Source organism: Sceloporus occidentalis, unplaced genomic scaffold, assembly GCF_023333645.1.
Source record: "Sceloporus occidentalis isolate IW3139 unplaced genomic scaffold, rSceOcc1.0.p SCAF_2, whole genome shotgun sequence".
NCBI classification, from domain to species: domain Eukaryota; kingdom Metazoa; phylum Chordata; class Lepidosauria; order Squamata; family Phrynosomatidae; genus Sceloporus; species Sceloporus occidentalis.
The window spans coordinates 224886702-225175059 of NW_028316982.1; the positions used below are offsets into that span (position 1 = coordinate 224886702).

The 288358-nt window shown below is 40.7% G+C and overlaps 5 protein-coding genes across 8 annotated transcripts; 3 read left to right on the plus strand and 2 right to left on the minus strand.

Annotated features, from left to right (window-relative positions):
* Window positions 1-37627: 37627 nt before the first annotated feature.
* Window positions 37628-60507, minus strand: LOC149319738 (tRNA (cytosine(34)-C(5))-methyltransferase, mitochondrial-like). Its single transcript, XM_089508148.1, has 6 exons — window positions 60206-60507; window positions 55230-55339; window positions 52683-53011; window positions 50195-50349; window positions 47787-47908; window positions 37628-37923 (listed from the first exon to the last, which is right to left on the minus strand). Exons 1-6 carry the CDS (start codon window positions 60398-60400, stop codon window positions 37662-37664), a joined length of 1173 nt encoding a protein of 390 aa, XP_089364274.1. The 5' UTR covers window positions 60401-60507; the 3' UTR covers window positions 37628-37661.
* Window positions 60508-65500: 4993 nt separating this feature from the next.
* On the minus strand, window positions 65501-130850 carry ARL13B (ARF like GTPase 13B). 4 transcript variants are annotated; one of them, XM_089512282.1, is made up of 12 exons: window positions 130653-130850; window positions 126148-126329; window positions 122176-122246; window positions 117275-117524; window positions 84893-84998; window positions 82489-82691; window positions 76904-77018; window positions 75260-75515; window positions 74560-74676; window positions 71695-71763; window positions 69134-69177; window positions 66894-66980 (listed from the first exon to the last, which is right to left on the minus strand). In XM_089512282.1, exons 2-11 carry the CDS (start codon window positions 126204-126206, stop codon window positions 69170-69172), a joined length of 1254 nt encoding a protein of 417 aa, XP_089368408.1. In that variant the 5' UTR covers window positions 126207-126329; window positions 130653-130850; the 3' UTR covers window positions 66894-66980; window positions 69134-69169. The 4 variants fall into 4 exon arrangements, with proteins under 4 accessions (XP_089368407.1, XP_089368409.1, XP_089368408.1 ...); XM_089512281.1 differs by lacking the exon at window positions 69134-69177 and having other exon boundaries at window positions 65501-66980; XM_089512284.1 differs by lacking the exon at window positions 71695-71763.
* Window positions 87799-95349, plus strand: STX19 (syntaxin 19). Its single transcript, XM_089508150.1, has 2 exons — window positions 87799-87985; window positions 94254-95349. The coding sequence occupies exon 2, from the start codon at window positions 94302-94304 to the stop codon at window positions 95184-95186; it is 885 nt and encodes a 294-aa protein (XP_089364276.1). The 5' UTR covers window positions 87799-87985; window positions 94254-94301; the 3' UTR covers window positions 95187-95349.
* A 4050-nt stretch (window positions 130851-134900) lies between the features above and the next one.
* On the plus strand, window positions 134901-210082 carry PROS1 (protein S). The gene is made up of 15 exons (XM_089512285.1): window positions 134901-135194; window positions 157777-157934; window positions 163648-163672; window positions 167390-167476; window positions 173936-174058; window positions 175036-175167; window positions 176642-176767; window positions 181118-181239; window positions 188366-188484; window positions 188690-188879; window positions 193633-193800; window positions 199292-199460; window positions 201171-201322; window positions 202748-202964; window positions 207235-210082. Exons 1-15 carry the CDS (start codon window positions 135119-135121, stop codon window positions 207420-207422), a joined length of 2052 nt encoding a protein of 683 aa, XP_089368411.1. The 5' UTR covers window positions 134901-135118; the 3' UTR covers window positions 207423-210082.
* LOC149319742 (uncharacterized) lies at window positions 146901-150296 on the plus strand. The gene is made up of 2 exons (XM_089508151.1): window positions 146901-147440; window positions 150204-150296. The coding sequence occupies exons 1-2, from the start codon at window positions 146903-146905 to the stop codon at window positions 150269-150271; spliced, it is 606 nt and encodes a 201-aa protein (XP_089364277.1). The 5' UTR covers window positions 146901-146902; the 3' UTR covers window positions 150272-150296.
* Window positions 210083-288358: the final 78276 nt, after the last annotated feature.

The following is a 288358-nucleotide window of genomic DNA, read 5'->3' on the forward strand; positions in this document are numbered from 1 at the left end:
AAAATGGGAGATGTCTCAAGAAACCAGGATGAATGACTAAGGAACTTTCATCTGAGGTAAGTTTTAAACGAAACAAGTATAAGAAATGGAAAAATGGGGAAATCACCAAAGAGGAATTCAAACAAATAGTGAGCACATGTAGTGGTAAAGTCAGAAAAGCTAAAGCACAGAATGAACTCAGGCTTGCTAGAGAGGTTAACAACAACAAAAATGGCTTTTTTGCGTATGTCCGCAGCAAAAGTAAGAAGAAGGAAATGGTAGGGCCACTGTGTGGAGAAGATGACAAATTGCTAACAGAGGAAAGAGAAAAGGCAGAATTACTCAACACCTTCTTTGCCTCAGTCTTCTCAGAAAAGGCAAAGGGTGTTCAACCTGAGGAAAATGGAGCAGAGAACAGAACAGGGTTAATTCAGCACAGAATAAGTAAAGAGATAGTAGAGGAATACCTGGTTAATCTAAACGAATATAAGTCTCCAGGACCAGATGAACTACATCCAAGGGTTTTAAAAGAACTGGCAAATAATCTTTGAGAACTCCTGGAGAACAGGAGAATAGGAGAAGTCCCAGCAGACTGGAGGAAGGCAAATGTTTTCCCCATCTTCAAAAAGGGGGGAAAAGAGGATCCCAACAATTATCGTCCAATTAGTCTGACATCTATACCAGGAAAGATTCTAGAAAGATAATTAAACAAAGACTCTGTGAACATCTAGAAAGCAATGCCATACTCACAAAAAGTCAACATGGGTTTCAGAGAAACAAGTCATGCCAGACAAATCTAATCTCTTTCTTTGATAAAATTACCAGCTTGGTAGATGAAGGGAATGCTGTGTATATAGTATATCTTGATTTCAGTAAGGCCTTTGCCAAAGTTCCCCATGACATTCTTGCAAACAAGCTAGTGAAATGTGGTCTAGACAAGATAACTGTTACATGGATTTGTAATTCGTTGACTGGCTGAACCCAAAGGGTGCTCAACAATGGCACCTATTCATCCTGGAGAGAAGTGACCAGTGAAGTCCCACAGGGCTCTGTCCTGGGCCCAGTGCTATTCAAGATCTTTATCAATGACTTGGATGACAGAATTGGGGGTATACTTATCAAATTTGCAGATGACACCAAATTAGGAGGAGTAGCTAATACCCCAAGGGACAGGATCAAAATTCAAAATGACCTGAATGGACTAGAAAGCTGGGCCAAAGCTAACAAAATGAATTTCAACACGGAGAAATGCAAGGCACTGCACTTAGGGCAGAAAGATGAAATGCACAGATATAGGATGGGGGACACCTGGCTGAATGAAACTACGTGTGAAAGGGATCTAGGAATCCAAGCAGACCACAAGTTGAACATGAGTCAACAGTGCAATACGGAAGCTAACAAGGCCAATGCAATTTTAGGCTGCATCAATAGAAGTAAAGTGTCTAGATCAAGGGAAGTAATAGTGCATAAAATATCTCAACAAGTGAAATATTGTCAAACTGTTTAAATAAAGTTTTTGTTGCTGTTCAAGAAAACTTCATCTGGTGCTTGAATATTTACCACACTACTATTCATTCAAACAGATTTGAAAAGTCAAATAAAGGTGACAAAAGCACAGGTTAAATAAATTTGTGATCACAAGCAAGTCGTCTTGACAAATTGATGGCAGCGGTGGGATGAAAAGGCCCAGGGCTGACAACCAAAAAGAAAAGTGTTTAGAAATAACAATAAAAATAATAAAAATAATAAAAATTTTATTTGTATACCGCCCTTCCATCGATCAGGGCGGTGAACAACACAATAACAATACAGAAACACCATAAAAATACAATACAGTCATATTAAAAACAAAATTAAAACACCATCAGCCGATCACCATTGTCATCGGGGGGGGGGGGGGGGAGACCAGCTGGAACTTCATTCGGGGAATGCAGATTGAAATAAGAAGGTTTTTAGTTCCTTCTTAAACTGGGCCAGGGAGGTGGCCGAGCGGAGCTCTATGGGCAGCGTATTCCAGAGGGCCGGGGCGACGATGGAATATGACCTCCTCGTTGTGGAGTTTAGTCTAGCCCCTGGGACCCTCAGTAGTTGCTGCCCAGAAGTTCTGAGGGTGCGGGGTGGAATGTATGGAGAGAGGCGGTCCCTCAGGTATCCTGGGCCCAAGCCATATAGGGCTTTATAGGTTATCACCAACACCTTGTAATGTGCCCGGAAGCGGATGGGCAGCCAATGCAGATCTTTGAGTATAGGTGTAATATGACTGGCCCTGGAAGTACCAGTGAACAGTCTGGCTGCCATATTCTGTACCATCTGTAGCTTCCGGGTATGGTATAAGGGTTGCCCCATGTAGAGCGCATTGCAGAAATCCAATCGAGAGGTTACCAGAGCATGTACCACCGTTTCAAGGTCTTTCTGGGCCAGGTATGGGCGCAGCTGGCGAATAAGCCGAAGCTGATAACAGGTGCTCTTGACCGTCGCATTCACCTGAGCTGTAAGGTGAAGCGACGAATCAAGAAGCACCCCCAGACTGCGCATGGAGTCCTTCACAGGAAGCGTGATCCCGTTCAGGACAGGTGGAACCACCGCCATTCCTGGACCAGGGGAACCTATCACAAGTACCTCCGTTTTCTCTGGATTCAGACTGAGTTGGTTTTCCCTCATGCAGCCCATTACCGACTCCAGACAGGCCACGAGAGGAGAGACGCCATCCTCAGTCACTGCATCAGTCGGAGACATAGAGAAAACTATTTGGGTGTCATCAGCGTACTGATAACCCCGCGCCCCATGTCTCCGGATGATCTCTCCCAGCGGTTTCATGTAAATGTTAAAAAGCATGGGAGACAGAATGGCTCCTTGAGGGACCCCAGTTGTGAGGGCCCTCTTATCGGAGCACACGTCTCCCAGCTGCACCATCTGGAACCTCCCAGAGAGGTAGGACCGGAACCACTGGAGCGCAGTGTCATCACAAGTATATTATGCATGATATGTGAATATGTGTTTGATAGTAGTATTATGTATAAATCTTGGGATTACCTAGTGTGTGTCTGTGTACATGTGTAATGAGCTGACTACAAGCCAGCCAATCAGAAGCCAGGGGCCCTAAGCCAATCAGGTGCTGGCTTAGGAATCTGAAGATTCTGTTCAGTGTTGCCAATTTCGCGACTTTCACGTGAAAACGGGGACTTTTCAGAGCTTTTCGTGTGATTTTCGCACCTGGCTCTTTTTCTGTGCCTTTTCCGTGACTTTGGCCCATTTCAGCTCCAGCCTGAGACGGCTGCAGAGTAACCAACCCTGGGCTGGAGAAAAAACTCTCTCTCTCTCTCTCTCTCTCTCTCTCTCTAATGACTCCCTCTGAGAGCCAGGACGGAGCAAGCCCAACCAACCCCAACTGTTTGGAGGAATAGTTCAGCCAATCAGAGAGAGGACAGTGATTGCCCCCCCCCCCCAGGCATTCTCAGGCTCCAGGGGAAAGCACAGTGGCTGCAGTGCTGGAGAGAGGCAGGGAGTGAGGGATCTTGGCTGGCTTAATCCCAATTGCCTTGGATTTCCAAGTAAAACATAAGTTTTCAGGCACACAAAGGCAATACTTGATCATGGTATCATGGCTTGATGTTGTGGACTTCTGTGTGTGCCTGAGAGTGACATTTGAATTTCTGAATTCCTGAGCTTGGGCAGAGTGCCCCAAGCCTACCTCTCAGGGTCGTTGTTGTACTGTGAGGTGGACCATTTGGGTTGTGTGATGTGAATGTGATGTCCCTGTGTGTGTGTGTGTTAGTGATTAAATATGCCTCTGAGCATGGGCAGAGCACCTGGTAAGTTGGCATCCCTGCCCTGTCTTCCCAGAATTTTGTTTTGTGGCTCTCTTTTTGTTCCCTTTTCCATTGCCATCCATACTGCAGAAATAATCCAGTTTGGCACTGCTTCTAACTGCAAGGCTCCCTGCAATGATGGGATTCTGGGCACAACAAACCACCAAGCCCAGAATTTCATGCATGGAGCCCTGGCTGCCAGTAAAAGCAGTGTCTCAACATGTCACAACAAACTACAATTCCCAGGATTCCCTGGTTTGACAAGGGAATTGCCTCCACGCTTCCAGATCACAGCCCCAGAGAATGAGTCTACAGGATATCAATGTTGCCAGGTTAAGTCCACTTCTTCAGCTGCATTTGTATTTAATAATGATAATAATGGCGATGATGATAGAGAGATCTTGTAGCACCTTTGAGTCTCACTGAAAGAAAAGTTGGCAGCATGAGCTTTCCTAGACTTAAGCGCATTTCCTCAGATGCATGGGAATTGTAGTTCATTGTAGCACCAGAGCTCTTTCTCACAAAACTACAATTCCCAGGGTTCCCTAGCACTGAGGCAGGGCAGTTAAAGCAGTCTCAAACTGGATTATTTCTGCAGTGTGTCTTGGACCCAACTCAAGCTACATCTTCACTCACGTTTTAATTGCCATGGCCCAGTGCTATTAAATCCTGGGAACTGTAATTTGTTGTCACACCAGAGTTTGCTGAGAGAGAAGGTTAAACTACACTTCCCAGGGTTTCCTAGCACTGAGCCAGGGCAGTTAAAGCAGTCTCAAACTGATTTATTTCTGAGGTGTGTCTTGGACCCAACTCAGGCTGCATCTTCACTCCAGACTCCAGAGACAATCCAGTTTCATACCGTTTTTACTGCCATGGCCCAGTGCTATGAAATCCTGGGAATTGTAGTTTGTTGTCACACCAGAGTTTGCTGAGAGAGAAGGTTAAATGTCTCCGAAAACTAGAATTCCCAGGATTCCCTAGCACTGAGCCATGGCAATTAAAAGGGTGTCAAACTGGATTTATTTCTGCAGTGCGGTTGCAGCCTAACACATTTCTATTTGGCACAAAGCTTCCTGGACCCCTTCATGTCAAAATAAATATCTTAAAAGGACTGAAACATTCTTTGTTTGGTTCAATGGTGATCTTGAGGGTTGAAATAAGTTACCATTATTTTTATTCAATTATGTTTACGTTTATTTGCAAAACATCCGCCATTTTAACATTATGGGAATTTTCCGGGAATTGTGACTGAATATTCCGTGTGATGTGGGGGGATTCAGCGGGTTTTGGGCAAACATTTTCGGGAATTATCTCCGAAGCTTGTTGGCAACACTGATTCTGTTTGACTTGGGCTGAGTCAGTTGGGGTTAGAATGTTGAGAGATGAAGTTGGGTTTTTAGAATCCTGAGGGTTGAAGCGGGAGTTGAGTTGAGGAGAGAATTGGGAAGAGTCGGTTCCAGAGGGGAACTTGGTTATAGTCTAGAGAGAGAGGGACTTTTAACCAGTTAGGGACTCTAATTAAGGAAGGATTATAGTAAGCCTGAGAGGCAATACTGTGGTGTTTAAACTTAGGAAAGTAGCCAGTAAGGACAGTGTTAGTGTCCTTAACAGCTGGTAATAGAAATACTCTGCAGCAAGTTGAACTGTGGTAATATAGTAACCAGTAAGAAGTAACATGTGCCTGAACTAACAGTTGTTTAATATCATGTAGTTCAAGAAATATATGTTCAAACCTTTTATTAAATAAAGTTCATATTTTGTTTTATCCAAAGGCTGGTCTGCCATATATATTTTATCCATGCTACTATATTATATCATACTGTGAACCTGCCACATAAGAAAGGGGGTTCGTTACATAAATTGGGTGGCAGCGGGGTGAGAAAAGAAAACCCCATAGGACTGCCATAAGGAGAAGGAGTGTTGTTCGTCACATAAATTGGTGGCAGCAGTGGGATAGTAAAAGTCCCAGGTGCCTGCCACAATAGGAAGGAACTTTGTCACAACATGTACTTGTGTTTTTCTGAAAATTTAAATCTCTCTCTGTGAGCAATTTACCTCCATTGTAAATTGTGTATGCTGGAATTCATTGTAAAACTTATGCTTATGTAAGTGGACCTATGTCTATGAAGAAACAGAATTTAGTAGTTTTGCAATATGTGTATTCAGCAAGTGGCAGCCTTATCATTACTATGTAGTAGAGCTGATGTACATTGGTCCTGATGCATTGAGAAAATGGCTATGGACTGCTGATGTGCACTGGTAGAGCCCAATACATATTGTGATACCAACCAGGGAAAGCTGGTGTGCATTGGTAGAGACAGTGCCCTAATCTGGATCTTTGCACTTCACTAGAAGAACTTATGAGACCCAGCATAGTGTAGTGGTTTGAGTGTTGCACTACAACTTGATTCCACACTCGGACCTGAAACCTACTGGATGGCCTTGGGCAGGCCACTCAGCCTCAAAGGAAGGTAATGGCAAGCCTCCTCTGAACAAATCTTGGCTTAGAGTAATCATAAGCTGGAAACTATTTCAAGACATACAATAACAAAGGGAGATTCTATAGAAACAGCTATGCAGCTAAGTATGTGTACTGTTACACAACATAGACCGTGATATAGAATTACAGCCATAGATTTCACCATAAAGTTGTTTGAAGGCACATTTTTGTTAATAGGTTTTTTCCCCAAAAATAAAGGTAAGTTCAGTGCCCAAAAGTGCTCACAATTACATTACTACACAAGGCATGTATGCATCTCTTTCTATGTTCTAAAGTGTTTTACCAGCAAATCCTATTTCCCCAGCAGCCAAGCAATGCCAGTGGCATTACACTGGAAGACAGTGGAGGACACAGAAAAAAGTAGTGATAACTTACAGGCTGATTTTTAAAAGCTACATTAATATACTATACTTTGTCTAAGGCTAAATGTATTACATTTAGGTGAAAATTCTAACTAGTGATAGAAACTGGCAACAACAGTCCAGCAGTCAAGAAAGAGAATATGGGGAAGAAAAGGAAGTAAAATATAGCCAAAATGCAGATGAAAACTAAAGCAGAAGAATATTAAATCATATCCACTGAGGTAAATCAGCCTCTTAAATAGTAATGAAAATATATAGAAATACAATACCAGAACTTAAACAAGGTCATTTATAAGGAAATATCTGTAGCATATTTTCATCCCACAGCAGCAAGGAAAATTCATGAATAATATTAGAGGTATTTACATGATCCACTTTCTTCTGGTACAGTGTTTGCCTAATGTAATGAGATCTGGATTGCTTGAATAAAATACAAATTTCAGGGTGATATACCTGAATCTTACAGTGCGCCTTTTTATTATTATTTAAAAGGCAAACAGGAAAGCTTTTTTGCATCTAATTTTGAATGTTAATATTGACATTTGCCTGCATTAATATTACAGGTTATTGTGAGTGAATTAGCAAAACTTTCAAATTAACAAATTTGTAGATTACGTGATCCCCTTCAGGGTAAAGACTCTGTGGGATTAGTTCTTATTCAAGGAATAATTTTGCCATTCTAATTTCATTTGTGAAATTCAAGTCTTATTTTGGAAACTAGAAAGGATATTAATAGCATCTGTAAAGATGCTGAAGAATTGACTTTTCTTCTTCATGAAAATGTCAAGAAAAAAATTCTTTCAGTTCAAGCCTTTCAAAGGGGCTCTTCAGATTGGCCATTAAGTCTGGCTTGAGGGCAGAGTTCAGGAATCACATCTACATGATGCATGCCCCAACTCCACTCCAGGGCACTGTGACGCCGCACGCCGCTCCACACAGTGCAAGGCATCATGGTGCTTCCCTGGCACTGCATCCATACGACACAGGACCAAAGGAGCACTTTCAAGCCACGTCTATTGCGCCCTAAAAGTCAACCATCTATAGCTCTCCATCTTTACATTCACAGAAAAGGAGGAAAGGAAATCCTAATCTTGCTTTAAAACCATTGGTTGTACTTCCCATGTGATTTCTTCTCTCTGATACTAGATTTACCTTAGGGCCAAACCTACCACTAGGCACAGTGAAGCAGCTGTTACTGGACATCATGGAAGGACAGCAAATAGTCAGTTGTTCCATTTGTTACCATTGCAGTATAACAGTCAGAGACACAAGTAGGTGCTTATAGGATTTCTTATCTGGTATATAAAATAATTTGTGGAGGGACCATAGTTTCCTGTTCAACCTCTGGAAGGAAAATATTTTGAGATAGTGTTATTCTGAAAGCACCAGGCATAGGCTGGATATCTTGTAACTAAAAGTGAAGTATGTTAAAGTATTATTAAAGTCACACTGTTCTCTTGACCTGCCTCTCACCAGCATCTTCCCACTACTTTATGTTGATTATTATTTCAGTCATCAACATTATACACCATTAATAATGCTGTAATGCAACTTTCACCCACACAAGAGACCACAATTTTATTGAACCCATCTAATCCTGTCTAATTTTGGACATTAAGCAGGGTCAGAACTTGCATGGAAGACAACCAGGGAGTTCTAAGCATTTCCAGGTAACAAAGAATCCTGCCTCCAATGACAATTCCTGTCTGAAACCTCGAGAGTTGCTGCCAGTTGGATGGAGTTGACAAGACTTGATGGACAAATGGTATTAAGGATTCGAGCCAGACATTTGCTTCAAGTGCAGCATCACACTCTTCCCTCTGTCCTGCCCACCATGTTTCTGTTTTTCTTTTCCATAGCCCCAACAATGGTAGGGTATGATTTGATTGAGAGTTTCTGCATGGCAGGGGGTTGGACTGGATGGCCCTTGTGGTCTCTTCCAACTCTATGATTCTATGAAAGGCCCTCCTCTCCATTCCAACTGCCACTGTTGTGGAGAGAGAGTAGAAGAGGGGTAGTATCTGCTGGACTTACTCTCCTTCACCACTGCTAACCCTTTTCCTTGCATGTCTTGTCCTTTTAGATTGCAGGCCTGAGGGCAGGAAACTGTTTTGTTGTTTATTTAAAGCATCATGTATGGTGATGGTACAACAACAATAGGAAAGAGTGCGACCCAGAAAAATCTACTCAAAATCTTTATAGAACCCTCTGGGAATGGCCCTTGGAGAATGGCTTTCCCTGATTAAATTACCTGGCGGAGAATTCAAATCAAAATGGGTATTCTTTCATGTAACCTGGATATAAACCATGTAATGCTTTAATGGCCAAAGAAGCACCACAAATTACCCCCCCCCCCCAAAAAAAAGTCAATACAACAGTGAGAAAGCAGGTGCCATATTTTCTCCACCAGTCCTGTAAGAGAATGGGTGACACTATTCTGTTAGCTGCAGTTTCTTGACACTTTTCAGGAGGCACAACACATTAAATCAGAGTACAAAAGTAGAAATGATGGTAGGAAGATGCCTTATCATTCAAGAGAAAAATCAACAGCAACTTTGGAGAATAGAATCAAAACCAGATTGGAATATTTTTTTTAATTTAGGTATTTATATCTTGTATAATATTAATATGTATAATATTAATATGAATATGAACTTGTTTCAGGCAAGTCTACATCACTAGACAAAAATATGGGCATAATATGAGATCTTGAGTTTCTTGGAAGAATGATATGATAAAAATCTCTTGATTATTTGAATTTGAACCTTGGACTAAGCTTGTGTCAAGCCTTGATCAAGTTCATTCCCAAAGTGGAGCTGGAGTACGGCTTGTTCAAACAGAAGCACACTAGAATCCCGAAGGTTTGTGGCACAAGAAAGACTGGTTGACAGTTTATGATGGGGACACAGCAGTACAAGTTTCTGCACTGATAAGATAAGTTGATCACACTAAGGTGACATTCAATTTTAGGAGATCTATCAAGCCTGGATTGACCTTTTATGGATTGACTTAACTGACAGTACTGAGACAGGCACTCAAGCTTTCTGCCATAGATCTTAGATTTTTTGTTGGCTGAGGAACTAAGGTGCTGCTGATGTTGGTGACCACTTGCTGGTTCTGGGTTTAGACTCCACCTCCCCCCACCCCCATAACATCATCCTCAATGCCTTTCATTTTGGCAGGCAAAATGTTGGAAATATTTTCTAGGACACTAAGGGCCCAAACAGACAGGCCAAAATAAAGCTGCTTTTGGGTCACTTTGGAGCTATGCTGTTTAAATGACACACACATTTTAAGAGGCCAGAAGCTGTGCCAAAGCTGCACTCCAACCCTTAGAACTGGAGGATAGCTTTGGCACGGCTTCTGGCCTTTTAGGAGGCATGCATCGTTTAAACAGCATACCGGCAAAGTGTCCCAAAGCAGCTTTATTTGGGCCTATCTGTTCAGGCCCTGTGTTTATTTGACTGACAGAATATACTGGAGACATGGAGGGCAGGAATAAAATTGGGAGCATTGATCCTCACTCTGAGCTTTCATTTTTTTTTTTTTTTGTTATAAATATTCTGCCTTTGTCTCAATATGAGACTTATATCATAAAAGTCTGACTCTTCTTGACTGCCTTCTACAATGTTAGCATGCCCAGAATCTGAGATCTTCAACAGTGGCCCTGTCATATGACCCATCGCCTCAAAAGACTACAATATGCCCAGGTGTCTGCAGGGATACATTCCAAGATTTACCACAGATACCAAAAATTGTGGATAATGGTGAACCCTTTATTTCTGACATACGATAACCACAGAGGCATGTTGGAAGACCTCCAGATGCCTAGTGAGGTGGTCTACCTAGGCATCTGGAAATCCTCCAGGGTGAATCTATGGTCAACTATGGTACTGCTGTAGCGTGGTGAGCACAGAAGGTCAAGATTTCTCTTTAGCAGTACCTCAGTTGCAGAACATCTCCAGGGAGCTCAAGCTAGTCCCATCTTGGAACAGTTTCTAATAGGTACTCAAATCTGTATTATACACCTTCCGACATTCCACAGATAAAAACTGGGACACATATAAACTAGGTGATGCTGTAGCATTTTGCATTTGCCCAACTCTACTGGGAAGACCAACCCTTCCACTTCCCCCACTTAGTTAATTAATTAAATAACAAACTAGTTTTGCACTTTGAACTTGGTTTGCAGCACATGAAATAAGCCAAGGACAAAGGAGAGTGGTAGGAAGAAAGAAACTGGGATATTTTTTCAAACTGGAAAGCTGGAACAACAGACAATTAATTAGGACTGTCTCTACAAAAAAGGGACAGTTGGAGGATACAGTATTGCTCTATGTGACCTTTGCTTTTTACAGTTGATAATAAAATTTGCCTTTAAAATGGTTTCTAATCTGTTGGGTACTCTAGTGAGCAGAAAAGCTTATTAGTTGTTGTAGTAGTATTTATTTTTTAATTTACTGAACTGACTTTTAAATGCTATCTTATTTTGAAATAAAACCTACAGTTAGCTTGGTTTATTTTTGCCAAAGACAGTCTCTGGGTAATTTCTTAACAAATCCTTTACACGCGTTGTACCTTACCTGCCAACCTTGATAATGGAAATATGGAATATACAGTGCAATACATCTTCAGAGAAAGCAACAGGGAGAAGGAAAACCCTCCCGGCACAGAAAAGCGATAATGTTTTCAGTGTGACTTTGGAGCAACAGGGGTCAGCACATAGAAAAGAAGCTGTTAGGTTTACTCTATCATTTGTATTGGCATGTCTTAATAGTGCTGGGTAGCAAGACACGTTATAATATGGATTGTAGGACATAGTTATATGAGCTGAATGTTATATGACAAAGGTACATTCAAAAAGTTGTAGCTCCTTTTGTTTTCTGAGGAAATAAGAACAGAATGTGAAAGACAAGGGAGATTATTGCACCGGGGTTAAAACGTTCCCTGGTGTGTTCTAATGGGGGCGAGCACGGAGCGTGATGGGAACCCGATGGGGCCCAGAATGCTAGTTTACTGCACAGTGGAACACCGCCGCCACTGCCGAGCGTTCCCATCGAGTTCCCATCAGATTCCAGGGGATGCCATTTCTGGGGACGGTTTTCAAAATGTCCCCAGAAATGGCGTCCCCTGGAGCCCGATGGGAACCCGATGGGAACCCTTGGCAGCGGCGGTGTTCTACTGTGCAGTAAACTAGCGTTCTGGGCCCCATCGGGTTCCCGTCACGCTCCATGCTCGCCCCTGTTAGAACGCACCAGGGAACGTTTTAACCCCGGTGCAATAATCTTCAAGAATACAGCTAGATATGGACAAGGATATCTATTCCATTATTAGAATATTTCTATAGTTGGTTATCAAAACCTGCTAGTTTAGGACTAGGGTAAAGACTGCCTCATATGAGTTCAAGAATCACAAAATCAGTAAAATGAGAACTAAGGGTGATATTTATTTTATCCAATTTTCAGTTTATATAGTGCCTTTTCCCAGCCCTAAGATTCAAGGTAGCTTACCAAAGGCCCGTTACAAACAGGCATAAAGTACGGACTGGGTCCGTATTAGGATTGGAAAGGGGCATCACTTCTGGATGCCCCAACCCTAATACGGACTGAGTCTGTACAAAATGGTGGCGCCCGTTCCACACGGGGGCTGCCATGTTTACGTAGCGGATGCACTGTGTCCGCATGTTGCGCGGCGCATATGACGCTGCGAGTGCGCCATTGGCGCCTCGCAGAGTCATATCCGTGCCGCAAAGAGAAGCGCCATTCTGGCACTTCTTATTTGCAGCGTGGAGGAGCCTCGCGGTTTAGACGCTGGGGCTCCTCCGCGCTGCAAATGAAGGTGACGGCAGACCGCCCCTTCTGGGTGGTCTGTAACGTGCCAAAGTTAACTAAAAGTACACAACATACCTAAATTAAAATATAATTAAACACTGAATAGAATTGAAAGCAGTAAAACCAAGCCCAGTAAAAAGAAAAGAAAAGCCTTCTGAACAGTAATGGTGTAATGCAATGTCAGATACCAATTTTATGTCTTTACCCCACCTTGCACTCACAACTTTCTTAGTTCTTTCAGGCTCAAATCCTATTAGGAAGCCATTGGTTAACTCATGGGGTGATTCATCCAGCAATATCAGAAGTCACTTTTTTTTTTCATACGTATGTCATTACTGGGTCATGACAAAGTGGCAACTTTGTTGGTTCAATAATCTTTGCAGCCTTTATATAAGGATTGTGGAACTGTCATTGATTTGAGCAGGATACTTAGTAGTACTAAATGCTACCTTACAGAGAGCACCTTATTATGTCCTGCAGTTCTTTTATTCCTGAATGTCAAGGGAAGTACTTTTCCTGTGTTCATATTTCTTTGAGAACTTTGCCTGCCCCTTTTCTTTGGCTGCCTAAACTGTACTTCTAAATTGACAAAGTTTTAAATGATTGCAGTGCTAGAAATTTGTGGACTCAAGGAAAATTTCACAGGGCAGGGAAACAAAAGTCTTATTTGGGTACAATGCCCTCATCCCCCTTCAGATACATCTGTTTCAGCCCTATTGTTTAAAATTTAACCTCACTTCCATTTTTCAAAACTAAATGTGGACTGCTGGTCACTTCTTCTGTGGTTTGCTTTAACATCTTGGAATTTTGGTAGTCTGTAGAAGCACAAAAGGATCCCAGGAGCAGAAAATCTTTGCACCTACCTTAGTTACTCAAACCTCTGATAAAGTGATCACTTTATAATGCCCCCCACCCTTGACAATGTTAGTTGTTACATATGTCATGTTCTCTATAAACATAGAACCCCTTGGGCAAACATTGCCCAAATACTAACTGCTTTGACACAAAGAAACTCATTCTACGTCTCAAAATTATCAATTTCATTGTATTAAGTACCCATGCATTTTACCAGCAGCTGCGAGAAATGTAGGGGTTATGATTACTAATCAAAATCTTAGATTCAAGCACAGCACTTCTGCCCTTCCATGCTGTGGAAACTTTTCACCAAATGAATAATCAGAATTGTCTTGCTGCCTTTGGAACAGCATTATATTTTTGGAGGTCAGAAGCAGTGATTTTATGGAATTGCTCTAAGCACAGCTGAAGTTCTTCCCATAGCTCATAAAAGCCAAATAGGAAAAAAGAAATCCTTGTCAATCAATTTTATTTAATTATTTGCATTGCATAGGCACAGAGAAACTGACAATGTAATGAGATTTTAATAAAGTGGGATCGACATCTCTGTACAGCACTTGCATTCATATTGTCTACAGCCTATTGAATAAAGGAGCTATCTCTGGAACAAAGAATAATGACAAACCATACCATGTGATTATATCTTCATTGAATGTATGTAAGGGGGGGTGTTGTGTTATTTATTTATTTATTTATATATTTATTTATTTATTTATTTAACTAACTCAAACAAGATTTAACATGTATATAAATACAAAATTCTTGTTGGAAGAGGCCTGCATAGCAGAAGAGATTTTTAAAAAGAAGAATTTTGATTTATATTTAGGAAATATTAGACTTAAACCCTTTTTGAGAGTTGCTAAAGTCTGGACCAATGTAGGAGTGATAATATTGCAATTTGATATTTATTTAGTTTCCTTTAAAAACAATCACACTGAACAATTCTGGTGTGTTCTTCATTGTGCAATCAAAGAAATGTAATTTGTTACATACAAAATAAAACTGGGAAGAAGAGAGGCCTGAACTTGAATCAGGAGCCATTTTTCAAATTGCTTGCTTTCAGCCTTCATGCCTCATATTGTACAGTATGGGAAAGGTGGTTAGGCATATTGTGTGGTTGCAAGAGATGTGACAGGCAGGCAGGCAAGAAGACCAGCTCCCATAACAGGCTGATACTGGCAGCACCATCCCCACATTCCCCAGGAGACCCTTCTACCTCTTTTCCCACAGCTCATGGGGGTGATGACCATCTTATGGAGCATTGGTGCACTGTACTGATGGTATTATTGTACTAATGTGTGCTCATGCAATCATTTTGCACATTTGCAAAAAGAATAGTGCCAGAGGAACTATGCAAACATGAAATTGAAAGTGCTATGGCAGGAGCTGGCATTTCCAGGCGGAATGAGATCAGTGGCTTGCCTGGCCTGGGATACGTCCTTTTAACTTCTTCTGACCATCACCAACACACTTCTCCCTATTCTGCACTAGTATGCACTCTGCAGACTCAAGGGATTCTCCAGAATTTCTGTCTTGTTTTGGAATAAACGGGGACTCTTATTACAGACAATTATCCTGGAGCATGGTTTCGCCCCATGTTTTGTTGGTTTAGGCCTTGTGCATCATATAAAAATGTCAGTGTCTGAACAGGACAGGAATGTTTGTTTTCCTCTGTGCAGACATGACCACTGTGTGTGTTCTCCTGCCTCTTAACATTCTTTCTGAGAATCACTCTTGCAATGTCTACAGTTTACTGTCAGAGACACTGTAAGATCTCTAATCTGTGACAGCTATCTAGAACACCAAAACATGAAACATTGTGAGGCCTGAGACACCCTAGATGGTACATGAGCATGCACTATTCTGATACGTGAGCATGCACTTACTTTCTCTTCTGACCTCTGTGGACTCTAAGAAGTATAGCACTTAAGTGGCTAGGAAATGGGTCCTTACATCCAGATAAATCGGCATGTAAATGCAGTTCCAGTTTTCCTTTACTGGTCCTGTCCTCCTTGCACCTTGGTGCTAATGTTACAAAGATTGTGAGCCTTTCATCAGAACATTTGCATTCTCTCCCTGTTCATTTTCATTGTTTAGTTTATATTTTAAGTAATGAGAGCCAGCGTGGTGTAATGGTTTAAGAATTGGATTAGGAGACTGGGGAGCAGGGTTCAAAACCACACACAGCCACGGGTGAACTTGGGAAAGTCACACTCTTTCAGTCTTGAGCAAAGCAAGGGATCTGAACAAAGAATGCCAATAAGACCACATGATAGGATTGCCTTAGAGTCGCCATGTCACAAATGATGTGAAGGTGCACAAAACCCATCTCTTCCCTTGTATGTAACAACATTGTTCAAATTGCCATGCTTTTTACTTAAAATGATGTGAAGGTGCACAACAACAACAACAACTGATGATGATGATGATGATGATGATGATGATGATGATGATGATGATACGTGCAGCGAAGAGACATTTCTCCTCTGCACGTATTGCATCTGCAGAGTCCCGTCCAGCAGAGCTGTTTAGGGTAGTAAGGGAACTGACGCAGGTACCCCCTGTGCAGAACCCTTTACTTAACCCAACAACGGCCTGCTGTGATGTGTTTAACAACTTCTTTGCAGATAAAATCTCTCAGATAAGAGCCGACTTAGACGCCAGTATTGAAACAGAAACAATGGACGAGATGTCCAGCGATTCCATTAATGAGATTGTACTGGATCAGCTTCAATCTGTGATTACTGATGATGTGGACAAGCTCCTTGGTAGATTGAGGAAAACAACTTGCCCTCTCAACCCTTGTCCATCATAGCTGGCCGTCCGGGGGGGAGTGCACTGAGGAAGTTCCTTACGGATATCGTCAACACATCCTTCAGGGAAGGACATATTCCATCTTGTCTGAAGGAAGCGGCTGTTAGGCCGCTTCTGAAAAAACATTCCCTGGACCCCCTGGATATGAACTACTATAGGCCAGTCGCTTTGCTACCATTCTTGAGCAAGGTAATCGAGAGGGCGGTTGCTCTTCAACTCCAAGCTGTCTTGAATGAAACCGATTATCTAGACCAGTAATGGCGAGCCTTTTGAGGTCGCCATGCCAAGGGTGGATCTTCTGCCCTCTTCATGCCAGAGGCGGGGCTTCCACCCTCTGACGGCAGGGCTTCCACCCTCCAGGGGCAGGGATTTCCCTCACATCCTTTCCCGGCCTTCAGCTGGAAGTCGGGGGAAATTGGGGGAGGGGTGACAGGCACGCGTCTGCTCCTCCTGCCCTTCTCTTGGACTCCAACTGTCTCTCAGAGACAGCTGGGGACCAGTAAGGGCCCGTGGGGGGCAGGAGCAAAGGGTCCGCAGGCCCTGCTCCTGTCCTCAGAGCTTCGCCAGGCCGGGGGTGTCCTCCGGAGGACACCTCCAGCCTGGCGTTCCCCGTGGGGAGGAGGAGGAGGAAGCCAGCGGCCCCTGCTCCCATCCTTGGGGCTTCCCCAGGCCAGGGGTGTCCTCCGAAGGACACCTCTGGCCTGGCGTTCCCCGCAGGGAGGAGGAGGAGGAAGCTGGCAGCCCCTGCTCCTCTTCTCGGGGCTTCACCAGGCCGGAGGTGTCCTCCGAAGGACACCTCCGGCCTAGCGAAGCCCCGCAGGGAGGAGGAGGAGGTGGCCACCCTTTCTTCCTCGCCCCTTCGCTCTACGCTAAAGGGCTCCATGGGAAGGGAGCCCGAGAGGAGAGGGGCTGGGCACGCTTCCCAGCCCCTTTCCCTTCGGCCCTTCGCTCCGTGCCAAAGGGCGCCATGGAGCCCTTTCGCACAGAGCAAAGGGAAGCCAAGGAGAAGGAGCCTGGGCATGCATCCCAGCCCCTTCTCTTCAGCCCTTCCCTCCGTGCAAAAGGGCTCCATGGAGCCCTTTCATGCGGAGGGATGGGAAGCCGGGAGGGAAGAGGGCTGGGAGGAGGAGCCAGATGCACACACCTGTCTCCTTCTCCCAGGCGCCATTTTCTGGCTTCCCACTGTCTCAGAGAGACAGCGGGAGGCCCAAAAATGGCAGGGGGGCGGCGGAATGGGCATGCGTGTGCCCATTCTGCCTTCTCCCTCGCCCCGTGCCTGGCAAAATGGCGATGCGTGCCACCTGTGGCACGCGTGCCATAGGTTCTCCATCACGGATCTAGACCCATTTCAAACTGGCTTCAGGACAGGCTTTGGGGTTGAGACTGCCATGGTTGCTTTGACCGATGATCTGCGTCTGAACATCGACAGCAGCAGTGACCCTGTTGGTGCTTTTAGACCTCTCAGTGGCTTTTGATACGATAGATCATGGCATCCTCTTGGATCGCCTGAGGGGGCTGGGAATTGGAGGCACTGCATTGCAGTGGTTCCGTTCCTTTCTCTCAGGTAGATCCCAGAGGGTGCTGCTCAGGGACAGTTGCCCCAGTAAAAGGGAGCTCACCTGTGGTGTCCCACAGGGTGCTATTCTGTCCCTGATGTTATTTAACATCTATATGAAGCCGCTGGGTGAGATCATTCGGAGTTATGGAGCTGGGTGTTATCAGTACGCTGATGACACCTAAATTTATTTCTCCATATCTCGTTCGTCGGCCTTGAACTCTGATGGCGTCTCCTCTTTCAATGAATGTCTTTGGGCAGTAATGGGCTGGATGAGGAAAAACAGATTGAGGCTGAATCCAGACAAAACGGAAGTGCTCACGGTAGCGGCCCCGAAACCAAGAATTGGGTTGCAAGCTCCGGTCCTGGACAGGGTCACACTCTCCGTCAAGGACTGTGTTCGCAGTCTGGGGGTGCTCCTTGACTTGTCGCTCCTGATGTCGAACCAGGTAAACGCGACAGTCAGGAGCGCCTGTTATCAGCTTCGGCTGATATGCCAGCTGCGCCCTTTTCTGGATGTAAGGGATCTTGAGACTGTTGTGCACGTGCTGGTAACCTCACGTCTAAACTTCTGTAATACCCTCTACATGGGGCTACCCTCGTGCTTGATTCGGAAACTGCAACTAGTACAGAATATGGCAGCCAGAGTAATTTCTGGAACATCCAGGAGGGACCATATTACCCCGGTTCTAAAGTCCCTCCACTGGCTGCCCATTAGCTCCCGGTTATCACTTTGAAAGCCCTAAATGGCTTGGGTCCAAACTATCTCCGGGACCGCCTTCTGCCCTACAATCCTCCTCACGCACTCTGCTCCTCTGGGAGAGGCCTACTTCAGCCACAAAAATCTAGGCTTTCGACTACCTCCCAGAGGGCATTTTCCATCATCGCCCCCAGACTGTGGAACGGCCTGCCGGATGAGATCCGTCTACTTACATCCTTAGACAGCTTTAAAAAGGCTGTTAAGATGGATCTCTTCCGGCAGCCCTTCCCAGAATAGAGAACCCAGTCTTAGAAAAACGCCTGGGAAAGATACTGCTGCTCCCACTGGTTGCTTGATGGTATGATGTTGTTGACTTTCTGGTCAGTTTTTAACTTGTATGTTTGTTTGTTTGTTCTTGTTTTTTGTTCTGTTTTTTAAACATTGCATTGGATTTAATACTTTTTTAAGGAGGGGAGGGTACCAGTGATTTTATATGTTTTGTATTTTTAACTTTGTTAGCCGCCCCGATTGTTCTCAGAGGGGCGGCATACAAATAAATATTATTATTATTATTATTATTATTATTATTATTATTATGCCTAAAACAAACAAACTTTCAGTTCACTGACAATATTTGCCCTTTCTATGTACACAGTAAACTATTAAGTCATACTTATTTCTTTCTCTACACATAGTGCTATTTTTCTACAGTACATTTCTCTTTGGGCAACTTTTCTTCATTTATTTGAGCCCTGAGGCAACATGTGCATCATTTTTGCAAGGATAACAAAGAACTACAACGAGGGAGCAAAATAAGTTTATTGGAAACTGAATTGGTTCATGTCAGAAAGTGGCACAAGACTTAACCTGCTGTTAAGAAAACAAGACAGAACAAACCAATATTTATTCCAGGTTTAGACATTATTCTAACATAACAGCTATCTTCTTTTTTAAAAAAATATTTACAGCTTTTTTTATTTGCTAGTTTTAATTGCTAAAACCTCTAGAGTTCACAGATTTTTACAGCCGCACTGGGGCACCTGTTATCGGAGGTGGAAAAATTAATTTGGAGACCAACAGCTGGTCTGCATTGCCAAACAGAGTGCAATATGAAATGCCATAACCGTTCCTCTGTTGGTGAACTGGAACTATCTTGTGCAAAAATAATTTTGTCAATTAATAAAAATACACTGTCACAGCTATTCTTGTTCTAAGTAACATGCATGGCAATTTGAACAATGTTCTTACATACAAGGGAAGAGATGGGTTTTGTGCAAGGCATCTTTCAAGCATTGTATACTGAAGTTAGTTCAAGAAGAGAAACTAACAATTCTTGGAAACTCTGTTATTCTATAATACTGTGATCTTTCTTTTTGCATGGCCGGGGGTGAATGAGCTGGCCCTTGCAGTCCCTTCTAGGTATATGATTCTATGACACAAAGTCCAGTGATATTGTTGTTGTGTGGCTTCAAGTAGATTCTGACTTATGATGACCATATCACAGGATTTTCTTGGCAAGATTTGTTCAAAGGGAGTTCAGTTTTGCCTTCTTCCAAGACTGAGAACGTATGACTTGCCTAAGGTCACCCAGTGGACTTCCATGGCTGAATGGGAATTCAAACTCTGGTCTCCAGAATTGTAGTCCAATGCTCAAACTACTGCACCATGCTGACTCTTAGAAATACTGTGTTATAGGTATTAATAAAAAAAAAACAGCCATTGCAGCCATTCAACTGTGATGTATACAGAAATTAAGAACTGCAATGAAAACATGAAAGTGAGTAATAGGGAAAGATGACCCCCACCCTACCCGGCTCAGATTTTGGGCTACTGGAGGGTGTGGAGCTGTGTTTGGCGGGCTACAGACTGCCGCTTTGCGGCGGTCTGCCGCCGCCGCCACTTGCTCCGTGCGGGAGCTGTAGCACTCACACCGCGTGGCTCCCGCGCAGAGCAAAAAAGAAGCTCCAAAATGGAGCTTCTTTCCACGGTGCACTGATGACGTCGCGAAGCGCCAAGGGCGCATTTGTGACATCATTAGCGCCGCGCGATGTTCGGACGCTCAGCGTCCGATACGTCAATATGGCGCCGGCCATGTAGAAGGGCCGGCACCATATTGTATGGACACAGTCCATATTAGACCCAGGGGCGTCTAGAAGAGACACCCCTTTTTTAAAATGGGACGTCCTGCGGACGTCCCAACTGCCGGTGTGTAACCGGCCTTTGACAGCAATTTTGAAGCATAGAATCGTAGAGTTGGAAGAGACCACAAGGGCCATCCAGTCCAATCCCCTGCCATGCAGGAACTCTCTATCAAAGCATCCCCAACAAAGCATCTCTAACTTAGAATTATAGAATCATAGAATCATAGAATTGTAGAGTTGGAAGAGACCACTAGGGCCATCCAGTCCAACCCCCTGCCATGCAGGAAATCCAAATCAAAGCATCCCCGACAAATGGCCATCCAGCCTCCGCCCAAAGACCTCCAAGGAAGGAGACTCTACCACCCTCTGAGGGAGTACATTCCACTGTCGAACAGCCCTTACTGTCAGGAAGTTCCTCCCAATGTTCAGGTGGAATCTCCCCTCCTGCAGCTCGCATTCACCGCTCCGGGTCCTGTTCTCTGGAGCAGCAGAAAACAAGCTTGCTCCCTCTTCAACATGACATCCTTTCAAATATTTAAACAGGGCTATCATATCACCTCTTAACCTTCTTTTCTCCAGGCTAAACATCCCCAGCTCCCTAAGTCGTTCCCCACAGGACATGGTTTCCAGACCCTTCACTTAGTCCAGAGCTATTACCAACATGGACAGGTTAACTGGATCATGAGATGCCAAAATCCCATGTGTTGCTCAGGCTCCCAGTCAATTTCTGAGCCCAGATCAAATGTTTATGTTGATCTTTAAGGAACCTAAGGCCAAAACAGGGATAGTCAACTTGTAGCCCTTCAGATGTTGTTGTTGTTGTTGTGTGCCTTCAAGTCATTTCTGTCTTATGGCAACTCTAAGATAGGCATATCATTGTGGGTTTTTGGTAAGATTTGTTCAGAGGGGGGTTGCCCTTCCCATCCTCTGAGTCTGAGAAAATGTGACTTGTACAAGGTCACCCACTGAGCTTCCATGGCTGAGCAGGGATTCAAACCCCAATCTCCAGAGTCATAGTCCAATGCTCAAGCTACTACATCATGCTGCCTCTCATCCTCCAGATGTCGCTACACTGCAGGTCCCATAAGAGTTAGCCAGTATAGACAACAGTGAGTGATGATGGGAGTTGCAATCCAACAGCAACTAAAGATTTTTCCACCCATGATCTAAAGGAATGACTCTTCCCATATGTACCTGCCCAGACACTTGTCATCCCTAGAGGCCCACTCCTTCATGTAGTTTTGCTGCATCCTATTGCTTTAAGTATTTTTTTCCCTCTGAATTCCTATTCCTGAAGCATAGGGGAATGATAAAGCAGGAATAGGGAACTTCTGGCCCTACAACACACTTAAGATGGGGTCCACACTCTTTTCCCTATGTCACCATCATTTCCCAGCATGTTTTCCCAGGTTGTACACAGGTTTTTCTCATTGTAGGTGTTAAAACGATTCTTTTAAGGCTTAGTTGTACATGGTAAGAGCATTAGCCCAGGATATGCTGGTATTTGGGATACCACACCTTTGACTTTTGCTCTATCCACCAATGGAATGTGGCCCCTCAGAATGTGGCCTCTTTTGCCACATTGGTATAAGCAATGTAGGGAGGGAATGTGATGCATACCCTTGTCCATACAGAATCACAAAATAGAATCACAGAGTTAGAAAAGACTATAAGAGCCATCCAATCTAGCCCCCTGCCATACAAGAACTCACCATCAAAGCATCCCCAACAGCTATAAACTACATAGCCCCTGCATTCATGCATTAATGATGACTGGGGTGAATACTTTGCTGACTTTCTGAAAAAAACAAGTGAAATTTGGTCCTCTGATCTGTCATTAAACAGACAAATGCCCAAATAAATATTAGAAAGAACCTAATAGTAAAAACTGTTAAATGGTGGAATAACCTGCACTGGAGGAGGTGGGCTTTCTTCCAGTAGAGGTTTTCAACCTATCAAGGATTCCTTAGCCTGGGTTTCCTGCTTTTGCATTGGCAAAAGATTGGACTAGGTAGCCCGTGGTGTCCTTCCAACTGTATGGTTCTATGGTCCAACAATCACTTGAAGTTTTACAAATATTTTACTGTTTTTCCATTTTGCTATGCTCAAATTGCATTATTTATACTTTTAATAAACATCCCAATAATGTTGCTCATCCTCTCACTACCTCTCATATTTCTATATCACTTTACTTCAGTGAATCCAAGAAACTGTATATGTCCCCCACCACCAGCACCATACCCCCATGTGAGGCTGATGAGGATTATATAGATCAATATAATCGAGAAGGCTATTTAGACTTGAACTCAAGACTCCCCACTCTCAGTCAGACTCCAACAGTTACAGTTCATTGGTTCTCACTTGTTCAGTTAGCCTTCATCTCTCTTAGCTTGTGGAAATAATCTAACTCATTTCTGAGAGTTTTTCATCTGGGTATTACTATCATTTGTAAAATATCTGTCCCAGGATCCAGAAAGAAGGTCTTCTCCATAGCCAAGAGCTGTAATGTTCCTACAAGGATAACGTGTAAGAGCTCTTTACTGTAAGAGCTGTTCAACAATGGAATGGACTGTCTCAGAGGGTAGTGGACCTTTCATCTTTGGAGGTCTTTAAACAGAGGTTGGATGAACATCTTTCAGGAGAATTGTAGTTGTATATTCCTGTATGGCAGTAAACTTGACTAAATGGCCTTTGTGATTCCTTCCAAGTTGAAGATACTATGATTGTGACTCTGTGTAGACCAGCAAAGAAGCCCATGGAGGATCTAACAGCATTAATGACTAACTTTCAGCTTTCAGCCACTTGAGTCCCATCTCACAGTTATTCATGGAATACTGAACCACTGGCCATAAATAACATAAGTGTCCAGAACTTAATATTAAATATTTAATGGATATGAAATATTAATAATAAATATCTAAACTGAATATTAAATGGTAAATAAAGTAAGTGTATAATTAAATAATCTCCCACCCAGTTCTTTTGTTGCATGTTATCTGGAAGCCTGCACCATGGAGGGAAAAAAATCTCCCCCCAAAATTGGCACCCATGCATATAAATAATGAAAGCTATATGAAACTCAGTATTATAATTTGACACCAGCCCCTCCCTCCTGAGAATGGTTTCACAGCTACTCATCCATGAAAGAGAGCTATGACAATTTTGCTGAAGAAGGAAGTCATTTTACTTTAGTTGCTACTTACAACGCATTTTAAATAGGGCCTTCTGTGAACTATGGGATGCCTGCCACACTCAGCATATGGCCGAGAGGTATGCATTACAAAAAAGAGAAGGAGAAAAAAAAAAGAAAAAAATCTGGGAATAGATAGATAGATAGATAGATAGATAGATAGATAGATAGATAATAGATAGATAGCCAGCCCTACAACACTACACTCTCCACCTCAAGGACTCAACAGGCAGGCTGGGAAAGCTGAAAGACTAGCCAATGAAAGCCCCTTCTGACAGATGTCTCCTCTCTGTTAAGAAAGGTTTTATATACAATTATCTCCTATCAAAATTATGCATGGGAGACACAACATTACTTTCAGAGATGAGAAGAGCGAGCGTGTATTCCCTGTGCCTGCTGTCAGCTTGACAATCTGATTACTGAATAGGTAAATAAATTTCACATTTACTTTCATTTGTATTTAACAGTGGGAAGCTGTCAGGACCTTGCAAATCCCCTGCTGTAAGCAAGATACGGGATATTATCCAACAAGGCTGGATTGACTGGCTTTTGGTCAACTAATAATTTGCTAGACTACATTAGAAATCCAAAAACCATAATCAGTTTTAGCACTATAAACAATGAGAATGCTTTGAGACAACAGGATTTATATCAGAGGTCAATAAACGTGCTGAAAGCATTAAAGGCATTGCCAATTTATATGTAATGTGTTTTCAGTCTTTTTTTTTATCAAGATATAAGAGTTGGCTCACTGGAAATTCCAAACACATGGTGGGGAAGGACCTGGAGATATACATATGGTAAAATCTCTTCTCCTTTGGTCCCTGGTGGCGCAGTGGTTAAATGCCTGTACTGCAGCCATTCACTCAAAACCACAAGGTTGCGAGTTCAAGACCAGCAAAAGGGCCCAAGCTCGACTCAGGCTTGCATCCTTCCGAGGTCGCTAAAATGAGTACCCAGACTGTTGGGGACAAATTAGCTTACTTGCTAATTAGCTAACTTGCTGTTCACCGCTATGATCTTTGGAATAGCGGTATATAAATAAAACTTCTTCTTCTTCTTCTTCTTCTTCTTATTATTATTATTATTATTAGGCTCAAGGGAATCCATGCATAGGCTTCAATGCTTCCATGAATTTGCCATCCATCCCCCCTCCCTGTTTTCTTCCTGATACTTTGAAAACTGTAGATACATGCATTTTCTCTGGGGACAATGTTGATAGCTTTAATCAGCTTCTCAGACAGGTATGTGGCCCAAAAGAGGTTAAAGCCTACTGATATATGGGTTGTTGCTGTGCCGTGCGGCCCATGCAGTCTCTTCCAACTCTATGATTCTATGATTCTATGATTTTAAGTCATTTCCAACTTATGGGGCCCCAATCACAGTTTTTTCTTGGCACAATTTGCTCAAAGGAGGTTTGCCATTGCCTTCCTTTGAGGCTGAGATCATGTGACCTGCCCAAGGATGCCCAGTGGGTTTCATGGCTGAGCTGGAAATCAAACATTGGTCTCCAGAGTCATTGGAGATCATTGCACATGAAAACAGGTGAGGTTTACATGTGATTTGTATCTGTCTCTGACAACTCTTATCACACTGCCCTGTGCCCGGGCAGTAGGCAGTCCATATGCAACATGGGTTTCTCCTGCAGCTTTTCATAGAATGGGATTTTCCCATTTTTGATAAGCTTCTAGAGAAGCCCAGGTTGCATATGGGCTGCATACTTCCCGGGCACAGGGCAGTGAGATAAGATCTGTTTAAAACAGATACAAACCCACATGCAACTCACACCTGTTTTATCATGTGATAATCTCCGTAGTCAAACTACTCAAACTACTACACCACACTGGCTCTCTTTGGGTCGTAGCAGCTCTCAGTAAATGGTGACCAATATGTTACATTCAGGGCAAGCGGTAGCCATGTAGAAAGTAGTAGTGGGCATCAAACTGGTATACTATGTTTGTGTGGGTATGTGCCTTCAAGTCACCTGTCAATTTATGGTGACCCCATGAATTTAATAGGGTTTTCTTAGGCAAGGAATACTCAAGGGTAGTTTTGTCAATTTACAAAGTGATAATTGGTTTGTCTATTCCAGGAAGAAGAAGAAAATTGAACAAAAGCACTGATAACTGGCAATCTTTCTTCTGCAAGATTCTGCTGTTTAAGACTACATAATAATACATAACTAAGGCAATTATTACACAGGAATCACGGGAAGGACTTTCATATGATGTTATGCTTAACTGGACATTCTCCTGTCCAGAAATCACAACTGACAATGGTCCCATGAAAGCCTTTCAAATGACGTCATGCTGGTCCTGTCATTGTCCTTTCATTGAAGTGACATTGCCTGGCATTTTACATTAATAGGAGTTCACGTTAATTAATGCTGCTTCAATGACAGAATAATGGCAGGATCAGCACTCCTCTTATGAAAGGTTTTTGTGCGATCGCTGTTATGGATGGGAAAAGAACAGGGGAGAGATCCTGTCCCTAGCCCGTCTGTGCATGATAATCTCCTAAGTGAAAATAGCAGCCTCTGAGTTTTAATGGAGGATAAGCCATTTTCCTTCAGAAATGTCCCTCTTAAAACCATGTCATGTAGCATCATTCATATGTTCTTTGGGGAAAGTAAAATGGAAGGCCACAAACCAAGACACCAAGACCTCCTGATGGTAAGTTTTGTATGCTAATGCATTTCAGATCTGTCAATGAGCAGTGTCCATGCTATTGCCCATGTTTACCACCACTACTCTCTCTCTCTCTCTCTCTCTCTCTCTCTATATATATATATATATATATATATATATATATATATACACACACACACAAACACACACACACACACACATATATATATAAAACAAGCAAGCAAGCAAACAAAACATTCTGCCACAAAAATTCTATCTGAGAATCTTCAGATCACCAGCAAAACAACTGTGAGCTTGGACAAAGATGCTAACTACTGTGCAAAAATGAAACCTGGCTGCATCAAATGAAGATTTGTCTCTTGCCTCAATCTCCACTCAGCGTGGGAGACATCAACTACTTTTGTAGGAGCTCTGTAAAAATGGTTTTGTTCTGTAAGGACTTTTGCAGTCTATGTGCTATCTAGCTGCTGTGCAGCCCATTTTATATTGATTTTTTAATGCTGTTGAAATGGTTCTTGGTTTGCTTGTTTTATAACTTGTGCTTGCTGGTTCATTGTCTTATGGTGTCATTTGCTGTTTCATTGGTTACTTTTTTCTAACAGAGAATTTTATTGTTATTCACCTTGAGATAAAGAAATGTAAAGGAACAATTCATACCACAGGCATAAATTCTGTGGATTTTCCTAGATTCTGGGAATCGCTACTCCCCCCCCCCCCCCAAATCCTTCACAAAAACACAGAGCTGGAAGAAATGCTGGGAAAACAGAAACGTTACACATAGAAGACCACCCACCAACCTGTCCTGCCCTCCAACCAATCCCACCCAATACTACCTCCCAATTTTACCCTGATCCCAACTTGGAGTGTATCAGATACATTTTCTTTAAAAACAAACAAACTGTGGAATATTTTTTAAATTGCTTTAAAGCTTTCAGGCATGGAAAATAAATAATGTTAATAGTGTGTGTGTGTGTGTGTGTGTGTATTTCTGGGACAGGCGCCTTCTTGTTGGCTGCTCCCAGGATCTGAACTCCCTTCCTAGAGAGATTAGACACCCCCTCTGCTCTCATTCGTCAGACATAGGGTTGCCATATCCCGCCGGTTTGGGGCGGGTCCGCACGGTCCCGCCCCGCACGGTCCCGCCCCGGTTTGGCCCCGCCCCCGGGACACCCCCCACCCCACGACGGACGCCAAGCAGGGAAAGGAGCCTCGCCTCCGTTCCCTGCTTGGCCTCCTCCGCTGGCGAGGGAAGCGGCCTGACAGCAGGAAAGGGTCTCACCTCGGCGAGGCCCTTTTCCGCTGCCTTGTCGCCTCCTCCGCCGGCGAGGGAGGCGGCCTGGCTCTGCTCCCTGCTTCCCAGCCTCTATGGAGGCCCAAGCCTCCACAGAGGCCGGGAAAGGGAGTGGGGGCCGCCCGCGATCGCCACGAGCGTGGGCGCCCTTCTCCCTGCTTCCCGGCCTCTATGGAGGCCCAAGCCTCCACAGAGGCCGGGAAGGGGAGTGGGGGCCGCCCGCGATCGCCGCGATCGCGGGCGCCCTGCTCCCTCCTTCCCGGCCTCTATGGAGGCCCAAGCCTCCACAGAGGCCGGGAAGGGGAGTGGGGGCCGCCCGCGATCGCGGCGAGCGCGGTGCCCTGCTCCCCCTTCCCAGGCTTCCCTGCTGCCTGGGAGACATCCTCTCCCAAGCTCCAGGGAGGCCTTGGAGCAGGCTCTGCGGCTGCGGAGCCCCTTCCCAGGCTTCCCTGCTGCCTGGGAGACATCGTCTCCCAAGCCCCAGGGAGGCCTTGGAAGACTCCGTGGTCGGAGCTCCGGCCACAGGGTCCTCCAAGGCCTCTGCGAGGCTGAGGAGGCCGCTTGTCATCGCTGCGATTGCCGCGATGACAGGCGGCCCCCACGCTCCTTCCCGGCCTGGGAGCAGGCCGAGGCTTCCTCCCAAGCCGGGAAGGAGAAGGAGGACAAGGTTTAAAAATGTAGGACCTTTTTTTAAAAAAAAGGTCCTACATTTTTAAACCTTGTCCTACATTTGGCCCGGTTTGGAGGTCCTCAGCTATGGCAACCCTAGTCAGACAGAAACCTTTCTGTTTCATCAGATCTTTGAGGATTGAATGTACAAGTTCCATCTCATCTAAATGATGTGCTGGACTTTCTGTCTAGTATTTTTGTTGGTTTTTTAAAAATGGTTTGTGCTTTTAGCAAAGGATAGTTTGCACTCTGTTAACTCACCACAGTGCTGCAGCCCTTCCTGGCTTGTGTGTTCCTCCTTATTAATTGCCACCTGCTTCGCATTCTAATGTTGCTTGGTCATGTGTTTCCTGGTTTTTATCTGTGGAATGAGGGTGGGTAAACACATGTGTTTAGGATAGATCAGTGTACCATATTGTCACAGAGTGGAACATTACTAACATGTCACCTGTTTGCTACCTTGAGATATGATACATTGACCTGAGTGTTGGGAGCAACTACCTAGGCTGTGGCAATCTTGCTGTTCCAGGTAGTGTGTGTGCATGTAGGTGTGTGCATCATATAGTATCATATGCCAATATGTGAATATATACAAAGAGGAGACAAAAATTCCACTGACTGGCGGGGGGGGGGGGGAATCAGAGCAAAAGCAACTCAGGTAAGGGACAAATCTACTCATACAGTATCCTGTTCAGATCTAGAAGAAATTTCTAGTTGCAGACTAAAGTAGTAGTCAGGAGGTCTGTGAGGTGATTGATATTGTTAATACAAGGCAGAGATTTTTGCTGAGCTGCTTTACCATGTCTCTGAAGATGAAAAGACTGAAACAGCAACACAGCGAATCACAGAGAATGTCAGGCATCTAATTCTAGCAGGGTAACTGGAAAGAGTCAAAAGGAAGGCAGGAAAGACACTTCAGACTTTATCACACAGAGGTAAATTGGGGGTTTAAATAGGCATTTTACAGTGACAGCCACGTGATTGCAGCTAAGATTTTCACATGACATTGCAATTAGTGAGGACTTATCCTAGGAATGCTCCAGCAACAAATCTTTCATGGGGAAATGCCTGTGAATGATTTGTTGCTGGAACATTCCTGGTTATTCTCAGAGTAAGTCCTCTCTAATCGCGGTGTGTGTGAAAATCTTAGCCGCAATCACGCAACTGTCAAATGCCTGTTTAAAACTCTGATTTTTTCCTGTGTGTTACAGTCTTTCTTTTATATCTCTTTTGTGCTGTATCAATGGCACAGATTTTTAAGACCTCTTTTTCTCAGGTTTAATTAGCACATTTCAAGGTATTATTTGACTTGAATGAAAATTGGCTCTATTTTTGTGTTATAAATTGCATTAATCACCTACCACTGTCTCACTCCCAGTTAGGTAACTGGATCTGTTTAACTCAGGCTGCTTGGGTATCCTGGCATTTGGATGGAAGTATATGGACTTTAAGCCAGTGGACAGGAATTCCTAAAGGAAAGGTCTGTACTTTAAATATTTTACTCCACACACATGGGGAGTGTGCACATGTCACTTCAATATATGTTTGTATTATCGTTCTTTTCTCTTTTCCTTTTGCTTCCTTTGTAGTTTTTTTTTTTACACCCAGACTGTTGCAAATACTCCAATTTTGTCTGCAATGTTAATTTAAAAGTCACCACAATAAAACTCAAGAGAGTGGTACATGTCTATCTGTTTTTGCTTGGGTTCTATTTTTTAAATAATTCTCCAATAGTTTTTGACCATTGTCAAAAACTTTCTTTTTGTCAGATATTTCTTTAAAGCATTTGAAGGAAAAGGTCATTTTACAGAAATTCTCACAGATGTGGCATCGGAAGGGTTCTGGGGCTTATCTTGGTTACATCCTAACCAAAAGATTTCTGTGAGCAATTCTTTTTCTTTCATTATATAATCCTTTCTTCAGTCTGCAGTCTCTTTGGCTTCCTGTGCTTCTATTAAAGCCCAGGGTACAATATCCTGAGGTAACACATGCTCCACTTTTTCTGATCAGGTTGTTTTTCTGATCAATGCTTTCTCTGATCAGAAAGCGAAGCCATCTAGAATGGCTACAGACTGAAAGGGAGATGTAATAAACAGAAGGAAAAAAAACCCCACACACAGCACCCTGGGCCACCTTGTAACACCAAGATAATCTCAAAAACAACATCCCCTCCTCTTACCTAAATAATAATCATCCATAAAGAACTTTAATGGGCCCTGAGAAAGAGGCAAAACAAGGAAGAAAAGTTTTGAGAAAGTGAAGGATATAGTTTGACACAGCATGAGCTTCCCGCAGTATTGCCTCCCACATGCTACAGGCTTGGGAAACAATAAATAATAATAAATTTTATTTATATTTTCCCGCCTCTCCCGGGTGGATCGAGGCAGGATTACAGCATAATATAAAATATAATAGAGTTAAAATACAATAATACAAATAAGTTCATAAAATGCAAAGATAGCAATTAACATAACAATTAAAAACAGAGTTTCACAAGCAACGGTGGGGCAGAATGCTCTCATCCTGTACAGGGAAGTAGATCTATATTTCACAGGAGATCAGCTGAGTATGCTCGCGAGAGGAGCTCCATCTTAACTGCCCTCTTGAAGGTTTCCAGGGAGGTGGTAAGACGGATTTCTTCCGGGAGACCATTCCACAATCTTGGGGAAGCTATACTGAATGCTCTTTGGGAAATTGAAGTAAATTTAGTTGTTGTTAGCTCTAGCAAATTCTTCCCCATTGTTCTAAGAGTGCGGGGCGGATTATATAGGGAGATGCGTTCCCGTAAGTAACTCGGGTCCAGGCCATGTAGGGCTTTAAAGGTGATAACCAGCACCTTGTATTGCACCCAGAAGCAAATTGGGAGCCAGTGAAGATCATTCAAAATTGGTGTTATGTGGTCAAACATAAGGATCCGGTGACCAATCTGGCTGCCATGTTCTGCACTAGTTGCAGCTTCCAAACATGATACAAGGGTAGCCCCATGTAGAGTGCGTTACAGAAATCAAGATGAGAGATTACCAGAGCATGTACCACAGCTTCAAGGTCCTTTTGGTCAAGGTAGGGACGTAGCTGGCATATCAACCAAAGTTGGTACCAATAGCACCAAATAGAAGTGATGCAGAAATAATCCAGTTTGACATCACTTCACCTGTCCTGGCTCAAGGCTATGAAATTCTGGGAATTGTAGCTGGTTGTGGTACCAGAGTGTTGACATAGATTATTACACAGGAATTTACTGTCCTTAAAATGTGGCTAGATCATCCCTAAAGCACAAGGGTGTGATTGCTAGTCGTGCTTTTCTCCCGTGATGAAATTGTCATGGAGGTGTCTCATCATTAAAGAGCTGCCATTTCTCTGCATAAAAGAATGTTTTAAGGACAGTAAGCCTCTGTGTGATAATCTCTATAGTCGTGAGCATCCACAGTAACCTTCCGAATGGAATACCTGGGAAAACCTGGGGCAGGAGCTGATTCCAAAGAAATGAAAAATTTTTTGGGGGAAATATAAAGTGGGTTTTACGAATTCTAAGACTGGTGGGGGGGGGGGGGGGGGGATAAACTTTTCCAAGAAAAAAATGCCACCTCAGAAACTGATGCCTTTTTTAATTTGGGCTAAACCAGGATTTCTCAGATGGCATTTTTTCCCTCCAAACTATTGAGGATTGGCTAACATTTTTAGACAACAACCTCCATTTTACAGTTTTCCAACACAGCTGCTGCCATTATTACCTGCAGTGCAAAACGAAATAAAATAAAAATGAAATGCAATCAAAGGAGACAAGGAGGAGCTATGCTAGAAATTTGTCCCCTCAATTTCTCTGCATACAAACAGTATGGATAATTTTGAGATATAGGCCTCAAACAGACGGCCCGAAAGGGCCACCATCAGGCCAATCTGGAGGCAGGGCGTGCACATGACGCATGCCCCTGGATCATGCAAAGGTCCATTGGAGGCCACACCGGGGCTGCCTAACACGGCCCAAACACAGCTGAAAAAGAAGTGGTTTCTTACTGCTCCTTTTCATGGCCCATTCAGGACTGCAGCATCTGGTTGCCACAGTCCCATTGTGGTCCCATAGTGATCAGGGCAGGAGCTGACTGGCCGCTCCTACTGCCTTGTCTACTTCGCCCCATAATTTGTACACAGCATACACTGGGGATGGGCAGTATTTTGCCTTGTTTTACTTTCTTGGAATGCTTGAAAATAACTTGGAAATAACTAGTTAACTTGGAATAAGTTAGAATTCAAAGATATAGCTGTTTTAGTCTGTAGAACCTGCATATAGAGAGGTTTTGCCACAACTGAAAGAAAGAAGATTGTAACATGAGCTTTTGTAGGCTTAAGTCTACTACTTCAGATGCATTTGAAATAAGTTAATATAATAATAATAATAATAATAATAATAATAATAATAGCAGCTAAATAACTTGGACATAACTGGTTAACTAACTTGTTACATTATTAAGTACCTATTCTTTTCTAGCAATTTCTCCTAACTCACTAAATTCCCTACTAGATTAACAGTGAACTTTAAAAATATGCTTTATTGAACTTGGTGATTGCAATTTTATTTGGCAGTTGTTGGGGTGTAAGCTTTTCTGTCTGTTAGATTTAGTTAAACAGAAGGGCCATTGGCACAGGAGAAAAGTTAAGATTGAAAGGAATGAATCCCATGGTTCTCCTGTTATGCAAGGCTAATTGGGAGCACAGGAGAAAGTTCAGCCATGCTAGGTTAGAAATATAACAGATTAATAACTTAACAATTTAATTAGTTAGTTTCAAGGTCTGGGCCTTCATTATCTTATCTTCAAGTCTGATAGTCCTTTTAAGCAAGAATTAACTGCATACATAAGTAAGAATTTCTTCCCCAACTAACTTCACATTTCCAAACTGCTATATGACTGTAAAAAAGAGAGTGTGGGGGACTTTCTGTAAGAGAAATGTTCTTGGATGGAAATATGATATAGTATGTTATAGACAATAGACAGGTGAAAAGATCAACAGTGGGACATTGAATAAGGTATCTTCTTCTGTACCTGATTTGTCCTAAGAGTCATGCAACCTGGAAAATTAGAAAATTGCCCTTGCAACCTAAAGAATGTGATGAAATTCTCCTACTAATACATTCAGATGATGTTCTGAAAACAGCTAACATCAGTAATCCCAAAAATATTACATGTAATACCAGACTTTGGAATCACCTCAAGTTATACATTCAGTTGGATGAAACTGCAATATACTTGTTGCAACACTATCAGTTTTATTTACCATGCAGAAAGTTTAGCAGAAAAGCAGCAATATATTTTATTCAAGAGTCAAATCAAACACGGATAAAGTCTAAAGCTGAAAATAACTTGAAGGAGTGAAATCCAAAGTATGTCAGAAGAATGCTTGAAAAGCCGAGCTGCATTATGGAACTGAGACTATGATACTAGCTATGGTTACCTGGGAATAAGTCCCATTGAACTCAGTGGGGTTTACTGTAGTTCTGATAAATGTGGATAGGATTGCCCTGGGGAAGAGAATATGTACTGCATCATTAGGCTTGTCTGTAATTGATTCCTGGAATGAAGCTGCCATCACAGTCCATTCTGAGAACTAATCTGTAATGATGGTGCTGGGGGAAAGCTCTGTTTTAGATGGCTGTGGCTGTATTTGCCCTGCAGAAATAATCTGGTTTGACACCACTTTGACTGCCATGGCACAATGCTATGGAATTCTGGGATGTGTAGCTTGTTATGACACAAGAGCAAATCCAAATCCATTGACACTCAGGAGAGAAGGCTTCCCAGTCTGAAACAGCAGAGGTTATAGTTCTCTGCATTCTTACTTAGGAGTCAGTGAGCCAGTGGTTTGAGTTTTGGAATAAGACTCTGGAGACTAGGGTGTGATTCCCTGTTTAGCCATGAAACCCACTGGGTAACATTGGACAAGTAACATTCTCTCAGCCTTAGGGGAAGGCAATGGCAAACTTCCTCGGAACAATTCTTGCCAAGAAAACGCCATTATAGGTTTGCCTTAAGATAGCCATGTCAAAAACATAGCAACAATCATTCCCACTAAGAGGCTGTGCAGACCACTCCCAAGGGGCAGCCTGCAGCTGCCTCCAACTGTGCTGGATTGGGGCCACAGCAACTGCATTCCGCACTCCTGATCTAGCCTTTCCAGGATGCAAAAAGCGGCTCTTTTTTGCGCTCTAGGAAGGACATATTAGCCATGGCAGTGCAGCTTTAAGGCACTCCTTTGGCTCTGCGTCAAGTGGATGCAGCGCCAGAGGAGCACGGTGATGCTGCGTGCCATGTAGAGTGGCATGCAGCATCATGTTGCCCTGGAGGCGGGGTGCACATCATGTGGACTATGGATGCCATGCCATGCCCCGCCCCCACCCGCAGGTCGGCCTTTTTAGCCTGTGTGCACAGCCCCAAAATCGATTTAGATTAGTGCTAAATGAATGTGTGAATTTAATGTAGGAGGTTTCAAGTAATATGACATGTTGGGTTACAGCAAAGGTGTACAAAATGATGTTTTCATAACTTCTTTTTAACAGGACATTGAGAGATCCTCCACTTTCTCTTTCTTCTTCTTAAGTGCCAGTGTGGAGTAGTTGTTTGAGCACTGGACCCATGGCTCTGGAAAACAGGCTTCATATCCCTGCTCAGTCATGGAAATCCACTAGGTGACATTGGGCAAGAGTCTCAAATGACTTAAAGGCAGTTTTTTGGAACCTGAGCTAGAATCAAAAAGGGTCTCTAAAAGCAAGCTACAACACACAAATCAAGCAACATTGCCATCTCACACTACTTGAGTGTGGCTACAACTGTGCATGGAAAGGTTAATGCCATTATTTCATTTAAAGAAAATTGCCAGTGATTTTATGTTGACTGGAACCAAAATAATTCTACAGAAGGTATTATACCTCCAAGTACTGTCAGTACTGTCAAGACTATTGAAGAATGTCTTGGAAGTTATTTGAATCATTAATTCTATTTTTGTACAGTATATTTTTAATTAAGTTGTAGGATGTATTTTGGAAGCATGTATTTTTGGTATGTTTACATTGTTTAACACTTTTAGGGGCTGTACGGACAGGCGGCAGTACATCACCCCTTTTTGCCACGGATTGAGGCCATATCAACCGCATGCCGCAGCTTCTGCAGGGAGCAAAGAAAAAGCCCTGAAAAGGAGCTTCTTTTTTGCTCCCTAGAAGGGGCGGCATGATGATGTCCCTTCCATGCCCCGCTATTTGGGCACTGTGTGTGATTCGTGCCATGATGACGCACACTGCATATAGCATCATGGCACGATGGGGGTGGAGTCGCGTCGAGTGTGTAGATGCTATGCTGTGACTCTGCCCACAGGCCAGCACAAAGGTATGCCCTCTTAATTTACCTACAGGTTACCTACAGGCTGGTTCAAAGGAACAAGTAAATGGTTATCTGCTTGACTGTGTAATTTCTTGATTTTTCCATCTTGTATGTTAACATCATTTTGGAAAAGACAATTTACTCAGTTTATTTCAATAATTGTAGTTGCATTTCTGTAGCAAGAATCCTTTCACACAATTGAGACTAAAGCTATATGTCATCTCAGTTTGAAGTTGGTGTTTGTTTTGCAACTTCCAGATCAAATGCAGCTTCTGTCTGGCAATCAACTGTTTTAAGAGCCTTTCTACACAATCCAATTTTTAAAATTACGTTAGTGGTAGTAAGGGAACTGGGAGTGAGATTTTAATTACTTTTGTGGCCCTTTTCCTTCTAATGTCAAAGCTCTGAAATAATGAGGCAAAAAGATGATGGGCCAGGGAAAGTATCTTGAGCAGCTGTAATAATTAGAATTCAGTTCCCTTTCATTTCCCAGACATGATCCTGCCACAGGAAAGAATGCCCCCAGACTCACCAGGAGAGTGGTGTTTCAGTTGAGTGGAGGAGCAAGCATTGCAGGGCATCTTGTTGTCTCCAGACATCGTCATCATCTCAGAAGCCTGGACAATTTTTCTGGCTTCCTAGATTTCAAAAAATTGCAGCCAACAGAAAGCTGGGCCGATTGGCCAGGGTGGGCTTTTACAAATTCTCCTTAGATTTTTCACTCAGGTCCATTGGGTGGACATAAAGCCATCCTCATTTAGTGTTATGGGGCATGGTTTTGTTTATTGCTCTGTCCAATCATGCAAGATAGTCACACAATCTTGCTGAGTTTTGCATGAGATAAGATCCAGTTTTGGGGAAGATGGAGTTTCTAGGCCTGTCAGTGAGTTGGGGCTTCCCCTATGGGACCTTATGGATGTAGGTAATATGATTCAAACCAAACATGAAGATGGTTGTCCTAGCCTCATTCCCAGGTGGCAGGGGACCCATCCAGTGGCTTTCACCCATGCAGAATCCCATGTCTACCACTCCATGTAGTTTCAGCAACCAGGCTTAGAATCAATGCCCAACAGCTGGGTGCCCTCATGCATGAGTCTGGAGCAATGCATGATTGAGCCTTTCACTGGTATAACCGATATGGTTATGGCCTTTTCCAGTCCAACCTCTTTGTGTCTCTGTGGACTACTGCAAAGCATAGATCCTCCTAGACTGAACTCACAAGAGACAACTTTATAAGAATTGTATACCAAATCCTAGAGGTGGTATGCATAATTTCACTCACATTGGTTCCACATACCGTAATGATTCTCTCAGCTTCAGAAGAAGGCAAAGCTGCTCTGGACAAATCTTGCCAAGAAAACCCCAAAATAGGGTCACCTTATGGTAGCCATAAGTCAGAAATAACTTGAAAGCATGCAGCAGCAACAATAAACTACTTTCTCATTCCTTTTCACCTGCCATATTTAGGGTTTTGGCTATAAAAACTCCTCCATATACAAATCATCTAGAAAAAGATTTAGAAAACCCCCAATGTAGGTTGGATTTTTTTGATAACAGTAGTACTATCCTGATATGTCAAGTTGTTCTGCCTTCTGTTTTATTGCTTTCTAATGAGCAATGGTGATAAGTTGGTTTTGAAAGCTAACACATTCATAACATGTTACTTTTTTTAAAAAAAAGAAAAGTAACTTTAAAACTCAGATAAAAAGATAAAAATTGTTCCAAAATAATCTTCCAAAAGTAACATGTACAATAATGGCAGTCATACTGAGCACCTGCACTCCAAAATGTACTACTGTGTCAGTGAGTTAATGGACAAGTCAAAATGTCAGCAACTAAACAGAGATTGTTGGATTTTGAAACTGCATGTTCATACTTTAAATTCAATAAATTGCAGTCCTGCCAACAATGTGCCATTTTGATTTAATAACATCACAGGAGTCATGTGCATCATATTTTCTTTAATTTAGATATATACATTGGTCCCCATGCTTTCCCCCTTTCTGGAAGTACTAAAAGTTCATGAGGCTGGACACCTGAAGCAAAGGTGAATTCCTGGGATGCTGAACTGGCCAAGGGGCCCATATCCACTGGTTGAACATTGTTACAAGAGTTAAGGATGTGAGTAATGACATCACTGTTTTCGGCCTTTGATAGAGTGCATGTGGAATAAACCAGATACCCTCCAGGACGCAAGGCTTTAATTGCAGACCTGTAAAGCAATCAAAAGGAACAAATATATTGAGCTAGATTTTGTATTAGAAAGTCTTGCAACAAGATACAGTACAAAATTATCTTATGCGATTTGTCATTGCCTAGCATTTGCACAACCCCCCTGCACCCAATGAATTCAAAGTTTTTTGAATTGCATGAATACATTCTGAAATGTCTTAGTTGAACAAAATCCACTTACTTTCCTAAAAGATAAATATATTTTAGTTTTATTAAGTCCTCCATTAGACCAGAACTCTGCAATTCTTATTAATAGTGTTCTGCTGTGACTGTAATGCTGACTTTGCCCAGATACTGTGAAGATCAGATGCTTTCACACATATGCTCGGGGGGTGTGTGGGGGGGGGGAGACCACCCATATCTGCATGTAGTGTCAGAGATAAAGATGCAGCTATTGTGCATATCTTTTAAAAACTTATACCTACCACCACTTTTCAATTGAAAGTCACTTTTTGACATTTTATGATGTTACCAACTTGATAAAAAATATGGGGATCCATGGATGCTGAATTGGTAAGAATGCTGTAAGAATAACATGCAAGTGACTGCTGTTTACAATCAGCTCTTGAATAAACTGGACAATGTAAAATTGTTCACTCTTTGTGGGGGAATTAACCACAGTGTTTAGCCACCAATGAAATATGTTGTACTGCAATTGAAAGAGGGACCACTCTGTTGAAGATCTCTACTGAACCAACATTTCATAGAAATAATCTATCAACAAACATGAATTAGGAGTCCTACAAATCAGATGGTAAGGTACTCTATGACTAATTTGTGTCGGTGGCATCAGGATAATTACTGGAGAGAAAGAGTAAAAAGGACATAAAAATGAAAGGAGACAGAGAAGATTTCTGTACTATGTTAGAGGAATTTAGGTTGTAAACACATACATACTAACCTAGGAGTATAACCCATTGAATTCAGTGGGACAGCTCTGAGCAAAAACACATAATTTTTTGTGGATGTTTCAGGCGATGAAGATGCCAGCCACAGATGCAGGCAAAATGTCAGGAATAAATTCTTCCAGGATACGGCCACATAGCCCAAAAACCCCACAAAAAAATATGGATGCTGGCTGTGAAAGCCTTCAACTTCCCCAAAACACATAGGTTTGCACTGCTAGTGCCTGTATACCACTGAAATCACTGGAAAGACCAGGTTGGTCCACTGATTTGAATTAAATGTATGCATGACTAACTTTATCTAAACCCAATAGTATTATCATCATCATCTGGTCCTATAAGGTTGTTGTAAGAGCCAAAGAGCTGAAAGAGCCTGGAGTTGGAAGGTGACTGCCCTCTCAATCACTTTGCCCAAGAATGGTAATAGGGAGACCAGTCTATAGTTGTTTCTCACCAGGGGATCCAGGGAGGATTTTTTAAAGGGTGGTTTAACCACTGCTAATTTTAACTTAAATGGAAATTTACCCTCCCTGAAGGAAGTGTTGATTATTGATTGTAATAAAGTAGTCACAACATCCCCACCCTGGACGGTCAGCCAAGATGGGCAAGGATAGAGGGGGCACGTTGTCTTCCTTACACTTCCAAGGAGCTTTCCACATAATTGGTATTTATAAACTCAAAATGATCCAGTTTAACAGAGTCCACGGAGTCATTGGATACTTCTCTTATTGTTTCTGTTATAATATCGGCATCAAGATCAGCCCGTCGGAGAGATTTTATCTGCAAAGAAATCATTGAAAGCATCACAGCAGGCCTTAGTTGGTTCTAGTAAGAAGTTCAGGGTGGGAGACAGTTGGGTTAGCACTTTAACCACCCTGAACAGCTCTGCTGGATGAGACTCTGCAGAGGCAATACGTGCAGCACACAAAGAATTGTTTGCTGCACTTATTGCCACTCCGTAAGAATCCAATAGGTTCTTATGGAGTGTCTTGTGGGATAGACAGCTGATGTTTCCGCCAATAGTGCTCTAGTCGTTGCACAGCCTGCTTCATTTATTGAAGATCTTCCATATACCAAGTTTTTTTATTTGAAGCAGGCCTGAAAGGACGCTTGGGAACGATGTTGTCTATAGCCCTGGTAAGGGCTATAGACAGGTATCAACCAGGGCATCAACAGAATCGCCATCAATCCCAACCATAAAACCCTCTAGGGCTTCTTGGAACCTTTTGGTAAACAGTTAAAGGTGTACGTACACAGAGAAAGAGAAATAATATATGCAAAGCAATTGAATTTACAAACTCCACTTCTTTGAAGCCTTTATTCAGTGACTAATTACATATTTTTTGTCCTGTTAGGAAAGCTGGCATTAATTATATCACTAACTTATCCATTCTTCATATTAAGAAAAAAGATTTTGGGATAAATTACAAGAACACCACACTGCACTTCAACGCTGCCATCTCGTGTTTGCCATTAGAAGCTCTTTTTAACTGAATGCCAAGCTGGTTCTGATCAGTGGGAAAGCAATCCCTTCTGAGCCACTCAAGCAACTGAAATTACATTTACTTTCATCCCTGCATTTCTTCTTTTGAAAGTGATCATAGATTTTGTTTTCCTTTTAAAGATCAACCTGGCCTAGCACGTCATAGCTACTCCACTTATATTTGTTGGTTGTGGCTACACAACAATCAATCTGAAAAGGCCAGAAAATCCCTCCTGTATCCACAGCACACAATTTACTATATGCCTGTGAAGCAAAGCAACGTGGTGGCACAGGGGAAACTCAAGAGCAGTATGAGAAAGTTAAATATGCATCACTCCTCTTATTATACTGGGCATGTGTGTCCTGATGTATAAAAACTAGTGAACACCAAACAGTATTTCTGGCAGAAGGGCATTTTGAAAGTGGTGTGCTGTGCTTTTATCTTGTTATTTTCAAGATTTTTTTTTAACCAAGCTCTTTGAAAAGAGAATTAATTGCTTTTAGCTAAATTTTGTTTCAAATTATTGTAAGCCACTTTTGGTCCTGAACTGGGAGAAATGCATGGTTCAAAATAAATACAATGAACAAAGGAATCATTTCCAAGTCTTGAGGGGAGGCAAATAAAAAATCATCATCATCTTTGGAAAACACTTTCTGAACTGTCTCCCTCTGCATAGCCATTTGTACTTTTGTTTGTTTTATTACCCAACATATTTCTTCTAGTGTGATATTTTAATGTTTATTAATTTCACATTTTATATTTCTAACTATAGTCCTCTGATAATTATAGTGTTGGGGGAACTGCTTTTTGTTCCAGTAAATGTAAATAATAGCCTCATTCTTTAACAGAATTCTCAAACCAGAGACCAAAAAAAGAAAGAAAGAAAGAAAAAGAAAAGAAAAGAAAAGGATCACAGGCAGGAGACAGCCAGAGAGAGAAAGGATGATGGAAAAGATATCCCTTCTTCTATCTTTGCAGGGTTTCAGAGCTGCAGTGGAAGGAGTGTGAGACACAGCAACACACAAAAATACACTGTCCCAAGAACAGAAATACTTTATTCGATGCTGCAGTGTCATGACTAGGCTGGAAGCTCAAGGAAAGAAATGTTAAGGTATTAATATTTATTAACTTTATATTTCATCTGTCCATCTCAAGGGGGTGTACATGGCTCTTCTCCCCGTACTTTATAAGCGTAATAGCCCTGTGAGGTAAGATGGCCTGACAGTGAGTTTTCTGGGTGGTGAACGTGCATCTTCCAAATCTTGTTCATGGACCACAGTTACCCTCAAGCTGCCTGTCAAGTTATAGCAACCCCATGAATTCCATAGTTTTCCTAAGCAAGGAATACTGAGCGGTGGTTTTCCCAAGCTTTCCTCCAATATGTAGCGTATAGCAACTGGTATTTGTTGGTGGTCTCAAATCCAAATACCAACCAGGGCTGACCCTGATGAATTGGGCAAAACTATGGCTTACTAACTATGGCTACAAGTCTATATCCAACCTAAAAATGAAACTCCAATTCATACTAGTGTTATTCTGGTGTTGAAGAGAGGATTAACTTGAATGTATGGAGAAGACTAGCCCAATCAACTCCTTTGTTGCTCTCCACTTGGAAAAGAAAAACCTCCCCATAAGTAAAAAGTCCTCCATGAAATTCAGAAATGAAGTGGGTTTCCCCCTCCATATTTAAGACCCCTATGCAGGCATAGAGGAACAAAATTAGGAAGGGAAATGGCTGGAAGTGAGGGAACTGTAAACTTCACCATGTGCAATCTTGCTGATTCTGAAAAGTAGGGGTTCCAAACGCATGGAGCTGCTGCATGCACAGAAGATACTATTCTCTTCAGACTTCGGCCTGTTACAGACGGCCAAAATAAAGCTGCTTTGAGTCACAGTGGATGTATGGTGTTTCAATGATGCATGGGTCCTAAGAGTCCAGACAGGGACTTAGCCAGGATTTTGGGAAGGGGGGGGGGGGTCCAGACTAAGTGCCACCATTATAATGGGGCTTGGGTGCGGTGGCACGGCAGCACATACCATTCATTTTATCTAATGGAAGGGGGTCCGGACCCCAAGAAACCCCCCCCCCCTTTGGCTACGTCCCTGGTCCAGAAGCCACACCAAAGCCACGCTCCAGTCCTTAGGGCTGGAGCATGGCTTTGGTGCGACTTCTGGACTCTTAGGACGCATGCATCATTGAAACACAATACCTCCACTGTGACTCGAAGCAGTTTTATTTTGGCTGTCTGTAACAGGCCTTCGATTCTCCAAATGTGGGGAACAACAAAAATGGAGAAACTGGCCTGCTGTCTTCTATTAATGCATTCAGGTTAACCCTGTCTCTTGAAAGCTTGAACGCTACAGTGGCTTCCATTTCTGGTTTGAAGATAAGATTTGGTTTGTTACCAGCACAGTTAGCCAAATGCATTTCATCTGAATCACTGGAATGTTCAATGAGAAGAGAGATCTTGTTAACTACTTAGCAATCACCTGCTAGATTTGGGCTCTGCACATTCATCTGTAAACAGAAAGCAGAGGTTTAGCTTAATGCTATGTGAAATGTAATATGCAGTTTGATCCTGGCAGCCAAAGCACAGTTTGGCTGCAACATCTCAGCCAGTCCATAATATTTTAAAATGGGTGAAAAGATAGTAAGCAAAACACACACAAGCTGTAAATTACCAATGTTTCAAAATCCTGCAAGTTCATGGCAAAAGATGAAATGTTATAGTATTATACTTTTACTACTATTGTTATAGTATTAATAACTGACTTTTATTTCTTTCAGCCAAGGGGCACAACAAAAATGGGATATATAACAATGGATTAATCCATGTGTTATTGCTTCCTTTATGAACAAGAGGAAGTAGACCTTTTTAATATTCAGTGATAATTAATATTCAAAACTCTGGCAGGAAAGTTATTGTTTGCAGCTGCTGCTGCTGCACTGTTCACCTATTTTGGAATGTTTTCAGCAAAAACACAGCTTCTCTCTCTCTTCTAGATAACAGGCCCAATTGGATTAAATTAGCACTTGGGAATCTTGGGTTGTTTGGATTTTTCTCTACCAACAAGGTTCTTGCCATCAAGCATGTTCCATCTGAGAAGTATAATCTAGAATGATTTATACAAATTTGCAAAAATTTCACCGAATGATATATGCTTCTTTGAGTCTGGAGTTCAGAAATTGGATTCCATATGTCAAATACTGAAGAAAGAAAACTGAGGGAGGTCAGTGTTTTAAATGTGATTGATTTCTCAAAAGGAAATGGGTGACATGATGCATTACTGCAATAAGACACTCATATTTCGGTTATAAATCACAAGCTTCCTTTAGACCTTTTCCCGAGGAAGTCATGCATTAAAAAAAAAAAAAACCTCCCCCCACCCCAGACCAACCTACACTTGCACTGCCATTATGAGGGCTTTCCATAAAGAATACTACTTTTAGGAAAACAAGCTGTTTTATTTCTCTCTAAATTCATCCTGACAGCCAGTATACTTCTCAGGTGAAAGACAGCACTCTATTAAAAAGCTTTAGTATTTGATCAATAACCATAAAATAGCATATAGCAGGGAAAAATGAGTAAGGAAGGGGGAGGGGAACTTGCTTAATCTATCCATATCCTCTCGCCCAATATTCTATTGTATTATGTGGCTGTTCATTTAAATTTTCATTTGTACTTGTCCTTGTACATAAAACAACAGCTGCAATTTAAGCAACAGTAAACCAGGGAGACGTAATTCAAAGATACGAGTTTTCCTTAGGACAGAGATGAAAGTTAGGTAAGTTATTCAGACAATTCCTTTAATTGCATCCATTTGTCCAGCAGTATGCTAAATGAAGTACTGTATACGCATGTATAAGTCTAGAAATTTAGGTCAAAAAATTGACCCAAAAACCTAAGTCGACTTATCCATGGGTCAATGTAAGTACTTTATCTTAACTCTTATTTAAAAGAAGGAACCATCCCCTGGTGAAAGGCAAGAGTATAATCTGTCCTGGAAGCACTGACCCCCTCTACTCTCTCGTCCATGCAACCTTAAGAGTGAGCACAAAGATTTTGGAAGTTCTTTGACATTGTTTTGCTTTGCTTCGTCCTTTATATCCTTTGTTATATGTCCCTAGTTTTTACCCTCGACTTATCCAAGGGTCATATCAAAATCCATAATTTTGGCACTCAAATCTGCCCTTGACTTATACATGAGGTCGACATATAGTCGAGTATATACAGTAATGAAGGCAAGGCCTATACTCCCATTAGGAAGTCTGCCAATCCATGTCCTACTGATATGAATGGGAGATACACAAAAACCAGGGCCAGTCCTGACATTAAGAAGAGAGAAGCATGTGCCTCAGGCAGCAAAATCTGGAAGACTAACAAATGGCAACCACTAGTTATGCCTGTATGTTGGAGGACAGAACTCATTATATAATCAGCCTTTGATATCCATGGATTCTGCATTCATGGATTCAACCATCCATGGCTTGAAAATATTTAAAAAATAAATAAATCCAAAAAGAAAACCTTAATTTTGCCATTTTACATAGGGACACCATTTATATTAGGGAGCCCTGGTGACATAGTGGTTAAATGCCTGTACTGCAGCTATTCACAACCACAAGGTTGTGAGTTAGATCCCAGGGCATCAGGGTCGACTCAGCCTGGCATCCTTCCATAGCTTGCTAAAATGAGTATCCAGTTTGTTGGGGGCAATTAGCTTACACACTCTAAACTGCTTAGAGAGTGCTTAAGTGCACTGATAAGCGATATAGAAATGTACTTGCTATTGCTATACTTACTACACTGTGTGTAATGGAACTTGAGCATCCACAGGTTTTTGTATCTGCAGCTGGGTATGCCCACTGTACCACTCAGCCTGTCCTGCACCCTCTAAACTGGTGTGGCTCAGGTTCAACGGAGGACTTTGTCCTATCACCATTTTTGAAGTAAAATTCCATTGCTAATCCTTTTCATGGGATAGAATGGGAGCTAAGTAGTGGCAACAACATCTTGCCCTTGTGCAGTTCCCACTGCATTTAGACTTTTGTGTGCCCATAAATTTGTTTAACTGTTGTATTCTGCACCCCACTTTGTGTGACAATCCCCAGGAATTCTGCTCAGACCTACCTGGGTTTCTCACTCCCCACCAGTGAAGATTTTTAGTCCCCTTACAAGCCTATGGCGCAGTACAGACTGCCGAAAACGGCGGTCTACCAGCGCCTGTTTTTCCTCCACAGGGAAGCTGCAGCCACCAAACCACACGGCTTCCCTGCGGAGGAAAAAGAATCCGCAAAGAGCGGGTTCTTTCCCCCCCATGCCAGTTACGTCATGAGTGCGCCAATGGCACACTCACGACGTAACTGGTGAGGCATAGTGTATGGACGCTATGCATCCATTACATCATAATAGCGGTGCCCGTGTACACGGAGTGCTACCATTATTGCGCTGTCAGTATGTGCTAGGGTTAGGGACCGTGCAGTTGCTGTGTGGTCCCATAACCCTAGAACGGCGCGAGCATGGCGCTTTAGCATTGTGTGTACTGCACCTAAATTTGCCAGAACACTTTCTGGAAATTAAAACAGTTTGAAACTGATTTCCATTTATAATGGAGGTTGCTCCAATGAAAGCCCAGCGACATCTGACAAGGAACCATATGAAAACCTCATTATAGGCTTTATGATGTAGTGAGAAACTCTGACAAAAACATCAGAGAAAATTATGCAAGATGTTGGGTATGTTATGCAAGAAGTTATACATAATGTATGTTCCCAATGGAACATCAACGAATATGCCATGTTTATAGCAATAGCAAGTACATTTCTATACTGCTTATCAGTGCACTTAAGCACTCTCTAAGCAGTTTACAAAGTGTAAGCTAATTATTTATGATAAACATGATCCTGTTGTTCTCTGGCTGTGATTTTCCAGATGTTTTGGACTTCAGCTCCCACAATCACTCACCACTGACTGCTGGCTGGGAAGTCTGGGAATTGAAATGCAAATTTCTGGAGGATTAAAGGTTGAGAACCACAGGTCTATAGCACAGGAGATATGTGGCACAAAGAGACTGCCTTTTGTCAACTGGGCTTGACCATTTCCACCTGTCTTGCTCCAACTCCCTCCTAGTCCTAGTAGCCTTTGTAATGAAAGAAGGAGACTCCACTCTCCATAACTGCCATCTGCCGGCCTGAGAGGAAGGAGACTCCGCCCTCCATAACTGCCATCTGCCGGCCTGAGAGGGAGTTCACCAGGCAGGTCCAGCTCCATCAGGGCTAGCCTGGAAGAAGGAAGAGCCCTCCCTCCAATCCATCTGCCTTGGTCCAGGCCTCAGAGGGAGAGAAGAACCACTGGACCTCATCCCCTTTCCCTCCACCATTCCCTTCTCCTTTTGTTTCGTGTCTTTTAGATTGTAAGCCTGAGGGCAGGGAACTGTCTGATTAAAAATAATTGTAAGCCGCCCTGAGAGCCATTAGGGCTGAAGGGCGGGGTATAAATACCTAAATAAATAAATAAATAAAGAATGAATGAATGAATGAATGAATGAATGAATGAATGGCAGGGACAGACAGCGTCTCTGTGGTTACAATGAGAACACAACCATTACCACTTACCTTGCCCCACACCCTTCATAAAACAGCTGCATTCCCTCAGGAATAAAAACATTCAGGGACCACAGATGGACCTGAAACTAGTGGATAAGGAAAGAGCTGGAAAAAGCCACCTTTTCTCTCTTAGCTACATAAGTTTTTTCTTTCACTTTGTGCCAGTAAGCAAACTCTTGGGGATGGATGGGACACATTGCTCCCAGAGAGGCACCGATTGATCAATTGTGTAGGTCTTTTAAAATTAGGCCTACCCTTGTCCAATAGCAGTATCATCTTCTCTAGAGACTTTTATTAATTTTTCTTAGATAATGAGATGACATTTGATCAGGGTTCATTTTTTTGTGGATTATACCATCCAGAATCCTTCAGCCACTATAGCTGCATTGGTGTTTTCCAAGCACTGTATTTTCTATTTCCGTCTATTTAAATATGTTCTTTATGTTAACAGTTAAACCTTGCAATGACACAATTTTTAAAAAATTAGAAAGGTGTGTTTTACTCAGGCTTCAAGAATTTTGTTCTACTTTAAAAGATAAGTGGAAAACTCTCCTGGTTTCCTGTTTCTCCCCTCCCTTCCACTGTCCCCCTCCTCAAGAATGTCCTAGTTACAAGCCTATTGCTCAGCATGAAGAGCAGAATGGCCCTTTCTGTACACCATGGTAGTTATTAGAAGAAGTCAATATAACTCTTTGCCTTTTTAAATGATGGCTGACTTACTGTGACTGCATATGGAGAGAAGAATATATGGGTCAGATTGATGCAGAGCTTGAGAAATACAATTTAGCATGTCCTTCAGCCCAGGGTTGTGCATTACTGAATATCAGTTTTTGTTCATACTTCTTACCTTAGCAGCTGTATCTGTACAGCAGATAATAGCTTCCTTTGTGCTAATCGCAGGGTAGCCTGCTGGATATCAGAAGAGAATAACCAACTTCTATCATTTGAGCAGGGAGCATCCACCAGTACCTAAATGACCAATAAGAAAAATAAAATAAAATATGGAAACTTCTTTCATATAGTCAAGAAAATTCATACATTCATAACACAATTAACTTACTGACAAAATGAATGGGGCAGATCAGTGGCTTCTAGGCCACAGATCCCATGTTCACTAACCATTTTGCCATGCTGTCTGGGGCTTAGAGGAGCTGTGGTCCAGAACACGTAGAGGACACCAGATTACCTGCCACTGTCACACATAAACATTATGTTTATCTAAGAATTAGACATTTTATTGGATGTCATGCACTTTGTATATTTTATTCATATGCAAAATATATCTTTCTTAACAAATATTTACAGCAGTGCAAAACAACTCAGAAATTTCTCTTGATATGCATTAATCTGTAATGGCTAATGGCTGCAACACAGAGAACATATCTTTTGCATACAGAACATCTCAAGATCAATTTCTGATATCTCCTGTCAGGGCTGTGGAAGATCTGAAATCCTGCAAAACCATGGCAAGTTGGTGTAGAAAATACTAAGCTTAATGGACTAGTAAACTATCTATGATGCTATTTGAAAAACTAATGAACCATAGCCATTTAGTTTTTACATATCCTACCATTTCAAATTCTCACTTCATTTGTCAATTTAACAAATTATTCTGCATTTCTGTAATTTCCACAGGATTTTACACACCACATTTGAAATAAAGGCTGTGTTTTATAGATTACAGAAAGGCCTTTTATTGTGTAGAACATGAGAAATTATGATTCATTCTATATGAAATGGGTATGTCACAAGAACTAATTGTCTTGTTGCATACATCACACTCTGGACAAGAAGCCATGGCAGAATATAGAAAAGCAGAATGGTTTCCAACTGGCAAGACGGTTGGCTAGACAAGGCTGCATCTTATCACTCTATCTGTTTAATATATAAAGAACATGGTTGTGAAAGCAGGATAGTGAAGAAGGCTGTCAGGAGGAAAATTAACTTGTGTCGAAAATGGTGCTGGAAGAGAGTTTGACAGATACTATGTACTGCCAAAAAGACAAATAAGTGGGACTGTGAGCAAATTAGGCCTGAACTCCCACTGTAAGCAAAAATAACTAAATTGAGGATCTCTTATTCTGGATACATCATGGAATAACATGACTCACTGTGAGAAGGGGGGTTTGAGGAGAGATAAAGTGGAAGGCAGTAGGAAAAAAGGAAAAGCATATTACAAGTGGATCAATTCAATCAACGAAGCCACAGCCTTGAGTTGGCAAGGTCTGAGCTCGGCTTCTGATAACCTCTTGGAGTTCAAGGGATCACAGTAGGTAGAAGCCAATTTGATGGCAAATAATAACAACTGGAAATTAGTTTTTAACTTTGATTCACCAGTTACTGTTTCCTAAATGAATGCCCTGCAAATGATTTCTTTGAATTTCTCTTTAATACTTCTCATAATTAAGCATTAAGAAGTGATGCCAATATGTCAGTTCAAATGTAATACTAAATCTCCTGCTGGACTTCAGACTTTATGGTGCATGGGAAGGCTGTTTGAAAGCAATTTCCTGTGATACTTTTCCCCAGGAAACAAGTGGTTAAAAATGAATAAAACTGCTTATTAACAAAACTAAATGATTTTGTGGCACAAGTTCACCTGATGCACACAAGAGGATTTATGTAGTTAACTGATCAATTAATGCAGGCTTTAACAGAAGGATGGTGTCCAGAGTAGCTTCATTATTTTTTACACTCTCCAGCCTGCAATTGGCAAATTCCAAGTGCCATGTTTTAAGGATGTTCATACAATTATGTCCAGAAACAGACAAACAAGATGATAAGGGCTCTGGAAATCCTAGTCCTATGACACTGAAAGCACTGTCACATAGAAAATGGATGAGATGTGTTTTCTGCTGCTCCTGAGGTGGGTGGAAATTATAACTATGCAACAAATCTGTAAGAAAAATTTCCTAGTGCCAAAAATCTCTGAACAGTGGAACAGGTTGCCTCAGGAAAGGGGTTGGCTCTCTGTTGTTGGAGGTATTTGAGCAGAGGCTGGATGGCCACTGGACAGAGATATTCTCATTATATCCTGCACTGAACAGAGGTTCGAACCAGATGACCTGCAAAGAACCTATATGATCTGATATTTGATATCATATCAAAATATGGAGAAGAAACTGAACACAACTATATGAAGGATAAAAGCTGGCATACTCTTTTTTTTGTTGCAGTTTTTAGAAGGAAAATTAAGAACTACCACTGAGACGGTTGTGCTGAGACCCATGAAGTTATCAGCAATTATAGACATACCTTGTCAAAACTTTCAGGTTGGAGATTTCCAATCTGTCTTCCATCCCGCTGAGAAAGAATAACTATGTTCATCACAGATTCTGGAATGAATGATTCCAATGTCTGCTTCAGCCAATGTGATCTCAAATTATCATATTCATTGGAGAGCAGAAGACCTGAACAAGAATGACATTAGATAAATAAATCTATTAAAAATAAGTTAGCACTATTATGCAAACCAAACTTGAAATTCTATATTCAGAACAATAACCAGAATCTACTGGAAGAGGCAATGTTATGTCAAGAATCAGGGCCATTAATCAACCCCTTATCATGTACAGATATGATATATAATACAGTGGTACGATGAAAAGCTAATTGATATTTGCTCAGGCCAGACGGTTTCTTGACAAATAAAGTGAGTGAATTTGATTCAGAAAGACAGAGGAGCATTTTAGTTTTCAAATATTTAATCTGCATTTGCACTGCAGAAATAATCCAGTTTGACACCACTTTAACTGGTTAAATGATATGGAATTCTGGGCATTGTAGTTTTGTGAGACATTTAGCCTTCTCTGGTGCCACAACAAACTACAGTTCCCACAATTCCATAGCACTGAGCCATGGCAGTTAACGTGGTGTCAAACTGCATTATTTCTACCAGTGTGGATGCAGCCACAGATATATACCGTGACAGAAAAGTACAATGTGAGAATGGCAGCTGACAAGCAAAATAAATTACATCACAACCACTTGTAATGAAACTGATAGATCTTCTGTGTTGCAAAGCACCCTCAGGAATGGATGGAATTCATAAAAAAGAGTCAAGAGGACAAACAAGGGTTACACCATATTCTGCTAGTTGTTTGTCATGGAACTGCATTCATATGCTGCTTTTATCTGTGTCATATTAAAAAAATGTATTTCTGAGATAAATGTGATAAATGTGGATAGCCAATACAGTCAGGTGGTGGGCTGAGTATGGTGGAGATGCTATTTCAGGGACAGTTTCCGATGGTTTGGAATACTTGGCCAGGTTGAAAGAAGCATTGCAAAGAGATTTTCAGGGGAAATCCGGAAGCAGGGGAACAGTTAATCTACCATTTCCAGCCAAATGCCTACCAAGGCCCCATTCACACTATGGAAATAAATCAGTATGGAACCGGTTTAGTTCCATGAAGTTCACATGTGCCCCAACTTCACTTGGTGCAGTTTGGGGGGGGGGGGCAAAGTGCATTTTGTATCAGACCCTTTAGCAGTTTTTTTAAGGAGCTGCAACAATCTGCATCTATGGTAGTGTGATCATGTTACCGAATTGATTCACATTGTGCTGCATCATTCCTGGAAATGGAGGCACCCCCATTTAAAATCAATATGGTGGCAAATGTGAATGGCAACAGGGTTAAAATGGCACAGAGAGATTCAATCGTAGTAAACATAGTGGGAACACTGAACCAATTCTGAATCGGTTCTGAATTGGTGCGGAGATGTGAATCTCTTCGCTCAAAAAAGTAAGTGTAAATGGCCCCCAAGACTGCTTGGAAGCAGGGGCTCTAGTCTAGGCCTTTATCACAAATGGCTCCAGTGTAGCATGTATCTTACTCTTCATACGCTGCCTAAATCTAGAACAGATTATACAGGTTGAGTCTCCCTTATAGTCTCCCATACCAGAAGTGCTTTGGATTTCTGAGCTTTTCAGATTTTGGAATATTTGCATATGCATAATGGGGTATCTTGGAGATGGGACCCAAGTCTAAACATGAAATTCATTTATATGTCATATATACCACATACACATAGACTGATGGCAATTTTATCCACAATATTTGTAATAATTTTGTGTATGAAACAAAGTGTGTGTACACTGAACCATCAGAAAGCAAAGGTGTCACTATCTCAGAGCTACCCAGGTAGATAATTTTGGATTTTGGAATATTTTGCTTTTTGGAATTCCAGATAAGGGAGACTCAGCCTGTATGGTGGTCCATAATCTCCCTTAAAATTTTTCCTGGGCTCTGCAATTACTTGTGGCACATTGAATTCCCTCCCCCCCCAAAAAAAATAAATAAATAAATAACCGAATCATCCAGTTGATGAAACATAGCTGTCCCCACTGACAATAATCTTATCTCTACAGAATCTTAGAATATAGTCTTTTTATTTCATGTCTCTGCACTTCATGAGCACTTTCTCTCTAGAGCTGACCTTGCAAAATTGGAGTATCACAGAGACGATGTGAAAATACCAGAGGACTACAGAATATTTCTTTTCATGTGCCTTCAACTAATGCACAAGAAAATTGGTGCTAGGTGGCAACGGCATAATAGGCAGATTGTGTTCAAGATAGAAATTAGTTCCTGATGTGCTGGCTTTTGACTGCAATAGGGAAAAGGAATGCCATGAGAGTTTTCTTAATGAATGCCTCTGAATTACTCACTTAATGGGTTATTTAGCAATCTAACAGCCAATTTGTGTATGTTCTAATTGGTTTCAGAGAGCAGTGGCTTACCTGGCCAAGCACACTGAAGTGTTGCTATTGATTTACCCCCTGGAGCAGCACACATATCTAAAATGTTTTCTCCATTTTCCACTTCCAGGGCCAGCACTGCTAGCAGTGATGCTGCATTCAGCAGGTAGTATTCCTTCAGTCTACCAGCTCTGTGTCTTTGAGCAGGGAATCTACCAGGAGTACTACAGATGTAACATTTGAATGATGAAATTTCTGGGAAAAGCAGCTGATAGCCTTTCAAACGCAAATTATCCTCCACTTTAGAGGAAATGCTGAATTTATTAAGGAGGACAGCATACTGCCAGCATTGGGGCGCTATAAGCACTTCCCTGGAGATAAATGAAAAAAATATAGATGTTACTGTATTTATTTACAAATAGTAGCATACTGTTATCCATGAATACATAAAATGTGGTAGCATCAGTGAAAATAGAAAAAAAAAAAACCATTCAGGTTTGGAGTGGTACAGAAATATCTACAGTAGACCCTTGTTATATGCTGGGGTTTGGTTCCAAGATCCCCCGTGGATAACAAAATCCGTAGATGCCCAAGTCTCATTAAATATAATGACATAGCAAAATAGAGTCCCTTATAAAAATTGGAAAATCAAGGTTTGATATTTGAAATTTATACTTTTTTGGAACATCTTCAAACCGTGGATGCTTGAATCTGTGTTTAAGAAATCCGTGTATAAGAAGGGCAGACTGTACTACTCTAGGCTGTGGGAAACAGTTATTTTAGATTCAGTTGCATGCAAATACAGTTGGTCCTCTGCGTCCATGAATTCTGCATCTGTGGATTCCACCATTGCCAGTTTGAAAAGATTCCCCCCGACTGTCAAAAAAAGTACAAAACGCAAACCTTGATTTTGTCATTTGACATATGGGACACTATTTTACTACACCATGGTATATAATGGGACTTGCACATCCACAAATTTTGGCATCCATGGGGGCTCCTGGGATGAAACTCCTCTGTACAAGGGCACATTGTAGTTTTCACTGCAGTCAACTGATTTACTCACACTGAATGGGAACCTACAGCATGCAACTAATGTATTCCACCTCCTTTATATTCTGAAACACGTAACTGTAGGATTTTTCTCTCCTGTCTTGCCACTCCATGGAACTCAGACACACCACCACTATAAGCATGAAATTTTGGCACAGTTCAGCATAAGGGCTAGGCTGCAGTCTGTCTCCTTTTTCTGTATCGGAAATTACTGCATGGAAGGATTGGTTTGCATGACCATGAAGAAAAAGAAAAGGTATCTCTACGGTCTTTCAAGGGCAAACTTAGCTTGCAAGAAGAGCTGGCACTGATAAAACATTAGAGTGTGATTTTCTAAGGCTAGGAAATAGGACTATCCAACTAATTTTAGGATGAAATCCAGAAAACTATTAAGACAAACACAGAATATATTCTATTATTTTATATTAGTTTATATCAAAACATTTCTGCATATTTGTGTTCCATACAGATTAACTGGATTTCAAATTGTGGGGACTTCTTGGGTCTAATGATAAGGGCTAACTAGCAAATATACTGAAGCAATTCTTCTAGGCCAGTGGTTCCCAAACTTCAGTCATCCAAGTGTTTTAGACTTCAACTCCCAGAAGCCTGACCCAGCATGGCCAACAGTTAAGAATTCTGGGAGCTGAAGTCCAAAAATCTGAGGAATCAAAGTTGGGAACTACTGTCTAGAGTAGACTGACTGGTCCTACTCAGATTTAATTAATACATACCAAAAATGTTCTCTGCAGTTTCACTGATAAGAAAAAAATCAATATTTTCAAGTTTTAACAAAAAGTATTCTGCAACTTATGAAACATAATCACTTGAGGTTAATTTGCATAGCAAAATACTTTTTTTTAAAAAAATGCAGTTGGAAAAAATGTGCAGTTTGTGAATTCATTGTAAACTGTGCAGTTGGAAAAATGTGCTGTTTCTAAATTGTTAATAGTCATAAAAGAAGGAGTTAAAGTAGGAATATCATATGTTTATGAAGCACTTAAATGACAGTGTTTATCAGGCAATTTGGGTGAAAAGCAAAGCGCAATTTTGGTGAAGTTTCAATTGTCACAGTACAAATTCAATGAAGCAGCATAAACAGTTCTTGCACTTGTGTGTCACCGAACTGGGATTTACACTGGTATGAACCATTTGATTCCCTGTTAGTTAATAAACTAAGGCAGTATGCATTGTTGCTGTACAGTAGGAAAGAACAAATAATCCCTGTGATTGCCATTGATTCATGATTTAAGCACAGAACAAAGCATGCTGTTGACTTTACTTTTAAACTGTGGAGGAATTTGTGCGGTTTGAACATCAGCTATACTGACCCAAGACTATTGTACAGGTCCTAAGAGGTTCACCAGCCATGTATCCCATAGTATCTGATCTTTCTTTTTTGTACTGATAAGAAAAAAATATATTTGGAATTTTCCTGATTGTGCTCTGTGCAGCTCTGCCACACCTACTGTAACTATTTTATGACGCAAAGGGTGGCAGGGAGTGTATAATGGACACAAAGAATTCAAAACTGACCTGACGGAGTTCCAGGATTCTCCCAGCTCCTTGGAGTATTGTTTCTCAAAATGATCAAGAACAACCTGGCATATTTGCTTTTGAAGCTTTGTTTCTGATTTTGTTTTAAACTGGGAGAGATACAGGGAGAAAGAAGTCAAATACTATTCTCACAGATAATCATATGCACTCTAAAATCATAGAATCATAGAATCGTAGAGTTGGAAGAGACCACTAGGGCCATCCAGTCCAACCCCCTGCCATGCAGGAAATCACAATCAATGCATCCCCGACAGATGGCCATCCAGCCTCTGCTTAAAGACCTCCAAGGAAGGAGACATCCTCCGAGGGAATGCATTCCACTGTTGAACAGCCCTTACTGTCAGGAAGTTCCTCCTAATGTTGAGGTGGAATCTCTTTTCCTGTAGCTTTCATCCATTGTTCTGGGTTCTGTTCTCTGGAGCAGCAGAAAATAAGCTTGCTCCCTCCTCAACATGACATCCCTTCAAATATTTAAACAGGGCTATCATATCACCTCTTAACCTTCTTTTCTCCAGGCTAAACATCCCCAGCTCCCTAAGTCGTTCCTCATAGGACATGGTTTCCAGACCCTTCACCATTTTAGTCGCCCTCCTTTGGACACACTCCAGTTTCTCAATGTCCTTTCTGAATTGTGGCGCCCAGAACTGGACACAATAATCCAGGTGGGGCCTGACCAAAGCAGAATACAGTGGCACTATTACTTCTCTTGATCTAGACACTATACTTTTATTGATGCAGCCTAAAATTGCATTGGCCTTTTTAGCTGTCGCATCACACTGTTCACTCATGTTCAACTTGTGGTCTACTTGGACTCCTAGATCCCTTTCGCAAGTAGTTTCATTCAGCCAGGTGTCCCCAATCCTATATTTGTGCATTTTATTTTTCCGCCCTAAGTGAAATACCTTACATTTCTCCGTGTTGAATTTCATTTTGTTAGCTTTGGCCCAGTTTTCTAGTCTATTCAGGTCATTTTGAATCTTGATCCTGTCCTCTGGGGTATTAGCTATTCCTCCTAATTTGGTGTCATCTGCAAATTTGATAAGTATGCTCCCAATTCTGTCATCCAGGTCATTGATAAAGATGTTGAATAGCACTGGGCCAAGGCAGAGCCCCGTGGGACCCCACTGGTCACTTCTCTCCAGGATGAACAAGAGCCATTGTTGAGCACCCTTTGGGTTCGGCTGGTCAACCAATTACAAATCCATGTCACAGTTACCTTGTCTAACCCACATTTTACAAGCTTGTTTTCAAGAATGTCATGGGAAACCTTGTCAAAGGCCTTACTGAAATCAGGATATACTATATCCACAGCATTCCCTTCATCTACCAAACTGGTAATTTTATCAAAGAAAGAGATTAGATTTGTCTGGCATGACTTGTTTCTCTGAAACCCATGTTGAGTTTTTGTGATTATGGAATTGCCAGCTAGATGTTCACAGACTCTTTGTTTAATGATCTGCTCTAGAATCTTTCCTGGTATTGATGTCAGACTGACTGGACGATAATTGTTGGGTTCCTCTTTTTTCCCTTTTTGAAGATGGGGACAACGTTTGCCCTCCTCCAGTCTGCTGGGATGTCTCCTGTTTTCCAGGAGTTTTCAAAGATTATTGCCAACGGCTCCGATATTACATTTGCCAGTTCTTTTAATACCCTTGGATGGAGTTCATCTGGTCCTGGAGACTTAAATTCATTTAGATTAACAAGGTATTCCTCTACTATCTCTTTACTTCTTCTGTGCTGCAATTCCCCTATTCTGTCCTCTGCTCCATTATCCTCAGGTTGAGCACCCTTTTCCTTTTCTGAGAAGACTGAGGCAAAGAAGGTATTGAGTAATTCTGCCTTTTCTCTGTCCTGTGTTAACATTTTGCCATCTTCTCCATGCAGTGGCCCTACCATTTCCTTCTTCTTACTTTTGCTGTGGACATATCCAAAAAAAGCCCCTTTGTTGTTCTTAACCTCTCTAGCAAGTCTGAGTTCATTCTGTGCTTTAGCTTTTCTGATTTTACCCCTACACATGCCTATTTCTCTGAATTCCTTTTTCGTGATTTCCCCCTTTTTCCATTTCTTATACATGTTCTGTTTAAAACTTAGCTCAAAATACCTCATATTGGAAGGGTACAAATAGATGACAACCAAATATACTGCTCTGAGCTTTGCCCTGTATAAAGCATAGTCTGATTATAATGCCTTCTGTATGTTTTAGGTATACAGTACTACATTTATTTTAATTGGTAAACCAACTTGAATCGTGGGTTTTAGGAGAAAGTGGGGCACAAATAAAATGGTTGTCTCATCACTATTTGCCCACTACCTGGGACTGTTTCCATTACAAGAAGTGATAGTTCTGGTTTCAGCAAGCAAAGAAACACGCTATCAGAGGCCAAACAGTGTATTTTCAGAGGAAGCATTTTGCAGCTGCTCCGTTTAAGTTTGTTTTGCTTAGTTAATAGAGTACTGTGCATATCTTTATCCATTTTGAGTTGACTTTTTAGGTGGAGTTAAGATTTTTGGGTAGTGTTCTATGTATGCTTTTTGGTACAGCTTACACATATTTATTACCTTGTATCTATTCTGCTTTTGATGGTACAGTATTTATATTTTTTACTGGTTGCAGATATTTTTATTTCACTTTGTCACTATGTTGCATTCTCTCTTACTGTTCATGTTTCGTGTTTACGTATCTCTTAAGTGTTATTTCATTTTTCTGAATTTTAGGGTGAGACCCTGTCCTTTTGTTAGAGTATAAATAAAGTCATCACCATCATTATCATCATCATTGTCATCATCTCCTCAGTTTCCTTGTAAAGATTAGGAGCCTCTCTGCAGTGTCCAGTATAAAACAAAGGCCCGGTACAGACTGACACAAAGCGGTGTGGCAGTGCCGATTCTGGGGTTCTGGACCATGCAGCAACCGAACGGTTCCATTATGAAATTAGGTTATCACTAAACTTGCAACTTAAGTCAATAAAATTTAACAACAAAGCTAATTTCTCTCTTTTTGTCAGAAAATTTCCAATTTAGGGCTGAAACAGATGGCACTAAAGGGGCAGTGTGACATCACCCCTTTCAGCGTAGATTGAGGCCATGGCAACCGGAAACCACGGCTCCGATCCAGCTATTTGCTGCCTCAAAAAGGGGCAGCAAAATGTAGCTCTTTTTTGAGTTGGCAAAAGGGCACCCTTTCCACCACAGCTTTGCAGTGCTCCTGCGGTGTGCGGTGTATGAAAGATGGAGTGCCACAACACTGCCCACTGTCTGGTTGGATGGATGGCATGATGCTTGGGGGCAGCATTGGGCTGTGAGTCATCAAAACGCCACGCCCCACACCGCCCCCAAGCCAGTGCTTATTGCTGGTCTTTTCCGGCCCTTTATTACTAATATAGTTGATTTTAAGTAGTTTCCCATCTGTGGGCTTGATAAAGTTGTATTATGTGTAGGGGGGGGGGGGGGCGGAATCATCTCTGCATCTCTTCTAGCTACAGAATAGCTTGAGTCAGTGCCAACACTGGTGTCATTCCAGTGGCAAGTGAAAACCTTTGGAGTTAACTGATGCTAAGTCGACCAATTTATAGCAACCCCATGGATGAGACCCAAATCACCCCGCCAACAATAACCCTGATCAGTTTCTGCAGATTCACAGCAATGCTTTCATTGTCTGAGTCAATGCATTTGTAACGAAGTCTTCCTCTTTTCCTAATGGTTTCTATCTTGCCAAGCAGGATTGCCTTCTCTAATGAGTCATGGCTTACCATGATATGTAGAAAGTATACAATAGTTCAGAACACATTGCAGAAATAATCCAGTTTGAAAACGCTTTAATTGCCCTGGCTCAGTGCTAGGGAATCCTGGCCATTGTAGTTTATTACAGCACCAAAGCTCCCTGACAGGGAAGACTAAATATCTCACAAAACTACAGTTCCCAGAATTCCCTAGCATTGAGCCAGGGCAGTTAAAGTGGGCTCAAACCGGATTATTTCTGTAGTGTGTTTTGGACCAATGTCAGTTTAGTCATCTTGGTTTGCAGGGAGAGTTCAGGCTTGATTTGTTTTAGGACCCATTCATCCTGAGGGGGGTTCATTTCAGGGTGGGGACTGTAGTTTAGGGAGACATTTAGCCTTCTAGGTCAGACAGCATTGGTGCCACAACAAACTACTAATCCCTGGATTCCATAGCATGGAGCCATGGTCGTTAAAAGCAGTGTCAAACTGGGTTATTTCTGCTGTGTGGAGGCAACCTTAGTCTCAAAGGTGCCCCAAGAACCCTTCGCATACTCTTTTTCCAGACTATCACAGGCTAGGTCTTGAAAATCCTATCACACAGCATGGTTCCCAAACTCGCAGAGGTGACCAGGCCTGTCCTCCTTTTCCAGGGCCTTGTCCTCCATCTCAATTAACCTCCTGCCCCAGGAGCAGGAGCGCCCAAAGGTCCTCCCTTTGGAGCATGGCTGAGATAGGTGCGTTTACATTTCTATGACCCTTAACACACTGCAGAAATAATCCAATTTGAGACTGCTTTAACTGCCCCGGCTCACTGCTATGGACTCCTGGGAATTGTAGTTTGTTATGGCACTAGAGGCGCTCTCTGACAGAGAAGACTAAACGCCTCACAAAACTACAGTTCCCAGAATTCTCTATATAGCATGGAGCCAGGGCAGTTAAAGCGGTCTCAAACTGGAATATTTCTGCCGTGTGTTTTGGGCCTGTGAGTGCTTTCTAAGCTTTTATTTGGTCATGGCCTCCCATTTTCTCTCGAGTGAGTGTTTTACATTTGCCCTCCCTTGCAGTGAGGGGGGTCTGATCGGCGGTCGCCCTGCTGCAAAACTTAGGCCCACAGGCCGCACTCGTTACCACGGCAACAGGGCTCCGCTCACTTCCGGTCTGCACCGGAAGCGGGTTCTGAGGCGACATAAAACTGTACTAGGGGCCACCGAGGGGGAAAGGTTCATCATTCCTCACCTGTCTCTCTCCCAACCGGCCGCTCGCCCAAAGCCGAACCCGGGAGAGCCGCAGCCAAAACATGGCTCCTTGGCCACGGAAATAGTCCCACCTCCCTCGTTCCGCCGCCTCTGTTGCCCAGACTAAACCACAGCAGCCCGCGCAGCGCGGCCCCCAAGGCTGCGTCTGCACTGGAGCGACGATGCGGGTTGGCATCGCGTTTAGCCCCCTCTTGCGGAAAGTCCTGGGTTTTGTGTGTGTGAATCTACCACAGTAATCGCCAAACTTGGCTCCCCAGATGCTTTTGGACTTCAGGTCCCAGAATCCCTGGCCATTGACCAAGCTGGCTGGGGCTTCTGGGAGTTGGAGTCCGACGCTCTTGCGAGGAGCAAAGTTCGCGGACTCCCCCTGGCCTTCCAAGGCCTTGAGCTAAAGTGGTTCTCAAACTTTGGGCCTCTATAGATTATTTTTTTTTGAGACTTCAACTCCCAGAATTCCTGAACAACGAGGAAATGGGACTTCTGGGAATTGAAGTCCAAAACAAGATCTGCAGGCGCAAAGGTTGAGAACCACTGTAGCTCAAGACCTTGGAAGACCGGGGAGACCCCAAACTTTGGTCCTCACAAGCGTTTCCGACTCCAACTCCCAGGAGCCCCAGCCAGCTTGGTAAATGGCCAGGGATTCTGGGACTTGAAGTCCAAAGCATCTGGAGGAGCAAAGTTTGGCAGTGCATGGGGGCCCTGACTAAATCCTACTACTACTGTGCGCCTTCAAGTCTTTTCCGACTTATGGCAACCCTATCATCGGGTTTTCCTGGCAGGTTTCTTCAGAGGAGGGTTTGTCATTGCTATCCTCTGAGGCTGAGAGAGTGTTACTTGGCCAAGGTCAGCCAGTGGGTTTACATGGCTAAGACAGGAGTCAAATCCATATCTGTCCCAGTGTCCTAGTCTGACTCTGAAACCACTACACCGCACTGGCTCCACGCTACTATTGCCACTACTACTACGATTATTATACTGCATGTTGTATATTTTTTTATGATGAATTTAAGATGTGCGTTGTTTTAATATGTGTACATCTTCATTTGTCCTTTTAAATTGATGTGTTTTAATTGATGTTTGTTAATTGCCTGCTGTTCCCTGCCTCAAACAGTGGAGAGAGGCAGGTAAGAAGAAAATAACAACAATTTAATCCGAGTATGAACTCTTATGAGTGGATTTTAATGATTTTATACTGCTGTATTTTAAATGTGGGCTTGTGTTTTTGTGTTTTGTATTTTAGTATGCTGCACCCTGCCTCGAGAAATGGGAAATAAAAATCATCATCATCTGTCCAAGAGTGGTAGTGCCACCCTTAGCAAACTACAAATCCCAGGATTCCATAGGATGGAGCTTTGGTGGCAGGGAAAGCTGGGTCAAGCTGTGTTATTTCCACAGGTGGATGCACTCAAAGAGCCAGCATGGTTTGAGGCTTGGAGTATGATTCTGGAAATCAGGGTTCAAACCTTGATTCAACCATGCAGACTGCAGGGGTGACCTTGGAAGTCACATTCTCTCAGCTTCAGGGGAAGGCAATGGCAAGGCTCCTCTGAAAAAAATCTTGTAAAGAAAACCCAGTGATAGGTTTGCCTTATGGTCGGCATTAGTTAGAAACAACTGGAGCTGCATCTGCACTGCAGAATTAATCCAGTTTGACGCCACTTTAACTCCCCTGGGTCAATGCTATGGGATTATGGGAAGTGTAGCGTGTTGCAGCACCAGAATCTGCAGTGCACATACAGCCTCCAAGGCACATCACACACACTTTTCAAATAACAAAACCTTCTCGATATTGCAATCCAAAAGCTAGCATTTCAAGGAGAGAACAATCTATATGTTGCCCCCCCCCCTTCCTTCACTGATGGATTATGATTCTTTTTCCGGGGAACCCCTTAACTAATGGGATTGCAAGCCAGTCTCAAGGCAAAATAGGCTAAAATGCATGGATTTGTTTGCTGCTGCTTCTCTGGCCTACTGGAAAAGTCAATGGGCTGTCTGGGTTTCCTCAATCCCACCAGTGGGGAGAGGCAGAAAGAGAACAGAGGAAACCCTGACTCTCCTCCCAGCTCCATAGCAATGCAGCCTTTCGAAGATCCGCTATAAGGACATACAGAGTACAGTCAGTCGTCCACATTTGTGGTTTTGACTTTTGCGGATTTGATAATTATGTTACCTCTAGCAATCTCTAGGTCCTCCAGCGTAACTCTCTGGTTACCTTTCATCAAAAGCTGCACTAGAGGACCTAGCGATTCCCCTTGAGAAGACTTCTCTGGGTCTTTGTAGGTCCTCCAGTGCAATTCTATGGTCAACCTCTGGCAGATGTTGATGATAGTTACATGGAGAACTAGAGCTTCCTAGAGGTATTCTCTCAGCTAAAAATAATAGTATTTTTTTTACTTGTGGTTTCCCCACTTTCACCCCTTAACTCCAGTAAATAAGTAGGGCTCACTGTACAGTATCATCCAAAATCCACAAGTGATACCTCTGTTGGGCAAACCAAAATGCACATTATCCATGTTGCAAGCTTTCCATGCTCCACTGGCTTCTTCATCAGGCAAAGGGTTTAAAAATGACACTAACAGGTACTAACACGAACATTTCTTTTTATTCATCCCCACATTTGACCCCTAAATGAACTGAGGATTTATTGTCCAGTTGTATGCACTTAATGTTTGTATTAAATGTATTAAATTCTGCTTCCACACTACATTCCAATACTCATTCATATGGTTATCTACTCTCTGGCTGTAGGCAACCTCCATCCTCCTGTCTTTGTCTTCCGAGCTGTACTTGCCACCTCATCTCCATACCCACAAGGCCTGGAATTTCAACTGACATTTTCACAGGCAACTGGCTTATATAGGTCTGTCTCTGGATTTTCCACTCCAAAACATGGCATCTGAGGAAGTGGGCTCAAGTCTATGAAAGCGCACACTACTAGCTTTTCTTTTGGTTAATCTGAAAGGTGCTATAAAATCACTTTTGTTTGCTGATTTTCCAGACTTATATGGCTATATCTTTGGATATTTGCATTGTTGTCTTAAGTACTATACTTAGGCTTGTTTTTGTTAAAAGTAGGCATAGAAATGCATTAACTTTAGGACCTTTGCTCATGTATTGAAGAGAGCCAGCATGGTGTGGTTTGAGGATTGGGCTGACTTGAGACCAGGGTTCGAATCCCCATTTGCCCCATGGAAAGCCATGGACTATAGTTCCCACCAGTACTAGCTAGTATCTCCAGGGCTGAGGAATGACAGGAGTTAACAATCCAGTGACTTCTGTTGGGGCTTGCCCACGCTTGTTCCAAAGAAAACATGGTAGCAAATGTAGTCAGTGCTATCCCTTTCTTATTAAGGCGTCACGACTGCTCCATTGTTAACATCTTGCCAAAACTAAATTTTGAGCTTGGCCTGACTAGTCTGCTGAGGGCCCACCAGTGGGAGTAATATATTGTGGGAGGACATGGAAGAGGATCCTGTTTGCTGTGCCACTCCACTGGCAAATTGTTTCAAACTGTTTTGGTTTTATTTGTATGTCCCCTGAGATCCTATGAAAATAGGGCTTGATACACATATTTTAATGAATAAAATTAAAATGTCCTTTTTAAAAAATATGCACAATAATTGAATATCTATTCTAGAAACTTCCTTGTGTTGTTTTGCTCTCTTTTATTAGCTGCCTTTTGCCCTGTGTGATTTCTGTGTCAGTCTGAAGAAAGGAAGCACTGCTTTTTCTTAATGCTTTCTCTAGACTCCAACCCACTTCATTAGATGCATGGAGTGTGGCCGTAAATCACAAGTTAAGCATTACACCATGGCAGTTAAAGTCATGTTAAATTGTATTATTTCTGCACTGCAGATTAGACCTGTGTGACAAAAACTAACATGGAAGGCTGGGTTAAATGCAGCAGTAGATGATGGCCTGTGTGAAAAGTTACTGGATTTGGTAGAGAATATGCTTTTCACTAAGGATAAGCAAACTTTGGCCCTTCAGACATTATTCCAAAAATCATATTTTTATTAAGGAACAAAATGAAAAGATGAAAATAACTGCACACATCTGCATTGGTTGTGGCTTCTACCTTGGGTCATCTTAGAAAGGGTCCAGTTTGCTCATAGTATGTGACTGAGGCAGGCTTGTGCTTGGCTCCTGATGAGACAAAAATTCCCTCCCAACCAGCTGTCCATCATAGTTTATGTCAATTTTGCTTTATCATACGGTCAAAGATAGCAAGATCTGATTCTTTAAGATGCCAGCTCTGTATTCACAAAGATCAGGATTTTCCTCTTTTAGGGGTAGTGCTACCATACCAGTCAGTATAGTGCTGAGGAATGGCCGGTAGTGACTTGATGCCAAGTTTTGGCTCTGTGTGGCTAGCTGGACTCTTTGACAACAATTGTGCAGGGAAGAAAGCCAATGTGGACCAGAAAGCAAGCACTGCCCATCTGAAAAATAGCTTTGTCAATATGGATTAACTGGCACTCCCTCTGATCCTGCGAATCCAGCAAAATTCTCTAGATAATTTGGACGTCAGTTCTCAGAGGTTCTAGTCAGCATGACCAATACTAAGGAAAAATTGTAGCTGCAGTCTAAAACATCTGGAAGACCACAAGTATTCCTTTCTTTGGCCAGAGCTACCTTAGATAAGACCTGAGCTCCAATTTCAAACAGACTCTTAGCCTTAGATTGGGTGAACACCTTGTAATGCTTTAGAAGTGGGATTTCAACTCCCACTAGGACAGCCAATGGTGATAGAAGCTGTAGAAGTCTTTTGGATACAGATACAGCTTTTTCTTTAAGATGGAATAATCCACACATTTCTATGTGTCATCATAAATGAAAATATTTAGATGTGATATTTAGCAAATAAAAATCCATTATAAAACTTAACTAAATGAAACAGAATTATTAAATACCTTTACCAGCCTGTTGCTGCAACAAATATACATAAATATATATATATATACTATTGGTGGGGGGTGGAAACATGTCTCATGATTCCTAAAAAAACTGAATTCTTCTGTGTACAGTCTTAATATTGTCTTATCTGGGAATTGTCTTTAAAATGTGCACTAATATTTAATGGTCCTAGCATTGCCTTTTGGATTATAGCATGCAATCTTCCAGAACTAAAAATCATATGGCTTCCAAAATGTTTAAGTAAATGGTACAACCTGCTGAAAAGCAAACAAGTCAGGTTTTGACTTGGATGTGTATTTCACATTAATATTTCCTTAATATTACAGAACAAAATGGCAAAACATCACAGTCAAAGGTGAGACTTCAATTGTGTCAATTTTATTCACAGTGTAGAAGTTATTATCGTCATATGAAATTGAAACACACATAAATATACAGCACAGAAGACCAAGGGAGTTCTAACAATACTTTGCTCAAATGTGACCATTTCCAAAGGGCTCTAAGGCGCACTTCTTGCTCCCATATAAGCGGAGGCTTTCTTTTTGGCTTAAATGCTAGGGCTGCTTTGTATCCACACTTGGCAAGCATATTCACAGCTGCCTGCTGTTTGCATTTACAGGAAAGCCTCCAATTATACAACAGTCCTGTGTATGCAAAGCAAATTTTACTGTTATAGAAAAGGCTTACACAGAAACCTGCTGAAAACGTAATAAATTATGTTTAAACTGCATTCCGTTTTTTAGTTCCTTGCAGTTTTTGTTCATGGAACAGAAATTTATTTTGCTATGTAATAAAATAATTGAAAGTATTCCATGAGGAAAATCATCATAATTTGGGACATTATCCCATTTATCACACAAAATCAAAATGTTCCAACTAAAAAGAGAAAATACAAATGGTTATGTGTCATTCCACGAAGCTGAAAAGCTGATTCTAGGAACTGGGCCTGTGCACAAGAACCATAGAGTTCATGGATATCACCAATAACCTACAGGGAAGGGCTTAATTCAGTCCTCCCTCATCATTCTCTGACAACAGTGTTCCAGAGCTTCTACCTTGTGGTTCATCATGCAGGGCTAGCTCTTGGAAAGATTTTTTTTTCTGCTTGGGAAACAACTACTGCAACCATTTGTGCACACACGTCTTGCCAGTGGATCAGGGCAAAGACCACAAAACAACATATTAATAGCTAGGCAACAAGTCAAATTGCAAACTGTATTGCTGTTGCAAAAACATGACCTTTACATGTATGTCCTGCTTATGAATATAGCTGTGAGCATCAGTATTCCAAAATAGTTATGTTAACAATTGTCCTGTTAAAAACAAACAAGGTACTAGAAAAATATAAAAAATAGTTAAAATGTACATGTTTATACTGTTTTCCCCATCTGAACATGCATATATGAAAACAAAATATACTGAATATAGAAACATACTAAGACAAACTGGAAAAGAGTCCTTAGGTGAGCACAGTCAAGTTCTATTTGGTCTTGAAAGTGTTTTCAGGATTAAAAGTTTCATTTCAGTTAAGGAAACCAAGTGAGATTCTGCTTACACAAGTTTTCTTGTTCCACATGAACCCTGCAGAGCAGTCAAGAAGCAATTAGGAAACAATAAGTTCATGGAAGCGATTCTCATCAGAGATCCCAAGAAAATCCTACATGTCCTTGACCAGCAATCTTTAAGAATATCAGTTGTCTCCTCAAGTAAGAAAACAGTGTTTAATGCAGGTCTTCATTTTAGGCTTCTCACGATTTCTAGTTAAGAAATGACATCATGGGTTTCACTATTTGGTCTTTGCCGTATAGTCAGCGGAGGCAGTGGCTTCCCATAGAAATCTTAGTATGCACATCAGAAAAGAAATAGTGTTAACATACATGACATTAAGTAGCTATTTGAGGAACAGCAACAATAGCTGCTGATTTAAATGTGGAAATATTTGTAGGCTACATGTAATAATATTTTAGTGAGAATCTCAGGGCAAAATGTGTAATACTGTACCACAAAGTTGTACTTTTGCCAGATTTAGGGTGAAATTTTCTGCAACTTCTTCCAATGCTATTACTGTTTTGTCATGGGAATTCCTTAATAAGTCAAATGATTTACACCTGAATCAACTACAGATACTCTACTCCAACTGCAACAACTAATACAAGAAGAATGGTGTGCCTAGATTTACCCATACATACTCGACTATAAGTCAACCTCACGTATAAGTCAAGGGCCAGTTTTGGGGCCAGAATTGTGGATTTTGATATGGCCCATGGATAAGTCGAGGGTAAAACTTAGGGGCATGCAACAATGAATCACAATGGATCTAAAGGATGGAGCAAGGAAAACAATGTCAAAGAATTTACAAGATTCCAGCAGGCATAACTGTTTGTGCTCACACTAAAGCCTGAATGGATGAGAAAGCAGAGGAGGGTCAGTGCTTCCAGGACAGATTTCACTCTTGCCTTTCACCAGGGGAAAGTTCATTTTTTAATAAAAATTAGTGCAGTATTTACACTGACTCATGGATAAGTCGACTCAGGGTTTTCAGGTCAATTTTTTGACTAAAATTTCTAGACTTATACATGAGTATATACAGTAATTATGGTAGAAAGTCTCAGCAGAAAATCATAACAGATACAATAGAAAATAAGTAAGTGTGAGCAATTGCAATATGAAGGAGAGGACAAAAATCTAAATTTGCCTAAATCCAAATGGATGGAGTGCTATGTTGTTTTGATCAAGTTACACATATATATACTTCAACCTGTATCTGCCACCATTATCACCTTCTACTTCATGGACAGAAGTATGAAACTCATATTGAAGCAATACAGATTGAGAAAACATTTCAGGAGCCACATTTATCCAATCCTCTTAACCCCCCCCCCCCCCCATTATCACAGAACAGCAGCAAACCATATCCCATGGTATCCTTGATAGTCATGTGGTGCTAGCACTGAAGATGTTTGTACTCTACAGAATCAATTATTTGGACAGCTTTTCAAGACAATGCAATGTGCTTCATAACATAAACAGGATCTTGGAAGAGGAAAATGACACACACACGCATGCATACACTCCATACTACTGTTAGGAGAAGCAAAACATCTATCTTCAAACAAACACTTGGAAAAAGAGGAGCATACGTATACTCACAAGCTTAATACATGCAGCATTATGAAATTTCAAAAAGAAAAAAAAATGCTTGCGTGCTCAGCAGAAAGCAGAGCACAGGAAGAGCCAATGCAAGCTGCTTTTAGGATCTTTCTAATTGTCAGCAGCACTGAAAACAGATCTCAAGCCATATATATACCAACACTCCACATTTTGCTTTAATTTGTCAAAATGATTTCAGGATAGTTAAAAGTATTTTTATAAGACAACTCTTGTCTGTAAATATAACGGACATGACATAAAACCATTGTAGTGAGAAAAGCTAATAAATTAAATCTATTCCAGGATGCTAAGGATTTCCTTAATCATTTGCTATATAATTTATAAAATATATACATGAACCCATTGAAGCCATTTAATAGTTTAACTAACTAATACAATTACATTGCTATATAAAGCCCAAATCTTTTCATAAAAGAAGTACAGAATTATGAAACAGAACGCCTGCAGGTAGTTGTATTTCAGCCTCCTGGTCTGTCATTTTCCAACAAAATGCAGACCAGAATTCAAGGAACTCATGGTAAATTGATAAACATTATTAACTATATTCCTTGAGTCAATATGGAAAATCCAAGTAGTAAAAGGTAATATCCATTCATAGTTCAGTGGATTCAGTAGCCTGAGCTACAATGGGCAATCAGGAATATTTTTGCACTATTTTATTTTTTATAGGGGAAAGTAAGGAATAATAGACATTCTCCCCAAAGGCAGGTATAGTATCTTCTGAATCCCATCCTCATCCTCAAGCCACACATCAGGATGCCTTGTTATGAAAAAGGAGGAATGTAATTGTGCAACACAAGCCCTCCCCTTTCCTCCCTACCTCTTTTGTTCTGCCTTTTCTTTTGCTTTCTTCTTTCTAAACTCCTTAAAAAGAAAGATCAGTTTTATTATACACATTTGTCTAATAGTGCTTTGTTACAATATATATTTGTGTTTACCATCACAATTACTGTATATACTCGACTATAAATCGACCTCATGTATAAGTTGAGGGCAGGTTTTGGGCCCAAAATTATGGATTTTGATATGACCCGTGGATAAGTTGAGGGTAAAACTTAGGCTCATATAATGAAGGAATTATACAAAATTCCAGCAGGGATAACTATTTGTCCTCGTACTAAAGGCTGGATGGATGAGAGAGTAGAAGGAGGCTAGAGCTTCCAGGGCAGATTAAACTCTTGCCTTTCACCAGGGTATGGTCGCGCGTGTGTGTGTGTGTGTGTGTGTGTGTGATTTAAAGTACAATACTTACATTGGCCCGTGAATAAGTCGACTCAGGTTTTTGGGGTCAATCTTTTAACCTATATTTCTAGACTTATACATGAGTATATACAGTATTCTCTGAAAAATTGTTCTTATTATTTTAACATGGTCAACATTTATGTGGAGGAAGCTGCTTTCATGTTTTGCATCCATCTAGCCCAACATTTTATATTCAGATGGCAGCTCAAATATGGGATTTTCTCATCTCATAGCTGTCTTGAGTCCCTGTACTGGGAGGAAGGTAGGATAAAAATAAACAGAATAATAATAATAATAATAATAATAATAATAATATCCTTCTCAGATCCTTTAGCTAGAAATACAACATGAGATTTCATACAGGCAAAGTATGTGCTCCACCCACTGACCTATGAGCTTCCCCACTTAGAAAGCTTGTTAAAGCAATTTTTCCATGCTGCAGTACAAAAGCATGTATATGCCTTGCAAAGGTCTTTCCTCCTACTAGCTATTTGTGAATAAGGAGAATCACTGTGGATAATACTGTATCAGGAGCCTCCTACACTTTAAAACAAAATTATTTGCATGTACAGTCCGCCCTCCGTATACGCAGGGTTGCCATCTGCAGATTTGAACATACGCGGATGGCAAGCCCGCGGGGGGAGTAGCGTTGGCAGAGGAGGAGGAGGAGAAGGAGGGAGAAGGAGAACGAGGAAGAGCTCAGGAGGAAGAGGAGGAAGAAAAGGAGGATGAGCGGCGGCAGGGCAATAGAGAGGGGTAAGATGAGGAGGAGAAAGTGGAAAATGTAGGCAAGAAAAGGAGGAGGGAGAAGAAGGAGGAAGAGCAGAGAGGAGGAGGAAGGAAAAGGAGGAGGATGAGCAGAGAAGAGGAGAAGGAAAAGGAGGACGAGCGGCGCCAGCACGACAGAGGGGGCAAGAGGAGCAGGAGGAAGGCAGAGGAGGCGGGGTGGGCTGGGCTGTGAGTGACCTCCCGGAGCTGAGGAGCAGCAGGCACGGGGAGGCTTCATGAAGCCAGCAGAAGCACAGGGATGAGGAAGGCAGGCAGCTCCTTCAGGATCCAGGCACCTCCCCCCACTGTGCCTGTTCTTCCCAAAAGCTCCTTTCTCCTTGTGTGGATGGGGCTGGGGCTGGGGCTGTTCCACCATCAGGTAACTCTGCAGGTGTGGAGGAAGTGGGGAGAGGAGGAAGAGAGGGGAAGAGGAGGAGGAGGAAGAAGAAGAAAAGGAGAGTGAGCAGCAGCAGGGCAACAGAGGGGGGAAGAGGAGGAGAAGGAAGGAGAAGTAGCTGGGAAAGAGAAGGAGGAGGAGGGGAAAGAACCGCAGCAGCGGAGACAGGGGAAGAAGAGGAGGAGGAGAAGGGGGGAGGAGGCAGGGAAAAGGAGGAAGAAGAGGTACCCCCTTGCTGCCTGCTGCAGTGAGAATAGCAAGGTTGGCATAGGGGAGGGGGTGAGGCCATGCCTCCATTGAGTTCTATGGGAGTTGAGCATTCACAGATTTTGGTATCTGCGGGGGGTCTGGAATGGAAACCCTGCGGATACCAAGGGCCCACTGTACTATACTAGATTTAGAGGTTTGTTTTTTTTAAGTGTGGTTCAGTAGATATATAGACTCACTATTGCACTTAACCATTAATTCTACATACTGTATTTCAAAATATCTAGTTATGGGCCAAGCAACACAAAGGTTTCTCTAATCTTCCTAAGACATTTAGATTTTTTCTCTACATTTCACTTTGTAGAATTTAGCAGCTGATTTACCTTTAGGGTTTTATCAATATTTACGGAAAGCTGACAGTATGAAACCTCTAGTTTACTACTGAACTGACCAAACTAAGCCTTTTATAAAGTAATATATGAAATGGGATCTGTTACCACCACGGAGCTGTTTAAATTATAAATGATGATACAGGGGCATACCAATGAGCAATTATCTATATTGAAGCAAATAGAATAAGGCAACAAACAAGACAGAGAATGCACATTGCTTTAAAAGACAATGAAAAAGCATGTATCTTTTTAGAAACATAAAAAAATGCCATTAAAGCAGTGCAAGATTAGCTGCAATGAAAGAAAGAAGCCAACATGCAAAATGGAATAGATTTCTGAGGACAAACAGAAAACTGTGATTGCCTCTGAAATTACCATTATGACGCATTTCACCAAGAGGTTCAAGTTTTCGAATTCTGTGAACTTTGGGAGTTTCCCATCCAACTACAGGAAAAAATATATGTATCAAATACCAACACCACAGCATCAACCACGGATGAAAATATCCAGGCTTATGGGAGAAATTCACAAAATATAAGAAACTGAACTGAAAAATCTGTTAAGAAAAGCAGTTACTCTATATCAGTTTATAGGGTTACTAAGGCCCTGTACACACTGCCCATTAAGGCTGGCATGGGGGCAGAGTAGGGGCTTAGTATCCTCACAAAGCATGCCTGACTCCGCCCCCCAGGGCGCCCTGATGCTGTGCGCTGCTCCACATGGTGTGGAGCTGCAGCAATGCAGCTATGCCACCCTTTCGAGGGTGCAAAAACGAGCCGTTTTTTGTGGCTCCTTTTTGAGCCCTCGAAAGGCCAGATTGGGGCCGTGGCATGAGGTTGCCGTGGCCCCAATCTGACTAGGAAAGGGGTGGTGTCCTGCTGTCCCTTCAAAGTTCTGTTTTCAACAATGGCATACCATTTGGCTGAGTTCCTGCATTGGGAGATGAAGCTATGTCTCCTGATACTATCCCACAAAATCTTTTAACCAGTGTAGCCCTCAACACGGCAGTAGCTTGACATGTGGCAACAGGTATCTGCAGGGACTTCCCCTGTAGATGCCTGTCACAGTATATCCGGCAACAGGAAAAGAACTACAAGTGCCCCTATTCATCTTCAGCAGTCTATAGCAACATAGAAACGGCTATGTTTGGGGTGGGGAGGGTGCACTATGGTAATTAGATTTGGGGACACTCTATGTTCCTGCTACACGATGACCACGAATTGCAGTGGTGTGAGTCAGATTTATACCATTGTAATTCATAAATAGGATGCCAGCTGTTTCTTTCCAACATATGCTTATCAACCAGTAATTAATTTTATTACATGCCACCAAGATGAGGCCCAGCCTGGTGCATTGGTTTGAACGTTGGATTATACCTCTGGAGACGAGAGTTCAAATCCCTACTCAGCCATGGAAACCCGCTAGGTGACCTTGGGCAAGTCACACTCTCAGCCTCAAAGGAAGGCAAAGGCAACCCCCCTCTGAAGAAATCTTTCCAAGAAAACCTTGGCTCAGGGTTACTCTAAATTGGGAACAACCTGAAGGCATACTACAACAACAACAACAACAACAAAGGTTCTATCACTTTGATAAAGAAAAAAAAGAGTTGTGGTCTCTTAGCATGGTTCCCTTATGTTATTAGAGCTTTCTCACATGTTCCTTCTGTTGCTTTTTGATACTAAATCAGCTGAAATGAGATGTAAAAAGCCCCCTGGACATAGCATATGTCTCTAGACACACTTAGTTGGTAGTAAGACTACTTGATATAAGTTAACCATACAGTATCTTTCATTAAACATGCAGACGACAGTACCATTAGTGGAATGTTTTGAAAACTGATCAATATCACTTCAGTATATTTATTGGCCAAAAAGCAAGTTGCAAATGATCAGGATGAGAAATGAGCTTCTACACAAATATTATGAGATGGCCAATTCTCCTGCTCAGCAGGTATTTCCTCATTATTACATGGAGTACTGCTCTTGCAGGCTCACTGTTTTTGTATTTAATTGGCTTGAAACATTAATTTTCATTTAAAAATCTACATAAAAGCTGTTTTCCCTTCACTGACTTTTTAAAAGGAATACTTGTTGAACTCCCTCCATTCAGAAATAGGTTTGACTCCTGAAATAAGTGTGCCTATAAATTGTGATAGGTTGATACTTCATATCATTTAAGATCTGAAGGGGATCAAGATCTGTAAAACAATGATTATGAAGGACAAGAGTTAACTACTAAACCTGAATTGTTAGCAAAAGCAGCAATTAATAGATAACTGGGCATTCACTGTATTTTCTCTTTGAACATAATCTACATCCCTGACATGTTGACCTACTTTGGTCACAGCTCTGATCCAAACACTCAGGAACTGCAGTCTTTCTGAGTAAACCTTATAAACTGAAGGGCTGTACAGACTGCCCCTAAGGGGTGGCCCGCAGCCACCTCTTTCTTAGCCAGATTGGGGCCACAGTAACTGCACGCTGTGGCCCCAATCTAGCCTTTCCATGGCACAAAAAGGAGCCGCAAAAAGCAGCTCCTTTCTTCGCTGCAGAAAGGGCGCCATAGCTGCTGGTGCTGTGACTTTTCTGCACTCCTCTGACACTGCATCATCTGTATGCAGTGCCAGAGGAGCGCTGTGACACTGCCTGCTATGTAGTGGGGTACGCGGCGTCACACTGGCTTGGAGAAGAATCGGAGCTTGAGTCATGCAGAAGCCATGTCCCCACTCCAAGCCCCCACTTTGTACAGCCTGTGAGTCAACAGCCGTAAGATAGCTACTTAAAAGAAGTCAAGCAAGACTAGTTTAAAATTTTAAAGATATCTCATCAATGAATAAAATATTATTTTAATCTAAAGATTCAGTGGTAACTGAGTGAGGAGGTAAGTCTTTCATGGGTTTTGGTTCAAATTTTAAAGGGATCAAAGATTGTAGAGAATAATTCATTTATAAAAGAAATTGCTAATTCTAGTACATTCACCTTCTTTAGTGCCTCTAGGGAATAAATATCATATACAACACATCTTTCTGAGTACACTTAAAAGTTTTGAACACAATCTATACTAGCAGAAATATACGTATTTCCCTGTTTACAAGAAAATTCAGAAACAGCAAGTTTATATTTAAATATTTATGTTATGAATTAAGTCATGTCAAATATATTTTTGTACAACCTTAAGAACATGTTTTCCTACAGTTTTTAGAAATGACTATGCTAGCATTTACAATAATGTTTTACTCACCTGGTGCAAGAGGTGTTACTGGTGTAGGCTGTGGGGATATGGTCTCTTCTGCACTGACTGGCTCTACTCGGTGACTCCTTTTCAATTTCAGTTTCTTTGCTTTCTTTTTACTGTTCTCTACAGAAAACATAAACAGAAATAGTCATTTTATTATTTCATTTATGAATTTGTATATTTTGTGTATTTTTATATTAAGATTTTTACCCCCTCCCCCTTTTTTTCTTCTCTCAAAAAAAAAGAAAAAAGAAAGAAAAAAAAAGAAAGAAAAAAAAAGAGATGCTCAAAGTAGCTTTGTTCTTGCTGCTGCCTCCTTCAAGTAATTTCTGACTTAGATGAACCTGTCATGGGGTTCTCTTGGCAAGTTTTGTTCAGTGGGGTTTGACACTGCCTTCCTCTAAAGTGTAATTTGCCCAAGGCCAACCAGTGGGTTTCCATGGCCAAGCAGGGATTTGAACCCTGGTGTCCTGGAGAAATAGACCGATACTTAAACCATTACCCCACACTAGCTTTCTATTTCAAAATAGCTTATAGAATATTAAAAATATGAAAAATAGTATTTAAAATACATTAGCAACAAATTAAAAGCAGCAGCAAACAAAAACACAGCAGAAGAAGTAAATGCAAGAGCATTTTGAAGATGGTTGGTAAGTCAAGCTGATACTTACAGATCCCTAAGTTCTGGTCATCAACTACAACCCACCTGTTCCTGGATTTAAGGTGGCATTATCACCGGAGTCAAGACTCTCTGACACTTGCTGGTCATTCTCATCTTCATGTTCTAACCGCTGTGTGAGTGCAGATTTATATTTTTCTACCAATCTGCCGTCATTTGACTGTTGGCTAATGAGGCTTTGACTATCCATTTGTTCCTGATCTGTTTTTGGTTTTAAAGCGAGGGCTTCCTTTTCATTCTCTTCCCGCTGCCTTTTCTTTTCTTTTTCAATTTTCTTTTCATTCTGTCAGAGCACATAAAAATGCAGTTTTACCAAAGCAACAGAACAGACCTCGGTTTGTATATGTGGGAATTATTAGAGAGGATATTATACAAGGATTTATGAAATACATTTGACATATTAAACATTTTACAATTTTTAACAAATCATTGTAATCATTTTAATGCCTTTATGTCATATACTGAGATCATTCAACACAAGTAACACACATATATGTGTGGTGGGGGGGTATGAGATGCACACACACACACACACAGAGAGACTCTACACAAACCTGGGATTTGGATCCAGCCTCTCCACTATGATAAATCAGTGACAGAAAATGAATAAAACCTCAGATATGGATCATTTAATCTTTTAAACAGTATTTTAGTTTCTTTGCTAAGAAAAAAACCTGTTACATACAGCTTTACATTTTAACTGTTTTTAAATTCAGACGTTCAGCTGTACAAATATTTTCAGCGGCCCCATCTTAGATATCTATATGTAAACAGAGATTACTGGGTGATTCCATCCAAACGCACTGCATATAATGTACACAGAATATGTAATATATCATTTTCTGTGCTGGGAATACATTCACATTGTACCCCCTCCCTCACCAAATATATGAGCATTAAAGAAGTTGAACGAGAAAGTATGAAGATGCAAAGCCTGTTCTAAATAAAAATAGCTCAAGAATCATATCGTAAGCCACTTACCGTTTATACTCAACTATATGTCAAGCTCATATATAAGTCGAGGGCAAGTTTTGAGGCCAAAATTATCAATTTTGATATGACCCATGGATAAGTCGAGGGTAAAGCTTAGAGGCATGTAATGAAGGATGTAAAGGACGAAGCAAAGGAAAACAATGCCAAAGAACTTACAAAATTAAAGCAGGCATAACTATTTGTGCTCATCCTAAAGGCTGGATGGATGAGAGAGTGGGGGGGGGGGCAGTGCTTCCAGGGAAGACTAACTTCTTGCCTTTCACCATATTAACATGAGTTAAAATACAGTACTTACATAGACCTGTGGATAAGTCAACTCAGGTTTGTTTTAGTCAATTTTTAACCTAAATTCTAGACTTACTGTATACATGAGTATATACAGTACTTAAATATTATATATCTTACAATCTGTTTATTTTACGGTATCCAGACCACCTTCTCCAGCCCATACAGATACCCCAGAATGTTTACAATAAAACAGCACCAATACAGGCAATTAAAAGTGGCAGGGAAAGCTGATGATCTGCTGATCATAGACTTTGTATCCAGGGGAAAGTGGATAAGAACCAGGATTTTTTATCAACATTCTTTCTTTTTCAGAAATAACATTGAATATAAAATAGTCTCAAATATGTGGTTTAGCACACATAGTTTTCATACACTACAGAACTCAAATACCTCAGCAATTACAGTGGATATAGGTTGGAATGGGTTGCCAGTTACTAGCTCAGGATCCACTTCATCTGAAATGCTCCTTCCTTCCCGTTCAGCTTCTTCTCTCTCCTTCCGTTCTCTTAATAATTAAAACAACAATAACAATGGTCTGCTCTGATGCATTCAATAGCAATAACAACAAAAATAATATATCTTGAATCAACACAAATCCAAAAAACTACGCCTTTTCATATAAGTGTTCAAAGCACTATATATGTGCTATGTGAGAAATGCTTACAACACTTTTAGTAACGTTTGCAAATATTGTTCCAGTTCTGGGCACCGCCATTCCAAAACTAGTTGGAGCATGTCCAGAGGCGGGCAACCAAAATGGTGAAAGCTATGGAAACCATGTCCTATGAGAAGCAACGTAGGGAGCTAGATATATTTAGCCTGGAGAAGAGAAGATCAAGAGATGAAATGATGGCCCTGTTTAAATATTTGAAGCGATATCATACTGAAGATAGGGCAAGTTTGTTTTCTGCAGCTCCAGAGAATAGAACCCAGAGTAATGGATTCAAACTATCGGAAAAGAGATTCCACTTCAACATTAGGAACAACTTCCTGACAGTAAGAGCTGTTCAACAGTGGAATACGCTGCCTTGGAGTGTGATGGAATCTCCTTCTTGCAAGATTTTTAAACAAAGGCTAGATTGCCATTTGCTGGGGGTATATACCTGCCTGGCAGGGGGTTTGACTGGATGGCCCTTGAGGTCTCTTCCAACTCAATGATTCTATGTTCTCCAAATGACAGACATGGCTTAAAACTGAGATTATGGCAAAATAGTACCTGAGGTGGGAACTAAGCCTGAAGATTTCCAACATACAGCTCATAATCTTGCACCTGCAGCTTACCCCCGCTCTCATTACTTGTTCTGTTCTCTCCTTAATACAAGTGTAGGCAACAGTGATGTGTTTGGGGGCCAATTTTCTGGAATGCAAAACTTGTAAAAAAAATAATCAAAATATGTCCATCTCATTTCAAACATAAAAAATAAAAATAGATACTGTGGGACATTAAATAGTGCAGAAAAGCCTAAACACCTGTTAAAGGGTGAACTGCTAATCCTGTAGGATTCCTTCAGTTTCTTGGGCTACATTCATGTTTATTTATCAGATGCAGTAAATAAGAAGTAAAACAGAAGGAAAAGTGTGTTTTGGGACCTTAGCTAAAGCAGTGCACAAAATTGGGCAATTGTTATATTGGCCTACAAGGAGTCTATGTGAAGCTCTAGAGAAGATATATCGAAACCCTCACACCATATTTTATCTCCACTCTTTTAACTACTCTCAGAAACTAAGCAGATAATGAAAATGTGAGAGGAAGAAGTCTAGTGAGACGAAGATGGGGAGAAACAATGTTAAGGAAGCTTAAGCAGGAAAATCAGTATTAGTGAGAGAGGCTACACTCTTGGCTACATAATGTTTTCTGTATAAAACACTCTTAGATCAATTTAAAGATGCCCTTCTGTCAGTGGGAAATCTCCTCTGGTTATGGAAAGGCTTATAGATCCTAATTTGGTCAGTTATGCATCTCTCCAAAGATTTTCTTGGAGACACAAGCTACAATAAACGTAACTTTTTTTTTGGGGGGGGGGGACTGAATGTGGCTTTGAAAATCTTTACTCGTAACTTTGTCACAATCTCTGCCTCAAGAAAACAAACAGCCTCACTGTAACAGACTGCTTGGAGTTCTTAAGAAGTAAAGTTTGATATCAACAGTCTGTTCTGGAAAGGTATTTTATCCACTAGCACAGTATCTTGAGCATACATATTTCCTTAGAGGTCTTTAAACAGAGGCTGGATGACCATCTGTCGGGGATGCTTTGATTTAGATTTCCTGCACGGCAGGGGGTTGGACTGTACGGCCCTTGCGGTCTCTTCCAACTCTATGACTCTATAATCAAGCTTAGCCAATTTAGCAATAGATCCCATGACACCAGCAGTCCAGGGCTGCCATTAAAAAAATCTATTTTCTGAAGTGTGATACTGATGCCTACAGAAGCTGTAACACATCTCATTGCTGGCTGTGGACTGGAGAGAACAAACATCAGCAATTGCAACTTGAAAAGAAAAGACTGTGGGATGACAAGTATTTTACAAGTATTCAGTCACAAAGATATCAAACTAATGTTCTCTGAGGAATTAATATTACCTGCATTATGTACTTTCTTCCATCTTATATATACATCTGTTAAATATGCCTATCATTTTTACAAATATACCTCCACAAACTCTTGTTTAATAGAAGAATACAAGGTATAGGCATATCTATTGGGAACATAGGAGAAGGCTTTTCAATTACTGCTTCCAAGCTTTGGGATTCCCTCTCGAAAAGAGGCTAGCATAGTTTCTTCTTTGCTGTCCTTTTACAGACAAGTGATAATTTCTCTGTTCTGAGGGGCTTTTAAGAGACTGATGACAAGGACTTTTACTAGTGTAAAGTTTTAATTATGTTTCTCTTTTATAGATTTGCTTTAATTCAATTAAACTATTGAATGTTAACAATAATGTTTTGCATGGTTTTACTTGTCTTGTGCTTTTAATTGCATAGTTTTAACTTTTGTGAGCAGTCTTGAGTCCTGGATTTGGGGAAAAGGCAGGATATAAATCAATATTTATATTGACGACCTATGCTAGATCAAACCAAAGGCCTATCTAGTCCAGCATTCTATTCAATGCCAACTAGTAGAATGTGACTCCAACAAGACCGTCTCCTGTTCACATTCCAAGAAACTGGCATACCGAACAAAGCCTATGTCTCTGATACTACGGCCAGTATATATCCATCTTGGCTAATAACCACTGCTAGCGTAACCCTCTATATATGTGAATAGATGGAGTGGAGAGCATAACATCATCAACAACAACAGCTCCCACTTTCAGGTTCCTTTAAAAATCTGCATCTTGAAAGCTAGTTAATCCCAAATTCTCAAAGCTGCTAAAAATCTCTGCTTTAAAAGCAGAATTTTGCAAGCAGAAAGTGAGCTTGTCCTTGTACAGAGGACAGATGATCCACAACTACACCCTTCTTACACTATAATTCAGAAAACTATGTGACATGTACTGCCTGCACAGCAGGGTTTGAAACCTGTATTTCTATGGAAGAAAACTCTAGATCAGATGTGTGAGAAACATGAACCCTATGAGCTTTCTTCTGCCCCACAACCATTTTTGCCTCCTCTAAGCCTCCATTATGCTTCCCTGAAAAACAAACAAACAAACATCCAAACTTTGCAAAACATAAAGAGATGCTTTCCTGAATCTATTTACAATGCAAAAATAGATTGCTATTTGTTGGCCCTTCCCAGCTTGTCTCTTTCAGATTGCTTTTCAAGTCCACCTTCCTTTAAGCCACCCTTGTAAGGATCTTGCAGGTCTCTGTGGTACTTCTGGACACTCTACCAGGATCCAAACAACAGAGAAGCACCATCATCTGTGCTCCTACTTATAACATTAATTTATTATTGCAGCTGGTAACTCACTTACTGCTCCTGCTTTAGCACATTCTGGCGGGATACAGACCGCCATAAAGTACGTCTTCTATACGTACTAGGGTTAGGAAGGGGCGGTGCTTCCGCACCCCCCTAACCCTAGTACGTATAGAATACGTACAACATGGCGGCGCCCCTTCCACATGGGCGCCGCCATGTTTACGTATCGGACGCTGAGCGTCCGTACGTGTCGCGGCGCCTATGACGTCGCGAGTCCGCGCCAGGCGCCTCGCGACGTCATAAAGGCGCCGCAAAAAGAAGCTCCGAAATGGAGCTTCTTTTTTGCTCCGCGCGGGAGCCGCGCGGTTTGGCTGCTGCGGCTCCCTCGCAGAGCAAATGGCGCCGGCGGGAGACCGCCGCAAAGCGGCGGTCTGTATCCCGCCATTATATACCAAAACAATTTAATGGTGGAGGAAGTCTGAGTACAGGACATGTATGTGTATTATGAAGATAAAGAAAAATGAAATGCATACATGAAAATGGGTAAATTATAAAGGAATAGTAACTCATGTTCAATAATAAAATGGATAAACGAATGAAAGGAAGTTTTGATAAAACAACAAAAATACAAATTAAAAAAAATAAAATATAATGCGAAAAGAAAAGAAAGAGTAATGGTCAACAAATGTTTAGATCTCATCCTTTTAACGTATATGTGTGTGTATGTATGTATATGTGTGTGCGCCTTCAAGTAGTTCCTGACTCATGGCGACCCTAAATCAAACCTATCATGGGGTTTTCTTGGCAAGATTTGTTCAGAGGAGGTTTGTCTTTGCTTTCCCCTGAGGCTGAGAGCATGTGACTTGCCCAGGTCACCCAGTTAATGCAATTATGCACTTAAAGGTACTTTTAAAGAGAGCTAAATTTAAAAACAATGTTTAGATTGCATGAGCAACAGTGTTGTTGTTTTTTTTGTGGGGGTGGTTCTTTGTTTTCTCCTCTTTTCTAGTTATACTGATTTGTTGCCATAAATAAATTAAAAGCTTAAAAAAGAAGTGTGTGTGTGTGTGTGTGTGTGTGTTTGTACAAAAAGATATACACTTGTCCCTCCATATTCGCTAGGGTTAGGGGCACAAGACCCCCGTGAATATGGAAAAACTGCAAATAATAAAAACATATGTTTTTACCTGAGAGGACACCTCTCTAGGAATCTCTAGGTCCTCCAGTGCAACTCTGTGGTCAACGTCCGACAGATACTGACCATAGAACTGCGCTGGAGAAGCTACAAATGCCTAGTAGAGTATTATCTCTAGGAATCTCTAGGCCTTTCAGGGTAACTTTTAGTTAAAGTTAACCACAGAGTTGTGCTGGAGGACCTAGATATTCCTAGAGAGAACATATTAATCAAATCCGTGAATAAAATCCGCAAATATCAAAGCCGCAAATATGGAGGGATGACTGTATATATATATTCCAAGTCCTTAAAAGTATCTAATATATTTATTTGGATCGGGATCTTAGAGACCATCTTAAAAACATCCAAAAAAAGAGTGTCAGTTTGGAAAGGGCACCCTTAGTAAAGCAATGTCATATAAGCAAATCAAAGACACTGAGACTATTGGATAAAACTGGTATTTTAACAGGCACTAATATTGTTCTCATTACTCAAATATATTTACAAAAGGCATTTTGCTTAGTCAGTCACACATGTTAGTTTGCTTTCGTGTTGTAATGTTATATTCTTCTTTTTGTGCTTTTTATATTTACAGTGGCCCCTTTGTATCTACTAGGCGGGTTTGGTTCCAGGTCCCTCAGTGGGTATCAAAATAAGTTGATACTCAAATTTCATTATATACAATGGCATAGCAAAATGGTGTCCCTTATATAAAATGGCAAAATCAAGGTTTGCTTTTTGGATTTTTTTTAAAAAAGTTTTAAGCCGTGCATGGTTGAATCTGTGGATACCAAATCCGTGGATATAGAGGTTCAACTGAATTGTATGTGGTATACTGCTCATAAGCAGGGTGGTATAAAATATTTTAAGTAAATAAAAATTAGATCATTTCAAAAATGATCTTGCCCTCAGCCCTTACGTGTAATGGAAAAGGAAAGTACCTTTCTTCCCGTATCTTCCTCACTCGTTCTGCCCGTTCACGTTTCTCTTGTTCTTCAGCTGCCTTTTGCTCTGCAGTGTCTTTCTGGATTCGTTCATGTAAGGCATCAAAATCTTTAGCTATAATATGCAACAGCCAAAGTAAACCTTTTTTGATAGACTTGTCAATTTTTTTCCCATAGCCCATGATAGCTGAGCAAGGCTCCTATAAACAAGAGAAAGGTACATTGTGTTATTATATTTTTAAAATGTGATCTGTATAAATACTGGCATCATAACTCACCAATAAACAATTTCTCAAAGTAATTGTACAAGTGCTTCACACTTGTCAATAAGAACTCATACACAGTTTGGAACACTACAGAACACAACCAAAAGGGATATGGGTGCAGATTTATCTCAACACCCTGATACCTGCTTTTTCAAATGTTTTCCAAAGATTCTTTTTAAAACCAAATTCTAGGGATCATTTTGGAGATTTGATATAAGAAATGTTTAGAGAGGCTTTAGATAGGATAATGTCTCAAGTTTCCTTTTTCTTATTTTCCTTTTCATTGGAGTAGAATAAGTGGAACCTATCATTAAATGCTGTATTATGAATTGTTCCACCCAATCAGCCAGATCTTCAGAGTTCTACAGAAACTGAGTTAGTCTTCAGTGAGCAATTTAGAATTTGAGTTGCTCCCATAGCTTTTTTTGACCGTTACTATTCCTTTTCTGCTTCTGCAGACCTTAACAATAGTCCATGTGGAAGGGATCTAGGAGTCTTAGTAGACCACAAGTTGAACATGAGTCAGCAGTGTGATGTGGCAGCAGAAGACCAACGCAATTCTTGGTTGCATCAACAGGAGTATTGTGTCTAGATAGAGGGAAATGACAGTACTGCTGTATTCTGCTTTGGTCAGGCCTCACTTGGAATACTGTGCCCAATTCTGGGCACCTCAATTCAAGAAGGGTGGTAAGAAGCTGGAATGTGTCCACAGGAGGACAACCAAAATGGTGAAAGGTCTGGAAGCCATGCCCTACGAGAAGCGGCTTAGGGAGCTGGGAATGTTTAGTCTGATCAAAAGAAGATGAAGAGGGGACATGATAGTCCTGTTTAAATATGTGAATGGATGTCATATTGAAGAGGAAAGAGGCTTGTTTTCCATGGCTCCAGAGACTACGACAAGAAGCAACTAATTTAAACTACAAGGAAAAAAGATTCCACCTAGATTTCAGGAGGAATTTCCTAATTGTCAGAGCTATTCAACAGTGGAATATTCTGCCTTAGAGTGTGATGGAGTCTCCTTCTTTAGAGGTTCTCAAACAGAAGCTGGAGGGCCATCGGTCAGGAGTGATTTGATTGGTGTTGCTGCATGGCAGGGGTTTGGACCTAATGGCCCCTGTGTTCCTTTCCAACTCTGTGACTCTATGAAGCTCAGTAAGCATATTGTTATTTCACTCTTACTTCAATAACCTTGAACCATTACAGTTCAGCACCTATTATCATTTCAAAACATTACATAGCTTATTCAATGGTATTTAAAAGGAATTAATTTTATAGTTTTAGGAGGGGTAAAAATAAAGCTTTTATTATTATTACACAAAATGAAATACAACACTTTACCACCTACTTACTTGCTTACTTGCTAATTAGCTTACTTGTTGTTCACCGCTATGATCTTTGGAATAGCGGTATATAAATAAAACAAATTATTATTATTATTATTATTATTATTGAAATGGAGATGACCTACAAAGTTGCAGTAAACACATACTAAAAGTAGTCTTACATTTTTTGTAGATTGTGACATTCTCAAACTAGAACAGATTTATGCAGTAATGTATAAATGAATATAAAGTTATGTTAAAGTGAAACGTCCAAGTGGCACTACTAATATGCAAAGCAAGGGTTTAGACACCCCACCAGAGATTTAAAGAAATCATGAAGGGGATTGTGAGGCCACACATGCTAGTCTCATTGTGCCCAGCAGCACTACACATCTGCTTCAGCTATGAAAGGGTTCTGTGCATACATTAACATGTGAAGAAACCTTATGCACATGAAATCTTTTTAAACACTGGGTGAACTGAGCACATCAGTGTGGGAGAAGCTGCTGGTGAATCTCAATGCCGTTTCTCCCCTCCTTGTAAGGGAGGTTTTATAGGAATACTCCACAGCCAATAAATCTGTTAACTAGTACCACGAGCTCTTCAAATACCGTTGTCTACTTTAAGTCTGAAACCCAACATTAGTCCAAACCAGAGCAACCCGCTGAAATAAAACATAGCTCAGGAGCATAAAGAGACAAGAATATGACTGCTGGCAGGCCAGAAGAAAACAACAGGATTACACAATTCTAATTCCAACATTCTGTCCAAGCATCAGGTTTAAGCAGGTTAATCTTATTAAAATGCACTTACAATCTGACAGAGGCATTTGTGCTCGTTGACAAGTTTTTCAAGAGATAAACACTCAATTACATCTGCTTCGGCCAAGGCACCTTCTTTGTCCTGCTTATTAGCTAACCTAAGGGAAAGAGTGCCACCAGGTGAGAAGATGTATCAGTATTGTTTATATCTGCAAAACGTCAAGTTCAAGTCAAGTCAAGAAGCAGTAGCATTAGAACACAGAATATTTGAATTCATATAGACGATGGAAAAGAGATATGAAACTGTTACTAATGTTGAACACTGTTTCTAATATTGCCCATTTCCTAATACCATAATTATCCCTGCATGGAGTATGTCAGATTTAGATTGGTTAGTTCTCAGAAAACACCATTCATAACCACATATTAATTAGTCTTCAATCACACCTTACTAATTTCATGATTGAAACTCCATAGAGATTTGACCCAGACAACAGCCCATAGAAAGATTTAAAAAATCGTGTTCCCTCTTTTCCTTTTCCAATCCCCCTATACCAGGGGTAGGCAACCTTTTTGAGCCGGGGGCCGGGTTGCTGTCCCTCAGACAACTGGGGGGCCGAAGCCAAAAAATAAATAATTAAATAATTTTTTGAAACATTAAATAAATAAATAAACTGGGACTGATGTAGGAAAATTTTTTCAAATGGAGGACACTTTTTTTTAAAAAAATGGAGGACACATGAAAAAATTTGCTGATTTTTTAAAAAATGTTAAGATAAATGCATGTTTCTGAGGCTTCTATAGACAATTGCCCCACCATGCTCCCTCGTGCGAGAGGCCAAAGGTCCCGGCGGCAATCGGCGGCAGGACTGGGCTGGGGCCGGTCCCAATGCCTCGCCGGGCCGCATCCGGCCCACGGGCCGCAGGTTGCCTACCCCTGCCCTATACCCTTGTTTTGGGGAAGAGTCAAGCTTTAGATTCAAGTCCCCTCTAAATATTAAATATGGATATGGATATCTGTGTTTAATAACTTACAAAAACAACAACATGTAAATCCATCGATTGCTAACATGGTAGGGATAACCAAATTGGAGGATATTCCAAGTTAAAGTGTCCATGGTTACTGTTTGCACTAGAGCTCACTTTGCACTGCTAGTCATAACAAAAGAGCTATGATGGAAAGGAAAAACAGTCCATCCCCCCCAGCCCCCCGCAATACTGATGTTAACATTGCTGTGATTCTTCACTGTACACGGTATTCCTGCATTGTACTTATAAGTGCATTATAAGAACCATGCAGGAATGATTTTTGAAAGACATAGCAGGATTCAAGTGACAATGCAACTAACAGAACAGGTTGGTCTTTTTGTCCTTTCCTTGGGACAAAATTCTCATGTACAAGAATCTGATTTTTCTTGAAATCTTGGAACAACCATAAAGGTTAGAAGAATATTTCAGTTTCTTAAATGCCAAATACAATATAACAGGGCTTCAAGAAAAATGCTGACTTTTAGGCAAAAGCACTGGAAGACAACCAGCAATCCAGAGAACCAATAATAAGTTTAAATAAGCAACACAAAGAACGTGTTATGGTAATTACAGTAATAATATTGACAGCTAGGAGTTCAAGGGTCCCTTTCATCATGTGGAAGGTGTCTTCTATATATGGAAGGTATAGTTTACACCTTGCCTTAAAACATTGCATATGATAAGTGACACTAAATTAAAAGATATACTAGTAGAATAATACACCTGCACAAGCACTCCCACAGGCAGAAGTACGTAAACTGCTATAAAATTTGGATCTAACCCAATATACCCGATTTTGGCTCATATGCTTAACTAGCATTTCGAGTAAAATGTTATCTTATTTGTTATTATTATCTTTACAATAAGATGACCTATGTTACACCAATGTGCATGAATGGCCTCCAATCACACAGTGAGTTTAAAGCCAGAAAAGTAATCTAAGAGAGAACATAGAAGAACTCTGAACCAAGTGTATCTGGTCTTTGTACCACTTTATAAGTATGTTGGTTTCACTATCAATTTCTTAATATCTTTTTAAAAAATAATATGAATAATGAGTTTCAAAATAGCACCCTAGAATATTTCAAAAACTAAAAAAGTTGCCTTTATTGTGGCATACAAAATGTTCAAGATTCAACTTCATTTAACTTGGATTTAACGAGACTAATGTAAATAATAAAGATAGTTTGCAAGCTCAACTGAGCTGTATGGGCACCACGATCCTGACCATTTCCTACAGTTCTACTAATTTTCTAACAAATTATTCATATTTCACCCTTCCACCAAAGAGCTCAAGCCACTGTATCTAATTCCATTCTCCACATTCATTTTTAATTTTAGAAATGTACTGCATATTAAGATTCATTCTTATAAAGAGTTCAAATTTTTGTCTGTCCAAGAACTAGGGCTCAAAAGTGCCAGTGGTGTAGTGTTCTCTCTCGAATAGCATCTCGCAGAGCTATGACAAAACAGCACTGGAAGTAAAAACTGTCCACTTCATCCATGTAGATGGAAAGACTTTGTGTATGTTCATGAGCTTCACGATACCAGCCCAAATGTCAAAGGAACTTCTTCTATTCCCTGTTTTTCTAACTTCTTATGATGATCTTTTCCTCCCAATTTTGTTCTAACTTATTATGATAGGCAAAATTTTTACAAAATTCTCTGTAGTTTGTATGCCAATCACCAGATCTTCAGAGGATTTATTTTTAGAAATAAAATCGTATTAAGCAACAGGTATTTTCACTGCAAGCCAGAAAGTACAGTAAGAAGGGAGCAATGCAAAAACGCTTCCTGGTATTGCCTAATTAGAATAGAATGGCCCGCCTTAGAAGCAAGACTAGGTCTCCAACAGGCAGAACCAGATTCCCCAACTGTAAAGTAACTAATTTGCTCTTGTACTGTAGTACATCATAACCAGTCAATACTCTCACACTCCACAGCTTTCAAAGATGCATTTTCCAAGTGATTATAAGCTCTAGGAGGATTAAGCAAGCAGAATGTTTTAATGGAACTCACACTCCAGCTTTATTATTTATGCACACAAGGACACTGCAAATTACCTTAAACAGATCCTAAAGCATGAGACTTCTGAAACACCCGGATTTTTAAAAAGGTAAGTAGATTATTTTTATTTTGTGTCGAATAATACAAAATAGGGCACTGTGGAATTTAAAAGACTCAAAGATGCCTTAAAAATAGTGAGTGCATGTCCTCTGCAAAACTAGAAAGTGCTTCTGATAGATATGTTTGTAGAGCTTTATTACTTAGATACATGAATACTAATTTGCTAGGCATGTTTTATGCGCCTAAACTAGTTTCTCTTGGATGTATGCCAGGAGGAGCTTAAGGACGAGAGCTCACTTTTAATTTTCCAAGTCAATAGAATCTCTTTACACAAAGATCTCATTTTAAAACCAAAGAAGGCTTATAAGAAAAACAAAACAAAAACCCTTGAAATTATATCCTGTGAGAGTGGGTTACTTAACTGGTAAAATGCTAAAAATACCAACCCAAACGCAAAATGAACAAGAGAAGCTCACTGTATTTATACATTATCTTGTAAATCATGTTTTGATTTTGGAATATGTTCTTTTATTGTAATACTAAAAATGGAGTAGAATCAAGCTGAAATAAGAACAGAAATAGGTTCTAAAATGTCTCTGGGAGCTTTATTGCAGCAGGAAAACTTCAGCATTTTTATTTTAGGAATCATGGGAAAAGGGAGTGTATGTGTACATTTGACAGAAATGACATCATCTCACATTTATGAAAAAATATTTGTACTGTATGCAGAACTTCTTTCAGTCAAAGGTCGTGCTCAGTGATAGGGCTAAATAACTTCCAAATATAGGATTTTTATAATCCTAAAAAAGGGGGTCATTTGAACAAAAATGATTCAAGAGCTATTCTGCAACTTACAGCTGCTAGCTGCAGAATTTGCACTAAAAGAGATCTTAGTGTCTCCTTTTATACATACAAGATTTCCTATAAAGTCTATTTTAAAGTGCTATTAAAAGATTTTAGCATTTGATTCATTGAGAAATTAGTGGGGTTTTTGCCACTGTACTTTTATTCCTAAACTACAGATCAGAACCTTTCAAACTCTGTGTCTCCAGAGAGCTCTTTGTGCTGACTTATCCGTTAATAAGCATCTCAAACCTGTCTGTTGCATGTAAAAGGCTCCTGGTTCAGTTAACGTATTTTTTAAGTAGACATAAGAAAGAATCTGCCCCTTGTCCAAAATTTGCAACAGAAACTTTTGTGAGATCTCAAAAAATATTGGCTCATCCAGAAATAAAATGATTCTGTCACTGTGTTTAATCTGCACATGATATAAGAAATATATTATAAAATGTAATACTGCTGCTTACAAATCCCCCGCCCCTGATATCTCAGAAAATTTATAGGTTTTGCAAAACACTGTGTTTAGTGTTATTCCGTTCCCATTTGTCAACTGCACCTTTAGTTTCACTATGAGCAATTTTGTATTATGAACTCTTCATTTCTGAATCACATTGTCTTAATTCAATCATCTCCACCCTACTTCACTGGGAATATGAATATGGAATAAACAAGACCTTTCCAGATTTTAATGTTTTTGTAAGAGCAACACAGTACCTGGTATTAAATCCAGACCTAGCACTCTTAATTCTAATGCACTAGGAGAAAAGGTGGTGGTGGTGGGGAAGTGTACACAGGGTATTTTTCTGATTCTTAGAAGAACTGCATTGTACTGAAAGACAATGTCAAAGAGTGTTTGTCCATGTAGAGTAAAATGTCTTCCACCTAAACACACAGAACCAGAAAACACAATTTGGAATCAATGTTGATTTTTAAAAATGAGATTTAAATATCCAATATTTCTTGCATTGTGAGAGTAAGTAAAACTTTAGCATTAGATTTTTTTAAAAAAAAATCTGAAAATGCAACTGCCCTCCATCAAAATCAGCTAAACATCAAATACCACAGAAGATTTAAAAAAAAAAAAATCAAAATAATGCATTTTAAAAGCTGGCTAAGCCTAGTACCTAGAAACAAAGAAATAAATGGACAAATGTCTAGATCAGAGTATTCCAGAAACAGGATACCATGACTCAAAATGCTTTGTGCTACTAGCTTCTAAACTGACTCCATAAAGGAGAAGCATTCAGAGAAGAGTACCTGAAAACTTTAATGCCCAGCTTTATATGGGGATCGACAGTCCCTAAGATAGACTCAAGACAAAGTATTTATGCTTTCGAAATCAAGTGTTTATAATAAAGCCAATGCATATTGATGTCTGCCATGTTCTCTTACTGTAATATGTGTATATAAGTATAAAAAAGTAAGGGAGAAGGGAGACATATCTTGTTGTGTCTTTAAGAATAATAAATTTATTTATTTCAGCATGATCTTTCATGGATTAAAATTTAGAGAGGAAGTTGATTTTAACCCACAACATTTCATACTAAAATAAACCACTTATTCTTAAGGATCCAAAAAAAAAAAAAAAAAAACAAAAACAAAAACAAACAAACACCTACCTTTTAGTTCCTTTGTTTTTATAGTGAAGCAGACTAATATGGCTTTGTTGTTGTTATTGTTGTTAATTGCTGTCAAATGGACTTCAACTCATGATAACTCTATGAATGAGAGGCCTCCAAGTTACCTTGCTATCAACAGCTCTCCTCAGATCTTACAAGTTCACAGCTACCTCTTTTTTTAAAAAAGTGCTACAAGTATTTCCCAGCTAAAGGGGTAGAGCAATGGAATATACAAAAGCATACAGCTAATGACGACAAGGCTTCATACTTTATTATTAGAATGGGTTAAAATTTCAGTTATTGAATTTAAACCAAGATAGCCCTATTTTGTCATCTGAAAAAAACCATAAAATTGCTGTTTAATTACAGAACTATCAGACATACTATACTGATGTTAGTTAAAGATGAGCTAGACTGTTTTAGGAGAGCTTTTTAGATCACTTTCCTTGGAGTCTTAATTCAGCACTCCTGATCACTTTCACATGCTTGCAAATAGAACTTTTCAAGTGATATTTTAAAATGTGTCAAGCATTTTTAACATTAGTAAAGATTTCCATAATTAAACCATATTGTCTACTGTGGGAGTCACATTTTGCAATGCTAAGGTATTACTAGAATAAAAGTTGGTTTATACAATGTACCCCACCTCCACCTGTAAACTGCAGTTGTCCAAACAACTGGTACTGAAACACGCTTGCCCAATAGGTTTCAGAACACTCACAGTATTCTAAGGAAATTGGAATGGAATCCATATTTAGAAGACAGTTATAAGGAATTACTGGTTTCTCAATATTAAGTGGGGAACAATTTTGTAAGAAATGAGTAGCGCATGCTCAGCAATTGATTTAATGAATGTGTTTCCCAGTTTCATAATTTCACTAAATTCCCTAAATATATCATGCAAATACAGATTCCAGATCAGAATGCACAAGGGGTTAATTTTCAGATGCTTAAATTGTTATGTAAATCTGCGTACAAGGTCCCATGTGCTGCCTGCATTTACTCATATGCTGCTTAAAGACACAGTTAACATGGACAAATTCCAATTCTATTTTATTAATTCAAATATGGATGCCCCTTCATCTAAATTGAAGCTTATGCTTCAGATTAACCAGAAAGGTAATTTTATTCCGACTGTAATCCTTGAAACAACGTGAGGAAGTTCGATTGATTACAGTGCCCAAATTATAGGTCAGAAGTGTGTTTAAATAGCAATATCCCATACAGGTTCTATATATAACTCCCTTACGCATTTGCTGGCCCAGTTTGGTAGGGGAAAAACATACCAGTACTGTTCATGCTCTCTGATCTGAGCAATTTGGAGACTCACCATGCCAGCATGGTGTAGTGGTTTGAGCACTGGACTACAAACTGGTGATCAGGGTTTGAATCCTTGCTTGGCCATGGAAACTCAGTAGGTGACCTCAGGCAAGTTACATTTTCTCAGCCTCAGAGAAAGGCAAAGGCAACCCCACTATGAACAAATATTGACAAGAAAACACCATGATAGGGTTGCTTTAGTGTTGCCATAAGTTGGAAATGACCTTTAGGCACGCAACAACATATCCCATACTTGTTCTCTATGCAAATCCCTTTCACATTTTTGGCACACAGTGGAATAAACTTCATACCACTATTGTATAAGCTCCTTGATCTGTACAACATCTGTGCGTCTTCCCATGCAGACTACCAGATTGCTGAATAATTAGTTTTTAAGGACTAATCTTCCAGCTCTCCATACAGAAATGCAGGCTGTACAGTGACAGAACATTAGTAGTCTGTTATTTGTCAGCATATAAACTTTGACTTACAATGATTCTTACAAATAAGAACTCCCCATGAGACCTTTTTATTAGCAGCCCTGCCCAGGCCTTGCAAACTCAGAGTCGTTGCTTACTTTATTGAGTAAATCTACCTGTAATGTAGTCTTCCTCTTCCCCTATTGCCTTCTACTCTTCCTAGCATTATCCTCTTTACCAAAGTCATTTGGGGGGTACTAAGGAATGAAATACCCCTCATAGTGCACAGCTCAGTCTTCAAACATGGCCAGAATCCTCTTCCATTGTCTACAGATAAGCTCAAAAGCATGTGAGAAAAGAATAGCATGTGGAACAGGGGAAAAAATTGTAAAGGGGCACCTGAAAGCCAGTGCAGTTTGGGACTATAATGCTATGAGACCAGGCTCTCAACCTCAGGGGAAGGCAATGGCAAATCTTTTCTGAACAAATCTTGCCAAGAAAACTCCATGATAGGGTTAAGGTGATAATTTGAAGGGACACAGCAACAAAATAACAGAAGGGGTACTAAGAATAAACAAGTGAGCAATAAGCAACAGTACAACATGGTGAACCAAAAGAAACATGGTCTTAGCAGGCTGACAATAAATGGACTAAAGTGGAAGGCCTAGTTAAGGCTTTTTATATAACTCCCTAGGACTGAAAGTTAGACCCAGATATACTGGACCTGCCCCTTGACCAAAAAACACAAGCACCAATAAAATAAAATAAAATAAAATAAAAATCCAGAACTTTATCAAAAGGCCATGTGATTGCATGTTATGACACTATCTACTGGGAATAGCTTTTTGGGAAACATCAAAATATGCACAGATTTTCTTTCAGACATCAGATATGTAGTAAACAGTAACCTACATACTTTATAGAAAGAAGAACGAAGCCATCTAAATTACTCTCTAAATTCAGTATGGCATAAGGTCTGACACACTTTCAAAGCATAGTTCAAACGACGCACAACATAAATCCATAGCAACCTTCAGATATTATACTTGGTAGTGACTGAATCTGTCTATGGTATACTAGATTCTTTCTTTGAACAACTTTTTTGACTACAGAATACACAAAACACCATTTAGAGACCAAAAATTACTACAGGTTAGATTTCAATAAGATAGGCCTTTATTGGTATTTCATACCTGCTTATTTATTTTATATATTTGTTATGTGAAAAACCAAGACTTCATTTATATAAATGAAATAAATCTGGGTTTCCCACATCAGTATAATGGTATTTTTCCAGATTTACAGTGTTTCAGAATTTAAAAGCAACACCAGCAATCTCTCCTTGAACAATGTATTAACAACTTCTCCGCAACTAGCAAGACCACTATTTCGAACTATAGAAATCTCAGATTTCTCATTTTTAAAATGTTTAAAATCACAGGTTTACTTCTCTTCATAAGGACTGGTGCAGATGGCTGTGTTCCTCCCAGTCATAATCAGAAGATTGCTATGAAGTTGCATGCTCCTTCCTCCTCTTCCATCTCACAAATGTTCTTCCATGTCCTTTTTTTCCAAATATAGGATTTCATAAGCATGTAAAGGAAAGACTAAGAACTACTGCTTAGTTAGAAATCACACAGCACTGTTTTTACTTTAGTACAAGTGTCAAATATTGCATCATGATGAGCTCTTCAAAAGGAAAAGGACTGTGCAAACCTACAAGCAACTCTGAAAGATGATTAAGAAATAAACATTACTTGCATACTGTGACATGCTGCTTTGTATATGCAAATCATTTCAGCTTGCCCCCCCCCCAAAAAAAAAAAAAAAAAAAGGTCAAAAGTGCTAACATGGCATGTTTGGCCAGAGTTAGGCTAGAGGAAGTAACATGTGCTTTGCATCAAGACTTACTGCAAAATAATTTCTCAGGCTAACCACTGACCAAGTGATCACTTAGTGAGTCTCAGAAAAAAATGTCTGTTATCACATGTAATACATTTACATTACTTGTGGTGTTGCATTTTCCTGGTTTCTTTTTCTTTTAGCAACAGATTTTTTTTTGGTCATACTTATAATATGCCAGTATAAACAACTAACTGAAGTGGTTTTAAATCCTTAGGTTTATGCCACTGACTGGGCTACACAACCATCATAAATTCTGTAGAAAATGAAAGACCGCCTTCAAGAATTTAAACTGAAAGCAAAGCAACTTCAACTACTAGAAGAAAGCAGCTGTGTTTCTGGTGTTGTGGCTGAGGAACAAGGAGAGCTTGAACAAACAGCTGTCATTTTTGAAAAGGAGCCAGTAACAGAAAGGTACCTGAATGAAATCCAACGACTTCACAATGATATTAACAACTTGGCCACGGATGTTCAGAAGTTTAGTCAGCAGCAAAAGAGCCTGGTGGCTTCCATGAGACGATTCAGTGTGCTTAAAAAGGAATGCAGTGCCACAAGAGAAATAAAAATTCAAGCAGAACACATTAGTATGGGCTTGGATGACTTGTCAAAAACAGTGAAGAAGGTAGAAAAAGAGCATGGTTCATCATCTGCTGTTGGAAGGGTTCTTAGTTCTCAGCGGGCAGTCCTATTCCATCGCTTCCAAAATATTATGTTTCTGTACAATGGTGCAATAACAGCCAAGCAAGAGAAATGCAAAGGTTTTATTGTGCGTCAGCTTGAAGTAGCAGGAAAACAAGTATCTGAAGAAGAATTGAATGATATGGTTCAACAAGGAAAGTGGGAAATCTTCAATGAAAATCTGCTGACTGAGGTCAAGATCACTAAGGCTCAGCTATCTGAGATTGAACAGAGACATAAAGAACTGGTCAATCTGGAGAATCAGGTGAAAGACTTAAAGGGCCTCTTCATCCAAATCTCACTTTTGGTTGAAGAGCAAGGTGAAATGATCAACAACATTGAAATGGAAGTGACTAATACTCAGGATTATGTTCAGGCCTCAAGAGAAAAGTTCAGGCTGGCAGTAAAGTATCGAAAGAGACATCCTTGTAGAGCACTATGCTGCTGTTGCTGCTGCCCATGCAGCAAATAAAGGGGCTTCTGGGCACATCAATCCTCTTTGCAATAACCCTGACCTAGTGTATGACTTGGATGGGATGAAGGGCAAGTAGCTAGTTTACCAGGCATGAATGGACAGGTTGCTTACCTGTAACAGTATTTCTTCGAGTGGTCATCTGCGAATACATAGAGAATGGTCAAACACAGTCCGAGGTCAAAAACGAAAGTGATTCCAAGCAAGCAAGAGCAAGCGAAAGTTCCTTGAAGCAGCTAGCGCGGCGGAAAAAAGGAACTGGGGAAAAGAGCGGGAAGGCAGGGGCCTTATAACGGGTGGGCGGAGTTACCGCCAAAAAGTTTCTATATGTTGCAAAGTAAACTTTGCCCAGTGATTCCAGAAGGTTCCGAGCAGCACTGCGCAGGCGCAGTAAAAACCCATTTGTATGATTCGCAGAGACCACGAAGAAGAAACATGGTGTTACAGTTTTTGTTTTCTCAAGTGACATATCTTGTGTGCTGTGGGCTGGCAGGCAAAGGGCACAAAACTAAAGCAAATACACATACACAAATGGAAGGGGGCATCTACAAAGGAATAGGATACTCTTGTCCATGTTCACTACATGCCATCATTTTAAAGAGCTGTCTGAGGGCTCCTTTCGTATAACAGTGAGAAGCAGGGTTCCTCTACCTATTTTAACATATTGCGCCTTTAAAAATATCACAAAATACTGCTGAACATGACAGGAAGTAGTTCTGTTAACATTCACTGGTCACTAATATTGCCACAAGCAAAGCATTGGCCAAACAAGTCCATGAAATACAGGCACAACCAACTTACAATAACATCCAAAACCCACAAAACAATTACACCTTTATTCGACTGACCAAATACACAAAATCAAAGATGTAAACTTTTAAAGCTCTACTGGCTTCTTCATCAGGCAAAGGTATTAAAAAAAATCATACAGGAGGAAAAAATGTATGACAATGTAGGTTACACGTCTAAATTCAACATGTTATTCTTGTGTTCTGTGTTGAGATGGTGTGAAGGGATATTCATGCAGGCAGCTCCCTTCTCTTTCTGGTGGCATTGGGAACAAAGCATTTCAGAGTCCAGGAGATAAATTTTGAATTCCATTAGCAATATAAATTCCCAAAATGGAGGCCAGTGATTAACATTCTTTTTTTAAAAAAATTATCCTGTGTGATTTTTAACACCTTTGCCTGATGAAGAAGCCACTGGAACTTTGAAAGCTTACATCATGTATTTTGTGCATTGTGCTTGGCTGGATGAAGTTATCACTGTTCTGTAGACTTTGGATGTTATTGTATGTTTTGTGGCTTTTCAATGTTATTTGCTTATATAGCTACTCCTGAATATGTTTCCTAGGCACAGTGTCACGCTCAAAAGATTCACTTCTTTGAGAAATGATTGCATATCCCTAACAATTTTATTCAGTAGTTTGGATAAAGGGAAATGCAAACCCACCACAACAAAACTAGGACAGCATTATTTGGAAGGTGCTTGGCCAATTTAGTAACAACTTATAGCCTTTGTAAAAGAGGTGGCTCGACTAAGAGAAAAGTGTTAGGAACAATGTGCGACTGGTTTTTTGTTTTGTTCTGATTTTGTTTTTGCTGCAAGACTATTTCAAGATGTTCACTTAAGCCACATTGAAATAAGTTTAAAAACAAACAAAACAATGTTACAAAGTATAAGAAGCACAACACTTTCAAGAATACAGTGAAGGCTAGAACTGTTTAAATTACTGCAGCATTTCTCTGATGCCACTTATAGCATCCTGTACACAGGATAACAGGGGCAATCTCAGACATTTTGGGAAATGTATATCTGTAACGAGGTTTTGGTTATACTTTCACAATGTATATAGCCCTTTATAAAGAACCGGTTTTAAAATATATAATACAGGTTGAGCATCCCTTATCTAAAATTCCAAAATCCAAAACATTTTAAAATCCAAAGCAGCTGTGATAGTGACACCCTTGCTTTCTAATGGTTCAGTGTACACAGACTTTGTTTTGTCTACAAAATTATTAAAAAAAATATTATGTATAGAATTATATACACAGCACAGTGTATAAGAAACAAATGAATTTGATGTTTAGATTTGCATCTCATCTCCAAGATATCTCATTACGTATATGAATATATTCCAAAATTAATTTTAAAAATTCCAAAATCCCAACATTTCTGGTCCCAAGTGTTTTGGCTAAGGGACAGTCAACCTGTATGATAAACTTGTTAGCAGTGCAATTAATTTTACCTTAAATATATCTACATTTGATATTACTTTAAGAGTCATGGCTCCATCTTAACACATCCTGGAAAGGCTTTCATGGCCGGCATCCATAGTTCTTTGTGGGTTTTTCGGGCTATGTGCAATGGCAAATGAAAACTAGCCAGGGCCAGGGTGGTTTCCCACCAGACAATGGATCACTAATTAGAAACCCTGAGGCCTTACCATTCAACTACAGACGAACAGAGATTAACATGTAAATCATCTCCTCTCAGCCAAGGGTTACACAGTATACAGTTGGCCCCTCTTATACACAGATTTCTTAAACATGGATTCAAGCATCCATGGTTTGAAAATGTTCAAAAAAAGTATAAATTTCAAATATCAAACCTTGATTTTCCATTTTTTATAAGGGACAATATTTTGCTATGCCATTATATTTAATGGGACTTGAACATCCACTGATTTTATTATCCACGAGGGATCTTGGAAGCAAACCCCAGCGTATAACAAGGGTCCACTTTATATATACCACTCACTTTCATGCCAGGATTCTCCGAAGATGTCAGTCACAGATGCTGGCGAAACTTCAGGAATAAACTATTCCAAGGCACGGCCACATAGCCCATAAACCCACAAAAAACCCTATGTTTCAAAATTTTGCCTAGATATTTTTAGCACATTCCTCTGAACAACAGTTACCAAGATAGCCTCTTTTAGTACTCAATCCTCTTCCCAGGATATATTATGAACTACAGTTCAAGGGAGTGCACACTTGAGCTCTCTAGCAGAGAATTCTAATTACCTGGATTTACCTGTTATGAATCTTTAACAGTTGCCTTGATATCAAACACATGCACATTCAGAGAACAAGGCCAAAAGAAAGATACAAGGTAAAAATAAACTTGTTTGCCACTGCTGCATGCACAGGGAAAGAAACCCAGTTTCCTGCTACAAGTGCCTATAAAAGCAAAGATTATATTGACACAGTGAATACGAGAGACTTTCTGTTTACTTCATTTCCTCTGAACTATCACTACCAATGTCTTCCTTCTCCTATGCCCTCTAAAAGTACCCTCAGATTCTGAATCTGAAAATATCTCCAAGATTCAAAAATGTGACATACTACTTTTAGTATGTGACTATAACTCTGGAGACTGAGGCCCGTTCCGCACGGGCAAAAAGTAAATACTAGGTACGTACTAGGGTTACGGAAAGTATGTACCTAGTACGTACAAAATGGTGGCACCCTATACACATGGCGTCGCCATTTTGACATAGCAGACGCTTAGCGTCCGCACGTTGCAGTTCACTTATGACGCCGCAAGTGTGCCATTGGCGCCACCAAAAGAAGCTGCTTTTTGGGGCTTCTTTTTCGGCCGCCGGGAAGCCTCGCTGTTTGGAGGCTGTGGCTTCCCGGCAGTGAAAACGGAGGCGCTGGCAGACCGCCCTTTTTGGGCGGTCTGTAAAGCACCTGAGATTCTATTCCCAGCTCAGCCATGAAACCCACTGGGTAACCTTGAGCAACACACTCTCTCTCAGCCTCAGGGGAATGCAATGGCAAAGATTCTCTGAACAAATCTTGCCAAGAAAACCCCATGATATGGCCTTAGGGTCGCATAAATTGGAAATGATGGGAAAGCATACAACACTCAAACAAGGCCAACTCTTTCAGGCTCACAATTCTGTCTAGTTCTTTGGGCCCCATCCAAAATATTTCTAGGTTTTACTATGCATTACTACCATCAAACTGGAAGCCAGCTGTCAGACTTGAGCAAACTCAGAACCAATATGCATCAAAGAGTCCAGGATGTGAAACAGCAGAAAACTTATTGAATACACACAGTCAGAAATTCACCAGTCAGTGTTTAAGCTAGAACTGCCCCTCAACAGCCAAGCAATACACTAAAACCCCAGAAATCCAAACAACTCCATTTGGCACCAAAGCTAGCACCTCCAATTCCCATAGCTTCTTCCCCCCTACTAGCCAGCCCCAGTTCTCAACCTTCTCACCAACTCTATCTCTTTCAAACTCAGGCAAACTATCTTTCCCAAAACTATCCTCAAAGGGGCGGGATATAAATAAATAAATGATGATGATGATGATCCTAACCAGCTGCACATATCCCATCCCCCCTATGCCAACTAGCTATCTGCTTACCCATAAGCCACAGCAACTATTAGCCTACCCATCAGCCCCAAGCAAGCAAGCAAGCATATAACATAGTTCATTACTGGCTACACAATCAGAACTATGACAGAATCCATGTATGCATGCATTGTTCTGACACCAGCTCAGAGTGAAGACACTATTAAAAAACAGTAAGGCTGTGTGTATATCAATATAAGCTTTTCCCAATAATCTCATAAATTCATTTTGCCCCCCAATACATTGGAATATACTGGGGGGGGGGGGCAATGAACATAAAATAGACCAAACATAAAGCCAAAGCTTCTAAAACTTTAGTTTTTTGTGGGTTTTTCAAGCTATGTGGCCATGTTCTAGAAGAGTTTCTTCCTGAGGTTTCACCAGCATCTTTGGCTGGCATCTTCTAAACCTTTGTTAGCAGTTTGTAACACTGCCTTGTTTTGCAGTGTCCTGAACTTGCTACCCCAAATGTGAAAATATAATTATAATTATTCAGAAATAAAAAGCTTTTCCCTGCAAGATAACATTTATGTTGTCAGCAACATTAACTTTCCATTATTGTCAAATTGATGTTCCAAAACGCAAATTCCTCTTTTTTAAAAAGCTTGTTTATCTTCACTCTGAAGACAAGACCATTTTTATATACCTTGTTTGTTATTTAAAGTGCAAATCTATCACCAGTGCAAGACAAGAATGAACATATGTGTGGGAAACATTAAATTATCCAATGCTGACAATTTACGTATTATAGAACTATAAATACATCATGCTTTGTTATAATTGAAAGGGGACAAGAAAAGATCTGAGATGTATTTGTGAAACACTGAAGTTAAAGAAGGCTGACTGGAGCAAACGTTTTGGTATAACTTTCGCCTGAAAGCCACTGTTAATAGAAAATACCTTCTGTTTTGCTCTAAGCTAATTTTATTAAAAAAATATTTATGTCCAATGTAACTGGTAACCATTTCACACATACCAAAGAAACATCTTTGAAAATGGCTTAAGTACAAAAACTACAGCAAGCACAGTTTCACACTTAAGATTTTGATATGAGGTATAAAAATTTGACCGACCATGTACATTTACTAATTTTCTTTTGCCATTAATATGGAAGCAACTGAGAAAGGCATTAATTCTCACTTTTAGGCAGGATTTACAAAGCTGGGAACCAATGTCATAAATGAATATCATGGCCAAACACGCTTCATTTGCCATTCTTCATCTTCTCCTGTATACCAGCAATGGGCCCTAATACTTGCTTTGTATAAAACCAGTTTCCCCTGTCATTTCCAAACTAAGGAAATCTGGCTCATTCTCGCTTAACAAAATAGAATAGTAAACAAGAATAATATATTAATCATCCTTGATTTCAATAATCCTGATCTGCTAACTTTGATTAAGATAGATTTTCCCAATTCAGATAAAATAGGGAACTTGGCCCCAACAACTTGGCCCCCTCATTATTTAGGCACGGAAATCAAACCATTCAAAAACATTCACAATTCACTGAATACCCGATTTGCCATTTGAACTTGAGATATTTTAGTATCAGAGATCCAAAAGCAAAGCATGAAAGGATCCCTGGTAGCAGATGCTATTATATAACTCTAATATTTCAAGTTCTTGTTTCACAACTGTTGTTTGTAAAAATCAGTCCTACCCATTTTGCAAGGCTAGCATAAACTAGTTGCTGCTAAGCCAGTCAGGTTTGTTAGATCAAGCATATCTAGCTAAAATCTCATATAACATTCTCTTCAAAACAACAGTTTCTTCAAAATGCACACAGCCTTTTAATTTAAAGTCATCTGAAAGATCAGATAAGGTAAAAATACATAGTACAAAAAAGATAATTTTACATTTGCCAATAGGCCAGATGCCAATGCTTAAAGCAAAAGGTTTTTTTTTTATCTAACTGCACTTGAACATCTGATACAGTACTGATAACATTTTTATATGGCAGAAATTGAACATCTGAGCTTCTCCAAATTATTTGCTTGATTTCTAAGTCTGTAATTCAATTGGCATAGTTCAGTGTTGGGGAACTTCAGCCCCCAGATGTTGATGAACTCCTCTCATACCTCACAAATGGAAAGACTGAGCTAGGACTAATGGAAAGTGGGAGTTCAACAGCAATGGACAGGATACATGTTTTCTTGACATATTTTCTTCCCACACAGTGCTATCAAGAATAGCTATCAACTAATATGCCTAGAGGCGTCAGATTAATGAAGACAAGTAATTCCAATGTCAGACCTAATCCCAATGTCAAGCAATTACAGGATATACCAGAAGACATCTGAAGCACTCCAGTACCATACTGGTATTTATTCTCTCTAGCCATCCTTTTTTCTTTAAGAGATTTTTGATCTACCTCCTATGTAGTCTGCAGGCAAGGGAAACAGGGTAAATGGTACAGTTATGTAAAACAGCCAAGGCCAAAACCATGAGCCTAAAAGAGGCCCTTTCCCCCCACCGCAACAGTATCACAGTTGTACTGTTTCTGTAACCTATGGTTTTTGTTTTTTTATGGCTACTGGTTAAACATGCTTCATAAGGGAGCAATCTTGGTAAACGCAGCTAAGCAAGGTCTAGACGATGAAAGGCTCAATCAAGTGAAAGTGTCCAATGACTTAAGACAGGAAAGCATCAGAAGCAGAGTTTCCAGAGTGAAACCTGGAGAGGGTTCCTATACCTTTAATGGTTGTGTAAGAAAGGGAATTTCAACAGGTCTTGTTGTGTGACAAGTTAAACCTGCTGAAATTGCCTTTTCTATTAAAGGCACACAAACCCTTTCCATCTTCTAATCTGGCAACGCTAATCATAAGGGAGGTGGTAGGGAATAAGAAAATAAAGGCAGATTTTTTTTTCACTCAGAGAAAATGCAGAAAGGATGAAGCTACTTATTTTACAGCGTGACCATACCAAAAGATATGATCAGCATAGTTATGCTGCTGGAAAAATATAGACATTCAGCTCAGATTTGGGTGTTGTTGCTCTGATGAAACATGCTTTCCAAAACAAAGTGCAACAAAATCTGTACTAAAAGGCTTGAAGACAGCAAAGGAATGAAAAAATCTTTCTTTTCACTCCAGTACTAATTTCTTTTTAAATTAACTTTCTACTTTGTTTCTAGTTTATTACTTGCACAGTGCAGAGGTTACCCACAGCTGAAGCAAATAAAAATAAAAATACATTTATAACAGATATCTTCAATTTTGAAAGAAACTGTTTTCACAAATTACTTCAGTGCCCTGAGAGGGTAAAGGAAAAAACACCTTTTGCCATCACTACCCCCTTTCCCACCCCTACCCACTAGTCATACCTATTGCAACAATGAAGTAATTTGTCTTTTTCTCCATCAGTAACTTCTTTGAAAGCACTTACTACTAAGTGCCACAAAGTGCTAAGGACCAGACAGATTTATTAGCATGGCAGAGAAGAGCTACAGCAGGTTTTGCCTCATTTTTCCCTCTGTATAAAGCAGCAAAGCCATAATTTATGACAGTGGTCTCCAAACTTTTTGGGACTACCGCCACCTTTCCTTTTGGTCAACAATCCTACTGCCCCTAACACCTATTTCTTGATACTAGGTCTACTGTTTGTGCAATAGCCAGCCAAATCTACCTCAGTTGCACCAAGCTCGCTGCCACCTCTTGCTCCTCCTCTGCCTCTCATATATGAATACAGCAGTGCAGCTAGCCTGGGAGCAGCTCGGTTGCTGCTCCCAGGCTAATCAGGTGCAAAAGGAGCAGCACCTGAGTAACCAGTGGCACTCTGCCTGGGCAGCCAATCACCTGGGAAGCAGCAACCAAGGCCAGCACAGATGAGAGACTTCCCAATCACTGCTCCCTTTGCACCAAGTCACCCTGGGAGCAGCAACTAAACAACTGGCTAAGCAGCAACCCAGAAGCCTCATGCTAGTTCTGAGGCAAAGCCCCACGTGAGTGAGAGGGATCTTGGTTACTACTTGTCTGGCTGCTCCTAAGGTGACTGGGTGAAAAGGGAGAAGCTTCTCCACAGCTAGGAAGGATGATCAGTCTGAGAAAGGAGATGGACTCTTTCAAAGAACATACTACATATAGTACAACTGAATATACTACGTATACTACAACTCCACCTTCCCCCCCAAAAGTGCCTTCCACACACAACTTCAAGTCATTCCCCCCTCACAAAACACTGTTTCTTGTGCTACCTCTTTTCTTTACCTGTTCGACAAAAGAAAGTAGGAGCAGCAGTACAGCTACAACCTCCCAGCCAAGTCAAAGCTCATAAAGCTTAAGATGGGTCCCAAATTTGAAAACTCCTCTTTGTTGATGATTCTCCCACATCGCCATGTACTCTAACTCCTTATCTCCAACATGGTCCTAAAGGCTGCTAGTTTCCCTTGTCTTTCCTGCATGCTAATAGTTTCACTAAACACCCTACTGCCATCCCCTTTTTCTGCATTGCCCCCTTGCTGTCCCTTTTCCCCTCACTGCCTACCTGGATCTTGCCACTGTCCCCAAGGGGGACATTGGGAATCACAGATTTATGCACTGTTCCATGGGAATAACATCCGCTGAACACAATGAATAGTAAACATAGAGAAGACATGGCATTAACATTCCTTGAATAAATAGAACACACTTCTTTTCATAAAAAACAAAGCCTTCTGTCTCTGTCCCCCACTTCCTTTTACAGATCTTGCCCTCCCCCAAAGTCTGCTCCAAAAGGCTAGGGAACCTGATCGGGCAAATTTCAAAATATAATGCAGGGGCTGCAAAATGAAGAAGGGCAACGGTGGTGAAGCTGAGTGACAGAGCAGCCCTACCAGCAGTTACGGAATTCTAAATTATTGCCTCAACTACAATAGTAGCAGGCAATGAAGGTAAGGAACTTGTAAGAACCCAGTTTCCTACATCAAATCATTTATCCAAGAAGAAGTGATGATTTCCAGAATTATTTACATCATGCATTACTGCTTGTTAAATAATATACTCCTACTCTTAATAATATCTCCTTTCAGATGCATAGTGCTTAGAATACAGTATTTTGTATTGGGAATTGTTTTAAGCTGTTGGTTCTAGTGCAAAATTACACAAAAGTTGAAAGGGCAGTGTTGTGTTATTTCCTAAACAAGCAGAATACACATGCAAGTTACGGTACTTTATTCCACAGCATCCAATTAGCACACAATCCTTCCACTATATTAAATGCAAAGTTCAGTTGAAAATTGGCTGGAAGCAAGATTTGCATCAACTGTGGAAGGCTTCCCTGATGATAAACAGCAAAGGTAATGGAAATAAATTCTTAATACTTGTGCTAAGTCTGAACCTTGTATTAAATGTCTGCATTAATATCCAGAACAACATGTGCCAAATAACTGCTGATCCAAGATATTTTCAAACAGTCTTGCTTGCAGTCAGTTGTCTAATCTATCTAAACATAAAGCACAAAAATCCAACCTAAAATCTCAAATCTATGCATTAATAGTTTATGTCTGAGGTGGGAAATGTATGGCTATGCAATAAACTCTGGACAGTCTATCCAATGTTGCGGGATCATGGGAGTTCATCCCTAAAGCATGGGGATTGGGGGAGAAAACATCAAAACTGTAAAGCTGTAAAAAAAGTGCAGTATTCATTGCATAATTGGTTTTCATTTCTAACCTTCACTCTTGCAAAAATATTCCTAGAAGTGCACTGTCAAAACTTGGTGAAACCTCAGGCCCAGTAGTAGCTAGATGAACATATTTTAGATAGATAAGAATAAGAGGCATATTCCAAATCAATTTCCACATGACTCTGTAAATAATTTGTCTTCTGAGAGAATGTGTTACTAACGTAATTCTTCATGACTACGTGACAGGGATGCTGATCGAAACAAAGCTTCAAAGGACTAAAAAACTGTTGCGAATATGGGAAAGGCACAATATTTATTTTTATAGATACTGAAATAAGCAGTGCTCTCTCTGGTTGACAAGAATATGTAAAAAGTTAAAGATTGATAAACAGATTTTGGAACAGCAGCACCAAATACTGTATCTATTCCTGAATCCCTTGTCCTATCTCACCAGACAGGATCAGTACTTCTGTCCTATTATGCACAAGATCAAAGTGTTTGTTAGGAAGAGTTATGTGAGCTTGGTATGCAGGATATACATTAGGTTCTTTTAAAAAGTATTCCCTTACATCTATGACAAAAAATAGCTGATTTTCAGTCTCTTACATCTATAACAAAAAATAGCTGATTTTCAATCTCTTTTTATTATCCAATACTCAGATAATATGGGGTAGTCTTTATTCTCCACTTAAGGGATAAAAAAGATCATAACATCATCCTACACTATGGGGCTATACAGACTGGGTGAGGGCTGAGCATCTGTGTGCACGCTCCAAACCTTAATGACGACACCCGGATGCCATTTTGGTGTGCACCTTGCTAGATGGCACGTGCCATGATGACGCACCTCCAATGCAGCACCCAATTGGACAGCGCCGAAGGGGCATCATCATGGCACACCAATGATGCCCCTTCCAGGGAGCAAGAAGAAGCTTCTTTTAGCAGCTTCTTTTTGCTCCTTCCAGGGACCGAATCGGTGCTGCTGCATGAGGCTGCCAAAGGTACCGATCCAGGGCAAAAAGGGGTGGCTTCATGCTGCCCATCTGTATAGCCTCTATGTTTTCTTATCAGAGTTCTCTAATCTAAATACAAAATTTCCCAATTCTTTTTTCCACAAAGACATTTTCTTCAGATAAACCAGTGGTCCCCAAACTTTTTTGGGTTATCACACCCTTTCCTTTTGTCCGACAAACCTAACACACACACCAGCATGTATTTCTTGATATTAGGGCCCCAGTCACACTACAAAAATAACCCGGGTTGAACATGGGTTATTTCCTTGGTATTTACACTTGGTGCACTTTGGCGAAGGCTACCCAAAATCCCACTTAATCCAGGATATTTGATACTGTCCAACCCCCAAGTTTTCTTGAAAGATCCACACTGAACTGCATCTTGATCTGGATTACCTGGCCGACGTCCCTCTGGCCCCTCGGAGCCTTTTCCGGGGGGCGGGGGAAGGAGAAGGGATATTAGGTTAGGGCTCCTGAGGCTACTGGCTGTTCTCCGGACAGGGTGGGCTGGGAGATACCGGTGGTTGACATAGCAAGGGGAGCTGCCCAGCCATGTGTAAATAACAAATGCCTCAGAGAGATTCGCAAAGCCAAAACATAATGGGAACAACGATCTAGTATTGCATCAGCACAGTGATCCGAATCTCCTTGGGACAAAAAAAGCGACTGTGCATGCACCCTAGGTCTACTGTTCTACTGCAAATTCAAAACGATCAATTTCACTTGTTGTTCTCTTTGCTCACAACCAAGTCCTCTTGGTTCCTATTCCCAGGGTAATTGTGTACAAAGGGAGAAGCCTTTCCCCAGGGAGGAAGGACTCTAAATCCTTTATCAGGGTGGAGGGGGCTGCAGCTGATATAGGGGGGTTACAGAAGCTATGTGCTCTGGACTGCAGACTGGCCTGGATGGGGAAAGGGAGAGATTTTAACTACAGAAGCCACTCCAAGGCAAAGGACTCTTTCAAAGAATCAACCCTGGGTATTCCTCCTTCTTCTGCAGAGATATTCATTCCCCACAAAGCTTCAAGTACCCTCCCCCCCCCCCCCCCAAAACATTGTTTCTTATGCTACCTCTTCTCTCAGGCTGCCTAATGAAAGAAAGTAGGAGGAGCAGTGAAGCTCCAACTTGCCATCAAAGTCCCAGGAAAGCTGACAAAGCTTAAGGCTAACACATTGTAAACTGTTTGGAGGGTGCTTAGTTCACTATGAAGTGGTATAGAAATTTAAAGTGTTGTTGCTATTTCCCCCCTCACACACACTGAGATCTTTTTACCACTTCTCCTCCTGGGGAGGGGACATACCACCCACTCTGGGACTCGCTGAAATAAACCTTCTATCTGTTACAACATATTTTCCTTTTTTAAAAAGGCTTTTTTAAAAATAATTAAAAAAATCATTTTTCAAAGGGCATTTGATAGAGGCACATACTTCAGGGAGTCTTGTCAACCGAAGTATACTGTAGTGCAGCTGTGGGAACCTGCGGATTCCCAAATGTTGTTGGACTTCTGCTCCTATCAGTCTTAGCAAAAATGGCCTGTGGCTGAGATTGTTGGACACTGTCTGGTAGTAACATCTGAAAGGCTGCAGTGACCCACCTCTAAGGAAACATATACAGTGACTTTCTTCAATGAGAAACTAAGGTGGTGAATGCCAGAAGCACTGGAGCTACTGAAAAACAAATGGAGGTACCACCATGCTTAGGGAAACCCACAGGCTTACAAAAATGCTATTTTTAAAGAGAGAGAGAGAAATGGAGCAATCCACCTCAAACAAACCAATAAAATACCTAACACAAATTATTCTTACCCTTGTGCTCCCCTCCAGTAAGCAAATACTACCTCAGACTCCAGTATGGTCAGCAGTCATAGAATGTTTGAATTGAATGACAGCTAGAAAATGGGAAACAGGGGTATAATGCCTGCTTTGAGCTCTTTATAGCAATCTGTAGGAAGTATGATTGGCTAAATAGTAATACTTCAAAATATAATAATTTTGTTGCAGGCGGCACTTGTACCCTCATACAATGAATTCTGGTGACTGAATGCCTATAGTAAGAAGCAAGGCAGAGCCAACCAAAAATGAGGTAATGATTTTTACACAGTATGAAATGTCTTAGATAGGATGATTTGAATGAAAGGAAATAAAATTTTGATTCAACACACACACTGCCTCATAGGAATCTGCGAGCGTTACAGAATGTTGATGAATAGCATTTAAGCCTACAGAGGGAAAAACGAAAAAGTTTTTGAGGGAAAAAAGGCAGTGATTTAACCAAGTCTGTGGCTGAGACTACTATGAGACATACAACATTTGTATGTCATTTGAAAAGAATATCCCCAAAGAAGCAAAACAGCACATGGTCAAATGTGTGTGTATGTGCCTTCAAGTTGCCTTTTGATTTATGCTGGCCCCATTAATGTCATAAGGTTTTCTTAGGCAAGAAATACTCAAGAGGTGGTTTTGCTACTTCCTTCCTGTGAAATACAGCCTACAGCATCTGGTATTCACTGCCCATCTCCCATCCAAGTACTAACCAGGACCACAGCGCCAAACAGGGCACCATAATTATCCTTGGGTGGGGGTGGTTAGGGATGAGTAGAATATCTTCATCAATAATAATAATAATAATAATAATAATTTATTTGTATTTCCCACCTCTCCCTACATTTGCATCCTGTAGCTTTTAAAATCTGAAGCCTTTTCCACAGTGAGCTCAAGACAGCATATAAGGCACTCCCGCTCAGCTTATATCTCGCAAATCTCAGTTCAACACTGTTACTACAACATCACACTAAATCACTAAATTCTATTACTGTTTGTGAGATATACACATAATCGGGAAGAATTCATAATTGTTAACACAGACAGTTCAAGTGGCAGTTTGATACCCACAAAGAAAAAAACTATGACCCAAATGGTTAGTGTCCACTCCTAGCTATAAAATATTGCGGGCATTCTGGCTTTGATAGCCCAATTGGGAAATGGAAAAGATACTAAGCATGGGAAGAGGAAGTGCTGTTTATACATTCCCGTCTCCTGACGACCCCCATCTGCCGAAAACAGCATTACAAGGTTCCTGGTCCAAAATGTTCAGAAGCACAAATGGGAGTGTTTCTCTTTGGGGCAGCAACACTTCAAAAATGTATTGCAAGTCCCACTTGTTCATAATTTATCTGTAAACAGTAACAGCTTTGTTTTAAATATCCATATTATAGATACACAAGAAGAAGCCTTGAATTTTCTATAGCCTCTCAGCAAGTATACATCACAATTAGAGATTTTCTGCATCTAACAAGCAGCTGAAATTTCTTCCATTTGCTCAAAGCAGTTCCTTTCCAACTGCAACTCTTGAGTGAAGTAGGGCTTCATTTTATATATATATAGAATCATAGAGTTGGAAGAGACCGCAAGGGCCATCCAGTCCAACAGTAAATCATCAACAGGAAGTCACAGGGGCTAGAGATAAATGAGTAAGGGCATCTATACATTATGGCCACTACCAAAGTCCCAACACTGCCTTTCCTGTGATTACTTGATGTATCCAATTGATGTATCCATTTACTTGATGTATCCAATTGTTCAGTGTATCAGAGGCTTCTGGTTTATGAAGAATTCCTAAATAAATAATTTTTCCCCTCATGGTGGCAGTTAGGGGCTTGAAGATTCCTTGAGTAGTTATTAATTCAAACATTTATATTATATATTTACTGCTCAAAATGGCCTTATTATGTAGTTTTACACTAATACAGTTTTAGTAACATTATCAACAACTTCTCTAGCACTAGCAAATCAAATACGCACAGCTGAGAATTTACAATGATATACAGCTGTTACTGAAAAACTTACTAGAACTACAGTATACTATTTTTATTATTGTCCCCACTATTATTGAAACATATACACCACTCTTGTATTTGAGTTGGTTTTTTTAAAAAAAATTTGAACCATTTTGTAAATTTGTCAGTAAAATATCTGACTGAGAACTTGTTAGGATTCCATAAAGCACACTGAGACTATTAACAGATTTCAATGATTCAGTAGCTACAGTTTCCAATTTCAGTACTCACTGTGCCTCTTCCCTATGAAGTAATCTAGGCTGATAAATTCAATAAGCTTTATGATCAAACAAGTATTTGTAATTAGGTAAACTTGCTATCATCTCGGTGTGGCCCTTTTCCTTATTACACTAAGGGGCTGTACAAGCAGCCCTGAAGGGACAGCCTCCAGCTGCCCCTTCTTCAGCTGGATCAGGGCCGCAGCAACTTCATGCCGCAGGCCTGATCCAGCCTTTTGGGGGCACAAAAAGGAGCTGCAAAAAGCGGCTCCTTTTTGTGTCCTCAAAAGGGCGCCATAGCTGCGGTGGTGCGGCTATACAGCGCTCTTGAGTAAATATGCATAGGATCACACTGTACATCCATTACAAATTATGTTTAGAAACACTTAATTTGTTCTCTTCGTTGGGCTTAATTTGTTTCTTGTCACCCATTAGCACAAGCTGGAAAGGGAAAGACCAGAACTGGGCTGCATTTTTAAAAATGTCCATTACCCCCATCAGTTATGACACTTACTGAGTAAGAGTCATGTATATCTTTAAACACTAATTAGTATAGTGATTTATCAACATACAAACAGACTGTGTACATATGCTTTACATGTTATAGATGTCTAATAAAAATTCTATTTAGTCATTTGAAAGTCTTTTTGTATTCCATCTTCAGGTTCAATGAGTCTTTGGTCTGAAACAGAAATTCTCACAGTAGTTTCACTTGAGTCATTGTGGTATAGTGGTTTGAGCAGGTTCAAATCCCTGCTCAACCACAGAAACCCACGGGGTGACCTTTGGCAAGTTACATTGTACCTCAGTGGAAGGCAAAGGCAAACCCTCTCTGAATAAACCTTGCCAAGAAAACCCTGTGACAGGATCACCTTAGAGTCATCATAAATCAGAAATGACTTAAAGATACACAACAACTACAACTACAACAACAAAGTTTGACTTCACAATATGACAGGGAAAGGCTGCTTGTTTAGGGCACATTTCTATGGCTATATGGCAAGTACTAATGTATGTGTTTTGGAAAAGACGGTGGAACATGAAGAGGACATACAGACATGAGTTCCCTCACCACAAGTTTAGTATTTCCAGATTAGACAGAGTTTTAACCAACTACAGTTTTAAATCACATCACTTAAATACCAATGCTAGATGGCTGAAATATGAGTTTAGAGATAAGATTTCACTGCCTGATACTTACATCATACATGTATGTACAGATATGAGCACATGATAATCCATGAACTTTGAGAAAGCATTGATTAAAACTTCAAAGACAAAACAAATTAATTGTAAATACTAGTTAAGAAATACAAACTAGCGTTACATTTTCTTTGGTGAAATCAACTACATTAATCTTACCATCTTTGGCTACACTAAATGGATCACTGAAACAAAATGCCTAGAAAATTAACATTGTTTGTTATACTTCTAGTATAAAATAAAGTTTTGTTAAATGTGAAGTCGAAGGCTTTCACAGCCAGAAACCATAGTTTTTTGTGGGGTTTTCGGGCTATGTGGCCATGTTCTGGAACAGTTTATTCCTGACGTTTCACCAGCACCTGTGGCTGGTATCTTCAGAGAATGCTGGTACTCCCATGCCAGCATTCTCTGAAGATGCCAGCCACAGATGCTGGCGAAATGTGAGGAATAAACTCTTCCAAAATATGGCCATATAGCCTGGAAACCACATAAAAAACTAAAGTTTTGTTAGTTTTTAAACTGAAGATAATAAGACAAAGTATATCATATTTTCCCCAAACATTTATAATTCTTTTAAGAAATAAAACTGACCACAGTCAGCTATACAGAGGTCATTCCAAACAAAGAAGAATTAGAAGAATTGTTAGTTACAACCAGAGCTTGGGATGTTAAGTTTGTACGACAGTTTTTTCATGTTGACAGAAATAGTGAGGGTAATTCGTTGTCCTTAATGTGGATAATTAAAATGGTTTAATTAACTGAGTAACATTAATTAATTCATTATTTAAGTCATCAGTTTTCAAATAGCCAGAAATGTACAGAAAATGTCACGAGGATTGTCATCTCAAGGACAATCTCTTGTGACATATTTTGTTATTGCATCCTTGAAAACTCCTATTTATGTCATTCTAATGATGCCTTCTCCAAACTGACACTTTTCCCAAATGGATACAAATCCCATATCACAATTCTTAGCTAGAGATGGTAAGAATTCAACACATTCAGAAAGTTTCAGCTTGGAAAGGATTGTCCTAAACTATGTAACCTCAATTTATAATCTATTAAAATAATGTTTGTCACTGCTCTGCATAGTTCTTTTCTTTCAGCCCATATTCACCCATCCCAATATGTATCAGTTCACTCACCATTCAATAAACTAGTTTGTTAATGGTTAATAAGGAATTAAAACTTTCTGTTTGAAGACACTGAGCTACTGAAACTGTAGCAGTAAGTGAATAGCTATACAAATCCATCAATGAGTCAAGCAAGGATAGAGAATTCTTCTCAGAAATGTTTTGAGTGTCTCTAAGCACATCCCTCCATATTTGTGGCTTTGATATTTGAGAATCTGATTATTCTCAGATTTGATTAATATGTTCTCTCTAGGAATATCTAGGTCCTCCAGTTCCACTTTATGTTCAACTTTAACTAAAGGTTGCCCTGAAAGACTTAGTGATTCCTAGAGAGAAGACTCTACTAGGCATCTGTAGCTCCTCCAGTGCAGCTCTATAGTCAATGTCTGTCGGATGTTGACCATAGAGTTGCACTGGAGGACCTAGAGATTCCTAGAGAGGTGTCCTCTCAGGTAAAAACATGGTGTTTTTGTTATTTGTGGTTTTTCCATATCCATGGGGGTCTTGAGCCCCTAACCCAGTGATGGCAAACCTTTTTAGGTTCGCGTGCCAGGGGGCGGGGCTTCTGCCCCCTGGGATGGGGCTGTGTGCTGGGGCAGGGCTTCTGGCCCAGGGGGTGTGGCTTCCACCCTGTGGGCGGAGCTTCCACCTTCTGGGCGGGGCTCTTCCCCTGCTTTTTTCCCGGCCCCCAGTTGTCTCTCAGAGACAGCTGGAAGTCAGCAAAGGCCTGTGAGGGGGAGGAGCCATGGGCAGGGCCCCAGGCCTCCTCTTCCCAGACCTTTCTTCACTCCAAAGGGCTCTCTAAAGCCCTTTGGGGGCGAGGAAAGGAAAAAGGGGAAGAATAGGAATGGCAGGGCCCCTTCTTCCCTCCCCACGGACCTTTCCCTGCCCTCTAGGTGCCTCATTTGGAGCACTTGGAGGGCAGGGAAAGGTAACTGGGGAAGGAGGGAGATGGGGAGGGCCCCTGCCTCCCTCCCCACGGATCTTTCCCTGCTTCCAGCTGCTCTCCAGACAGCTGGAGGCAGGCAAAGCTCCCTGGGGAGGAGGCATTGGCGCGCACCGGTTGCTCCTCCTCTCCCTGTCCTTTTCCCGGCCTCTAGCTCTCTTGAAGAGGCAGCTGGGGGCTGGGAAAAGGCTGTGAGGAGGAGCCAGAGGTGCACTCCTCTGGCTCCTTCTCCGGAGTGCCCTTTTCTGGCTTCCAGCTGTCTCCGAGAGACAGATGGAGGCCAGGAAAAGGCAGGGAGGGGGAGGAACGGGCATGCGCGTGCCTCTTCCACCTTCTCCCTCGTCCCGTGCCCGAGGAAATGGCCCAAAGTGCCACTTCCGGCACGCGTGCAGTGGGTTCGCCAACACTGCCCTAACCATAGTGAATATGGAGGAACAAGTGTATTTTTTCTTCCTAAGTGAATTTACCAGTTCCACTCTGCTACCTCAACTATAATTAAAAAAAGCACAGGAAACAAAGATCTGTCATACAGTATCTTTTGCATACAAGAGCCAGGCATATTGAGTTTAATACATGGCATCTCCAGTTTAAAAGAAAAGGTATCTTAGGCGCGTTACAGACTGCCTGTTTGGGGCGGCCTGTACCCGACCCTTTCCCCGCCAGATCGGGGCCTCAGCTGCCACAGCGGCAGCCTCTGAGGCCCCGATCCGCCGCTTTCCAGGCTGTGGGGAAGCAGCAAAAGGCCGCTTCCCCATGGCCTGGAAAGGGGTGTCCTTGGGGCTTCATGTTCCAAGAACACCCGATGGCGGCGGGGACCAAGAGAAAGGGGCCGCTCAACCCCTTTCTCATTTGTGTCGCTGGTGCAGCCATGTAGAGGAAGGAAGGATCCTAGAAGGAGCTTCGAAATGGAGCTCCTTCCTGCACCGCCGAAAGAGCGTCCCAGGCGCTCTCGCGCGGTGCGAGTACATCACTTGGTGACGTAGGAATGGTGGCGCCCTTGTGTATAGGGTGTCGCCATTTTGTACGGACCCAGTCCGTACTAGGGTTAGGGGCATCAAGAAGTGACGCCCCTTCCTAACCCTAGTACGTCCTGGGGACGTACTATAGGCGCGTCCGTAACGTCCCTTGAGGACTGCACCATTTCCTGCACTTACCTAACCTCAATACTTGTTTAAATCTCTTAACTTTGCACTCTAAGGCTAGTAAAATAAAGGGCTGTTAGCATTCATCACCTGGTAGTCCATCTGTTTCACATGCCAGGTGCAAAATGTTTGCAGCAAAGGTTAAGGAAGAAATAAAAGTAGACCAGAGACTGACAAATTTATGATCATTAAAGCAGTCCCAAAACATCTTGTCTGCTCTTATTGATCCTTCAAGACCAATCCTTAAAACCTCCTAACTCCCCTGTCTTGTCAGTAAAGAAAAATAGGTTTATTAGAACCAGCTGCAACAACCCAGACTCACTTTGTTCATAGTTCAGTACCTTAGAGTAATTTTCAACTTAGCGTAACAACAAGGTGAAGCTATAATAGGCTTTTCATAAGATTTCTTCAGAGGTAGTTTGTCATTTCCCTCCTCCAAGACTGAGGAAGTATGACTTGCCCAAAATCACCCAGTGGGTTTCCATGGCTGAGTGGGGATTCAAGCCCTGATTTCCCTGTGTCCCAGCCAAACCCTCAAACCACTACACCACAGTAAGCCTAAAAAAAATATAATATTATATGCTTACATCCACTATGACTTATGATAACCCTATCATATATTCTGGGCACGATTTATATAAAAGTGCTTTGCCATTTCCTTCCTCTAAGGCAGAGTGCAATTTGCCCTAGATCACCAAGTAGGTTGCTATGGTTGAGAGGGAATTTGAATCCAGGTCTCCCAAAGTCCTTGTCCAAAACTCAAACCACTGCACCACACTAACTCTCAAGACTCACTCACATGAGAATAAACCTCAGTGAAGTCACTGAATATCCAACATTAATATCACTGAATATCCAACATTAATATCACATTTATTTAAAAAGGAAAATGTATAATCAGAAGTGAAACCCAATGAGATGAACGAAACTCCCAGGTAAATATGTAGATTTCTTTAAATAAAGAGATTTAAAATTAGAATTCTTATTCTTACTTTATTTTAAGAATAAGCTGGACAGAAGCTGGGAATATGTTTAATTAACAGAACCATTTTGCTCCAGAGTCACTCAATAACAGCTCCAACCAAACCCCTTAAAGTGTGGGATCCACCGAAAAAGTGGGCTGGGCAGAAAGCAGAGTGGAAAGGGACAGAGAGAGGTCAAGAGGAAGTGAAATGGGGTAGGGATGAGGAACACTGTTTACTTAAATATACATGCCCCCAAAACTGTGTAAACATTAACACACTAAAGGAATAAGAGAGAGAGAGAGAGAGAGAGAGAGAGACTTCATTGAGGTTATCTTGTCTTTTGTGTCTAGCAAAAGGAGACCATTCAACCCGCTAACAAACTGTAATGACCCAAAACAACCAATCTGGTGTAGTGTGGGAACAATTGCCTATAGAGTTAAGGCTTGCTTAACTGAATTAACAGTTTTAAAATTTACAGTATTTTAATGATTTTCCCCCAAGCTCTAGTTATCTTTGTACAGTCAGACCTCCACATCCACAGGGGATTCATCCCAGACTCGACACACACACACACCCCCGCGTGGATACCAAAATCTGCAGATGACCAAGTCCTGTTTTTCTTAATGGCAGTGCAGCTGCATGCACATGGCACCATTAAGAAAAATGGGGGTTTGCTGTCCACGGACGATTAAATCCGCGAAGAGCAAGTCCACCAACATGGAGGGCATATTGTACTGATCCAATAAGAGAACTTATACTAAGTGCCATTTATTTAAGATCTTTTCCTGTAGGGACTTAGATATATCCTAGCAGGTTCTTGACAGAAATGTTTAGAAACAGAAACACATTTAAAGCATACGTCTGCAAGTCTTCTTGTAAGAAACAAAAAACAAATAAAAGAAAACTATATAATACATTTATAAATTAAAGGTAGACAACATGATGCGGCCAGAGGGTAAACACTTTTAAATTCCACTGGTTTCAATGTGAGAGATGAACACAACTTTACATTCAAACAGACAAACTTTGACTGGATCATGCTCATTATCTATTAGTCGTCCACACAGTCTGACAGCTATTTTACTCCACAGGTGTCTCAATTATACTACATTTACCTTCTGCTACCGTATTACACCAATCATATTTTTGAGTGAAGGGGTAAGCATGACTGATTCTTGAGAAATCTGTTGGACAACATCCAACAGTTCCCTGAAATAAGCTACTTCTCATCATGTATCACTTGCACCCTCTTGTGTTGAATATGCATACCTTATTAATACTAGGAACTTGCTAATAACCTAAGTTAGGCTGAATATAGTTATGTTCTTTGTGTTTTATTTCTCAAAACAGTAAGTTAGTACTTCATGCATTAACATAATATAGCAAGATTATATGGGGAAATTAAAATACCTTATTTCAGTTGAACCTCACAGAAACAACTCTATCAGATTGAATCCATCAATTTTAATGAGTCCAGTAACTACAACACGCAGATAGATTTCCCTCCACAGATAAATTTCCCTCTTATAGGTGAAACAAAACATTCAGTTTTAAAGTCAGATTAAAGACAAAAAAGTACCACAAGTTCTAAATGTTTTAAGAATGTATTTAACGAAGTTATCTATGAGTATTTTCACATTTGCAGATTTTTATGTTACTTACACTAATACAGGCTTTCCTGATATCTTGGGATGTCTGAGAAGTTCTGACATTGTCTCCTTTGTCTCTTCCATTCTCTCCACATCACTGGAATCCACAACAAATATTATTCCATAGGATTCAGCATAGTAATTCTTCCAGATACCCCGGATTCGTTTTCCACCTCCGAGGTCAAAGATTGTGACTTCAAAACGGCCTTGCTTAAGATCAATTTTAGAAAAGCCAACTGTTGGAGCCACATCTTCAGGAGACTCTGATAAAATTAAAGCATGAGTTATAAGAAACAATAGTGATGAAGCCACTTGTGCATAACAGAATCTTACTTCAGAGAATACCTAAACAACAGAGGTGCTTTTCAGAAGGTGTAAGTAGCTGTCACTGAAATGGGAAAAGACAGATCTCATACACACACACACACACACACACACACACACACACACATATATATACACACACACACGTGTATCTTTTGGTCTGGGTCACAGTGAAGCCACAAAGAAACTCCAAAACAAGAGTTTCTGAAGTGAGCAAAGTTTATTTCATAGGATAAGAATTTATCATCATCCTGCACTGGATTCATAGGCACCAGTGAACTGACTAATACTGTCTTGAAGAGACAGTTGAACTCTTCTCGCACAGTAGAAGTACAAAGGCCAGAATCCTGTTTCAGTTACATAGATACAAAACACACTGCAGAAATAATCCAGTTTCAGACAGCTTTAACTGCCCTGGCTCAATGCTAGGGAATTCTGGGAACTGTATTTTTGTGAGACATTTAGCCTTCTTTGTCAGATAAACTAAAATAAACTACAGTTCCCAGGATTCCCTAGCACTGAGCCAGAGCTGTTAAAGAGGTCTCAAACTGGATTATTTCTGCAGTGTATTTTGGACCTTAGTTAAGTCTACCTAACTAGACTTAACTAAGTAACCTCTTCTGGCCTGAACCTGATGGAAACAGCATTCACCAGTACTTCAATCTCAGGGAGAATGGAGTTTCTTCTCCCCAAAGTGTTAATGCCTGGTAAAGTAGTAAAAGTAAAGTAGGTAAAGTAGGACAATTACAATCATGGCAACAGTGCCACAATCATGATTAAGTGGGAATTGTAAATACTGTATGAAACAGTTATGGATGAGTAAATCTAGGCAGTTGTTTCATAGTCATGATTATTTCTCCTTCTCCACTTTATTTATATCCCACCATTTCCCCAAGGCTAAGAATCAAGGTGGCTTACACATTTTAAAAAATTACAATTAAAAACAAAAAGCCACATTAGAACAACTAAACTAAGAACCATATTAAAAGCATACACTTTAAAAGAATAAATACCATTTAAAGCAATACAGCACTTATACCCTTTTTCAATCTTAAAAGCCTATCTGAATCGAAGGAAAAAACTGTTGGCCTGCCATTGGGCTGGACAGCAAGCAAGAGGCCATTCTAGCCTACCTAGGGAGGGAATTCCAAAGTGAAGGTGCAACCACTGAGAAGGCTTTTTTCGTGTTCCCACCAGCTACAGCTATGAAGGTGGTAAGGGTCCAGGCATGATTATATTGGGAAATAATGGTCTGTCAGACAACCTGGACTTAATCCATACAAGAAGAGCCAGCATTGTATAACAGATTAATCACTGGATGATGACTTTGGAGATCATGGTTTGAACCACTTGCTCAGCCATGGAAATGCATTGGGTGATCTTGGGCAAGTCACAGGGCCCATTCCCACTTACATTTAAACTGCTTTGCGAATCATATTGACATTGGATTGCAGATTTGATTGAGGCTGATACCTAGTTCCCATTATGGAAGAGAGTTATTTCAAGAATTCCTTGCATTTGTGTCTTTTTTGACATGCTTGTCATTCACACTAGCTGGTTATACACACACATGTCAATCATATGACGCGCATTTACGCGTCATCAGTGCCAACCTGGGCTGCTTCCTGGGGCTCTGGAGCTCCCAAGCCTCCTGGGAAGCAGGCAGCCCAGGAGCTCCAGAATCAGGTGGGGGGGCGGCAATGTCCAACATCCCTGGCGGAGAGGAAGCCGAGGGAGTTTTCTTGGCCTGTTTCCTCAGAGGAGGCTTTGCCACTGGCGTCCTCTGAGGCTGAGGGACTTGCCCAAGGTCACCCAGTGGTTTGCATGGCTCAGGGGAGATTCAAATCCTCCCACCTTTCTCCTTCCCCCCAAGGCTTTATGGGCTGACGCCCAAGCTGAGGTGGTCCGGGGCTGGAGGAGGGGGCAAGATGTTAAAGGGGCCTCCCTCGCTCAGTCCTCCATTCTCCTCCTGGCAGTCCATGGCTGGGAATGGGAGCCCAAGGCTTTATGGGCTGATGCCCAAGCTGAGTTGGTCCAGGGATGGAGAAGGGGGCAAGATGTTAAAGAGGCCTCCCTCGCTCAGTCCAGGTGACAGGTTTGCCTTGGGTCACCATGTTGGAAACGACATGAAGGGACACAACAAGCAGCAGCCGCTTTACAGGTCATAACCAGCACTTTGAATTGTCTCTAGAAACAAACAGGCAGTCAGTCACACTGTTGTACTTAGTCACAGTTGTGACACTATTGCCACAAACATAACTTCTGGCTCACATCGGAGGAAAAAACCCTACTTTAGCAGGCTTTACCTCTGTAGGGAAAAAGGAAATCCATAAGGAAATCCACTCTACTGGTGATTTGAGCATGGGTGAATGAAGTTTCTTTCCAGTTTAGTGAGTCAACTCAGGAGAGGTTATTTAGTTAAGTATAGTTAAGTATATGCCAGCAGGTTTTTACAGTTGAAGGGGGGAAAGTGGTCTCGCAAATTGCTGAACCTTCCCAATTATAATCTGAGATACAAAAATCATTAGAGTCAACCATTTGGTCTGCATACACAATTTACTACTGTACTTGAATTTCTTCCCTAATTATACCCCAAGTCAATATCATAAAATAAGTTATATCTACAGCATTGATTTTTATGTAAAATTTACCCTAGTATATTCATTCCCGTGTATTTCTGCAAGCAGGACTTATAGCACATATAAAAGAGAAGGTAGAGGGCAACTATTGACTTTTCTATCCTATACTAAAAAAGGGAAATGCCTCATTAACCCAGGGACATATTTTATATTTGGTACACTGACAACAATTTTAAATCAACAATTCCTCAAATATTTCAAAAAAAATCTACTTAAAGATGTTTTTCTTTCAGTAACTGCTGTCTGGAGGTTATAGATTACTCTGCTTTTAAAAAACCTAACAAGCAATGTTTTCTTCTGTACGAATACGTACTCCAATCTTGATTCAACAAGTCTCTGTAAATGCAGGATTTCTGAACCCATAAAATGCTAGCATTCTGCCATGCAATGGAATATATATAATGATATTTTTCTGATATTCAGGGAAGTAAAAGTCTTAATTTGCATTTATGTTTAATTTGCATTTATAAATTGACTTTGATTTATGGTCACCCTCTCACAAGGTTTGCTCAGCAAGACTGATTCAGAGGAAGTTTGCCATTGATTTCTTTTGAGTGTAAGAGAGTGAGACTTGTCCAAAGTCACCTAGTAGGTTTCGACAACTTTGTGGCAATTCAAATCCTGGTCTCCTGGAGTCTTAGTTCTACACTCAAACCACTGCATCACATTGGATCTTACAGGTGTATTGATTCTTCTTTGGATGCACTAATGATGTGAATCGCCTTCTGTATATTCCCTTATATATATTTTAAATATATTTTATTTCTTTACTAAGTACTATATCTCATATATATCAAAAGACTTCTGGGCAGAGAACAAAGAGTAGGAAAAAAGTCAACCATAAAACCATAGCACAATTTTAAAACCATTTTACAAGATTAAACATTTATTTTAAAAACTTTAATAAACAAATTTAACTTGGCATCAAAGTAAGGCCAACATCTGCTCCATTCCAAGGGGAGGACATTCCACAATGGGGAAACACAGCAGAGAACACGGAATTCTCCAACAGTAGTTTCATTTCAAGTAGTATTGTGTCATCTGCATATAAGATTGCTAATGTTCCTATCTCCAATCTTCATTCTTCCTGTCTCTAAGCCTGTTCTGCATATGATATTTTGTGCGTACACTTTAATAAATAGGGGGATGGTATGCTGCCTTGCTTGCCCCCTTTTTCCAATTGGGAACCATTCTGTTTCTCTGTACTCAATTCTGACCACATCCACTTGTCACAAGTACAGGTTACACATCAGGACAATCAAGTGTAGTGTTATTTCCATTTTATTGAGATTATTCCAGTTTTTTTGTGGTCTATGTAGCTTAAGGCTTTATTGTACTCAATAAAGCACATAAAAAATTTGGAATTCCCTGGTTCGCTCCATTATCCATCATGTGTTTGCAATGTGATCCCAAGTGCTTCTTACTTTCCTGAAACTAGTTTGCAACTCTAAAATTTCTTGTTTCATATATGATGGGAGAAAAAAAATAATACATCCATATAAAATACAGAGTGGTATTTTATTTCCTCATATCATCCAGAGTCATACTGAGTACTGAAGGAAAAAAATTCTAAAAATAAGACTTGCAGCATGAGAGAGCAGGAACACCTATAACTTTCTTCCACCATTCTTTTCCTTCTTTTGGATTTCAGCTCCCTTTCCCAAAAAGTTAAAGCTCTTTTAACAAAAAACGTATACCTGAAAGTTTTGCATCAGATGATTAAGTAAGCAGGCAGTTCATATTGCTGACAATGGGAAAACACCTCTTTATATTCATTTGGAGTTTTTGTTACTTAACAGCATATGACAGCACTTTAACCACCAGGTCTTGCTTCAACCAAGCAGAATAAATCCAAAATTGTGTCTACTTTAAAAAGTGAAGGAGCTTGTCTTAATATGTTATAAGAAAGCTTTCCTAAGAATGACTGGTTCAGAATAAAACTGTTGCTTACCTCCTTGAATTCCTTTCACTGTTGCAGTTTTCCCAGCATTATCAAGGCCCACCATGATTAATGTCACCTTCCTTTGAACAACAGAAAGAAAAAAAAATGTATCACCTTTTTTAATTAACAAATGGATCACTGAACTGTGTTTTTTTTAAAGCTGCACAGTTAGCAATCATCACGAAACATAAATTATTGATTTATACACTGTAGTACAACCTACAGAGCGTGGCCCTTTGAGGACAGTTTTAACAAGTGAAACATAAAGGAGATCACAAATAGGGAAAAACAGATACAGAACAGCAAAGGAAGAAGAACAACAGAGGAACAGGTGTAAATACAATAATATGCACTCATTTCAATTACATATACAGTAGCATTTTGTAACGATGGCTATGTTCCAAAAGCTTCCTTTAAAAGGTTAATTTTGAAGAATGTATGGTAGGTTTTCACTCTGAAACACATCAGAGGGAGTTCAAGTTGTGGATTCATTTCAGGGCGCAATGTCTCAATAGCTAACATTGATTGAACTGGACAATCAAAAAACAAAGGATGCATTAAGATAAAACAACAGAAAGGAGGCAAAGTCAATATGCTGAGAATGGGAACAAAAACCTTGAGCAGGATCTGGGCATCCATGAGAAGCAAGTGTATGTGTTTAGGATGCAGTAATTAATTTTGGCAGGAAAATGCAAGATATACATGAATGGGGGAAAATGTGAAGAAGGAAGAGAGAGATGAAAGAAAGGAGAAGGGAGAGTGTCAAAAGAGGTAGGAAAGATATAAAAGAGAGATAAAAGCAATGAATTTTATTTAATTTTTAAGAAGGAGATATCGATTCTAATGCTGGTATGTATCACAAAAGGGAAGCAATGTTTAAGCAAGCAGATAGGAGGAAATGCTATAAAGTAGAACAGTAGCTAATTAAAACACATTTAAGATAGATCAGCAGCAAATGAACCAAATATTATCCCCTAGCATTGTGGCAATTTCTTTGGCCTACATTAAAACCTGCAAGAATTAAGAATTCAATTATGGATGGACGCTTAGTTTTATTTTTGTGTTTTAAGCCTTTTTCTTCACCCTCCACATTTTGCAACCCACATCCAAAGTGGGTTAACACTGAAATAGATAAGGAAATGGCAACACCAGAGCAAAACCAGTGAACAATCTGTGCATGCACAGGTAAGTGAATGTTAAGGAGCCAGAAAAAATTAATTTAATTAATTTAGCAAACCTTTCAAACCATATGTCTAGCATAATAGTAAATCAAACTGGAATGCACTGCCCTAATGGAATGTGACTTTTTAGTAACACTTCTAAAAATGCAAATCACCATTTGAGATCTGGGCTGCAGCAAGCAGACATCACCCACAGGCAACCCACAGTGTCTGTTGACTCTCTCTCTCTCTCTCTGCATATGTGTCTGTGTCTGCATGTGTAACTTTTAAAATATACATAAAATTATTTACAAAAGAAGTAAGTTCTCAGGGATCATATTTCCCTGTCTGAAGCTTCACATTTTGCATTATGAGTGACAATACTTGCATTTGGTTCCTACCCCTTCAGCTATTTGCAGCACTGTAATTAATCCTGTGCCTATATTTTAATGTTTAATGTCTCCTTCATAACCTGCAGCCAAGTCTATGAATGTTAAAACAACTGGGAAAGTCCATAAGGTAATCTTTCATGACAATGAAGCTGGGAAAAAGTGAGAATACAAGACTCATGTATATACTGTAGTTTGTTGCAGATCTGTGAAAGGCTTTCATAGAGCTGATTACAGCTATCTGACTTTAAGTTCTTGGCTTGAATTGTAGCAAAGAATACAAAGGGAGGAAGACCTTGGCAGAACACAGAACCTAAGGTGAAGAAACTGTCTTTGGGTGAAAAACTCATCCAATGTTTAAGTGAAAAATTAAATGATCTATGTATCTGTGCCTAAACTCTCCCTAGAAGCCAAAATGTTTAAACTTATGCCATTGTACTTAAGATGCAACGTGAGATGGCAAGAGTCATTAGAAAAAACAATAAGGCTTGGTAAAGTTGAAGGCAGCAGAAAAGGAAGATAACCACATTAGAGAGGATAGACTCAATCAAGGAAGCCCCAGCCCTGAATTTGCAAGATCACAGCAGGGCTGTTACTAACGGGGTGACTTGGAGGTCTCTCACTCATAGAAGCCAACTTGATGGTAAACAGAAACAACCATGCTTGCCATTCAAATCCTGGGGGGAGATGCTACCAATTTTTCATATTAAAATGTGGGCAACCAGAATTGCTCTTTGAACACCACAGTTCACCATGTACAGTGATTCAATAAAGTATTCTGCATATATCCAGTCATTTGTTGTAACTCCACATAGTCTTGGGCTGAGCTGCAGCAGTAAAAACAGATAGAGGCTGAGTGCCAGCCCAAATCAAGCCCTACATTAAGGAAGAGGAAAAACAACGACAAATAATCTAACTTTCAGATGTGAACAGTTTAAAGTTTTTAAAAGTTTGAACAGAAGTTCAAAAATATTTGGATAAAAATAATTTTTACAAATAAGCAAATATAAATATATACAGGGAATGGGATGTCACCAATATACCATCTTGAATATGCTTTTATTCCTACTTTTCGAGAGTGGGGGCAGGGGAGGATATACTTCTTTAAAGCTGTGAATTTAAAAAAAAATGTGCATGTTTTTGTTCTCTTAAAAATCTGCATTTTCAAAATGTGTGTTTCTATTATGGTTTCTAGTTATCAGCTTACAGGACCAGGACACTGGTTTTCTTTTTTTAAAACTGAAGCCACATAAAAGGAATTCATTGGTTAAGATGGGTTTTTTGCTGTTTGTTTTTTCACAAGCTATCAATGTTTATGGATCTGTTTGTAAGGATGAACATTTTCCATCTAAAAATAGTTTCTAACAAGTACTGGAGTAAAAGGAAATTAGGAAATATGGTTATGAAATAATGTAGCCCATCAGAATAGCAACTAATAGCAAACTACACACATAAGTTTTGCCTAGCTTTCTACCAAAATGTAACCAAAAATATACAATTGTGATATGTTTCAATCCTTAAATTTAACCTTCCAAACATGCTTGTATATATGGCCCCACCATTTCTGCTCAGAAAAATCCAAAGCAGGATTTCTATCTTTTCTTTCTCAGATAAGTGAAGAAATGTAAACCGTACACAGATTCTGGGGTCATGCAAACCCGCAGCTTGGAGCAGCGTCCTGCCACTTCAGTGCCAGTCAGACCCTGATTGGCATGGAATCGTGGCGACTGGCCATTGTGGTCCTGAAGCTGGCCATTCTTTCCACCACTCCTCCTTCAACCAGTTTTTGTCAGCTGTGCGCACTCTCCGCATATTCCAACCACTTTGGAGGCATGCAGCGTCTGCACACCCTGCCCGCACAGCACTCAGAAGCCTCACTTTTCTGCCCATCTGTTTTAGCCCTCAGTCTTCAGTTGCTGACTTGACAAGGAAAGCAACAAACCTAGTTGTGATGGAACACCAAATCACCATTATTAATTTATTCTTTCCTACAACATGGAAAAGGCAAAACAACACCATTCTCAAGAACATAAAGCCAGATCTTCCTTAACATTCTCTACAAATGTGGCAAATGAAAAACTACAACAAATATTAGAGCTTTGCAACAGGACCAAGTGGTTATGAAGAAGACAAATCTGGTGTAGGGTCAGCTTGATAAAATCTGTACATTTTGTATTTCATTTCTTCTGTTCTTACTGTTTACTCCAGTGCCACTGCAGGAATGTATTTCTGCATCTTAGGATGACTTTTCATGTATTTGAATAAGTGGATGCCACTCCATGAAAGAAGCCATAAGGACTTTACATTACTAGCATACTGCTTGTTATAATTCAGATAACAATTTGTCTTTGGACTCTGTGAAAGTCTTCTTGCTTTAACAGTGCAAACATTCAAAATGAAAAAGAGGCTATACTCCATGTGCAATTGTTTACCTGATAGGTTCTCGCCACCTCTTTAGCCAGTTGCAGCAATTGGCCATCAGGCTATACATCCCTATCCAACAGCCATTCAGAGCACCACACCGAACGAACTACAGATGCAATCTGTGGGCAGATCCTGAGGTACCAGTCAAAGATACACCAATGTGGAACAGGTCAAGCAAGAAACAGTCTTGCTAAAATCACAGAAAGAGAGAGAGGACATTACAGTCAGTAAGAAGCTACTCCCAAAGTTCATTCCCCCCACCCAACAAGACCATCTTAGTAAAGATTCCTTCTATAAGCTCACCTCTTAAACATTGCTGTTTTATGAAAGATTTTATTTCACAGACATATGAACACCAGATTAAAAACATTTTTTGGGGAAATTAATCTTTATAGAAAGGATATAGAACTCTGAAGTAGGCATGGGCTGGATTCCTTCCTACACCACTTCCTTGGACTGAATGATGTCAGGAACCAGATGCCTACTGATTTCCTTAGGTCCCTGCCAGAGCCAATGTTTGGAGCTGGCTTCTCAATGAAGGCATCAGCTGGAGGAACACTGCTACATGAATTAGGTGGCTTCAGTCCACCTTTCTGTGCTTTGTTTGCTCCTCCCTCGCCTTGGCAATGTAGGAAATTTATTTACTTACCTTATAACCCCCTTTCTCTCAGTGTACAAATCATGACAAAATATGAACATGGTGCACACAACTGGCTTTGCTTCTACCTCATCTTCCACATCCAAGGAAGATAAATGAGAAGAAAAACAGATTCAGACATGCTGCAAAAACCTTGCTGAGCTCCTCCTCCTTAAATGTAGAAAATAGCAAGAGTGGTGTCATACCTTGGATCTGGGCCAAATATATGTTTTTGTATAACCCTGAAAATGTACACCCTAAATTACACATTGTCAGAAGGCATTAAAAAATGCTATGAAAGGTTCTCAGAAGGAGGAGTTACAGAACCGGTACCTCACAGAAGCAGCCAGATACACAGGACTGCTATCCTGATTAGAGGATTTCACACAATTGTGGTGCCAGAATACCACAGAATACCACATTCCTAACGTTTTGTCAGAAACACTGCAGACTGACTGGGTCAGCCAGAAGAATCATCAGTAGCAGAACACATTATAAACCATCCAGGGCATAAAATGCTATTTAAAAACACTGAAATTCTGGACCATGCCAACAACTATCAAATCAAAATGCACAGGGAAGCCATTGAAATACATAAACACCTGGACAACGTCAACAGGAAAGAAGAAACCCTTAAAGTAAACAAAGTTTGGCTACCAGTCCTGCAAAACACCAAAATCAAGACCCACAAGTGCAAATGAAAGCCACCCAGAGTCAGGGAGATTTCCCAGCAGACAATGGATCACTATAGTTTTTTGTGGGTTTTTTGAGCTATGTGGCCATGTTCTAGAAGAGTTTACTCCTGACATTTTGCCAGCATCTGTGGCTGGCATCTTCAGAGAATGCTGACCTGGAAGAGAGTGGGTATACATACACACACACAGTGTGATCCTGGATAAGGAGGAGTGATGCCCATGTTAATCTGTGTATTGTTCTGTTGTTGATGGGCTCCTTGGGGTAGGAGGATATGTAAAAGAGGATTATTGTATATACTCATGTATAAGTCTAGAAATTTAGGTCAAAAAATTGACACAAAAAAACCTCAGTCGACTTATCCATGGGTCAACATAAATACTGTATCTTAATTCTTATTTAAAAGAAGGAACTATCCCCTGGTGAAAGGCAAGAGTATAATCTCTCCTGGAAACACCAATCCCCTCTACTCTCTCATCCATCCAGGCTTAAGAGTGAGCACAAAGAGCTATGTCTGGTGTAATTTTGTAAGTTCTTTGACATTGTTTTGCTTTGCTTCATCCTTTAGATCCTTTGCTACATGCCCTTAAGTTTTACTCTCGACTTATCCATGGGTCATATCAAAATCCATACTTTTGGCCTCAAAACTTGCCCTCGACTTATACATGAGGTCGACTTATAGTCGAGTATATAGAGTAGTGTCTGCTAATTGGTGATCATTGTCTGCTAGGAGAGCCTCTTGGGAATCATTCCTCCTTACCCAGGATCACACTCTGTATGTGTGTTGTGTGTGTGTGTGTGCGCGCACACACACACACACATACATACACATACCCACTCTCTTCCAGGTCAGCGTTCTCTGAAGATGCCAGTCACAGCTGCTGGCGAAACTGTCAGGAATAAACTCTTCCAGAACACAGCCACACAGCCTTAAAAACCCACAAAAAACTATGGATGCTGGCCATGAAAGCCTTCAACTTCACCTTTTTCTCTTTCTCTTATAACAAGCATACCCACTGTCTTTCAGATGTATTTACAAGCCTCTTTCTCCAAGGATCTAAGGGTGACTTACATGATCTCTATGGCACCATCCCATATTAACTCTGTGAGACAATTTTAAAAAGTCATGTAACACTATGCAGACTAAGAAGTTTGTTTTGCATCACACCCTCCTGGAGGCAACGAAATAGCCTATGGTCCACCAAAGCTTATGCCAAATAAGATTCCCCACTTTTTAAAGTGTGAAACTTTTTGCATCAAAGATGGCTATTATTGCCATCCCACTGGATCCTGAAGATATGAGCCGAAGGCAGGGCAATTGTAATAGCTGAATGGAGACTTCGAACCCAGTTCTTGCTGGTCTAAGTCCCATACACTCGCCACCAATTTATTAGGACACAAAAAGCAAGTATATTAGACTCATAGCAATCAAGGTCTGAGTCTTGGGGGGGGGGGGTGTCGGTATGTGTCTTGTCCTGTGTGTGTGTGTGCCTTCAAGTTGCTTGCGTAGGGTTTTCTTAGGCAAGGGAGACTCTGAGGTGTTTTTGTCCATTTTCCTCCGAAATATAGCCAACAGCACCTGGTATTCATTGGCAGTCACCCATCCAAGACCTAACCATGGCTGACCTGAGTTAGCTTCCAAGTTCAGATGGGATCTTGTGCCATTAGGGCAGGGGTTCCCAAGCTGGGGTTGTGAGGTGGGCTTTCGAAAAGTACAACAAAGAGTGGCTTGTGTCCTTGAGTAATATAATCATCATCATATGGTAATTTTTTATTTATATGCCACCACTCCCACAGGATTGAGGTGGCTTACAATAACAGATAAAATACAATATAAAATACAAGATATATTAAAATGCATTCCATCTGAATGTGGAAGCTAGCATTAGTGTTCCCAGGAATCTAACCGCTCCACTGAGATCTGCATTTTATGCACTGAATTAAAAGCTCAATTTCTTCATCTGCAGTATTGTACGTGGTTCACAAATCATCACCTTCGAATATGGGGTCACGTTTTTAGGGGGTGCAAACTATCAAACGTTTCCTAGGGGTGTTGGGCCAAAGGAAAAGTTGGGATCCAGCAGCCTGCTCTGTCTGTGCCTGTGTCTGCTCTCCACCCCAAATATTGGAACATGTATTTCAGGACAAACTGCATACAAAAACATATACGTATGATAAAATAAGCATGGGGTTGTTGGTGTTGAGTGCCATCCAGTCATTTCTGAGTGATGGTGGCCCTAAGGCAAACGTATCATAGAGTACTCTTGCCAAGTTTCTTCAGAGAGGGGTTGCTATTGCCATCCTCTGAGGCTGAGAGCGTGAGACTTGCGCAAGGCACCTAATGGGTTTCCATGGCTGAGCAAGGATTCGAACTCTGGGCTCCAGAGCTGTAGTCCAGTGCTCCAATCTCTACACTGGCTCTCCTAGGCTGCATCCACACTCCAGAAACAACCCCATTGGACCCCACTTTAACTTCCATGGCTTGTGCAATTGATATAATTTTTAAATGTTGAATTTTGATTGTCTTAATGGCGGGGGGCTCTAGGGGCTAATGTCACTTTTTATTGTGCTTTTGTATTTTTATTCCTGTTGTAATCCCGCCTCGATCCGCAGGGAGAGGCGGGAAATATAAATAAATCTTATTATTGTTAATGCTATGGAATCCTGGGACTTGTAGTTTGCTGTGGCACCAGAGCTCTCCAAATGAGAAAGCTACACGTCTCACAAAACTACACATCCCAGAATCCCGTCACAGAACTGACCCACGGCAGTTAAAGCGGCGTCAAAACAGGTTATTTCTGCAGTGTGGACACAGAGCACTCTGGCTGAAAACCCTAAACCATTCAGGGCCTTGAGAATTATAGTTTTGCAAGCCATCCAGCCTTCTCTGGAGCCACGGCAAACTACAGATCCCAGGGCCCCACAGCCTTTGAGCTGCATCAAACTGGATTGTTTCTGCAGTGTGGACACAGAGCAGTCTGCCTGAACGCACTAAATCATTCAGTACCCTGGGAATTATAGTTTTGCGAGCCATTTGGTTATTCCCTGGCGCCACCGCAAACTACAGATCCCAGGGTTCCCCAGCCTTTGAGCTAGGGCAGTTAGAGCGGTATCACACTGGATTGTTTGTGCAGTAGTGCCATGGATGGCCCTGACGGCGGCCAAGGACATCTCCGGCCTTACCAGGGCGTTTATCACCGCGGACGGAGGGACTGGAGGAGGAGGGTGGGGAGGCAGGAGGAGGCCGGCTCCCCGTTGGAGCCTTCGGCAGCATCGCGGCCGAGAGGGAACCGCTTCCTTCCCCTCCGCGTCGCCCGTTGTGCTGAGACCCCAACGCGGCCCGGGCCACAGCGTCACGTGACCGCAGGTCTTTCCCCTTCCCACGTGACGCCCTCGGAGCGCGCTGATTGGCGCGGGAGTTCGATAACAACGCGGCGCTCAGGGGGACGCGTAACTAAGCCGGTTGCCAATAGTTACAAAGGAGCGAGCGAAGACGGCAAGGAGGGCGGGGAAAAGGAATGAGGCAGCCAATGGGAAGCGGAGGGAGGCTTGATTGACGGCTCCCGCCTCAACCGTTGGTCCCTATGAAAAGGGGGTTGGGCTTTTGAGGCGATAGGTCTTCTTGCTGTCCCTTTGCCCCCGTTACAAGCTTAGGATGCATCCACACTGGAGGCATAACCCGGTTTGGCACCGCTTTAACTGCCCTGGCTCAAGGCTATGGAATTCTGGGAGTTGGGAGTTTGTTGTCGGCTCACAACAAACTCCAACTCCCAGAATTCCATAACCTTGAGCCAGGGCAGTTAAAGCGGTGGCAAACCGGGCTATGCCTCCAGTGTGGTTTGAGTGTTAGACTATGACTCTGGAGACCAGGGTTCGGATCCTGACTGGGCCATGGTTTCATTTATATGTATGTATTAATATGTTTCTCCCAGAAGAGACCCAAGGCGGCTCACAGACAGAAACATTTAAGAAATACAATAAACTTTAAGACAATTAAAATCATATATAAGAACAACATAAAAAAGCAAATAAAAATAAAAGTCAAAGTGCCAGCAGGCAACAAGGCCTGCATTGACACTCATGACCTGATTGCCCTAGTAGTAGCTCAGACCCTTGACTTGTGCTGCAGAAATAGTAATGCAGTCTGACACCGCTTTAACTGCCGCAGCTCCATCCTATGGAATCCTGGGATTTTTACTTAGTTTATTTATTTATTTAGGTAGTTGTGACATCACTGCTCTGACAGAGAAGACCAAATGCCTCACCAAACTACAGATCCCAGAATTCCACAGCACTGAGTAGTATCAAACCATTAGCCTTGCTTAGGGTGCTCTTCACATCTGTTCTGACAGGTCCAACTCAAAATGAACAGTGAATGTTTTTTTGATACAGACCCAGCTCAACCCTTTTGGGGACAGCAACAACATCTAAAGAGAACTAAGGCTTTGTCCGCACTGCAGAGATAATGCGGTTTGACACCACTTGGGTCAATGCCAAGGAATCCTAGAATTTGACGTTTGTTGTGGAATTCTAGGGGAGGGAGGGGGTCAGCACATGCTTTATAGACTACAGCAAAGCATTTGACTGCATAGACCATGAAAAAGGAGGGAATGCTCTTCAAGGCATGGAAGTGCCACTACATCTGATAGTCCTGAGGAGAAGTCTGTACAGTGGGTCCTTGTTATCTGCTGGGGTTCGGTTCCAGGATCCCCCGTGGATAACAAAATCCATGGATGCTCACATTAAATATAATGGCACAACAAAATGGTTTCCCATATATAAAATGGAAAATCAAGGTTTGCTATTTGGAATTTATACTTGTTTGGAATATTTTCAAGCCATGTATGCTCAAATCCGTGGATAAAAAAATCCGTGGATAAAGAGGGCCGACTGTACTTGGGACAAGATGCAACTATTAGAACATAATTCAGAGAAACAGAATGGTTCCCAATTGGCAAAGGGGTTAGGCAAGGCTGTATATAGTCAGCCCTCCATATCCAAGGATTTTTTTTTATCCATGGATTCAAGCATCCACAGTTTGAAAATATTTTTAAAATACATGAATTTCAAAACACAAACCTTGATTTTGCCATTTTATATAAAGAATACAATTTTACTCTCCCACTGTATTTAATGGGACTCAAACATCCATCCATGGATTTTGGTATCCACAGGGGGTCCTGGAACCAAACCCCAGCAGATACAAAGGGCACACAGTACTATCACCATACTTATTTGACATACAAAAGGAAATGTACAAAGAGCACTTAGAATGAGGAGTGAAGATAGGAAGAAGGAACATCAGCAGTCTAAGATATGCAGATGACACCATAGTACCAGTAGAAAACAACACAGACTTAGAAGAATTACTAAGGAAGGTCAAAGATGAAAATGTAAAGGCAGGCTTACTGCTGAACATAAAGAAAACAAAAATAACGACCTACATAAATTCAACCTAGACAATACGGAAATCTAAACAGTTAAAGAGTTCTCCTATCTTGGATCAAATATTGTTCAGAATGGGGACTGCTTTAAAGAAATAAGAAGACGGGGAATGGGAAGGGCACCTATGAAAGAACTAGACGAGATCCTAAAGAATAAAGACATAAGGCTAGTCAGAATCGTCCAAGCCATCATATTCCCCATCACCATGTATGGAAAGCCGACAGAAAGAAAATCAACTTATTTGAGAGATGGTGCCGTAGAAGTGTGCTGAGGATAATTGGACAGCCAGAAAGACAGACAAATGGGTCCTGAAATCAAGCCTGAAATCCAAGATGGTCAGTTCGAGGCTGTTGTACTTTGGTCGCATCATGACTAGAAGGCATGAATCATTAGAAAAGAAAATCTTAAGAAAGCACGCACGAGTCTTTACAAAAGACAGTAATACTAGGAAAGGTAGAAGGCAGGAAAAAGAGAAGATCAAATGACAGATGAATGGACTCAATCAGGAAGGTCAAGGGCCTGAATTTTCAGGACCTGAGCAGAGCAGTGGAGGACAAGGCCTTGGCGATATCTCACCCATGGGGTCACCATGACTCAGGGCCATCCTGTTAACAACAAAAGGCAGCTATGAAGGAAATGCACAAGTTCTTAAGATCCACAGGGTCGCTATGAGTTGCAAGTACAGTGGAGCCTCGGGTTACGAAAGTAATCCGTTCCGCGGCCGCTTTCGTAACCCGAACGGCTTTCGCAAGCCGAATCCCCATAGCCGCTAATGGGGAAAAGCCGCGATTTGGTGTAAAATCGCGGCAAAAAGCACCAAAAGTTTTTTCGGGACCCGAAAAAACGTTCGTAACCCGGAACAATTATTTCCAATTGGATTTTTTCGGGTCCCGAAAAATTCGTAACCCGGGTATTTCGTATCCCGAGGTTCCACTGTAGTTAACTTGAGGGTAGTTAATAGGTTCATCAGGAAAAATAAATTTTATTTATTCATTTATGGTATTTATACTCTACCCTTCAGCCCTAAATGCTCTCAGAGCGGCTTACAATTGTTATTGTTTTTAATTAGTCGGTTCCCTGCCCTCTGGCTTACAGTCTAAAATACAGCCAAGTACATAATAGGACACAGTGTACGCAATATAGCTGTAAATAAACCATATGGAATGAATGTATAGTAGTGTTTTTAGCTTTGTATTTTGTAACGTCCTACATCTTTCCTGGATGGCCTCCCTTTTGCGGTGCCTTGTCCTCCTTGGTGATTATGACATCTGGGGTCCCCCATTTCGAGGGGTCTGAAGCAAAGTCTAACACGAACAAAGGGTCAAATGCACTCCCCCTTTAAATCTAGGGCAGGGGACAGGGTGACCAGAAGTCCTAACTGCAAAGGAGGACATGGCACAAGGACAGGCCAGGAAAACAGACACCTAGCCAAAGAAAAGCTCCAAGCACTCATAGAAATGGAAAGCTATGTTTCTCAGCCATGCTTGGGCATTTTGGAATTCTTCCTGGATAGAAGGCTGGAATGGAGGACATGTTTTGGAAAAAGGAGGACCTTGGTCAAAACTCCCACCAGCAGACACTGCAAACAATGTAGGGACCTAGAAAGGAAAAAAACAAATGGAGAGTGTGACCCAACAAGAGCTGAAAACACTCCAATAGAAACTGTAATCCCCATGCTTCTCAGCCTTGCTCCAAAGGCATTTGGGGATTGGGGAGGAGGTTTGAAATGGAGGACAGGCCCTGGAAAAAGGAGGACAGGTCCCCCCCCCCCTCAGGCTCAGCCCATGCTTCTTCTCAGTCATGCTCAAAATGGAGGGGGCTTTGGAAATCCTCCTGGACAGAAGGCTGAGAAAGGAGGACGCCTCTGGCCCTGGCTGGAGCTGAGTTCGGGGAGGCAAGAGGAAGGAGGGCTCCTCTGGAGGCTGAGGAGGAGGAGGGACACAAGGCCCCATCTTGCTTTGACCCCTCAGCCTCCCTCCCAGCCTCCTGTTTACCACCACGTGAAACACGCAGCAAGGCTTTGCTTTCCGGGAAAGGTCCGCCGGCCCCTCGGCCCCTCGGCCTCCCTCCCTCCCTCTCTGGGCAGCAGCAGCAGCAGCAGCAGAAGGAGGAGCAGAAGGGCCGGGAGCTGGAGGAGGACCATTGCCCCCTCGACCAGGCAGCGGCCCCCGGGGGCCCTTCCTAGCCCTCGACGGAGCCCCAGGATGAGGCTCCCCTGCCCGCCCTGCCTTCTCCTCTCCTGCCTCTTGATCGCAGTCGCCATCTCTGAGGCCAGGACCTGTAAGTCACAAGCCCTTTCCTCTCCGAAGTTCCACTTCTGAGGGCATCCGCACTGCAGGGGATAATGCGAGTTGAGCCCGCTTTAAGCGCCATGATGCCCTGCTGTGGCATTCTGGGCGCTGTAGTTTGTTGGGGGTGCCACAACAAACTACAGCGCCCAGAATGCCACAGCAGGGCGTCAGGGCACTTAAAGCGGGATCAACCCGCATTGTCCCCCCGCAGTGCGGATGCAGAGTCTCCTCAGGTTTGCTCAGAAGGTCCTCCCATCCCAAGTTTGGCAGGGTTTTCTTCTCAGGTTTTCCTGGGGCTGCAGGCTTCTTTGGAAGAGCTGTGCTTCTGAGGGAGTGGAAGGGCTCCTAAAATGGGGCAAAGGTCTGCTGTTGAAAAGATGGATATCTCTGTATGTGGATTTTGTGGAAGTATTGGTTCACATATTATATATATTTATATATATATATATATATATATATATATATATAAAATGTGTATCATGTGTGGATTTTGTGGAAGTATGGGCATATATATATATATATATATATACACACACATGTATCTGTAGATGTATATCTGTGTGTGGATTTTGAATTTGAATTAACATTCGCACATACCAATAGCCCATATATGTCTGTCCCTGTTTTCCACTCCACCAAATGCATCTGAGGAAGTAGACTGAAGTCTACTAAAGCTCGTGCTGCCGACTTCTTTCCATAGTTAGTCTCAAAGGTGCTACAAGATCTGTCTAGATACTGATTCCACAAACTAACGCGGCTATATCTTTGAATTCTACCTTGTGTCTGGTGCCTCTCTGTGGAGATTATCAGACGCAGACAGGATAGAGACAGGATTGCTCCCCCATCCTTAGCCCATCATTAACCCATCTGTGACTGATAGTGCAAAAGGCTTTCAAATCATAGTGCCGATCCCACCATTAACTCGTCATTAAAGCGGCATTGCAATAACGCAAACTTCCGTTAATGCAAAATGCCGGCCAGTGTCACTTTACTGATAGGTTAATGACAGGATCTGCGCGACATCATTTGAAAGTCTTTTAAGTGATCGCTGTCATTCACACTTCCTGGACAGGTAATGATAGGTTAATGACAGGATCTGCACAATGCTGTCTGAAAGTCTTTCCCACAATTGTGCAGGAAGAATGGGACAGGAACGGGACAAAGATGGGATAACCCTGTGTGGTAATCTCTAGTGTGTGTGTGTGTGTATAAATTGTTGTTAGCAGCTCTCGAGTCAGCTTGGACTCATGGCTCCCCTGTGGATGAGACGCCATGAATCCCTCCAGGAATCCCTATCCTCCACTGCTCTGCCCAGATCCTGCAAGTCCTTGCCCATAATCCCCCTGATTGAGTCTATCCATTTAGTTTGTGGTCTTCCTCTCTTTCTTGTACCCGTTAGCATTATTGTTCTTTCTAGTGATCTGTGCCTTCTCATTATGTGGCCAAAGTACAATAGTCTCAACTTGCTTCCAAGGAGAGCCCTGATCTGATCTGTTCGAGAACCCATTTGTTTGTCTTCTTGGTTGTCCATGGCATCCTAAGTACTCTTCTCCAGCACCACATTTCAAATGCGTTGATTTTCTTTCTGTCTGCTTCCTTCACTGTCCAGCTCTCGCATCCATACATGGTAAAGTGGCCAGGATGATTCTGACTTTAGTGCTCAGTTGTATGTCTTTGCTCTTCGGTATCTTGTCCAATTCTTTCATAGCTGCCCTTCCCATTCCTAGTCTCCATTTTGGTTGATGTTTGATTCTAGATATAGGAATTCTTTAACTATTTCAATTTCCTAGTTGTCTAGTTTGAATTTGTGTATTTCTTCTGTGGTCATTATTTTTGTTTACTTTATGTTCAGCATCAGACCTGACTTTGCACCTTCATGTTTAACCTTCCTTGTTAAGGGGCTTTGCACCAGCCTGGGCCCAAACTAGGAGTGTGTGCGGGCTGAGCGTTTATTTTTGTTTACTTTATGCAACCCTACCACGCACCCCGGGTGCCATCTTGGCATGCCCCCACACAGATGGAGCGTGCCACAATCTCATCCATGCTGCGCAGTGCCCAAACAGTGCCACACCTTAAAAAGAACCCACCGGGAATGGGTCCTTTTTAGGCCTCCCAGAGGCTGCTGCGTTTTGTTGCTGAGGCCTCCATCCAGGGCAGAAAGGGGCGGCATTTCTGCCAGTTTGTACAGCCCCTATCTGTTCCAATTCCTGAATGTCTTCTACTAATATTATGGTGTTGTCCGCACATACCTTAGGTTGTTAATGTTGCTGCCTCCTATCTTCGCTCATTCTTTTTCTGATTCTAATTCTATTTTTTGATTATGTTTTCAGCATATAAGTTAAACAAGTAGGGTGATAGGATGCAGCCTTGCCTGATCCCTTTGCCTATTGGGGACCACTCTGTTACTCCATATTCTGTTCTCTCTCTCTCTCTCTCTCTCTCTCTCTCTCTCTCTCTCTCTCACACACACACACACACACACACACACACACATCATACATAGCAATGTATTCTCAGCTTTGAACAAGGCTTTGACTGAAGAGGGTAGACTAAATAAAATCTCTCTCCTTTAAACAAATTCTCATCTCTCCACCCTCTTCAGTCAGTTTAGTGCAAAGCTGAACTAAGGGGCTGGTTGAAGGGGAGGTCATGGCTCTGAAAAATAAACAGACGCCCAAGCGAATGAACCTATCTCTGAGTTGGGAAATAAATAAATGTATTCCTGGAGGTTGTGAGCTCACAAACAACAGCTTTCTCCCCCTCCCCACAGGATGAAAGCTTGTCATAGTTTTGTTTCATTACTACACTGTATGCATGTGTGGTCCAAAGCCAGTGTTCTTTCAGATTTTTGAGTTTTGGCACAAATACTGTATTTCCCTTATTGCTCTGTTTTCCCCAGAGAAAGGTTTTATCTTGCTGTCACATTTGCATGGTTTTACAGAGGTTGTCTTCCATGTGGAACCCTCCACCTCTCATACTGTTTCTTCCATCGTTTTTCTTTCCAGCAAAAAAATCCAACACCATTAAGGAAGCAAAGATAGAATAGGCAAACTATTATTTTTGATATATAGTATGTATTTATTATTGTTGTGTGCCTTTAAGTTGTTTCCAACTTATGGTGACCTTAAATTGGTCCATATCATGGAGTTTTCTTGGAAAGCTTCTTCAGAGAGGATTTGTCATTGACATCTTCTGAGGCTGAGACATTGTGACTTGCCCAAGGGTCACCCAGTGGATTAACATGGCCAAGCCAGGATTTGACCCTTGTTCTCCAGAATGTATTTATTAGTTACATTTATATCCAGTCTCTCCTCAAATGAACACATGCCTCTTGTCCTCTCTACTTTATTCTCACAACAGTCTTGTGAAATAGGTCAAGCTGAGAAAGTACCAGTAACTGTTCTAAGGTCACCTCAGTGAGTTTCATGGCTCATTGTTGATTAGATTCCCATCTGGAACTACAATCTAATGTCATTATTTACCTTGCAAATAAGGAGTGGAAATTATGTAGATCCTTCAGGTCTTGTATGTCACTTCCTGGCATTCCTAGCCAGCAAAGCAAATAATGAGAAATGCTGGAAGTTGTAATCCAGCATCACCTGGAAAGCTGACAGAGTCAGCCCTGAGATATAAGATCTATATATCAATATAGAGCCAGTGTTGTCTAGTGGCTAGAGTGATAGACCAGGACTCTGGCAGACCAAGGATCATATCCCTGTTCAGCTGCAGACCCCCCCCCCCCCTTAGGTATGTCACAATCTCTCAGCCTCAGAGCAATGCAATGGCAAGCCTCCTGTGAACAAATCTTATGAAAAACCCATGATAGGTTCACTTTAGGGGCTCCATAAATTCAGAATGCCTTGCAGGTACACTTACACATACCCATACACATGCATAAGCACAAGTCAAGGTAGTAGATGATTGATTTATGCTCCCTTTCAGTCAAGAAACCTAAACTAGTTTATGTAGTTCACTTTATCCTCACTTCAAGCCTGTGAGACTGGACCAAGATCACCCAGTAAGGTACTCAGCTGATCCGATTAAAATTTGGGACTTTCTAATTCTAGTTTTAATCTCTATGTCAACAAAGAGCTAAATAAAGGCTTTTGAGGGTCACAAGGGCAAACTATCATGTCAGTGTATTGTTTTGTACCAACATGAGATTAGACTCTCCTACTAGGATACCTTGGTAGGAGCAGGGAGGTGTTACCCAAAGATCAGATGGCAGGACTGGGGGATCCCCACTAGCTGTTAGCAATGCTTCAAATGTTGGGGAAATTAGCTTCGCAAGAGACTTGGGTACCTTTTGGACCATATGTACCAAAATATACCGGTACTGACTTGGAGGACTCCAAGTTTTTAGTGGATTAAGGAGGTTTTATTTATTTAGAAACATATCCCTGAGATGATAGATGAAAAAGTTTGGCTGGGAACACAACAAGGGCTAGGCAGATTGGCTTACTCCTTTAGATGTGAAGAGATCGTTTTTCTCAGTTTTTGCAAGGAAATGCAGATTACTTGGGGGGGGGGGGGGAGTAAGTAGCACTTTCGATTTGATGGTTTTGTTGACCTTGATATACACATGCTTTGGGAGGAAGGAACCTGACCTAGTGTTCCTGAAAGGTCATTGATCTCTCAAAAACCTGCTGTCTTCAAATATGAGATATAAAAATATGAGGACTCCAAAATATAGTGTTAGGTATGTAGGGGTGCTTAACAAATGGAAAGTATATGGTGTGGTGTGTGTGGAGCATCTGTGGTCTATAAAGATAATCTTAACCTGGCCAGATTACTTGTTAGGGAACTTAATCACACTGAATGTGTTTACCTGAGTTTGAAGACCAGGTATAGACTGGGGATTCTGTTAGTGTACCAGATACCCCATTGCCTGTCAGGTTCCAAGGCTGAGCTCATGGTTGCTATTGGAGTCACCCAGACTTTTCATATTGGGTGACTTCAGCATCCGAACTGAGGCCAGTGTGTCATGGTGAGCCCACAGACTCATCAGGTCATACCCTTGATTGTGTTTTCAAGTCTGAACAGGTGGATCTGTGGGCGAAGGTAATTAATACCTCTGTGTTGTCATAGATAGATCATTTTCTGATCAGAGTTACCTCACAGCTATTGTTTGTCCCTGAAGGGGTGGTGGAGCTATCAAGATGGTCCACCTTTGAAGCTTAATGGATCCTTCAGGATTCTAGAAAGCTTTAGAAGGTTTTATCATTAACAGTCATTTGAAGCTCTAATCAACAAATGGAATCCAGACCTGACTAGCACTATTGACACAATTGTTCCCACACATCCTTTCCGTCCTGTTACTAATCAGCCTTGTTGGTATACAGAAGATCCCAGGGAGCTGAAACAGGAAGTATAACAACTGGGGTGCAGATGAAGAAAAACTTGATTTATATGCAACAACACACAGTATGAAGAAAATCTTTGTTCCTATAAGGTGGCAATAGTGCAAACAAAAATGCCTTCTTCTCTGCATTTATTCCATCTGTGAATTCACATCCAGCTGAACTATTCAAGGTGGTGACAGTCTAACCTAGCCGCTTTCCCCCCTGAACTCAATTCTAGAGCCTTCTACAGTTTGCTGTGATGCTTTTAACAATAATTTCCTAGATAAAATCTCTCAGATAAGAGCTGACTTTGATGCTGTCATTCCAGCAGAAGCTGACAATGCGGTGTCAAGCAAGTCCATGAGTAGAATTATACTGGATCAATTTCAGTGGGTGATGTGGACAAACCACTAGGATGACTAAGAAAGGCAACCTGTCCTCTGTCCTCCTTGGCTAGTTGTCCAGGGAGGAGATGCAGCTAGATCTCAGCTGCTACACATTATTAATACATCTCTCAGGGATAGTTTTTTATCTGTTTAAAACAAGTGGTGGCATGACCTCTTCTTAAAAAGCCCACCCTAGACCCTCTGCACTTTAACAACTATAGACCAGTATCAAATCTTCCTTTTTTTGGGCAAGGTTATTGAGAGGCCAGTTGCCTTCCAACTCCAGACAGTCTTGGATGATAGCTGGATGACTTTCCTAGACCCATTTCAAACAGACTTTAGAGCAGAATACAGTCGGCCCTCCACATTTGTGGCTTTGACTTTAGTGGTTTTGATTATTTGTGGATTTGATTAATTTAGTCTCTCTGGGAATACCTAGGTCCTAGGTCATCCAGATCCCAGCAGAGATTCTGCTGGAAATTGATGAAAGAGTTATACCCTAAATGGCTTGGGCCCAGGGTACTTGGAGAACCGCCTCTCCCCATATAATCCGCCCCGCACACTCAGATCGGCTGGGAAGCATTTGCTGAGAGTCCCAGATTCAAAATATGCCACAACATCGCGTAGAGCCTATTCCATCTCGGCTCCTCTGCTCTGGAACGCACTTCCCAGTGAGCTCCGCTCGGCCACCTCCCTTGACCGGTTCAGGAAGGAACTAAAAAACTTCCTGTTCCAAAAAGCTTTCCCCTAATTCCTTTCCTTTGTAGCCTCCTTCCTCCCCCCCCCCCTGTTATTATTTTTGTTGTTGAACATCCTATGCTAGCTGGATATTGTTATTTCATGATATTGTGAATTGTACTGTGATTTTAATGTATATTTGCTGTTTATCGTGTTTTTATCCTGTAACTGAAATTGTTATAACCCGTCTTGATCTACGGAAAGGCGGGCTATAAATAAATATTTTATTATTTATTATTATTATACTGGAGGATCTAGAGAATACTAGAGAAAACACTCCTCTAGGCATTTTTAGGTCCTCCAGCATGATTCTATGGTTACCTTTTGGCAGATATTGAGCATAGAGTTGTGTTGGAGAACCTAGAGATTTCTGGAGAGGTTGGTCTCTCAGGTTAAAAGTAGTGTTTTTTTATTTATTTATGGTTTTCGCACTTTCATAGGGGTCCTGTGCCCTAACCCCAGTGAATGTGGAAGGAGCACTGTACTGAATTGGTATGGTCGCCTTGGTGGATGATCTTTGCAGATCATCAACAGGGGGAGTGTGTCTTGTTGGTTCTTTTGGCTTCTCATAAGTATTCAGTATAATCAACCTTAGTATCCTTCTGGAACGCCTGAAGATTTTGGGAATAAGGGCACTGTGCCTCAGTGGTTCTGGTCCTATCTCTCCGGTAGGTTCCAGATAGCTAGGGATAGCTGCTCCTCAAAAAAAGAGCAGTCATACATAGTTTGGATCCAGGTTACCTACAAAATACCTTTCTGTATAATCCACCCTGTACATTCAAGGCTTTAGGAAGTAAAAGCCTTCGACTTCAGTTTGGGAAGACATTTAGGAGCTTGCCACATGGACAAAAAACCCAACTGCACTCCAACAGGATGCAGCCAGGTTGTGGGATGCAGCTGTGAATTATTGCACCTAATTTGTTGCCGATTCCACCGGATGAGTGTAGCCTGCCCTCGTCCCAAGTCGCAGGTGCTCTTCGGAGGCCATTTTTCAAAGCCGGGAGCTTTCCAACTTTGAAAAGCGGTCTCTGAAGCGTGCCTGGGAACCAGGATGCAGCTGGGCTGTACTTGCCCAGCAGAATCAGTGGCAAATTACGTGCGATAATTCCCAACTGCATCTTGCAACCTGGCTGCATGCCGTTGGGGTGCAGTTGGTTTTTTTGTCCATGCGATAAGCTCCTTACTTTGGTTAGCTAGGATCAGGTTGGCAAAAGTTAACCAGAGGACTTTTTCTTCAGTCAACCCCAAATTGTGGAATGATCTGCTGGAAGAGATTCGAGAGCTGAGTACATTGCCTGAGTTTAAAACCGCATCACAGACCAATCTTTTCTGGCAGGTCTATCCAGATGATTTTGAGTATGTTTGTTTTTGTTGTTACAGTCTGAGCCACATATCCACAGGATCGATAGGCAATAGACTTCAGTGAGGTTGCTTGATCAAATGACCTTTTGATGTTTGGAAAGAAACCAAGCTCCTTTTTTCTTTTCAAGTTAACATTTATTGTACTAGCCAAAGCCACAACAAAATGAGCTTATCAAAAAGCATAAAACATTTAACATTTAAAACAAAAGGCACAGAATACAAAGGACAAAAAATGTCCCAACATTTAATGTGCAGTTAAAAATAGTTAACTGTTAAAAAGGGCAAATGGAAAAAGAGACATCTTTCCTGGATATTAGTAAACAAATATGATATAATCGTAAAGTCTAATTAATACTTGGTGTCTCCCTGGCAATTTATGGCAATTTTATTTAACTCTCTCTTTCTAATCTTTTTTGCAGCCATGGCAAAAAGAGCCACTCTATGTGTTACACAGTCGTTGGTGTCACTCAAAAGGAATTGGACCAAATCAACAGTAGAGCTCCCACTTTTGTTTGACAGCAAGGGTGTTAAAAATTTCTTTCTAGGGTCGCTGTACAATGGACAAATGAACAAGTAATGAACAATATCCTCCACCTGAGGCTGACTGCAGATGCATAGTCTGTTCTCAAAAGGCACTTTGTTGTAGCGTCCATCTAGAACCGCAGTAGGCATTACTTGAAGTCGTAGCTCAGGGAAGGCAATTCTCAAAGTAGGCGACTTGAGTTTAGTCAAATATCTGGCTCTGAAATGTTCAGTCTTCAAAAAGGAGAACCAAAAGGAAAATTGTGAGGTCCTAATTGACTGCAGATCTTTTCTTGAATCAGTCCAAAAAGAGGACTGATTCCTTAATTGCCTCTTATCCATGCCAGTAACAGCATTCAACTCAGAAAAGTTATATTTTTGTAAAAGAATTTGAAAACTTGATTTCCAGAACTGGTTGTTGCACATTTCCAAGTAACACAAAGCTGGGAGATTATTAGTTGGTAAGACAGCAATATGTTTAAAATATCTTATCTGTGTAAAATCTATTCTTGTTTTAACTGAGGGGCAGCCAAATTCAGTGCGCAAAAAAGGTGCAGGAGTTCCATTTGGTAAAGCGCAGAGCTTTCGGAAAAATTTGTTTTGTAATATTTCCAAGGTTTTGACAGTGTTGCAATCTGATCCCCATATTTCTGCACCATAAAGCATCTGGGCAATAACTTTGCTGTTGAAAATTTTTAAGGCAGGTTCAATCAACTGGCCGCCCTGGCTGTAATAGAATTTCAGCAAAGCTCTGATTGTTTTGTCAGATTTCAGTTTTACTGCCTCCCTATGGTTTTTCCAAGAAAGGGACTCACTGAAAACTATGCCCAAATATCTGAATAGTTGGGTTTGTTCTATGTTATGTTGGTCTAGGATCCATTTGTGCTTTGGAGAGTTTCTGCCGATTATCATTACCTTGGTTTTGTAGTAGTTTATTGACAAGTGTTCTTGATGGCAATAGACACTGAAAGCATTCATTAGATTTTTGAGACCTAAACAAGATAGGGAAATGAGTACTAAATCATCTGCATACATCAGAATGAAGATCTTTCTGTTCTTGATAACTGGGGAGGAGGCGGCGCAGCAGCAGCAGCAGCAGCAGCAGCAGCGAGGGTGGGAGAGGCAGCGTCCTTGGGGCTAGGCAGGCCCCTGGAGTATCCCCCCTCCCACCTGGCAGCCCAACAACAGCAACCAAGGTGAGGGCACCGCCCAGGGCCCTTTAAAAGAGGCCCAGGAACAGCGTCCTCGGCGAGGCGGCGCAGCAGCAGCAGCAGCAGCAGCAGCAGCGAGGGTGAGAGAGGCAGCGTCCTTGGGGCTAGGCTGGCCCCTGGAGTATCCCCCCTCCCACCTGGCAGCCCAACAACAGCAACCAAGGTGAGGGCACCGCCCAGGGCCCTTTAAAAGAGGCCCAGGAACAGCGTCCTCGGCGAGGCGGCGCAGCAGCAGCAGCAGCAGCAGCAGCAGCGAGGGTGAGAGAGGCAGCGTCCTTGGGGCTAGGCTGGCCCCTGGAGTATCCCCCCTCCCACCTGGCAGCCCAACAACAGCAACCAAGGTGAGGGCACCGCCCAGGGCCCTTTAAAAGAGGCCCAGGAACAGCGTCCTCGGCGAGGCGGCGCAGCAGCAGCAGCAGCAGCAGCAGCAGCGAGGGTGGGAGAGGCAGCGTCCTTGGGGCTAGGCAGGCCCCTGGAGTATCCCCCCTCCCACCTGGCAGCCCAACAACAGCAACCAAGGTGAGGGCACCGCCCAGGGCCCTTTAAAAGAGGCCCAGGAACAGCGTCCTCGGCGAGGCGGCGCAGCAGCAGCAGCAGCAGCAGCAGCAGCAGCGAGGGTGAGAGAGGCAGCGTCCTTGGGGCTAGGCAGGCCCCTGGAGTATCCCCCCTCCCACCTGGCAGAGAGTGTGTGGTGAAACTACTGATATGGGCAATAAAAAACGTTCTAGAACAAGCCCTGATACAAACAAGCAGAATAAAGCTTCCAAACAGCTTAAAATTGATGACTTACTTGTTAATGAGGAAACTGCGAGTACTCCATCTAAATTGGCAAATACAAACTTAGAATTTTCAATTCCAACTGCTAACAACTTTCTTGTGTTGGGGCAAGAAAATGAGCTTTTATCTGAACTTTTAGTATCTTCAGGGAATGAACCGGCTAATATTGGTGGAGGGGTGTCCCTGGAACTAAATGAGTCTGTATGGGAGAAATTGCCAGATACTGAGAAGGAACAACTCACAAAGCAAAACAAGTTAAATCCACCGGATTTTGTGACAAAACAATGCCTTTTAACAGCTCACACTGTCATTTCAATTTATGAGCGCTTAGGGAAAATTGTTAATCAGGTAGAGCTTCTCAAACACTCCTTTGAGACTTTTATGCAGAAGCAATTAGTGGCAAAAGAGAATTTAGATTATGTTAATAGAGAAATACCCTGTAAAGCGAGGACTTCCACTATCAATAACCCCAGAGGCAATCTATCAGCAACTTTTAAGGAGATGGGGGAAAGAAACCATGGTAGGACTTTACAGGTAAACCAAGTTATGTTGCAAATTGCCTACAACAATATAAACAACGGTAGATGGAGATCCAAGAGAATTATTAGATCCTCGCTGAGCCAACTTCTACAGGTGCCCTTCTACGACATTGATATCCTTGATGTGGAATGGCTTCCTAATACATCAACTTATAAACGAATCTTGTTATCTTTTGAACAATCTACAATTCCTCTCATGTTGCTGAAAATGAAACCTTTTTTATTCAAATTCCAAATAATCCCAGCACAGGTTTTTCGGGATCAAATTATATCTCCTCTGTTCCCTAATAAGTATGATAATGGGGGGCCTGCAGTTCAAAGTAATGCCCACCTGACAATCTCTAAAGGAATCCCTAAAGGGACCCCGAGTAAGACCACACCGAAGCCCAATTCAGTTAAAATCTCCAACAGCACGGCAGAGAGGCAACCCACAGAGAAACTGGCCACAGATTTAAGTGATTTAATAATTAATATAGAACAACATGACATCACATCCAGAGTGGACGACCTTAAAAATATGCTGCTTACTACAAAGGATTTGGCCATACCACTGTGGAACTCAATAACTACCGCTGAGGCCCACGATGTAGAGAGGGCTTTAGACATGAGTTCTATTGATGCTCTCTTATCAATGAATAAAAAGGATTTTACAACTATATTCCCAGTACAACCTTTGGAACCTAAGAGAGTTAATACTGTACCCTCCCCGCATGAAGCAACTAACAAACGAAAGGGTCCAGTTCAAACAGAACTCTTGAACATTGATAATGATATGGACTTTACATCAGCCTGACAACTAAGCTTATTAAGTTGGAATATCATGGGCTGGGGAAATAAGTTCCATGATGCAGATTTTGCAAATTACCTCCAAACTTTTAAAATTCTATGTTTACAAGAGACATGGGCCCTTGAAACTAATTTGCCATCTCTTTATGGATTTCAAGCATTTTCTGTCCCCGCAGCTAAAAGTTGTACAAGAGGCCGTGGTAGTGGTGGTCTTACAATATTTATATCGGTAGATCTGCAGGCAGAGATTCAACCAATAACTAGTGCTTTCCCACATTGTATACAGGTGCTAGGTATCAAGAGCAGGAATTTTGGTTTTTTAATCTGTATAAATGTTTATTTCCCCCCTAACTTAGCAAAGAACGTAGGTCCTAATAATATTTGGGATAGTTTATCTGAAACCATATTTTCCTTAGAGAGCCAATATCCCTCTACAAGGCTTTTACTTTGTGGAGATTTTAATGCTAGAATCGGAAATGACTCAAGGCAGGTGGAGAGTACTAACCAAAGATCAATTGCTTATACTGCACCAGTTCCTAGGGTTTCAAAGGATATAATTACCAACAAAGCGGGCTCTAAACTTATAGAAATTCTTTCTTTGCACGGCTTGCTGTGCCTTAATGGAACCCATTATGATCGGACATCGGGTCCATATACGTATGTTACCAACAGGGGAACAAGTACAATAGATTATATAATAGTATCTGCAAACCTGGTTCCTGATATTTGTAGATTTGAAGTTATTAGTCGTGTTGAAAGTGATCATTTCCCTTTGTCATTATTATTTAATACTGGGTCATTTCATCTCCCTGGTACTCCCTGGTCATCTCCCCAAAATTTAAATTTAAACTTAAATTTAAATGGAATTCATATTGGGGAACGGAGAATACGGTGGTCAATTAATCTGGGTAGTTCAGTCCATCAGATGCTGGAGAGTATTACTTTTAAATCCCTACAATCAGCTATTTTAAATTCCACTTCAGATATTCTACATACCTTCCAAACTATCATTCAAATGCTTAGGCCCAAGTTGGTAAGTAACAAACAATTTAATCCCAACACGGTAGCAACTAACAGATGGTTTGATTTTGAATGTCAAAGTGCTAGGAAAGCACTGATGAAGTGCTCTCGGCAGGCACTTAGAAATAACGACAATATCTCTCCTGAAATCTTAGCCTCTATGCGATCAGCCTATAAGGCACTTTTAAAACACAAAAAAGATGAATATATTAGAACGCAATGGAAACAACTAGCGCAAGCGGTTACAGAAAAAAATGAGAAACAGTTTTGGGATATAACTGCCTCTAGCATGAATAAGATTAGACCGGTTATTATGGGGCATATTACACCACAACAGTGGTATAGCCACTTTAGTAAGCTCTATGGAGCTACAAATGCAGCGCATTACTCTCCTTCTGTTTTAAAAAATACCGATCTGCCTCAATGGCCTCCAGTTTCAGAATCCGAGATAAAAAAACTGATTGCAGCTCTGGCATTGAATAAAGCCCCAGGAGAAAATATGATGCCCCCAGAAATATACAAAAATTTTTCTGATTGGTGGGCTCCAATATTAGCTAAGGTATTTACCCAAATTAATAACACTGGGATAACTCCAGTAGGCTGGAAGCAGAGTGTAGTCGTCCCCATATATAAGAAGGGAGATAGGCAAGATCCTAATAACTATCGGCCTATAAGCCTGCTGGATGTGGATTCTAAGTTATACAGTAGATATTTATTAAACAGGTTGGAGGATTGGGAATTTAATAACCAGATTATTTATCCTGAACAAGCTGGATTCAGGGAAGGCCAGAGCACTATTGACCACTGTTTGACTCTCTATTATTTAGCCCAGAAAGGAATCGAAGGCCCTACAAAACATCTATTTGTTGCCTTCATTGATCTAGCAGCAGCCTTTGACTCAATTGACAGAAACTTGTTATGGCTTAAACTGGCCAATACCAATATAGACAATCGCTTATTGTTTCTGATTAAGGAACTTTATACCAATACAACAACAAGGATTAGAGTTGGTACTTCTGGCTCATTAACTGATCCCATTCCCACAAATAAAGGAGTTAAACAAGGATGCCTTTTGGCACCAACACTTTTTAATTTATTTTTGAATAATATTATCCCAGTACTTTCTGGCCCAGAATTCTTCCCGCCTACACTTGGATCTAAAAAGATATCTATTTTGTTATATGCCGATGATATGGTTTTAATCTCACTTACACGTATAGGTTTGAGAAGGTTACTTTCCAAGTTAGAGGCATTTTGTTCAAAGGAAAAGCTTGTTATTAACTACAAGAAAACAAAGGTAATGGTTTTTGGGAAAAGACACGCTGTTTTTCGTTGCTCTATTAATGGTCATCAGATTGAACAATGCAGAGAATTTAAGTATCTCGGCATTCACTTTACAGAAAATCTTTCTTGGAAGCCCCATATAGAAGCCAGTAGAGCAGTAGCTGTGAGATTAATTGGAGCAATCCTTAGATTCTATAATCAGGCAGGGGGCCACTTAGTAGCGCCTGCTGTTAAAATATTCCAGAGCAAAGTTATAACCCACATTCTTTATGGCGCGGCCGTATGGGGGTGGGATGATTCCCAACTGGCCAAACTAGAGGCCATCCAGAATATGTTTCTTAGGAAGTTACTCCTACTTCCACCTGGCACGCCTGCAGCCTTGGTTCGGGCGGAGGTTGGCCTTCCTTCTGTTAGAGCTCGAATTCATTTTACTTTATTTAATTATTGGAGATCTGTAAAAGACTCTATGGTTAAGGTTTTTCCTAAGTTGTGCTTTCATTATATACCAAGCTGTAAAGTATGGAGCTCAAGATACCAGAGGCTGCTTGAAACATATCCTGCTTTAACTGAAAATCCTTCCAGTTGGAATACAAGAGAGAAACTTCGTGAATATATCTTTAACCAAGATATGCATCTGGATAGACTGACTATTAATAACTCGAAATTTTCTAAATGGTTTAGATTATATAAATTGGACCATCAAATGGCTGTTTATTTAGGGAATCTTACATTTTTAAAGCTTAGACAGGCTTTTACAGCTCTCCGCTTTCAAACAATGCCCTCAGCTATGATTGATGGTAGATATTCACATACACCTAAGGATTCCCGTTTATGTATTTGTGGAGCCCCAGAAATTGAGGATTTACCTCATTATTTGTTTTCTTGCTCACTATATACTGGTCCAAGAACTAAATTTATGGGATCTATTTTGTCCAATTTACAGTCTAATACCATTTCTGAAAAAATTTATTACCTTCTGTCTGATACCGATTCTAAGGTAACTTATAAGGTTTCACTATTTGCTTCAGCAGCAATTAAAATTCGGGCAAGGGTAATGGCAGACATCGCAGTTGATTGCCAGGGGGATGACCTTATCTAAACTTTGAAGCTTTTTCCTTTTTCTTTTTTTTACTTCTCTTCTCAGTGCTTTTAATGGTTGTTAGGTGGATGATTTTACCCAAACTTTGAAGTGTTTTTTTTTTTTTTTCTCTTTTCCCACTTTTTTTTAATGTTGTTCTATTTGACTGATTGGAAGTATATTATGTATTATGTATTAAATCTGGATGTTATTTGAGGGGATATTTTATAATTCTAAATTGCTGTTATTGGTTTTATATTTTATATTTTATCATGCGAATGGCCTTTGGCTTAAGCATCAATAATAAAGATGAGATGAAAGATAACTGGGGAGGGAAATCAGCTGAAGATAAGAAAGATACCAGATCGTTCATATAGATGTTAAAGACAGGGTTGCCATATCTGAGGACCTCCAAACCGGGAAAATGTAGAACAAGGTTTAAAAATGTAGGATTTTTTTTTTAATTTCCTGGCCAGGAAATTAAAAAAAAGGTCCTACATTTTTAAACCTTGTCTTCCTTCCTGGCTTGGGAGGAAGCCTCGGCCTCCTCTCAGGCCGGGAAGGGGCACGGGGGCCGCTCGTCATCACGGCCATCGCCGTGGTGGCAAGCGGCCTCCTCCTCCCAGTCCCCGATGAGGCCTTGGAGGACTTTGCGATCGCGGAGCCACCTCGAAGGCCTCGTTGGGGCCTGGAAGGGAGCGTCTCCGCGGCCGGCCGCGGGTGGTGCCGTCCCGGTTTTGGCACCGGACTGGGACTGGGTCGGCACCGCCCAAAGCGGGATTGCCCCGCCTACAGGCGGGATATGGCATCCCTAGTTAAAGAGGGTAGGTGCCAGAAGGCATCCCTGTTTCACTCCTTGGGTTGTTTTTAAGGCTTCTGTCAGGGAACCATTTAAACCGATTCTTACCCTCATTTCTGTATGGCTATATAGTTCCCGTATCAATCTTAAAAGTCTGATATCAATCCCTAAGCTGTGTAGCTTTTCCCATAATCTATTTCTGTTAATAGAATCGAAAGCATCTGTAAGATCAATGAAAGCTGCATAGACATGTTTCTTATTTTCCTTGGTATACTTCCTTACAATATGGCTTAATGTAAAACACTGATCTATAGTGCTGTATCCACTTCTGAATCCTGCCTGTTCTTCATATATGACTTGCTTATTTTGTAGTCAGTCCATTAACCTGCAAAGCAAGTGTTGAGCATAAAGCTTTGAAGTAATATCAAGTAAGCTGGCCGGTAGTTTTGTGGATCATTCCTGTCTCCTTTCTTATGGATTGGGAAAACAATGCTTATCTTCCATCCATGCAGCATTTGTCCTGAATTGTTTATTGTAGTAAATAGATTGGCAAGGATGGAAGACCACCATTCAGCATATGTTTTGAAAAGTTCTGAAGGAAGCATATCCTCTCCTGGAGCTTTCTTGGGTTTCAATGAAGCAATTAAACATTTTATCTCATCGGCTGTGACTGGTTGCCACCTAGGGAGATTAGAAGAATCTTTATCCATCCAGACAGCTTCAGAAGGGCTGGAATTAGGGTTGCCATACTGCCGGACCTCCAAACCTCCAAGGAAGGAGGCGAGGAGACCGCCGGCGATCGCCAGGGCCTCGCCTCCTTCTTGGCCCCCGCAGGGACCAGGAAGGAGGCGAGGAGACCGCCGGCGATCGCCAGGGCCTCGCCTTGTTCCTGGCCCCCGCAGGGACCAGGAAGGAGGCGAGCAGGCTGCAGGGAGGCGGGGAGGTTGGCGCGGCTGCGCCCAAGAGGCTCCGCCTCCCTGCAGCCTCCTCCGCCCCAGGCCTCGCTGCCCTCCTCTTCCTCCGCGCGGCCATGCACAGTGAAGGAGGAGTAGGGCAGCGAGGCCCCGAGGGTTGCCTAGCAACCCCGCTGCAACCGGGCTTTTCCCGGTTTTTGGCTGCACCCGTGCCGTGACCGGGCAGGTGCCGCCAAAACCGGGAAAAACCCGGTTGCAGCCGGGTTATGGCAACCCTAGCTGGAATGAGAGTGAAAAATATTGGAGAAATATTTAATCCATGTAAGGGCAGTGATTGAGGCTTCATGTAAATTCTTTGCTTTTTTAAAGCCTTGAGTAACAATTTCACAAAATTTGTCTTCTTTCCATTCTATTTTTCAGTCTTTTCCATTGTCCATTGGACTTCTAAATCAACCAATTTTTTTTCATTTCAATTAGCATGTTTGACCTACATTGAAGATATTGAAATGTTTTCATTCACTCACAGTGAAATCCATGAAACATTATTTACATATTATTGACTTTATAGACTAAATGGAAGCCTGTTTAATAAATAATTATGTTGAAATAAATGGGATTTTATTTCAAAATCAAAATTAACCTCCAGAGCCATCCTCCTCCCCCGCTGTTATATCAGTACAGCAACTTTGCTTCTCCAAATATTCTTTCTCCTTCTCCCTCTTTCATTACTATTCACAATCTGACTTGTATTTGCTGCTGTTTTGATTGTGGGCAAATGCTTTGCTTCAAGTCACTTAGACCAGTAAAGCTGTATTTTATACTACATTTCCTCTGTGATCTTTCTCCCTGAAATGACACAATTCATACACAAGTATGTTGTTTGACTTAGGTCCAGGCTATATTCTTGTAACCAGGATATCTGAATGACTTTATCTCACTAAATGAGCCCACCTAAGCTTTAAAATGGTCAGTGGAGAGCTTTTTCTCTGTTCCACAGTTTTCCAAGGCACATATGATATTGCTGAATCAGAGTAAAGCTCCTTGACAGAAATATATTTAAAACCTTCAGCCATGAGGGAAATTATAAGTAGTTGGGAATATTACAAGCAGCAGATATACAACATATGAAAAGATAAAAGAAATTACTACTATTAGTATACTAAAAAAGTATGCATAGTACTATTATCAAAACTTAATGGCAGAAACATAATTCAGGGCATAAACTCCTAGACCATACCAGGTTTTGATTAAGTGCTAAAATTGTTGATTGGACTTGAGCAGAACTAAATTTACTAGACAGAAAAGCCTACAAAGTTGTGACATCAAACAACCCTTTACATCCTCATTCATCAACTATGGACTTTTTCATTCTTGCCTTTGTTCTACAAAGTGGTGTTTATACCATCGCTATATTACTGGGATTGTAATGCTACTTTTCATACTTCAGTTTTGGTTCTGTGTTTCTAGCTATTGTTCCCTCTTTAGCTGTACTACACTAGGGGCAATTTGGAATGAGCAATCAATATCTTCCAGATACATACTGTATTTTCTGGCGTATAAGACTACTTTTTAACCCAGGAAAATTTTCTCAAAAGTCGGGGGTCGTCTTATACGCCGGGTGTTGTCTTATAGGCCTGAAACCTCCGAGCCAGAATGGAGAATCTGCGGTCACCGCATATGGTGGGGGGAGCTCAAAAACGGCCGCGGCTGCATACTCTTTATATGTAGTGACCATATGAAAGCAGGAAGGGAGGCGCTGTACAAGTACGGTAGAAGAAACTCTTGGAGACAGAGAAGGATGGGCAGGCAGGGAGAGCTGACCAATCCAAGCAGGCTTTGTATACAACAAGTTTTCCTGCTAAGTATCTGCATGTCATAAGCATTTGAATTAAAATTACCATATTGAAATCAAATCTGATGTTTTTTTAATTTTTATTTGGTGTGTGTTGGAAGAGGGGTAGTCTTATACGGCGAGTATATCCCAAACTCTATATTTTAAATGGAAAAGTTGGGGGTCGGCTTATACGCCCAGTCGTCTTATACGCCGGAAAATACGGGTACTTCCCTTACTCTCATCCTTATTTGGCTATTTCCCAGGAGCCACATGTTATTTCTCCTCACACCACAAATCCTGTCTTTAAAAAAAATACTGCTGTGATAGTTCTAGTGTGAGATTCCTTTAGCATGTTCCAGTGGGCTCTAGGGAAATCATAACTCACTTGAACATCATGGTAGACAACTTAGAATTTGAAAGAGTAGCTAAAAGAAAGCATGCAGGATGTTTTTAACGGTTAGAAAATTGTGATATCACTGGTATGATTCTTGACAGTAAAATAAACGTCAAAGGGGAGAAAATAGGAGTCAGTCATTTATCCTTCTAGCCAGCAATGAAGTTGAATCTTGCCAACAATACTACTATATTCTCAGCAATGAAGAGATTTCTCTGGACATTAGACTATATATACACAAAATATTTAGTTTAAGGGAAATTATTTTAAAATATGTTGGGTTTTTTCCTAACAATTTCTATTTTGAAATTCATTATTATATATAGTACTCCATGTATACATGTTGGTGGGGGGATAGAGCCTCTCTTGTTCTTCTACTGAATGGAATTAAAGTTTTAAAATAAGAATGAAATGTCCTGTCATTCTCCATTGTTTAGAAATTACTTATATTGAAGTGTCCCTTAATGAACATCACTACTTGGTATGGATCCATTTTCAGAGACAATTCGAAGTGCTGGTTATGACCTATAAAGCCCTACATGGCTTTTCCCTGTATGAATCTGCCTATGTCTTGAGATCTTCTGAGGAGGCCCTTCTTGATGTCCCATCACCCTCTAAGGTACAGATGGTGGAAACATTGGAGAAGGTTTTTTCAGTAGCTGCCCCCAGGGCTATCATACTCTCTTCCCAGAGAGGTTAAACTGGCACCCTCCTAGCTATGTTCCTTAGGCAGGTAAACTGTTCTTTGGGCAGGCCTTGGACAACTCATTGCTCAGTCAGAAAAGGCCTTTCATAATGTGCTAGATTTCCTGTGTTTTTCACTTAATGGTTTGTATTTCAACAGGTTTAAATTGTTTGCTAGTTTAATCTCATTTTAAACTTTGTATGTTGCAAATTTTTAGCTGCAAGTGTTTGAATGTGGGAGAACATTGGTGATGATGATGATTGGTGTAATTTTTAGTGGAATTTCAAAACAAATGTGTTTATTCAGCTAACAGTTAGTGATCATAGATTTGGAAGCGACCATAAGAGTGATCCAGTCCAGCTCCTTGCCTTGCCATACAGGAAGACACAATCAAAGCACTCTTGACAGATGGCCATCTTGCTTCTGTTTAGAAACCTCCAAAGAAGGAAACTCCACTACACTCTTAAGCAGCATATTCCACTGTCTAACAGATCTGTCAGAAAATTATTCCTAATGTTTAAGTGTAATCTCTTTTCCTGTAGTCTAAATCCATTGCTCTATGTCCTAGGATATTATCACACTGACCTACACTTCTACTGCAGCCATGCTAGTTTAAGAAAAGAAGCATACCAATTTGGCATTATTTATTATCACACTTTTTTTCAGCAGTACCTTGGCACTACTGTGGCATTCAATGGTCATACAATCTCTTTTCAGCACCACTGCCACAATGCCACCTTCTGACCCCTGTATGTCCTACCCAGCACATGCATGCCTTTCAACTCTTTAAAGCAGTCTGCTGAGCCTCCTATTGCACAGAAACCCATAGTGGAAAAGCAAATGGGAGGCACTGATGGGTCAATTAAAAGGTGCACTCCAGGAACTGATGGAATTCACATCGGCTACATGACAGACATGGCATTGTGCAGTAAATAAGGGCCAAGGATGCCATTATTCCTTGCAAATAGTGCTTTGTGAGCCTTGTGTAATAAAATCCCTATTCTGGAGCAGCAGAAAACAAGCTTGCTCCATCCTCAGTATGTGTATGGAGTGTATATTGAAGTATCTTTCAATATGTGTATGGAGTGTATATCAAAGCATCCTTGACAAACACACACAAAATGAATTTTAGTACTTGTATAGGTTTAAACCATTTAGTAAATCTTCTTTTAAAAATAAATGGGTATTTTTGAATGGTGGTGGGAGAAAACAACAAAACTTAAACAGTGAAAGTCAGGAAAATGGAAGACAAAAAAAAAGCTCCTTAGTGCCACCCAGGAGAATCGTGTTGAGCCTAATGAAACTGGAGTGTCCTTGTTTTCTCACAGTAGTGCACTGCATGTCAATTTGTGTTGACTTTCTTCTGCCTGTTGTGCATGCCCAGTACAAACATTGCTTTGGAAACGAAGCATCCCTCTTTCTCCCCTTTGGCTTTTGTTGTTGGCAGTGTCTCTTAGAATCAACTATGGGAAGCAATTTTAGAGCTTTTCTCCTATTTTGTAGCATAATTCTGATGCCTGATTATAATCCAGTGTACAGTAGTGTTGGGAAGGGTATGTGGATAAACATGCTACAGGGAAATATCTGTGTGGTACTTCATTCCACTGACCTCTTGCCAGTTTTCCAGTGTTACTTTCCTGCTGCCCTCCTGCTTATATTTAGTCAGCACTAGGCTGTCTTTTTTGGGGGGTGGGGGGTGGGGGGAGAGGAATAGAAGTGATAATTGTAAGAAAATGTTGTTGTTATTATTGATCATCCTTGGCATGGCAACCCCACTCCATTTCTTTCTCCCAGGTTCTGTTGGTACTCATCATCTATACAGCAATTGGGGGAGTGATTAGAAAAGAGATATTTGTGGCACTTATAATATGTATCAGCAATTGGGGAACTGATTACTTTAGTAAGGAGATACTGTACTTGTGTTTTCTGTAATGTTCTTTGAAGTGTCTGGGTACATATCACTGTGAAATCTGTTGCATGAAATGACTGCCAGTGGTGTTTGCTTTACAGTAAATGTTTGAGGCCACACTTCCACTCCCTGGAGCCTTCTCTCATAGCCTCCAACATTTCACAGATGAAAATCAGGGCATGTGTAGCCAAGCATCAGAGTATGTTTAGGATGGCAAAATGTATTAATGAAGAAGAACTGACAAGCTAGGAGAGGCTGGAGCAGTTTGCTTCTGCCTGAGCCTACTGGCTCAGAAAGATCCTCCCACTCTTTCCTCTTCTCCCCTTCTGAGTTAAGTGCAAACTAATACTGTATTATTGAACTCAGTTTATGGTGATTAAAGTAAGTGGGCAGCAAATGAGGAAAGTGGAAGGAGAAGAGGAAAAGCTGTGCACTTTAAAAACAGTTGAAAAAAAAAAGGGGGGGGGGAATGATAGGTGTTTAATCAAGACTGTCCCTGCCAAATTTGGACATTCTGATGGTATGCTCTCTTTAGGAAAATCTGCTCAAGAGGGAGGGCTCCAGTTTGCCATTTAAAAGATGAGCAATTTCCTTTTTCTTGTTTCTTTCCAAACAAATTCTGATCCATATCTTCAGGTCTAGTTAATTCCACTTCCAAAGCAAGAGGGGATTTTATAGTCACAGCCCCCCTCCTTGACTGAAGTTGACTAAATCACATAACTGTTCCAGCCTTCATAGAGTGGGTTCATTCATAATGATCTCCACTAAAGGGGAATTTGCTGACTTCATTTGTGCTTATCAGCTTTTTGTTTTTTCAGGATTTTACAAAGCTAACATTCACAAAGCAATCCTAGCATTTTATTTCTGTTCCTTATACTTTTCTGACAATGTTCCAGTGGGTCCCCAAACCTTGACTTTTAATATTTGTTCTGTGACATTGCTTGATGGAACAACAGAGACTTATTAATGCAAAATGTTTGTTTTTATTTAGTTTTATCTCAGCATCATGCCTCAGAGTTTCTGATCCGAAAACGTCGAGCAAATTCCTTTATGGAAGAAAGTAAGAAGGGGAATTTGGAACGGGAATGTATTGAAGAATACTGCAATAAAGAAGAAGCCAGGGAAATATTTGAAAATAACCCTGAAACGGTAAGGAATATAAAGACATTAAACAGTTATTAAGGAATGAAGCATAGTCTGATTCTGTCCAAACTTATTTTGATAGTTTACCACTGTGGTAGACTACTAGCTATTGTATGTAGGGGTTTCTGGGTATTGTAATCCAAAAAAGTGATTTTGCCAAGCTTTGATTAATTGTTGATTCACTTCTAGTGTTCAAGATACACATATTCATTTGACAGATATCTTAATAAGCTCATATTTTTATATAATGATAATAAATTGCAAAGCAACCTAAATGCAAGAAGCCTATGTAGAAAGTTAAAATAATGTGCCAGTTGTGAGGTACAGCCAGGTTGTTACATAACTGACTATAAGGCATGTGGGAATTTTCCCCTTTTTTCTATTTCAGTAATTTTATTTATATTTAAACCTGTCCTTGCTCTTATGAAATTTATTTCACTTATATATCATTTTCCTCTCAGGAAATAACTTGGTTCCCTGGTGTTGTCCAAGGTAAAACTTGCTTAGCTTTAGCATAGCACTTTGTGTGTGCTTTTAGAACACCCAGTAAGTGGCCAGTGGCATAAATTATTGTTAAAGTCCAGAGGGTATAAGCTAGAAAGTCCTTAATTCAGAAGATATTTCTGATATAAACTTACTAGAATGCCTTTGGGCAAGCTCCTTCCTTTTTTTGCTTTTACCTTGTTCTCACATTAATATGGAGATAATGCTTTTACAATATTCTGCTTTGCAGGATTGTTATAAAGGTGATTGACGGGATTTATGTGAAGTACTTAAAACTTACTGAATATTTATTTTATTTATGGTATTTATACCCCACCCTTCAGCCCTAAAGACTATCAGAGCGGCTTACAATTATTATTTTTAATTAGACGATTCCCTGCCCTGAGGCTTACAGTCTAAAAGACATGACACAAAAGGGGAAGGGAATGGTGGTGGGAGGCCTGGACCAAGGCAAATGGACTGAAGGGAGGGCTCTTCTTCTTCAGGCCAGCCCTGATGGAGCTGGGCCTGCCTTGTCACTCCCTCTCAGGACGAAGGATGACAGTTACAATATCATGGAGGGAGGGCTCTCTTTCTGCAGGCTACCCCTGGTGGAATTAATTCTAAGACTGCAGTCATAAACAAATTGACTTAAGAGTAAGTTCCTTTGAAGTCACTGGAGCTTGCTTCTATAGTCTTGACCCAATTCCTACTCCTTTTCTAATCTCTATCGCTCCTTCTTTTCTGCCCTCGCTTCTCCATATCTTCAATCTCTCTCTCTCTCTACAGGCTCCTTCCCGTCAGACTTCAAACATGCTCTCATTTCCCCAATTCTGAAAAAACCATCTCTTGACCTTTGTCTTGCTATCGTCCGATTTCTCTTCTTCCCTTTCTTTCTAAGGTTTTGGAACGGGTTGTTTATTCTCGCTGTCTAGAGTTTCTTGAAGCCAACTCCATTCTTGATCCCTTTCAGTCTGGTTTCCGCCCAAGGCATTCCACAGAGACAGCTCTCACTAAGATCTCGAATGACCTTTTACGGGCCAAGGCTAATGGCCTTTACTCTGTTCTCATTCTTCTTGATCTGTCTGCAGCCTTTGACACCGTTGATCACTGTCTTCTAGTTGATATACTTTCTTACCTTGGGTTCTCAGACTCTGTTCTTGACTGGTTTAGATCTTATTTGTCAGGATGATCTTTTGCAGTGGTCACTGGTGGTCAAACTTCGTCCTCTGTTCTTTTATCTCTTGGAGTGTCCCAGGGCTCTGTTCTGGGTCCCCTTCTGTTTTCTCTCTACACACTGTCCTTAGGAAAACTCATTAGTTCTTTTGGTTTTTCCTACCATCTGTACGCCGATGACACCCAGTTATATCTTTCCACCCCATCCTTTCTCCAAGGCTTGAACAGCAAGTTTCGTCTTGTCTCACAGCTGTCTCGCAGTGGATGCGCCATTGGCGTTTGAAGATCAGCGTGTCCAAGACGGAGCTTCTTGTCTTTCCTCCTAAGTCTGCCCTTCAACACTCCTTTTCTGTCTCTGTGGACAAGATTTCTATTCAACCAGTCCAGCAAGCCCGCAGTCTTGGTTTCATCTTTGACTCTTCTCTGTCGTGTATCCCTCAGATCCAGACCACAGCCAAGGCTTGTAGATTCCTTTTGTACAATATTGCCAAAATCCAACCATTTCTCTCTGCCTCTACTGCCAAAATCCTGGTCCACGCCCTAGTGATCTCACGACTTGATTACTGTAACATCATTCTGGCAGGGCTTCCTCTTTCTCACCTCTGTCCTTTAATTTCTGTCCAGCATTCAGCTGCACGCATTATTACATCCGCCCACCGCTCTGACCATATCTCTCCTTTGCTGGCATCCCTTCACTGGCTCCCCCTCCCTTTCCGCATTCAGTATAAGGTCCTGCTGTCGACGTTTAAAGCCTTCCATGGGCTGGCCCCTCCTTACTTATCAGACCTTCTTTTTCCTCACCTTCCCACTCAGGCCCTCCGTTCTGGTAGTCAAGGTCTGCTGTCCCAGCCCAGGATTTCCTCTGCCCCATCCCAGATTCGCCCCTTTTCACTTGCTGCTCCTCACTCCTGGAACCTTCTTCCCCTGCGAGCAAGAGCCATCACTTCTTTAACCAGCTTCAGAACAGAGTTGAAGACCATCCTGTTCAGAGAAGCATTCCCAGGCCTTGAATAATTGTCGCTTGCCTCCCTGGATGAAGATTAACCATCCATTATGAAGCCAAGCCCTCCGTCCAGTCCACCTGCCTTGGTCCAGGCCTTGGAGGTAGAGAGGAACTGCTGGACCTCATCCCCTTCCCCACCACTACTCCCTTCTCCTTTTGTGTGGTGTCTTTTTAGATTGTAAGCCTGAGGGCAGGGAACTGTCTAATTAAAAAGACTATATGTACAGCGCTGTGTACATTTACAGTACTTTATAAATAAAGGTTAATAATAATAATAATAATAATAATAATAATAATAATAATACACAGAAATATTCCAGTTTGCGACGGGTTTAACTGCTCTGGCTTGGTGCTAGGAAATCTTGCGAATTGCAGTTTATTGCGGCATCAGAGCTGTCTGACAGAGAAGGCTAAATGGCTCACAAAATGTTCCCAGAATTCCATAGTATTAAACCAGGGCAGTTAAAGTGGTCTCATACTGGATTACATATAAGGCTCAAGCCACAGGTGTAGCTGTCAAATATTAAAAATTAAAAGAAGTAGTTGTCTTCCATTAATAAATATAATATAGCATCACACTCATAAACATATTAATATGCAAGGAGAGATATTAAGCATTCTGCCACCTTCTTGTTCTAGTCTTGTCAATGGTTATGCAAATTCTAAATCCTAGGATGTGCCTCCATAAATAGAGGAAGGCTGTGCAGCAGACAGTACATATAGAAAGTAGTGAGAACAGTGACAGGGGTGGTGATACATAAATCCCTGCTTCCTCTTCTCACCATTACACAAGTGTGTAAAAGAGCCTACTTCTTTTTACAGCATTAGCATAGCTATTGTAACGAAATAGTATTTGCACAGTTCAGAGTGCTGGATATGACCGATACAGCCCTATTTATTTTAGTCCAGTCTAGACAGACAACATCTCCTCATATGAGCCTGCCCAGACCCTGCTTTCCTCAGGAGAGGCTCTTCTTTGAGTCCCACCACCTTCAGGGGTACAGTTGATTGGGACACAAGATAGGGTCTTCTCAATGGCTGCCCCTAGACAAATAAACTCTCCCTCTGAATGCTAGTATATCTCTCTTCTTGCTGTCCTTTAATCAGCAGGTGAAGCCTCTCTTTTTTCATTCTGGCATGCTTTTAGAACTGAAGGTTCAGTGAAAATAGCTGCATCCACACTGCCGAAATAATCTAATTAAACACCACTTTAACTGCCATGGCTCAGTGCTAGGGGCTTCTGGGGATTGTAGTTTCTTTTGGCACCAGCACTCTCTAACAGAGAAAATTCCCAGAATCCTGTAGCATGGAGCCATGGCAGTTAAAGGGTGTCAAACTGGATTATTTCTGAAGTGTGGGTGCAGGCAATGTGTATTTAACATAGGAGGTTTCTTTTCTCTTATACTAATTTAATTCCATAATGTTGAAGAGAAGACTGTTTATAATACGTAGATAATTATTTGTTTTCATTAAAAAACATGGAAAAAACCTGAAGGTTTAATGAAAGAGCTTTTAAGATGATGCTGTATTGTTTTAAATTGTACAGTTTTTAAATTGTTATTTTTAAAACAATTTCTAAGTATATGTGTTAAGGTTGCATAGAGAGCCAGCATGTTGTAGTGGTTTGAGCATTAGACTACGATTCTGGAAACCGGAATTTGAATCCCTGCTCATCTGTAGAAAACTACTGAGTAACCTCAGACAAGTCCTAAAACACAGGATCATTTCAGCCTCAGAGGAAGGCAAAAGCAAACCCCCTCTAAACAAATATTGTCAGGAAAACCCTGTGATATATTCACTTTTAGGGTTACCATAAGTCAGAAATTACTTGAAAGCACATAATAAGGTTGTACAATGCAGCAACCTATGCACACTAGTGTCAGACCATTTCTGCCAGTAACAGCACAGGCCATAGTGACAGCACTAGAACTGGGAGGGCAGCACTGGCTAAGCAATCTTCAGGGATGAGCGGCTTTGGGCTATGTAAACCCCAGATTTTTTTACTCAGGCTGCTGCTACACTGCAGGGTTATTGCATTTTGACACCACTTTAACTGCCATGGCTCCATGCTATGGAATCCTGGTATTTGTAGTTTCTTGTGGCCCTAGAGCTCTCTGACAGAGAGCCTGACTACAGTATCTCACAAAAGAACAAAATTACAGAATTCTATACCATTGAGGCACTGCAGTTAAAAGTGGTGTCAAACTGCAATCATTAGTAGTCTGTAACCCCACTTCAATCCTTTGGGAGAGGCGGGGAAACACAAATAAATTATTATTATTATTATTATTATTATTATTATTATTATTATTATTATTATTATGTAGTGTAGATGCAACCTTAGTTACAGGCTCTTGACTGCATCTTTGGAAAGGATTATCTGTTCTTAGTTCCTGGAGAATCAGGGTGATGCTAAAAATATATATTTTTTAATCAAACCTATTCCTCTCTATGAAAATTTAATAAATATGTGAGAGTTAAATTGAAAAGCCTCTCCTTCCTGGGTTTCAGCCTGCACACACCACTTTCCAAAACTCTTCCACCAGTCATATGGTCGTCCACCCACCCTGGCCTTAGGCAACACCTTTACTCCTGCCTTTGTGCCTCAACAATCACAATTAAAACTAAAAAATAGTTTTAGTGTACTAAAACATAGTTAAAACTGATCTTATCAGCTGATCACCATATCCACACATTTTGCATTTCTATGGCTATTCTTACAGTCTGATTGCAGAGGTCATTCCTGGGTTTCAGTTCACTCCGTGCATCTGGGGAAGTAGACCAAGTCTACATTCTTTCCCTTAACCTCAAAGGTGCTACAAGAGCCCTTTGCATATTGAAGTTTGATTAAACATCTTCTAAGCACAATCAAAGAAGCAACAAATACTAAATACAGTAAATTCATTTCCTTTATGGCCTATTAAAAGTAACAGCACAAGTAAATGTTAATTACCCTGCTAAACAATGTATGCAATTAAACTGTGTCTCCTATTAGACTGTGTATGATATTAGACTAACATTCTAATTAGAATTTTCTTTCTCCTTCCTAAAACACAGGATCATTTCTATCCCATATATTTAGGTAAGTATCATTTTAAAAACACAGGCCATTTTTTCCACATTTGGATGATAACAGTTTTGTTATTTTAGTGTCTAGAAGACATTAGGAGAAAATTGAAAGATGACTGAGATGAAACAGTACTGTTAACAAGCTCCTTTAATGTGATTATATTCCTGAAGTATATGCCTGTGCAGTCAGTGCCTCCAGTTATGGCTTTCTTTGAAAGCAGAAATCATAGCAAACAATTATTCTGTGTTGGTGTGGTCCTGTTTGTGAGGTGTTCTGTTTTCAGAGTGGGCTGTGAAATGCACTCCTGGCCTTCTGCATTTCACTAGACAAAGGCCTAAATTCAACTTCTAGCCCCAAGTAGAGTAGATGCATACGATCTTTGTGGAATAGAGTAAATCCATAAACTGGGTCAATCAACGCTTATGCAAAGTCTATCAGTTCAGTAGATCTACCCTAGCTAGGTCTTGTAATGGATTTAGGCCATGGAACACCATGTGAAATGATCCTTGAAGCAATTCTGCCATTAAAAGGTGACTAATCATCTCTTTGTGCACACCATATGTGTGCTTCTTCCCTGACTATAACTGTGACATGTATGAAAACCACAACTACATGATCTGGGGCCATTCACACTACACAATACAGTGGATCCTTGTTATAAGCTGGGGTTTGGTTCCAAGATCCCCCGTGTATAACAAAATCTGTGTATGCTCAAGTCCCATTAAATATAATGACATAGCAAAATGGTGTCCCTTATAAAAAATGGAAAATCAAGGTAAATTTATGCTTTTTTGGAACATTTTCAAACCGTGTATGCTTGAATCCGTGTATAAAAAATCCATGTATAAGAAGGGCCGACTGTAATAGCACTACTTTACAACTTTACTTGTCCTGGTTCTATCCTTTGGAATCCTGGGATTTGTACTTTGGTGAGGCACTGCAGTCCTTTGGCTGAGAATTCTAAATGCCCTTCCCTAAAGTACCAATCCCAGGATTCCGCAACAGTTAAAAGTGGAAGAATAGTGCTGTAATTCTGTAGTGTGAATAGCCCTGGGCTTGGTATGAGGATAAGGTGAATTGTAGGGAGACATGTACACCAGCGTGACCTCATTGACAGAAGGGTGGGATACAGATGCAGCCTGGCAAACAGAAAGGTCTAGGAAAAAGTGTTCACTGAGTAACATATAAGAAAGTTTTAATATTTAAAATATTCATATGATGCAGTAACAGCAATTTCCTGGCATCCAGATAAACAGTGTGTAGGCAAAGCAATACACTGTGCCAAAATACACAAATGACAAGGAGTGTATACACTTCCTAGATGCATACAAAATGAAAAGTATAAAAAGATCCAACATCCATAGTGCTTGGAAAATAAGTATATGAACTTCCAAAGAACATACAAAATAAAAAGTATAAAAATATGCAAACACCATTCAACTAGAGTCTTCTTCAGTGGAAAATAAGGCTAAAAATGGGAATATATAGTTAATATATTGTTCACAAATAGACACCATGTTATAAAGTAATGATCTGGCAAATGTACCAGTAATAACATCCAAGTAATTATCCTATTTCCAGGGAGTCATCTAGTGTTTGGATATTTTATATTTTTTATTCTGTATGTTCTTTGGAAGTTGATTGTTGATTTTTGATTAGGTCTGAAGTTATTTTTCTGTAAGGTTTTTAATGGCTGGTAGGCACCGCCATTTCTGGGATATATGGATGGGTTACACATTTTTCTATAAATAATATGAAATAAGAGGCTTTCATATGGCTGTGTGTCATTCAACAAGAAGCCTAGCAGTACAGGGATCAAATCAAGGCACCATGGGTCATGAAATGGCAGGTTTGATCCTACCCTCATTGTTTCTGTAAATGATCAGAAAGAGATAAAATTAAGTACCAGGGGACTTAAAATATTCCTCATTACATATGCATAGGGAATAGTATCTTGTGATCTCTTGTTTCATTTTGGCTTATCTCATCATAGCACTTTCAAAGTAAGAAGCTTTAGAAGCAGTTTGCCATTGCCTCCTCCTGCACAATACTAACAAGAGTTAGCTAAAGTGCCACTGCTGCTGCCTCTGAGAGATCTTCCGCAGTGTCACCATCTACAAATGCTACTGCCCAGTAGTTGTTTGACACATTTAGTCTGATTGTTCAGCAAAAACCTGTCTGACTTGGGAAAGCCAACCAGTAGTCATGCTACTATCAGCATAGCCTTTTATTTGTCTTAATGAAATCATGGTCCTGAATCAGTAAGAACAGTTGATGACCAGAGTTCTTGGAGGTCTCTCATTCATAGGGTCGTCATAAGTTGAAGTTGAATTGATAGTAGATAGCAACAATAAACATATGTGAAGTCAGGAAGAAACTCTTCTAGAACATGGCCACATAGCCCGAAAAACCCACTAATAAACATATCTGTAGGGTTGTTCAAGTTGAACTGATGGCAGACAGCAACAACAAAGATATTTGTAGGATTGTTTATGCTGTTGACTGCAGTACCATTGGTGAACAATGCACAGAAGTGGCAAGGGAAGGCAGACAAATTCTGCTGGCTCTGAACAGTTTATTTCTCCAGTGGCTTACTTCCTTCTCTGCCCTGAGGCCTTTTTCCTTCTGCTACCACTGCTTATGCCAGTGTAGTTATTTTCACATAGTGTACCCAATAGATTCCTGCCAGTGTCTAACTAACATGGAGAAAAATGGCTGATTGCTTCTTGATTTTCTACTGCTTACATTTCCCATAGAATGTGAAACACAGTCTGTATGAACTATATTACCCCTTGTCTGTATTTGAGTTAGGATTTCTTTATAATGGATTAACTTACACTCTTTCTTGGTGATCACACAATTACTTTACACTGAGTATATCCACGCTGCAGAATTAAAGCAGTTTCAAACCACTTTAACTGCCATGATTCTATCCTACAAAATCCTGGAATTTGTATTTGATGAAACACCAGAACTCTCTGACAGACCAGGCACACAAAACTGCAAATCCTAGGATTTTGTAGGATAGAGTCATGCCAGTTAAGGTAGTGTCAAACTGCTTTCATTCTGCAGTGTGAATACACCCCTTGTCTTAATATATGGTTTTATTCAATATGGGCTGTTCATGTCTAAAATGTTTGCAGAGGTGGGGCAGTTTGTAATGGTGGAATTAGGTAGAATTAAATAGATACCATGTACTAAAACAAAATCACCTGCAGTTAGCACTACACTCATGGTATAGGATTATGTAAACTCTGGCAAAATCATAATTTCATCACCAGCTGTTATAATTAATAAATCTTGAATGAACTTATTTTGAAAATCTGGATGGACTTATCTCTTATCTTCAATTTGAACATGAAAGATATTTTGTGCCCTGAAAAATGGTCAAGGCTGACCTGTACAAGCAGCAAAACAACATTGCATACACCATCTTGGTTTTATAGCTCCAAGGTCAGACCACAGGAGGAAGGTGGCATTTTTCATTCCAGTCCTGGACATGGAAGAGAAAAGGCTGTCTGAAAGCCTGTTACTTGGTATTAATGTGATACTTGAGAGATTTATGAAAAATGCAACACTACCCATCAGCAGTCTGAACTAGTACATTGAAGGAATGACTACAGTATAACTGAACTGAACCTGTAGCTCAGTTCTTAGCTGCTTTGCAGGTGAAATAGTGGTTGTAGGGGTTATTGCATATCTACAAGCCACTTTTTCTTGCTTTCACAGACTGCCTGGCTTCATTCCGAACAGGAATATTCAGGGTGCCATCACGGTCTTCAGATTCTCCAGCTGACCTGCGGTCCTGTGTCAAAGGTAAGCCATGTTAAAATATATAATGTTTCCTGAACTAAGATAGAAGTAGAGCTGGTTGATACTGATTGCATATTGCATTTTTGTTTTCCATAACGGAGCTGCTTGGTCTAAAAGCAAATAGCTGGATTTTTTTTTTTTTTTGGGGGGGGGGAATATTAGACTTTTTTGTTATTTGCCTTCCAATTGATCTCAACTCAGGGCAACCCTGTTAATGAGATGAATAATAGACTAAGCAGTCATTGTTCAAAAAGTTGCAAGTGGGTTGATATACTAGACTCAAAGACAAAATGTAGGCTAACAGAATTTCTCATCTTCAATAAAATGGTGGGGTTTGAAATCAAATGCTCAAGACCTGTCTTCAAGTACATTATACTGTCTTCAAATAGTAGACTGTACTTGACTGTAACAGATTCTGGTTTATTTCTTGGTACTTCAAATAGCTTCAGAGGCCAAGTTACATGTGATGATGTTTATGCTTTTAAATAGGTTTTCTCATTTTGGAGAAGAAGGTTTCCAGGGCCTCTAATCTAGAATGTGTATTTAATTTGAATTAGCCCCCCCCCCCCCAACACACACATAGATTATCTGATGTAAATAGCTTCCTTCTGGTTGCTTTTTGCACTAAAATGCAATTTACATGAAAGCAGAACTTCCAGGAGTAAACAGCAGTTAGAATGAAGAGACTTTCATTGGAAAACCAGTCTGTTTTTTCTTTGGAATAAAACAGGTAAGTTCAGGGTGCTTGTTAAAAAGCACAAATACTGTCATGTGTAATTTAGCATTTAGCCAGCAAGGAAACCCTTCAGTAAGATGGCTAGCACAGTTTGTCTTAGTTTGAATAAGAAAAAATTGATCTCCAATAGTATATGTATCTGAGTAATGCAAAAATGGAAAATTTGTGATCTCTTCCTCACATCTGTCAATTTCAAGGTTACAGCTCCATTTTTATTTTTATTTTATATGTTTCCATTAAACAATAAGGGAAAATCTGAAAGTATACTATCATGCAGAAGAACAATGGTATCTTAACCAATATATAAAAAAGAGATAGTGATCAAACCAGACCCATATTGTATCATGTACTGTATAAGCAGGAGTACTGGCCAGTAAAGTCCTCTTCCAGTTAGTGCTTGATGATTTTAAGGCATGGGGATACATAGTTTTAATTATCTTGGCTAATTCCTTTGTGTGCAATTTTTGCTAGCATGGTATAGTGGTTTGGGTCTTGAACTACTACTCTGGAGACCAGGGTACAAATCCCTATTCAGCCATGGAAACCCACTGGGTGACTTTGGACAAGTCACACTCTCTCAGCCTCAAGGAAAGGCAGAGGCAAAATCCCTTTGAATGAGTCTTGCCAAGAAAGCTGCACAATAGATTTGCTTTAGGGGCACCATAATTCAGAAATGACTTGAAGGTGCAACACCACAACAACAACTTCTTCATTTTGTACCACTGTTCTTTGCTTATTTGAGCAACATGATTTGCAATCACAACACATTATATAATGACTGAAATGATATATTACACAAGTTCAGAGCTAAAGAATGTTTGGCTTTCGAGATATTCAAGATTTCATTATACAGAAGTACCAGCCAATATGGCAAATGGCCAGGGATTATTGTAGTTGTTAATCAAAAAATCTGGAGAACCAAAGGTCCCCCACCAGAGGACTGCAGAGTAGCACCACCAATTTTACCATCTCACTTTATACATCTAGCAAAGTGTACTCTAATGTTCTGTTATGACTCATGCCATAATAAATCTGTTTATTTTTCAAGATAAACTGTTTATATTGCAAGAGTAAAACAGTTTACTTCAAGAGTAATAATATAATTGCTCTGAAAACTGAGAAACTAAGAATAATATGAAGCAGGAAAAGAGAAGAGAAAGATAGTTGTTGTTTTTTTATGTTGTGTTCCTTCAAGTCTTTTCCAACTTAAAGCTAACCGGTCACAGGGTTTTCTTGGCAACATTTATTCAGAGGATGTTTGTTTTGCCTTCCTCTGAGGCTGAGATACTGCGGCTTTCCCAAACTTACCCAGTGAGTTTCTATGGCTGAGCAGGGATTTGAATCCTGATATCCATAGAGTCACAGTCCAATGCACAAAACACTATACCACACTGGTCCTATGCAGTTGTAAATTTGAATGTGGTCAGTCTTCTAGGCCAGATGTTAAGGTACCTATTGTGTTGGGAGATAGGGTGGAGTGGAATGGAGATTGTGACAGTGTTTTAAAGCTTCCTGAATTTCTGTAGATTGGATTCACACCTAGGAGTTTACCGCATCACTTTTCTTATTACTCATGGCTTACCTCTAGCTGTCTTAAATCAGATGGCATCCCGATGTTATCAGATGGATTTGGCCTAATCTGCCACCCGGGTGCATCCTCGGTCCATCCCCACTTCCAGGAGGACTCTGGCAGCCATTTTCTTAAATCAGAAAACTCCTGGATCCAAAAGAGCTGGGAGGAGCCCTCATGGAAGCGGGGATGGACCCGGGATGCACCTGGGTGGCAGATTAGGCGGCCAAATCCATCTGATAACATCAGGATGCTCCCAGTTTAAGATTTAAGCCGGCTACAGGTAAGCCGGTTTAACAAACAATGTGATAAACTCCCTAGTTACAGCTACAGATTACACCTATTGAAATGAATGGGACTTAGTTGAAGTTAGTCTTGACTATGTTATTTATTATTGATTTCATTGAGTCTGTTCTAAGTATGAATAGGTATGGATCCAATCCATTGATACCTTCATTTTTGTTCTTAACATTTCCAGTTGCATATTTTCAGCCTGTTTGATCAGATGCAAATTCAGGCTGTTTGTTAAGATACAAATTATATGCAAAAAAATGTAGGAAACAATCTGTGAAACATTTTCTTTCTTTCCCTGTAACTGCTTTTTTTCATTACTTTTATAACTAACATGCATAGGTAAAATCCTGAGGGGGGCATGGATTCTTCCTTTTAAGTATCTGTCCTCATTTTTTGTCTTTGGGAACAGATGAGGACAAAAAGGAATCCTTGATAATTATGCTATCTGCAATTGGAAGTGAAGCACAACTCTTGGGGAACAGTGCTAGCAAGCCTGAAGTGACAAATTAAAGTGTATACTTACTCTTCTCTTTTCCTTACCCTCATTATAAGCTCTTGAGGGGGGTGACAGGGATGTATGAACATATTATCTTCCTGAATAGTCTCTAGTGAGGAATGCCGCAGTGTTTGCTGTTAATTTTATTCCACATCTGTACTTGTGTCAGAAAATAGTTGTCACAGATTACCCACAGGAGTAATGTTGACAATATTACAAGCAGCACCATCAAAGTGTTGTAACTGTGACTCTCTGCCACAACATTCCATTTCTTAGAATTCTGCTGTGTTGCTTCATGCTATTCTGAGATAAACTGGAATTGCTACCACAGCAAAATACTTGGGATATGAGATTCTTTTGCCCTGCAGCAAACACTATTATGCCTCAGCATTGCTGTGGGACATATTGCCTCATAATGTCTCAGTTTCTTCAACTGGATTACCTCATTGTATGGATCAGCAGACCTTGAGACAAATAATATCCAAGCTTTATCAGCTGTGTCTTTATTCTTCATTCATACCCTTGACATTTCTGGGAAACATTGTGTTTTGTGGTTAAATTCCTTGATTGTAGGTATGAATGGAAGATCTTAGATTTGAAGATCACTCTACTGGTATGCAGTCATTTGTCTGTACCACAAATACAGGTAAAGAAGGTATGGCATGTGAATGAGCACACAAGCTCCACCTCCAAAGTCCTCTTACACCTCTGTATTAAACATCTTTACACATAGAACACAAACATCTGAACAGAGGCTTGTAAGCAGATTTGGATGAACACATCTAAAAGGTTTCTGCAGCCTTCTAGGCTTGTCCATGTCTCATACCTACTTCACCTATACCCATTGTAAAGGTGAATGCATGGACAGCCCATGTGTGTGCAGCTGTTGCCTCACTGCTAGGCAGCAAAGGACTCTGCCATTCTGTATATACTCTTTTGTATTCCTAGCAGTTCTTTCCATCCTTCTTCAGTCCTCCATTTGTATGAACAGTTATAGGAAAAATGTTAGGTAGCAAGAAAAGATAGTCTTGTTTAACTATGGACCAAAACTTGAGACACAAACTCTGAAATATTGCAAAATAATAATAATTCTTAACTATCTTTTTATAGTACCCAGTATTTTCCAACAAGCCCAAGAGATAAGTCTTCAATAAGTAATTTATTTTATTATTTTTTCAGTAATGGCCAGTTTACATTTGTCTCCCTTAAAGGTGAGCAACTTGTATTCTTGGATAGCAACTCCCATCAGTTCCAGCCAGAGTGAAAAATGATGGGAACAATCCAATAGTATCTGAAGGTCCACAGGTTGCACACCCAGATCTATACAGATTGGGTCTCCCTTACTCCAAATGCTTGAGACAGAAGTGTTTTGGATTTTGTATTCTTTCAGTTTTTGGAATATCTTCATAAACACAATGAGATATCTTGGAGATAGGACCTAAGTGTAAATGTGAAATTCATTATATTTTTTTATAAATGTTATTTTTATTAATAATAGGATTAAATATATTATATAAGAGATATACATTTTTGTTACATCTATAAAGGAGTTTTCATACCATACATTTGACATTGGTAATTCCATATTATATATAACCAATCATTGTCTGATTGTTTGATTATATTCATGCAATGCAATTTATATCTTGAAATAAATTGAATGCAGTATTAGTACAAATAAACAACTACCGTAAAACAAATTGAAACCTGTATCAGAACAAATAATCACTTACTTTAATTGTTATTTAGAAAAAAATATATTATTTAATTGTTTGTTTTATTTGTTTATTTAGTTTTATTTGTTATTAATTACCAACGTATCTATATGTTCTATTTCTAGACTTGCAGTTGTCTCACTGGTTTGTGTGACTTAATTATTTACCTTTGTCCACTTCTACTTTCATGTTCTTTGTGTGAATAGCTTCAGTGTATATATGAAATTCTACATTTTCTTTAATTGTGTAGTCTAATATAGTTTGCTTTGTATGTTGCTTGTTGTGTCTTGTTCACCTCCATTTGTTCTTGCTGTTTTCCGTGATTAAATTTCATTCCTTTTCTGTTGTTTCCAATGACTCTCCATTTAACCAGGTAGTCAGTTTGTCCATCTTTATTACATCCAACAGTTTTATTAGTGATTCATCTATAACAATCGGATTGGGATTTTTTTTTATTTTCCATATTTGGGCTAAGGGTTTTCTGGCCACAGAGCCCATATATATTAGTATTTTCCTGCAGTGTCTTCTCCCTGTATGGTTAAATATTGTATTTGCCAGGTTAAGTAAATATCTTTCTGGGATCATCTGGTATTTTATTTTTAAGATTTTGCAGATGGTTGAGTGGATGCCTGCTCAGAATTTAAAATTCATTTGTATTTTGTATACAGCTTTCACACATACCCTGAAGATAATTTTTTACATAATTTAAATAATTTTGCACATGAAACAAAGTTCATGTACACGGAACCATCAGAAAGCAAAGGTGTCACTATCTTAGCCACCCATGAAATAAGTTTTGAATTTTGGAGTGTTTTAGATTTTGCAATTCTGGATAAGCAATAGTCAGCCTATTTTTATAGTTGCCAAATCAAACTGATTTCCTTCCTTTCCTTTTCCTTCCTAATTCCCTAGGCCTGATTCAGCTTTTTGATTTTAATTTTTGTGTTACTTAAGCTTCTGTATGGCAGTTGCATGTTTCAGTATGCTATATTGTGGCAATATGCTCTATTGTGGCAAAAAAATGACCATGTGAGTTAGGACTAATCCCACTGGTCATACTATCTGTGTACTGTTGAATGTAATAATAATAATAATAATAATAATAATAATAGGAGGTTTTATTTATATACCGCCCAATCACTGAGAATCCGAGCGGTTTAAAACAGAGGGGATAATAGACAGTTCCCTGCCCTCAGGCTTACAATCTAAAAGACACGACACAAAAGGAGAAGGGAATGGTGAGGGGGGGGGGGGGATGTATTCAGTGAGGTTGAATAAAATTTTGAAATGCATTACCCTATAGGTCTGTAGCTATACGTTTTTCAGTTCTTCCTACAACATACAAAGGGAGTATAGTTCGCGAGTCATACTTTATCAAAGACAGGAAGTGTTTTCCTGTTCAAGCCAACAGAATAAGATGGAAATGAAACATGTTAAATCATTATCCAATAACCTCACCAAACGGCTCTGTAAATATTAAAACTGATTTGATACAGGTACATTGTCTATATCAGGTATTGTTCTTATACAGCAAGTTTTTCCTGTCTTAATGATAAAATGAACAAGAAAGTTTACAAGAAGGCTGCTCATAACACTGAAATCATCATCATCATCATTATTAAAAATCTTTTGCTGTTAATTTCCTCTTCAGTAATAGCAAACCAGTGTATTCCTCTGCCGTGCAATGAAGATGGTTATAAAGAATGCAAAGATGGACAAGCCCAGTTCACATGTATCTGCAAACCTGGGTGGCAAGGAGTGAAATGTGAAGAAGGTACAGTCTATAATGTAATTGGTAACAGTAATTCTCATTTGTTTTCCTGTGATGGAAAACACGGTTGACTTGCTTTGAAATATACATCCACATCAGAAAAGTACAGTGGGCCCTCCTAATACAGGGATTTGCCATCCATGGATTTGAGCATCCATATTGTCCCCAATGATGGCATGCATGCACCCGTGTTGCCATTGGGGACAAAAGTCCTTCTCCCTCCCTCCCTCCCTCCCTCCCTCCGTTCTTCCTTCCTTCTTCCTTCCTTCCCTTGGGAAACCCAGGGCTTGGGTTTCAGAGCCCAAATGCTCCATCCTGGCTGCTGGGCCTGGGGCTCTGAGACTCAAGCCTTGGCCCTGGTGCTGGCTCTCTCTGGCCAACGAGGTTCCAAGGGAGCCAGCACCAGAGCCAAGGCTTGGGTATCGGAACCTAGAGGCTCCGTCCTGGCTGCTGGGCCCGGGGCTTCAAAACTCAAGCCTTGGCCCTGGCACTGATTCCCTTGGGACCTCGTTGGCCAGAGGGAGCCAGCACCAGAGCCACGGCTTGGATTTCGGTGCCCAGAGGCCTGGGGCTCCAAGACACAAGCCTCAGCCTTGCTCTCAGTCCCATCAGACTCCGCCCCCACAGCCAAGCCTTCGAGAAAACAGGTAAGGAGGGAGGGAAGAAGAGGGGGAGAGGGGAGGGAGGGGAGGAAGGAAGAAATAATGGAGGGAAGGGAGGGAAAGAGAGGGGAAGGAAGGAAGAATGGAGGGAAGGAGGAAGGGAAGGAGGAGGCGAGGTGAGGGACTTTTGTCCCTATTGGCCCCCATTGGCCGCACCACCATTAAGGACAATAGGACTTGAGCATACGTGGATTTTGGTATGCACGAGGGGGGTGCGGAACAGATCCCCGCATATACTGAAGGCCTACTATATGTGATAGTTCAAGAAAGGATAAGTCCATGGTTAAGGTTATATTTTCACATTGTTTTCTTTCCTAGATATAAATGAATGTGAAGACCCAACAAACAGAAATGGCGGGTGTAGTCAAATTTGTCATAATTTTCCTGGAAGCTACCGTTGTTTTTGTGAAGATGGTTATTATATACAACCAAATAAAATGGACTGCAAGGGTAAGAGGAAAGGGTCAAAAATAAAAATGCCAAGACTACATACTCTAAGAAAGCAAAGAGAGACTATAATAATCTGAAAAGGTGAAATTGTTGCTATTTATTGTCCCACTGCCAGAGTCTCTACTGATAATTTCCAAAATGTCTGTCTTGGTTAATGTCAATGACCCAATCCAAGCAGTAGTTGCTATTGTGATATTTTAGCACATGCACACTCTGTCAATCAATTCATTGTGTTAACAGATCTGGTCTATATTGTAGCCAAATGGAATAAATTCAAAAATCAAGGTCAAGTTAGGGAAGCTTAATTCATACCTGCTGCGACCCATTTGTTTGCAAAGTACCATCTGCTTAACTTAGCACTGAACGATCCAGCCCATGCAGGGCTCAAGATGGTGGTGACAGTGCTAATTAAAAGAAAATGGGGAGTAGGTGCTTACAGTATGAAAAAAATAAAGAGTAACTGCTGAGGCAGATCACATGAAAGGAACTGTACCACCTGGTTAGCCACTTGGGATATAAATACACAATGAAAACATGGATTTGGGATCATTATTTCTTAAAGCTGCATGCTTATATGACTTTCAAAATAGTAAAATATCCATATCCTTTTTTTTCTTTCCTGTGGCTGTATGATATTGGTTTCACATGATCACAGTTGCATACAATTTGTGTGTGTGTTTCACGTGCAATTGGACATAAAATGTGCAGTTGGGTGGAAAATGCAGTTGGAAAATTGATAATACGCAGCTGGAAGAAAAGGGAGAAAAACTAGAAACATTAGGTTTATGAGCACTTAAATGTATGCACACAAACTACCATGCAATTTCAGATCAAACTGACCAACGCATATTAAAATGCCTTCATCTTTTTGGTTAGAACACTTCCTTTTCATTTTCTATGCCAAAGGCAATATTGACTAGTGTTTAAATGGGACTGGTTTGAAGCTGTCTCTTTCTTAGGCAATCTTAGAAGCACAGTTTTTGAGAAGTTCTAATTTTTGTAAAACAATTTTGATCATGAATCAGGAATGGCCCTTTTATTAATATTAACTGTCACTGATTTGAGATTTCCATTGGTTCATTAGCTATTGTATTGTCCTGTTGATTAACAAATTAAGTCAGATTCATAAATGAATCATTGATGTATATAGTAGATAAGAACTACTGATAGCTGTGGAGTAGCTGCCACTGATAAACTTATAAGCAAGGAAGAAATGAATGCTTCATGTTTGAGTTTTCTTCCCCTTCCCCTTTTAGCTTGGAGTGCCTGACGGAATTTGTGCAGTTGGAATATCCACTTAAAAACAAAACAAAATCCAAAACCTGTTTGCTTATTCCATTGGGCACTAGCTAATGTTTCCAAAACATTCCTACTGTCCCCAGATTTCCCCGGACAAACAGGAGATAACTGCAGCAGGAATGAAAAGTATTCAATTCCTTTTTGTGGGAGATTAATACACATTCTTTATGTGCAGACTTGAATGAATGCATGTTAGACCAGAACATTTGTGGGACAGCACAATGCAAGAATACTGCTGGAAAGTATGAATGTGAATGTCCACCAGGCTATTCCTACAATTCAACTACAAAGAAATGTGAAGGTAGAACCGATATTTTTCATTTTTTTTAAAAAAACTAGATTAGATTAGATAGATAGATATAAAATCTATATAATCTAAAATATCTTAAATTATTCAGATTTAGATAAAAATAAGATTGTATAGATTCTTATATAGATTATGTCATAATTCTACCTCTTTCTGCAATATGTTCTATAGATTTTGCATTGTTCTGTTGAAATATTTGTACAGGTTGAGTATCCTTATCCGAAATGCGAATGTAAAGCAGCTCGGATTTTGGATTTTTGGGATTTTGTAACATTTGTATATACATAATGAGATACTTTGGAGATGGGACCCAAGTGTAAACATAAAATTCATTTATGTTTCATATACACATAGCTTGAAGGTAATTTTATACAGTATTTAATACAATATTTATACAATTATTTTGTGCATGAAACAAAGTTTATATACATTGATAACATCACAGAGCAAATCACTGTCTCAGCCATCCATGAAAAAAGCTTTGGATTTTGGAGCATTTCAAATTTTGGATTTTTGAATAGGGAGTACTTAGCCTGTATGTGGTTTGTATATTGTACTAGTGCCATTCAAATTTCTCATCTAGTTTTTACCACCTTTTAGTGTAAGGATGCATACCATTCCTTCTTGAATTCAGAAGAATCTGAAAGGTTTACTATATTTAAAAAGTCAATGAGTTCAGTCATTTTCATGTATAGAAATAATATTTGTACATCCATCATCTATATATGAATCAGTAAGCCCAGTGTCACTCTCCTCCTGATATGACCGATCACATCTCCATTCAGTCTGATGAGATCTATTGCTTCCGTGACAAATAATGCCTGCTATAATTTCCCCTTTTCTTCAGTTAATAGAAATACAGAAGCCCTGTCTTCATCTAACATTCCTGTGGACACTTCAGCCAGCTGATATGGGATATCTTGAAAGTGCAACAAATTGTTAATTGTTTAATATATAAGTACCAGGGAGGTGGAGAAATTACAGGATGATTTGCCTTTTGTATTAAATATATTGCCTGGTTACAAGTGATATGTACTTTGACTCACAGTCATGGCCTCAGATCACAAAATATTGTAATTTCCAATTATACAATTATTCATTCTAGCTATCATTCTCACATAGCCTTGAACTACATTTTGGCTTTACAAAAATTCTTTGAGGTAGGGAAGATTTTTTTAAAAATTAGCACTGTGACATGAATCTATTCGGTAGTCCCATCTACAGAAGGCTTGTTAAAATTGTTTTTGTCTGGTGCAAATCCCATTGATTCAGTGGGTCTATTCTGGTTTTGACTATAAATAGGATTTACACCTATATTTTGAGCATTTTATAAGTTCCTTCACAGACAGAAGAGTATGTAAACTGACCCCTATAGCTAAGCAGGACCTGGACCTACCCATTCTATATCCAGAGCTAAGAGCAAGCCATCACACCACACTAGTTGATATTAAAGCACTCTTCCATGGGCTGGCCCCTCCTTACTTATCAGACCTTATTTCCCCTCACCTTCCCACTAGGGCCCTCCGTTCTGGTAGTCAAGGTCTGCTGTCCCAGCCCAGGATTTCCTCTGCCCCATCTCAGATTCGCCCCTTTTCACTTGCTGCCCCTCACTCCTGGAACCTTCTTCCCCTTCGAGCAAGAGCCATCACTTCTTTAACCAGCTTCAAAACGGAGCTGAAGACCATCCTGTTCAGAGAAGCCTTCCCAGGCATTGCATAATTCTCACTTGCTATTTGATGTTCTTTTGTTGTCTGTTTTATTCAATCATTTCCTGTATTGCTATGTATCTTACTAGACAGGCCCCTTCCCCACCACCCCTCCCTTCTCCTTCTGTGTCATGTCTTTTTAGATTGTAAGCCTGAGGGCAGGGAACCGTCAAATTAAAAAGATTGTATGTACAGCGCTGTGTAAATTTACAGCACTTTATAAATAAAGGTTAATAATAATAATAATAATAATTCCAAAAAGCACTCTTCCAAGCTTCTCAGACCATTTGGCTGATTTAATTTTGTTAGGGTGGTTCCATACTAGATGTTATAGATAGATTGCTAAGCATCAAGTGTTAATGCAGTGTTCTTTAAACAACCAGAGGGTTGTGGTTCAAGTAGGGGTGAACATGTCACCCCAAATTTGGGGATGATAGCTCACCCCAAATAATTTGAGGAGAGGTGAATATACACACCCACCACCCCACTCTGACTGTGGGCTTCCAGATAGTGAAAATGTAGTGGTGGAATGATGTACCATATCTTTAAATATTCAGTCTAATCAGGAACACACACACCACAATTGAGTATTCTTGATCATTGTTACATCATCCACATATTAAATGTTCAGTGCAGGAAGCTAAGTGTAAAACTGAATTAGTCACACAAGTAACATTTGCTGTGTAGAATCATCCCTGAATTAATCTAGCCATTATCTAGTGACAACACGCTTCTTTTGTTCAGTGTTATATACTTCTCATTACATTTGTTATACAGTTTTCTTCTCTTTTATTGTGCTTATTCCCCCCATGTTGTACACATGCCCACCCATTACTGTCAGGGGGTTAGTTAACCCTCAAAGGGTTATTTAATTATTTGCAATTTAGATTTCATTGAAAATTTGCATTTTTTGAGGCAGGCAACAAGAGCAAGGGTCTAGGGTGTTATAAAAGCAAGCTATAAATTTCACATTTCAATGCATGATAGGTTTTTATTTTGCAAGTGTGGTATTTTAAAAGTAGGCTTTGTGACATTTTCTGAGCCTGTACTCATTCCCTTTGGATCTTCTCAAGTCAGTTAGTGTCTGAGAAGGAAAGTTACTAATGCTGTCTTTCACACAGCCTTGTGCTCCTAAATTATTTATTGTGCTTAGCCAACAAAGGAGAGAACGTAGTCAGCTTCACTGTCAGGACAAAAATGTATTTTGCCCTGGTCAGACTACATTTTGTTTCTGAATGATTGCTTCCCAAACCCCCTGGGCTTCAGAGTTTGGCATGCACTCATGCAGACGTGCACGCATACATACACAGCTCCCAAAGTATTGAACTGATTTTTGCTGTATGAAGGCAGAGTAAATATATGAAGCACATAGTGTTTGAGCATACAACAGAGAGTACCCTAGAAAGCTGCCCAAAATGTTTTTTTTATAGAAAACCCCACAAATATTCATTAATAGCAAGATTCAGTACCATATGACAATATACCTAATTAGAATTTCAGTGAATTCTAAACTGGAATTAAATGTCCCTATGCCAGGAAAATAACCTCTTGACAGTTACAGTGGGTATAGGTGGTCATGTGACCAACATGACTGCACCTCGAACATTGTTACCTTCCCACTAAAGTGGTACCTATTTATTTGTATTTGCATGCTTTCAAATTGCTAGGTTGGCAGAAGCTGGGACTAGTGACAGGAGCTCACCCTATCATGCAGCACTCGGTCCTCGAACTACCAACCTTCTGATCTTCCGATAACCCGAATTGGCATCTTAACCACTAAGCCACCGCATCCCTTATAATGAATAATCACTTATAATTAAAGATACTCGTTGTTTAATAGTTAGGATGAGTTTTCTCACACAATTAACTCTCTGGTTTTTATGCTTATTTATGATAAGCTCATTTCTGCAAATATTTTGCTAATGCTTTTAGTATCCTTACTCTAATATTTGATTTGCAGTCACCATCAACCTTTCCTAATATCTTATATATTAATACAGATGGGGTATTGGTAGTTACTGAATCTGAGAAGTGTAGTCAGAGGTTAGATCTCAATCTGTGGTCTACACTACTGTATCTGTACTAAAGGAGCAAGTGTTTTCTTTTGTCCTTTATTGTACTGGCCTACTAATGGATTCTAAGGCATTCTAAGTGCATTTTAAAATGCATTGAAGATAATTTATTTTTAGTAGGCTAGTACAACATTTGATCTACCACGATGAACAAAGTCCACTAGCCACATAAACTCTTCCACCATAGATTCAATAAAAATTCTGTTGCTGTTTATAGCCAAAGATTGAAAAAAAATTAGGTATGTATCATCTGTCTTACCAGCACACTGCATTTGGCTGGAGAATTTGGAAATATTTTGGCCTACCATTTTTAAAAACCCCAAAAAACATTTCCAAGCCTGTCTTTAACTGAACACAGGTTTTCAGTTCAGCAGTAAAGACATGCCTGTGTCCAGGTACTATCAGGAACTTGTCATATTTGCATCTTCAGTACATGTCTACTGTGCCCTTGTTCAATACATGTTCACTATATGCTTCCAACACTGAACTTGTCATGCCACCTAAATGCCAGTTCATTTTCTCAGAGTGCAGTCATGTTTCAAATTGTATTTTCCATTTCATTGCAGATGTGGATGAATGTGCTGAAAATTTTTGTTCTCAGATGTGTGTGAATTCTCCAGGAAGCTACACCTGCTATTGTGATGGGAAAAAGGGCTACAAGCTGTCCAAGGATATGCGAACTTGTGAGGTAAAATATTGCAGTTATTTACTTTTTTATTTTGTTAGAAAATGTGAGAGATAGTAGTGTATCTTGCAGGCCTAGTAATTAGTATTTAGAGGGACATGGGAGAGAAATAGTTTCTTTCCTTCTGCTACCCACAGACACAGAGTTAGAAAAGAAAGGGGGGAAAAACAGCCTTGGGGGCTTGACAGACAGGTAGCTCAACACTGTCTCTTCTTGCCCCGGAAGCAGACTGTGGCAACCGCACGCTGTGGCCTGCGCACCGAGCAAAAAGAAGCCCAGGAAAGGGGTTCCTTTTTGCGCTGTAGAAGGGGTGCCATAAGCGCCGTGGCATGGCGTTATAATGCCCCTTGTGCACAGCGCTGTTGGGCGCTGCACATGAGGGACGTCATCATGGCGCACACTGTCTGGATGGGCGTGCGCCAAGGTGGTGCCTCGGCGAAGAAAGAAGGGCTTGGAGCATGTAAATGCTCAGGTTTACCGCAGCCCTACCATGCACGCAGGCTGGCATAAACTGCCAGTCTGTCAAAGCCTTTAGTCTTATATGGTAGTTTTGATTACCACTGTAAAAGGTTACTTTACCTCTCGTGGTGAGAGCCTCTGATACTATGTGCTTCTTCAAGGAGCGAGAAGAGGGGGGGGGGAAACAAGATACCACAAAAAGGAGTACAAACAAACTGAGACTAATGACAAATTAAAAGAGATGTATGGAGGTAGGAAAAGAGAATACGTGGCTAAAACCAACAAACAGGAAAGGAAATGAATACATGCTGTACCTGAATTCCTAGAATAACAGATTTGGATGAAAGTTTTTTTACTTTTTGATAATACTAGAGAGTTAAATGTCCTTTTCAAATTTGATTTAAAATGTCACAGTCTGGGCCATTATGATTCAAAATCTAAATTAAGTGGTAATACAACACCATTTGAATGATATTTTAAAAGATTACTCCATATATAATCAGTATCCTGATCAGGACAATGGTGTGGGGGTAGAGGGCAAATGGGAGATTTATTTCCAGTGCATATAGCAAGGACAGGGTATATGATCTGGATCAAGATTGCAGGGGAATAGAAGCAAAAGCTGGAATCACTCACCATGACCCCCTCCTAGATTGGGTGCACCTTGTCTGCTATTTCCTTTTAAAAATATTCATGCAATTGCTGATTACAAGAATAACCCTGAGAACGAAGTGCAACTCATAGACCACGTGTATTATCCAGTATTGCCACAGTAATTGTGTAAATCTTTGCTTATTTCATTCTTGTTCAAATAATTTCAGAGGTTTTCTCCCCATTGGTTGAGATTGCAAGCATTTTTGCACTCTTTCCTTATTTTTTGTGCATTTCAGAACTTCTTTAATTAAAACGTGATGTACAAAGGAACTTGATTTTGTGAAAAAACTGAAGGTTTTTTGCACCAAAATGTCAAAAAATATACTTTTTTCTGTGCAGAAACATGTTGTGCCAAAAAAAAAAAGGTTTGGGGTTTTGTTTTGTTTTTGTACAAACAAATTCTACATTTAAAACAGTTTCTATATGTTCTATTCTATTGCAATAGATCTTTTTCTCCATGGGGTGCTTCAGACACCCCATCTCCCACAAACGATGAAGAAATTTGCAAGTATTCTTTACATCCCTACCTCACCCCACCCCAACACTCTCGTCAGATGCCTGGAGTGCATCAGTTCACTCCATGCATCTGAATTCGTAGACCAAGTCTATGAAAGATTATGTTACAATTTCTTTTGCACAGTTAGGCGCGTTACACACCGCCATTTACTACGCACGTCCTAGGGTTAGGAAGGGGCGTGCTAGGGTTAGGAAGGGTCTCACCTTCCTAACCAGCCCTGTTCCTAGGACGCGCAGAGCACGTAGTAAATGGTGGTGCCCGTCCACACGGGCGCCACCATATTTATGTCTCAGACGCACAGCGTCTGAACATGGCGCGGCGGAAGTGACACCGCAAGTGTGCACCTCGCGCCTCACGGCGCCACTTCCAGGGGCCAAAAAGGAGCGCCATTTCGGCACTCCTTTTTAGCTGCATCGGGAAGCCTCGCAGTCTGGCTGCGGGGGCTTCTCGGTGTAGCTAATGGCGGCGGCGGCAGACTGCCTGCTTTAGGGCAGTCTGTAAAGCGCCCAAGTCTCAAAAGAGCCCTGGTGGCACAGTGGTTAAATGCCTGTACTGCAGCCACTGACTCACAAACCACAAGATTGTGAGTTCAGTACCCTTCTCAGGCTTGCATCCTTCCAAGGTCGCTAAAATGAGTACCCAGCTTGTTAGGGGTTTACATGTTGTAAATGCTTAGGGAGTGCCTAGGTGCACTGATAAGTGGTAGAGAAATGTACTTGCTGTTGCTATTGCTACAAGATCCCTTTGCTTATTGGTATTACAGATTAACATGGCTATCTCTATGGGTACACCCTAGAAATCCAGCCTTGTATCTTACCGCTTTCAACATCCTTGAAAACCATTGTCTGTTTTTTGGCACTCTTGTCTGGTTTTGGCTATTTTGTGTAGGTTTATCCTAAATTGTTGTTGTTTTTGTTGCACTTTTTATTACTAGCCAGATATTTTGTATAGATCCATTTCCTAACTTTTAACTTCAAGCTTTGTAGCTTTTGTATAATTTAATAATAAATAATTATTCATTGCTACAAACTAAACATTCATAAGAGGTATATTAATTGGTCACAGCATTTTAGCACTTCTGTCTGGAGAATCTATAAGGCTTGTTCAGATTCCAAAGAAAACATTTCTCTGTGAATGACTTCCTTTATACTTCTTTGGCAAGGCTGGAAATGTTGAAGTGTATTCAGACTGCTTCTGCTTAAAACAAGCTTTGACACACTTCATTGTAATGGGGCATAGAGCAAAGGTTGCTATTGTGCTTGAATATACTTATGAGAACCTGGTGAGAGGTAGTTAATTGTGATTTAATGATTAAGCAAGTGGAGGTGTAATTCCATTCCATAAAGAAAATGGAAACCAAAAGAAGATAATTTATCCTTCAAGTAAATATTGCTATAGAGGATTTCAGCTTTAGGGGCTTTAATAAATTAACACTATACAAAATAAGCAAATGTCTCAACTGGAACATGGAATATAGTCCCTAATCTAATGTATGAGAAATTGATTGCCAAAAATATGATTGTTCTACTACCATCATCAATATCACCTACACTGGAAATCTGCTTTGCACTTAGGCTATATTTTTGGATACAATGACATTTGTACTGCCATATCCATGAAAATAATGAGCTACCGTATATACTCGACTATAGGTCAACCTCATGTATAAGTCGAGGGCCAAAATTATGGATTTTGCCATGACCCGTGGATAAGTCGAGGGTAAAACTTGGAGTTGGCTCCAGACACATGCAGCCTCCAAAGGTACACAGATTCTGCCCCAACCCTAAATCTGTTTTTCCATTCCCTACCCATCCCCACTTGAGTCTCCCCTACAACCTTTGTTTGTGCCCACCAGAGAATCTTAGGGGCAGAAATTGACCCCAGGCCTACAGACGTTGCCCAACACTGTCTTACTGTGTTTGTCAGCAACCATGCAAGCAATCTTCAGCATTCAGATTCACTGGGTTTAATTTAAAAGAAGAAATGGGGATAGAAGCAAGAAACTAAAGAGGCAGAAACTAAACATGAATAACCTCAAGCTAAATGCCTACCTATATGGCAGGTTCTCATTGTATTTAAAAGATAGAAATTTGAGAATCTTTTTAATCTTGGATATCAGGATGGCAAATGATTGATGCTTATAGAAAGATCCACAAGTAAGAAAGTGGAATTAGATAGAAATTGCTAGTATTAATATCAAACACATCTTTGCAGATGGACACTTAGGGGGAATGATAGCCTTTCCAGCCAGGAATGAGAAGAGACTTTAGCATCCAAGGCTTCTTTTGTGAATTCTGAGGAAAATATATGATTTGTCTATTTTTGTAGCATTCTGGTACATACATCTATTGTGTTTTAGGTTTTCTTTAAAGGGAATTTCTTTAAAGGGCACATCTATTGTGTTTTAGGTTTTCTGTCACAAACTTATATACAGAAATACGTTTACATTTTTCTGTGGAGTGAATGAAACGCTGCAATGATAAAATTAATTATTTCATAGGTGTCATTATATTATCAGCATTTGTTATTATTTCAGTTTTTGTCTCCTAACTTCATGAATTTGTTGATTTTTAAGGTGTCACCAAACTTTGTTTTCTTTTGGTTTTTAATTTCAGTAATAGTTACACTCTGCCACAGGAAATATTGCATTGGCTGGTAGTGTAATCATGATATTCAGTCAGTTTCTAGATAGCCTGAAGTACTGTAATTACGTAGATGAAGGCTTAGGAAGGTTCCAAAAGAAGGGACTTTAAAAGATTGTGATACTAATGAGCCTGGAGGATGGGCTGGACTAATGTATGTTTTTTTTCTTTTTCTGCAACATTTGCTTGTTTTTTTTTCAAGCACACATTCATTTCATCCCCTTTCCAAATCAGTTTGTAAATGACATCTATAAACACACACACAAACACATTTCATTTTCATATTTATTGTGCACAAAATAGATAACTTTTTGGTACACCATTTTCCCTACAAGTTGCATTTTTTCTACAATTTTCTTTAATATATCAATTTTTCTAATAAAAAACTACTACAAAATTCATAATGAAAACCGAAGGAAAACCACATTGTGTGTGTCCACACACACCTTCATGTTTCCTGTTGACTAATGGCAACCCCAAGGATTTCATAGGATTTTTTTGTTAGCAAAGTATATTATTATTATCACATATTATTTGGGTTGTTTCATATTAAACTGCCTCTACCTGAAAATGCATCAGTTGCCTGTTCTTTGTCATTTTCCTCAAAGGTAGGATACTAGTTTCTTTGACTGAGACTACTGTATAGTGAAATTCACTGCCAACATATACTAATCAAGCTGCTGACATCCAAATTCTCCAACAAGTGTTGGACTGAGACATGTTTCACTGTGGATACCTCTAGCTTCAGTCAACCCAATTTCACTATTGACATAGTCAGAAGAAATGAAGGTGTGGATCTAGTTGTCGTGGGCTGCCAGGACTTGCCAGTGCATCCCCTGTCCCCCTGCCACAGTGGGAGTCAGATTGTACTGACCATAAGTGTCTGCATCCTCTGGTAACATTACACATGTGTTTTATGTGCTTCCCAAGCACCAGCAAGAGCCACAGGGCAGTTGGTGTGCCTGAGCAGTTGTATGGGGCCATTTGAAAATCCATGGAGGATTGGGTGACCCAAGTGGGAATAAATACATAGAGGTATGAGATAGAAGGGGAAACAAACAGCAAAGGGCTGGGGAAGAAGGAGTACAGTTGGAGAAGAGCAGATGGTCAAGGCAAGAAATAGAAAAAATGTGCTAAGAAAGAACCAACAGGAGTTCTGGTGAATGTGGAAAACAACATTATTGGAAAAAACACTTGCCCATCAGAGCAGCAGAAAAATCAGCTGTAGGGGGAAAGGGAGATGTATTTTCAGAAGTAGAGCCAGACTTTCCACTCATCTAGCCTGTTCACACTACAACAGTAGCATCACTTGGGGGGGGGGGGCAGAGGGGTGGACCACACCAGATGCACCCCAGAGGGGGGTGACACCTGGCTGGAGCTCCCCACCCTCCCCCTCCTTGCTGCAACTTGGTTGTCTTTGGGAGAACTGGGCCGCAGCAATGAGCCATGCACACCCCCCGCCCTTCCTTGCCACAGCTCAGTTTTCCCCAGGGGAGAACTGGGCCACAGGAAGGAGGGGCAGGGAGGCTCACACAGCCGGTTCGGCTCCTTGCTGCAACCCAGTTCTTCCACAGAAAACCTTGCTGCGACAGTGAGAGGCAGGGTGTGCCCCTGCTGGGTGGAAGTCCCACCCTTCCAGGGCAGGGGGTGTACCTTCTGGGCAGAAACCCCCCCCCCCCCCCCACACACACACACAGTGGGTGACACCAAACTCCAGGTCACCACTACAGTACAAGAGCTTTTGTTAGAAGAACTGGTAACTCTTCATATAGCCGCTTGTGAATTTGCTCAATCATCCCCCCTTCTTCCGTCACTGTATACATCCTGGCTCTCTAGAAAGAGAAGAGCTAAAAAGACAACAGGACCTAGGATGTTTTTAAAGAGGGATGGGCAAAGTGCAGCCTCAGTAGCCAAGAGTATAGCTCCTAAAACACCCAAACTCCAGAGATCATTTTTTTACCCAAAAAATAAACCCAGCACGAATTTTCACAATTTTTTTTGCATGAAAACCAGCCAATGGCACTCAAAAAACATCTGCAAATCCTTTCCCCAATCCTTCAGCCAGTTTACTCCCCCATCCCACTAGAGATCTCCAACACCCACTTGAAAAAAAAAGCTGGAAAAGTGGCAGCCATAAGTGAGACTGTGTCAGTTCTGGAATGTCAAAACATGATATTGTGGCCTGCTGGTGGGGTGGGGAATGCCCCTGCCCCTTGTGTAATTAACCACCCCAGCTTTAAAAGGAAACCACAGGAAAAAACAGAGCTTTTCTTGGAGAATTGTCTTCATGAGAAACAATTGCTGTGATACTGAGAGAGACTTCATTTTGGTATGTCTGAACATTTAAAAATCTTTCCGACCTGCCCTCTTTATTACTTGTTACAGGCTACTAAGCAAAGCAAATGGTGAGCTAAAAAGTCAACTCCAAATAACTGCCAAGTTATTTGTGGCAGATTTGTTTCTTTTCAGGCCAAAATATAAAAGATGGGATTTTTTTTTCATTGAGACTATGGCCCCATACAGACAGGCCAAAAGAAAGCTGCTTCAGGTCACTTTGGAGGTATGCTGTTTAAATGATGCATGCGTCCTAAGAGTCCGGAAGCCGCACCAAAGCCACGATCCAGTCCTAACGACTGGAGCACAGCTTTGGCGCAGCTTCCAGACTCTTAGGACACATGCATCATTTAAACAGCATACCTCCAAAGTGACCCAAAGCAGCTTAATTTTGGCCTGTCTGTATGGAGTCAATGACACCATCCTACATGTTAAGAATAAGAAGCCAAAACTGACTAAAGGCAGAGAAGTGGACTTACTTGATCAAATTATAATTTAGTGCTTCCTTTCCCATTATTTCTAGACTGTACCAGATTGTCTTGCTCTGAATCTTGAAAAGAATTATGGACTGCTTTATCTGGCAGAGCAATTTAAAGGGATCCCTGCTTTGTACTTAAGGTTTAGATTGCCAGAAGTTACAAGGTAAGTTGATACTAGCCTGCATGCAAGTTAAGTCCTATTATTAATTGTGGCTATTGTAATGTACTTTAAAGTAACATTTATATGCAGCTTTTATATATGTACCCTGGCCATTATCTGTATTTCGTCCTGAAACGAAATTCATAATGTAAAACCCAGTCTCTCTACTGTGTCATACATATCATTCCCTCTTTCTCTTCCAACCAAGATTTTCTGCAGAATTTGACTTTCGGACTTATGATAATGAGGGTGTCATTCTGTATGCTGAATCTACTAACAACACAGCATGGTTTTTGCTTGCACTTCGTGATGGAAAGATTGAAATTCAGTTCAAGAATGAACTTGGAACCAAAGTGACAAGTGGTGGTAAAGCCATTAATGATGGCCTGTGGCACATGGTAAGACTTTTTTTCCCCAAGTGAGTTCAGAAATGAAAACTGAAATACTTATAAAGGAAGCCATTTCAAAGTAATTGGATAAATATGCAATAGCATGCTGTTGTCACTCCATATTCACAAGATACTTTCATCTCCTCATAATAAATTAGAGTTTGGAAACAAAGATCTCCAAGGGAACTCTGAGCCTAGGAGTCAAGAGAGTTTTTATTCTTCATTCAGAGAAGAGTAGCTTATTTGGGGGTTCACTGAGGAGGAAAATGAAGATTTTGTTTCCTAGAGGAATCCGTGTGTGTTGTTGACTTATGTCAACCTATTGATTTATGGCAACCCATGAATTTCACAGGGTTTTCTTAAGCAAGGAAGAGGGGGTTTTGCCAGTTCCTTCTTCTGAAATATAGCCTACAGCACCTGGTATTTGTTGGCACCTTCCCATCCAATTACCAACTACGGCTGACCCTACTTAGCTTCCAAGATTAGATGAGATCTAGTGCCTTTAGGGTATTTAGGCCAGCTAACCTGTTTTTAAGAGCTTCTGTTATGTGGATTTTGTTTCATGCTCATGGCTTTGGTGCAAAGAAATTCACATTTTGAGAGTATGAATTTAGTACCTAGTGGTCTCAGACAGATTATTGGGATTGCCAAGATGACTGCACTTGATTTGCTAGAAGAAATTCAGATAGACCAACCCCAACAACTGTTATTTTGTGTACAACTTTGGGTGGTGGGAACAGCATTTTTATTTATTTATTTTCATCACTGTACATGGTGTTTTACAAGTAAAACAGTTCCCTGCCCTTAGGCTTACCATCTAAAAACAAGAAACAAAAGGAAAAGGGATGGCAGTGGGGAAGGGGATTAAGTCCAGAATGAGCTGCTTCTCTCCAGCCAGGGCCAGGGCAATGGCAGTTGGAATGTATGGAGGGCTTTTCATCTTAAATAATAATAATAATAATAATAATAATAATAATAATAATAATAATAATAATAATATCTTTATTTATAGCCCACCTTTCCTTGGTAGATCAAGGCGGGTTACAAAGTATGTAGATGTACAATTTCACAATTCCACAGTAAACAAATACAACAATAAAACAGGAATAAAACAAGTTAAAAATTACAGATTAAAAAACTCACATCTAGCTTAAAGTGCAAGTGCGATGGAGGGGGAGCAGATATTACATCGATATCCACTTACTGTTTCCACCCAGAGTGGGCCCACTGGATCTATTAAGCTTTTCACTTACCAGCCAGCAATTAATCAATGAGACAACTCTAGCATGTGGATTTAGGCAGGTAGAATCATAGAATCATAGAGTTGCAAGAGACCACAAGGGCCATCCAGTCCAACCCCCTGCCATGCAGGAAATTCAAATCAAAGCATCCCCAACAGATGGCCATCTAGCCTCTGCTTAAAGACCTCCAAGGAAGGAGACTCCACTACACTCCGGAGGAGTTTGTTCCACTGTCGAACAGCCCTTACTGTCAGGAAGTTCTTCCTAATGTTGAGGTGGAATCTCTTTTCCTGTAGCTTGCATCCATTGTTCCGGGTCCTGTTCTCTGGAGCAGCAGAAAACAAGCTTGCTCCCTCCTCAATGTGACATCCTTTCAAATATTTAAACAGGGCTATCATATCACCTCTTAACCTTCTCTTCTCCAGGCTAAACATTCCCAGCTCCCTGAGTCGTTCCTCATAGGGCAAGGTTTCCAGACCTTTCACCATTTTAGTCGCCCTCCTCTGGACACGCTCCAGTTTCTCAATGTCCTTTTTGAATTGTGGTGCCCAAAACTGGACACAATATTCCAGGTGGGGCCTGACCAGAGCAGAATACAGTGGCACTATTACTTCTCTTGATCTAGACACTATACTTTTATTGATGCAGCCTAGAATTGCATTGGCCTTTTTAGCTGCCGCATCACACTGTTGACTCATGTTCAACTTATGGTCTACTTGGACTCCTAGATCTCTTTCACATGTACTTTCATTCAGCAATGTGTCTCCCATCCTATATCTGTGCATTTCATTTTTCTGCCCTAAGTGCAGTACCTTACATTTCTCTGTGTTGAATTTCATTTTGTTAGCTTTGGCCCAGCTTTCTAGTCTATTCAGATCATTTTGAATGTTGGTCCTGTCCTCTGGAGTATTAACTATTCCTCCTAATTTGGTGTCATCTGCAAATTTGATAAGTGTGCTCCCAATTCTGTCATCCAGGTCATTGATAAAGATGTTGAATAACACTGGGCCCAGGACAGAGCCCTGTGGGACCCCACTGGTCACTTCCCTCCAGGAGGAAAAAGAGCCATTGTTGAGCACCCTTTGGTATTTTTCCATATAGTGTTTGGGTGTTGGACTAGGATAATGAGAGACCAGAGTTTGAATCCCTGCTCAGCGGTGGAACCCCAATGGGTGACCTTGGGCAAGTCACATGCTCTCAGCCTCAGGGAAAGACAATGGCAAACCTCCACTGAAAAAAACATGCAAAGAAAACCCCATGATAGGGTCACCTTAGGGTTGCCATATGTCAGAAATTACCTGAAGGCACACATAAATAACCAGCTCCTTAGTGCCAGTTGTTTGTAGGAAAGGAAAGTATAGGCCACCACTTTCATCACTTTTCTGCATCTATTCTGCATCACTTTTCTGCATCTATTGCGTCTGCAAAGTCTCGCCCAGCAGAGCTTTTCAAGGTGGTTAGGAAGCTAACTCAGACTCCTTCCACCTTAAATCCGCTATTACAACCTACGGAGGCCTGCTGTGATATTTTCAACGACTACTTTGCAGATAAAATCTCTTGGATAAGGGCAGACTTAGACGCCAGCCTTAACACAGAAACAACTAGAGAGGTGTCCAGCGACCCTGTTAATGAGATCAATTTGGATTAGTTTCAGCCTTTGAGTACTGATGACGTAGACAAGCTGCTTGCTAAGGTCAAAAAGACCACCTGCCCTCTTGACCCCTGCCCTTCATGGCTGGCCATCCAGGGAGGGGAGGCAACTATGAGTTTGTTAAGATCTATAATTAATGCCTCCCTCAGAGAAGGCAGCTTTCCAGCCAGTTTAAAACTGGCTGTGATTAAACCTATTCTTAAAAAGCCTTCCCTTGATCCCCTGGAGAAATCTAACTATCGGCCGGTATCTCTTCTTCCATTTTTGGGCAAGGTGATCGAGAGGGCAGTTGCCAACCAACTACAGGCAGTCTTGGATGACACCAATTATCTTGATCCATTTCAAACTGGCTTCAGGTCTGGATACGGAGTCGAGATCGCCATGGTCGATGATCTCCATCTGTGCTTTGACAGGGGAGGTGTGGCCCTGTTGGTGCTCTTGGACCTCTCAGCGGTCTTCGATACCATCGACCATGGTATCCTTCTGGAACGCCTGAGAGGGTTAGGAATTGGGGACACTGCCCTGCAGTGGTTCCTGTCCTATCTCTCAGGCAGATTTCAGATGGTGGTGCTTGGTGACAGTTGTTTGGCCAAGAGGGAGCTCAAATTGGTTGTCCCTCAAGGCGCGATACTGTCTCCAATGCTATTTAACATCTACGTGAAGCCTCTGGGCGAGATCATCCAGAGATATGGGGCAGAGTGTTATCAGTACACTGATGACACCCAAATTTGCTTCCCCATGTCTCAGACTGCTTTGGTGACCAAGGATGGCATCTCCCCTCTGAATGACTGTTTGAGGTCAGTAATGGATTGGATGAGGGAAAATACACTTAAACTGAATCCAAATAAAATGGAGGTACTCACTATAGGCAATCGTAATCCGGGAATGGTAATAAGCTCTCCAGTTCTGGACGGGGTCACACTTCCCCAAAGGACTGTGTTCGTAGCTTGGGGGTACTCCTGGACTCGTCGCTTCAGCTGTCATCTCAGGTGGATGCGATGGCCAGGAGTGCCTGTTATCAGCTTCGGCTGATACGCCAGCTACGACCCTTCCTGGAACAGGAAAACCTAGAAACAGTTGTACATTCACTGGTAACCTCTCGTCTCGATTTCTGCATTGCACACTACATGGGGCAACCCTCATGCCTCGTTCGGAAGCTGCACCTAGTCCAAAATATGGCAGCCAGATTGGTTACAGGGAGTTCTAAATTTGATTCCTACACACCTATTTTAAAATCCCTACACTGGCTGCCTATTAGCTTCCGGGCACAGTATAAGGTGTTGGTCATTACCTATAAAGCCCTACATGGCTTGGGTCCATCTTACCTGAGGGAATGCCTCCTCCCATACAATCCTTCCCACACTCTCAGGTCCTCTGGGAAGAATCTCTTGCAGTCTAAGAAAACCAGACTGGTAACGACTTCCCAGAAGACGTTTTCTGTTGCCGCTCCAAAAATCTGTAATGACCTGCCAAAGGAGATCCGCCATATAACATCTTTGGAGGCTTTTAAGAAGGCAATAAAAACGGATCGCTTCCGGCAGCCCTTCCCAAACTGACCTCCTCGGAATGTTCACTCTCCAATAGCATAGCTGTTCCCATTGGACTGTGATCGCGATTGATTTTATTGATTTTATTGGGAGCATTTTTATTAGAATTGCTGTTTTAACTATTTTAGGGTGGGAAGGAGTTTTAGGATGTTTTGCTATGTTTTTACTTGAGGGTTGTTGTGTAGGATTTTTATTGTTCTCTTGTTTGTTGTTACCCACCTCGATCCAATACATGGAGAGGTGGGATACAAATAAATATTATTATTATTATTATCATTATTATTATTAACATCTTATATTTTTCTCTTTTCTATGCTATTTAGATATCTGTGGAAGAACTGGAACATAGCATCAGTGTAAAAATAGCAAAAGAGGCAGTAATGAACATTAATAGCCCAAGAAATCTTTTTAAACCATCCAATGGCTTTCTGGAAACAAAGGTGTATATTGCAGGGCTACCTAGCAAAGTGGGCAATGCTCTCATAAAACCAGTAAGTTTTGTTTTTTTGAATGTGACATGTCAATTATTGTATTCCCTCCTTCATAGTACCTTTTCTTTTAAGAAAAGCATTAAAATTGCATATTCCTTGAATAGAGTAATGCTTTCATGATTTATATGTGCATGTATGTGAGAATGTGTCACCAGTTTTATTTACTGCTGCAGATATGTGTGGTCTCTTCAGTAAAAATGGAACCCATTGGGATTTCAGTTAGAAATAGAAGCCATTGGGATTTCAGCAGGGAGGATTTATATAAAGCTACTCAGCTAGCAAAAAGCAAATCTTCAAGAAGTACATTTCCCTAGCCATTTAGCACTGGCACTACTGCTGGATTTTCCTGAGCAGTGGCTGGACTTTGTTTGATCTGCAGTAGTTTGGAAATAAATTACAGCTGGAAGAAGCAGCTTTAGCTTCAAGCTTCCCAAGGGGAACAGTGCTAAAAAGACAATAATAATGACTATTACATAGAAGGTGACTATTTCTCACATCTTAGAAAGCTATTCTGCTGTAAAAAGGGTGTTTTTCAGAGGAGAGATCTTATGTATTCCCTAATTTATGGCAGGAAATAAAAGAATAGTCATTAATTAATGGCAAAGACAGAGATAATTAGACCTGAACTGGCAACAAAAAATAAAGAAGATTGGTTTTACTAATTATGACATTATCACTTTTGTTTAAAAAAATATATGTGGGTCCTACAAACATATTGACACTTTAAGGATTTTCCATATCTGCTTTAAGACATCCTCAGCATTCAAATAATTTGTTTTAGTAATTCCACAGAAAAACTAGTGATTATCTGCTAGCTGTGGGACAGAGCTGTATAAAATGTATGCGTGTATATATCATATGATTTTAATAAGCCTCATGGGCATGAGTCTGCTTTGGGATACCAGCACAAGGCAAACTGTAATGGAAGATCCCAGTCACACAAACCTTTGGCAGATACTCTAAGGCGGGTTATAGACCGCCGCTTTGAGGCGGTCTGCCGCCGCCGCCGCCGTTTGCTCCGTAAGGGAGCCGTCGCAGCCACACCGCGCGGCTCCCTTACGGAGCAGAAAAGAAGCTCCAAAATGGAGCTTCTTTCTGCGGCACCTCTGTGACGTTGCGAGGCACCAGGGGCGCATTCGCAACGTCACAGGCGCCGCGACACGTTCGGACGCACAGCGTCCGATACGTAAAGATGGCGCCAGCCGTGTGGAACGGCTGGCGCCATATTGTACGGACAGAGTCCGTATTAGACCCAGGGGCGTCTAGAAGAGATGCCCCTTTTTTGACGTCCCAAGTGCCGGTTTGTAACCGGCCGAAGTTCCCACCAGTGTCTCTGTCTCCCTTCCATCCCCCTGCTCCCAAATAGCACTTAACCTTAGGACAGTAGCCTTGTGAATAAACCCACAAAACTCAACACCCTGAAGATGCCTACTTGCTTGCTAAGAAAGTAGTAGCCTATGTTTTCTTATTAGCCATAGAGAAAAAAAAAGCTTCCGTCAGCATTCTTAGCATACTAATATGTATTAAGACAGCTGAAGGAAGAAGAAGAAGAAATTGCTATAGTGCCTCTTTTCCACTTTGCTGCACTTCTTCACTGGCCTCAAAGGAGGTCTTTTCCCATTTTCCATGGTTAGTACAAACCCTGGTTCACTGGTGGAAGCAGTAAGCTATCCTTATTTTACCAATTTACTCACTTGTCCATATGAAATTCCATGCTTCTTTCACCTACATGGTATTCTTTGATAAGTACAGTGGCCGGGTGGGTTGCTTAATTACAAGACTGTTTTTGAAAACCTGTTGACCTGAAAATCTGCTGACCGTGTGATTTTGGAAGACAAACTAGCAGGTGAAATAAACGTTAAGAACTTTTTGCACTGTACCTCTCCAAACCCAATGTGATGTTGCAATTACATTCACCCATAACCTATGTGTGTTTTTTAAAATGCAAATTGTATCAGTTGAGGATGAGGTAGTGGTAATGAATGTGACTGGAACAGTCATGGAAGGGGAATTTAACGCTTCCTCTAGAAAAAAAAATATCTTAGGAGTCCTGAGATTTGCACTTTAGAGAGGAACGGTTAGGATTCTTAGCCACAGAGTTCTAGTTACTCAACAAACTGCCAGTCCCAGGATTTCATAGGATGCAGCCATGGCAGTTAAAGTGAAATCATATCCCTGTAATTGTGTAGGGTCAAAGCCTCATGGTATTTGGTTTGGGGGGATGGGATCCAACTAGTCTCAATCGAAGATTTCCCCCCCAGTGCAAATAGTAGGGGAGATTTTCCTTAAAAGAACAGCAAGTGGGGAAAAAGTTAAGCACTTTTTCCAACTGCTTCTCCAAATCACATGTGAAATTGGATGAACTTTTTATACCTGACCAGCGTGTTTTTTATTTGATGTAAATTTCATCAACTGTTAGTGGATAGTGATAATTAACGGGAGAGAGGTTGACATTTTTCAGTCAACAGTCCCTCTCTGTTCATGCCCTGATTCTATTTGTGTCGCCCTCAGCCGATGAAATCTGTATTAAAAAACCTGTATATTAAAAACAAAGATACATTTAATAGCATATTGGGTCCTATAGTGCTTTGGCAACATATCAAAAACAGCATCCTGCAATCTGCGGAAGAATCCTTAGGATTCTCCCTCAAGAAAAACCAAAACTGGTTTGATGAAAACAACCAAGAGATCCAGGAGCTGTTGGCAAAGAAGAGAACTGCTCACCAGGCACACCTCGCCCAGCCATTCTGCCATGCCAAAAAAGCAGCCTTTCACCTCGCATGTAGTCAACTCCAACAAAAAGTCCGAGACATTCAGAACAAGTGGTGGATGAAATTAGCAGAAAAGACACAACATTGTGCAGATCTGGGTGACTCCAGAGGATTTTATGAAGCTCTTAAAGCAGTGTTTGGACCTACATATCAGATCCAAAGCTCCCTATACAGTACAGATGGTCAAACACTAATCACAGATAAAGCTTCCATTCTGAACCGATGGGCTGAACATTTCCAAAGCCTCTTTAGTGACAACCGAGTAGTCCAAGACTCAGCTATTCAACATATGACACAACAACCGATGAAGAAGGAATTGGATATAGCTCCCACTTCGGAAGAAACCGTTAAGGCCATACAGCAGATGAAAAATGACAAAGCTGCCGGGATTGATGGAATTCCACCTGAAGTTTGGAAACATGGAGGTCATGTACTCCGTGCTAAACTCCATGAGCTCCTTGTGAATTGCTGGGGAAAAGGCGAACTGCCATCAGATCTCCGAGATGCAGTCATCATCACCCTGTACAAGAAAAAAGGAGCAAAATCGGATTGCTCAAACTATCGAGGTATAACACTGCTCTCCATCGCTGGAAAAATCCTTGCAAGGATACTGCTGAACAGATTAGTCCCTGCTATTGCAGAAGAACTTCTCCCTGAAAGCAAATGTGACTTTAGAGCTAATAGGAGCACTACAGACATGGTATTTGCCCTTAGACAACTGCAAGAGAAATGTAGAGAGCAGAACAAAGGACTCTATGGCGCGTTACAGACCGCTGAGAAGCAGCGGTCTGGCTCTGCCTCCGCTTGCAGCGTCCGGGAACCGCAGCCTTTAAACAGCATGGCTCCTGGACGCTGCAGAGAAGGAGCGTGGAAATCGCTCTCCTTCTCAGGCCCCGGAAGAGGTGCCGCGAGTGCCAAAGGGCGCACTCGCAGCGTCACTTCCGGTGCGCCACGTGCAGACGCAGAGTGTCCACTACGTCAAAATGCCGGTGCCCGTATGAACAGGGTGCCACCATTTTGTACGGACTGAGTCCGTGATAGGGTAAGGGGCGTCTAGAAGAGACGCCCCTTTTTCAAACTGGGACGTCCTCAGGACGTCCCTAATGGCGGTTTGTAACCCGCCTATGTAACATTTGTCGACCTCACCAAAGCCTTCGACATTGTGAGTAGAAAAGGTCTGTGGCAGATCCTGGAATGACTAGGATGCCCCCCCAAATTCCTCAAAATGATCATCCTGCTACATGAAGGCCAGCAAGGTCAAGTCAGATATGGTGACGCTTTCTCGGAGCCCTTTCTAATAACAAATGGTGTGAAACAAGGTTGTGTTCTTGCTCCAACTCTATTTACAATCTTCTTCAGCATGATGCTCCAAAGGGCTACAGCAGATCTCAAAGAAGAAGACGGCATTTATATACGCTACCGTACTGATGGTAGCCTGTTTAACTTAAGCCGCCTGAGGGCCCGCACTAAGACTCTAAACTACCTAGTCCATGAGCTGCTTTTTGCTGACGATGCTGCCCTTGTTGCCCATACGGAAGCATCTCTGCAGCACCTAACATCTTGTTTTGCAACAGCTGCAGAGTTCTTTGGACTGGAAGTCAGTCTGAAGAAAAAGGAAGTTTTCTACCAGCCAGCACCTCAGGAAGAACACTACCATCCCCACATCACTGTAGGCACATCTGTGCTTAAGTCCGTCCAGCAGTTCACCTACCTGGGAAGCATCATCTCCTCAGATGCCAAGATTGATAAAGAGATCGATCACAGACTGGCAAAGGCATATAGTGCATTCGGAAGGCTTCACAAAAGAGTCTGGAGTAACAAACACTTGAGGCGAAGCACAAAAATCAGCGTGTATAGAGCCATTGTACTGTCTATTCTCCTTTATGGGTCTGAAACATGGGTCACCTATCGCCAACACCTACGACTCCTTGAACGCTTTCATCAGAGCTGTTTATGCACAATTCTAAATATACACTGGACTGACTATGTGACAAATGTTGCTGTCCTTGAGCAAGCAGGGATCACCAGCATTGAGGCCATGCTATTGAGGACGCAGCTGCGCTGGGCAGGACATGTTTCTAGGATGAAGGACCATCGCCTCCCCAAAATAGTATTCTATGGTGAACTTGCCACGGGTCAGCGTAAGAGGGGCGCCCCAAAGAAGAGATACAAGGACTCCCTGAAACAACATCTCAGGCTTGGCCAAATTGATCACCAACAATGGTCTGCCCTGGCCTCGCATCGGGAGGCATGGAGACGCACTATTCACGATGCTGCAGCTTTTTTTGAAATCTCACACCGAACAAGTCTTGAAGAGAAACGGCAATGCAGAAAGAACCACAACCTGGAAACATCACCCAAGGAGACTTTCAGCTGTGTTTTCTGCAACCGGACCTGTTTGTCCCGGATTGGCCTTTTTAGTCACCAACGCACTTGTACAAAGCGCGGGATGAGTCCTTCCTGAATCTTCATTCGCGAAGCAAAGCCAGAGAGAGAGAGGGTTTGCCTTACATTGCCTTCCATTTAAAACAAGTAGTGTCTATGCTCATTTGAACCCAGTTTTGTCTAATGTGTAATTTAACTTTTGCAATGGAACCTATATTGCTAAATTTGATATCTCCAAATAAAGTGTTGTGTGGAGCAACTTGTTTTGCATTAATTGACAATTTTCCTGGATCTTTGTGAAAATGCTATAAATGGTACTGCAACATCTTTTGTAGATTAATCCTCGTCTGGATGGATGCATTCGTGCCTGGAACTTGTTGAATCAGGGCAATTTTGGTGTAAAAGATATCATTCAACAGAAACAAAGCAAACACTGTTTCATAAGTGTTGGGAAAGGATCTTATTATCCTGGCACTGGAGTAGCAGTATTTCATATTAACTACAGTAAGTATTTTTTCATTTTTCTTGATGCTATTTTTATGCTGAGCTGTTGCTAAATTTAAGAAACACTGGACTAGCAGAATAATTAACTTGGAGTGCAAATAGTCCTCCATGAAATCAATTGAATTATCAACATGGTCTCCATCCAACAATTTTGCTTTTTGTAGTTCTAGAAATCATCTCTATAAGCTTAGATCCTCTATTACTATTAATAATTTTATTAAATTTTCATTCCACACTTAGTGTTTAAATTACACAAAAAACTAGACAAACATTAACCATATATGACAAAACAAATACAGTCATCCGTCCTGTAGTTACGGTGTCCCCTTTTTCCTTTGCATAGTCTGTAAGAAGTTGCCAAATTTTTAGGCATGTTTTATAGAATTTTCTTTTAACATGTTTGTTAATTTATCTAATTCATCCAAATCCATTATTTTTTCCATCATTTCTACAATATTTTAAGTCTTATTTTTCCAATATTTTGCATACACCAATCCTGCAGCTGTTGTCATATAACATTTTAAAACTCTGTATTCTCTATCTTATTTTACAAATCTGGTATACTTAAAAGGAACAACTCAGGGTGAAATATTATTTCTGTTTTCAGAACCTTCCACACGCTTGGGTCCTTTATGAAAGCTTGATATATATTCCATGCTCTGAAGCCTATGGTGTGATGAAATGCCAGAACACATCCTCTAGTTATCATATTTTGTCACTAAATATAGTCTCTCTGTAATCAGTGATTCCATTCTAAACTGTAACCATTGGAACTACATGCCAAGTGGATCATTATGACCTGTGTCTGTATGACGCTGCTTGCCAATACCAGGGACATTTGTGGTTGAGCCTAACTATGCTATTTCAAGATTATTTTAGAAATTTGGTAACAGTTTATTAATATAGAATATGAGAATCAATCTAGTATATTAACAGTATAAAGCCATAACATCTTCTCACAGTAAACTTTGCACATTGACTAAGTACATAAAAGGAGGGAGACAAAATACTTATATTATCTTTGCAACTTCAAATGAAAAACATATCTGTCAATTCCTCAGAACTACAAGCAAGCAAATACTCAACTGTGCTTCAGTAGATACCAAGGACAAAAGTACTATTAATGGATGCCCTTGATCTTTTAATTCAGTGGTTCCCAAACTTTGGTCCTCCAGATGTTTTGAATTTCAGCTCTCTGAATTCCTGGCTGTTAGCCAAGTTGGCTGGGGCTTCTGGGAGTTGAAATCCAAAAGACCTGGAGGACTACAGTTTGGAAAGCATGTTCTAACTTGACATAAAAATACTTCTTTTCACATGGGTCATGATAGGACCTATGTGAAGAGATTTTCCATCAGATGTATAAAACCTAAATAGTTGTCATTGTCTGACTTATCTTGCATATTGAATGTAAAACTTTTAATGAGGATTATAGATCAACCTGCTTTCTGTTAGCATTGCAGTCATACAGTTCAGCAAATAACTAAGCAGAAATATTTCAGGGCACACCTCCTGACTCTTCAACACTTTTTTTAAAAAACATGTTTTGGTTCCACGTGTGTCTTTTAATGCACCAAAGGGAGCCTGTGAGACATATGGATAATAAAGGGGTCCATAAAAGACAGTATAATGTTCATGGTTACAATTTCAATTTTGTTTCAAAAATTGTGTATTTATTTTCTTTGTCTTTTTCATTTGTTTGAAATAAAACAGATAACAGCCTAACCAATAAAGAAGATTGGTTAATAAACATAACCTTGGCCATCCGTCCATCCACAGGCACTGGTGTAATGTTTGCCTTAGTTTCTGATGAAAAAGTGCCTCTTGCATTGTCAGTTGTAGACTCCAACTCATCGAACTCACAGGTAGTTTTGCTCCCACTGTATATGTGCTTGGTGCAGGGAACTGGTGAGATATTGAGTGCCTCCCTTGGATTTGAAGTGAAAAATGTGAATACCACTTTAGACTGCACTTTTGCCATGGAAATCTAATCTGACTGAAATCCAATATTTTTCACCCAACAGAGGCTTAAAAGCAAGATATGGATTTGAGGGGTATTTTAAAGTGTTCAGACACGTGAATCACTAGTTTGATTTTTAAAGACATCAATTAGTCTTTTTCATTGACAATAATGGATGCTGAGTTGGTTCAAAGGGAAAGCTTCTCGTATATGTTTTTTTCTTTCTTGCCTGCCTGCACCACTTCTGAATCCTTGTGAGAGACTCCTTGTTTCAAGCCCCTCTGTCAGATGACACCAAAGAAATCTTCCCCCTTGCATGCTAGTGTTCCCTGTACAGACAGGTTTGTTATAATCTCTTGTTTTGAGTCCTTGGGTCCCATATTAGAAGAAAAGTGTGATATTAAATTTAAAAATGCCATGGCAGAATGCTTTAAGGAAAACTGCTTTCTGTTAGATAGTACAGTCCTGTGAAAATGCACACCAGAAACATGAGTTTTTATTGGCTCTTAATAATAGAATTTGGATTTATTTGGAAGTATTGGAAGTATCCTCTTGCGTTGCAGTGCAAGTAATTACAGTATAATAGATCTCAAAACTTCCATACACCTGGAACAGTGTCATGGGTTTCCTAAGATTAAGAACACTCTGGGCTCAGCAGCATTCACAGCCTTCACTTGTCTTCAATCATAGCTGTTGCGTCTGGCATATTGTCCCTTTGGGTTACCATTTGAGGAGGTAGATAGGATTGCATACCTCCTCTCTTTAACCTGCATTAAGAGTTCATATATGAAGATTTTTGAGAGTACAAAGTCTTTTGGTATTCTGTGCTATTGCAGCATTAATGGGCTATTTCTGGTTTGTCAGCGTTATGAAACCCTGTCTTTCTCTTTTGGGTCTTGATGTGTCTAATAAAGGTTTGTCCATTTTAATGCTTTCTCCCAATATTTTGGTATATTATAATGTCAGTTACAAAGGGAGCATAATTTTGTCTAAAATGAGAATTATTACTGTGTTACTATCTAATTGTTATTCGTTAATTATTAGTACTATAGGCATGTATTAGTTTGATGTTTATGAATTGTGTACTACATATTTGAAATGAGTTTTTTTCCCCTCCTTAGGTATTAAAATTTTGTTGATAGGTTATCCTAGCAATTAGTATACCAATTTATTTAGATTTTAACCCATATTATTTGGTAGTTGCTTTTGTCTTGTTTGCTTCTCTGGGTTATCTTATGAATATAAAATTGAAGTACAAATGTTGAAATGAAATTAATATAATATTCCCACTGTCCTTCTATTCTCCCCCCTTCTGTTTTCTCACCTTCAGGATATCATTGTGTCCATTGAAAATGCCATTGTGGCCCGCTTGGAGTCAAGCAGTTTGTGTACCTCAAAAACAGTGCTACTGGAACTCAGAATAACCAGAGAGCTGCTTGAACTTACAGCTGATTTGCATTCAGAGATCACCTACTCAGGACAACATCTTTCAGCCCTTGATCAAGCAATGAATGGATCCATTGATACCTACTTAGGTGGCATTCCTGGTAAATAATTCTCCTTTCACCTTAAAATACTATTTTTCTAAATTGTATTTGCTTTTTCTTTTGAAATAATTTTGTGCAGTTTCTAGTGAAATCTAGTGTTGCAATAGTCATTAAAATTAGATTTGCTTAAAGCTAGTAAATGCTGAGTCTCTTTCAAAAAGTCTATTTTTGGACATGACCCTAGGGAACCTCTGTTCTCTCCTCCTTTACCCAATCTTCTCTCTAATTTTCTTCTGGAATTTTAAGAAGTCTTTGTTTATAATATACCATTGTTGCCCTCTACTGGCAAATCTTAAAAATCACATTGACAATTCAGCTAGCTTATGCTTTTTATAAACTAGTTTTCCTCTAAATTGTTATTAACTGATAGATGTCTGAAGAAGGCACATTAAGAGCCCACTCAAAAGTACTACTAGGCTAGCCTTCCTTTTAAAAAAACTGGAAATATGCCTCCCAGGGTCTTGGTCCAATAATCAAACCATTACATCACACTGGTTCCAAAAATAATAATAATGGCCTGGTACAGACTGCCCCAAAAGGGCGGTCTGCCGGCACCTAGTTTTCCACCAGGGGGGGAAACGCAGCGAACAAACCACGCGGTTTCCCACCAGTGGAAAAAGCACCCGCAAAAAGTGAGTGCTTTTTCTGCTGCAGTAGCAGCGTAATGAGTGTGCCAGTTATGTAAGCGCCGCGTGGCGCCGTGCGGATGCTGCATGGCACTTACGTAACAATGGTGGCACCCATCTATACAGGGCGCCGCCATTTTGACGCCCTCATCATGTGCTAGGGTTGAGGCACATGTGGGCGGAGCGCCCTCAGCCAACCCCTAGCACGTGATGAGGGCGCCCCATAGGCCTGTCTGTACCAGGCCAATAATAGAACAGCATGTTGTCTCTTCATTGCATCTGAAGTTTGTATTCAGATTAGCACTGAGTAGAATCAAAGGTTGCAATGGCTCAGCACCTTACACATACCCTTTCTTGTTCAAATACCTTCCCTTTATGTCAAATGGTTCAGAGGCTATGTGCAACATTCCCATTTTCTATGGCTGCTAGTCTGATCCAGATTGTTCCACTGATTCCCCAGTTGGACTCCTAAGAGACTTTCCTAGGAAAGTTCACAACATGCACAGGCTTTACCTGTGACATAGAAATCTGTTCAGACTATCTGTGGAGACTGGGCAGCAAGGAGGCAGCCACAGCTAGCAGGTACAGCCCTAGACTATCCCTAAGTGGGATGACATTTAAACAGAACATGTACTGTCAACTATGAGATTCTTTGAACCAGTACAGGCATTATTATGGCTCAGGTGACATTGTGTAATTTGCAAAGAGAAGTCTTTGAAATGTGCCAAGGGCACATTTGGCCATTAATGCTTGGCTTTTGGTGCCCTGCTTATGATCTGAGATTTCTGTTATAGTTCTATGTCATACAAAATATTGGCCTGTAAGATCCTCTGAATTTGAATTCCAGAACTAGACATAGCTCATGGTGGCCATATTTAAATATACACTCACATGTTATTGTGAAGTTGAAACTGCAGTTCAGAAATGGATATGAGAAAGCTTTTGCAACTATTTCTGGCTCTGTGTTAAAATTCCAGATTCAATACAAGTTATTTTTCTCCCTCTTTGGGATTTTCTGTTAAAACAAGAAGAGGTAAACCAGTTATCCTGGTCTGTGTATCACATTGCTCAAAGATATAGCTGTGTTAGTCTGTTTTAACATATAAAGACATAAAGGACACCAGTAATGTCTTTGAGACTAACTTGGAAGAATTAGCATCTCATGAGATGGACGGTGAGTTAGCATCGTATGAAGTTGACAGTGCCCACAACAGCGTGTGCTGCTTAAAATTTCATCTTCCCAGTTAGTCTCAAAGGTGCTGCTGGATTATTTTATATTTTTCAAATTAAATACATCCCCTGTTCTCCGATACGCTGAAGGAGCAGTCTACTACACATGGGTTGTTTCCACATGCCAACCAATCGAGGTAGGGCAGAAACATTCTGAACTGTTATAATTGTTGTCCTAAAGTGCCAGCTCCCTATTATTATTATTATTATTTTCCAACCAGTCAATCTTTCTATCTCCCCTCCCCCCTCCTCTTTAGAAAACATTATTTGGGCAAAGAAAAATGTATTTAGGGGAAAAATGACATATATGGTCTTCTGAAAGGCTATCAAAGAACCAAGCATGAAAGGTATATCAGGCAATGACCATCATGCTAGTTCAAGCATAAAATCTCAGTGCAACATACAGGCCAAGGAAATCTTAAAACAATTTAAAACTATAAAGAACACTAAAGAGTCTAAGGCACATAAAAATTTAAGTAATTTAAACAATTTAAAGCACAATTTAAAGCACAGAAATAACAGAAATTTTAATAAAAATTTAATAAAAAGAAAGAAAAAGCAAAAACCAACCAGAATTGCATGACTCTGCCATGCTCTTCAAAGTTTTTAAGAACAAGGAAAAGAATCAGTGCACAAACAAAAATGATATGAGTACTTCAACCAGTGCAGCAAAAAGTTGAAGAACACCTTGTCCATTGTCAGTAACAGGGTGTAGTGGAAAATATCAAGGAAAGTGTCATTTTTCACTTGTCAACCTTAGAGAGGTCACTGTCTCTTATAAGCAACTTAGCTGCTTGCAGTTTACCCATGAGATGTGTTTTTAGAAAATCAAAACTGGAGAAGCTGGAAAAAGAGAAAAAGGTATTGGTCCTCTGCTTGTCGAATGTCTCATCTAACAAGCATGCAAATTTTTGTGGCAAAATGAGACATAACTTAGCATCCATAACTGCAAATGTGATAAGAGAACTGTGGCCTCAAGCAGACTGGCTGCTTGGAGCAGTCTCTGGCATACCCATCACAAGCACGCCCTGAGCAACATAGTACTGTGGTGACCAGAGGCCGAGGTCCCGAGGGCAGCCGCCGCCATGTTCCACAACGGACTGCTAGTGAGGAATGCTTTTTTGCACTACTTTTGCAGCTGGGTTTGTGTCGCCTTAGGTGGCTGCAGCGCAGCTTTGGCCCAATCTGGGAGCGTGTATCATCTGAATGCCATGCCTCTAGATCATCCTGAAGGCAATGTTTTGGCCCATCTGTTTCAGGCCTGTGAATGTCAGGATATTTGCAGAGCATTCAGGCATGATGGTCCTACCCTTTGCATCAGAATGCTTAATGGTGAGAGCACCTGATACATAGAAACCTTGCCATGCTACAGGAGTGAAGAAGGATCTGTCTTCACTGTCCTTCCTCTGTATTAGTTCTTATTGCTTAAACTGTTCCTCTCCCAAGGCTGGTGTATCTTATGTGGACATAAGATACACCAGTGTCTTCTGCCTAACAAAGGGACCTATGACCTCACAAGGATGGAGACATATTGGATTGCAAAGGAAGTGTCTTTGTTGTGATGCAAATGGATGTTACATTTCCTAGTCTTTGAGAATCTCCCTGTTGCCACATCGCCAGAAGGAGGAGGTGCTAGCTGCAAGAGATACCCCTCCATACCATCTTAACTGAGAACAGGAACAGCAAAATGCAGGCCTGTGACTAACATCTTCAATTTTTTCTCCTGTTTGGTTTGTAACACCTTTCTTGATGAAGAAGCCAGGGAAGCTTTGAAAGCTTGGAACATGTACTGTACATTGTGTATTTGGTTGACCAATAAAGGTATCACTACCTTTTGGTGGATTTTTTATTGAATTTGCTAAATGCCCAACATGGCTACCCCTGGATGTCTTATGTGGACAGGTACACAGTGGCCTCTTGTTCCTGTGCATCCAAACCCTTCAGTATTTCAGCCATGCCATATGTTTGCTGCTCTTCTTTTCTCCCTTGTGTAGCATGGGTACAACAGTGAAAGCTTGGAATGCACAGGGTCAGAATCCCACCAGATACCTGACCACACCCCAAACAATAAAATTAGTTTCCCTAGCTACGCAAAAGCTGTGGATTTTTCTTGTAGGAAAGGAAGGGGAGGAATCTATGGTTGGATCTCTTCTTATTTAATTGGTCAGAATTAATCTTTGTTATGGTCTCATCCATGAGACTTAGGTTACACTACTGATAAGAGCTGAAATAGTATCTTGCATCTTGTTAGCACATTCGTCTAGATTTTGGATCTTCGTAGTTCATGTTTTAATATGTATTTTCAATATAAAGATTAATAATGAAATATTATTTTAATTTTTTTTTAAAAAAAGACATACTGTAGATGGCGCATTTCAATAATAATTACTTATTTTATTTGGTATTTTATACAGATGTTCCAGTTGAAGCAACTCCAGTAACAGTTTTTTATAATGGCTGCATGGAGGTGAAAATTAATGATAGGCAACTGGATTTGGATGAAGCCATCTCCAAAAAGAGTGACATTAGGTCACATTCTTGCCCATTGCTCATGAATGAAATGCTGAGTTCTGAAGCCACTGATCTCCCTTCTGTTCATTAATATTTCATAGGAATATCCTGATTGTTTTGCACCAAATGGATAAAAACACAGAGATTGATCTAAAACATTTTCTATTTTCTAATTATCTGTTCTGAGAACAAATCACTTGCATCCTTTTCCAATATAAAGGGACCATATGAGGATTAATATTCTGTCAAAATAGCGTCATTCATAACATTTCACAATTTTTAGTTGTATAGTTTCCTTGTCAACATTTATACATTTTATGTTTTGTATTTTATTTACCTTGAAGAATAAAATCAGAAAACATTTATCTGAATTCAGTTTGCTGCCTTGCTTCTAATGTGTTGAAACTGCAACACTGGCACTGAATAAAATGAACCAGGATATTACATTTTTTCCCTAAAGAATACCAAGATCCTATGAAAAAGGACTTACAGATGTAGAGACAGCTCCACAACTACTTTGTGATTATAATATCATGAAATTTTACAGTAGTGTTACAGGAAATAATGGTCGCAGATCAACAATAGTGATGGGTATGTTTAGGAACAGAACCTCAATGAGACAATCCTTTTTCAAAAGTGTAAAAAATTAATTACATTAAATTATTCCAATCTCTTTTTGCAGCAGGCCTATTCGTAGCAGTAACCCAGCTGCAATTTATACTGTCACCTGTTTAAGTAGTACTGGTTGAGTGTTCCTTATCTGTAATTCTGAAATCCAAAATACTCCAAAACCGTCCACATGGGTGGCTGAAATAGTGATACCTTTGATGTTTGATGGTTCAGTGTATACAAACTTTGTTTAATGCACAAAGTTATCAAAAATATTACATATCAAATTATCTTCAGGCTATGTATATAAGGTGAATACAAAACATAACTGAATTTCATGTTTAGACTTGGGTCTTATCTCCAAGATATGTCATTAAGTATATGCAAATATTCCAAAATCTGGAAAATTCTGAAATCCAAAACCTTTCTGGTTCCAGCCATTTCAGATCAGGGAGACTCAACCTGTACATTAAACTGGGAGTGAGTTTATACAACCTGCTGAGCCAGCAAGATCACTTTGTACACACTTTGCATTGTGTGCAGAGCTTGGAAAGGTTCCTTTCTTCAGCACAACAACTTCTGGATTCACCTAGTGGCCATGATGGCTGGGGGATTCTGGCAGCTGTAGTCCAAAAAGTAACTTCCAAACTGATTATATATGTTAACATGGCATGCACATATATCAGAATATTATGAAAGAAATGGATCTGATTTATTGGACTGAGTAAAAGACTACATGGAAATCTGATGAGTTTTCCCCAAAAGAAATCTCAGAATCGTACTTAAAGAAGAAGGTGTATTGACTTAGGACAGTACTGTGTATTATTGCAGACTGGACTCTTACAGGATCTGGTTTATATTTCCTCATAATGTAACATCTTTGGTGGTTTAATGGTTATTTCCGCCCACTTCTATGTGAAAGATTTGTATATGGCTTGAAGCCAGCAGTATGTTGTCAGAAGATAATGAACTATGTTTGATATCCTAAAAAATATCTCAAGAACTGCAATATAATATTACTACTTAGAATGCCAATAGGATTTCAATAGATACTGAAGAATTTTTTTAACTGATCCTAGTACAGTTGGCCCTTCTTATACATGGATTTTTTATACACAGATTCACGCATACACGTATTGGAAATATTAAAAAAGTATACATTTCAAATATCAAACCTTGATTTTCCATTTTTTATAAGGGACACCATTTTGCTATGTAATTATATTTAATAGGACTTGAGCATACACGGATTTTGTTATACACGGGGGAACTTGGAACCAAACCCCAGTGTATAGCAAGGGTCCACTGTATATTTAAATTTGTTATTTTTGTTATGTACTTTCAAGTTGTTTCCAAGTTTGAGTTATGACAAGCCCATCCTGGGCTTTTCTTGCCAAGATTTGTTCAGAGGAGGTTTTGCCAGTATCCTCCACTGAGGCTGAGAGAATGTGACTTGCCCAAGGTCACCCAGCAGGTTTCATGGCCAAGCTGGGATCCACAGAGTCCTATTCCAATGCTCAAACCTCTGTGTCATGCTGTCTCTGGTATACTTAAATAGTATATTTAAATAGTTCCTGAAAAATCAACAAGACTGTCAAATTAGTTCTAGATAATAATGCTGCTAGATCAGATTGTAATAACTGAGCACCTTAATTCTAAAAACAATCATAAATATCCATAAGACCTTGTTTGTACATAACCATAATTAGGTTCCAATTTAATGGTCAATCCAAACCTTAGTTTGACACTTGATCTTTACTATATATGCTTAGATTTAAGACTGAACTTTAAGCTAAAGGAAATGACTTCCAAATAGCTCCAAGTAGGATAAATAACTTAAAAGGTAGATAGTATACATAAAAAGTAATGATGCATTGTTTTTGCTGTATATTCCTTTACAGAAGTTTGTCATGCTTAACCTGGTTAAATGATTTGGTGATGATGCATGGGAGAACAGTAAACAGGCAGATATGACTGGCTGTGTGCTTGGTTTGTATTCACCTTTTCTGGATGGTCACTACAGTTCCACATGGTTGAATTGTATGTTATTCAACATAGTGTTGCACATTGCTTATCTGTGCCCCAAATAGAGGCTAGCATTTATTCTGTTTTATTTTAAAAAATGTATTTCCATAGAATAATGCTAAATACAAGCAGATAAATCATATCTACTTAACATTTATTTATTTTTTTAAAAAAAAACACATATTTTCTAGTCTTAAGTAAGTCACCAGATGCAGCTATCAGTTTTAAAATATGTATATATTTTTCCAGGAGAATACTGGAAATATATGTTTTCAAGGGATTTATCAAGCAAACCTATTGAGTTCTGCTTCCTGTATAGAACTTGTAACACATTCTGGTTCTAATGCACAATATTGAGTTGGGTTTTTACAAAAATGTGAACACTGTTTCATTTTAACAACAGAAAAACTGATAGAAGATTCTGCCATATTCTTTCTATTTCTGTGCACTTCTTATGTTATTCATTAAATGAATCCATATACACCGTACTCTACAAAGAATGGGGTGGTTTTAAAACGTAAGAATTTAAAACAGACAAGATTCAACAAGCAGGTGATTCAGCCATTTGTCTACTGCCTGAATTGAGATATCATTTTGACAGAAAAGCATGTGTTAGCCCGTACTGGCAGACAAAATTCTAGCCTGCAGGGAGTCTTTTTATTACTTCAACTATGAACTTTTTTACAATACACAATTGAGGAATATAAATGGTAAACCATGCATTTTACAAGGGATGAGAACAGCTGCTAAATAAGTTTGAACATCTTTCTTGAATTGTGAAATAAGCTATTTTCTGAACTAAGTTGTGACCTTGGCTGAAATATCTCTTGATTTGGATATAGGGGGCACCACCTAAATTATGGGGTAACATGAATTCTCTTAAGATGAATGTTTTCTGAAGATACTGCATATTTGAGGAAATGTATATGCTGCCAAAACTTAATTTCAGAAAATTAACACTCATATTGAAGACATTTACATGGGAGCCCTTTTTCACCCTGTTTTTCACATAGGAAGATGCATTTGTGTCATTTTCTAAAGGTGGATTGACTTTTCCAGACTTGAATGTATAACAAGCCATATGTTTTGATTTATTTATCTGGTAAGTACAATTGGATTCAAATCCCAGCCTCCATGGGTTGATTTTAGAATCAACCTATTCAGCAGTCCTTCTGAAGGTAGAGTGTCTTAGTTTAAACTCATCTAAAGAAGAAAGGGATGTTGCCCCCTATAATTTCTGCAGCTATGTTGATATGCTATGTGATCTCTTAGGCACTCCAGTTTGAATTATATGCTCATGTATCCAGTTGCCTCTATGGAGTAATTCCAGATTGAAAATTGTGAGACAGCCCTTTTAACAGAAGAAATGAGTTGATTATGGAAGAGTGTAGAAATATCTGCTATTGGCTGTGAGCACCTGGACTATTTCTGACAGATTTCTGCAATTTGGAACTTAACCAGTGACCAGTGTGGTTGGATCCTGCATGTTCTACTCTAGCTAAAAGGCTCGTACTCTAAGATTGAAAAAAATATGCACCATCCATCACTTTTTGGGTCAGAACATTTCACTGCTTTGGTCATGTATAAACCTGTATTCTAGGGACTACAACTCCAAGAAAATATCTTTTGGACTTATGGTTACTTTACTTCAATGTATATGCCTAGCTAACAATAAATTTTCTCTTTGTTTTCTCTCCCCCTCCTTTTTCTTTCTTTCACTTCCACCCTGTCTTCCCTTGCACTCACCTTCAATATATATATGTATAAGTTTGAATGAATCCATTTTGCTGCAATATGGTGTGTCAATCTTGATTCAATGGCTTTGTGGTGCCATATATGAAAACAATATACAGTTGGCCCTCTGTTTTTGCGGGGGATCCATTCTGGACCCCCCTCCCTTCCAAAACAGAGACTTGCCAATATTCAAGACCCGTAGGCTTGAGGGCGGTGCATGCTCTTGAGTACGCACAGGGCACACACTGCAGGGTCATGCCCCATTTAAAATAACGGAGGTAGCCCTTTCGTGAATATTGAAGACCACGGACTTCAAGTCTGCAAGAAAGGAGGGATATGTGTGTGAAAGCAAAAAGCTTTTAAAACAGAATGTGGACAGGAGATGACTTCCATTCACTTCCTGTTCCTAAAAGTCCTTTCCTGGGCCTAAAGTGGTGGTGGGAAAATGGCAAAAATGCCTCCATACCCCCAGAGGGCATTTGGGGCCACTTTTTAGAGGTGGGGTGCAGCCCTCCAAGCACTCCGGTAGGGGGGTTATGCAACCTCTGAGCCTCTGAAAGGCCGCATCTACACTGCAGAAATAATGCAGTTTGACACCACTTTAACTGCCATGGCTTAATATTATGGAATTCTGGGATTTATAGTTTTGTAAGATATTTAATCTTTGTCAGTGCCACAACAAACTACAGCATTCTACAGCATTAAGCCATGGCAGCTAAAGCAATGTCAAACTGCATAATTTTTGCAGCGCAGATGCAGCCACAGTTGTCCATGCCTAGCTTTGAATCATGTATAGAAAGAAGCCCTTTGCCAGTGATACAAAATTTTCAGCTCAGGAGATGTGTACAACATCTTCATGCCCTCTAAACCCAATCTCCCTGCATGTTGACTTGACTAGGAAGCCTCAACGAGATTTTAAAGTGTGTTCATCTGATAAGGAACATCTCTGTATTATTTACGCTGTAGAGCAAATGTTAATAGAAGTGGGGGACTTAAAGTGCCTCGGAGGCAAGGTTTGATGTTCCTACGAAATGCTTCCCTAGTTGAAGCCATCATAGAACCAGAAAGCTAGAGTAGGCTTGGTAAATCACTTGTCCAAGAAATCCAGTGCTATAGCAACAATGAATATCCAGTCTCCCTTGCTCATTTGCAATGGATATCCTCCCCAACAGTGTCAAACTGTCACTTGCACCAAGAAATTTCTCCTAACCTTCACCTGAAATCTAACTTCCCATGACTCAAGTCTTGCCCTCTGGCATGGCAGAAAACAAGTTTTTGCCCTCAGATGTTTGTATAGTGCTATTGAATTCTCTTCCAGTGGTTTTTATCTCTCTCTTTTACTCTAAACACATCCCTTATCCAGGCTAAACTGAGACCATCTAGTTGCTACCATTGGGAAGGATATTTAAAACAGCACTGAAGACCAGTCTCTTCCAGCAGGTTTATCCAGATAATTTTAAATTGTGAATTAAGATGGTGAATTTTAAATGTAGACTGCTTTAAAATGTATATGAAGTTTACCGCACCGGGGATAAAACGTCCTCCGATGCGTTCTAACGTGCACGAGCGGGGCTGCGCACGGAGTGTGATGGGAACCTGATGGGGCACAGAACGCTAGTTTACCGCACATGGAACGCCGCCACCACCATTGAGCGTTCCCATAGGGTTCCAGAGGGCGCCATTTCTTGGAATGGTTTCGAAACAGTTCCCAGAAATGGCATCCAATGGCGCCCTCTGGAACCCGATGGGGACACTCGGCGGCGGCGTTCCCTGTGCGGTAAACTAGCGTTCTGGGCCCCATCGGGTTCCCATCATGCTCCGTGCGCGGCCTCACTCGTGCACATTAGAACGCATCGGGGGACGTTTTATCCCCGGTGTGGTAAACTTCTGTTGTATGTTGTAATTAATGTGTTTTAATTGGTGTAGTTAATTGTTGAATTGTTGTTGTTCACCACCTTGATCCATGGGGAGATGTGAGTAAGAAATAACAATAATACCTATTATTTATTTATTTATTTATTTATTTATTTATTTATTTATTAGTACAGGACACTGTTTCCCCTTCTAACTGGGAGATAATAAACAGAATTCCTCTCCCCATAAGCCTCCAGTAGGTTTAGGGAGGGATACTGTATGGGACTCTGTGTGAAGTTTAGCTAAAGCAGTGGCTCTGGTTGGGCTTATTGGACTCCACCTAATTTATTAGTGTTGTTCTAGTGGTGTAAAATGCCACTTTATATTTCTTGGGGGAAAGATAGGATAAGTGCTCTTTCTCTCTCATTTTCATTCTTCTCTACAAACAAAGAGAATAATAGCAACTCTCAAGGTCATTTTTCACAGTAACAGTGCAATCTTATGTATGTCTGTGAAGATATGTATATTTCAGCTAAGTATAGGACTGTAGCTGAAAGTTGTAATATAGATTTTTTGAACAATACATAAAGCTGTAGAATCAGAAACCAATTTCCATATATATGGATATAGATATATATATAGTGTGTGCATGTGTAACAACTGGTGCTGTGCATCTGGAAACCAGAAGATGGAGCTGAATGACTGCAATAATTCACAAATGAAGCTAATAACAAGGATGGTAATTTTGCTAAATGCTGAAGCCCTTTGTTCGTATAGTAATCTAAAACCTTTAAGCAAAAAATAGACTTGAAATATCTGTTTAATCTGGTGTTTCACAGTGAATAGAATTGTTTCTATATTCAGAAGTTATTTTGTTATCTCATAGATGCCTTACCTTTAAGGTGGTAATACACTGGCAGGAGTTCCTGTCCAAGGGGTAAAATCACTGTGTTGCAGTTCTTCTTCTTTTCAGCGTGGAATATGCAAGACGCTCTGTTTCCTGGATTGTGCTGTAATTTTTATTTTTGATACCAACAAATAAAGTTAAGTTTTGATATTTATTTGATAGGTGAGCAATTGCATGTTCCTGTAATGTTCCTTTGTCTCTCTGATATTCGTCTTCCATGTCTTATTACCATTTACTAGAGAAAAAGCCTCACTGAACATAGTGAGATTTATTCTTGAGTGAACAGGCAAATGCACTCTTTAGCTAATAATGAGTTACAAAGCAGTCTGGAGAAAGCACACCTAGCATCAGCTACTGATTACATCTGTAATGTTGTCTACTTAAAAAATGAGGGGAATGTATAGTCAGTAGTCTCTCTCCAGCCCTAAAGGTCATTTTTCAGCTCTTAGGCACCTTGTAGATATTCCCTTTTGCTACCCCCCCCCCCCCCCAATTGTAATTTTCCTACTGCTGGAAATGTCCAGGAGGAACTTTTTTAAAAAATTAAAACAAGGTGCAAAACCTTCTTGTTCCTTGCTTTGTCCCCCTTCCCATCCATTTGTTGACTTGCCAAGTTCCCATTGATTCCTTGAATGTATTGTTATTGGAACAAACAATTGGATTTGGGCCTTAGTGTTGCCATTGATCTGGAAACTTCAGATGGTGTAATTTCAGCTGCCAGGATGCTTGCAGAGTTACATGGTATGATCATGTTGCACCAATTTTGCATCCATTATAATAATAAACTTTTAAGGTCTCCAGTGTTTGGGGCCACCTCATCTGAACCTGCTCTCTGATTCAATCAGGCTGGCAGGTACTGAGCATCTTGTTAGTGGTGTAAACTTCTTCTCTCAACCACTCAGCTTGGCCCCCTCTATTGGTATATGCTTTCATCTAACACTTATTTAATTTCATTTTATTTTATTCTGTTCTTTAATGTTTAACATTTTGATTTTAAGCTGCCTTGCAAGTGCTTTCCATTAAAGAACAGAGCAGAAACATCATCATCACCAACAGCATACTAACAATGCATACACAATACCATGCAACTAGAAGTACTTGCAGAGTGTTTTAGATTGACAGGATTATACTACAGCACTGTTTAAGTTACCAGTACTATTACTAAATAGGGCAGGAATCTTGCATCAAGGAGACATAGCATATAAGTTCCTCATGTGGAACTGTACACATTCCAATGAAGCATCCCCAAACCCACTTTTTCAGGTCTGTAATGCCCTCAGCACAGCCAGTCCCACGCTGAGGGATTGTGGGGACTCAGGAGTGAAGAGTCCAGCTCCTTCCCTTTAGCTGCAGGTTCTGCACCAGACAACATGGAAACTCTTGGAGGTCCTTTGGAGCTTATTTCACATGTTGCCATAGATCCCTTCTCCTCCCCTGAACTGGAAATGACTATGTGGGGTGGTTACTGGAATGAAAAGGTGGGTTAAAGGGGGGGTGTTTTTGGCCATTGCTCAGTAGGATGTCAGTTTCAACCTGCTCAGTAACCAAAATAACAAAGTACTGTAAATTGGACTTAAAGTACTGTAGTTCTTCAATAGGATTCCAACCCTGATTTTTTGAAGCTTGCACCACTGACGCACCTAGGGTAGTACTTGACTGAAGAACAGAGAAGAAACATCATCACCAACAGCATATTAGCAATGCATTCACAATACCAATCAACCCTTTCTGGACAACACATGAAGCACCAGCATCACTGGCTGCTGATGTCATGCCCAATATCACCATTGAGTCTCTCCTCTAGAGATGGATACATTTGCCAGTTTCATAGACATCTCATACATTATTTCAAGTTCTTTCCATTTGTTTTATTATGAAATTTGAGCATTCTGGTAAATTCTTACATAGGTGGAACAAACACCAGTTCTTATTGACCAAAATCGGTAAATACAGCTATAACATCTGCATCTGTCTGTCACACAGCTTTAAAAGAAGACTGTCAGAATAAAAGAGATTGCAGTCCTAATTCAGCATCACAAACATGGTGAGATACAAAGATGGGCATTTTAGAGCTGGATAAGAAGGGAAAGAATATTTTAAACTTCCCAAGAATGTTGGACAATGTTTAGTGTGTCAAGAAAACCTGATGAAAAGAATCCTGGACTGAAAAAAATCTTCACAGTTCAATCAGGACTTATTCTGCGCAAAATCCACATGTGATTGTTTTGCACAGAAAATAGCCTTTTCTGCACACGAAACTGCATTTTCTGCACAGAATATAATACTGTGCAGCATTTATTCCACCCACTAAATCATCTCTGGCCATGCTGAGTGCCAGCATCTCACTGTTCCATCAGGTGGAGTTGTCCAAGATGCTGGTGCAACTGCTACAGCCCAACACTGCATTGCTCTCCCAGCCAGGCAATGGGGGGGGGGGGGGGGGTAGAGGAGTAACAGCCAGTGCTTGGAGAAGCCTTGGAGAAAAGTGGACAAGGAGATAATGGTAGCAATGGCAGCAGCAGTCCAACGCCTGCAATGGAAACAGCAGCAGCAGTGTCAGCTATGGCTGGAAGAGGAAGGAGGATGGTGATCTGGGTTTTCATCTGTGAGATGTTAGAATATAGGTCTAAAGGGCAGGAACAATAGAAAAATGGGAGATGATTTCATTAAGGACCCTGATGCTTTTCCTCTTACAATGCAAACAAAATGGAAGTTTTAAAATAATTAAATAAAGACAAACAGTGTGATGTAGTGGTTTGAGTGTTGGACTATGACTGGATACCAGGATTTGAGTTCTAACTCAGCCAGGAAACCCACTGGGTGACCTTGGGCAAGTCACATGCTGTCAGCCTCTGGGGAAGACAATAGCAAACTTCCTCTAAACAAATCTTGCCAAGAAAATCTCACGATAGGAACACCTTAGTGTTGCCATAAATTGGAAATGATTTGAAGGCTCACAACAACAAATACACTTAATTCCAGATTTTATAGAATTATATTTTAAAAATTAAGGCACATAAACTCTTAGATTCCATTTGTATTAAACAGGTCAAAAGACATTAATGCTGCAGTTCTAAACATACTTGCATGGGACTAAGTCCCAAGTCTGAATAGACATGTATAAGCTTATGGTGCAAAAAGTTAAGAAAAGATTAATTTAGATTAAGTTCCAGAGTTAAGCCAATTGTTTGCTGATGTTAGCAAGCACATGATAAAGTAATAATGAGAACCTGCTTTTTAGAATATGTAAAATTATTTATTTAGCTTGAATAAAAGTTGAACAATGTTACTAAGGGGATGTTATTAATAGGTTCCACATTACAAAGATAAATCAGCTGTGTACGATCGAGTAGAGCCATCTTCACTTTTGTGAAGAGATAACAGCCATTTGGGATGAATAGGATGGAGGAAATGAGTCATTGCCTATGTTCTTGGCTATTATTTATCACAGTGGGAGGGGGAAACCACCATATAGGGTGTCTCAACTATTTGGATCTCAGGGGCTTTTTTAAAACTTACTTTTACCTTTAGAAACATTCACTCTTATCATCAGAAAATGGATATTCTTCCATACTTGTATGGAATGCATGTCACTGCTGCAGAATCTCTGACTAAAGGTGAACAAGTATTAACATTTCGGTGGAAGCATTATCTAGCCATCACTCATGAAGGCCAGCCATGCCATTGGGCAAGAGGGAGGGGTGAGTGCCTCAGACAGCAGATTTCTGATGTCATGAGAAGGTAGAAAATGGTTATTGATTTATTATTGTATTTTACTGCTAGGGATGGCAGTGCTTGTAAGATTTTCTTCCTCAGATGTTAAAATAATGTATTTGGGTCTAAGTGTTGTGTTCTTTAACTGGGGGTCAGGCACTATTTTCTGCCAAGTCTCAGGCAGTAAAATAGTTTGGGCCAGCACTGTCATGTCCAAATGCATATGTACTAAACATGCCCATTGGACAATGACTTAGAAAATATTGTATGAGACCTACCACTGCATGAAATTACTCCGAGACTATAGCTAGCAATAGCAACAGCACTTACATTTCTATACCGCTTAATAGTGAACTCAGCACTCTAAGCAGGGATGTAGCCAGAATTTTGGGAAGGGGGGGGGGTCCAGACTAAGTGCTACCATTATAATAGGGCTTGGGTGTGGTGGCGTGGCAGCACTCACCATTCATTTTATCTAACAGAAGGGGGGGTTCGAACCCCAAGGAACCCCCCGGCTACATCCCTGCTCTAAGTAGTTTATAATCTGTAAGCCAATTGCCCCCAACAAACTGGGTACTCATTTTTCTGACTTATCAAAGGATGGAAGGCTGAGTCAACCTTGGAGCCCTCAGATCGAACTCACAATGTTGTGGCTTCTGTACCGGCAGTTAACCACTGCTCCACAAGGGCTCTCTGCCACACATGCAATTCCAACTGTTTCAAACCATCTAATTTATGGGTGGGAACTTGCTAGATCAGGGGTCGGCAACCCCCAGCACACGGGCCGGATGTGGCCCGCAGAGGCGGCAGGACGGGCCCCAGCCCGGTCCTGCTGCCGCCACCTCCTCCTCCACCTGGGCCGCGCGACCGCGCTGCCTCCTCCTCCACCATGCGGAGGAGTAAGAGGAGGGCTGTGCACCCTGGGGCAGAGGAGGCAAAGGGGAAGCCCCGCGCCGCCCTCCCCACGTGGGCCCGCGCTGCCCTCCCTGCCTCCCAGCGCCGCCCACCTCCTTCTCCTCTGCCTCCTCCGCCCCGCTCCCAGGCTGCACAGCACATGGAGGAGGGGGGAGGAGGAGGAGGAGGAGGAGAAGAAAGAAGAGGAGGAAGAGGAGGGGGAGCAGAAGGAGGAAGAGGAGGAGGGGAGAGCAGAAGGAGGAGGAGGAAGAGGAGGAAGGAAGAGGTGGTGAGTGGCCAGAGGCCTCAAAGTTTTTTAAAATTTTATTTTGGGTGCTTTTAATGCTAACAAGTCTCCCTTGTTTTGACAGTGATACTCTGATGATGATGATGATGATGATGATGATGATGATGATATGAGTCAGCTTGAGAGGCATGCAGGCACCGTTTCTTAAGCCAAGAGAGTGTCACCTTCCAAAGTGTGTTTTGGGTGCTTTTAATGCTAACAAGTCTCCCTTGTTTTGACAGTGATAGTGTGATGATGATGATGATGATGATGATGATGATGATGAGAGTCAGCTTGAGAGGCATGCACACACTGTTTCTGAAGCCAAGAGAGTGTGACTTTCCAAAGTGCCTTTTCTGTGTGTTTTTGGTTTTTTAATGGTGATATTGATATCAGAAAGCCTCTGAGGCAAGGCCAATGTAAATTGCTGTGATTTTTACAAACTCATGCGCAGTGAAGAAAAACCAAAGTCCCTTGACCAAGTACACACTTCTGAGAAGTACACTTGGTGCAAGAACTGTGAAACCACCTTGACATGTTCAATATGCATAGCCATGTGAACCCATGTTCAGTGTGAAACCCAAAGAGTTTGGTTATGCAATAAGCCTCTGAAATATGCAAGAGGCCATCTTATGTAAAGCCATGTTCAATGCCCAAATGTGCTGTTTGGAATGGGGGGAGGGGGGGTTGGCCAGAAAGGGAAGTCCATTTCTGCCATCTGTCTAGGAATAATGCCCAAATGTCTTCAATTTTGATCATGCCTAAGAAACATGCATTTATATTAACATTTTTTAAAAACCATCAAATTTTTCGCATGTCCTCCATTTTTAAAAAATGTGTCCTACATTTGAAAATGTTGTCCTATATTATTTAATTATTTTTTTGCTCCCCCCCCCCCCCCCCCCCCCGTTGTCTGGGGGACACCAACCTGGCACCCGGCTCAAAAAGGTTGCCTACCCCTGTGCTAGATTAATGGGATGTAACTTTTTTAAAAAAAGGTTCCTATAGTCTATCAGTCAGAGCTGACTCTAAAATTGCAGCACTGGAAAGGGGCTAGATACAATATGGAACTACATATATAAGCCATACACAGTGCTCACTTGTTTATATGAAGTCATGACCTTATCCGTGAATATAATGGGTTAGAAATAAGATGTATATACTCTTTTACGATCCAGTCTGATCCATTATATAAAAATAAATTCAGAGCCAGAAGGCTATGCTTTAAATCTTCTGTGTGGGAGATGTTTAGTGCTGCTGTGGTTATGTCCACATATGGGGAATTTACACTACACTAAAGCAAAGGTGAATTGAGGCACTTCACTAAAACCCTACTGGTGATACATGCTTGTGAAAGTAACTACATGGGTGGTTTACTTACTAGAAAGTTATACAATATTTGAATCCTGATTATGCAAGCATTTTTTAAGATGTTGCAGAAATGTGACCCCAACACATTGTGGCTAGGGGCCTATCAACTCTTGCATTGTGAGCACACCTCCATTTGATGTGAATTGTATGACCAGCATTGCAATGGTCTGGTCTAATATACAGGTGGCATATCACAAAGACAGTGCATCAAAACTGGCCTAATTTTGTGCCTCTCACTCTTTCTGTTGAGTGTTTTGCAATTCCAAATAGAGAACTAAAGCTGTATCTTTGTCTTCAGCCCTCATTGGGAGAGGGTAGTTCTTTTGTCAGCCATACCATCTCAAAGTAAAAAGCAGATGCCATTCTGTCACTTTCCTTCTCCTGGGTGCTTTTCCTATAACCATTTTTGCTTGACAATGAAGCCTGTAAACACTAGTGTGATGTGGCTTTTGGTTGGTTTAATAAAGGTTATCAATATGGCATTACATCTGTTACTTAGTGAAGTCATTTTTCTTTACATTGTTAGGTTACTTGGAGGGGAAAAGAGAAAAAACAAGACATTACATCACTTACCATGAATGTGTCACCTCGCCTGCTCTTATGGGGAGGGGGAGGGACAACAGTTTCTGGAGTGACACAAAGACACACTACAGGAAGTGTGGCTGGCACCTAGCCACACTTCCTGCATCAAGCTGCTCTGTTGGTTATTACTTTAAAAATGAAGCAAGCAGCAGGGTATTGTTTAAATGTTCTTTGTTTAAAAGACTGTAGTTTAAAAGTTAAAGAATAGACAAAACAAACACAAAATAAAACACAGCTGACACTTAATATCACTGGAAGAGACAACACTTCCTAACCAGCCCCCAAGAACAAGTAATGAATGCAAAGTTTCTTTTTGCTCCTAAATCATAATGTTATTGGGCTTTTTTAATTGCCTCCTCAGTGCTCCAATACTAACTCAGTGAATATAATGGCTGTAATTGTAAAGCATCTGTCCCAGATTTATATGTGCTGAATCACATATAAAACTCTGAATTGTTGAGTACAAAAACAATGGCTCCAGGACAGCAATGTTGCAGGGTGTGTGAAAGCAGGAGGTTGTTTTGTTGACATAAATCCCCCCAAAATATATCAGAGAATGAAACACATTTTGTGCTAACCCTTCAGTTTCAGCAAATGATCTCAGCTTTCTGATAAGACATTGAGGCTTTATGTAGGTACAGCAGGTTGCTCAGATGATAGGCTTGTTAGATCAAGTTTGTGGAAAAGCATATGTTCGTGTCAATACAGACTCTATCTCATTTCTGCATTTTTTCTTTCTAGTACATCCTTACATGGATATGGTCTGATCTGATAACCTGTCATTGCACTGGTGAACTGGCTTTCAGCTTTACCTTCCTCCAGAAGCAGTGTCATCATAGAGGTGATCATGGCTAAGAAACAATATCTGGAGCATCTGGCGGGCAACAACAGACCCAATGATGTGTGCACCACAAAATAGTCATTAAGATTTTTAAAATGGCAGGACTCAAGTGACATCCTCTATTGTCCATTTGTTTCTCCTTCCAAACATGGTAACTGGTGCTTCATCTGCACTTGTCTGTCCATTGTCTTCCCCACAGTTTCAATTTAATAGATGACCTGCCTGATCTAAAGGTTCAGATTTGTTTGAAGGGCAAAATGTTAATTCAAATTTGTTTGAAGGGCAAAATACCTGCATAACCTGTATTTTGTGATCCTCATATTTAATATGACTTATCTGGAGACAGCATGTTTTTAGAGATTGATGAGAAACACTAGGCCAGGTTGCTAGGAAAAAGGAATCATTTTCTCCAAAACATCCAGGGGAAGAAAACCAACAAATCTGAAGTGCTCCTTCCTCACCTTCAAGTAATCTGCACTTCCTCTCAAAACTTGAGACAAAGGATCCCTTTGTACCCAAAACAGTAAGCCAATCTCTCTTCCTACCCCTTGCTGTGTCCCCAGCCAAAGTTCCCCATCCATCCATCTCAGGGATATCCTGATCCAATCACTGTTTTTGTCCCCCTAAAATTAAAGCCATCAACCCATCCGGAATCCTATTGTCAATTACTAGGACAAGTCATTCAGCCCTTGTTACCTAGTTAGATAACACATTGCTTGAGGCTAGTTTTAAGGTATACGTATGGTTTCAAAACCTAACCTCTGTGCACATAGATGGAACATAGCCAGCATCTTTCCACAGTCTTCTCATTGGAGAGGTATTATAACCGTACTGCAAATCCCTAAAAATTCCACTATTCTCTTTCCATATATCTATTTTGGTTACTCTGTATGCTGTGTCTGTTTAAAATGCTGTCTTATGTGTGTGATTGCAATCAATTTTTCTAAATAAAACCTTAATTAACCCAAAACTTGGAGTCCTCCTCAGCTAGTACAGGTATACACTGGTGAAAATGGTCCAAAAGTTACACAATCTCTTGCAAAGCTAACTTCCCCAACATTTGAATTAACACTGGCAGTTGGTGCCCCCCCCCCAGTCCCCCCACCTGTTCTTTGTATAACAAAGACATTTTGCACCTTAGGCTGTGCTGTGCCTTCAAGTTGTTTCTGACTTATCATGACCCTAAGGCAAGCCCGTCACAGGGTTTTATTGGCAAGATTTATTCAGAGGAGGTTTGCTGTTGCCTTCCTCTGAAGCTGCAAGAGTTTGACTTGCTCAACTCACCCATTGGGTTTCCATGTCTGAGTATGAATTTGAACCCAGGGCTCCCAATTTCCTAGGTCAACATTCAAAGCCACTACACCATGTTGGCTCCTGCCATATCATATTCCCATCCCTGAATAACAGCATGTCTGTTATGCATGTCTACTGAATTATACATGTATAGCCCAAATTAGGCCCTACTGAAAGCAGTGGAGTTTATTGCCCTGAAAGTAAGTTGAAAGTTGCAGTCTTAAACTATTAGTGGTTAAGAAGGCATATGATTGGCAGTGCTTTATGGCACATTGACCCAGAAGTTCCACTGAGTTTGACATGATTATTCCCTGGTAAATGGGTGCAGAACTACTGCCTGAATATGTAATAGAGACATTCAATGTGAAACAACTGTGCTGCAGACTAGAAGTCTTTCCCAGACACTAAAAAAGGAATTGTTTAACAAGGAGTTCATATTGTCAGTGACAATTTACGTACCAATGACAGGTTATGTGGTTTTTAATGCTCTACATCCCTTGAGGAAAGAGCTGTTATTTCTATGAATGTCAACCTACTTTTTTTTACATTTCATAATATAATTCTTACATAAACAATTGTTTATAATAAAATTGACTAATTTGGTTACGATTGGTTTCATCCCGGCCCCTTCAACTAACAAAGGTTCATAGCTGAGACATATATTACAGTGGTAAACACTACATATTACTTTATACTTGGGAAAATAGACCCCAGCAGATAGAAAAGCACCCAATAAATTCTGAACATGACTTCAACCTCATCCCCCCCCCACACACACACACACCCTTAGTACAGGAGGCTTCAGCCCATTACAATCTCTATAGACTCAGAATGGATGATGGGTATAAGATTCTTTTACAATCTCCTGTAAATGGCTTCTACTGAAGGAAATAGAGGCCAAAGAGTAATTTCCAAAGTCAAAAATCAATATGGCAATGTCTTTCATCAGATAAATAGTTTAATTCTGATTCCTACATTATGATGGATCCAAGAAGTGAATCAAACATTGAAAGATTACTGTCAATACTGTCTCCTTCTCACATCCATTGAGGATTACTGACTTCCATTTCTTAAGTCAAGGAGATTTTGTTCTCAATACATTATAGAACTGATGATGAAAAATAAAAACCGATCACCTTTCTCTTATTTTTCCAGGGCTCCTAATAAAAATGTGTAACCTGAAGTGTTGGGACATGATAAAAATCAACATCAACCATGAGATGGAGATTGCATGTTTGTGGGACCAATGGGATCCCCTCACAGGAATCATAGTGAGAACCATTAGCACAGAGTTGCTCAGTCAGGGTTCCTTGAAATCCTAGGTCATTGGAGAAAAACAGATATAACAATTTTTATGGAGGAATTCCCTGAGACCTGCAAATTATTTCAAGAGTTCCTCCAGAGTACAAAGTTTGAGAAAGGTTGCATTAGTAAATCAGATCAGGTCTGGGAGACTTACTGTAGGTTCAAATCTCATTTAGCTATGAAATCCATGAGGTGACCATGGGCTAGTTGCTATCTTATAGCCTGACCTGCTTCACAGAACTGTTGTAAAGACAGGTGTGTGTGCGTGTGCATGCACGTGTGCACGTGTGCATGGGGTGGGGTAAGAACCATGTATGCCACATTGAGCTCCATGGATAGGGTTGCCATATCCTGGTTTTACCCACGACAATCCCGGGTTTGGGGCCCTGGGATCGTCCCGGCCTGGATTTGGCAATTTGTCCCGGGCCCAAGGGGCCCGGATGCTCATGCACCTCAGCCATACTTCCTGCAGTCCCACAGCTGCTCCTCCTCTAGCCTTGGCCACAGGAGGAGCTGCAGGCTGCCTGCAGCATCTCCAACTGCCCACAAGGGGCAGTGGCTGGCCAAGAGGAGGAGGAGCCCAGGTAGGCCTGGGCAGGGCTGTGGTGGCGTGTCGGGGAGGCTGGGGCCGCCACCGCCATTTGCAGAGCGTTTGCTGCGGCAGCAGTGGTGGGGGAAAGAGAGAGCCTCTCTCCTTTGGCGGGGAGGGGGCTTCCCTCCCTTCTTCGGCCCGCTGGTGGCCCGGGACAGAGCTAAGGGAGAGAAGGAAGCCTTACCAAGGCGAGGCTTCCCTTCCGTCTTCTGCTCCACCACTGGGGACGGAGCCAAGGGAGCGAAGGAAGCCTTGCCAAGGCGAGGCTTCCCTCCCTTCTTCGGCCCCGCCGCTGGGGACGGAGCCAAGGGGAAGAAAGAAACCTTTCCTCTTCTTCTTCTCTCCTCTTCCTCCTCCTCTTCTTCCTCCTCCTCTTCTTCTTCCACTCTTCTTCCTCTTCTTCTCCTCCTCTTCCTCCTCCTCTTCTTTTTCTCCTCCTCCTCCTCCTCCTCCTCCTCCTCCTCCTCTTCTTCCCCTCTTCCTCCTCTTCTTCTTCCACTCTTCCTCTTCCTCCTCCTCCTCTTATTTTTATCTTCTTTTCCTATTCTTCTTCTTTTTCCTTCTCCTTCATTTTTCTTCTCCCCCCTTCTTCCTCCTCCTCTGTTGTTGTTGTTGTTGTTCTGTGTGCCTTCAACTACTTTCCAGCTTATGGCGACCTTGGCAAGTTTCTTCGGGGGGTGGGGGTGGCTTTAGCTCCCCCTGAGAGGCTGAGAGAGTGTGACTTGCCCAAGATAACCCAATGGGTTTACATGCACAAGCAGGGAATCAAACTCTGGTCTCAACATTTACAGTCCAATGCTCAAACCACTACACACGCTGGAGTGGGGTAACCTCTTATTTTCTTGTTTAAAACACCACAAAAATGAATATATATCTTCAGTAGCCATGTCTGGCTTCCATGGCATGCACACTCAGTTTCCTTGGCAAGTTTCTAGGGGGGGTGTCTTTACCTTCCCCTGAGAGACTGAGAGAGTGTGACTTGCTGCCCAAAGTCACCCAGTGGGCTTCCATGGCCAAGCTGGGGTTTGAATCCTGGTCTCCCATTGTCCTAGGCCACTACATCATGCTGGACCCTTCACTGCACATAAAGGTACAGTACTCAGTTGTGTTTTTTATTCTTGTGTACCTTCAAATTGTTTTCCACCATATGGTGACCCTAAAGCAAACCTATCCTGGGGTTTGCTTGGCAAGGTTTGTTCAGACGAGCTTTGCCATGGCTTTCTGCTGAGGAGGCTGAGAGAGTGTGACTTGCTTGAGCTTAAGGTCACCCAATAGGCAGGGAAATGAACCCTGGTCTCCAGAGTCCTAGTCCACCACACAAAGCTACATCCCAAACTTCTATCCAGGAAGAATGTCAAAATGTCCTCCATTTTGAGCATGCCTAAGAAGCATGTGTTTATATTAATGCTTTTTAATTTTTTGTTGTTTTTTAGTTGTTCATGTCTTCCATTTACAAAATATGTCCTACATCTGGGACCAAATTTTGCCCTACAGTTGTCCTACATTTTTTTTATATTTGTCCCGGTTTGGAGGTAGACAGTTATGGCAACCCTATCCATTGAAGAAAGACAGGATATAAATAATAGACTGAGTTTAAAAAGAAGTGGGGTTTTTTTTGTTTTGTTTTGTTTTTTTGGCATCTGATGACCATTTTCCTTGGTTTTGACTGATCTGAGTCTCTCTCTAATCTTGCAAAAGAATAGAATATTTTTATGATCTTATCTAATAACCAATGGAATCTTCCATTCTTGGGAAGTAATTGAATTAAACACAACAAACAGTTTCTCCATTGGATGTGACTCGATGGAAAATTCCATTCCACACAATGTGGATTTTTGTGGGGGAGGGAGGTGAGTGGTGATGGAAATATTGCATCAGATAATAGCATAAAATTTTAAATAATGCTGCCTATCTGCCTGAACCACATTTCTCATCCAAAATATCACACTATTTCTTTGTGAACAATAGGGGCATAATTTTTAGCACCACTACAGAGTACCTTTCATGCAGGGAGATCCCCAAAGGGCAAACAGGAGGAGTTATTCTTCTGTACTCCCCCTTCAATATGCAAAGCGTTGACTTGCAAGTTTGAGGGTTATATTCAGAATTGAAGAAGTGAAATAAATGAAGAGGTCTTTGTACATGAAAGTACACAGTGGAGCTTACTTTAATGTAGATATGACAAGAAAAGTGAATAACTCTCAAAGAGTGCAAGGAATTGTTGGTTGTAGTCTTATCCTTACAGCTATGGCAATGTCTGAATCGGTGATTTAGTTAAATCAGTCAAACACTAGGCTTTCTTCTTTTGAACCCTGCTTTAAATCTTTCTTAAGGCACTTATTAAAATTCTCTTGAGTGTCAATGCTTCATACAATTAAATTTCCATGTACATGAAGCATAACCCTAGGTCACCACATATGCACACAAAAGCTTAATGCTAAATGGCCAAATTTAGGCACAAGTAGGGTGAATTAAAAAAAAAATCTCTCCTACCACACAAAGAATGCTATATGCTTGATAACGTACAGTGAGTAGATAGGGTTTTGTTTTTTAAAAGGAGATGCAGTTCAATAAAATATAGGGAGAAATACATAGTGTGTTCATGTACACAGCAGGAGATGCAGCTCAGTGAATTTATTAGAACTTAAGGTGTTCCCTAGAGTTTATAACTGGGAAGGATTATGATTAAATGCTAGAGCATATAAGTTTTATACAAAATAACTCATATTTAAAACTTGGTTGGGAAGACTCCTGCTCCAAACTCCAGAGAACTCTGGTCCATAAGTGTAGTCAAGGATAGTGAAACTGTGTTCCTGTAGAAGTAGTTGGAGTCCATCAACATCTGAAGGGCCACATGTTCTTCACTCCTAGTGTAGATGGTGCTGAGCTAGTACTGAAGTTCTATCTCACTGTAAGGCTACTTCCTAAGAGACTGTTTAATTTTTTTTAATTTAATTTTTTCATATTTGCCATCCAGGTCAATTTGCTATTGTAGAATGAAAATTTGTTGTTTGTTTTTATCTGCTCTCGAGTCGATCTCGACCCATGGTGACCCTGCTGATGGGACATCTCTAAGAATCTCTGTCCTCCACTGCTCTGCTCAACTCCTACAAACTCATACTCATGATCTCTTTCATAGAGTCCATCCATCTTGCATGTGGCCTTCCTCTCTTTCTACTTCACTCTACCTTTCCTAGCATTGCTGTTTTTTCCAGTGATTCATGCGTTCTCATGATGTGTCCAAAGGACAACAGCCTAAGTTTTGTCATCTTGACTTCTAGGGAGATTTCTAGTCTGATCTCCTGCAGGACCCATTTGTTTGTCTTTTTGGCTGTCCATGGAATCCTTAGGACTCTTCTCCAGCACCACATTTCAAATGAGTTGATTTTTCTCCTATCCTCCTTCTTAACTGTCCAGCTCTCACATCCATACATGGCAATAGAGAAGACAATGGCTTGTATGATTCTAACTTTTGTTCTCTGTTGTATACCCTTGCATTTTAGGATCTTCTCTAGTTCTTTCATAGCTGTCCTTCCCATTCTTAATCTTCTTCTGATTTCCTGGCTGCAGTCTCCATTTCTATCAATGTTTGAACCCAGGTTTGAGAATTATTTTACTATTTCTATTTCTTTGTTGTCTAATTCAAATTTGTGTGGGTTCTCTGTGGTCATTATTTTTGTTTTCTTTATGTTCAGCAATAGGCTTGCCTTTGTACTTTCTTCCTTGATCTTAGTAATTGTTCCAGGTCTTTGAAGATTTCTGCTAATTATGGTATCTTCTGTGTATCTCAGATTGTTGATATTCCTTCCTTCTATTTTCACTCCTTGTTCTTCTGTGTCCAAGCCTGCTTATCTTACAATATGTTCTGCATATAAATTGAACAAGTAGGGTGATAAGATGCAGCCGTGTCTGACTCCTTTGCTGACTGGGAACCATTCTGTTTCTCTATGTTCTGTTCTGACAGTAGCTTCTTGTTCTTAGTACAGATTCGTCATCAAGACAATCAGATGTGTTTCTTCAAGGACATTCCATAGCCTTTCATGGTCTATGCAGTCAAAGGCTTTGTATAGTCTATAAAGTACATGCTGATGTTCTTTTGGAACTGCCTTGTGCGTATCATTATCCATTGTATGTTTGCAATGTGGTTCCTAGTGCCTCTTCCTTTCCTTAACCCCGCTTGGATTTCTCTCTCCATATATGGTTGGAGTCTATGTTGTAGAATTTAGCAGTAAAATATTGACTCCAATTTTTCAGTATGAGGGATGCTGTTCTACATTTTCTCATTGTTATGTGGTATAATATTGCACTTGTTATAATTTTTTCCTGTTATCAAATGCCATAGAATGTTATTTACAGAATTGTTGAATCATAAACATGAAGTAAATAATGGAAACAGACTCCCCCCACCCCCAATTTTCCTTCTGAATTTGCTGTACTATTTCGATACATTTTCTTCAAAAACATGAAAATTGTAGACCGTTACCTGGTCTGAAATGTAGCTTTCTGTTTTGTTTTGTCTTTTAAAATCAGATTGCCTTTGATCAACCTTTTCCCAAGCTGGTTGTGGGTGATGGGAATTCTGGTTTAACTCATCAAGAGGGCTCCAGGTTGGGAAAGACTGCCTTAGACAAACATGGAAAATTAGAGAAGGTGGTTCTAGGTGATTTCTAGCTGCTGATTCCAGAATCCTGCATGCATAATAGATAAACAAGTCTCACATGTAATTCCCAATACACATGCAAATATTATTCAATATCTGTTTGAATTCCCTTTGGAACATGTCTCACAGAGAAAGACCACATCAGGATCCAGCACGTAGTGAAATCTGCTAAACTCATCTCTTCCAGTTTCTAACATTTCACCCATCATTATTTTTATATTCTCAAGAATTTTACTTAGAGCCCACTATTTATATAGGTGCTACACAATTAAGCCCCTGGGAAGTGTGCTTGATGAATCACAATAAACTGCATTCCAAGCAAATTGTAATTATTACCCAAGAGAAGGAATACCAAGAAATTGTTTCCTCTGTCACATATGGGAACTGAGTATTGCTCTGCCTCTGATCAACTAAAAATACAAATGAAAAGAGGTACATAGCTCATATCCATGTGCTTAGTAGTACGTGTGTGCTTTAAGCAAGAAGGTCAAATACAAGTGTAAAATAGGAGTGTCCAGTGGTTTGGTTGTTATGGTAACATGTTTTGCACAGGAAGTCAAGCTGAACATTTTCCAGCAAACTCTGGACCAACCTCTTATTTGACCTCTGTACTTTATTTCCTCTCTGTCTTTCTGGTTCTGTTCAATTTTACAGACTTATGAGTTTTTTTCTGGTGTTCTTTTTTTTTTTTTAACTCCAATGGCAAAACCAGCAAAGGAAACTGACATGGATCTTGTTCATGACTAATGGAATGCTTTGCTTTCTTAGCAATGACATGGAAACCTCATGTTATGTTCAATACCAGCAGAGAGTAATGCTCCACAGATACATTTCCACAATGGGGATATTTAGGTTGAGCTACTGCTGGTTGTACTGATGGCTCTTATGGGTTGTGGTGTTGGGAGGCAAGATCTGTGCATTGGTCTTCAGCTGGCCCGTTGTGCTGTGGTTGAATGCAGTATTGTTTGAATATGGGTATACTGGATGCCTCCTTGTCCACATGTGTGAAAAGTACAACTGTTGGCACAACCCCCAGGATTTCTATTTATGATCACAATCTTTAGGTGGTTAGGCACAGAGCCATAGAGATCTGAACCTGGTTCTCTTACATTCAATTGTTTGGTACCACAAGGCATTCACATTTTTGAAATATACATGGAACAAAATGTCAGTACTTACTTTCAGGGCCATGTGTCCATAATATGTAACAATCTGGAGTAAGCATTCAGTCAGTCAGTCAGTCAGTCAGTCAGTCAGTCAGTCAGTCATCTAGTGACCAATTCTGCAGCTATATAATTCCCTGTGTACTTAAAATATCAGGGTTTGAAAAAGTTCGTTTTTTGACCTATAACTTCACCATGGCTGTTAGTCATGCTGGCTAGCAGATTCTTGTAGTCCAGAAAAGTAACTTTTCCAAGTTCATTATATGATCTACAGTTAGATTCAAAATGATAAGATATCTAACAGTTAGTCCACCCTCTGCTTGAAATTCTCCAGCAAAGGAAGATCTATAATCCTAAGTAATGATATCACAGTCAAGTTGATCCTGTTGTTAAACAAACAAACACCCCAACCCCATCCTTAACATCTGGTCAAAACTTAGTCTTCTGTCACTGCAGCCCGTTAGGTCTAGTTCTGGCCCCTAGAGTAGTGGAGAGTAAGGCTGCCATCTTTCCTGTCATGACCATGAAAATGTTTTCAGGTCCCTTATGTGCAAAGCCATCACTAGATTTCCTCTAAGACAAAGCACTGGTTCCTCCAGCCTTTCATCATAAGATTTTTTTTCTTGCCTTCATAATTCATATTCACTTGTTTTTAGGAAACCATATTTGACTACAGTGTTAGCATTTTCCTTGAAGAGGAAGAAATGTTTGGGACAGTTTTAGGTCAAATAAACATCCCCACAAAATTGCCTTAAAAATCATTATTTGGGTTCTTTGTGGGTGTGCCAGGGGGGGTCTCAGGGTGTGGAAAAATGGGAGTCAAACACTAGATATGGTCCATGGGCTGAATCTTCCCCACACAGTTGTAGACAGTACTGAAGAGACCAACAATCTTAGCTGATATAAGGTAATTTCCTTTGTGGTAGGGATGTTCTTAAGTTATGTAAATAAAATTGTCAATGGTTTTAAACTTATGATTGGGTTGGAAACTGTTTGGCCTCCCAGAAGTTCTTGGTTATCAGGCTGTTGAGAGTTAAATATAATAAACTGGAGGACCACAAATTACCTACCCCTGGTTTAGAATATCTTCATGAATATCTAATATCTTCATGAATAGGTTTTCATATAAGATGTGTATCAAACTCATATACAGTGGGCACTTCCTTTATGTGGGGGGATCCATTCTGGATCCCCCCACATAATGGGAATTCTGCATATGCTCGAGCCCCATTCAAAAGAATGAGGCTTGTGCTTTTGGTGCGGCGTGGTGCACGCACCACAGGCACACATGCCATTACCCCTTCTGGGGTGCACCAAGGCTTCTTCTAGTGCAGCTTTCAGTGTATGCATATAATGTGGGCACACTGTACCTCTAAAGTATTCTAGGAGGACAGCATATAAGATGACAGTGAAACATGTGCCTGTGGATATAGACATGGATGGAGTTATTTTACATTCTAGAGTTAGCTGCAAATGAACCACAAATCAATCTGCTTTCAAAATTAGGTTAATTTAGATTTGGCAGCACTTGTCCTGTTAATTTGTTTCCCAAACAAACAAGAGTAGGTGGACTCCTCCTGAATTATAGATGAAATGCTTATATCTTTATTAGATTAGCACTCTCTATTTCATTCTAAATTGTGTTGCTTAGGAACAAACCTGGCAAATCCAGTGTTTGAAAGTGTGGAGTGCTAAACAGAGGGTAGGTAGGGATGTAGAAAGCATGTAAGTGCCACCTCTACGTATCCCCCTGCGCCCAGCAACACCAGGGACTTCTTGATGTTGAACAAGAAGATTTGAAGAAGACTTTACAGCTGGGTTCAGAATTTAGATCACAGTTACAGAACTCTCATAAACATAAACCCTAATGAAACAGGGCTTCCAACTATAGGAGTTTTTTACCCACATTCAGCTGAATGCAGATACAAATTATTGTACAATCCTTCATGCTGAACAAACAAGTTCAACTTGAACAAGAACAATTAAGTTACTCAAAGTTACCTGGGAACATTTGCAAGTGGAACTTGTGTGTGGCCACATCTTTATTCTCACTTGAGAACAATACCTAATTAGAAAACAACTTTAAAACAGGAGTATATACAACTAATTTTAAAATCTGTGGAAAAAGTAACTTTATTGTCCAGTTCTGGATAAATGGGTAAATGTCACTGGATTCTAGATAAGTGTCACTGAATTAAATCTTATTGTGTAAATATCTGTGATTAGTGATCTTTTGCTGACAGCATGTGGCAAATGTCACAAGCAATATTTTATACAATGGACGACGCACACAAGTAGTGTTAGTTTTAGTGACTGTTCTTTTGCATTTTCTTGTCCTCTCGACTCCATGAAATTGAAATGTGCAAAATTATACTTCATTGTACATGGATATTGTTGTTTTATTTTCTTTTGGTAAAATGATAGGAAAAATAGTGCCTTCTGACATGCTACTTCTCTGTCATTACATATTGACAATTTATGATTTCTCAATGAACAATGCTATTTTATTTCAACATATTGCAAAGCCAGCTTTTGCAGATTTGTGTAGGATGAGTCTTGAAATGAGGCACTGAAAGCAATACAATGCATTTTTATTTGTGTCCTAAATTTCAACCTTGCTTCACAACCAAAGTTCTTGACATAGCTTTGATAATTTTCACAGTGATGAAAGATAATGGTGTTTACTGCAAGGATTTCTATCTGTGCTTTTCAGTTGCCCTTCACAGGGAAGGATATCTTAGATTTATATTCAATATTCTTTACTTGCTTTCAGCTGAGCTGTAAAATGAGGGGGCAAAATGAGGATATTGCCCCCCATGAACTTTCCTTGAGTCCCCAAATTTCTAGCACATAAAACAAACATTTAGGAATAGAAGTCCAATGTACATTGTGTATTTTAAATATTTTAATTGCTTTACATTTTATTGTTATAAATACAGTGTTTTAATTTAATATACTATTTAATACTTTGAAAAAACTTTTGCACTTCTTACTGTTTTACTTTGTTTTAATTTAAACAATGAGGCACTTTGAATCCCATTTGAGAGAAAAGCAGAATATAAATAAAATACAAAATAATAATAAATATATCATCAGGTACCCTAGAGCCAAAGTTGTCCCAAAGTGCCGGGGGCCTATGACACATCTTCAGAGTGGAACAAGGTTCACAGTAGTTTGAGGGTGAGTCAGAAGCTATTTGAGTCTAGTCACACTCCTTCCAATGGCATTATCACCAGGAATGTTTCATAATCTGCATTCAGAACTATGACCAGAAATGGAACTGTTTTTCTCTTTGTTAAGAAAATATTTTGAACAGTAATAGTAATAGCAGCAGCAGAAGTAATACCTATAATAAAAGTCAATTATATTTCCCATATAAATACACATTTCTAACAATGGCCTCATTCACACTACGTTTTGTACAAGTTTGGAAACCAGTTTAAATGGGGATGCTTGACACTTGCTCTGGTTTTCCCGACCCAAATTTCAAGGGGTGAGGTGGTGCAAATTCCCCTTAAGCCAATTCTTTTGAAATCAAGGCATTTGTCGAGCCTTTTGAAAAGAACAGGGTTATTTTAGGGAGCTGCCAATGAGAACACATTGCCGATTCCATTCGAGGCACCCAGGAGCAGGGACGTAGCAAGGATTTTGTTGAACAAGATCTGCAATATGTCACGGTGACAAAGATGTGTGCCATATTGACACTTAAAAACAACAACCTTGCATCGATTGAATACGTCCAAGATGGGGAATTCAGAACATGTAAATCTGAATGTGAAGTAAGTTAAACTCACATGGAGAGCTTCGATCATGGCAAATGTAGTGTGAACTTCAATTCAGTTTCACATCGATGATGCAAGACAAATCTATTCAGCTCAAAAACGTAAGTGTGAATGAGGCCAATGATAAACATTTCCCTCTCATAGACAAAGATAATTTAACGGTTCTCTGTGGGTTGTGACCCCTTTGGGGGTCGAACGACCCTTTCACAAGGGTCGCCTAAGTTCATTGGAAAACACATATTTCTGATGGTCTTAAGAACCGAGGCACTGCTCCTCTATGGTTGGAGATCACCACAACATGAAGAACTGTATTAAAGGGTCACTGCATTAGGAAGATTGAGAATCACTGATCTACAGCTATAAAAACACTTGATATTGAAATTAGGCACAATATGCACATGAGATCTTAACTGGGTCAATAGTATTTTTAATCTATTTGGACAGAGTTAGTAAACTATAGTTAGAATAACTAATATTATGCAGGGTTTTTTTTCCTTCAGGAAAAAAATGAGATATATTTCTTTTTAAAGAAATACAAGTTGGGCAAGCGTTTTAACTGTTCTCTAATACTTGATCAAATTCTACTTGCTAAAGTAGCCCTCCCCTTTCTTCCCTTCTTTACTTGTATCTGTCACACAAACTCACCTCTTTCAATGTCTTCCTCCTCTCCCATATTTTCAGAAATATATGTGTCCTTTGTTACTGTCATCACAATTCACTTCTAGTGCCCTGTTTTCTCCATCTACCTCCTCTAGCCTTCTTTTAACAACCCTACAACTCTATATGTTGAAACTCCTTTCTCTATGCCTCTCCTCAAACTCTTCTTCTGCTCTTTCTCTCCAGCCATATACATGTCCACCATTCCCTCTCTCATGTTCTTCTCTTGCCTTGATCTTCATGCCCATCCTGCTAGAATAGGCTTGCTGTGACCAGTGAGTTACCACAGGATTCTGTCCTGGGCCCAGTGCTGTTCAACATCTTTATCAATGATGTGGATGATGGACTAGATGGCATGTTTATGAAATTTGTAGATGACACCAAATGAGAAGGGGGAGCTAATTTCCCAGAGGAAAGGATCAAAATTCAAAATTACATTAATGGATTAAAAAGCTGGGTCAAAACTGACAAAATGAATTTCAGTAGAGAGAAATGTAGGGTACTACACTTAGGCAGGAAAAATGAAATGCACAGATACAGGATAGGGGAACACCTGGCTTAACAAGACTACATGTGAAAGGATCTAAGAGTTCTAGTGGACCACAAGTTAAACATGATTCAGCAGTGTGATGGAACAGCTAAAAATGTTGATGCAATTTTAGACTGCATCAACAGAAGTATAAAGTCTAGATCACAGGAAGTAATCGTATCCCTCTATTCTGTTTTGGTCAGATCTCACCTGTGTCTAGTTCTGGGCACCACAATTCAAAAAGGATATTGAGAAGCCAGAGGAGAGCAACTGTAATGGTGAAAGGTCTAGAAACCGTGCCCTGTGAGGAGAAGCTTAGGGAGGGGAGAATGTTAAGAGGTGATATGATAGCCTTGTTTAAATAGTTAAAAGGATGCCATACTGAAGATGGAGCAAATTTTCCCCCTGCAGCTCAAGAACAGGGCCGAGAGCAATGGATCCAAACTACAGGAAAAGACAGTCCATGTCAATATTAGGAAGAACTTCATAACAGTAAGAGCTGTTTGACTGTGAATATGCTGCATTTTTTTGGAGGTTTCTGAACAGACAATGATTGGCCATCTGTTGGGAGTGCTATGATTGTGTGTTCCTGCATGGCAGAGGGTTGGAATGGATAGCCATTGTGGTCTCTTACAACTCTATGATTCTATGATTGTATAAGTTGGAACTGGCACATAACAACTACAGCTGCTATGACAGAGGTACAAATCCTTCTACAGTTTGACAAGTGAGCCTTCTGAAGAATGCTTCTTTAAACATCTTGGTCCAAAATAGTATAGGAAGGTTTGATGCGGTTCTTTGTTTATTTTCTGATGTACATCTACAAAGAAGATGGGAAAGCTTTTCTTTCCTTCTTTTTTTTTTTTTTAAAAAAAAAAAACTATCTTGAAGATATATAAAGTTATAGGTTATATGTTCTAAAGAACTTTCCCAAACATTCATACTTAACAAGTTTATCATCTCTGGCTATACTTTATGTCTTTCAAGTTAATAAATCTTTTGTCAGGTTCCAAAGAAAATTCATGCTGAAGCAAGAGTTCAGATCTATTTGTAGACATCCCATATTGGGCTCAGTAGGGAGAGGAAGATCACAAACTAAATAGCTAAGGGATGAAGTTACAAATCAAGGGCTTATTTTGTTTTCAGTTTCTGGGTTAAGGCTTGATGACAATAAAAGGATACCATGAACTTGAGTGGAGTGAACATCTCTGACTTTGTACATGATAGTTTTCCTTTTAATGAAAGCATAATTTTCAAAGTGAAGCTTGAAAATATGTAGGGGCAATTTGGACTTTTTTTGAGGAGTTAGAGAAGAGAGATTACATAGGTTAGTGTGTAAACCTATGAATGCTCAGCTAAAAAGTCATGGCACAAAATTTTAACCTCAGGTGCCACAGATTTGCTTGGGGAAGGACAAAATCCTTTATCTGTGATATGGTATTAATGGATGAACTGATAGCACCAAAATGTAAACTTGCTTGAAATAATACTTGAAGAAAAAAAGAGGTTATTAATTTTAAAATCTCTAAACAGAAATGTAGAGTACTACACTTAGGCAGGAAAAATGAAATGCACAGACTCAGATACTAGGGGGGTGTACATAAAAAGTTTAAATCAATAAATAAAATATTGTATACAATTATAGTTAAGTGCCTTGCATGTTTATTAGTTATAATTATTTTGTTCATGTCCTCCCTTTTTTCCAGAAATGTGAATTAGGATGCTGGACAGAAATTAAAAGACAAAGGTTGTTTTGTTTTTTTAAACCCAACAAACTATGGGCTGGCATCTTGTATTGCAGTTATGGATCTTTAGCCACTACATATTCAGTAATGCTCCATATTCCAAGTATTCATGATCATAGCATTATTGCCATGTTTGTAAATGCCCCCATCAGGCCTTCCTTAACAGCCAGCAGCCACATCAAGCAACGGAGATCTGTTGTGCTGGTGAGTCAAAATTTTTTGAAAGGGGTCTTAGTTATAATTGTCACAGTCTTGTTCACTGGTGGGAGTGTTTGGAAACATCTTCCTGTGCCCAATGGCTAGCTGAACAAATCTCCACTAACTGGTGTAGCTACTCACTTGTAAGGTAGGTTTTGGGCCAGGACATCTTACTGAGTTACACATTAATAAATAGGTAGGTGATGTAAAATCAGTGGTGTTTCCACATGGGGAGAGGGGTGTGTGGCTACCAGGGAATGTGGCCAAATGGTCATACCTCTTCTCCTTTGCCACAGTGGTGGCAGCCTCTGACCACTGCTACCACAGGGAAGCAGGACCAAGGACCCTCGTCCTTTCCCATGGTAGCAATGGCTCCTTGCAAGAAACTACCGCTCCCATTGGAAACAGGGCTGGGGGCACTCGCCTCTCCCCCTAGTGGGAAGATGGCCCAACTGGGTCTCACTCCTCTTCTGGGTGTCACCCAGTGCGAGCCACCCCACCATACCTCCCTAGTTATTCCACTGTGTAAAATACCGGTGATTGGTAAAAATGTACAATAAGTATGCAAAAATCACAAGAAATCCTTCAGTGTCACTTTGACATCTGATTTGTAGGGGCAATGCCAAGAAAATAAAGACAAATTTCCACTCTGTTCTTATCATTGCACTTTGCCTCACCTAGCGCCCACTTCTCTTGCTTCTTAAACCCAGCTACTCCACCACTCACCTTCTTCTATCTTTTCTTTACTCTTGCTTCCCATTGTGCCTTGACAAAAAAAGACTTCATCTGCACTGCAGAAATAATCTAAACTGACACCACTTTAACTGCCATGGCTCAATGCAATGGAATTCTGGGAACTGCAGTTTTGTGAGACATTAACCTTAACCTTTTCTGGTGCCACAGCAAACTAAATTTCCCAGAATTTCCATTCAGCCCTGGCAGACTGCTTTAATTCTGCATTGCAGGTGTCAGACTGCTTTAATTCTGCATTGCAGGTGCAGCCAAAGTTTCTTTCCCTTACTCTACACTTTCACCTCTTTCCTTTCCTTTCCTCACCTCACCTTATATCAATGGATATTATCACACAGAGGAGGCAAATGTCCTCTTCCCATCATTAAATTGCAATTAAATCATGTTAATTGCACAACTGGGGGGAAGATTATCACACCCTTATGCGCTTATCCCATTCTTCTCCCGTCTGTAAACAGTAATGGACGTGTCATTTGGTATTAACAGAAACTCCCATTGATACCAAATGACACATCCATTAAGTTTACAGATGGGACGAGAATGGGATAAGTGCATGGGGTGTGATAATATTCCCCCCTGACTGCATGATTAACAGGATTGAATGACAATTTAATGATGAGAGGAAGACGCTTGTCTCCCATGTGATAAAGTCCTTTGCCATGTTCCTCCACTTACTTCTATTCTGCCATTTGGTTCTCCACCCCTCCCTTCCCTCTTTGCTTCACCTTGTGACACCACTCCTCCATCTCTTGCATCTTCTGTCACCTTATGCCTACCTTTCCTACTGCCCCTTACACATTTCCACTGTGCCCACTACATTCTCCCATACCTCCCTTCAGCACTGCATGGTTGAATATAACACATTCTGCTGGTTGTGGTAATGCATTTCCCTTTCCCCCATATTCATGAAAGAAAAAAGATTCCAAGTTCTTTCTGTTATGATAAGGAGAATAAGGATGTATTCAATTATATTTTGGCTTTCTCCCCAAGCTAGGGCTCAAGAAAGCTTATAAAAATTAAAACAAGCACAAAAACCACACACAAAGATATAAGTAGAAGTGTATAAAAAGTTATTGTCAAAATGCAATTAAAACCATTTAAAACAAATCCATTTTAAAACCCAAAAGATAATAGTTAATGGAACAGTGCACTGTTTAAAAGCACTTTCAATTGTGATAGCAAATCTTGCCTTTCCCAGTCCTTATGTTGGATGTTGAGGATAACAAATCTATCTTTCTTTCCATAGATGTTGAGATGCTCAGGATCTTTTTTTTCTGTGACAAAAAAACTGTGTAGCTTTTCCTGAAAACTGTACTGCTTTCATTACAAACAAGACCAAGGAGGAACTATGAAAGATTTGGAACAGGAGCATTAAAAATTTGCTGTGTGCGACACTGAGTGCCATAGGGATATCAGTCAGTGGCACAAAACCTAGTAATTTGATAATAGCAGCATCAGAAAACAGTGTGTATATGTGTGGGAGTACCCGAACGTAGCCAGTAACAGTACATATTCATACTGAAATGGGGACATCCACATATGCCTACCTCAACTATGCAGTTTATAATGTGTTGAGAGGAAAAAAGTTTTTAAAAGGTCTTGCAAAGTTGTGAGAACGTTTGAGATGTTGTTTTACTTTCTGCCAAAGTTTCTTCAAGGGTTGGGAATTCTAAATAAGATCATGGTAGGGAAATTAGTGAATTTGAGTTCCATCCCTACTTTGCATTCAGTTCCTGAAAGCCTGCTGGCATGGAAAAGTTTTCCCTTGCTAACAGAGGGACAGCAAGTGGGAGTCGTGCTGGCCTCCATAGGGAAGGAGGTCGAAGCCTGGGAGCAGCCACCAAGAAGGCTCTCCTGTGATTTTTTTTTTAGAGTTCTTATGTTTTTTTTAAAAAGAAACGGTAATGATTTACATAATTTATGAGAATTCATCCTAGATGACAAGAAATTTGAAATAGTCAAAGAGTACCCATATTTTAGATTAAACATTGATCAGAACAGAGAATGAAGTCAAGAAATAAAAAAAAGAAGACTAGGCAATGGAAGGGTAGTTATGAAGGAACAAGACAAGATCCTAAAGTACAAAGATATAACATTAAATACTAAAGTTAGGATCATCCAAGACATTGTATTCCCTATTACCATGTATGAATGTGAGAGCTGGCAGAAAATGAAAGTTGAAGGGAAAAAAACTCTTTGGAGATGTGGAGGTGTTGAAGATAGTATGGATGACCAAAATGACAAGAACAAGAAGGAGGAGGAGGAGGGGGGAAGTTCTAGAACAGATCAAGCCTGAACTCGCCCTGGAAGCCAGGATGACTAAAATGAGATGGTCATACTTTGGTCACATCAAGAGAAAGTATGACTTATTAGAAAGGCAATAATGCTAGGAAAGGCAGAAGTCAATAGAAAGAGAGGAACACTATATCCCAGATGGGTAGATTCAACCAAAGAGTCCACAGTCCTGAATCTACAGAACCTGAGAGCAACTGAGAATAGGGGGTATTGGAGAAGTCTCAGTCACAGAGTCGAAATGTGTTGAGGGTGACTTGAAGGCATTTAACAACAACAAAAAAAAAACAATGAATTCCTCACCCATTCCTTCACAACATGAAATGCTTGAAAAAGACTCAGGTCTCCTTATTCAAGACCCACTGTGGACAAATTTAACTCCCTTATTAAAACAGCTTCACTGGCTACTGGTTTGTTTCCTGGCACAACACAAAGTGATGGTCCAGAATATGTGAAAGATTGTATTTCACCATATGAACTTGCCAGAGTTCTAATATTAGAGGAAGACTTTCTCACAGGAGATTATTGCACACCAAATCCTAGTAGGGATACAGGCAGGTTGTAACCATGACTGATGAATCATATCACACTGCCCTGTGCCTGAGCATTAGGCAGCCCATAACAAATCCGGGCTTCTCCGACAGCTTTTCAAGAATGGGATTTTCCCATTCTTGAAAAGCTGCCTGAAAAGCCCAGGTTGGATACGAGTTGCCTACTGCCTGGGAACAGGGCAGTGCGATAAGATCTGTCAGTGATGGTTACAACCTGCATGTATCCTGGTGGGGATTTGGTGTGCAATAATCTCCAGAGTTTCCCACCATCAAGGGCTCGCTTGGTGAATCCTCCTCAGTGGTTGTTCCCACACTCTGGAACTCCCTTCAACAGGAGGCTAGCCTGACCCCCTCTTTGCTTTCCTTTTGCTGACAGGCAAAGACCTTTTTTATAGTTTTTTGTGGGGTTTTCGTGCTACGTGACCCCACAAAAACCTATGGATGCCGACCATAAAAGCCTTTGACTCCACAAAGACCTTTTTGTTTAAGCAGAATATGTAATCATTCCAGGGAGGCTTCTTACTGGAGTGTGTGCTTTATTATTCTCAAAAAACGTTTCTATGCTTTTAAAATAATTTTATACTGTTTTTAAATGCAATGATTTTAACTGTTTTAGAACTGTATTGTTAGGTTGTAAGTGATTTTATTCTGTGAGCTGCCTTAGGTCCCACTCCAGGAGAAAGACAGAAAATGAAATGAAATGAAATAGCTTTTTTTTTTAAACTAACAAGCACACAGGATTATGTGACTCACACCATGCTCTCAACTCAGTAAGCTTACCTAACAGTGCAGTAGCATTTTAATTAATAATGGGTGGCTTGGAGTTGTGATTTTAACTGCCCCCCCCCCCCATGTGCCCGATACAACGTTATACCAAAGCATTTGGGGCATTTTAAATAGCACTCCAAGCTTCCAACCAGAGCTGATGTCAGAATTGTGTTGGGTCATGCTGGGACATTAAAAGACCAGCAGCTACCTGATGATACTATGGGCTGATGCCAGGCCTGCTTCTCTTATGGTTTGAATGTGGTTTTTTTTTTTTTTTTTTTTTTTTTTTTTTTGGTATTACACTGAATTAAAACTACAAAGTCATATTGATTATGAGGAAACTGATATAATATAATTTTCCAGGATAAATAATTGATGTTATGCCCACTAAACCATCTACCCTGTTGCCTATAAAGAAAAGCAAAAAGGGGCCGTACAGATTTGCTGCAATGCAATAAGTCTCCAGATTGACTTGGGATGTAAGTTTGACAAAGGTGGCTTAAACAAACCTGAATGTGTCCTTATTTTTAGATGATTTACTCGCCACAGTTGCTCACAACATAAAAGATGACAATCCATCATTAGAACAGAGTGAAAAAACAAAACAAAAACAAATTCCCAGGGTAGTATGTATCGTGTTTAGACAGGGAGAACTCACTGCTATTATTTATTCATGTTGCTATAAATTATTCTCATCAAAATGAACCCAAGTCACGTAGATGCTGACTGGGAGAGTAACTGCTAACCCTTTGGTTACTCCTGTGCCATTTATTTACCTTTCTTAATCAATGTGTTCTTCTAATACTGAAAGCCAAAGATTAACAGGGTTGAAGTATCTTAAATCAGTGTCTTGCAATGAAACAACACAGTGAAAACATTTATTATGTCAAAGGTGAAGTCACAGCCTGTAAATTGTTGGTGACTTCATATTATTCCATTACTAGAGTGTTAAGCTTAAACCTATATCTTGAAACATACCTATAGGAATGAGTGGAAGGCTTTCTCTTTTGCTCACATCTAGAGTCAGGCAATGAAATCTATCTTAAGGCTGTTTATTCAGAGGTAAGCATCTTTGGTTTGACTGAGACTTCCTTCCATTTTATGACCCCTACGTTTCCTACTGAATTCCATGACAAAATGGTAGGTACTGAATGAAGCTGAAAGACACTCAAGACTGTCAAGAAGGAAGGCAGCACGTTGGAGATAGACACTCTGTCTTCTAGTATGTCTGTTCTTTGCCATTCTCTTCAGCCAGGTAGTTTGTATGCCAAGAGAACACAAACTATTAGTTAATGAATGTGCTTCAGGTCACTTTGGAGGTATGCTGTTTAAATGCTGCATGTGTCTTAAAAGGCCAGAAGCCACATCAAAGCCATGCTCCAGTCCTAAGGACTGGAGTGCAGCTTTGGCACAGCTTCTGGCCTCTTAAGATGGGTGTGTCATTTAAACAGCGTACCTCCAAAGTGACCTGAAGCAGCTTTATTTTGTCCTGTCTGCTCAGGCCCTAAGTAAGCCAGTGAGTCTGGAATTAACTCAGACCAAGAAAGTTTGTGGCTGTCATCCTGCTGATTTATGAACACCCTGTACACATGGAGTTATATTTTTTTCAGCCATGGCCTAACCCTGTATTCAGTTTATAGTTGTGTAAGCAAAGGTCTGTAAGTGCAACTGTTGCACATGGAACTGTACATTCTTGGATGGTATGTAACAATGCACCAGTACCTTAAAAGGTACCTTGATTTACAGGATTTGCAGAAACTGCAAACGCATTCACAAATACACAGTTGGTTACACAATATCAGATTTCATCAGGAAAATGGTAGAGTTAAACTACAGGAATGTAGATTATTGCTACACAAACATATGTAGGAATTTGGCTGGTGTCTATGTTTCTAGGAAGCTTATGGCTTGGTGTTTTAAATTGGCTCCAGATTCCTGGGCTGCAGCCAGGACGTTGGATGAGGTGGGAACTATTGCACACTAAATGGCCACCGAATCACTGGCTGCCATCAGCCCGGGTCCAAGCTGTGCTTCGCCAGCACTTTTTAGAAGTTGGAAAGCTGGGGCCCAGGCTAATGGCAGCCAGCAATTCAGTGGCTCTTAACTAAACATGTAACTGCTGCAAAAATAAATTAAGGAAATGTTTTTTATTTATTATTTATATTAATTGTTTATCCTACCCTTTATCATGGGATTTTAGAGTAGCATGTAAGATAATACAATAAATAATTTTAGTCAATATCAGCTTAAGAAAATAGCTTAAACAGGATACAAACGTATTAAACATGAAAATAAATTAAGACATCTGAAGAGACTACAATGATTTATGCCATGTACATGTCCATTTAAACTAAATTAAGCCACAAAAGCTTTAATAAAAAGTCATGTCTGGTGGGATACTGTATTGATTCCACTAGTAGGACACAGAAGAAGGCCCTTTTTGTACACCTCATGGACAATTTGGATAGTTAAAGAGAGAAAGAGGGAGTGTGGGAAGGAGGGGGGCAGACAGACAAACAGACAGACAGAAGACAGAGAAGTCATTGTGATAGGGACCAGCATACAAGATGGATAGTTATTAATGACTTTTAGCAGAAGATGTCAGTATAAATAGACCACTAATAGACTCACATTTCAATATATGAAAGCAGCAGGACCTCTTTTTGGTTCCCACTACTACACAAACTTGGATAAGTCTCTCTTAGTTGGATGTTCCTCACTTGCATTTTCTGTTTGACCTCTTCTTGCTGTGCTGGCAAAGCTTTCTGTCAATGTAGTCACCCAGAGAGGTCAGGTTGGTGAATGTTTGATTCTTCTTGCTTCCATTGTGGTTCATTTTCTTCCTCTAAAAGGTAGATAACAGGTTAGCAACTGACAAATGAATAATATCAGGGCTGGACATTTCTGAAAATGGACTTCCCAATAAGGTCTTGGCACCAGCAAGTACCAGCTGGCACTAATGCTGGAAGCAGGTTCCAAGGCTTGATTATTATCAATAATAATAATAATAATAATAATAATAATAATTTTATTTATATACCGCTATTCCATAGATCATAGCGGTGTACAGCAATGAATTGAAACCAATTAAAAACATCATCACCCCAACCTCCCTAACAACAATTACAAACAAGCAAGATAAAAACACAGCAAACAGCAGTCATACAAAAGGCTGAGAAGGTGGAATACATCACAATTGCAGGGGAAGAAGAATGACAACAAGGTTCATGGGGGGAAAGCCTGGCGAAATAGATTTATATATATTTGTATGCCTCTAAATATAAAAAATCTTTAACTGTTTGCATAATAGCATATAGTAAAAAAAGAGAAATGCAACATATAGACATTTTTAAATAGTAATAAAATAATAAATAAAACCAAGGTTCAGAGCTGGCATTATGTTGTGGTTTGAGTGTTGGAGTACACCTCTGGAAATCAGGGTTCAAATGCCCGCTCAGCCATGGAAACCCACTGGATGACCTTGGCATGTGCAAGCCATGCTCAGCCTGCCTCAGAGGAAGGCAAAGGCAAATCCGCACTGCCAAGAAAAGCCCATGATAGGTTTGCCTGAGGTGGAAATGACTTGAAGACATACAGCAACAAATCTGAAATCCACTTAATTTCCCAAGCTACCTTAATTTGCTATTTTTATCTGTTGCATTGTTTTTACTGTTTTTTATTATTTTTAAAACTATACTTGTGCACCACTGTGATATCTGTAAAAAAAGAAGGGAAGAGAATGGGCATTGTGAACACTGCTGTCATATTATACTTTACTGAAGTAACAAATCGATAAATATCAAATGTCTGAAAAAAACAAATTAGTGGACTTACAGGTATTTTTATGCATCCAATCATTTTGTAGCCTAGCAAATTCAACAGTTGTCCAGCTGTAGGGGAAAACAGTGCTGTGCTTTAAGAAAGAATTTCCATAAATTTCAAGCAACAAGTCTGTAGTCTCATTTATACAACCTCCTTAAATTTAATGAGGATTAAAATGAGGCTAAAAGTGATGGGTAGTCTCTTTTTCCAATGGTCACTTTGAGCATTAAAGTTTCTGGTTTCTTGTGACCTTAGGCCTACTAATTTTCAAAACTTTTCCTCTTGTTGTAGTTTATACCTATGTGAATAAAGAGCAGGGCAATCCTGTAAATGTGTATTCAGAATTAAGCCTCATCGTTTTGATTGCAATTTACACCTAGATTACTGTGTACAGAATCTACCTCTATTTGATTATATCAATCATAAAAATCCACTTCAAAAATGTGAATGTATATACAAAGATACCATGTCCCGTGTCATCCTTATATCTTCTTGGCAGAAGTTTTGAACATTTTCACTTCTCCATGGATCAAAAATCTGGTCTTGTTTGCAGATCAACATAATTTGAGGCACCACTACTATCAGAATTTGAGTCTCATCTTTGGGGAGAAGCAATTAGAACGTAGGGCTGTTACCATTTGATTTTTTTTTTTTTTAAAATAGTACTTCGAGCTAGTCATGTCCTGGACAGCTTTATTAGTGTAAAATGTGGAGTTGCAGATCTCCTTTTAACCTTTTTGCTATTAGTTTTGGTTTCCCTGACTTTGGGGAGGGGAAAAGAGGGAGGGAATGGGGAGTTTTCTGTCTGTCTGGAACTTCACTGGGGAACTCTGAGGCAAAGCGGTTCTATCCATCACCTGCCCCTTGAGCACACTTGTAAGCAGGATGTGGCATCTCACACTGAAAAGAAATACTTCAAAGTAGGGGGGAGAGAGAAAGAGACCCTAAAAATGAGTTCTCCTGGATTACTCGTTGTTCTTATCCATTTGAAATGAATACATCAGGAAACCTGGCAGAAGCAAAACTTACAGATGTTGCTTCAGCTCTTTTGACCTTGACTACATTTTATACATATTTTTTTTCTTTTAGTACACCCCCCCTCTAAATTGTGTTACCCTATCTATATAAAGAAATTATGCTTAAATTATATTCAACAGGGTAGCTGCCACATCTTTAAATTTACTCACAGGGTCACAAGTGCATTTTCAAGGCTTGATTGTACTTTCACTTGCCAGAAGTGATGTTCCTTAAAGCAATGACAGATGGTGATGGCCATTCTTGGCTTTGCTGTTGTTGTGTGCCTTCAAGTAATTTCCATTTCATGACATCCATAAGGCAAACCTATCAGGAGATTTTCTTGGGAAGTTTTTTCAGAGGGGTATGACCACCAGGTTACACAGGATTTTTTACCCTGTCCGATCTTATACAGTTTGAGGATTTTTTCCCTTAGAACTATGGAATTTATTGCACAGCCCCTTGGGTTGGGATCGGGGCATTATTATTATTATTATTATTATTATTATTATTATTAACCTTTATTTATGAAGCGCTGTAAATTTACACAGCGTTGTACATGCAATCTTTTTAGTTAGACGGATCCCTGCCCTCGGGCTTACAATCTAAAAAGACATGACACAGAAGGAGAAGGGAGTGGTGGAGGGAAAGGATAAGAGGTCCAGCAGTTCCTCTCTACCTCCAAGGCCTGGACCAAGGCAGATGGACTGGAGGGAGGGCTTGGCTTCAAAATGGAAGGTTAATCTTCATCCAGGGAAAATATATACTCTCAAGTAGGATAATACAAATACAATACATAGCAATACAGGAAATGGTTTGATAAACAGGCACTAAAAGAACATCAGATGGTAAGCGACAATTATGCAATGCCTGGGAAGGCTTCTCTGAACAGGATGGTTTTCAACTCCGTTTTGAAGCTAGTTAAAGAAGTGATGGCTCTTGCTTGTGGGGGAAGAAGGTTCCAGGAGTGAGGGGCAGCAAGTGAAAAGGGGCGAATCCAAGATGGGGCAGAGGAAATCCTGGGCTGAGACAGCAGACCTTGACTACCAGAACGGAGGGCCCTGGTGGGAAGGTGAGGAGAAAGAAGGTCTGATAAGTAAGGAGGGGCCAGTCCATGGAGGGCTTTAAATGTCGACAACAGGACCTTATACTGAATGCGGAAAGGGAGGGGGAGCCAGTGAAGGGATGCCAATACAGGAGAGATGTGGTCAGCGCGGTGGGTGGAAGTGATAATGCGTGCAGCTGAATGCTGAACAGAGATTAAAGGACGGAGGTGAGAAAGAGGAAGCCCAGCCAGGAGGACGTTACAGTAATCGAGTCGTGAGACCACTAGGGCATAGACCAGGATCTTGGCAGTAGAGGCGGAGAGATATGGTCGGATTTTGGCAATATTGTACAAAAAGAATCTACAAGCCTTGGTTGTGGTCTGGATCTGAGGGATACACGACAGAGAAGAGTCAAAGATAAAACCAAGACTGCTGGCTTGCTGGACTGGTTGAATAGAAATGTTGTCCACAGAGACAGAAAAGGAGAGTTGAAGGGTGGGCTTAGGAGGAAAGACAAGAAGCTCCATCTTGGACATGTTGAGCTTCAAACGCCGATGGCGCATCCACTGCGAGACAGCTGTGAGACAAGATGAAACTTGCTGTTCAAGCCTTGGAGAAAGGTCAGGGGTGGAAAGATACAGCTGGGTATCGGCATACAGATGGTAGGAAAAGCCAAAAGAGCTAATGAGTTTTCCTAAGGACAGTGTGTAGAGAGAAAACAGAAGGGGACCCAGAACAGAGCCCTGGGGAACTCCAACAGATAAGGGAACAGGAGAAGAATTCTGACTGCCAGCAACCACTGCAAAAGATCTGCCAGACAAGTAAGATCTAAACCAGTCGAGAACAGAGTCTGAGAACCCAAGGTCAGAAAGTATATTAACTAGAAGAGAGTGATCAACGGTGTCAAAGGCTGCAGACAGATCAAGAAGGATGAGAACAGAGTAAAGGCCATTAGCCTTGGCCTGTAAAAGGTCATTCGAAATCTTAGTGAGAGCTGTCTCAGTAGAATGCCTTGGGTGGAAACCAGACTGAAAGGGATCGAGGATGGAGTTGGCTTCAAGAAACTCAAGACAGCGAGAATAAACAATCCGTTCCAAAACCTTAGAAAGAAAAGGAAGAAGAGAAATCGGACAACAGCTAGACAGAGAGGAGGGGTCAGGAGAAGGTTTTTTCAGAATTGGAGAAATGAGAGCATGTTTGAAGTCCGAAGGGAAGGAGCCTGTAGAGAGAGCGAGATTGAAGATATGGAGAAGCGAGGGCAGAAAGGAGGGAGCTATAGAGATTAGAAGACGAGTAGGAATTGGATCAAGAGAACAGGTTGCAGGTTTGGAAGAGTTCAGAAGTGTAGAGAGTTCATCCAAAGAGGCAGGAGGAAACACAGAAAATTTGTTAGGCGAGGGCGATAGAAGATTAAGAGCAGAAGAAGAATCGGGGGGGACTATCTCAGAGCGAATAGTGGAAATCTTAGAGATGAAATAATTAGCAAAGTCATTAGGAGAGAATGATGAAGAAACAGGAGGAGAGGGAGGTTTAAGCAAAGTGTTGAAGGTGGAGAACAAACGCTGCGGGCACCTCTCATTGGCAGAGATCAATGATTTGTAATAATTCTGTTTTGCCATAGAGATGGTGCGTGAGAAAGAAGAAAGAACAAATTTGAAATGGATAAAATCAGCCCACTCTTTGGACTTTCTCCAAAGACGTTCGGCCGCTCTAGAGCAGGACCGGAGAAACTTAATGATGGGGGTAAGCCAGGGCTGAGGTCTAGTCTTAGAGGAAGAAGTGCGTACAGAGACAGGGGCAAAATGGTCAAGAGTTGAGGAAAGAGTGGAGTTAAATAAAGACATAGCTGAATCAGCAGAATCCCTGATATTTAGGGAAGAGAGAGATGAATCCAGGGTCAGACCAAGATGGTTAGAGTCGACAGATTGAAGATCACGAAAATGGCGTTGAATAGTATGACGAAAGGGAGTGGGATGGAAACAGAATGGGGGCTATCATGCATTTTATCACACACTGGAATGCCACAGACACTGCCAGAAGTTCCTATTCTGTTCCCAATCCAGGTGGTGATTTTTAGGAACGCTTCTGAACAGTTCCTGAAAATCACCTTCTCTGGGATGGATTGGGAAAGGAATGGGAACTTCTAGTGGTGTCGGCAGTATTCTAGCGTGCAATAAAATATGTGATAGCCTCCATTCTGTTCCCATCCTGCTCCCTTTCGACACACCCCGATCCCGTCCCAAGGGGCTGTGCGATAAACTCCTATCTCTCTATCCCTTGGCCCTCCCACTTTCTTTAGCTTCTTACTATTAAGTGTTTTTAATATACTTGGTAGCGTGTTTTTAATGTTGTTACTTGTAAATCACTTCCAGCTATTCATTTGTGAACAAGAAGAAAATAATTTTTATTTACAGAAAGAACTTATGATGGTATTTCTTTAGGTAGTTTGTTTTGACAGCTTGTAATACTTGTACAGCTTGTAATGTGTTTACAACGTGTACACTTCAACTGTGTTTTAGTTTTTTACACAAACCTGCCACTAAAGCTCATTCATTAGGAGTATAAATCCTATGCAACTCTAGTTTTATTCATATTTGATAGCCAAAAGACAGAAAGTGGGCCTGAAACCTCACAATATTGCTTTGCGAAGCAAGCAGAAGCCTTGAGCTTTGAGCCCTGTTTCTTTGAGATAGCAACTGACATTCCTTTCTTTGGGAACTTAGGGAGTACAGCTACAACAGATAGCATGTATCTGAGGGTTATCTTGAGTTTCTTGAAGCCAACTCCATTCTCGATCCCTTTCAGTCTGGCTTCCGCCCACAGCATTCTACAGAGACAGCCCTCACCAAGATCTCAAACGATCTTTTACTGGCCAAGGCAAATGGCCTTTACTCTGTTGTCATCCTTCTTGATCTGTCTGCAGCCTTTGACACTGTTGATCACTCTCTTCTAGTTAATATACTTTCTGACCTTGGGTTCTCAGACTCTGTTCTTGACTGGTTTCCATCTTATTTGTCTGGCAGATCTTTTGCAGTAGTTGCAGGTGGTCAGACTTCTTCTCCTGTTCCTTTATCTGTTGGAGTTCCCCAGGGCTCTGTTCTGGGTCCCCTTCTGTTTTCTCTCTACACACTGTCCTTAGGAAAACTCATTAGCTCTTTTGGTTTTTCCTACCATCTGTATGCCGATGACACCCAGTTGTATCTTTCCACCCCCGACCTTTCTCCAAGGCTTGAACAGCAAGTTTCGTCTTGTCTCACAGCTGTCTCGCAGTGGATGCGCCATCGGCGTTTGAAGCTCAACATGTCCAAGATGGAGCTTCTTGTCTTTCCTCTTAAGCCCACCCTTCAACACTCCTTTTCTGTCTCTGTGGACAACATTTCTATTCAACCAGTCCAGCAAGCCCGCAGTCTTGGTTTCATCTTTGATTCTTCTCTGTCGTGTATCCCTCAGATCCAGACCACAACCAAGGCTTGTAGATTCTTTTTGTACAATATTGCCAAAATCTGACCATATCTCTCCGCCTCTACTGCCAAGATCCTGGTCCATGCCCTAGTGATCTCACGACTCGATTATTGTAATGTCCTCCTGGCTGGGCTTCCTCTTTCTCACCTCCGTCCTTTAATTTCTGTCCAGCATTCAGCTGCACGCATTATCACATCTGCCCACCGCTCTGACCACATCTCTCCTGTGTTGGCATCCCTTCACTGGCTCCCCCTCCCTTTCCGCATTCAGTATAAGCTCCTGCTGTCGACATTTAAAGTCCTCCATAGGCTGGCCCCTCCTTACTTATCAGACCTTCTTTCTCCTCACCTTCCCACCAGGGCCCTCCATTCTGGTAGTCAAGGTCTGCTGTCTCAGCCCAGGATTTCCTCTGCTCCATCTTGGATTCGCCCCTTTTCACTTGCTGCCCCTCACTCCTGGAACCTTCTTCCCCCGCGAGAAAGGGCCATCACTTCTTTAACCAGCTTCAAAACAGAGTTGAAGACCATCCTGTTCAGAGAAGCGTTCCCAGGCATTGCATAATTGTTGCTTACTATTTGATGTTCTTTTGATGCCTGTTTTATCAAATCATTTCCTGTATTGCTATGTACTTTATATGTATTACCCTACTAGCCCCACCACCTTTCCCTTCTCCTTTTATGTCATGTCTTTTTAGATTGTAAGCCTGAGGGCAGGGATCCGTCTAATTAAAAAGATTGTATGTACAGCGCTGTGTAAATTTACAGCGCTTTATAAATAAAGGTTAATAATAATATTGAGGGGTGAATAGACAATAGATGAATTTAGTTTTGCATAAGCAAAAAACCTGTAACGTAGTAAACTAATCTTGAGCAACCAATCATGAGTTTGTTTCCATGCAGTGTCCACATATTGTATGTAAAATTCTGTCTTCCAATCACAGTTTGCTTTGATGCCATAGATACAATTGTAAAACTGTATGTTTTACAATGCTGTTCTTACCAGTAATGGGAAGACACGTGATTTGATGCTAAGATGTGTGTATTAAATCTTACAAGATTTAATAAAGTCCCATGAAGATAATAATCTCTCTCTCTCTCTCTCTCTCTCTCTCTCTCACTCAGTGTGTGAATTGGGACCTTGGCACTCTGGGTACAAATCCTTACTCTGGAGGGCCTGTCTGAGGTTTAAGGTGGCACCCTTAATCCCAACGACACTCCTGACAGTCCCAACTGTACTCTTGGCAGTTCTAAGACACACTACTTATCCCTCTTAATGGCACTACTTATGCCTCCTTTTTACAACAACCTTTCAGGTAGGCCCCCACTATTTTGCCCGCCTTACTCTGATTGGCTACTCTGAATATTCCATTTTGCCAATATCTCTCCACAAGAGGGTTTGCCAATGCCATCTTCTCAGGCTGAGAGACAGTGACTTGCCCAAGGTCACCCAGTGGGTTTACATGGTCAAGCCAGTATTAGAATCCTGTTCTCCAGTCATAGTTCAGCACTCCAACCACTCCACAAAACTGTCTCTACCATTCATGGTTTTAGGACTTTTTGGCACAAGCCCTGGAACGGGCTTGTCACATTCTAAAAAGGGATGTGATGAGAACGGGAGGCAGCATAGAACACATCTTACCACACAGGGAGAATGCTGCCGCCGCCACTGAACATTCCCATTATATTCTGGATGTGTTCTCCAGGGGGCGATTTTAAGGAACGTTTCTAAAGCGTTCCTGAAAATCGCCCCCTTTGGGATGCATCCGGAACGTGATGGGAATGTCTGCTGGCAGCAGCAGCATTCTCCCTGTGTGGTAAGATGTGTTCTATGCTGCCTCCCGTTCTCATCACATCCCTTTTTAGAATGCAACAGGCCTATTCCAGGGCCTGTGCAATAAAGTCCTTAGTTTGAACTTTAAAAGTGCTATCTGAGGCATGGCATCTATTTGGGGGGTGGGGTTCAGCACTTTGAATGGCTCCTTGAAAGTTAAAACCTGGAATGGATTCACTGCCCTACTGATACTGAAATCATAGTCTACCTTTGCCATAAAGTATGCATCTTAAAATAAATAAATAAATAAATAAATCTTATTTTGGTACGATAGAGCAAGCTTGGAGTCACATACTGCATCCATGGGATCATCAAGGTTCCTAAAGGGAACCCCCCCAACTGGGGTTGGTAAGTCTAGCCACTCCCCCAGATTGAAATCTGGACCAATGCCTAAACATATGCCAATAAAGTTGTGATAAATGGATGCAAACATTAACAATTTATCTCTGTAAGGAGGCCTAACATTGCCATAGAGGAATAAAAAGCCCTGCAGGATGAAAGCCAGTTCCTTCTTGGGAAAATTCCTCCTCAGCCTTTTGAACCAGCAGTTTTCTGCAGGTACGGCAATGCCTCAACATAGGAAATTATTACACCAGCTGTTTTCTCCTGATCTGGGTATGAGTTGAGACCATGTGTCATCACACAGTTTCATGCTCAAATCAGAGTCATCCCATAACTGATTGGGACCTCTCCCATATTTAGCAAAAAATGATACTTTCCCGTTCATTGCAAAGTACAGGAGAAGTCTCGATCGGGTATGGGATGCCTCTGATCTGGGCACAGAGCTGTGTGATAACATCATTTTATACACAGTATCAGCCCGCACCCAAATCGGAGGAAAAAGCCGTGTGATAATCTCCATTGTCACAAAAAGGTGATTCATTCTGGGGAAGGATGGGCTTGAAAGTCCAAGATTATTACAACAATAAAGATAATAGTTAAAGAAATGTTTCTGGGAATTGGACAGGAGGTGTCCCATATTGTGTGACCCATCCAGGAACACTTCCAGACCAATGTCTAAAGACCACTATCTTAATGTTGAGAATGTGCAAAGCTGAATCTTAATTACGGTTCAATTTTTTTTTTGTCCTTGGAATCTGCTATATTTATGTCCATCTACATTTTTCAAGGACAGCTCTTTGAGCTTCCAGTTTATAATCTATGGAGCTGAAAGAAAATGATGTCAATACCTTCTAAGACCCAGAGTCTAGAAGTGTACCCATAGTGCAGTTGTAATATTCTGACACTATTTTAATGATCACAGCTTCATCCTATGGGACGCGAGGTTCCATAGTTTGGTGAGGCCCTCAATATTTTCTGTTACTTTATTTATTTATTTATTTATTTATTTATTTATTTCATTTGTATGCTGCCTTTCTCCCAGGAGGGACTCAAGGCAGCTCACAGATAAAAATATTTAAAAATCTCAATAAAATTCAAAACCATTAAAATAATCTACAAACAATATAAAATCACATAAAAATATACAAAAGTTAAAAGCATAACTAAAAGCCACCTGCTCCATAAAAACCACCCTGATATGAATTATACATTAAATGCCTGCTTTAAAAAAATGTCTTGGCTTGCCGATGAAATAAGGAGGGAGAAGGCTGCCTAGTTTCCCATGGAACAGCATTCAAGAAGTTGGGAGCAGCCACCGAGAAGGTTCCCTCTTGTGTCCTCACCAAGTGACCTTGTGATTTTGATGGGATCAAGAGAAAACCTTTTCCTGAAGATCTTATGGCTCTGGCTGGTTCATATGGAGAGACACAGTTCCTCAAATAGCCTGGACCTAAGGCATATAAGACTTTATAGGTAATGACTAGCACTTTGAATTGTGCCCTGAAACAGCACTAGAGATCTTAGACTTCTTGTTCTATAGTTCAGGAGACAGCATTAGAGTTCTTAACAGGAAATTCTAAGCAGTTCACCAAGCTACAAATCCCAAGATCCCCCAACAGTTAAAGCAGCATCACACAGGAATAACTGTGTGGTTGTAGATAACTTTCAACCCTTACTATGAAGCATGGATCCATAGTTAAGAGTGTTAACAATGCTGCATCGTCTTTCATCAGCCAGGATCTGGCCATTGAAATATTGGTCTTTCCTTAAAGAGTTTCAACTCTGAACCGTCACACTGAGATATCCTGCTATTCATTGGCTGGTGTATTTTCCCTTTCATACTGCCTTAAAGTGCTAATGTAGGACAGGAAGTCCACTATCCCTTCTGAACTGTTGTTGAAAAATGATTTATTATACTGATTATTCAAACACACACAAATATACTCATGTGCTTCTTATGGTTTTCATAACTTTGATCTCTATTATATTTAGCCAAGGGGCATGACCCTTGAAGAAAAGGCTGAGACAACAAGGACAGTTGCTTAGAAATTAACTCACTAATAAGTTGCATATTTTGAAAAATAAATACTCTGTGCTGCTATATTTATTTGTGAACAGTAGCAAAGGGGTAAAGCAGGCATCCAGTCTGGCTACTAAGCTGTCTCTAAATAAGCAACAGTCAAGACACAGTTCTATGCTTCTGCTGACAGCTTCAAAACAGAAATAAGTGGTTAATGTTGAACCCAGGTTTGCCTTTTTCATGCCCTAAAATGACCTCAGTCCTGCAAAGTGAAGCACAAGCCAGAAAAACTTAACCAAGCACAGCAAGAAATTTAGCATTTGTTTACATTTTTATCCTTTCCTTTCCTCCCTCCAAGGACCTCACACTGATGATAGACAACGCCCCCATTCCATCTTTTGTCCTCAAGGCCTCTGATCTAGGTTGGATTGAGAGACAGTGCCTAGCCCAAGATCATGCAGTGAGCTTTATAACTCAGCGCTTATTTGAACTCCAAGATCACAAGTGCATGAGAAATCAGCCCCATCATTGCCAAAAGCTTTATGTAGCTGCATTCATGGGTCAAAAACAAGTAATGAGTAAATAAATAATCTAAATTTGTATCCTTTAATTAATCAGAGATTAGGAAAGGGTTTTTTTTTTTTTTTGTACTATACTTCCTAAAATACCCCAACTAATGATCGGTTTTTGCTTGGAGCTTCCATTGATTAATTTTTAAAAAATATATATGATTGAAGATAATTTCATATTTGGCTATCATAGCGCAAAGAACTTTCATATTACCACCCTAAATTCCTACCTTTTTTTTTCTTGCAGTAGCATAGATAAATGTTTGCATGGTGAAGTTATTTATACAGGGACAATAATATTGATAAATTATGTTTATTTTAAAACTTTTAAAACACTTAAAAACTCACTCAAAACCATAATTTGTGCATAATCTGTCCTCTTCCCAATATATCATGCATCCTCACCTCTCACATATAGTATGCAGCTACAAAAAGAAATTAAGTACAACAGGAAATTATTCTGACTACCCATCAAGTGATAAGGAAAGTTTCACTTACACATTGGGTGTTCACAAGTGATAAAATGTGTAGTACAGTGGAAGGGCATGTAAAATGCAGCAAGCTTTAGGAACCACAGAAAGGAAAATACACTTATCATATACTAAATAAATTGACTAAAGAAGCAAAACTAAATGGTATGTAAAGTTGAAAGCTATAGTATTGTCTTGCTTGTTTTGAAATTATCCTAGCTTTTATACCAAACTTATTCCTTTATGTGTTATTACCAACAAAGTGGAAACTGGCCCTTACACTGGTGAGATGTAACAGAGAAGATACAGTATGGAGGTGATTTTCAAACAGTTCCATATAATGGTCACAAGAAAGTGCAATGTGTGTCTATGAGAGAAAATGTGGGCATGAAACTCACAGTGGTGTGTATGTGGGGAATGTCCTGGGGCATTTCATATCCTTTTGGAATCCCAATCTGTCTTGGAGTCTGCTACATGATCATGCCCCCCCCCTGTTCATTATTTGATAGTTTCCCTTGTTTTTATGCCTCCATCTTAAAATATTGAAATGTTTTTTCCAAAGGCTTTACTGGCAGTATGAACTGCAAGCACCCTCTTGCCTTTGTCCTCAGCAGAGTCTCTGAAATTGAATAAAGCTCTCAGGCTTAAAGAGATTTCCCACCTTTGGAGCATCTGACTGGCATCTGGTATGCTTGGGCACCTGCCATTTAGTAGTAACAACTGTTCTGGACTTCTTGGGCAGAGTGGCTGAAACTCTGAACCTCCATTTGAAATTCTCTACAATGCCTCTGACATAGCATCCATCCAGGTCACCATAGGGATTAAAAATCCAGCTAGAGGTGCTATATCTGAGGCTTTGTGTGAAATTTAAAAATGGCAGCTCACATCCATCATTCATTATTGTTGTGTATCTCTGCAATTAGGGATCTACTGAGGTAGGAGAAGTGTACTAGAAAGTACTGGATGCTTAAGTGAGGAGTTACCCCTTGAAATGTCTATATTAACTGATTTCATTATTTTACAGAATGAAAGTCCAATTTAACTTTTTTTCTCCCTCTGCACTTTCTGTCTGGAGGACAGGCGTGCCCTTTGGACATATTAAAGTAAAAATATATATAGTTGTGCCTTGCATTTCTCACTACAGTCTGACAGCCAATCTCTCCAAGGGCTTCTGGACTCAGCCTCTCACACTTTACTTTTCCCTCGTTGCTCTGCCATGTCTCTGTCTGATGTCAGTTCTGAAGCTTCGTCTAATTTCACATGCAAGTGCAAGGAAAGAGACTGGCTGACAAAAGGTATGAAATAAAAACATAAAAGATCTGGAATGGAGGAAGACATTCTTGCAGATAGGATTGACAGATTTCATCCCCTGAAAGAAGGGGAAAAACATATGGGTCTCACATAAAGCTTAACAATGTTGACCACAAGTTGATCATAAGTTGTTAAGTCACAGTTAGGCTTGTAATAATCATATTACTTAACAATTATATAGCGTTCCTGTTATTTGCCTTCAAGTGAACGTAGACTTACATTTTCTTCGTACAATTGATTCAAAGGAGGTTTGCCATTGCATTTCTCATAGACTGTGACTTGTCGTAGATCACCTGGCAGGTTTCCATGGCAGAGGAGGGATCTGGACCCTGGTCTCCTAGAGTTCTAGTCTATGCTACTGCACCATGCTGCTCTCTAATTCTATGTTACTATTCGTTATTTTTTAAAATGTTTTTCACATATTTGTTCTCTCAGTATTACTTACTTAGAGCAACTCTGTAAAGTCAATCATATCACAGATGAAGCACTAAAACTAAGAGATAAATTCTGTGACATGTTTCATTCATTTCTTTGTTTTTGCGTAAATAATGCCATGTTTAGGGATGTGGTGGCTTAGTGGTTAAGATGTTGACTCTGATGACTGCAAGATCAGCAGGTCAGCAGTTTGAGGCTCAATTGCCACATGATGGAGTGAGCTCCCATCACTAGTCCCAGCTTCTGCCAACCTAGCAGTTCAAAAGCATGTAACAGTGCAAGTAAGTAAATAGGCACTACTTTGGTGGAAAGGTAACAGTATCTGTGCAGTCATGTTGGCCATATGATCACAGAGTTGTCTTTGAAAATGCTGGCTCCCTTGGCTTAAAAATGGAAATGAGCACCACCCCATACAGTTGGGTGTGACTTGACAGCCTTGGCAAGCCGCAAGGGGAAATACTTTTACTTTTTTACCTTTAAGGCTTTGTCTACATGCTGTTTTCCCCCTGTTTCAGTGACATCCTTATGTGTGGCTCAAACCATGGTTCTAGTGCAAACAGTCTGGACAACACTCTTAAAACAAATTTTAAATATCTGCCTCTTACTCTGGATCTCCCAGTAAGATCTGGAGTCCTTTGTCCCTGTGCTGAGTGACTGTATGTACAAGTTTCCCACTGAACCACCCTGTGCATCTGTCCCAGATCTCCAGCTGCCCTTGGAGTATCTGTCCGGTGCAGACAAGATCTGAAGCAGCAAATTCCCTACCAACAGTCGAAAAGAAAGTCACTATGCTAATTGAACTCACTTACTGTGCAGTTATCTTCAATGTTGAGAGATGCTAAAAATCTCTAATGCTGCCATCAAGCTACACAGAGGCTCAGAGTCTGAAGTATTGCAAAACAGGCAAGGTTATAACCTTAATTCCTCCACCACCCACTATAGAGGAAATAGAGGAGTGGGAGAGAAGAAGGAGAAGAAGGAAAAGGCCAGGCACTTGCTCCTGCTCCCATTATACTTTTTTCAAAACAGGACTATCTAGCACCAGCTACCCATGGGAGTGAACACTGAGGATGCTTCCATATGTCAGCGGCCTTGTAAGAAAAAAACAGAAGAAATATTTGATTCTTTTCATGAGCTGCTTGGAAGACCTCAGCTGAGTAGCAAAATCCCAGTGAAATCCATAACTTTCTAATAAATACATATTGCTAGATTTTACTGCTTCCTGATAGGAGCTTCTTGAACTACTGGGCAATTGTGCTAAATTTTTATGCTAAAACTGGTAGAAGATGCAAAATTGCTCAAAAGTCATCCACATCTGAATTAAGAAATACACAGCACAGTCTTATACAAATCTGCTTAGAAGAAAGTTCTAAGTTCAGTGAGTTCACTAGGACTTCTTCTAAGGTAAATGTTTACTAGATCACAACTTAAAAGCATATATATAAAATCTGTGCTGGTTTCCAGTAAGATAGTCCTGTGTTGCTCAGTTGGATTTATCCCAGGAAATATGTTTACCGCTACCATGTTTAGGATTTAAAAAGATTAAGAAGCGGGAATCATTCAGCCCTCCAGACTGCTGCTCTTACCAGCCTAGCCAATGTCTGGAGGGCTCCACATTATCCATCACTGCTTTAGCCTAAGGGTACCCCTATCTGTCTGTCTCTGCCTGCAACTACACTGCAAAATTAATGCAGTTTGACATTGCTTTAACTGCCATGGCTCAATGCTATGGAATTCTGGGATTTGTGATTTTCTGATACATTTATCCTCCTCTGCCAGAGAGCTCTGGTGCTGCAACAAACAACAAATTCTAGAATTATATAGTATGGAGTAATAACAGTTAAAGCAGTGTCAAACTGCATTAATTCTGCAGTGTGGCAGCAGCCCTTACTTCTCTCTATCTTATTCAAAAGGATGTATAGGATCTGGGGCAACCATTCCACTAAATTCTGTTATTGGACTGTATTGCTCAGGCTGAGCTTCCTATATCAAACCTTCTTCCCATGTTTCTGATTCCAAAACCACTAAATATCACCTCAGAAATTAGTATAAGTCCCTATGTAAGGCACACCAAACCTGTTCAATTAAGACTTAACAAAACAGTTCTCTTTTGCTGCACAGAGTTAGTAGGAGAATATGTATGTTTCTCACTTATGCGCAAAGTTGAACAAATCACCAATGTCATCTCTGATCAACTGTCCTAGGTGACAACCTTTGCATTAAATATAGCTAAGAATTAGCTGTCCTTCAAGAGATTATTTATAACCCTGGGGTTATTCATGTGTTCAACTGCCTCACACATCCTGTTCACAACCTCTCTTCTTCTTTTTAACACTGAGTTCCTAGTTCAATAATCATCTTAGCAAGAAATGATAAATATATAATGGCATAATGTGAAATGGCAGATATCTGACACATTATCAGTATTGCTTTTGTTTTTTGCTAACTGAATTCACATAAAAGTGAGACATCAGACTGAAATATTCATCTAGCTGCATGCCTTTGAATGCATTATACTACAAATGGAGGATTTTGCTTTCTGCCGGAAGCGAGACTGATAACTGCCATTTTAAAATTGTATTAGTTAGGCTGCAGTCCTATTCACCATTGTGGGCAACTGCAGAAAGTTAAGGAACTGCATTAGCTTCCCAGGAAACCTTGCTGGATGGCACTCACTATACCTCCTGCAAAAACGGTTTGCTACCCTGTAGGGGTGTTTTGGGGCATTTCGCCATGCGTTTAGCTGCTTTGAGCTATTTTAGGTCTTTTTAAATGACAAGAAGTGAGCAAAAGTCAATTCCTGTTTATTTCATATTTTTAAAAGGTCTCTCCTGGGTAAAAAAAATGGCTCAGTGTTGAAAAACATGGTGAAAATGCCCCTCATATCCCCTAGAAGGCATTTGAACGCCTTTTTGCAGCATGTTTTTGTTTGTTTGATTTTACATTTGTAAATGTAAAAACGATACTTTGCTGCCCTTTGCGATTCACAGTTACCTGGGATTTAGTCCCATTGATCTCAATGACACTTATTTCTGAGTACCCATGGACAGGTTTGTGCTGTCAGTTGTGGCTTGTTATTAGTTCAATGATGTCTAATTCTTTGACCCCAAGGACAGTAAAAAAGTAAGGCCTGTTACAGACAGCCAAAATAAAGCTGCTTCAAGTCACTTTGGAGGTATGGTATTTCAATGATACATGCGGCCTAAGAGTCCAAAGGCCACACCAAAGTCACGCTCCAGTCCTAAGGACTGGAGTGCAGCTTTGGTGAAGCTTCCAGGCTCTTAGGACTCATGCATCATTGAAATACCATACCTCCAAAGTGACTCGAAGCAGCTTTATTTTGGCTGTCTGTAACAGGCCTAAGTCACATTGAAATTTCATGTGCTATCTGAAATGGAGGAAAAATAACTTTTCAGATGCTTTTCAGGAGCTGTGGATTGGGGATAAAGCACTAGTTTTGCATGGCTCAAGGTTCAGTTCATGGCATCTCCAGATAGGCTAAAAAGAATGTCCCTCCTCAAAACCTAGAGGTGCACTGAGTTAAATGGACCAAGGCTCTGACGCAGTGTAAAGTAGCTTCATACATTCCCATTCTCTTCAGACCTTCTGCATGTATATGTTGAATGTGTGAAGAGGGAATAGGACTTTGCTGCTAGCACCATCCCAACAATACATACCAGTGACTGTGCTGATCAGACTTGGTGCATTAAATGTCACATCTACAAAAGAATACCCATCAAAATGAATATCTATCAAAGAGATGGGGTCACTGGTGCAAGCAGGACCTGTTTCAATCAACATGTGAAGTGCTTCTTTCCCAAGGCATCTCTGCATGGCATAGTGGTTCACTCAGGACTCAGATGAGATCAACCATATACCCTCCAACATGTCACAGGCATTGTGGCACCACTGAGCTGTGGTCAGGGTGGCAAAAGTTATTAATGAGAAAGAACACATAAGCTAGGAGAAAACATAGCAGTTTCATTTTGCCTCATCCTACTGGGAAGGGCAAGATTCTACCCCTTCTCCCCCTCTTTTGTTGATTTAATAGAGTAGAAACTACTTTTGTATGTTGCGCTCAGCTAGCAGCAGTTAAAGTAAGCTGAAGGCAAACTGGAGAAGTGGGTGGAGGAGAGTGAAACTGGGACATTTTAAAACAGTACAAAAAGTAAGATGACAGATAAAAGTGAGACTGTCCCTCCCAAATTATAACAGTTGGGGTACACACATGCTGTACAGTGTACACAGCTAGATTCCTACAGTCGATGTGGGGATGTCCAGATTGAGGGTAGAATAAGGACATGTCTTCTTTTCCAGATAAAGACTAGAAATTACATACAAATATATCTCTTCAAATATAAGCAGAGACTGTGGGCAATTTGATACCAAAACATCTATAAGGTCACCACTTTGCTATGTATGCTAAATTTTCACACAGCCTTCACAAGACATTCTGTAATTGTGATTGCAGGCTGTAGTTAACTTCTTTTTGTCACTTAGCTTCTGTTAATTAGGAAAGGCTCCCCCCTTAAAGTCAGCCTGAGTTAAAGTTGCAAAGGAAAATGAGCCTCACTGATAATGTGATATCTATTTTTAATATGCTATGGTTTTTTTTAAAAAAAACATTCTCCTTCAGTTTCTGTAGGGAAACTGCCCTGAGTTTGCCTTAAAACAAGGGAAGAAATGGAAGGGGCTCTTTACAAATCACAGTTATCAGACTCGTGCAATAATAACACTAAAATTCAAAGCACTGACCAAAATAAGGTGGAATAGGAGAGGACGGAAAGGACAGCTGAGGCCTAAATACCCTAAAGGCACCAGATCTGGTTTGTGCTTGCATGGGAGGCCACCAGGTGCTGTAGGCTATATTGGAGAGGAAGGAACTGGTAAAACCACCTTTGAATATTCCTTGCCTAAGAAAACCCCATGAAATTGCTGAGGTCACCATACACTGACAGGAGATTTGAATACATACATATATAGAGAACATATTCTACTTTCTGTACAGTATCATGCTGCTGGGTTAGTGATGAGGAAGAGGACCTGGTTGACAAGATCTCTGTTAACACAGAAGGCACTGTTGGAGCAAAAGCGGCCACAGCTTTATTAGCTACAATGGTTGGAGCAAAAGTAGCCACAGCTTTATTAGCTACAATGGTTGGACCATTGGCACAGCATGGGGAGTATAGTTGGGGGAATTTAGAATATTGTTCCCCAAAATAAAAATTCTGCCCTCTCCAATTAAATTTTCATTCCATCTCCAATTTGCTAGCATTGCACTAAATTAGAACATCCACTGAACATTTAAAAAGACAGTTTAGGCTTTCAAAAACTGAAAAGTTCTAGGTGTGAGTGATTTTTAGAGTCTGACTCACTGCATAGCAATTTGGGAAAGGAAGGAAAAAATTGTGAGAGGTGCAAAATTCTTCTTTGGAGGGCAGTGCCTTCATCCCCCCCCCCCCCCACTCCACTACATCACTCGCTACTGTGTGTTTTCTATAGTCACCTACTGTTTAGGCAGTGGTGATAAGATCCTGAGATAGGCCCAGCTGTAATGCCTCAAGATCCTTCAAGGGGATCACTGAACCAAGCAAATGGTCATTGCTAGTCTCCAAGAATGAAACCTGCCCAATGCTCATGTTTCTATTTCAAATGTTGTGGCAATTATAAAACATTCACATATGAAAATTATCAGCCCATTTCAGCATTTGCTCAAGCTAAGGGAGAGAGGGTAGAGAAGGGAGAGAGGGTAGAGAAACCCACCAAAGGAAAACTGACCTATGTCTCAGCTGGGGGCATGTATGTGTTCTCTGGGAAGATGTCTGCTTATCGTGTCTGCACCTCTGGCCTCACCTCTGGCCAACTAACCAGCATCTTGATGGGATGGCCATTCTCATTGTTTCTCAGGTGCCTGAACTAGGTCGACAGTTTCCTGATGATGACCCACCAAGCACTGATGATGATGGCCCTTTGCCTCTCACAGGAGAGCTTCCTGTGAGATTCAAGTCCATGTTTGCTTGTGTGTGTGTGCGCGCCTCTGCGTGTGTGTGTTTCTCAGCACAACTTCTCCATTATGTTATGGAGGAGGAATAGTGCTTTCCTCACCTACACAGCTCTGCATCATCTAGGGCTGCTAGGTTAAAGACATGCCAGGTCCCAAGATTTTAGAACTCAAATCCTGAGGCCTAGCAATGGTCCCTAGTGTTGTTTGAGATGAGGAGGTGAAAGGGTGGTTTATGTGAACTCTTGGAGAGTTTACAGCAGCCATTCCAAAGCAGTCTGCAGCAGAGCCAGCAAGGTAGAGTAATGTGTGTGTATGTACATTCCTGTGTGCCTGTGTGTGCACACTTTTCAAAACATTGCTGTTACTCTGAGAGTCTTCCCCTTTGTCCCTGGGACTGGAGAAGAGGGTCTAGGCTCTGAGATTTGGTAGATTTAGTACTGTCCCACTACTGTGGGAATAACAGAATATACACTAGCAAGTCCATTACAAATCCAATTGCAACCGATATTGGAAAAGCAATGATTTGATAGCACTTGAGCCATTTAGAGAAAATTCTGGGAACAGACAGCTGTTTTAGAGTTTCCAGTTCTTGACAATTTTAGTTCCTTTTCTTTTTTCGAAAAGGAGTAGATATTAAAATGCTATAAAGACAAGAATGTAGATTACAATAAAACAGGAGTATGATGGGTGCGCATTTGCTGTGTGATTTTTGTGAAATTTGTGCATGCAGCCGTGATTTGAAATTGACATAATGGGAACATTTTTGCCTGATCTGTTACTAACAATACATCTAAGTCACAGCATTCTTCAGAGCCTCAGTGTTCTAAGAGGCATTTCTGTCCAAGTGGCAATTCTCTTCTCCCTATGAATTGTGACAAGGATGAATCCTATTGAAGGGTCAGAATTTGCCCGTACTTTTCTCTTGTCAAAGAAGAGGAAGTTTGTTTGAAAAATGTCAACTTGCACCTGCAGGCACACAGGAGAAAGATGAAAAGGAAAAGCTGGAATTGTTGTTAAAAGTAGATTCCCTCCCTCCGCCGAGAGAAACAAAAATACTTGTTCTGACATGAAAGACTTGTTGCATTACAAATGGTACAGCTGCCAGGAGATCACTTTTGTTCAAATGGAATGAAATAGAAGGAATGAAACATCAGATTGGTGAAATAATTAAGCTTTCTTTGCCTCTTAGGTAAAATTTTCTGATTGACTCACACACAGTAAAGTAGGTACAACAGTCTCTTTTTTCTAATCAGGTCACACTCACATAGGGATTTTATGCTGTGAAACAACATTACATTTCTGTAGAAAGGCACATAAGCAAGTTATGAGAGGCCTCTAAATTTAAAAAAAACACCTAAAATTTTTATTAGAATAACACTTGTTTATAATTCGTTTTTATAATGACAACTCCTAAAACTTGACAAAGCTTAGACACTTTAATACCTTAAGCATACCTTAATTGGATCCTGCCCCCGTAAAACTGAGTCACTTCACAGGGAGCAGGGTCCTCTCATTTCCATTGGGTGTCAACCAAATCATGTTGGCGGGATACAAACGGGCAGGGGAAGACGTCTTGGAGGTGTATTCTGCTGAATACGGAGCCTCTAGACCGCCCGCCCCGGGGGCGTGGCTCAGGAGATGGGGCTTCCACATGGGGGGCAGTGAAGACGCCTCACCTGGGGCAGTTTCTGACCCGCAGTTTCCAAACCGCCGCCTCGGAGGACGCTGCAAAGAGAGAGGCAGCTTCCTCACGGGCGGCCAAAAACGGGGCTTTTTTTTTTCCTTTGCCGGCTGGCGGATGCGCAGCTGCGCAGCAGCAGCGCTAAGCAGCGGCGGCAGAAAGCCTATGTGCACATTTAAAGTGCCCAAGCCCCTTTAAAACTCCCCCCCCCGCTCTGCCCAAGAACAATGGTGGTCTCCTGCCAGCTGGTGATCAGCTGGTGTTGGCATCCTTGCCCGCTTGCACTTTGCCAGTGTCACCAGCATCATGGATACCTCCTCTCCTTTGGTCCCCGGGCTCCTGCTGAATCTGCAATGCACAGCCACAGCTGTCGCCGCTGCCACCGCTGTCCCCCTGCCATCCCCCATCACCTCCCTTGTATATATGTAAATATTTACAGTTTTAGCGGTTTTTATTGTTAGGTGAAAATGGCACAGGAATGTGTGTAGGGGCTCACTTTAAAGTCCAAACTTTCCAAGCAGCGCATGCGTACATGTTGCTCTAGGGTTAGGGTTAGGGTTAGGGTTAGGGTTACGAGTCTTAAAATGTGCTGCAGCTGTGCTGCAGCTTCCACACCTGCATGGCAGCTGACGCTGCAATTAAAGCCTGACTGCATACTGCGCATGTTCCAGGACCCCGACTCATTATGCGACGCAGCAGACATGGAGCTTTTAAATGGGCAACTTAAATTAGCGGCGTAGCAATTCTGGCATATCGGTGCAGCAGCTTACAGACGGAGCTGCGCAGCTGCGCATCAAACGGAAAAGAAGCGGAGAAAAGCAGCACCTTTTTAATGCTGCCTCTTCCCGCTTGGGGCGTGCGGGGGGCGTGTTCATGGCGGCATTCAGGTAAGGCCCGTCTGAAGGCTCTACCTTCATGACGTCATGAATACACCCCTTTTTGCCCGTCTGTATCCCGCCGTTGATAATCTTTTAAAGTCTCTCATCAGAGACCAGTTAGTATCTGGGCATATACATTTGGGAGCCTGGACCAGTCAAAGTACATCTCAAGCTATTGAAGGTATAGTTACTTCTTATTTACAGAACAAAATGGGTCACATCGTGGTAATATGCAGGAATCCATCTTTGCTATGTTAGGTGAAGCTGGACTTTAATAAAACAAACAGGTTCATTTATATACAGCTTCATACCAAATTAACAGTGTCTAAGCAGTTTACAACTGTAAGCTAATTGCCCCCGACAATCTGGATACTCATTTTAGTGACCTCGGAATGATGCAAGCCTGAGTCAGGTTAATGAGGGGTTGAATGAGACAATAGAGGTTGAATGTGTTAAATGAACTGTAAACTGCTAAACCTTCCTTCATTTTTTACCCTCAAAGATGTTCTCATTCCTTGATCCAGTATAAGCTCACCACATGCTAGTAGAGAGCTTAAGTGTTTCCTTTCCTGCTCGTATTTAGTGTTGTTTCTGCTGCTAAGTTCAGCCACCCACGTGAGACCAAGGAGATTATTGCACCAGCTTTTATTCCCGCACTAGGCGTGGGATGTAAACGGGCAGGGATGGATTCTATCACACAGCTCCATCCCCAACAGTACTCATCCCATACTCAATCCGGGCTTTCTTTAAAAGGTTCATGAGAAACTCAGATCAGGTATGGGATGAGTACTGCCCAAGGACGGAGCCATGCAGTAGAATCTGTCCCTGTGTGTTTACATCCCATGCCTAGCATGGGAATAAAAGATGGTGTGATAATTGCTCTAAAAAGAGAGAGAAAATGGCATAAATGGAATTTCTTCTTTTTTAAAGTACAGATTGTGGAAAAGGTGAATTTAACAGGAGAGAAACAAATGGGATGAAGATGTATGTACTGCCACCACCTGTATGTGTTGGGTCTGAATCAGTCCTCTGCAGGTTTATTTCAGATTTTTGTAAAAGAAACCCTAGACCCAGCATGGTGTAATGGTTTCAGCACTGGATGCCTCTGGAGACCAAGGCTTAGATCCCAGCTAAGCAATGGAAACCTTAGGCAATTTACATTCTCTCAGCCTCCGAGATAGGCACAATGATGGTTATTAAATCCACTTTGAACAAAACGTGCCCAGACAACCCTGTGATACAACCTTGGGGCCATCATAAGTTAAAAATAACTTGAAAGCAAACAACAAAGTTTCACAGCATGCATTTAGTATAGAGTCTTATTTAATTAAATGGGCCAAAAGGTTCTCTTGTCATTTTTGGTGCAATACTAACATGTTTGGTTTTATCTGAATGAAACATGTGAGTGGCTCCTGAATTTGCATTTCATGTCACTGCACTGTTGTCCATTAATTCTTGGTGAATTTATTCAAGCCCATATCTTAAAGTCTGGTTCACCCTCCTAGTTACCACTGGAACATCTGGCACACTGCATTAATTGCTCTGGCATGCTGAAACTAATGAGTTCTGAACTGCTTGTTAGCAAGATGCTAATAACCATCATTGTGCCAATATACCTCCTGAAGCCACATGCTATGTAAGTTTAATCAGAAGCAAGTGGCACCAAGTTCAATGAGATTTACCCCATGTAATTGTATAATGGATTGCAGCACCAGCATGTTCCAACTGTAGGGCAATAGCACTGGATTTTGCATTGACCAAATTTGAAAATGCTAGCAAGCAGTTTTCAAGTGAAATAGAACTCATCATCAGGTTCAAAACAATTTATACAGAATCATTCTATGTTAAGTATTATGATGAAGATCTGAGAAAAATATTAAGTTTTATGATGAAGAACTGAGAAAAACTGAGTACTACTTATAAAAAAAGCTAGTACAAATACATTACTTTCAAGATACAAATCATCAAACCACAACACAGACTTGGAGGTAGGTGGAAAACATGTAAATTATAAAGTAATAAGATGGTCATACAAGCATGAGAAAGTGATGTTGTTTTCCATTTCTGAATGAGTTAACACAGATGCCACAATTCTAAATGAATTAAAAGTGATGCCAAATTTTATTTTAGCTTTAAAGAATGTGACTACTTCACACTATGATGTCCCCACTCATAGCAGCGAGGTGGAGGATGCGCTCAACCCTCGAAGCTATGGCCATACGGGACTCGAAAGGCTGGGTAGGGTGGGCTGCTGTGTTCCAAGTCCCATGTGGCCATGGCCATGCAGGACCTGGAATGCAGTCTCCCACCCCCACTGGCCTTCCAAGTCCTATGTGTCCATGGCCACATGGGACCCAGAACACAGCCTTACATGCATCCCCTGGCCTTCTGAGTCCCACATGGCCATGGCCGTGCAGGACCTGGAATGCAGCCGCTCACTCCACCCCATTGGGTGACACCACCTTCAGATGTGTTATCCGGTGCAGTCTCCACCACTGCATGCCCTTAGTGATCCCACTGATTTCACAGTAAGTGATGCAAATAACAAATAAGATTTATAAGTGCACCCACCAGCTCCATAACCAGCAAAAAGAATATTCAACATTGAAAGGAAAAATAATGGACACAAGTCTTATTCATGTGTCACTCACCCACATGAGCAACAGCAAAGAAGTGGGAGGAGGCTCCCGACATAATTTTACAAATTATACAAAATTTTGCAAATTTTATAGATTGTGACAAGTGCCTCCACAAATAGAAATGGTTCTCTACAGTACAAATGGATTAATATCATTGGAAATATGGGGCTATCAGAAGTTATGTGTTCTTGAGGGTTCAATAAAACACCTACCTCACCTGTTTAAGTAAATAATTTCTGAATACGATCATTGAAACAAGTGTTAGAGGACAGCCATTATAGTCTCCCCATCTGCTCTTCCTTTGTCCCCCAGCCTTCCACTCCCTGAAGGAAAGAGCTCTGTGTATTATGTGAGCTTGTCCTCCATCCCTTTAAGAGCCTATTTCTCTCTGATGTAGCACAGTATTTCATTTCTCATGTTGAAATAAGGTTCAGCTGAAAATTCTACAAATGGAATGGAAGGAGTATAATTTTCTCATTTCCCTCAGGTAGTAAAAAATCTTGGGATGGTCCTGTTTCCATCTTCAATTCAAAACCTGAGCACCATAGAACTGCAATGGACCAATGAGTTGGGAAGTTGTACAGAAACCCTGTTAGTGGTCACTCTTTTCATGTTTTTAGCTCCATTAAGTTCACTCTGTGTGTGTGTGTGAAGATAGTTATCGACTTATGGTGACTCCATTAATTTCATAGAGTTTCCTTAGATAAGAAATACTCAGAGGTGGGTTTGCAGTCTCTTCCCCTGAAATACAGTCTATGGCATACTTAGCAAAATGTAGGGTGTCCCAGGAAAGGGCTAAACATTCCAAAGACACCATATCCTGTCTGATTTTAGATGTTAAGTAGGATTAGCTTAAATTAATACTTGGATGGGAGACAGGTTCTGTAGACAATATTTCAGAACAAGGAACTACTTATGAATATTCCTTGCCTAAGAAAACCCTATGAAATCAATGGGTTTGCCATAAGCTGAAAGGCAACTTGAATGGACCAGGCCCTTGATGGGAACTATCTTAAGGTCAGCTGTACTTCCAAAAATATTTTTTTATTGAACTTGACATCTATAATATTTATGCATAGCTAAAGCAGTATATCTTCTGAACATTTAATGATAGATGTGAATAGTTTTCTTTCAACCTTGGAGTAGAGGTTTTTTTGCAAGAGTAAAAATATGCAAGATCCATCAATGCTAACCTTCAGTGAAAGTCTATGTTCAGCAATGTAATATAAAAGAACATCCCCATGTATCAAATATTTTTATAATACAAAATTATTACATTTAACACAATGAGATCCAGTGTGGTGTAGTGGTTTGAGCATTGAACTATCATTGGAGACCAGGGTTTGAATCCTCATTCAGCCATGGAAACCCACTGAATGACCTTGGTCAAGTCCCACTCTTTCAGAAGATTATCAGACCAGCGCTTAAGTGCTGGTAAATCGCTGCTGAAACATTGAGGTAGGGTTGTGCTTCCTGGCGTGCTTCCTCAATGTCAGGGAATCATCAGCTCCCCTCCATTGTTCGGGGAGAGGGAATTTCCTCTGAACACAAAGTTTCCATTCAGAGGAAATTCCCTCTGCCCAAACGATTCATTGATGCTTGAGAGGAGCTGATGATTCCCTGACATTGAAAAAGTGCACTAGGTTTTCACACAGGCACGCTTTCTCAATGTTCTAGAGGTGATTTACCAGTGCTTACCCCATGGTAAGTACTGGTCTGATAATCTTTTCAGTCTCAGAGGAACGCAAAGAAAATCTCCATCCGAACAAATCTTGCCAAGAAAAACCTTATAGTTGGCAGAAGTTTGAAATAACTTGAAGTCACACAACAACAACAACAGCAACAACAACTAGAAAGGAGTAACCACTGGACACATCCATATTGTATGCCACAAGAAAACATTTGCTGTATTACATCATTAATATTTAGTTGAAGCAGTTTCTTTCTAAAAGAAGTATAATAGTGTCCAATAAACCTGAACATCATTTTTTTAAACAGGAGCAAACATTCTTTTAGGTCCAATGCAATTGTATATTGTGAAGCTAGAGGGCCATGAGCAAATTTGCAATCTGACTGTTTTTCCCCAATCTGTTGTCATTAACATGGAAGTTTGTAGCTTCCAACAAACGTTTACAATCTAGATGTCTTGGTTCAGTTTCTCTGGTGATATGATTAATATTTCCAACATAGCAAGGTGGCAGAGGCTGTCAGAGCTGGTGGGTCATATATTGACAATAAAATGTTAGATTTCAAAAATTAGAATTTTAAAAGAGACATGGTCATTTGCATTGACTGTATTGAATACTCTTAGTGAAATAGGGAGAAGACCAAATAACAGTATTCTCCCAAAAGTTTTAAGAGCAACTGAGCATTCTGGTTAATATTTGAAGATTTTCAAATACTGATAAACACATCAAAATATTGAAATGCAGCTGATTGATTAGACAGATTAGGGGCTGATACAGAGTCTTGTTTCCCTCAGGGGTCTGATGTTTTCAATACAGAGCTTGAGAATTGCCAGGAACAAGAAAAAAAATGTTGTTTTACAGATGAAAGGATTTTCCTGTGCCAGATGGACAAGGAGGATTAGGCAACTTGGTCATTTTCAGCCTCTTCTGTCAAGACAACCGAGGGCAGCAAAGAATGGAAAAGAGTCTGTTTAATATGACAAATCTTATTGAAAGATTTATTGTTTCTAGAAATATTAAAGTCATAAACATTTCTGTATCTTTGCCAGATTTGGTAATATCCTTTGGACCATAAAATAATATATAAAATAGTCAGGTCTTGACCTCTCAAACTGACAAATGAAAGAGCCTTTGGAACTCATAGTGGCATATTTCAAAATTTGGAAAAATTCATTTTTAATCCTCAAACAATGTCCCTACTAATGGGGAATTCTGGGACTTGTAGTCAAAAGGGGTACTTTTCCCAAGTATCAGAGTATTTCTGTTTGTCAACATCAATTGCTTTTCTTTTCAAGCAAGTTTCAGTCTGATTGTCTCTGTGTGTGTCTGCCATCAAGTCACCTATTGAATTATGGTGACTCTTTGAACTTCATAGGGTTTTTGTAGGTAATGAATACTCAGCTGGTTTTGCCAGTTCTTCCCTCTAACTTATAGCTCACAGCATCTGGTGTTCATTGGCAGTCTCTCATCCAAGTACTAAGTAGGGCTGACCCTGCTTGGCTTCCAAGATCAGATGGGATCTAGTACAGCTTCAAATCTAGCAAATTCCTCACTCTCCTGGCTGACAATTTTATTGTCCAAAAGGTGGAAGAGGCAGCAAGGAGACCAACAGGGATGATCTGGTAAATAGGGTGCAAGTGGTGGGAGTGATCATGTTCTCCTGGAGTTTGTTATACAGTGGAAAGGCTGGCAGGGAAAGAGAGAAAGATGAGGGGGTTGGTCAGACACACATTCTAGACTTTAGGAAAGCTTAGGGGAATACTGGGGGTAATGTCGTGGTCAGAAATACTAAAAGAGAAGGGAGTTCATGGTGGATGGGAGTTTTTCAAAAGGGAGAAACAGAAGGCACAATTTCAAACTGTTCCAATGAGGAGGAAAAATGGGAAGTGTCTCAAGAAACCAAGATGGATGACTAAAGCACTTTCAGTGGAGATAAGTTTTAAATGGGGCATGTATAAGAAATGGAAAAAGGAGGAAATCACCAAAGAAGAATCCAAATAAATAGTGAGCACGTGTAGTGGTAAAGTCAGAAAAGCTAAAGCACAAAATGAGCTCAGGCTTGCTAGAGAGGTTAAGAACAATAAAAACACTTTTTGGAGTATGTTTACAGCAAAAAGAAAAAGAAGGAAATGGTAGGGCCACTACACAGAGAAGATGGTGAAATGCTAACAGGGGACAGAGCAAAGGCAGAATTACTCAACATCTTCTTTGCCACAGTCTTCTCACAAAAGGAAAAGGATGCTCAACTTGAAGAAAATGGAGTAGAAGAAATAATAGGGGAAATTCAGCACAGAATAAGTAAAGAGGTAGTACATGAATACCTGGCTAATCTAAATGAATTTAAGTCTCTAGGACCAGATGAACTACACCCAAGGATATTAAAAGAACTGGCAAATATAATCTCAGAGCCATTGGCAATAAACTTTGAGAACTCCTGAAGAACAGGAGAAGTCCCAACAGACTGGAGAAGGGCAAACATTGTCTCCATCTTCAAAAAAAAAAAAAAAAGGGGGGGGGGAGAGAATCCCAACAATTATCATCCAGTTAGTCTGACTTCAATACCAGGAAAGATTCTAGAGCAGATCATTAAACAGAGAGTCTGTGAACATTTAGAAACATATGCCATAATTACAAAAAATCAACATGGGTTTCTGAAAAACAAGTCATGCCAGACTAATCTGTTCTCTCTCTCTCATATATATATATATATATATATATATATATATATATATATATATATAAAAATTACCAGTTTGGTAGATGAAGGGAATGCTGTGGATATTGCATATCTTGATTTCAGTAAGGCCTTTGACAAGGTTCCCTATGTCATTCTTGCAAGAAAGTTAAAAAATATGGGTTAGGCAATGCAATTGTTAAATGGATTTGTCATTGGTTGACCAGCTGAATCCAAAGGGTTCTCAGTGATAGCTCCTCTTATTCCTGGAGAGAAGTGACCAGTGGGGTGCCACAGGGTTCTGTCCTGGGCCCAGTGCTATTCAACATCTTTATCAATGACTTAGATGAAAGAATTAGGGGCATGTTTTATCAAATATGCAGATGACACCAAATTAGGAGCAGTAGCTAATACAACAGAGGACAGGAATTCAAAATGACCTTAATAGATTAGAAAGCTGGGCCAAAGCTAACGAAATTAATTCCAACTCAGAGAAAAGTAAGGTACTGCACTTAGGGCGGAAAAATGAAATGCATAGATATAGGACAGGGAACACCTGGCTTAAGGAGACTACATGTGAAAGGGGTCTGGGAGTCCAAGTAGACCACAAGTTGAACATGAGTCAACAATGTGATGGGGAGATTAAAAGGCCAATGTGATTACAGGCTGCATCAATAGAAGTACAGTGTCTAGATCAAAGAAAGTAATAATGCCACTCTATTCTGTTTTGGTCAGGCCTCACCTAGATTACCATGTCCAGTTCTGGGCATCAAAATTCAAAAAGGATGTTGAGAAACTGGAGCATGTCCAAAGAAGGATGACCAAAATGGTGAAGGGTCAAGATACCATGCCTTATAAGGAGAAACTTAGGGAGCTGGGTATGTTTAGCCTTGAGAAGAAATGGTTAAGATGTGATATGATATTCTTGTTTAAATACTTAAAGGGATGTCATATTAAGGATGGAGCAAGCTTGTTTTCTGCTGCTCCAGAGAATAGGATCTAAAACAATGGATGCAAGCTACAGGAAAAGAGATTCCTCCTAAACATTACATATGACTCATAGTCATCTTCCTCAGTGTTGATAAGGGCTGCTTAAGATGGAATGTTTGGAATGGCTTGAAACTGAGCTGATTTTAGTTTCCTCCATTTTGTCTTTAGCTAACACTGTTTTTGTCTTTTGGTCCTATTGGGTGTTCCCTCTTCCAATGTCCAGGCTGTTCACAGAATTAGCAGATGTCATAAATGATTTTAGTATTATTCTTAGGGGGTCCCGCTTCATTTGGAGGCTTTCAGTATTATTAGTCTGCAGCTAAAAATCCTGATTAACTGAGATTCCTTGTTCTCTTTTTTGTTCTTCTTTGATTCCTCCCTTCCATTTACTACATAGGTGGCTACATACAGGATTTCACTTAGTGGTTTCCCTTGCCACTTGGGGGCTTGTTTGCAAAACCATTATTTTACATGCTTAACTACTTGATTCACAAGAATGGAGGCTATCATGGACTGTTAGTTTATGGCTTCTAAACATATGGCCCCATGTTGTTTGAGATCTTTCATTTGCCAGGCATACTAGTCACTGGGTTGTTCCTTGGGAACATGGAGGACTGTTTTAACTTTGATCCATTTTGTCATGTGGGTCCCAGATGCTTTTATGTCCTTAGGCATGACAGTTTTCATTACTTCTAGGGCGGTCTTTCTATTTTCCTGATTATATTTCAAATTAGGGCCAGCAGAGGGGATTTCAGTTTTCCTTGCTCTCTCTGGTCTCTTGGTCTTTGCTGCAGCCACTCATTTGCATATTTGTCTATCTGATGCTTTGATGGAGAAGGCAGAGGTGGAGGGGGAAATGGTTTGAATAAATTTTCCTCCATTATGGGAATTCTGCAGCTTTTGCAATTTGGGGTGCTACTAACATTTGTGGTTTGCTCAATTTGGAGGCTGACTCTGGCCAAATCAACCAGTAGTTCATATCTGCTGGTAAGAAGCTTTCTAGAGTAAAGTGCAAGGGTTTTAATTTCTCACAATCAAATGACCCACTGCTGGGCCATTGTCTCTTATGAGTTCCAAAAGGTAGGAGTTGCCACTTGATATTACAAAGTGCAAGCAAATGCCTTTTCTCCAGTCCCTTCCTCCATGACACTGATTTACAATTTTCAAGAAGACATTCCAGGAGCCCATTTTCCTGGGGAAAAACTTGCCTTTGCCAGAACCTATCTAGTCACATGACCACCAGAGCAGTCTTCGGACAACACTGGCACTTCGGCTAACTAATGGACATGAGCACCGTCCCCTACAGTCAGTTACGATTAGACATTCATGTCACGGGACTACCTTTACCTTTACCTAGTATTACAAAGGAATGAAAACTGTATGCAGGGGTTTTCTTCCCAGGGTCTAAGTCAAAACCTCAAGGGGGCTGATCTTCTCAGGTTTCCCGGATCAAACACCTTCCACATGCTTGCTGAATCACCCTTGCTATGCAGCTGAGCTCAATGTAAAATTGTTGGCTGCAAAATGGCCCCAGATGCACAATCCCTCTTTACAACTACTGAGCACACTTCCACCAAGCAGTGGAGGGGGGAACAAAAGGTATCTTGCTTTTTTGAAGGACCTGTCCTTTACCAGCCCCAACAGTCCACCCCACTTTTGAAGATTCTCTTGTAGGTGAATTCATTCGTTGGTGCCTGGGCTGTCACTGGTGAGGCAATTCAACACAATCCAGGCTGGGCAAGGTCCTCCTAGTTGGCTCACCAAAACTATCACAACTGTGAGGTTTTGTTGCTTAGCAGATTGGTCCAAATTAGCAAAAGCAATGTGAACAAGGAGTGGGGAGGGGGACAAGGTATACACTTTCGGTTGCAGGTGGATTGCAGGAGAGTTTATAAAATGTGCCAAGGTGTGATGGATTTGTCATCAGGAATGCATTATATCCCTTCTTGATGAGTCTCCACCTTCTCCTATCAGGTCCCCCCCCCCCCCCAATCTGGTTGATAGTTTTATATAGTGAAGGCAAAGTAACATTTTCTGGCAAGTATTCAGGGCAACTGGGGTCTGCTTCCAATGTCTAAGGGTAGCTTCTTTGGCATAATTTTCACTCAAGCTGGAATCTTTAGCCTTGGTGTATGTTGGGGAAATGGATCATAGCCAATTTCTTGGGGATGAGTATTGCCTTTAAGATCCCATGAATTTGGGGACTGTTTACATAGTAAAGGGCTATCTGTTGTCTTGAGTATATGAAAACTCCTCAATTTCCACAACATCTCCATAGCAAAACACCCCACATGCCTATATTTGGGATTCTGCTATCTTAAAATAGTTGTGGTATTTCTCCCCATCTCCCTCTTGGGGGGGGGGGGGAGAGTTGAAGAGTTGAGAGTATTGCATTATTCTGTTGTTAGCAAAATATTCTTGTATTTGTTCATTCCCTGATTTGAAAAGTGTTGTGTAGTCTTTTGAAAAAGAGCCAATGTGACACAGTAGTTTGAATGTTGGACTGTTAGGACACCCTATCACATTCATGGGCAATGTAAAGAGCTGGTCATAATCTGGCAGGCCAAGAGAGAGAGAGAGAGAGAGAGAGAGAGAGAGAGAGATGCCCAAAATCTGCTTGATGTCACAAAACACCCACACAGTTTCCTTATTCTGATGTACAAGATCATTGGCCTCTTTGCTATCATTTTGATTAGGGGCTTCACTAACTATCCAAAGGCCAAGATCCAGGATCTGCAGAACCCAATCATGCCTAGTACTAGTCTCTTAACTTGTCTCCCCCATGGCACCATTTTTGCGCGCTGGTCCAGATGGCGCATCATGACACACCTCTGGCGCTGCTCCAAATGATGCAGCACTGAAGGGGCATCATAGAGCTGTGCTGCCATGACTATGGAGCCCTTTGGAGGGCGCAAAAAGAGCCACTTTTTGCGGTTCCTTTTTGTGCTCCCCAGAGGCTCAGGGCCACAGCGTGAGGTTAACATGCCCCCAATCTGGCCAGGAAAGGGGCGGCTGCATGCAAGCTGTCTAGCCGATGTGTTTGTAGAACTGCAGTTTTGATGGAGAAACCTTATGTCCCTTCTTGGCCAACTGAGTCCAGGCCTCCCTGTATTTTAAACAAATCCAAAGATCGTTCACATACGCTAAGAGAGTTCAATTGGCTGGGAATTCAAGATCTTGAAGATCCTCACATTCTGCTATTATACATACATAAATACATATTAATAATATGGGGTTAAAAGGGGTTAATGATGCATCTTGCTTTACTCAATTTAACCATAGCTGATACAGCTAAATGTTTGCATCTGTTAAGGTCAGCCAAGTTGCTTTCTTAACATGGAATTAACAGTCAGTCCTCTCAGTTGTAACTTGCTTATAAACTGAGCTTTGGTGTATTTACTTCTGACAATTGTATTTTTATACTTTTTTTGTATTTTAGAAACAATAAAAGCTATTTAATTTTTTTTTAAAATATGTCTGAAATAAACCTGATATCGAAAGGGAGAGATTAATTTACACCTTTGACCTTCACAATGAAAACAGCAAAACTAGATAGTAGAAATCCTAAGCACAAAGATTCTGCTTTTCAGATCACTTAATTTATTCTTCCATTAAACTCCCAAGGTAACCTCCCTCAGTGCTGTCTATGAAAATAAAGAATTTTATGATGGGAAAGGGAAAGATTTCAAGAGCAAAGAAAGCTACTTAGCTCTGTGCCCACACACATGCCTGCAGAAGCACACACACACACATACACTTTCATATGTACATATTTTATTTATGTCAGTCTTTCTCCACCACCTTTGCTTTTTCTGACATTTAATTAACCAGATGCCTCTGATGTCAAAACAAACATAAAATATGGGTGCTTGCAGGGAATATGAACCTAATTAAGATGAAGTTTTGGACAAAACATAAGACAAGTTCTGAATTCTCATCAGGTTCTAATCCACTTTATAAAATGTTCCCAGATGTTTGTGAGTCTCCAAGACCATCTTTGTATCTGGCAAAGCTAATGCTCATATTGAAAATTGCAATATTAATCATCTTTGGAAGAGGTGATCTTTATTTGTAACATCAAGCCAAACTCCTTGTTGGCATGAGTCCATTGACTTCGGTATATCTTTAGGGTAGTAAGAGTTTGGCCACCATTTTGAAAACATTCAGATTATAGCAAACAATGCTGAAGAATTTCAATTTAATTCTCCTTCTCTAGCTCTTTTTTCTAATAAGTTATTTTTTTAAAAAATAAAATAAAAATATTTTGGAAATGTGGTCAAACACTGTTCAGAATGGAGACTGCAGTCAAGAGATAAGAAGAAGACTAGAAATGAGAAGGGCAGCTATAAAAGAGCTATAGAAAATCCTAAAGAGTTTAACGATATACAACTGAGCACTGAAGTTATTTTTTCATTTGAGAATAAAAACAAAATTAAACAAATGGGAGAATTAATGAACTGAGAAAAAGAAAACAGGTGAAAGGTGGGGGGGGGGGAACCCTCCTGCATTCTCTCTTCAGCACTGCTGGACTTTAGGACAGTGCACTAGAACTCTCTAGCAGAGAATTCTAAATACATGACCAGATATATATATATATATATATATACACACACACACACACACACACACACACACACACACACACACATTTCAGAGGTGTGCGTGTGTGTTTGTATGGGGTTTTTTTTAATGCAAAAAAGGTTTTCTGCTTCCTGTGCGGAAAAACTTTTATCCCTTCCTGCCCCCCAAAAAATTGAGTATTGCAAAATAATTCCTCTATGAGATTTTGGGACATTTAAATACAAATATTCATTTCCCCTCTTCAAAGGTATACACTTCTGCCCAGAGTAAACTCTTTGAATAGCATGAACATAATGCTATCAAATTAAAATTGTTTGGTTTATTTATTTGTTTAATGTTTATCCTATGTTTCTATTAAAGATGACACTCAATGTGCCTAACAAATATAATTAAAATCCAGTTAAGAAGAAATTAAACTTTAAAATGATCACAATGATCAAAACCTTTTCAATGCATCACAATAATCAATAAAAACAGTTGAAAATGTCAATTTGAAGAGATGGATCTCTGCATCCTTCTAAAAGCAGTGAGGGAGAGAATGGTTTGCAGCTCTGAGGGAAGTGCACTCTGCAGTCTGGAAGCAACACAAGAGAAAGCTCCTTTCCACATGCCTGTCAAGCAGACCTCTGCAAATGAGGTTTTCACATCCATTTTATCTTTTAAACTTTGGAAACACTATTGTTTTATGTATGCAAGTTCTACTGAACCAGCCCTTCCACCTAAAAACATTAGTCCAGAGGTTTGCAGGTTTGAACTCCAGCATGCAATAGCATTACCCTTTTCCAAGAGTAGCCCCCTATCTGCCTGATGTCATCTCACAAATTGTGGGAAGCCCAGGTGGAAACATACTAATTCCTTTGGGCCCCTTTAAAACATTGCCTGCCTTAGAAACAAGATGTTTGGGATCAGAGTACACACATGACAGTATCTGTAGGATGATGATATTTCAAAGATGTTTATTTCAGGCCATATGATACTTAAACCCAGGGGGAGAAATCATTTAATGGTTGAGAAACCAATGTTTTACAAGGGGCAGAATTTTGAGTAAAGGACATGAAAACTGAGAAAAAACATAAATAGGTTTAGGTGGGTCAAAATGGAAGAAATCCTTGCACAGGAAATGGCAGATCAAAAGGAAAAGGCCTTTGGTTTTCTTCAAGCTTCTCTTCTGTAAAGTGTCGAGATCAATCCTAGTTCCTATTAATTTCAATTAGGCTGAAGTGCTTACTTATGTGTAAAGTTTGCTTTGATTTCTATTGGACTAAAATGCTTTCTTAAATGCATTGTCTTAACTGCAAATTACAGTCACCCTTCCATATCCACTGATTCAGCATTCATGGATTCAGACATCCATGGCTTGAAAATATTCACCCCCCCCCCCAAATATATATATATATATATATATATATATATATATATATTCCAAAAAGCAAAGCTTGATTTTACCATTTTATAGAAGGGACACCATTTTACTAGGCCACTGCATATAATGGGACTTGAGCACTCATTGCTTTTCATATCCACAAAGGGTCCTGAAAACAAACCCCAGTGGATACCAAGTGACCACTGTGACTGCAAAGAAGCTATTGAAATGGGACAAAACAAGCTCCTTTTTAAAGTCACAAATATTATAAAGATTGATTGTATTATTTCATCCTGTTCTTTAATTGCATCATTCATTGATTCAAGGTGAAAGACTCTTTCCAAGGATCAACCCCAGATACTTCTCCCTCTCCTTCCCCAGAGACATGTCTTCTCCACACAGCTTCAAGTGTTCCCCACATCTGCACATAAAACTATTTCTTCTGTTACTTTTTTTCTTTGCCTATCCAATGAAAGATAAAACAAGACCAACAGAGCAGCTCCAACCTGGCAGCCAAGTCTCAGCAAAGCCCACAAAGCTTAAGCAGGGTCCCAAATTTGAAAACTCCATTTTGCTACTAACTCTCCCCCACTGCCAAATACTCTAACTCCTTGCTCCAGACAGTCAGTCTGTTCCCAAATGGTGCCACTTCCTGCCCCCAAACCTCACAAGTTTCCCAGCTGCCACTACCACCAAAGGTGAAAGATGTGGCTAAGAGAGTGAACTTGCACAGGGAAGTGAAGGGTGGGAGATACATCCATATGAAATGATCAGTGAGGATGCGTTGTGCTTTTAAGGATCATGAAAAAAGTTTCATGCAACCCTCATTCCCACCACCAATAGACTGCTGATTTCCCTTTTCTTTCTTGAGCACCAATACTTTGACTGAAGACCCTTTTCCCTTACTGTCCTCCTACTGCCCACTTTCCCTCTCACCACCCCCTGAATCTTTCCACTGCCCCCTGGGGGGTATACTGCCCAATTTGGGAATCACTGGTTTAAAACATCTTTAAAGTAACATCTTTAGTTACTTTATAAGGAATTTACCAAAATTCACTTTTTTCCTATTCAAGAGGGAGAGAACATGTGGTTGAAATATCAAAAATGGAAGAAAACAAAACAAAACAAAAAGATTTCCTTGTCTTTAAGAATTTGTTACTTTGCCCTACCTTAAAAGAAGTATAAAATGATCAAAAGATGACTATCCCACAGCCAGGTTTTAATTTCTGTCATTATCTTCTACATAGCCCTATGTCTGCCACTTCTATTTCTTAAAGAGATTCAGGTATGATTCTCAAGTTCAGACTTACCCAACGTGGTGCCCTCCAGTACATGTAGAGGAGTACATTATATAACCTAATGTTTTGGCTCACAGCTATTTGGATTCCAGCTTACTGATGATGCTGGCTGAAACTAATGGGACATAGAACTCAAAACATCTGGAGGGTATTGGAAGAAGACTGTTCTAGGATTATTGCTTTCCAGGCAGACATGTTTTTCTTCTGACCTAATTAAAGATTTAATCCTATTTTTTTATTAAATAACATGTGTATTGGCATATCTGGCAAGTATGCATAAGAACGGTCTTTTGTCTAAGTCAGAACTTGATCTATTCACTTTCTCTGAATTAACTTTTCCCAATTTTCTGGTAGTGCTGCCTAAGATCAAGCTATGGAGAGGTATATTACTATCCCATTAACACTGCAACAATATTTATTTCTTGGAGGGCTTCATTTATCAGCTGTACATATGAATGCACTTCTCACACCTCTATTTTTCATAAGCAGAACATACGTTCCATACAGGGAATGAATGAAAATATCTAACAGGTTGCAGGTATAATGATCCAGTCATGTGTAAAAAGCCTTTCTTTTTTGCCAGATTCATTTTTTAAAATGTCAGAATGAGAGATTAAGTAGCTGTAAGGATATCAATTGTTTGGTTACAGCTAAAGACAAATATATCAATAGACAAGTTAAACTGAGCCAGATGCAATGCATCATTGTGCGCTTTTAATGAATGTCTAGCACAAAAATATAATTGACTTTAGGGCTGAAGGAAAAAAATAAAATTCATCTATAATTCATCATTCTAATACAAAAAATTTACTTATCTCGTTTTACTTTTAGATAGGAATATATGTTTATGGCCCAGTTTTTAATTAATTGAAGATATAGAGAAAGGAGTGGTTTTCTGGAATAGTAAATGCAATGCAAACTTATGGACTAATCAGAGTTCTGATTAGTTCATGAACCACCTACGAAAGAAATCTGGGGGGTCATTTCCACTACCTTTTAATCCGGATCGTGATCCGGGTTAAACGGGCATGGTGCCCACTGAATCTGATTTCAGAAATTGATTCAGAAAGGGAGGCCAAGCTTTTTGCCCATTTTTGCCCATTTAACCTGTGACGCTGGTAAAATGGGGTGTTTTGGGGGGCTGAATTGATTTATTTAGAAATAAATCGATTCAGCCCAAGTGGGAATCAGGCGGATTTGAATCTGATTCGAATCTGCCCTGGTTCCCACTGGCAGCCCAGCCCAGGGGGGCAGCTGGCATGGCCTGGCCTCTCCTGGTCCCAGTGTCCCTGGCCCAGCCTCCTTACTGGCTTCTTTGGCCACTGACTAGCTCCCCAGTGCCTTTTTAAAAATTTCCCACAGCTAGGGAAGCCAGAAGGAAGTTGCAGAGAAGCCAGGAGCCTTGCAACTTCCTTCCTGGCTTCCCCAGGCTTCTCTGCGACCTCCTTCCGGCTTCCCAGGCTGTGGGAATTTTTTTAAAAAAGGCCACAGGGAAGCCGGTCAGCATCCAAAGAAGACAGTAAGAAGGTTGGGCTGGGATGTCGGGGCCAGGAAAGGCCAGTGAGGGGCCCGGCCATCAAGCTTCCCACTGCCACTTGCAGATTCCTGAACTGATTCCTGAAACCAGTGCAAACATAGTGGGAACCACGTTTTTTCTGAACTAGTTTCAGGAACTGGTTCAGGAATCAGAGTTTCAGGTAAGTGGGAACAAGGCCTGGGAAGGGTAGCTGACACATTGGAATGGAATTCAAAAAGTCCTTGATAAACTAGAAAAATGAGCTGAAACTAATCGAAAATTCAATAGAGACCAATGTAAAATTCTATATTTATGTCACAAAAATCAAACACACAGGTTTAGTATTGTGGGGGGACACATGGTTTAGTGGTAGTATTCATGAAAAGGTCCTTGGGATTATCATACATTGAATATGACTCAGCAATATGATGCTAAATCAATGGTCCCCAAACTGTTTCAGGCCTCTTCAGTGGCAACCTTAGAGCCCCCCAATGCCTGTTTCTTCTACTGCAAATTCATAACAACCAATCTTGGTTGCTGCTCTCTTTGCACTCAGTCACCTCAGGGGAAGCAGCTGCCTGGGCAGTGACTGAAAAGCCTCACCTATGCTGGTCATATGGCAAAAGTTGATGCAGGCAACAGACTTCTCTGTTGCTGCTCAGCTGACTTCTCAGCCACTGCTCTCTTTGCAACTAGTCACTCTGAGAGCAGGAACTGAGCCAGTATGGGTGAGAGGCTTCTCGGTTGCTGTTCATCCAGATGCTTGGTTCTACTTCCAAGGTGACAGGGTGCAAAGAGAGAAGCATCTCCCTGCTGAGGAAGAACTCTCAATCATTTTTGCCGAGGTGAAGAGAGGTAAAGCTGGTTTTCTGCTTTGCTCCCTGGTTAGGAAGAACTCTCAGTTTGAGAGAAGTGATGGACTTTTGAAGATTCTTTTGAAGAATCATAGAATTATAGAGTTGGAAGAGACCACAAGGTCCATGAGGTCCAACCCCCTGATGTGCAGGAATACACAATCAAAATACCCCCAACAGATGGCAGTCAACCCCAGATGCTCCTCCTCTTTCTTCCCCAGAGACGTGCCTTCCCTACAGAGCTGCAAGTTGTCTCCCCCCCCAAAAAAACACTTCTGCTACCTTTTTTCTTGCCCTGGCTCATGAAAATAAGCAAATGCACCCTGCCAGCCAAGTTCCAGCAAAGCTCTCAAAGCTTAAGATGGGTCCCAAATGTGAAAGGTCCTTTTTGCCACCAATTCTCTCCCCTCCCTCCATTCTAATTCCTTGCTCCAGTCAGTCTGTCCCAAAATGGTGCCACAGGAGTGAGCTGGTACGGGCATGTGAAGAGTGTGAGACACAACCACATGAAGCAATCAAGGAGTCTGTGCGGTGATTTTAAGGGACCCTGACAAGAAAAGTTTTATGCAACTCTCATCCCCACCAGGTTCCCCTTGTCTTTGACTGAAGGCCTTCCTGCCACCCCCTTTCCTTCACTGCTCCCCTGTATTTTTCCACCCCCCTCTGAAAGGGCGGTACTACCCATTTTGGAAATCACTATGCTACAGCAAAGAAAGCAAATAATATTTTAGCCTGTACTGTATTAACATAACCATAGTTTCCAAGTCAAGAGAAGTAATAGTCCCACAATAATTTGCACTAGCTAATCCTTATTTTAGGAGATTATTGTATGCAAAAATAAAGCAATCTGAGATGTAATCAGAAATTATCTCACTAAAATTGGCTGGCTGAGTGCGGCTGGGAGCCAGGATGTAGCCAGGATGCAGTTGCCCAGTGGCATTGGTGGCATTTTAGTGAGATAATTCCCAATTGCATCCCATAAGTGACTGAATCATGGTAGGGGTAAGTCGCTTCATTTTTGCATGCGATAATCTCCTTAAACACTGTGTTCAGTTCTAGCTGAAGTGGATTCAGAACAGGGTAATATAGATAACAGGTATGAAATGGGCATATTCAGCTTGGCAAAGAGAACACCGATGTGTGACATGATGGCACTATTTAAATATCTGAAAGTCTGGCACATAGAGAAGGATGTGGTTTTTTTTTTCTCTGTTGCTCCAGGGAGCAGGACCAGGTTTTATTATTGTAAATTACAGGTAGATGGATATAAGATACAGGCAGTTGAAGGGCTTAACACTTGTGTCTGGTTATCTGGGCCAATGCCTACTGTCTATACACTGAGAGAGGATCTGAAAGGACAGCTGCCTATACTCTTGGGGTCTTCTATGTGACTAGGAAACCTCATATCAGAGAGTTTCTCATTGTATTGAGGACCCTTCAGGGAAACAGCTAGCTCCTGTTTCAGATTTGGAGGAAATCCAGATGGGTTACTTTGAAAAATCAGTTTCTGCATTGTTCCAATGTATATTTCATGTTCCTAACACCTCATGGTCTTTCTGCAATAATCTTTCACCCCACTTTCCCAATCCAGACTACTTTCTTCACTTTTTTTTTTTTTTTTTTTTTGCTATGTATTCTATCAGCAATTCATAGCCTCCACCAGTCACTTGCTTTTAATGGGCTTTTTGTTATTGCAAGTGGGTTTATGCCAGCTGTGACAGTCCTTTCCCAATCTCTCTGCCACTTTACTGTCACTCCATGCCCTCAGCAACCTCCAATCACAATCACTTCCTAATTTTTTGAGGGAAAGTAGGTGCTTCTAAATTAGAAAGTATCACTGTGCCTTGTGTTTTACATTTCTAAGCCTGCTTCCAGTGGAACACACACTAAACAACATATGAATACTCTCCTTAATAACCTCTATGGCATGGCTGTATGTACAGAACTGGAGTGTGCTATAGTATGCAATGAAATTGCACGAAAAAGATATGGTGGTGAGCAAAAGGAACTGTTTGTGTGTCTTTCTAAGGAAGTTGTGTTTTTCTTCAAGGGGACTTGCAAACAGCAAAGGCTTCTTGGAAAGATCAGGTTGCAAGTGAGGAGGTGAGAGAGGGAGCAGAGATAGAGATAGGTGGAGACATAAAGACATTTGGAGGATGGAGGATGTGAGGATGGAGGATGTGCAAAGGTGATGTTTGATGTCTCCATAGGCTTGCCCCCTCTCCCCACTTAGTTACTGTTTGGCTACCTTGAAAGAGCCACATCTTGTTTCATCTCAGAAACAAAATTATTTGGACAAGTTCTGTCATGGAAGAAGTGATATTCCTTTATTATACAATTGCTCCTCTTTTCTGATGCTAGCTTAGCATTGTTTATATACAATACATCGTTTTATACATGCCTAATGTATACATAAATAAACATCAGTTCCATAGTCACTTTTATGGATGAGCAATGTTTCTTGAACAAAAAAACCTCTTTGTTGTCCTTTCATCTCTGGTCTGATATACACTGGCATTTGCGCTGGCCTGGGACCAAAACTAGGGCTCGGTAGCGCACAACAACTGCATGCTGCTGAGCCCTAGTACATATGGGAGCCACCATGATTGTGTGGCCCTGCCCACACATTGCACGCGTTGGTGATCTCACATGCGCCACATCCAAATGGTGCGGCATACCTGTGACATCAGCACGCCATCCTACAGTGCTTGTGGCATTGCAGTTACAACACAAACAGGAGGTACTTCTGAGCACCCCTTTTTTGCTGTGCAGTGGTAATGCGCCATTTGGTTGCTGAGGGAATGCTATGCAGCAAAGAGAGGTGGCTCCAGTCTGCCTTTTCCAGGTGGTTTGTATTGGCCCTCTGCTAATCTAAGAATGATTTGAGTGTTAGAGTAGGACTCCAAGTGAAGAGTGTTTAAATCCCTGCTTAGCCATGGAAATCCACTGGTTGAGCTTGGGCAAGTCACGCTCCCTCACCTTCAAAGGAGGGCAATGACAAGCCCCTTCTGAACAAATCTTGCCAAGAAAATCACATGATAGATTTGCCTTAGGATCACCATGGCGGGATACAGACGGGCAAAAAGGGGTGTATTCATGACGTCATGAAGGTAGAGCCTTCAGACGGGCCTTACCTGAATGCTGCCATGAACACGCCCCCCGCACGCCCCAAGCGGGAAGAGGCGGCATTAAAAAGGTGCTGCTTTTCTCCTCTTCTTTTCCGTTTGATGCGCAGCTGCGCAGCTCCGTCTGTAAGCTGCTGCACCGGTACGTCAGAATTGCTACGCCGCTAATTTAAGTTGCCCATTTAAAAGCTCCGTGTCTGCTGCGTCACATAATGAGTCGGGGTCCTGGAACATGCGCAGTTTGCAGTCAGGCTTTAATTGCAGCGTCAGCTGCCATGCAGGTGTGGAAGCTGCAGCACAGCTGCAGCGCATT

What these genes read in the sequence shown, in the direction of transcription:
- ARL13B (XM_089512281.1), bottom strand. Translation starts at nt 126,206, where the DNA reads ATGTATAGCCTGATGGCCAATTGCTGCAACTGGCTAAAGAGGTGGCGA. An exon ending in TCAGGAAAGCCTGTATTAGT is followed by an intron (nt 84,999 to 117,274) that starts GTAAGTAACATA and finishes TCTTTCCCTTAG; the next exon opens with GTTAGCTAATAAGCAGGACA. An exon ending in TGGTGAAATGCGTCATAATG is followed by an intron (nt 66,981 to 71,694) that starts GTAATTTCAGAG and finishes GTGCATACTAAG; the next exon opens with ATTTCTATGGGAAGCCACTG.
- PROS1 (XM_089512285.1), top strand. Translation starts at nt 135,119, where the DNA reads ATGAGGCTCCCCTGCCCGCCCTGCCTTCTCCTCTCCTGCCTCTTGATC. An exon ending in AACTACAAAGAAATGTGAAG is followed by an intron (nt 176,768 to 181,117) that starts GTAGAACCGATA and finishes ATTTCATTGCAG; the next exon opens with ATGTGGATGAATGTGCTGAA. An exon ending in AGTATTTCATATTAACTACA is followed by an intron (nt 199,461 to 201,170) that starts GTAAGTATTTTT and finishes GAAATAAAACAG; the next exon opens with ATAACAGCCTAACCAATAAA.
- LOC149319742 (XM_089508151.1), top strand. Translation starts at nt 146,903, where the DNA reads ATGGGCTGGGGAAATAAGTTCCATGATGCAGATTTTGCAAATTACCTC. An exon ending in TATAATTACCAACAAAGCGG is followed by an intron (nt 147,441 to 150,203) that starts GCTCTAAACTTA and finishes TTGCTTCAGCAG; the next exon opens with CAATTAAAATTCGGGCAAGG.
- STX19 (XM_089508150.1), top strand. Translation starts at nt 94,302, where the DNA reads ATGAAAGACCGCCTTCAAGAATTTAAACTGAAAGCAAAGCAACTTCAA.
- LOC149319738 (XM_089508148.1), bottom strand. Translation starts at nt 60,400, where the DNA reads ATGCCAACCCGCATCGTCGCTCCAGTGCAGACGCAGCCTTGGGGGCCG. An exon ending in GAATCCTGGAACTCCGTCAG is followed by an intron (nt 53,012 to 55,229) that starts GTCAGTTTTGAA and finishes ATTTATCTCCAG; the next exon opens with GGAAGTGCTTATAGCGCCCC. An exon ending in ACTTCAGTGTGCTTGGCCAG is followed by an intron (nt 50,350 to 52,682) that starts GTAAGCCACTGC and finishes ATTCTTGTTCAG; the next exon opens with GTCTTCTGCTCTCCAATGAA.